The 237,416-nt window shown below is 41.4% G+C and overlaps 7 protein-coding genes and 1 long non-coding RNA gene across 14 annotated transcripts; 3 read left to right on the top strand and 5 right to left on the bottom strand.

Annotated features, from left to right (window-relative positions):
* The first annotated feature begins 7,224 nt into the window (after nt 1–7,224).
* Nucleotides 7,225–24,909, top strand: col8a1a (collagen, type VIII, alpha 1a). The gene is made up of 3 exons (XM_049593587.1): nt 7,225–7,337; nt 20,961–21,261; nt 21,475–24,909. Exons 2-3 carry the CDS (start codon nt 20,970–20,972, stop codon nt 23,418–23,420), a joined length of 2,238 nt encoding a protein of 745 aa, XP_049449544.1. The 5' UTR covers nt 7,225–7,337; nt 20,961–20,969; the 3' UTR covers nt 23,421–24,909.
* Nucleotides 24,910–26,361: 1,452 nt separating this feature from the next.
* Nucleotides 26,362–29,213, top strand: jagn1a (jagunal homolog 1a). 2 transcript variants are annotated; one of them, XM_049593632.1, is made up of 3 exons: nt 26,362–26,436; nt 27,532–27,635; nt 27,744–29,213. In XM_049593632.1, the coding sequence occupies exons 2-3, from the start codon at nt 27,547–27,549 to the stop codon at nt 28,204–28,206; spliced, it is 552 nt and encodes a 183-aa protein (XP_049449589.1). In that variant the 5' UTR covers nt 26,362–26,436; nt 27,532–27,546; the 3' UTR covers nt 28,207–29,213. The 2 variants fall into 2 exon arrangements, with proteins under 2 accessions (XP_049449589.1, XP_049449591.1); XM_049593634.1 differs by having other exon boundaries at nt 26,373–26,436; nt 27,535–27,635.
* A 133-nt stretch (nt 29,214–29,346) lies between these two features.
* Nucleotides 29,347–53,694, top strand: tfg (trafficking from ER to golgi regulator). 2 transcript variants are annotated; one of them, XM_049593611.1, is made up of 8 exons: nt 29,347–29,499; nt 31,457–31,670; nt 31,846–31,929; nt 37,284–37,430; nt 39,426–39,593; nt 39,691–39,837; nt 52,257–52,337; nt 52,475–53,694. In XM_049593611.1, exons 2-8 carry the CDS (start codon nt 31,487–31,489, stop codon nt 52,876–52,878), a joined length of 1,215 nt encoding a protein of 404 aa, XP_049449568.1. In that variant the 5' UTR covers nt 29,347–29,499; nt 31,457–31,486; the 3' UTR covers nt 52,879–53,694. The 2 variants fall into 2 exon arrangements, with proteins under 2 accessions (XP_049449568.1, XP_049449567.1); XM_049593610.1 differs by having other exon boundaries at nt 52,257–52,352.
* A 1,166-nt stretch (nt 53,695–54,860) lies between these two features.
* LOC125899348 (target of Nesh-SH3-like) lies at nt 54,861–106,519 on the bottom strand. Of its 2 annotated transcripts, XM_049593569.1 has the most exons (23): nt 106,141–106,519; nt 91,212–91,391; nt 90,998–91,066; nt 89,367–89,499; nt 87,831–88,021; nt 85,039–85,082; nt 84,216–84,264; nt 82,610–82,675; nt 82,333–82,410; nt 76,113–79,100; nt 74,547–74,624; nt 73,968–74,156; nt 73,111–73,176; nt 68,614–68,676; nt 66,150–66,275; nt 65,664–65,753; nt 65,293–65,502; nt 62,942–63,047; nt 60,084–60,163; nt 59,458–59,487; nt 59,163–59,321; nt 56,088–56,210; nt 54,861–56,004 (listed from the first exon to the last, which is right to left on the bottom strand). In XM_049593569.1, exons 1-23 carry the CDS (start codon nt 106,244–106,246, stop codon nt 55,889–55,891), a joined length of 5,340 nt encoding a protein of 1,779 aa, XP_049449526.1. In that variant the 5' UTR covers nt 106,247–106,519; the 3' UTR covers nt 54,861–55,888. The 2 variants fall into 2 exon arrangements, with proteins under 2 accessions (XP_049449526.1, XP_049449528.1); XM_049593571.1 differs by lacking the exon at nt 82,333–82,410.
* On the bottom strand, nt 106,171–185,671 carry impg2a (interphotoreceptor matrix proteoglycan 2a; the record flags this gene model as incomplete). Its single annotated transcript, XM_049593386.1, has 21 exons — nt 106,171–106,299; nt 155,639–155,699; nt 156,188–156,267; nt 158,233–158,434; nt 160,690–160,878; nt 162,187–162,397; nt 165,105–165,324; nt 165,409–165,696; nt 166,508–167,691; nt 167,988–168,183; nt 170,405–170,448; nt 171,647–171,855; nt 174,403–174,423; nt 176,379–176,437; nt 177,359–177,514; nt 177,603–177,670; nt 178,392–178,438; nt 179,122–179,154; nt 179,255–179,280; nt 179,369–179,535; nt 185,527–185,671. Coding segments are annotated over 20 exons (3,588 nt in total), but the record flags the coding sequence as incomplete, so codon positions are not given.
* Nucleotides 185,672–191,608: 5,937 nt separating this feature from the next.
* Nucleotides 191,609–221,116, bottom strand: senp7 (SUMO specific peptidase 7). Of its 4 annotated transcripts, none has more exons than XM_049593582.1 (23): nt 220,947–221,116; nt 218,638–218,726; nt 216,382–216,447; nt 216,156–216,274; nt 212,266–212,517; nt 210,189–210,313; nt 209,658–209,776; nt 208,157–208,487; nt 206,326–206,486; nt 205,598–205,720; nt 205,479–205,512; nt 204,431–204,658; nt 202,625–203,061; nt 202,196–202,323; nt 200,289–200,405; nt 200,028–200,144; nt 198,998–199,093; nt 198,706–198,911; nt 198,520–198,566; nt 198,342–198,385; nt 195,715–195,783; nt 195,479–195,629; nt 191,609–194,014 (listed from the first exon to the last, which is right to left on the bottom strand). In XM_049593582.1, the coding sequence occupies exons 2-23, from the start codon at nt 218,692–218,694 to the stop codon at nt 193,877–193,879; spliced, it is 3,165 nt and encodes a 1,054-aa protein (XP_049449539.1). In that variant the 5' UTR covers nt 218,695–218,726; nt 220,947–221,116; the 3' UTR covers nt 191,609–193,876. The 4 variants fall into 4 exon arrangements, with proteins under 4 accessions (XP_049449539.1, XP_049449540.1, XP_049449541.1 ...); XM_049593583.1 differs by having other exon boundaries at nt 216,156–216,271; XM_049593584.1 differs by lacking the exon at nt 216,382–216,447.
* Nucleotides 221,117–222,383: 1,267 nt separating this feature from the next.
* LOC125899377 (uncharacterized) lies at nt 222,384–224,505 on the bottom strand. Its single transcript, XR_007450719.1, has 3 exons — nt 224,368–224,505; nt 223,600–223,689; nt 222,384–223,195 (listed from the first exon to the last, which is right to left on the bottom strand). It is a non-coding gene; the product is annotated as an uncharacterized LOC125899377 (long non-coding RNA).
* A 2,471-nt stretch (nt 224,506–226,976) lies between these two features.
* Nucleotides 226,977–235,014, bottom strand: atp6ap2 (ATPase H+ transporting accessory protein 2). Its single transcript, XM_049593613.1, has 9 exons — nt 234,900–235,014; nt 231,865–231,995; nt 231,626–231,754; nt 231,420–231,515; nt 231,181–231,318; nt 229,272–229,325; nt 229,035–229,184; nt 228,834–228,953; nt 226,977–227,791 (listed from the first exon to the last, which is right to left on the bottom strand). Exons 1-9 carry the CDS (start codon nt 234,973–234,975, stop codon nt 227,597–227,599), a joined length of 1,089 nt encoding a protein of 362 aa, XP_049449570.1. The 5' UTR covers nt 234,976–235,014; the 3' UTR covers nt 226,977–227,596.
* Nucleotides 235,015–237,416: the final 2,402 nt, after the last annotated feature.

Here is a 237,416-nt window from a genome sequence, read left to right as displayed (position 1 = left end):
AATTCCAAGATTGCCTCATGGTGAAGAGAGGAGGAAGAAGGAATGTGAGAGCCTTACAAACTCAGATGCCATAAACTCATCTGAATTTGTGACGAGGACTCGGAGATAGCAACTCTTACAAGAACAGATTCTTTAGAGTGAGTTACTGTGGCGATGGGGTGAGTGTCTCAGCTTTATGACTGTAAAATGCAAACTCACAGCTGTGCAAATGTTTAAAAAAGATGCATCTATAGTTGCCGTGATGCCCTGAAGCAGAGACGTTAAGTTGCCTTTGGACACCATATGCACGCATTCACAGTGTTTGGAGGGTGGAGGTCAAAGAAAATGATCTGTGAAAGTTGGGGACAGACAGTGATAAATAGCAGACCGGACACAGATTGCTGTGCAAGTTACAAATACATCTGATAAGCACATTTCTGCACACTGACATGCATACTGTGTCTTCTGTCTAAATGCCACTCCGTCTGCCATCTACTTGTTTTCACTATTAATAAGCAGTATTTATAGTACGGCCAGTTGAGTGTTTTCATTCAGCCTGTGAGTGGTGCTCCACGGGAACGCAGAGGCAAAAACACAAATACCTAGTGTGGCTTTCATCGAGGGGCTCTGGACAATGTCATGCATAATACGCATCATAAACTTTCTCAGGGCACAGACGAGACGTGCCAGCTGGTGGGAAAACAAAGACACTTGTATGCTCTGCGTGCAATTCTGTGTTTGGGCAAGAGCACACAAAAATATGTGTGTGTTTGTGTGTGGATTCTGGGATATGTGATCACTCAGGAATAATGTCCTTTTTATTGTCACATAGCAGCAAAGAGCATTGCGTGTTATATCTTTATATTAGCTATGTATTTTAAAGCTGGTAGTTAAGTCTGTAAAAGCCCAGACACACCACCGACTTGAAAGAACTTGCGGTGACAAAGGCCCCCTGTAACGCTGCCTGAAATTGTCATTTCTCAGCCAAAAAGTTGCACATGAACACACTGCAAATACTACAGCTGACAGCCAACCAACATGCACGTTCTGCCTGCGTAAGAGGAAATGATTATCCAAATCAGACAACCGTCCTGATGCTAGTTAGCCAGTAAGCACATTAGCAGCACAATCCAATGTTGAAAGAACAAAGCATATTTTTACTGTGTGACAGTGAACAGTAACACAAACCATCACAAAATGTTTCTGCTGAAGAGCTCAATGGCTAAAGAAAAATAATCTTAACTTGTGTAATAAGTTGGTCTTGATCTCATTCCCTCTCGACTTGAGCCATTTGTTTACTTTTCTCACGTCCATTTATCCTCTTGTGCGCTGAGGTGAACTGCCAATCAAAGTGATTTCTGTCACTTTCATCGATGCTGATGCCAACGCCAACACCAATGCCAATTCAACATGCTAAATTGTCCAAAAAAAAAAAAAAGCTGACAGGGGCCGACGAGGGGCAATGATGCGGGACACACCGCACCACCTAGGGCAGCAGACACTCACCAACAGCCCAACATTGACCAACTGCCAACTGTTGGCTTAGTGTGTCAGGGCCTTTTAAGGGCCAGTGTGTAATATTTGGCATGGTTTATTGTCAAATCTGAATCTGAATCTGAATATTCTACCCATTAATATGTTTATATAAGTGTATAATCACTATAAAATAAAATTTGTTTGGTTTTCGTAGCCTTATAATTATGCTTTTATATATATATATATATATAGTAAGGGCCTTGCTTTAGAGAAGTCGCCATCTTGCGCCGCCATGTATGTATGGCAGCCCGAGCGGACAATCCGGCCAGCCAGAGAACGCGTTTCGCGTGTATAAATAAACCAACGAAGAAGACAGCGGAAGGAAGGAAGAAGGAGGAGGAAAACAGCAGAGAGTGTTAGTAGTTCGTTGATAGAGAGTAGTGAAAAGTTTTTTTTAGTTATACAGTTTGCGAATGGACCACACTTACCACGCGACAGGAGAGAATGAACCCGAACCGTCATCTGCGAGGAAAAGAAGACGCAACTTCACTCCTTGTGATTCACTCTCTGCAGTGCTTTTCCTCCTGATGATATATCTCCCCAACGATGGCAGCAGTAGCACCGAATCCCATTCTGTGCAGCAAAATGGGAGCGAAAGATTCAGCCTCTCTTCTCGCCCGTTCAGCATCCAACAGATGGAGTTCCTCATCTGTATGCTCCAGCTCAAACAGGTATGGCTCTGGGTCTGTGTCCGCTACAAGAAACTCTTCAAAATTGCGTTCAGAGTCGTCCATTGCAGCTACTATAGTTCGGAGATATTGCTAGGCTAAATACCGGAGTTTTTGGAGTGCTCAAATAAACTGGCCTTTTTCCCGAACGCTCCTCTGGTCTCCTGCTCGTGAGTGATTCATTACAATACCGTAACATGGTTTAGATTTCTAAATAAATATTCACCTCGTCGCTAGATAGACCTACTCCTGAAAAACTCGTGTCTGCACAAGGCTTTTTGTCCCTACGAAGCCACCGTCATTTACCGGGAAGGGTGAGCGAGTGAGCCCTGACCACTGATATCACTGTTCAACGGTTTTCAACCCATTTTACACACTGGCCCTTTAAAATTAAACTTGTTCAAACGTGGTCATTTATGTTGTATACTACACAGGATTTACAGAACACAGTATGTAATGCACTCTTTTGAATATAAGATTTTGATTTTTAAAACCTCACCAGCATTTTCTCAATGTAACAAGAGATAACTAAACAGCACTAGATGTCTCATGATGGGATCACTACAGCCGTGATACAGCGATTTGCAACTTAAAACGAATGTCAACCAGGGGCATAAATTGAGGCAGCAATGGCCCTTTCCCTACTTCCTGACCCTCTACTTTCTTAGCCCTTAAAATGACCACACCCGTCGCCAAACCCGACCTTGTTTTGATCTCAACTACACATCTGTAAAGTTTCATGACTGCTTGTTGCACACAAACAAAATCTGTCGGTCGACCGCCCCACCCGCCCATTTCCTCACCCGTTTTCTCATGATGACACACACACAGACTCACAAACTGAAAACAATTATCTGATAATCCATATATAATGCAGTAAATCATTTATATTAAACCTGAACTAATACATTTTTGGTCACTTGAGGGCGACGATATATTATCACCTAATAAAGCTGACGTGTTAACAAATAGTTGCTTGGGAGTGGGAGTGGCAAAAAGCCACGTAACATCAAAACAGACTCATGTTAACATGACCAAACCTTATAGAAAGACACACACACAGTGACAAATGTTTGTGAAGTTGTGTGTGTATAAATGCCTGGATGCATGCATGTACGTGGCTGCTGCAGCTATCATAAAGTTGTACTTGTTTCTGAAAATAGCTGCCTGCTGCAGCTGGAACTGACACTGATGAGAGCTGTAAGACTGATCCAAACAGTAAAGCTGTAGTAAAACTGAAGCAATGGCCTGGCAAGTTTGTGACTACAAGCTTCTGTTGTTAGTTAAAACACTGATTAGTGCAGCTTTAAATTAACTATAAGTTGCACTTCATTTTGGCACAAGAAGAAATTGAATGCTGTGTTGAGACAAGTTGATTTTACAGTACATTGAGTCAGCACACAGGGTCTGCTTCTACATGCCGCAGTGTACAGTACAACAGGTGCAGGCCGGATGGTGAGAGGCAGTTGTGAGGCCCACTGAGGCTTCATTAATGGAACAGGAAGAGAATTGAAGCACGAGGGCAAACACACACAACTCATTACCTCCTGGCTTTGTGTACCTTTCACGCCACAACTCTAAGTGTGTGTGTGTGTGTGTAGGTATGTGTGTTTGTGTGTGGTGCATTTATTGCATTAGTGTGAGCTCTGTGTTTGAGTGGGCGGGTGAGGACCAATTACAAGCTATGCTCCCAAGAGATAAAAAAAAATGCAGTGCAGTGTTGGATCTTAAAGTTGTGCGTTACATTATATACAGTATGTAAACGCTGTAGCATTAAAGCTGTCAGAAAGATGGGTTATTAATGAAGGAATCTGAGAGCTTTTTTCACACAGACATGGGACGAATCAACTCTGAGAACATCATCATTTCATCACAATAGACTGACAGTTCTCAGCCGCAGAGTCACCTTGAGAGCAGTAAGCTGCTAAGGTGACACTTGGCTGTTGGAGATGCAACAGGACATCCACCCTTTTACACCACTGTGCTATTTAAGAACCGCACGCACCCACTGTCCCTCATATACACACACACAGATGAAGCCACCCTCCACCAGAACACACTGCCAGCCTCTGTTCTGTATCTAAAATCATGACAGCAGGAAAAACAGCGATTGACGCAAAGGAAATAAAAGATAAAAACACACAGTCACAGTCATAGCGGAGGTGCGGTACACAGGGTCGTGCTGTGTGTACATACTGTGTAATAGTTAGCGGGTTGGACACGTCAGAGTTACTAGGTTGTTGTAGACAGGTGTCAAACCTGCCCTGGAAAGTGTCTGTCGTCACTGACCAACAAAGACCCTCTGAGAAAAGGAGTATTTTTAGGCTGTGGCTATAACAGAACTCACTCCACCTAAGTGTTCATGAGGCAGCTTTTCACCACATTTAATGCTGAGTAAATCCGTCACCCTGCTGCTATAACAGGTGTAAATGCAAGGATGTTATTTTTCACATATTCAGATGGTTAGCTTATGCTGATGGAAGATGATCCTAGTGTGACTCAGGCAACAAAAAGACAAAAAAAGCTCTCAAATGATTTATATAATCATAATAGAAATTGAAACTTGCTATTTATAGTTACAGCCCCACATTCAAATAATACTTAAGTGAATATACTTAAAAGTAATACTATTGATGCATTGTTGTATAGTGAATACAGTAATTCTGCCTTTGCATCATTTCTGAATACATTATACTGTTAATATGTCTATTGATAGGAAAGAAGGTGTCTGTAGTTTATGACATATTTTGAATTCTAATTCTAAGGGTTAATTAGTTAATTAATGTTCAGCTCATATTTTAAATACTTCTATTGAAAACAGACAACTTTGTATCCCTCACACCCCCTCTCGCATTTCTAGATGCTATTATTTTTGGCATCACTGTCGCAAAGACAACCAGATCCTTTTCCATTTCCCTCAGAGCCTAGAAACTTCCAACAACACAGGACACACTTTATTTGTTTTCCACAGTTTCTTTGGTTGTTCCACAGTCCATCATTTCCGCTACTGGGGATAGTATCAGCAAAAAACTCTAATGCTCCTTGGTAACTAGGGGTAGCTACAGATAGCTACCAGGGAAAACAAAAGTGCTATCCTCATTCTGTTTTAGTTGTGCAGTGGTTTATGCAGTCCATTTGTGCCATAAATCAAGCCTTCATTTTTTCAGGAAATCGTGTCTTTTGGCAGACAGAATTGTATAGTGAAAGTGAGCCTTAGTGTTGATGTCATCATTATTCCATAGCCATTACATTGTGCAGTCAACCTTTACTTCATAACAATAAAGCAAGTTTTTTTTATCTCTATTTTATTTTATTTTATTTTAAGCTATCAGGGAACGCAACAATGTAATATACAACACAGTCTTACAAGAATATGTGAAATAAACAGTAGGTCTTTACAGTGCATTTACACAGTGGTGTGCACAAAATGTGTTAAAATTACACCCTGGTAACATGAAACCAATGTCAGTGCATAGTCTGTTATGAAGAGTTTTCTTGTGAAGTGGTCACAGTTTGGTTTAGGGAAAGAAAAACTTTAAGAAACGATTGTGGTATTGGTCAACACAATCTCACTCTGACCTCATCACATATCGCTGCTTGGTCGTGGACTTTCCGTGACAAGTGTGACAAGGTAGCCTGGGTGCAGCTGTTGTTGACGTTCTGGGACGCCGTGTCAACCTCTGCCTGTTACATGCATTGTCTTTTCAAAATACACTTCCGTTTTCACAGTAAATGTACAGTTTACATACAGTTTCTTTCAAAATAAATGTACTTTGCTGGTACAACACTGCGATTTGATGTTTGGTTTCTTTTCTTCAACAACAAACGCACATGGTTAGGTTGAGAAAAAAATAACAGGGTTTAGCTTTACATTCATATGGGGAAGCAAACACCGGCTTCCCAGGTGAAAGACAGTGGTTGTTGGACCCATCCATCACCCCTCCTGTCCGCCCTAATCTGACTTTTGCCTCCTCAACTTGCGTTGTTGTTCCCTTGACACCATCAGGCGCCATTACACAGTGACGGCACCCAACCATGTATCATGCCAGCGTGAAAGGACAGCTTTTTTCATTGATGTCCGACAGGGAAGTCACTGCCCAAGCACCAGTATTCAATGGCTTCGAAACTAGACTAGGTTGTATCGGCTAAAATACTATGCATAATTATGTAAAATAGCTACATAAAGTACTTTGTGTAGTTTTGTCAAGTCCGCAAAGTCACGTCCCTACGTTGGCTTTTGGTTTTACACTAATAGCGGTCTCCTGGTTCAAAGTCCATGTTTGTTTGACCCATCTAACACAGCTCCCAACAGCTTACGTGCCATAGACTTAAAATAATGGATGTAGCTACCACGACGTCACTCATTTGTTTGTGGACTCCTGTTTTGAAGCCTCGAGTTCAGGAATTACGGTCATGGCCATGTTGGTTTTTTTGGAGCCAGAAGTGGACATCACATATTCCCCATCAGGGAGTTAAAGTCTCACCAAACAGCAGTGTCATTATCTGGAAAATAAATGTCTTCGGTTCACACTTCTGAATATGCACACACATTTCTATATGTAGAGCTAATGTCTGTGATGCACAAGTGTTCAAATGCTATAAATATAATATAGTCTGTATGCCTGATCTTGAGTGTCTGTCTGTCTGTCTGTCTGTCCGCATCCTCGGCTGTTTCCCACTTGTTTCCCAGGTGTGTGCCAGGACAGGTGATCTTTAACAGCCAGCTCGGGCTCGTCTGGGCTCATACAGACGAATAATGACTTCCTTTTTTACTGCACACAGTGGCCCGTAGATCTCACCATTAATGAGGGAAACATTCCTGTTTATCATTGTCATCCACCGTGGGCACTCAGCGGGGGGATGTGAGCATGTTTTGCCGCTATAAATTATGGCATAACTTTTTTTGGGGAGGTTATATTTACTCTTGGTCAAGTCTCCATCCCTCCATCCCTCCCTTCCTCTCTGTCTCTCTCTGTGTATCCCACCCACCAGAGTGGCTCCACCCTCTAGCAGATATAAGCTGTGTCCACAAGGTGTGCGTCTGTTATGAGCACATATTCCGGGGTTCCCTCTGTGTGGTTGTCTGTCTGCCTGCTATTCTGTCTGTTAGTCTGACTGCAGTGATTATATCCCCGTAAACGGCCACTCACAAAGGTAAGCATTGTCCTATTCTCCTTTTAACGTGTTTCATTTGATTTTTTATCTCCTTTAGTAAGTAAATTGTGTGAATTGCACAAGTGTTTTCTCGTGCATCTGCATGAAAGTTGCCTTTAATGAAGAGTTTGTGTGTTCTGTGAGTTGTTGCACTGCATGCTATGCATCCAATATCCAATACATCTTCTAATTAGTTAACTTAGAGTTTGCTTTTTGTCAGAAATTCATAGTGTAAATGAATTATTAGGACTTCAGCTCTGATTAAAGCTTTAAACTGAGGCTCTCATTTAAATATATCATGATAAATGTTAAATTGAGAACAAAAGATAAATGTTCATGACTCTTTATCGTTGATATTTTTAGTCCAAATTATTTGCATATTTTAATCCCTATTGTCACAAAAAATAAATGTCAGTGATGGCTGTTCTGGGGGATCTGAAAGGCCTCATGAATATGCCCTTTAGCTATGCAGTCAGCATCATTCCTGCACATCATCATCCTCCAGAGAAGCAGGCAGAACAGCTCGCATATAAGCTAGCGTGGTGTTTCCCAGGCTGCTGCATCCCAACAGTAATTAGTCTGCTTTCTCCCGAGCTCCAGAGAGCCGAAGTATGCTGTGTGCATCAAACTGTGAGGGAAATGTTTTGTGTGCGTGTGTGCGTGTGTGCAGAGAGCTGAAGCCAAACTGTCAGATGCATGTGATGGAGTTAAGAGCAGCAGTTTGGTGAGAAGAGACTGTAGAGCAAACACAGTCTTTGGCTCTGAGCAGCTTTGTCTCACTGGAATTTGCTTAGTAATGCTCTGGTAAAGCTCATTTGTTTGGTGCTTTGTCAGCCACAACGACTATTGAATGATTCACCCGCTAAAGGATGAAATTTATATATTTTAATCTATATATTTAGAATTCCTCGTCTTGATCAGATGTTCAGTTTCACGTGAAGCCTGTTAGTCTGATGCTATAGCTGAAGTGGGATTTGTACTGGTTTTCAGAACAGTCTCCAGTCATTCACGTGGTTCTGCCTTACAAATCAAAGGCCGCAGTTCTTTAGCTGCATGAGTATGAATGAGAACAATGTAAGGAAAGATATTCTGGATCCATTTTAAAATTGGCATCAACACAGATCTGCAGGTGTTCTGAGAAAATCACAATAAAATGTTTTTTGGTGCTTTGTTAGGATGCAGAACTAATCTTTTTCTCTTGTTTGATTATTAATGTGAAGTGTCTTTGCTGATCTGATCTGTGTGCATGACGCTACAGTAAAATACACATTATATTGCGTGCAAGTAAAAAAAAAAAATCAAGTCTCTAAAGGCTTTCGGTATTCCTCACCTAATTAAAAATTCTTCTTTTCTTCACACAGACCTTCTTTCTTTCCTCTTGCCTTTCGCTTCTTCCTTTATTAATCAATATTGCATTGCATCGTGGGTATAAAATCAGTGTATTGCCCCTGCAGTGACCTCCTTGTGTGTAAAGGGTGACAGAAGACATATAGCTGCTCCTGTGCACAAAGAGTAACCTTTCGAATGGAGTGTGTGTTTGTATTTGTCTGTGTGCACATACAACATTTTACCCTCCTGTACACATCATTCTGCAAACTTCAGGAATGCACCGCACAAAAAGGACAAAAGGACCCAATGCAAAGCAAGAATAATAGTATGGTGCAGGAGAGGGACAGGAGTAAACACTTTGGTCATTTAGCTGCACAGCTGTGGCACTGTCTGTGTGTGTGTGTGTGTGTGTGTGTGTGTGTGTGTGTGTGTGTGGTGTAGCCGTGCTCCTCTGGGTTGTCTACGAGGTTTGTTTGAGCGAGGACGTTTGCAGCGTGACTTGAAGAGGTGTTAATTTTACGAGGTGTGCTTTGTGATAAAAGCTGTGTTTAGGGAGCCGAGGAGCTGCAAATGTTTTTCCCCTCTCGCTGAGAAACCACAACGTCAGTGCACTTACCAAGATTGAGTGCACAGGCACGGCTGGCTTAAGAATAAATTTGTAAATGGTTTGCGGTGCAGGGAGGAAGGCAGAGTGGTTTGCCAAACATGTTCAGCAGGATTTAAATGGTAGCTTTTGGTCAGGCTGCAGAAGGAGGAACTCAAAGACCTAATTTAGCCGAATAATAGAATAGTTTAATGGCTTAGTGCTTCTGCAATGCTTCTGTAATGCTTTTTTTTCTATATATGCAAGCATCGAGCCCAAGGAAAGTAAATGCATATGCATGTGTGCTCATGTACGAACAGTTAAACACCTTATTTAGTGTGAAATCTTTGCCCAGAATGCAATCGTTACTAGTTGGCCTCTCACAAATCATCACCCCTGGACTTTTCTGTAGTGCCTGTCCCTGCTCTGTTAGCAAGGTAGTTTTAAGAGACAGAGAAATCTGCGAGGTCACCGAGTGCCTGAGGTCAGTGCACCGGGAGAAAAAGGGCCAGAAAGGGCAAAAAGACAGACTTGAGGCAGAGGGTGAAGACGGTGCAGAACAGACATCGCTCTGTTCACACAGAGACACAGGAAGAAAGGGAGACGGCGAGAAGAGAGTCGTCTGTATCTGACAGAAGGGAGAGAATAGACAGATGTGTCTGGAGACGAGGAGACACAGAGCTGATATTTCCATCTCAGTCCAACGCATGAGAGGAGAGATTAAATAGAGAAGCGCTTTTGAGGAAGAATGTTGGCTGTCTTGTCCCATCAGCTGAGCTCTGTCACTGTTTGTCCAAGAGCCAGATTTTGTGCTCTGTGTGTGTGCGTGTGTGTGTGTGTGTGCGCGTGTGTGTGTGTGTGTGTGTGCTTGAGGAATATAAATCCAGGACACCAGAGACAGGTGTGTTTCCATGGCTGAGGAATCAGCCAGCAGCAGCTCCCCCACATTTTTTGTATCTCTTATGTTATTCCTGTCCAGCATTGCTGGGTGTTGACGTGTATGATGCAAATTACAACAGCTTAAAAAGAGTGTAACTTTTACATTAATCTTACCACGTTGGGCTTCAGTGCTACTAGTGGGTTTTTTTTTATTCTTTTATTCCCACATCATCAAATGCAGACGCTTTGGGTTGGTAGTCAGACTGAACCACCAACTCAGAGTGAAGATATTTGATGACCTGGGAATGAGACTTGGCGGCATGTAGCAGTGGTTAACATTGTTGTCCCACAGCAAGAGGGTTACTGGTTTGAACCCCGGGGTGGGGGAGCCCCTCTGTGTGGAGCTTGCATCATGTTCTCCCCGTGTCAGTGCAGGTTTTTCCCAGGTACTCCGGCTTCCTCCCACAGTGCAAAGACATGCAAGTTAGGTTAATCAGTGACTTTGAATAGGCCCTAGGTGTGAATGTGAGCGTAAATGATTGTCTGCCTAGAGTGGCGACCTGTCCAGGGTGTACCCCTCTCCTCAGCTGATATAGGCTCCAGGAAAATGAATGAATGTATGAGAATGAGACCCAACGATCAACTATACTCTCCAGAGTTACATACAGCACATTTAACAAACAGTGACAATATGATTGCAGGCAATCCAGACTCCAGAAAATATGTCCGTATTGTATGTTTCTGCAAACCACATTGCGTACATTACATTATCTGTACATTATTATCATTATCTGTACATACAGGGCCCATTTTTCAGCCCCTTTGTCCACGGGTTCAATAATGGCCCCATGCCAATTGCCTACATGGATGGGTTTACCCTAATGGGCCATGCATGGGTTATGCTTGGGCTACCTGGGTACCAAGTTGGCATGAGCCCAACATGGAGATCTTATCTCCAGCCCACTTGGGTAAAATCAACCATGTGGGCAATAGGTATGGGGCCATTATTGAACCTGTGGACAGTCAATTTTTCAGCACATTTACTATCCACATGAGCCCCATATGCAAATGTTGTCTGGGTCTCTTTGCCTAATTCCAGTGATTGAGAAACCCAAGCTTGCCACAATATATTATAATTTAATAATAAACAATGTTGTAAAATGTGCACTTAATGTTTTTAGGCTCATATGACATAGACAGCAACAAAATAGATGTGTTAAACTGACATTAAATTCCTGTTAGACAAGGGTCATGTGACACACTGGTTTTGTGTCTGGTGTACCAAAAACCTTTATGTTACAGTATTGTACTAAATTAAAAGTTTTGAGTGCAAGCTGTTTAAAAAAAAACAAAAACACCTCACTTTAGAAACATTGATATCATGCATATGAAACATGTAAATGTAACTTATGTTTGGTTTGCAGAAACATACAATACCAACATTTTCTTCCTAAACCTGACTGAGCTGTTTGCAGGCTGCCCCTTTTCCCTGTAACAGCAGTATCTTTTTCATCAGATATACAATCCCCCAACTTTGACCCTTGACACTAAAGCCAAGCTACATTCAGACTTGAACTCAGAATTACTCAGACCTGTAGTGTGTTTGGAATATACCTCGACGTTGTAGTGAATTCCTTATTATTATGTTTGATAGAAATACTGATGCAACAACAACAAAGAAAAAGATAGATGGTAATTCTAAAGCATTTGATCTTGTGTCAATAACTTTGTTGAACTCTGACACATTTTTTAAGAGGTTTAAAAATTTGAAGTTCGAAAAGATTTCTTGTTTTTGCAGTGAGCATCCCTTTGTCAAGTGTGAGCCTTCCAAATGTGTCCATATTTCTGTTTTTAATGTCCTCTCCTTACATGCAATGGTAAATCAGAAGTAACCAGGAAGATGAGGTTCATTTCCACACACTGCAGTTTTGATAGCCTTATTCTTTCATTACATTATTCTTTCATCACATTTGTTCAGGGGATTGCACAGCTGCTGTGGTTTTAATGAGATTCTGAAGATCGCAGCTTGTATAAACCACAGTAGACGACACCTCAGCTTCCGCTGGGCGAAGGTTGACTCAGCAAGAACAACATCTTACAGACACATGATGCCCACGAGTCCTCTCACATTGCACACCTGACGGGCGATTTACTATGTTGCGTTTATTTAAAATGTCAAAAAAGATGGACATCTGGAAGTAGTCGGGGAAACAGAGGCACACACATACACAAACGGTACACATGATGTGGACGACTCTGAGGTTTGCTTATTTTTGAGACTGTCTGGGCCAGGCAGGACATGCTGAGAGCTCAGTGGTGTGTGACCAGCCACACATGATTTTGGCAGCAGATGTTGAAAAGTTAGGGTCCGAACTGCAGATATTTGTACCTCCTTGTCCCTGTAGGCTGTTGTTGCATGGTTAATGTGTGAGTGACAACTCATAGAAGAACTCAAGACGATGTGGCAAGTGTGAAAACAGTCAATGAATAATTACTATTTCCCTATGTTTGCTATTTTATTAGTGCCATATACATAAGATTATAAAGTTTACTGAATATTATGCCCTTGGGCAAACTTCAACCTCACTTCTGGGACCCTGTGTCTTCATATGAGGATATTACATTTTGAGTTTATTGCACCTTATACTTCATTCTGCTTAACTTAGTCCTGTTGACCTCATTCATGCTGTGCGTTCCAATATCCATACCACCATACTATAGTATGCCAGAAAAAGATTTAGTATGTCCCAATGCATAGTATGTCAAATGCAGTATGCCAAACATACCAGGATGTTCTACTACATCTGGTCCGATTTTGCAGTATACAAGCCAGCATGCTTTTCTGGCTGTTCTGACCTACAATCCTCTGTGCAGCAAAGAATACATCACAGCCGCTGTCAGGAGTCACAATGATGGATGGCAGCACATTTTGGTGACTGATGACCAGTTGAATAATAATAGGAATAATAATTGTTGAATTGAATAACATAATCAATACAACAATCAACAATAAGAGGGCATAATTATTAAATAATGATATAGAAATGTATAGCGTCTTACTTTACTATCATGATTATAATATTTTACATTCTACAATGTATGCCATAATAACTAGCTCAGTGAAGAGCAAGTTGTTTTATCTCCATGGTAACAGATGCATGAGTAAGAGGGTCAAAGTTCAGGGCAAGTAGTACGTCCCTATTGTGTGCATACTCCATGCAACCAACCTGGTCTCACTCCGAAGTCATCGCAATCTGGCGCTTGAGCAATGACTTGTGGCGTCGGGCACTGCCGAAAAAAGCCGTCCTTTAACGTCAGCATGATATGCGGCCGGTAACGGCGCTCAGCACAAGAACAAAAGTAAAGGTCAGAGGATCCAACAAACACTTTCACCCGGGAGAGCGGTGTTCACATCCCGTAAGATGATAAAGCCAAACCCTGTTCTTTTTTCCTAAACCCAACCACATGCGTTAGTTGTTGGAGGAAAAAAGACATCAATTTACGGTGTTTTACCAACATAGTGCATCTATATTCACAGTGCGTAAATTTTAAATTTTCAGAGGACAATGCATGTAACAGGCAGAACACAGTGTCCCAGATCGTCAACAACCAACACAACCAGGGTACCTTTTTACATCTCTGGACATGGAAGGTCCATGACCAAACGTCAACACCCATGATCACTTTTATGTGCCGTCTAGTGGCAGCAAGAGCACAGTACACTCATCTATGTTGAAATAAAGATGGCAGCCATCTCCCTCAAGTCAGTCTACAGCTGATCCAGACACAAGAAGTTTACAAACTACAAAACCTGACCAAATTTTACGTTTGAAACTTGTTCATTTATTCTTAGTAACGTTTGTAGTTTGATATGACATACAAATTGGACCAATAGTAGCAATAGGAACAAACTAAGATACTTTTTGTTTCTGACGAACATGTTTGAGGACATTGGGACTTTGTTACTGAATTATCGCAGCATTTTACACAGGCGGTGTGACAGTCTGATCCCAGGGACAAAAATGACATTTCTAGATTGCAGTATGGAGCAAGGAAAATACATACAGACTTACAAAGCCAACAAATCACAAGGCTTTTAGATATGTTGCATTGAAACATTCTTTTAGGTAAAGTAAATACATAATACATAAATACATAACTGATCACTTCTCGGAAACTATTTGAACTTGTTTTTGAAAGTGATCATAAATAGGTCTCCATTGCACATGATGTTGTGTATGTATTCTTTTGTCTAAGATTTGACACACTGAATGACACATGGGTGACATCTGCCTGGCATGAAAATGTAGAACATGGCTGCTGTTCCTGTTATAAATGACTTCTTGTCAGAGAGTCATCCGTGAGGGAGCCAGATTGTTTTACACCAGCGTGTGAAAAATTAAACTGTAAATCTCACAAATGAGAGAAACAGCTCACGCCACGTTACTCACGCCATCATGACTTCTCACAGCTGTGGCACATTTATATGTGACTTCATGTCTCACGTCTGTAGGGATGGCACTAGTGTTTTAAAATAAAGCTAATTGGTGTAATGCACCTCTTCATAGTCACTTTCTTTTAACTGCACCCTGCAGTGAAAACATGGGAATATGCCGCTTAATGTTTATGTCAGGTGTGTGAAAGTGGCTCGGCTGTATGAACGAGTCGCTCTGGAGGTAACACTTATGTAGAATAATGTGTTGGAGAAAAGCACACCAGGTAAAGACAGGAGGTGTTTCCATCACTCTGCGGTCGCTATGACAACATCATGGTGTTGCTCTGTGACACTGAACAGACCCTTGTTGTATGGTCTCTCTGATCTGTGGTCACATGTTTTTTCAAAATATTTCCAACCCTTTAAAAACACACACACACACACACACACACACACACACACACACACATACATATATGTATGCATCTACATGCACATACCACCACTGCTGGGTGCTTTTTCCCGGCAGTTAAAAGGTTGTAAAACTTTATTTTCATAAACCTATTTATGTACTTGGTCATATGCTCATATTAGGAGAAATATATACATTCTAAATAACTGATCTCAGTGCAGCTAAAACCAAAAAATATAACATAAATATTTTTAATTAATAACTATCGTGATATCACATTTTAATGATTTAAAGTTTCTGTAAATTCTGTGAGTAAGTTTTATACAAATCGTAGAAGACATGGACAACACTGATCTTATCATTTAATTTACCCCAGTGGAGAGCTCTTTGAATACTCAATACTGAGTATTTGTAAGAAAATCATTAATGAAAATATGTCAAAAGTGCACTTACTGCAGGCTTGTCCTCCATCCCATCATTAATCACATTTACATAAAATAAAGATTTAAGGCTTTTTATTTCTGAAAAATGCCTAATGACAATTTTCTCTCCTACAGTGTGACCAGAACCATGATAATTTCCACTTCCACTGCAGAATAGCCACCTTGACTTGATAGGTTGTATTATCTCTTCATTATGAGGCTAACATATGTTTGTGGCCTGTTTTACAGGATTTTGTTTTTGTTTGCTGTGTTTTTGTTTTTATTTTTTTTTGTTGTTATTTTTGGTCAAAAATGGCTTGTTTGATAGTAAAGCTTGCTGAACCCTGGTCTAGTATGTAGGATTTTATTGGCATCTAGTGGTGAGGTTACAAATTGCAACCAACTGAAACTTCTTTCACGTGCTAAGCATGTAGGAGAATAGTGGCCGACGCAAAAACACAGATGGTCCTGTCTAGAGCCTCTTGTTAATTCTGAGCTACTGCAGAATTGACATGGCAGACTCCATGGAAGAGGATCCGCTCTGTAGATATAAACGGCTCATTCTATGAACCCCCCCCCCCCCTCCCCCACGTGTTCTTCTACATACCAGCTCCCATTGCAGCTCATTTTCTCTGCTCCTATAGCAGTTCGACTCCTCTCCTCACTATTGATGCATGAAGAGAACTCTGTTGCTGTTGCTGTCTCATGTGTGACAAAGAATGGATGAGGAGAGACTTGTTGAGGTTGAAAAATATTTGCTAGCTAGCTAAATGACCCATAATCCTGTCATTATAAAGACTGTGGCCAAAATGATATTGCCTGGCGAGTCACCGCTCTGGAGATCAGCTCTTCAGGTGGGAAATCAAGTTTAATTAGGGGCTCCTTACACATGATTTTAAAGGGATAGTGCACCCAAAATTGAAAATTCAGCCATTATCTACTCACCCATATGCCGACGGAGGCCCTGGTGAAGTTTTAGAGTCCTCACATCCTTTACGGAGATCGGCAGGAGGAGTGGCTAGCACACCTAATGTCCAAGAACACAAAATTGAAACCACAAAGTATCTCCAACATGCTCATCCATAGTGATCCAAGTGTCCTGAAGCCCCAACATAAAAAGTTGTTTCGAAAAACGTCATATGAACTCTGTTTTTAGCCTCACTGGTCTGCACTTGCGCGAGACCAGCGAAAGCATGAGCTTTGCTTACCCCTGTTTACATCACGTGACACATGCACCGCAGGGAGACAACGGTAACCACAGCAGCTAAAAGATAATTTGCACTATGGTCTTTTAGCAAAGGACAGCCCAACATGTCTGAAGACTTTGAAACTGAGGAGGAACAGCATTTCTTTGTTGAGCCGTATTTGTTTGAGCCCGAGTATACGGACAGGGAACTCAGGCTACTGGACGAAGCAGCCGCCACAGCTCATGAGCCTAACCCTCAGCCAGCCACAAAATACTGGAGTCGAGCACTGGAAACCTGGTGGTGTAGTTGTTTCAAATGCAAAGCAATGCCAACGGATGAGCAAAGTCTATGCTGCTCAGACTGGGAATTGGCGATGCCTGCACTTGAGAATCTGGACATCAGTACGCGGAGCACAGAGAAGTAGTCAGAGCTACAGGCTACAGTGAGGCTAAAAACAGAGTTCATATGACGTTTTTCGAAACAAATTTTTATGTCAGGGCTTCAGGACACTTGGATCACTATGGATGAGCATGTTGGAGATAATTTGTGGTTTCAATTTTGTGTTCTTGGACGTTAGTCTGGGGCGCCGTCAGCCATTAGGTGTGCTAGTCGCTCCCCCCGCCAATCTCCGCAAGGAATGTGAGGACTCTAAAACTTCACCAGGGCCTCCGTCGGCATACGGGTGAGTAGATAATGGCTGAATTTTCATTTCTGGGTGCACTATCCCTTTAAGCTAATGCATAGGTAGAGGAGGTACAGATCTTTTAGCAAAAGTAGTAATAACTTTGCGTGGTCATTTGTTGACAAGCTGCAGCGCAACACGTCTATTGTGTGCTAGGGGTGGCATACACATGACACGCCACGTCTCAGCGGCATCTGTGTTTTTTCAGTTTTACTTTCATGTAATTAAAACTAATGAAAACATAGTTGTGAAGATTATATACCATTTCTACTGATAGAGCCCCCTAAATCCTACACACTGGTCCTTTAATTGTTCATTTAGTGACATAAATATCATTCCAATGTATGGAGGGGCTTGGGGGCTTCTGTGCCAGAAAAGAAGCCATTAAAGTTTAACCCTTTTTCACAAAACCTCAAAGCATTTCAGGCACTTGAGACACTTCAAATAGCTTTCTTGATGGTGAGTATTTGTTTGCAAAAGTGTGTCTGAATATTTTAACGTGACAAATGTCTCAGGATCTGTGAACCTCTTTCATCTTACCTCAACAACCAGCCTCCATCTCCTAGACTTGTCTTGTCTTTCAGTCATACCCTACAATACAAACATACATAGTGTCACCATTTGTAAAGAGTTCTAAATCGATAATATACTGATGAAAAATGTTTTAGTCGTTGTACATATTAATCATTCATGTAGTTCGACTTCATCTGACTGTTCTGAATCCCAGAATCATCCTCAGGCCTTCACACACTTCCATTCCTTTTAGTCTTTTAAGAGAAACAGTATATATTCTTCTCTTTCTCTTATTAGACTGGGTATATTTCCTTTTTGATCTGCTTGGGGATCTCAACACAGCCTCACACAGACAATAGAAAAGCCTTGATGCTCAGGTTTTCATGCTCAGAGATCAACTTCATTCTTGTCCATTTCCTCTCCAACTCTGTATGATCAATAGACCTCACATTGTCGATTAGGATACTGAGAACAGACCACAGCTTCCGTTGAAAAATAGGTCGAAGTTCTTGTTGGAAAAAGTCATCGGCATTCCTCCGGACTCTTTGGCATGTCTGGCCTCTGTCGCTGTGGAAGCTAGGTGAGCTTCTTTCAAAGGCCAGCTCTCATCGGGGGAGACAGTGGCACAGCCATGTCAAAATCACCAGTCGACTGAGAAAAACTCAGAGGGCGGAAAAGATCCAAAGAGCCAGTGATGGAATGGACACTGAGGATGTGGTTTAGGATGTGAATTAGAAAACTACAGATGAGTTGGCTGTAATAAAAATGAGAGTGGCAGGAGATGAGTAGACTGAGACTGGGGTGGAAATGGCACGTGTAAAGAGTGACTGGAGACACTCAGAGAAGCAGATTATAGTGGGTTATTCATGGGCTGTGGAGCCAAATAAAACCCCCTTGACTTGCTCAGTTACTGACCATCTGAAGCAGAAAACTTAGCTTGGTCTGAACTGAACAGTTGGCACACAACTCTGCTTCTTTGGAAATGTAATTGTTGGACCAGGCTTCTTCTTCTGTCATGTTCTCACTTGACTTTTTGTGTCATTAATTAGAACTTTTATTTTTATGACTCCTTTGTGTGTCAATATCTGGCTGAATGTGTTGCAATGATGCAGGAACGACAAGAATGTTCTTATTAATACCAGCAGGAGTGGTGTGCATACTACTGAGTTAACTAGGAGGTGGTAGAAATACTTCACACACTTGTAAAAAGAGAAAGAAAAAAAGGTTGTGTATAATGTGATGAATGCATGTTCAAACAGTTGTTCTCATTCTAATGTCACCACACAGACAGCACAGCTAATTAATCATGGCACTTGTATTCAAGCATCTTTGGTTAATCGACTCAAAGGCATCACATTTTTCTCTACTCATATTTAAAGTAATGATATATGATATAATTTAATGATACTACTTAAATATAGACATCAGGGGACATTGAAAAGATTCTGTGAGACATTAAGTGTGGCTCCATCTTGTGGACAGCTACAGTAACTGCAGTTCATCTCAGTTTACCCAGTGAGAGTGACACATTGGTATTTGTCTTGTATTCATTTTTAAATGGCTTGTAAGAGTTTACCAGACCCCATTTCAGCTTAAGCTTATGCTTAATGCACATTTTAACTTATTGTTCTCAAGCATTATATTTTCCAATTAGGTTATAAATCACCACAATAAGGGGAGACACTACAGGTGAATCGGGTAACATTTTAAACCAATAGATATCATTTTGAAGCTTCCCCAGCTGATTACTTACATTAAGACAGTTTTTTTGTATTACAAATTTTCTGAAATTTTATGTTCAAGTATGCAAATGAAGCATTATTATTTGCATACATTCCCGGAGCACAAATCTCAGCGTTGGGTAAAGCCAGGTTCAAAATTCTCGTTTCATTTTGTTGACATATTAGCATCAAACTTCCCCAGGTGGTTACTGGTATTAAGACTTTTTAACACGTTTTCTGAAATTTTATGTTTAACTATGCAAATTGTGCATTATGTTATTAAATATGCACTTTTTGCATAATTTTCCAGAACACAAATCTGAGCTAAAATAGACGCCTAAATGTATTTTGGACATTTCGTTTGCACTAGTCTGAAAGTATAGTGTCCCCTCCTTAAGAACCGAACCAGTATTTGACATAAGCAATCCAATCAATAAAGATTACAAATTATGAAAATTAAGAAGTACTATGTGTTTTAAGAAAAGTGGGCATTGTTTGTCTCAGAACTCCACATCAAATGTCAAGATTTATAACTGCCTTCATACAGTCATTTTTCTGCAATATTTGGCGGTTAGAGACATGGCCAAAAGGTTATATAGAGAAAAAAACTTTCCAGAATTTTAATCTGAATGTGTTTTGTATCAGTCTGAAGATTGTGTATCATCTCTCTGAGGAACTCCCTCAGGATCAAGTCAATCTATATTATTTCAATTATATTATATTTCTGTATTCAAGTCCATGTGATTGTTCAACTCTTGCTAAGTAGAAATTTGATTAAACTGAAAAATTTAAAGCCCTTCCCTTTTGTTGCTGTTGTTGATGACATTTTATTTGGCACTTATTATAACTTTTTATGTATTTTTTTGAGGAAGTCATTGAAGGAAATGATGTTTATTATTATTATTTCTTTGTTTTTACTGGCATTTATTTCCTGTTCATCACTTTTCCAGTCACCTGGGTTTTTATTTGTTTGTTTTGTAATAAGAGTGACCAACATGAACACAAATACATAAAACATATGACACAGCTCTAAACAACTGGACTCATTATGATGTTTTTAAAGAATAATAGTGATAGAATAGTAGTTAACATAAATACCAACTTTGGTTTTTTGCTAATTGCCCACATTCAACCAGCCTATTTACTGAAAGGCTGAGCAGAAGCTGACATTCTGATCCTTGTCATTACAATATTGTATGGGTGATACACACATATTGTGCAACTGACTGAAAACACTGTTCACACCGTCCTTGTGTAGCTCTCATGTCTATCCAGCAGAGGGAGACAGAGTGTGACCTCACATTACCTGCATTTTAAAAATTAGGTCACCCACGTGTCTCATGCACTCAAAGGTTCATGGTATTTCAAGAAATGCTAACCTGATTCCACACCAATGTTTGATCTACTTACTATTTTATGGGATTTAAAAACTGACTTTGCGTCCTCTACCTTCCACACAGGCCTTGGCCATGCCTCCGCTCCCTGCCCCCCACTTCCTGACGCTGCTACAGCTCGCGGTACTCACTTATGTGGGTGCTGGGGCATATTATGGACACAAGCAACATCCTCAGCAGTACCAGCCGATGCAGCACCTTCAACACATGGGCGTGGCCAAAGAAGGCTTTCCCCAGCAACAGTACCTCGGCAAAGAAGTGCCCTACATGCAGTATCCCCACTATAGGAAGGAGCTTCCCCAGATGCCCATGCACAAGGGCAAAGACACTGCTCGTAAAGGAGGCTATAAAGGTGGACAAGACAAAGGTGAGACAGGAAACATTTGCTACAAACAGTTCCGAGAATATACATTCAGATCTTGAACGTGCAACTTCACCTGCTAAAACACAGCAAAGGCACAACAGTTTCTTTATTTTGAATATCATAACGTACATTGTGTGTGTGTACATCCATTCAGTTTTTTTATTATTATTTTTATTTTACAGTTTATTTCTTTAATATTTCTCTCGTTCCCCACAGGCCAGACAATCCCTAGTGGTGCTGAGGGAATTCCACAAGGAGAGCAAGGCCCAGCTGGACCACCTGGACCAGAGGGATCTGTAGGACCTCCTGGGCCTCCTGGACCTCCAGGGAACGGACTGCCTGGACCTGTGGGACGACCTGGACCTCCTGGTCCAACAGGAGGGCCTGGAGTAGGAAAACCAGGTTTGCCTGGAATGCCAGGCAAGCCAGGAGCAAATGGGGAGGCTGGACCACAAGGAGAAATGGGCCCTAGGGGTGAAGAAGGGCCAGCTGGGCAGCCAGGGCCTCAGGGTCCCCCAGGTCCCCCTGGGATACCAGGAATAGGTAAACCAGGGGTACAGGGATTACCAGGCCAACCAGGGCCCAAAGGAGAGCCAGGTCACAAAGGTCTGCCAGGACTACCAGGATTACCAGGACCCAAGGGAGACAAAGGGATGGGCCTGCCAGGACAACCTGGTCACAAAGGGCTTCCAGGCCCCCCAGGACCTGCTGGCCCAAGAGGGCTGCCTGGATTTGGAAAACCTGGGTTGAATGGGGCACCAGGGCCACAAGGATCACCAGGAGAGAAAGGACATCCTGGAGAGGTAGGACCAGCAGGCCCACCTGGTGAAGGAGGACCGCCTGGACCACCAGGTCTACCTGGTCAAGGAAAGCCAGGTCAAAATGGCCTGCCAGGACAACCAGGCATGCCAGGTGGGAAAGGTCATCCAGGACCACCAGGTTTGCCAGGAAAGCCAGGACTACCTGGATTTGGTAAACCAGGACTCCCAGGACCAAAGGGTGATAAAGGTATGGGTGGGCCACCTGGACTTCCAGGTCCAAAAGGAGATAAGGGCCACGGTGGACTACCTGGTATGCTTGGACCCCCTGGACCAAATGGTCCACCAGGTCCTCCAGGCCCTATGGGAACCCCAGGGGGTTTAGGTGCACCTGGTCCTAAAGGAGACTGTGGAGAAGTAGGACCTAAGGGGCTTGATGGAGCCCAGGGTGAGCCTGGTGCCACTGGGATACCTGGTAAGGATGGCCTGCCTGGGGAGAGTGGGGAGCCAGGACCAAGAGGTCCACCAGGACCAAGTGGTGCCAAAGGAGACACTGGGCACAAAGGTCTACCTGGTAACCCTGGTCCTCAAGGACTTCCCGGGCCAAAAGGACAAGGTGGATTACCTGGTGAAGTGGGACCTCAAGGTCCTAAAGGAATCCCTGGAATGGATGGCACAGCAGGACCAATCGGGCCTCCTGGTCTTCCAGGGACAAAAGGAGAGAGAGGTCTACCTGGTCCATCAGGCATTGCAGGTGAGGGTAATCCAGGTCTTCCTGGCCCCATAGGACCCCCAGGGAAAGAGGGCTCATCAGGACCCCCTGGACAACCAGGTCTACCTGGCCCTCCTGGACCACCAGGCCCACCTGGAGCATCTGGTCTGTCTCCTGACATGGCAGGAGTGCTCTCTGAGATGGGCCCAGCACTAGATGGTGTTAAGGCTGGTGGTTATGGTAAGAAGGGCAAGTATGGAGGCAACGGGGCAGAAGTGATGGGGGCCAGTGGGTTGGAAATGCCAGCATTCACAGCAGTAATAACGACTCCCTTCCCGCCTGTGGGCACTCCAGTCATCTTTGACAAGCTCCTGTACAACGGTCGCCAAAACTACAACCCTGACACAGGAATCTTCACCTGTGACTTGCCTGGCATTTATTACTTTGCCTACCATGTTCACTGCAAAGGAGCTAACGTGTGGGTGGCTCTGATGAGGAACAATGAGCCAGTGATGTACACGTATGACGAATACAAAAAGGGTTTCCTAGATCAAGCATCAGGGAGTGCAGTACTACCTCTACAACCTGGGGACACTGTTTACATTCAGCTGCCCTCAGATCAGGCCTCAGGACTTTATGCTGGGCAGTACGTTCACTCCTCCTTCTCTGGGTATTTGTTATATCCGATGTAAAACCACAAACTGCAGAGAGAGAGGCTTTAGTGAGAACAAAGTGGGAGCATATTTTGTATAATATGAAACATGATCATAATTCACTTTAGAGCAGAGATGAGAGGAAAAATCTGAAGTCTGTATGTACAGCGGCTTTTATATTGTATAGCCTTATATCGCTGTAATAGGTAGGATAAAGATGTTTTCTTTAACAGCTTTGAATATATGAATGTATAAAAAGGCATTCAAGAACACTTTAAAGATGGCCACAGACGTGTTTTCATACAGAAGAGTGCCAAAATCCAATAAAAGTGCAATTTATACGAACATATGTAGGGAACATGTGAAGAGTACGCAAAAAATAAGATAACACAAACAGCAGTGTCAAACTTTGTCCCTGCACCTCTTCAAAACTGGCAGCTACCCCATGTGGTGAAGAATGTGAAATACACTAGCAAACATGATGGCATATTCATCTTGGTCAGACATTTCAATTTTTGCATTTTTACTTTTGTACAAATACAGTTTGAGTCTCTCTATTGACAATAGCAAGCGTGTAAAATGACCTCGTGTGAGTTTTGGTAGAAGGTGAACTGTGTACACCCTAATTCTGATTTTCAATGGATAATTTTCTCAAGCTCCCATGTGGACTACCCAAAAAATAATTAACTGAAGGCCTTACACACACAAGGGACAACTGGTATAGGTCGTAAACCATTAATTGCATTTAATGTGATCACTTGTAGGCGCAAAAATAAAAATACAAGGTCTAATTACATAATCACACACATGTTATATGACAATTGCTCCCATGAGTGAGATTCAAAGAGTAAGAATGTAATATTAATTTTATGTTTTAATGTTTGTTATAGGTTTATGGATGTAAAGGAAATGTTTTGTACAAAAATGCAATGTCAAACAAACACACCATTTTGCCCTGAACTATGAAAAACCACTCTTAATGCTATAATAAACATGACATCACAATATAAAGAAGAGCCAACACTCATCGGCATCTCTGTCAGTAACTGAACTGAAGTATTATACAATTATAAGTTACACACGGGTAACATCAGAAAGCACAGACCCTGCTTACGAACACATACAGTTGTAGAGATGTAACTACAATACAATGCTTTCAATCAGGGATTAAGAGATAAGAGATAATGACTGCATTGAGTTTCATTTCAAAGCAAAATCATTTTAGATGTAAAATACAACTAAATGTATTCTTACTTACTCCAGCATAAAAACAAAATTAAGTTCCCCAGCATCTTTGGTGAGCTACAGTTTGGTATGTATATGGGGAATATCACATAAATTTTGATTTGAAAGTCAGTCAAAATAAGTATTAGATGTCACAGTAATTCATAACAACGGTTATGTCAAGAATTTATTACATTATCTGCCGGTCACCTACATGCAATGACAAGGACGTAAAGCATGACAATGTTTAAAGGAAAATAAATGTATATTTCTCATTTTAACAATGGTGCTAATATTGTTGTAACCAAAGATGTATGTCTTAATGTTTCACGTTTGTTGTTATTGCTCATGTTTTTTTTTCTAAATAAAAATTGTTTAATTTAAAAAACACTGTTGCTGACATCTCTATTTCTAAGATCAAAGAAAGTAAAATTAACACTTATGTCTGGAGCTGGTATATCAATTTAAAACTTTGTGGTTGATCTCACTGTAAGGGATTATCGAGGAGAAACTGTAAAAAGATCAATTACTGAAAATTGTGGACAGGACTGTTGGGTGACACCTGTCCAGGTTGACACTTCCAAGTGTGAGTTTCTCATCTCAAATTACCTGCAACCTGTTAAACTGGTTGGAGAACTGGACACCAGCATCACTGGGACATGAGGTAAGACAATATAAGATAGGCTAAGGGCAGAATGTGTCACAAAACACCTGTTTGGTTGGTCACTTGGACTTGATGAATGTTTGAGGCCATCATGATGATCACGTTATCACTCATAGGGTAATAACTAATTAAAGTATTTTTGCACATCAAGAATCTGCACAGATGCACCAGTTTTCTTAAGGACAACTGGGATCATAATACACATATTGCCCTTTTACAAACTCTTACTGTACAATTCTGTCAGATAAAATATCTATTAAAGAGGAAGACCACCTAAATTAAGAATTCAAATATGTTATTTTCATGGCCTAGGAAAGTTCAATCAATATTTGTGAACATGAGCTACTTTCTCTCAAAGCCAGAAACCAGATAACTCTCAAACTTGTGATGTCATTATATATAAACCCTGTAAACTAACCCTGTACCCACAAAATGGTTTTCTTTTTTACACTCAAATGAGTTCTATTCTATTGTTGTGTTCTTGGTTTGGAAACAGACATTTTTACCATGTACTTAGATCATTCACCTGTGCTTTTCTATTGCTTGCGATATATAAAGTCCTGATGTAGGATTCTGCTTCCCTTTTAAAGGTACAGACAGAGGGTTTGGTTTTTAATACCTTCCATTTATGGATATAAAACTTGGCCAGCAATATGATGAGATTACACAGAAAAAAAACTCCTGTTCTAGGTCTTTCTTATAACTTCTAAGCCCAAAACAGTACGTCCCTAAAGCAAAGTACAAAAGCATCATAGATGTAGTCCAGAATGAATGAGAGACAATCTCTGGGTGCATGTTAAAGTGCATATGGTGTCAATTTCCTTCTTGAACGTGACAAAAAAATCACTTGACAGGGTAAAAGCGATGAATGAGCTCAAAGAAATCTCTTCAACTTTACAAACCAGTTGATATATTTTAGAAAGATACCATATTTTCCCAGCAAACGCCCTGAACATGCTTATTCCAGGTTGCTGTTACATATGGGACTGAATGAGCATCACTGTCACCCTGCTGTGAGGAGAGATGCTGATGCTGCGGTGGGAGTGGACTTCCTGTTGACGACTGAGGTTGTGCGCATGCGCTGAGCGGGTCGTAACATCTGTCACATCTTTTGTTTGGACAGATTCATTCAAGAAGCTCAGCTAAACGGTACGGAAATACGCAACGGTAAGCATTATAAGGAATATCAACTTGATATGGTGTACACTCTGCTGATAATAACACGACGCTTGGCCCAGCAAGCTTGTGACGTAGTTACGTACTCCTAACTAGATGTGTTTACAGGTAATGCTGAATAAGGTTAGCTAGCATCTGCTGCTAACGTGCTAGCCTGCTTCATATCGCCCTAACAGCCAAATAATCCGCCTGAAATCACTCACTTTAAATTAAATAGCTGGTAGTACCTTTGTGATTGAATTAAATAGTGTTCTGGCTTATATTAGTTTAATTCATATCATTTTTTTACTCGTTTTTCTCTTCTTTGTAGTAGCATCTTCATTTTGTTGTTACACCTGCCTCATGTCCAGTCTCATATTGTGATAAGAGCAGGATAACAATGTGCAGTGATGTGTCTAGGGCTTAACCAAATAGCTGATTTACTACATATTTTGCAAAATGATGATGATGATGATTAATTGTTTGAGTCATTTTCGAGCAAAAAGTAGAATATTACTCAACAGGATTTGCTGATTTTCCCTTTTAAGTGATAGTAAATTAAACACACCTGAGCATCTTGAATATGTTTGGCTTTGGATGCTGCCAAAACAAAGAATTTGAAACATCACTTAGGGTTTAGGAAATCATGATGGGCATTTTCCACTATTTCTGAACATACTATAGACCAGTGGTTCCCAAGTGGTCCAGCCACAGGGTCCAGATTTCTCCTCAGTCATTAGTTCCAGGTCCACACAGTTTAACTCATTCAGTATCATACTTGCATTTGGCCATGTCTCAAGCTAGTTCTCTGTCAAGTAGCTGTCTGTTAGTCACTCACTCTACAGCAGGAAACAGCACTTCAAGATAAAAGTTCTATAATGGAAATTTGCTATACCTGAAAATAAAGTGTGTTTTTCACAAACTTGTAATGTTGTGAGTCATTTCCGGTCCATTCAGAATGGACCCGTGACGCACCTTTTGACCTCGCCCCACCAGTTGGGAGCCACTGCTATAGACCATATAGATAAATTATTAGAATAATAAAGTTAGTTGGAGCTCTACTTCTGTCAAGTTTGGCTCTGAATTCGGATTTGTGTTGTGTATCAGAAGGTTTCCCTCAACATGACGTCACGTGTTGGTCTCAGAGCTGCTGGTGCCAATGGAAGTGTGTACAGACACAAAGAGAGGGTGGCCCCATCTTACCAAATGAGGCAAGTAACTCTGATCTGATACTGATCATTAAATATTTATCTCCGACTAGCAACAATATCAAGAAGGAACGCTAACACACCTTTGTTTATCTGTTATCTGTTTTACAGTGCCTCCCTGAAGTCAGAGGTGCGCAAGTTAAACCTGGTCCACCTTCTCCTCTGGCTTCTGGTGGCGGCACAGGTGACTGTCAGCCACTTAAACCTGTTGTCACATGACACAGTATCCATGCCGTACCAGTGGGAGTACCCCTACCTGCTCAGCCTCCTCCCTCTGCTCTGCAGCAGCTTGTCACTGCCAAAGAACAATATCAGTTACCTGGTCATATCCATGATCAGTGCAGGGTTGTTTTCCGTGGCGCCTCTCATTTATGGTGGAATGGAGATGTTTCCTGTGGCGCAGCAGCTCTACCGCCACGGAAAGGCCTACCGCTTCATTTTTGGCTTCTCTGCAGTGACTGTTATGTACCTCATCATGGTGGTTGCTGTTCAAGTGCACGCTTGGCAGTTGTATTACATGAAAAAGCTGTTAGACTCATGGTTTGACGCTACTCAGGAGAAGAAGCAGAAATAATGGCGTGAAGAAAGCTGTGACTGGGCAAAACTGTTTTTATCTTAATTTATTTACAAGTTATGCATCTTAATCATGTCTATTTATTTAGTCATTATCATGTAATATTGTACCTTAGACACCGGTGTTCCCTGACATTTATATGTAAAACAGAGTGAGATGAACAATTTATGCAGGAACCTGGATTTTCTTGTCATCGTTATTTATTTAAAGCAGATTAAAGTGTTTTGCACACAAGCAGGAGTGGCATCAAAGCAACATCGACAAACATGGCAGCATTCAAGGACATCCTTGTTATCTCTCAAAAAATGATTTGACTTCAAGTTCTTTTATTTATTATATAACAATTACAGAGAAGCAGTTGTCTGCAATGAAAATCTTTAAAGGGAGCACCACCTAAATTATGAATTCATATATGCTTTTTCCATGGCCAAGTAAAGTTTAGCCAATATTTGAGAACATGAGCTGCCCCCTCTCAAAGCCAGAAACCTGAGAAGTAAGTCTCGAGCTTGTGATGTCACAGGGTATCAAGTCTGGAGCTGCTCCATAGATAATAAATAGGAGCCTGATTTTTGTGGACCCACAGGATGTTTGTTTTGTTTTGTCATGTCCAAATGTGCATTATTCTATTGTGTTCTCAGCTCTGAACCTGAGAATATACCGATATACTTAGAACATTCCCCTGGGTGCTCTCAGTGTCATCTGTAACATCTTCATCATTTATTGTCTGTGGAGCATCACAGAATTGAGATTTAGTTCTCTAGTTTAGAAATAGTTTAGAAATAGAAACGTAAAATATGAATATATACTGTTTGTGTTAAATGATTTAGCTTCTGCTGCAGATGTGCTGATGCTGCCTCCTTCATTAAGTCTACCTCTCACTATGTCCTCTTTTACCCCACAGAATTAATTTAAGCCATTAAAAAAGAAAGGTGGTAATTTAAATATCTGCCTGTACTGTTCTGTTTTCAGGTATTCTCATTCGTTATCATAAAGCAAGTGTACATGCATAGAACATGCATTGTAAACCAAATAAAAAATAAGATGAATACTCTTCAACTTGTCACATGATATCTGGTAATGTTTAGTTTTAGGTGAGTCAATCCATCACAATGCACTTTGCTCCAGACGATCTGCGCCTGCGCAGAATGAATGCCACGTACTGGTTGACGTTGACAGTGTTGGAAGACACTTCCTGATGCTGGCACCCGGGTCTAGCTAGGCTAGCTAACAGATTTGATTTTCACGGTTTGGAGAAACCTGTGAAACACAGCGTGGTCAAGTCGTCTGATTCGGGTAAAACACTGTCTTTTGTTTAGTGTCTTCGTACACAATTTAGTGTTTTATAGCCACACAGCAGCTTTTGTGTTTCAGTGTTTGAGTGCTATGTTGCTAGCTAGCTAGCTAGCTAGCTAAGTGGTTCGCTTGCTAGTTAGCAGCTACTAGTGGTAGTTCGCTACGTAGGGAGCTAACGATAGCTCGCCCAAACAGGTGTCGAGGATGATTCATAGGAAGTTACTTACAAAAATGAACACTGCTATTCTTCTCTGGTGCGAGTTTTATACAATACTGTTTTAATAAAATGTTAGTTAAGCTAACGTTAGCTCCGGTAAATTAAAGGTAGCTGTTACAAGTTAGACAGGAAACCGCTTTTGCCGAGCGATTGCTATAAAGTGAAAGTATAGCAAGCTATACTACTGTAGATCATGGAATTTTACAAATGGATATTACCTATGTTATTGCTTTTAATTCCACAGTCATAGTTTACATTGTCACCATTGACAGGTCAGTGATGAAACGGCCTAGCTAACGTTAGCAGTCACTAGATAGCTGTTTATGGGCCACTGACAGATATATGACTCTGCGTTTGAGGATCTGTTACAGTCAGCTTTAGCGTCACTTCAGTGACATTTTAAATGTTTAATTCCGGTGTACCAAACGTTTTACCAAACATCAGTGCATCCAGTCTCGGTAGAAATCAGTTTTATGTTGTCCCCATTTATCCTAAGTGTATGCTAAAGCGCTAGCTACCACACAATCCCTAGCATCCAGCCAATTATTCATCTGGCTAGGAAAGTCAAAGCCGTAGCATTTCTGGAATTAAATTCACAGTTGTTTTATTGTCCGGCCTAGAAAATCAGCAGGTAACGCCATAGTTAATCCAGCTGCTGACTACACACAATCAATGAGTGACGTTCATTTGTCACCAACTGATAAATGAATGAATGTAAATTGCAGTTACACAGATGTAGGATTGCAACTCAAACACAATCTGTGAGGTCAACCTGTCAAGCAGACAAATAACCACACATCATATTCCTCTAAAAGATCCTATAGACATAGTTGAAAGCTTTGATATTTTGGGTCAAAGTCTGTAGTAGCATAGAGTTGTCTTTGCCACCTCACAGGATGATGTTTGACCCTTAGACTTTGCACCTCAAGTGAATCTGTGATACTGACACTGCAGCCATAGGCATCATTCTTGATTGAATTACACTATATTCAGTATAGACTTCAGAAGACACATCACTGCCCTGCAGGGAGAGAGAGGCATTAAATAGCTTCAAAGTCCATTACATCAAGTGTTAAGTAAAGAGAAGCTCCCTCCCACTCTTTGTAATTGTCAAAGTGCCTTTCAAGGACGACAATAAAGATCAGTTACAGTAATGAGGAGCTGCTAATTTGAACTTAATGTCAGTGTTCTTGTTAATGCAGAAACCACATTTTAATCACAAGTAATCACTCAAAGCAGCCACTTCCCCTGACCTATTAACCTACTAATACAGACCCAGTCATACCTGAGGCCTCAGTTTGACTTTTACTTGGCTGTTTTGATGTTATTGTTTTATTTATTCACAAAGATGGATGTACAGATTATTGTAAATAATTCAGCTGTTTTAATACTGAGCAGGGGATCATCGTCATTATTAATTTAATCACTATATAGCAGCCCTGGTGGGGTGCAGCATGTTGACTTGCAAACAGTATTGTAAGTATAGTCAGTTGCCTTGATACTATGGATGCCTGACGTTATCTGTTACCTCCTTAACCAATTGTATAAATGATAGCTTTTCTTTTTTAGTAATAAACATGATTAAAGTTAGTCCAATTCAGCTGTTGCTAATTTCTCATACTCCGATAGGCCCTGATTAGCACTGAGAAAGCGTTAATGAAAGCTAGAATAACAGGCTTAGCTTGTCTGGCTTGTTCTGTAGTTGGCTGTTAAACTTACCTCTCCTCTGACCCTGTACAGTGGTGGGAGCAGAAGAGGTCGGACGGCACCATGAATGGCCAGCTGGACCTGAGCGGGAAGCTGATCATCAAAGCCCAGCTGGGCGACGACATCAGACGCATCCCCATCCACAATGAAGACATCACTTACGATGAGCTAGTGCTGATGATGCAGCGTGTCTTCAGGGGAAAGCTGCAGAGTAATGACGAGGTCACCATCAAATACAAGGATGAAGGTGAGTCAGGACACAGGCCAGCTTATTTTTTTATAAACCATAAAGTTTATGATACTGATAGTACTTACTTGACCAGGTCAGTTATTCACTTGACCATGTAATTCCAATGTTGTTTAGTGTCTTAACATATTATCAAACATATTATCATCGGGTCTCTCTCTTTTACCTTTCCTAGATGATGACCTCATCACCATCTTCGACAGCTCTGACCTCTCATTTGCCATCCAGTGCAGTAGAATACTCAAACTGACTTTATTTGGTAAGATATCAAAGCATTTCTTTACTATTTCCCCTTTATAGACATAGGCAGCCATGCTGTGTGTGAATCTTGTCTTGAGGAATCCAAACTTTAAGCCTGCAGATGTCCTAAATCATGTGATAGCGTCATCATGATAAACAGCACACCAAAATCTTTCACACCAGCTGTTACAGCAGCCAGTCACTGGAGGGCAGTCCAGCTTATGTTTTACACAACAAACCTCAGCTTTTCCTCTGTCCGAATGAAAGTTGCCTACACTCCCTTCTGACTAATTTAGGGAGGATTGTGTTTCTTAGAGATGGTTCAGCAAACAAACAAAGTAACAGGCAGTGGACTGATGTGTTAACAAAAGCCATTTGTGCCAGTTATACTGGTCCCTAATCTCAATCTTAAACATGGACCAGCCCAGCTAAATCCACAGTCAATCAGTAGCCCTGTAGCAACGTGACTTAAGGTGTAGGTCATAAAGAATTTAACATTCCAACAAAACAACCAGTTAGCCTTGCCCTAATGTGTCAGGGTGAGGCCTGCTTTTAGTTATAGTGTATACGTTGTGTTGAACATGCAGGTTTTGTGCAGAACTTACATACAGTACTTGCAGATAAGTTAGTATTGATTGATTAATACTTGACCAAGGTTATGATTTTCATCATTGCTTGAGTAGAAATACTTAAAATGGCATATACAGGAAATGCACATGCAGCTTTATGGGTAAGTGGTGTCTTCTGGCTTGTTTTATTACAAAACTTTAATAGAAACTTGATCTTGTCCAGACATTAGTATGTTAATTTTTCTTAAATTTGAGCTGTTAGTGGGGGTTTCCTTATCATAAGACAGACAAAATGCACTGTTAAATTGATTAAGTTTTGGTAACTTGCAGACTTTGTTGCCATGGAAGCAAAGAAGGCAGACACCAGTGCTAAATTAAAGATGACTCATATTCCATCCATTAATCAGCTGTACCCGCTTTTCCTTTGAAGTAGGGCCGGATGAAAATCAGATCACCTTTTTTTTTTTTTTTTACAAAATACCGTGATCGATATTGCAACAATACTTTAGGGTTGACTATTGGAGCTTTCACTAAATATTTGCACAAGATTTTTTTTCCGACTATGTTTATTGGGTATAATTACATGTAAACTGAGCCCCCCTTTCTCTGTAACACACCTCTTGTAAAGCAAAACAGATTTACAGAACAGAAAACTACATACAGGGAGAAAGAAAGAAAAGGTCTGGAGACCTGCCCAGGGTGCACCCCGCCTCTCGCCCAATGTCAGCTGAGATACGCTCCAGCCCCCCTGTGACCCTCAAGAGGATAAGTGGTTACGGAAAATGAATGAGTGAATGAAACAAGACAATCATACTCAGTCCAGAGCAATATGACAAGCCATACTATTAACACATGACAAAAACAGATTCAGGGTCTTTTCTAATGCATTAGGAGTGCCAGACTGAGTCGGCCTGATTACACATGAGATTCTTAAAATAAATATTCATATGTAATGTAGTTATAATGACTTAGTGGGTTAAGGCAAATAATAGAACAGCTGTAACAGTCTGCTAAGTTCGGAAAATGACATCACTTTACTGTAACGCAGCCTTTTAAACCACGAAAAGACAACACTTGCAATATGAGGTATCCATATAGGATGATATCTAGTTTCATATCACAGTATTGATATAATATTGATATGTTGTTGAAGCTGATCCGAGTTGATATTAAATTGTGCTGATCAGACATGCCATCTGGGACAGTTTTCTTTCATTCTTACTTTTCAATACATGTCCATAAAAGGCCTAATACACCACATGATCTGCGTCTGTAAATGTCAAAATACAACTTGATTTTTTTCACTGATTGTGTCTCCCAGCAGGCCGTTTCTACATTACATGTGTTTCTGTTATTGTTCATGAATTATTCTACGTCCTGTATATGTTATTAATTTAAAGGCAGGATGATGACCTAGTGTTTGGCTAATGGATAGTCTAAATTGTGTTCCTTCCTGCCAGGAAATAAAATTCTGGTAGAGAGTCACTAGTATGGGAATATAGGCATAAATAAAAGTCAGAGCTGAGTCAACACAATATTGCTATCAGCTGTGGAAGGCAAAACTTAAAACCATAGCACACCGTGGATGTGCATCCTACAAATTTAATAATCTTATCATGATTTGAACTTAAAATGGCCCAACGTGAATCTGTAATGACAACATGATGTTGTTTCTTGCACTCTGCTCCAACTCAGTCAGTCCTCGTGTTGCTGCTATTATTAGCCAGGGAGCTGTAAGATTTTTCTCTTTCTTACTTCCTTCTAATCAAATCTGAGTCCTGGCTCCTCATTTCGTGTCATGACCTCACGTGGACCTGATATTTGCGGACATGTGTCAAGACTCAAAACGAGCGAGAGTAGCTGGAATGTCGTGGCAGCCTGTGTCTCAGCGTAGCGCCTCATGACCCCGTGCATCTCTGTTCAGCATTATCCACTCAAACAGACAAACTTGTGTGAGAAAGGAATGTCCGGTGATCTCTTTTCTCACATCCATTTTTTTCGCAATGGAAATTTCACTCCTAGGTCAATTTGTAGTAGGAAAATAAAGGTTGAAAGGAGGTAGAGCGACACATGTGGTACAGGTCACATAGGGTCAATGAGTGTGAAGGCCTCTGTGCTGTGTTTCCTGCAGTCTGACAGTGTAATAACGGAACCTATTGGTTTGATTGTTGTGCTTTTATTTCATTAAGTAATCACAACAAACCAGCACCATTTTGCTCAGCATTCCCCAACTCCATTGTCAGCTGGCAGGATGTGATAATGAAGCTATTAATTCCTCTGTCAGCCCGGCGGCTGTTGTGAATAGCTTTGTGGATTCAAGCATGTGATACATGAATCTCGGGTATTTACAGTGTGGAGCCAACAGAATTGGGACAGGTCATTATTCATAATGTCCACGTACTTAGTGTAGAATTATCAGCTTTTCCAGACCAATGCACTGCAGAATTATGAGTATCCATTGTGTTTATTTTAAATTAGCAGATGTCACTGTATAATACAGTTTGTACTCATCATGACCTTATTATACATTTTGTCTGTCTACTTACCTGTAAATCATTACTTGACAGTTGAAAAAATACAGTGTGTCCTTTGCTTCTAATGCAGCCTCAATGTTATAAGATATAGTTTGGATGTTTGGGCATGGAGTTGTCTGAGATTCTTATCCACAGTCAGTTAATTACTTACAGTAGATGGTAGTCAGCATGCTCCCAGTTTGGAGAAGCAGGCAGGAGTACTACCTTGAAAGCTCGGCAATGCATTGCTGGGAGTTAGGGTCAGCAGGAAAATGTATTTTAGCCACTTAAAAAAATCAATATCAGTCTTAGTGGACCCTATTTGAGATTATTTTCATTGCTTTACGTTGCCTTCAGACTGCCAATTCCTTTGGCACTACATTTTTTCAACTGTACAACTTCCAAAATCCTACACGAGCAAAACTGTGCCAGATACTGTTGTACGGCACAGGTCAGCTGTTTGGGTCAGACTTTCAGCAGTTTATGGCAAAGACAACATATACAAGAACATTTTAAAAATGACTGATTGTGTCAGCAATAATGATATGCCATTAACTACACGCCCCCAGTTTGGAGAAGCAGGCAGGAGTACTGCCATGGATACTAAGCAAGGTACCGCTGTGGACAGGTGTTAACAGCAAAACGTTTTTTCGCCACTTACTAAAAGGCCTACCCCCAAAAAAGCACATCAATATCAGTCTAAGCGGGTGCTAAACTGAGAATAGTTTCACTGCTTTACCTTGTCGTCAGGCAGCCCTTTCCTTTGGCACTAGCGCAACTGTATTACACAGCAGGTCAGCTGTTTGGGTCAGATAGTGATGTTGTGCAATAAAACTGAAACTGAACTTGACTTTACTAAAGATTTCTAAGATGGTGCAAGCTTGTGTTTTAATGGGCTTTTCAAACAAAGAAATGAAAACAGCTGTGGCTAGTTACACTGAATAACTGAATATAGACATCAACACTCCAACCGCAAGACTGAGACAACTCAGCGTTTTGGAGAGAATGTTTTTCTCAAGAGGATTATTTGAAGCCCTGCCAAATGAGCGAGAGAGACACTTGTAGAAGAGCACTGCTGTGCCCAGCCATCAGGTTAAATTACGCTAAAAACCTACAAATAAATGAAGCGACTAACCAGACAACCAGTAAAGTGAGAAGGTCTGGCATCCTCAGATTCACACAGATCCTGAAGATGTGTTGTAACCACATCACAGTCATGGCAGCTGTAGATCTCTAGGTCCATGAGCATGAGCTTATAGTTTACATAGTTAGCTTGTGTTCTTTCTTTGCCTCCAGTTTCAACAGAAGTTTCACCTCTCTCTTTCAGCCTGTTCAGTCTCCCTCTGCACAAATTCTTCTCTATACTGGTTCACAAGGGTATCCTTTTATCCCCACAGTTAACGGCATATCGTCGTTGCTGACATTATCAGTCATTTTTTAAATTTTCTAGTGTATGTTGTCTTTTCCACAAACTGCTGACAGTCTGATGCAAACAGCTGACCTGCACCGTAAAACGGTATCTGGCACAGTTGCGCTCATATGTAGGAATCTGGAAGTTGTATGGTTGAGAAAATGTAGTGCCAAAGGAATCGGCAGTCTGGCGGCGAGGTAAAGCAATGAAAATATTCCCAAAATAGGGTCCACTAAGACTGATTTTGTTTTTGTTTTTTAAAGGTTAATATATTTTGCTGCTAACCCTAATTCACAGCAATGCATTGTTGAGCTTTCAAAGTGGTACTGCTGCCTGCTTCTCCAAACTGGGGGCATGCCCACTGCCATCTACTGTAGGTTATACACTGACTGTAGTGCAGTTCCGCTTCAAAAAATCCAAACTATCCCTTTAAGCCCACCTGCATCTCTGTGGTAGCATTTTCCTGCCACGTTTGGTTTGGTTTACCATCTGCTGAGCTGCTGATGCATTTATGCACGTTCTGACCCAGATATTACTTGGAACTCATGGCTATAACTCAGATCTAGACCACGATCTATGTCATCACGCAGTTCAAATTCACGACAACATCGCCCCAAGTGGGAAATGATCATAACTAATGAGATCCAGACTCAGTAATGGGCAAGAAAGCCCCATTAATAAAGTTATGAACCAGGGAATTGTTGTCTTCTGTGAAAGCGTTCAGGAGTGAAGTTCTATCTGTCACCCTCCTCGAGATCTAACACACAAATGGAGACGGCTGTGCGGAGGTAGAGGAATGTCTGACTTTGTTCAATCTCCCAAAACAAATAAGAATTTGTTAAATTTGCTCACTTGTCTCTTCGTCTCTCGTTATCCGCAGTGAATGGTCAGCCACGGCCTTTGGAGTCCAGTCAGGTGAAGTACCTGCGCAGGGAGCTCATTGAGCTCAGGAATAAAGTCAACAACCTCCTGGACAGCTTGGAGCCCCCCACAGAGCCTGGTTTGGCCGCTACAGCACCAGACAGTGGTAAGCACCCCCACACACGAGCACACACGTTAGATCTAATCTGACAAATCAGCCAATATTAGCTTATTGCTTATATCAGTTTGTACATGTTGTTGCTATGTATCAAGGAATTACATTGCAGAAACAAAGTTTGAGGGACTTTACTGTAGAAACTGTGTCACCTTTTAATTGTTGTCCACCAGAGAGCACCGATGAGTTGATTTTTCAGCTGTAAAGTGTCCTACTTAATATGTATCTTGGTCAAAATTTAAAAAGAAAAACTAATCTGATGGATCCATGTTAAGATTGTTTATGTTATGACAATTTATCATTGTCACATTTTTCAAAATGTAAAATATCGATATCAGGTATCAGCCTTAAAATCCAGTGTCCGTCGGCTTAAAATACGATAATAAATTTTACTCTTTGTGATTTCTGGAGTCATTTCCTACAGTGCTCATGTGCACACCTGCTCTTTGAATTGTTGAAACATGAGAACGACGTAAGCGGGATAATGTACAGCAAGTAGGTCATTATTGGAAGCCAAGTCCTGACAGGGTGATACAGGACGCTCACGCAAAGTGTAGGGGTCTTGAATCATCCTCACATAAACTAGTCGGATCCACACACAACATTCTGCCCCATTAGACAATGCCATATGTTCACACATACACACAATCCAGGTGGTTTGATTTCTCTTTGTTTGTTTTTCTAAATCACAAATTGTCTGTTAGGTCTCTTAACACCACTGATGGGAATCGCACGGCCTCTTTAACAAATAACACTTGTTCATAATTCCACATGCCGGCTGCCAGAATCGTAAGATCTGTATCCCACAGGGATGCTGGCACCAGACTGAGACACTTTATAAGGGTCAGTCATTGTTAGAATAATTTAACAACTTGTTTTCACATGGAGATTTGTCTGGCGTTATGCACTGCGTTTGTAGCTTTAATTATGAACTGTGCACATACTGGTTCAGTCCAGTTTGGTTGTAGTCACACACATGCTGATCTCGTGCAGAAAAAGGCCCTTCCCGAAGCATTTATGCGAGGAACATGTGTCGTCATGTTACAGTGTGGTAGTAGGCTGCTGTAGTAAAAGTGATTTTGTGCTGTCGTTTATGATTCTCTCTGAGCTGTAACTTTTAATTTGGCCCTATTCTTAAAAAGTACATAATCATATTTGTGATTTGGCTGGAATCAAGGATGAGAATAAACATTGGTGATGTGTAATTTGCAGTTTGGCCTCATGCTGAGACAAACAGGTGGAGTATAATCAAGGTCTTTTATGAGGCTTTGGCAGTGTTCATATTAAAAACCCTTAAATCGTCATACTTGTTGTGCTACATGTTTGTGTTAATGGTGTTATAACAAATCTTCTTTTACTTATATATAGTTGAGTCAAAATGTTGTGTACATGCATTGCATGGTCCCCACATTTTGGCTGTGTTCAGATGGCAGGCAAATCAGATTTGTTATTTGCAAGTGATCAGGTCAGACTTGTGTGTCCATGCATCACCAACCTATGAGCATGGGTTGCTGTGGTGACAAGGCGGTATCAGTAACTACATAGCCACCCTAGTGACATGGATTTCCAACACATGAGAAATGGAGGCTAATAGCAACACTGACTGTTTTCAACATGGAAAATGGTTATGGGTTTATTTTACAAAGTCTCAAAAAACACACCGCAGTTCAAGGCTGGATCACAAAGCTTTTGAAAGGGATACGATCACACCGAAGCCCTCGTTGGGACTGTACGAAGGTTAGCGTTAGCTTCTGGGCACATTTAAGCCAGTCTCTGTCATGCAGGATTGAAATCACATTTCAGACCACCTCCAAATGCGGTTTGGATCCATGTTGCAAAAATTGCATTTCATGTGGTTTCTTGCTGTCTAGACTTTCTAAAATCAGTTTGGATATGCCAAAACACGAATTTGGGCTGGCGGTCTCAACAAGGCCGGTGTCTTCTTCTCTGCTGCTTTTTCATCTCTGCTGTGGCTGTTGTTTCTAGAATCAGTGGATGGACGTGAAGGCAAAGTGGTGGTGGCGGACCCCACAGTTAAACAGGCCACTCCAGTCAGTGCAGCCAGCATGTCCGCCTTCGACCCATTAAAAAACCAGGACGAGGTCAGCAAGAATGTTATCTCCGCTTTTGGCCTGAGCGAGGACCAGGCCCCAGGTATTGCACCGTATCCAACCCTACCCAATCCATATTGGTTATGTAAATGATGTAAATAATGTAAATAATTCCCATCTCCTCTGTGCCATCTGAGTAGCTCCCCCAGCGGTTGCACCAGAAGAGCGCTCAGGAACCCCTGACAGCATTGCCTCCTCCTCGTCTGCAGCCCCCCAGCCAGTGGTGCCCCCCCAACCACAGGCCCCCTATGCTGGAGTACAGCAGGGACCCCCAGCCGGCATGGACGGTAAGACCTGTGCACACACTTACAATATCCTCCAAGAAATCCTATATACACACATGCCATATTTATTACAGCGCAACTGGTGACTATTCAAACAGACACACACTGAGGCATATTTGTGTGGAAAGAATGCATTATGGGATAATATCCTAATGACCACAGGGAGGAGGAGATCCTGCAGTATGGGTGGTTAAGCAATTACATTCTCTTTTACAGTGGTGCCGTTATGTGGGATGTTTTTCCAATATTATCACCAATATAGCCTCGTAAAAATGTCACCCCCTGTTGTTTAGCAAGTTTGAATGTGTTGCCCTAAACGACCAGTTCGAGCTCTTTCGTTTTCCGATGAGTACTTCTGCCTGGGATGGGATCTTATAAACCTGAGGTAGGAAGAATAAAAATAAAAACGTATCCCCTGACGAGTCTTTGCGGGTATGATTTGATTTACAGGCCAGGTAATTACTCTTAGGGCTATATTTTGGCCAGGGAAAAAAAAAAACTGGCATGGCTGTTTTCACAGCGGTGTCTTGACCTCTAACCTCAAGATATCCGAATGAAGAAGGTTTTATTGGTAATGGGATTCCCCTCTTTACCGACATGCCTACTTTATGCTGGTCCCGTGCAGTTTTTGGCGAAAACATGCAGTTTTTGTGCACGCAGTATAAATGTGATATATTTGCCTACTCTAAAAATGTTGTTTTAAAATATTTATGGTGTGCCTAAACAGTCTTGTTATTGACTAAACTGGGTATGACTGGAAAGCTGAGACTCTTGTGGATTCAATGAGCCTAGTTTTATTCATGTGTGATGATGATAGCCCCACAGTAGTGATTTCATTGCAGTGAGACCATTTTTGAAACTTGACATCACTGTATAAAGTGACCTATTGTAACCTCTAGGATTATCACAGCCTCATGGAACTTTACAAACACAAACTACAGGCCCCAGACATTCAAAGAATGCATGGCTTTATATGCAGGTATATTGACAATAAGGGAGTTAAGAGACACATTTAAGCATGGGAATGGCTGTTATTTACTTCTATCATAATGTTCTAAGTCCTCACACACTCTAAACTTTTAAAGTTTGAATAGGCACCTAACCAAAACACATTTATCACTGATTTATGACTAGGCTAGGAAAATTTAACACAAAGTGCTAAACTGCAACTCAAATTAATCGTCAGGTTCCCTGCTTTCAGATGATGTATATCACATCTATGTGGTATATACTGTTGACCTGCTATCTCCATAAATATCCCCTGCCCCCCTATACAAAAGAAAAAAGAAATGCATCAGTGATGGGTCTCAGAGAGTTCAAGCCAGGGGTGTCAAACTCATTGTAGTTCATCAACCACATACGTCTGTGCGCCGTGCCAGTAAAACCATTACATAATAACCCATAAATAACAACCCCTTCAAAATGTTCCCTTTTTTGTGTAAAAAGAATACAAGTACGTTCTGAAATTGTTCAAAACAAATGATGAACAGCCTGCGATATCCTTAGAAAACTATGTGCAAATACAACAGTCCATCTGCTACTCACTTTTATTAAATGTGCATTTTTTTTCATAATGTTCCACTCCCACTAAAGTGGAAGCTGTTGGAGAAGCAGGTTGAGTCATCCCCTGCCTGACAATCCATATACAAATCTGAAGTTTTGTCAGTGCCTTAGCGACAAGGCTCCACCCATGTTGATTTGATGAAGATTGAAGTCTGATACAGATTCGTTTGTACTGAAGCTGTTGGTTGACAATATCTTGCAGAATGTTAAATATCTTTAAGTAGGACCACAGTATGTATTCATTATTTCAGAGAGCTGTATTTTGGTCAGGGTGGAAAAGCCTCTGAGGCAGCATTTTACATGAAGTATCTACTCACTGTTTAAATTGCTCCAGAAACCTGGCACCTCTCAGCCTTAATAAGGCGAAAGGCGACGTTTAGAGAGCAAGCCCAAATAAGCAACTCCACTTTAGGAACAAGCCCAGAAAAAAGCAACCCGACTACCAATATTTGTAAGCGACTTTACAAGAAACAAGCCCAAAGTCGCGACTAATAAGCGGACCTGGCAACACTGCGACTTGTCCTCCTCATTTCTTCCGTCCTCCTGCGTGCTGACGTGGGACGTATCCTGCCTCTCATTGGCTGATGCTCTTTGTCAGTTGTGTCAGACTTCTTCAGTTTTCTAGCACACCAGATATCCAGTCCCACTTTCAGACAAGGGGGCGACTTTCTCGTAGGCTTGTTCACACAGGAGGACTTGTCGTGGCAGACTATCTGCCGACTCACCTCCGACCCAAGGTGGCTCTCAAGATCCTCTGCGACGTCAAAATCACGGTGAAAATCGTGTAATGTGAACTAGGCTTAACACTCCACCACCCAGACAGATATGTTACTCCCCTCTCAGGTTGCTGTGCATCGTCTCAGAGTCGTGGTCCACTCACACAGTACAGCAGTAAAAACCATAAAAAGAAATCAAAATCTATGACAGTAAAACGTATAAAATTATAGACACTGAAGTATTATAATTTTTTTATGTTCGTATGAGTTTATTCCTGTCAGTACAGCACATTCACACAGGCTCGTTATGCAAAATGACCCCCTTTCCTTTTCTTCATAACTGTGACTAAAGGATTTACTCCAGGACTATGAGCAGTCACCGCTGCAGTCGTCATCGTCCTGCTGTGTGTGAGAAGTAATTTCATGCCTCGCTTGACTGTGTCCACTCTGAAAACAATTACACGATCAAGTATAATTTCATATTTGTGTAACAGACTCGGATCAAAGAATACACCAGACCCTGCTATGCTACCTTTGTTTAGTTAGCTGTGTTGTTTTATTCCTGACTAGATTACAGATCTAATATCCTGTCAGTGATTAGATTAGATGAAATGTTAACAGAGTGGTAGAGTATTGTTCTGTTATGAGGAGAGCAAACTCCAAAGAAAATGTAAAAATTAAAGCACATACTTCAGTTAGAGGAACATATTGAGGAGGAAAATAGTTAGGATGAGTTCACAGACTTGTTGACAGTTTGCTGCATGTTCTGTTAGCACGTGCATGTTCCTTGTTTTGGGGGAATCACATCCCTCCTGCTGTTGCAGCAGAAAAGATACTTGAGTCTCACCACTGTGGAATCTTAATCAACACTCTGTAAACAAGAGTATCCATGGATTTGGGGTTTATCTTACTCAGCAGAGACTTTATCAAAGCCCTCCCCCCTGTGCGATCTTTGACACGGACCAACCCAAGGCCAGGATGAAGATAAATGAACAAAGGATGTGGCAGCGTGTTGGCAAAAACAAACCTGACTTATTTTACTTCATTCTCAGCACAGTACCATTCTGGGAAATCATCCTCTGTGCCAATCTTGTGTGTCCATTTCCCTTATCCAACTATGTCTGTTAGCATGAGGGAATTCTCTGGCTGTTTCTCGTGTTGTTATGAAGAAAGGCCCAGACAGGTGCAGCCACAGAGGTTAGGCATATTGTATTGTTGACGCTGTTAGTGGACCAGATTGTTTTCAGCTTGTGGTTTGGCCCCGCTGGATTTGGAGACCACTGGAGCAAAGGAGATGCCTCCTCCTTGCACCCTGTGAGAGCTGGAGCATGTTCACAGAGCGGTCACACTGCTGACTCCTGACTGACCACACCTGCAACACAGAGGATCAGCTCACATGTGGTATAACTTTCATTTAACTGGTGGTTTGTGGTTTGGCCTGGTGGCGCTGCAGAGCCTGGCCATAGGGCTCAATAAGAGTTTAGTTGATCCAGATGAAGACTTGTTCAGTCAGGGGGTTTACCAGCTGGTGTACTGAGGGAATGCTTGTGCTCATTGGAGCTGTGAGGATATATTGGGGGTATATATATATATATATATATATATATATATATATATATATATATATATATATATATATATTTTAATTTTATATACTTTATTAATCCCCCTGAGGGGAAATTCAGTTTTTTTCACTCCGTTGTCATTAACACACAGGTCCGATTGACACACACATGCACAAACAGGCTCTATACATGCACAATGTGGAGAGATGTCAGAGTGAGGGTGCCTTGCTCAAGGGTACCTCAGCAGTGCCCAGGAGGTGAACTGGCACCTCTCCAGCCACCAGTCCACGCTCCATATTTGGTCCAGATGGGGACTCGAACAGGCGACCCTCCGGTTCCCAACCCAAGTCCGTATGGGATGGACTTGGGTTGGACTGAGCTACTGCCGCCCATGGCTTAATATCGACGATTTCAAACACAAGTACACAAATCAGCTTTGTTATAACTGACAGCATTCATAGACAAAGAACTTGTCTTTATCTGGACACATTTTCCCCACAAATACATCATGCTAATGTTATTAGCACGAGACTATGGCATTTTACATTGTATAAATTAGCCTAGTGGCTAGCAAACTATTCCTCTTCTCATATGAAGCCAGGGACAACAGCAACATTTAACAAAGGTAACGTTACAAAATTCAGGTCCATTACAACTCACAAGGTTCACTGACAAAACAACGGTGTTCTACTAAACACGTTCTTCCAAACAAATACAACATGGTAACGTTATTAGCACAAGCCTATGGCATTTTAAATTGTATAAATTAGCCTAGCGACGTGCAGAGATTTCCTCTGCTCATATGAAGCCAGGATAAATCACACACAAGATTTAAAATGCTATATTTGTGGAGGCTTTATTGTCTTCACAATTTATTGTTTCTTATCTGTGAATTTAAAGTAAATACAAGCTGCGTTTCCACTGAGGGAAATGATTTCAGCTTACAAAAATAGACAGGAGGTCTGCGTCGCTGCGACGTGTAGTTACATTTCTGGGGAGGTGCACGTCAGGCTACGGCTTAGGGTACAGCGTCGATTCGATGCAGAAGTATGAATCCCTGCGATAGATTGTTGTTACAGTCTGTAAATAGTTCCATTTATAACTGAACTAAAAGTGAAACTCATCTGTTCTCTCTTCAAAGCCAGTCTCCATTGACACAAAGTAATTTTGACTCGATAGGAGCTGCTGGTCTTTCACCGCCTCCTTCAGTTAGTTTGTTTGTGTAATTGTGTGACTTTGGTGTTTGAGAGCCAGAGTTCGGATTCCTCAATAAAACACAGACCCCTATAACTTCAGTTCACCAAGAATTTGATCTGTTTTTGCCTTCTTGATTCACCAGAGGTAAGCAGGAAATACAAAGTTTTCTTTACAAGTTAAATGTAACACAGGATGAGTAATTGATACACAAATGGCTGTTTGGGGGGGTTGCAGCTTTCCTGACCTGAAGCTGCACTTTGACCTCACTATGCAGGCAAAAAATGTAATTTCCCCACTGAGATCAGTGAAGTTTTGTGATCACACACATTGGCAGCTCTTGCTAGATACCGTCTTGTAATCCTGTAGCAGGTCATTCGATACATCTCGAAACCTGATGTGGCAACGGACAGTCCATCCATTCCTTACAGTTTCCCTTCTTCGTCTCTTTTCTGACTTCCAATTCTGCAGATGGTTGGCACACACAGACAATGAACTAGATCCTGCCCAGCCTCCTCTCCCACTCGAGCCTTTCCTCACATTATTGCCTTCTCTGGCTGCAGACTGTTTGTCAGTATGACAGCCTCGAGGCAAATCAGAACAGCCAGTCAATGCACGAGAATTTATAAAAGGCAATACATAAGATTGGATGCCAACTGAGCATGTGTGGCCTTTTAAAGCTAGCCTTAAGCTCACATTTCAGTGCAAGCCCAGTTTACTTGGTACCATAAGAATGCTCCTAACAAGATCCATAAGCAGATGGTACAGATTTCAACCTGTTGTCTGTCAGATGCTGACAGACTCTTGGCAATAATTAACATCTGTGCAAGACAGAGAGAAACTGTAAACACGTGTTTGCAGCAACTGCTCACATATTTGCTCGAGGCTCTTTATCAGGTGGGCAGACATGCGTTTGGTGTGATATGTTTATTTAAAAATAGGACCTTGTTCTCATGACTCCATCTTGAGGCATGCTTGGAGTGCAGCAGAACTACAGCCAAATGCATCTTTGTTCCAATGAACATAATTTTCCCAACTTGGGGTTTTCTGCTGAAGCACTGCAGCTCTGTCTTTAGTGAGCCTCCAGTCATTTCTTTGTCCCGTGAGCTCTCAGCAGGCTCGTAGCTGACCTCTTGGCTACACCGGAGTGAAATGAACTCCCCAGGCCAAAGGGTCTGACGGCGCCACATCCTTCCATCATTCTTATATAACACCCCTGATGGATTACAGACCGGGGAGAACAGGAGGAGATGCCAATTTAACACACATGCCTTCTCATACAATGAAGACCGCGATGTTCATGTTAAAGGTGCTGTCAGTGAGATAACAGATGGTTGCCACATCACTACAGTGCTTATAAAAAGACACTGAAGAGGTACATTGTTTCAAGCTAAATATTTAGTTGTCAAGTGTCTACCAGTGCAAGTAATATGACTTGTTTTCTGACTGCTGGTTCATTGAGCTTCAGCTGCAAAGACAGTTTTCTTCAGGACAATAATTCAGTGGTTACTGTGCTTCTTTCGACCATTTTACACTGCCTGTTGTAGGCCGTAATGACACGCCAATATTCCACCTCGCTTTTTTAGATGTAAAGTACGGTCTCGGAATGGGGGGACAGAGTTTTTTCACCTTTAACCCTTTGAAACCTGAACAAATTGGCTTCATTTCTTTCAAGAACATGGAAATAAACTTGAAAAGAGATGACCCAAAAATTAGCAAAAAATAGTAAAAAGTACAAGAAAATTACCTAAAAAAAAAATATATATATATGTAAATAAATAAATAAAAATAAAAAAAGAACAGTACAAAAACACAAATAAATAATGAAATGATTTGAATAAAAAAAGTTAAAAAAAAAAACATTCTGTAGTATAATTTTCAGTGCATTTTCGTGATAATGATAAATATAGCTTATTTATTATTCAATGCGTTTTCTTTATTTTCATGACTGTTTACATTGTAGATTCTCACTGAAGGCATCAAAACTATGAATGAACATGTGGAGTTATGTACTTAACAAAAAAAGGTGAAATAACTGAAAACATGTTTTATATTCTAGTTTCTTCAAAATAGCCACCCTTTGCTCTGATTACTGCTTTGCACACTCTTGGCATTCTCTCCATGAGCTTCAAGAGGTAGTCACCTGAAATGGTTTTCCAACAGTCTTGAAGGAGTTCCCAGAGGTGTTTAGCACTTGTTGGCCCCTTTGCCTTTACTCTGCGGTCCAGCTCACCCCAAACCATCTCGATTGGGTTCAGGTCCGGTGACTGTGGAGGCCAGGTCATCTGCCGCAGCACTCCATCACTCTCCTTCTTGGTCAAATAGCCCTTACACAGCCTGGAGGTGTGTTTGGGGTCATTGTCCTGTTGAAAAATAAATGATCGTCAACTAACGCATAAACCGGATGGGATGGCATGTCGCTGCAGGATGCTGTGGTAGCCATGCTGGTTCAGTGTGCCTTCAATTTTGAATAAATCCCCAACAGTGTCACCAGCAAAACACCCCACACCATCACACCTCCTCCTCCATGCTTCACAGTGGGAACCAGGCATGTGGAATCCATCCGTTCACCTTTTCTCGTCTCACAAAGACACGGCGGTTGGAACCAAAGATCTCAAATTTGGACTCATCAGACCAAAGCACAGATTTCCACTGGTCTAATGTCCATTCCTTGTGTTTCTTGGCCCAAACAAATCTCTTCTGCTTGTTGCCTCTCCTTAGCAGTGGTTTCCTAGCAGCTATTTGACCATGAAGGCCTGATTCGCACAGTCTCCTCTTAACAGTTGTTCTAGAGATGGGTCTGCTGCTAGAACTCTGTGTGGCATTCATCTGGTCTCTGATCTGAGCTGCTGTTAACTTGCGATTTCTGAGGCTGGTGACTCGGATGAACTTATCCTCAGAAGCAGAGGTGACTCTTGGTCTTCCTTTCCTGGGTCGGTCCTCATGTGTGCCAGTTTCGTTGTAGCGCTTGATGGTTTTGCGACTCCACTTGGGGACACATTTAAAGTTTTTGCAATTTTCCGGACTGACTGACCTTCATTTCTTAAAGTAATGATGGCCACTCGTTTTTCTTTAGTTAGCTGATTGGTTCTTGCCATAATATGAATTTTAACAGTTGTCCAATAGGGATGTCGGCTGTGTATTAACCTGACTTCTGCACAACACAAGTGATGGTCCCAACCCCATTGATAAAGCAAGAAATTCCACTAATTAACCCTGATAAGGCACACCTGTGAAGTGGAAACCATTTCAGGTGACTACCTCTTGAAGCTCATGGAGAGAATGCCAAGAGTGTGCAAAGCAGTAATCAGAGCAAAGGGTGGCTATTTTGAAGAAACTAGAATATAAAACATGTTTTCAGTTATTTCACCTTTTTTTGTAAAGTACATAACTCCACATGTGTTCATTCATAGTTTTGATGCCTTCAGTGAGAATCTACAATGTAAATAGTCATGAAAATAAAGAAAACGCATTGAATGAGAAGGTGCGTCCAAACTTTTGGCCTGTACTGTATGTATATATATATATATATATATATATGTATATATATATAAAGCAAAGGCGGCATTATGAAGGGACTCCATAGCGGCTCTCTTGCACATTTTCTGTGTAAAAAGGGCTTTTGAATGTTTTGAATTATCAGATACAAAAAAACAGGGTTACTTCTGTGTGCATTAAATTTCCCTGACAGTACATAATTTGATAGGAGTCTCTTTTCAGCTTCACTTTGTTGAGACTCTCAAGGATTGTAAAGTGTCATGTCAGCCCTCCCAAAGAGTGGAAAATCAGCACCAGTTTTACCAGCGCTTGAAAAACCAGTGAACCCTGGTGTGGCCCTTTTTCATTATGCCCTCTCTCTTTGTGTATTTTTTATGTGTCGTCACACCGATTTATATGCCAGGCAGGAGATTTGGGAGAAAAAATTGGGCCTTGTTAAGGGAGAACACCAGTTTGCCAAGTCTTTGCTTGTCTGCCGAACAGTCAGGCGTTCAATGGAAAACTTGATGAGCAAATTTAGAATAACAAGGAAAAATAGTTTCCATGTTTTTCAGATGTAGAAAAGATGTGTGACAGCATCACTGTCAACAAAGATACTACTGATTACTTGTCATGCTTTTCAAACGTGTTAATAAGTATTAAAATGCTGCAGGCGTCTTTTGATGTAAAAAGGCCTTTTAAGGCACAACACCGAGACAACCGGAGCCGTCGAGATAGTGGTGTCCATCCTACACATGTGCACGTATGTAGTGTGGACCGGTGAAGTCATTGTTAATAAAAGTGCAGCAGGAAGTCACTGTCTGCAAAAAAAAAGACATGTCTGCTGGTGCAGAGGACGACTCCTCCTTGTCTGTGTGCCTATAGTACCTTGATAGTCAACACATATGGCAACCTCAGTTTTGATCCTTAACTTTGTGTATGTGTGTGTTTGTGTCTACCCGGGCACCTGCCTGCTGTTCTCTAGCTCGAAGACAAATTTTACTGTAAAGTCCCACAGAGAGAGACGTCTGTGGGTACTGGGCTTTTAGCTACAAATAGTTGTATCAAAGCGGTTGCAGCTGTTTTTACTGAAGCAGTCGTGTGTTATTCTGTCCAGATGCACAGGTGTTTCCTTGAAGATACAGAGACCCCATTTACACTTACTTACTTCATGCATCACAGATCGCTGTCTGATGGCAAAAAAAGCTGTAAATGCAACCAAGACGCATTCGTGAAGATGAATTTACCATCCCATTGAATTCAAGACAGATGTTAAGAGGGTATAAATACAACTGTCTCTCCAGGATGTATACACAATCTCATTCCTCCTAACTGTAACTACAAAAATACGTGGTTTATGTAAGAGCCTTGACAGCAGGCCGCTTATCAAGGTAGACCAGCCTGCCGATCAGTTCTGATTACAAATAGATCAAATTTGATACCTGATGAAAAAACACTGCACTTACCTGTTGGCAAAATGTAGATTAATTTAACTCCTGTAATAACAGTACTCCCACAGAAAACCTACCTCTGCGCAGGACCACATATCCTTTATATTTACTCGCAGTGCTTGAATCTTAAATTTGGTTATAGATGATCTAGAAAAGGTCTTCAAAAGCATTAAATGAAGTGTCTGATACCTGTAGACACCCTGAATAGCCAATCACAACATGCGTTATTGATGATTAAAGCCCTCCTTCATATATACTGCTCTTGTTGAAGGCTTGTATATGATTAGACTACTTTTGTAATAGAGCAAAAACATATTTTGTGGCAAATGAACATATGTAGAGAGAATATTAGCCCAGGGAAATATCTGGCCTCCTAAAAGTAGCATTGGAAAAAAAAGCACACACACAATTGTAAAGAACGCTCTGTATTGGATAGTTGTTAGCCAGCTATCTGCTGTTACCACCTGTTGACTGTTAATTAAAGTTCTGAAATCCAGAAGGCAGATTTGGCATTTACCAAACAGCCTCACGTGCAGTGCTGCCACTTTGGAGTAGGACTGACATTGATTAGACTTGACCCTGACTCATGTAGGGATGGGCGATAAGGAGAAAATCAAATATGTTTGTCAAAGATATTTCTGACCAAATATTTCTACTGGACTGTTGGTGCTTTCCCTAAATATTTACACAATGCGATTTTTGATACATAATCATCTGTAATGTGGATATAATAACTAAGTGGGTAAAGGCAAATAACAGTCTGGTACGTTCAGAAAATTACTTCACTTTACTGTAACGCAGCCTGTAAAACCAGACAAACACAACATTTACTATGTGACAGTATCCAAAATCTAAGACGATATTTAGCTCGTTATGATATCAATATAATATCATTTTATTGCTCATCCCTGGATTCATGTGTGGCCAAGTGTTAGTTGAAGTGTATTAAATTACGTCTGGATAGAAGACATTTGAAAGTGTAAATAGGGTCATAGATTTAATAAATAATGACTCAATTAGATATTAGATATCTTGTTGCCTCACAGCGACTTAGATCCTTAGATTCTGTCTGTGAATGAGTACGGTGACATTTTATTTATGCATGCACCCTCCTCATTTCTCATAGCCTTGATTCAGTGTACCATGCATCTCTACGTTTTATTACAAATGCAAAGTCACTCATTCATCACTGCATTCTTTATGATTTGGTGGGTTGGCCACTCACAGACAACAGCACTGGTATATTTTTATCTGTAAAGCAATATTGGGCAAACTTCCAGCCGACCTCTGCACCCTTCTGTGTGTCAGCTCTGGTAGTTACCAGCTACGCTTATCCAGGTGGTTGCTTTTTATATCCATTGATGAATTTAAGGGCATCATACAGAATGTGGTGACGGACATGTGCTTGTTTTTCTTGAGAGGCCGCTGTGTTTGATTAGTTGTTGTTTTATTGTGGATTTTTGTATTATATTTTGTATTTCTTGCATTTTAAATGTGCTCTTATTGGCTGCTACCTCACTTGTAAAAGAGGTTTTCAGTCTCAATGGGACTTCCTGGTTAGAGGTTAAGTAAATAAAAAATAAAATAAAAAGATCCTTCTTTTTTCCCATGCCTCTGCACCAGCGATAGCCGCAGCCAGAGGCATTACGTTTTGGGATTGTCTGCCCATCCCATTCTCATGAGCGCAATATCTCAGGAACACCTTGAGGAAATTTTTTGTCAAATATTGGCACGAACGTCCACTTGATGAACTGATTCAATTTCAGAGGTCAAAGTCAAGGTCACTGTTACTTCATCTGTTTCATGAAGATGAATGCAATATCTCAAGAACACCTTGAGGGAATTTCTTCAAATTTGGCATCAGTGTCCACTTGGACTCAGTCATGAACTGATTAGAATTTGATGGTCTAAGGTCAAGGTTACTGTGACCTCACAAAACATTTTTTTTGGTCAAAATTGAAGAATTCATATACTAATTATGACATAATTTCTCAGATGTCTAATAGAATAAAAATGATGACATTTTATACCCAAAAGGTCAAAGGTCAACTTCACTGTGACATCATAATATTCAGCAAAAAAAACTTTTCCTGCCATTACTCGACATCATAACTCAGGAACAGCAGGGGACATGTTTTGATAAAATGCTGACTCGGTGACTTTAATCTTGTGTGTCCACCTTGAAGCTCTGCTAGTTGTATACATCCTCTCTGCTGTCGGAGGGAAGATGTGTGTGAAGCATCCATGTTTTAGAATGTGTAGCTTTGTGGCAACATTCATGTTTGAAGCATTGTCTGCTGTGATGGCGACATATGAGCCTGGACAGACATTGATGTAAACTGTTACTGCAGCGTGGAGGCATACAGTACAATCACAAGACAATACTTCTAGTCTTGGTTCTATCTGTGTACTGATATGTGCTGACAGTTCTTGTCTCTCTCTCTCTCTCTCTTCAGGTCAGGTGTATCAGCAGTACCAGGCTCCAGGTGGATACCCGCCACAGCAGCCAGGTGCCCCACCTCAGCAGCAGCAGTACGGTATGCAGTACTCTGGTAAGATTTAAAATGGTCAGGGTTTGACAAGACAAAAGGTAGCTGCTGTGCTGTGAAATAAGGTGCTCTTTTTCATCTCTAGCATGAATTAAATACGCTCCTTCCCTCCTCTGTCTCTGCAGGATACAGCTCTCAGCCCGGAGCCCCTCAGCCTGGCCCACCACAGCCTCAGCCGCAGCAGCAGTTTCAGAACTACGCTCCTCCCTCCTCCCAGGCTCCAGCCTCCGGTCCAGCTCCAGCTCCAGGCTTCCAGGGTGGCCAGCAGCAGCCCCATCCATCTCAGGGAGCCCAGCAGTATCCACCAGGAGCCTTCAACCCCCAAAACTATACCTCCCAGGCCTCCCAGCCTGCAAACTACAGCCTGCCACCCAGCTCCCAGCCCGCCTCAGGGTACCAACCCCGCCCAGGATACACCCCGCCTCCAGGCAACACTGTCACCCCTCCACCAGGAGCTGCTAACCCGTATGCCCGTAACCGCCCCCCTTACGGTCAGGGCTACACTCAGCCAGGCCCTGGGTACCGGTAAAAGAGGATAGCGGATATTACTGACCCCCCCTCCCGTGTATGTCTCCAACTGTTTGGAGAGGGTGCAGGAAACATGGTTTACTGCTCTGCATCCCCCCAGTACAAATATCAAATCCAGATATGAAACAAGCAAACCCCCCCCCCAGTCTGATGGTTAGTGTTTGTATGCTGTCTCTTCAACACAACACTCTGCCCTGACCCTGGTGTATTCTCCTTGTGTTACTTTCCTCTCTTCTTCAGTCACCTCCACCTCTGTCTGCTCTGCCCTCTCGTGTCTGTAAAATGTAACCAGTCTGTATGCACACACCTGGGAGACCAAAACAGGCTGTTTCACAAACTGTTTGTTCTTTTCCTGGTAACGCTTCATTTTGCGAGTGAGATCAGCATCTGCATTCTGCATTTGTGTGTCGATGACAAACATCTCAGCCGCTTGTGTTGAGTCTACTATGTCTGGATGCATTTATAAGACACTACCTTAATGAAAAGTTACCCCCCTTTGTCGTTTTGTTTTGTCGTTTTCTTGATTTGATCAATTTCACCACCGTGTCGGTATTAATGATGTGTCAATGAAACTGCTCCGTGTTGGGAACACTAGCTAAGTGATGGCTTATGGGAGGTGTAGATCCCAGTGTCATGAAGAAGACTTCTTTTGTTTAGCTAATTATATCATTTCCAGTAAGGCTTGCTATTCCTCTCTTTATCTTTCTCTTATCACTGGTTTTTACTAATAAATCAACTCCACCTTCAAGTGAGATTAGTTGTTCATGTATAAACTGTAACATTTTTTTTCTTGAACCTAATAAATGATTAAGACCCAGTCGGAGTCCTTCGTTTTGTTTTGGTTCTGTGTTCCTCCTGGCTCGCACGTTGTCTTGCCATCTTTCTCTTAACACTCCGTCTCACTTTGTGGTTTCTGAGTTCATGTCTCTTGTTAAGTTTGGCTTCTCTCTTCCTCTTCTCCCTCCACCCAGATTTGGAAAACTGTAGTAATGCTGGTATTTCTATTTTGTTTTTCCTGCCTGTGGGTTGTGGTTGGCAGGGACATGTGGCAAGGGAGTGTGCGGTTGGTATTTCATGTCAAACTGTCTCGTTGAGTGAGAGGAATTGAGCGCACAGGGTTTATTAAAGATAATTTAGAGAAGTGTGTTTAGCGTTGCTCTTCACCTCGTCTGTGCCAAACTGAGATCATTCTCTTCAGATGCGTTCGTCCACTGTAAATAGTCTGCGATGTTAATACGGTTACAGTGTTAGGAATTTGTTAAATCTGATCAGCTTATGTCTCCCTCTGACAATGCATCATCCCTTAAAGGCATAGTTTGACATTTTGGGAAATTTGATCAGCATAATAGCTTCACTGCAGAGAGAGATTGATCCTACTCTCATGTCTTTATGCTCAGTAATTATCCGCCAATCCCTAATTACCACTTTACACCTTGTTTGTTTCATATGTGCTACAACCAAAGCAAGAAAAAGACAATTCGCCATTTTATGGCGGGGTTATCTGCGACGCTACTTCTTTTGGTTGCCTATGTCACAATTACGAAAAAAACATGACCATTTTCCTGAATTAATGAAACTATAATCTCTGCAAAACGAGCAGATATTTTTTTATCTTAGGTAAATGCATTGTGCTTCCATAAATTATACTATCAACATAAAACATGTTAATTAGTAGGCTTTAGAGGTAGCCTGATAGAGCCAGGCTAGCTTTCCCCCCCTGATTCCGACACGACATGAGTGAGTGACAAATGGACAGCCATCCGTTCGTTGCTCACTCTACAGCAGGAAACGCCACCTAAAAGTAAAAGCTCTGTGCCAGAAATTCAGTGTACTTCAAAATAAAGTGTATTTTTTACAAACTTGACATGTTCGTGAGTCGATCCATTTAGAAAGGACCCGCGACCCACCAGTTGGGAACCACTGCCCTAAATGTCTAACTTTACCTTTACAATACAAGTTACTGAAGTCAGATGGAAATGAATATCCGTAAATATAAAAACAAGATTTATTGCTGAAAACATACATGGTGCATCAAAAACAACCGTAGTCATGGCAGATGTGGAAAAAACCTTACAATTTCTCTCCAATGATTTATAGCTTTATGTACACTTTTTCGTAAGGTTGAACACAAAAACATAAATTATGTCATTTGCTTATGTCTTTTCCACATCGAAGCATTTTTATATATATTTTATTCTTTTATAAAATACAGGACATGACTGCACTAGCATTAAAAAATACATAAATCTTTCCAAGTGACCCCACAGAAATGATGAGCTCAAGCTTTTGGCTTTCTTACAATAGATCAACAATTTTGCTTAAGCTGTTTTACCTGAAATGCATCAAACTATATGATCCCTGGTATACATACTGTATTTCACACCATATACATATATGAACAAAAGTTTAATACTGTGCAAACTGCAACTGCTAATAATCCCTTAGGGCCAGCAGAGGGTCAATTCTGCATGTCTGTGCTTACTTGTATTTTACATGGTCCAAATGTACAATGAAAGTATGATTGGCCCCTTTCTGTATACAGATGACACAGAGTGTGTGCTCACTGACATGCATGATTTGGGAACAATTTTTACTTTCTCATCTCAAAAGTCCGAGCACACACAGAATATTCAATAAAGATCCCCTTTGATAAATAATATCATACAAGTTATTACACTTTGGGAGCCAGCTTCCCAACATTTTCTCTGTAATTACTGTATATTCAACATTTTGGTTCACGCAGACTCCTGCATTCCTTCACTGAATGCATTTTGATAAATAGAGAAATTAAGACCAATGTTACAAATGCACTCGATAGAGTTTTGTGACACCTAATAGTCCTGTGCAGGTTCATACCTGCAAGAGTTGGCTGAGTTCAAACAGACAGACCAATCTACAGTGTCCATGGTAACATGAAAGAAAGGCCCACCTCCCTTCAGGCTTAGACAGGCGTCTTCTTCCTTTTTCTCTCTGCCAAGGAAGTCATCCTTCCTGGACAGCTCTGTGAGGTCTTACCACTTCCCAGGTATAGGTGTGCCACACTCGTACCAGCCTACATAAGTGACATGTGACTTCCCTCCAATCTCTCCAAAGTGGACAGGTTCCTGTCTCAACGCTCTATAATATCCTGTTATAAAGACACAGAGGAATGTTTAAGAGTCAACATAACTTAGACTTGATATGAATAATGGTTTTAGTTGACTCAAATACCTAGCCTGCTGGGTAGCTGGTCAGCTAACATCTGGGTGCCAGTCCTTCCATCCAGGAAGGAGTCCACAAATTGACAATGGTCCTCACCATGCCCCGTCTGATCTCCAATGTTGTAGAACTTCCCTAGGGTGAGGACAGATGAGGTAAGTTTCTGGCAGTGAAATAAATCTGGTTTTCAATCTGAGAATTCATACTGATTTACAATTGGACTGGTCAGAAAATAATCATGCCATGTTAAAAAAGACACAGTTCAGCTTATTTTTCCATAACGAACTGAAGTTCCTTGAGGTGACGAGAAAGCTTTTAACCGTATACATGGCCAGTGTTTTGTTTCATATTGTTGTGGGTTGATAAAACAACATTACTAACAATGATAGGATAAGAATTAACACATTTATGAAATGTTCATTGAAAAGTCATAAGAGTATAAGCAAATCAAAATTTGAAATCAAATTTTCATTAAAAAGTGAAAGTAAAGTATGTCGTCCAAAATCATGAAAAAGAGTCATAGTATAGCACACTGTCCAAAATCATGAAAAAAAGGTCTTCATACAGTATGTCGTCCAAAATCACGAAAAAGGTCACAGTATTGTATGTCGTCCAAATTCATGGAAAAAAAGTCATGAAGCTCGGTGTAAGGTCAATCTGGGAGACTTTCTTTGTGCTCTTAACAACTCTTTCCATCCCACTCCCAGTGCTTCCTCTTATCAGCTGACTGTGGGTGTTCACTCTTTTACTTAACGAAATCAAACTTTTCCACAATCTCTCTGTGCCAATGAGGATGCTACTGCAAAATTTTAAATCTGCTCTCTCTTCTGCTGCTGTGAGCCATCATTTTAGGCAGAATCTTTGTGCCCTCCTCCACCCTGTTCACCTCCAGCCATTGTTTCCAGATTCCAGGACAAGCTCAACAAAGACTCATTCCATGACTCATATAGATGATCAGCACTTCTCCATCTTCCCTCTCATCTCATCCTCATCACCTCTACCACCACCAGCGTCTAGATCCCGAGGGGTTCCCTATTCAGCTATGGATTCATCATCATCCTTATATCATACCATCCCTACAGGGTCTAATCGCCAAAGACTTTTCACATTTTCCATTCTTATGTGCACATGTTAATAAACATTCTTTTTACTATAAAAACGTGTCTCTCCTGATTGAAATAGTATAGTATGTTGTCCAAAACCATGAAAAACAGCCATGGTATAGTATGTTGTCCAAAATCATGAAAAAAGTCATAGTATAGTATGTCGTCCAAAATCATGAAAAAAAAGTCGCCAAAATTTCGGCAAAAAAGTCATAGTAGTATGTCGTCCAAAATGATGAAAAAAAGTCATAGTATAGTATGTCATCCAAAATGATGAAAAAGTCATAGTATAGTATGTCGTCCAAAATTATGAAAAAAGTCATAGTATAGTATGTCGTCCAAAATTATGAAAAAAAGTCATAGTATAGTATGTCGTCCAAAATGATGAAAAAGTCATAGTATAGTATGTCGTCCAAAATGATGAAAAAGTCATAGTACATAGTATGTCGTCCAAAATCATGAAAAAAGTCATAGTATAGTATGTCGTCCAAAATGATGAAAAAGTCATAGTATATAGTATGTCGTCCAAAATCATGAAAAAAAGTCATAGTATATAGTATGTCGTCCAAAATGATGAAAAAGTCATAGTATATAGTATGTTGTCCAAAATCATGAAAAAAGTCATAGTATAGTATGTCGTCCAAAATCATGAAAAAAGTCATAGTATAGTATGTCGTCCAAAATTATGAAAAAAAGTCATAGTATAGTATGTCGTCCAAAATGATGAAAAAGTCATAGTATATAGTATGTCGTCCAAAATCATGAAAAAAGTCATAGTATAGTATGTCGTCCAAAATTATGAAAAAGTCATAGTATATAGTATGTTGTCCAAAATCATGAAAAAAGTCATAGTATAGTATGTCGTCCAAAATCATGAAAAAAAAGTCGCCAAAATTTCGGCAAAAAAGTCATAGTATAGTATGTCGTCCAAAATGATGAAAAAGTCATAGTATATAGTATGTCGTCCAAAATCATGAAAAAAGTCATAGTATAGTATGTCGTCCAAAATGATGAAAAAAGTCATAGTATAGTATGTCGTCCAAAATGATGAAAAAGTCATAGTATATAGTATGTTGTCCAAAATCATGAAAAAAGTCATAGTATAGTATGTCGTCCAAAATCATGAAAAAAAAGTCGCCAAAATTTCGGCAAAAAAGTCATAGTATAGTATGTCGTCCAAAATCAGGAAAAAAGTCATAGTATAGTATGTTGTCCAAAATGATGAAAAAAGTCATAGTATAGTATGTCGTCCAAAATTATGAAAAAAAGTCATAGTATAGTATGTCGTCCAAAATGATGAAAAAGTCATAGTATATAGTATGTCGTCCAAAATCATGAAAAAAGTCATAGTATAGTATGTCGTCCAAAATTATGAAAAAAAGTCATAGTATAGTATGTCGTCCAAAATGATGAAAAAGTCATAGTATATAGTATGTCATCCAAAATTTCGGCAAAATAGTCATAGTATAGTATGTTATCCAAAAATTCGGCAAAAAAGTCATAGTATAGTATGTCGTTCAAAATCATGAAAAATTCAAAAAGTCATAGTATAGTATGTCGTTCAAAATCATGAAAAATTCAAAAAGTCATAGTATTGTATTCCAGAAAAAATTCATTACAAAAGTCATAGTATAATATGAATAAAAACTTCCCTCAAAACTTGTTGATTTTTATGCCATAGGAAATCTCATTTAAAAAAAAATAAAGCATGCCATAGATCATTTCACATAAAGGGTCATAGTCTGGTATGTCATAAAAAAAAAATAAAAAATGATTGAAATAGGCATAGTGAGGTATGGCATAAAAGATTATTTAAAAAGTCATAGTTTAATATGCCATAAAAATTAATCATTAAAAGGGTCCTAGTATAGTATGCCCTAAAATATGTCAAACTTAATTGGTTTAAAGTTTAAAGTGATTTTCTGTTTGCCCCTGGGGCCCCAAAGCAGCTGCTTGGTTCACTAATGTTTCAGTCTGTAATTACCATTGAGAGAGTCACTCAGGTAGATCTTGTATCTCAGGGAGTTGCAGAGCTGGATGCCCACAAACTTTCGGTACCAAGTTCTTTTCACATACATCTTTCCATTGCATTCAGAGTATTCATCTGATTTAAATGGGAACTGAGTCCAGATGGCATCTTTGCCTGTGGAGAAATCATTAAAAGCAAGGGTTATTACACTGTTTATCATTATAAACAGGATCAAAACTAGGGACAGTTAAACATTTTAAAAATATTTTGTTGGAACACTCCGATAAGAAGAGAGCAAGACAGTATTCACCTGAGACATGTTCGCTCACTCGTGGATCCGCTACAAAAGTGAGAGAAATTCACAATCAATAACGTCATCAAAACAACACAGAATTAACACACAGTCATGAGACATCTTGAATCATTGTGCTCGACAAACCCAGACTTGTATCAGAGCAGATTTGGCAAAGTATTTACAATATTTGGCCCCAACAAGCCGGGCTTTGATTGCACAAGGGCAGGAGGCCAATTAAGCAAAGCCTCCCCCTCTAAGTGTTGTCACTGTGAGTTTAAAAACACAACATCTGATCAACTTAGGGCTGCTCTTCAGCTGCTCAACAATTGGTGCAAATTTGGTTTCGATCAGAGTGCTGTGTTCCAGGTGGATGTTAGAAATTAGCCTCTGAGGACATCTGGTAACTGGACACAACCCTTGAGTCTTAATCAGTCAGACCCTGGTGCAATGTTGAAATCATTAGACTAATAACTGCCTAATAGTCCAATAGTCCACCTTCAAAGCAATGCTGATCATTGTCTGATCATTAGCAATGTATACAGTGGCATTAACATGCAGCGAATTAGTGTCTTCTGTCAGAAAAAAAACATTAGCGTTTATATTGTGTGACTTCAGTGGATTAGATATTTTGTAAAACTTGCCTGATTCTGTGTTAAAAGACACCGGATCAGTGGACGGTCCTGCTCCCATCTCATTCCTTGGTGTTACTGTGAATTCATAACTGAAATGAAACAGAAAAAAGGGGGAATAAGTGACATAATCCAAACTTTAAGGAATTTTTTATTTAAATTCCTCCCAACCTCAAGAACTGGGATGCATAATATTTTCATGCCTTTGACAGCTACGAATGTGTCAGGCACACACACATACACATACACACAAACACACAGAGCTGATGGCTATTCCACGTGCTGCGTTCAGATGTCCTGGCAATAGTTGGGCCAGAGAAACCTAGCCCAGAGGAGGGTTCTGGTGAGTTTTGAGACTCCAGATGCTGAGATCTAATTAAAAACTCAGTGAACCTCTCCACCCAGATTTACTCAGCTTTTGTGTTGATTTGACCCTTTTGTATTTGCAAAACTGAACATAATTCACTGCAAGAAGTACAAGTGACTCTGATGGTACTTTTAAGTAGAATGCCAATAGCCTTTCAGTGCCAGTTAATACTCATGTCTTGATGAGATCTACAGTGAACCTTACTGGTGTAATCAGCCAACAGGTCAAGCAAACAGCATTCAAGTGCCCCCTGGAGTTTTCTTATAAACAAACAACAGTGATTCGTGCATTCACTCACCAAAACATGCTGTGTGATCAATGAGGTCTAAAAACATGATGAATGCATTTCCTTTCTCATAAAACACTTGCAAAGCCAACTGTTCTGAAAAGTTTGAAACCTGCATTGTTCATGTTTAGCATGGAAAGAGACCTGGGGTCTCATTTATTAAACAATACGTAGGATCCATACTAAAAATGTATGGACGGACAAAAGCCAAAAATGGTGTGCACCAAAGAAATTATTCGGGGCCGGCTGCAGGGGCACCAGGCCAAGCAAAGCACCCCAGACATCCCTCTCCCCAGCAGCACTTTCCAGTTCCTCCTGGCGGACCCCAATGTGTTCCCAGACCAGATGAGATATGTAATCCCTCCAGCATGTTCTGGGTCTGCCCCAGGGCCTTCTACCAGTGGAACATGCCCAGAACACCTCTAACAGGAAGCACCCAGGAGGCATCCTGATCAGATGCCTGAACCACCTCAACTGGCCCCTTTCAATGTGAAGGAGCAGCGGCTTTACCCTGAGCTTCCTCTGGATGTCTGAGCTCCTTACCCTATCTAAAGGAAACTGAGGAATCTCATTTTTGGGATGTAGATGGACCAGTAAATCAAAAGCTTCGCCTTCTGGCTCAGCTCCCTCTTCACCAAGATGGCCCGGCACAGACCCTGCATCACTGCAGAAGCAGCAGCAAACCACTGATCCATCTCATGCTCCATTCTACCCTCACTCGTGAACAAGTACCAGGATACTTGAACTTCCTCGCATATTAGACAGTTTCTACAATCAGACTACAGCTGGATATTAGCCATGTTAGTCAACTGATTGGGATTGTCCACGATACTATAAACTAATAAACTAAACTAAACTAAACAATCTGCATTGCCAATTTCCTGTCTCCAAAATGTTTGTAAGCATGGGTCAAAGTTTCTCCCATTAAGTCTGTTTTTTATAGATCACAACTTTTGCGTGGGAAGTGGCGAACGCCTCTTTCAGGCCACGTTATGTGCTTACGCAATGTTTATAAATGAGACCCCTGGATTCAGTGGTGGAGGCACGGCCCTGTTCATTCCTATGAAAGTAGCTCAGTGGTGCATGAAGCCAAAAAATTTTGACCTCCGGGTATAAAGAGCTAGCACACTACAAACTTCCACTGGCCCAGCAAGCTCCTTCCAGTTTAGCTCTTTTCTAACTTGAATGGGGATAAAATGATGTAGTTGTGCAGCTCTTCTAGACTTTCATAATGTTATTAAACCACATGGATCAAATACTGATTGGTGGGTTGTAGGATTGTGACACTCAAAAAGGTTAATCCGCTGATTTACATACACCTCTATACCCAATGAAAGTCTATGGGGAAAAGTCCTTCTAGGCTCAATGGCACCATGAGACAGACCCATACATTATATTTCCACTGTTTGGCTTCAAAGGCCTTTGCACTTCTTGGGGGCCTGATGTTCTATCAAGAAGTTTTCTTTACTGTTTTTGTTGGAACATTAACGTCTATCTTGACATTTTAGTGGTAGCTGTTGATCAGTAGAGGATTGTGACACTATTCGCAGGAATATGTACATACATCCATGTGCGCCCTCTGGCGCAAGATACACAAAACTGGGGACCCACTCATAGACAAACCGCTCCACAGTGCTACTAGAGATCTAAACCTCCACAGGGAACCTTTGAAAGAATACTTTGCCAATATTCAACCAGCTTTGTATCAAAATAATGTAGGTAGTATGTGTAAATTGACTGTGGTAAACTTCCCTCCATCTAACCAGTGGCTAGAAATCCCTCACCCCTCGAGTCTCGGTGTGTTGTTTGAACTACAGGCTGTACTTCTGCAATCTCATATTGCCGGCACCCATGCCGCCACCACTGACACAAAGAGTATCAAAGCAGATCAGGAGACAGACTGGCCCGCTTTCTTTCTCTCTCAACTTCAGACCGAAATCCGATCAAATGAAAAAAGCATTCTTTTCCTCTGTTTTCTCCAGTACTGTAGCACCAATGTCAAAAGTATTTGCATCTTTTATTGAAAGGTCATGTCTCCAGCAGTGGCATACTCCTTTAAAGGAAAAGATTTATGTGGATAACCTTATGGTAATGTAAACCTGGTGGTGGTTTGGTTCCCAAACTATACACAACAAGAGGACCTAACCAACTAGAGGATTAGAGGAAAATAACATTTTTCCATTACATGATCTGTCTGACATAAATAACATCACATACCTGCTCTCTGGTTTGAGATTCTCCACGGCCGTGTGTGTCTGATTAGTTGTCAGTACAGACACCTCCTGTCCATTCGGTCCTTTAGCAGTGGATACGACTTCATACTCTGACAAAAGAGACAGAATATCAGTGTGACTTTAATAACACAAATTTCACATTACAGCTACAAATCACACAACCTTGTTACCTTGTCACCAGTAAAATCTGACAATTCACTGTGTGATACTTTAAGAACCTGAGGCACAATGGAGGTTTGGGGTTACAGTGTGACATTAAAAGGCCTTCAGGATTTACCTGATGACACTTTCTAATAATTGTGTAACATGTTTAAATGTTAGCCTTACTAATGGTTGAGAAATTATTAATCAGTGTTCAGTAATTTGCTCATACTAAGAAGTCAGAGGGGGACAAACGCCGACCAAAAGGGAACCCAGGCCCAGATGCTAAGTTTATTATTATCAGTCTATAAATGATTAGTAAATTATTATTAAAGGGGTCTTATGGTCATTTTCAGGTTCATACATTTTATTGTATTTTGGATTTCTACTAGAACATGACTATGTGCTTTAATGTTCAAATTTATTCAAAATATTGTCTGTGCTGAAACACCTATATTCACCCTCTGTCTGAAATGCTCTGTTTTAGTGTCTGTCTCTTTAAGCCTCCTCCAAAAAAAAAAAGCCCAGAGTGCTCCGATTGGTCAGTGTTTCCAGATCTTCTGTATCTCAGCATCTCTGCACCATCACTGAAGCCAGGCAGTGACTAGAACAGAGTATAGCGTCACTACTGTGAAAAATTACCAATAAAGGCTTCTAATCTGAAATCTCACAACCACGGCATGTTCCAGCAGGAATATGATCTGAAATCAGGGAGAAGCTAAAAAAACCCAACTCAACATGTAATGTTGTAATGTATGTAATGTAAACACTTGCAGCAGCGTGCCTGAAACACATGACCGTATAAAGAAATCCATCACAAGCTGATGTCAGCTTGTCTCAAAAGTAAAAAAAAAATGTTGGAAACAGAATATTCAGAATGGTCTGTTTTTGCTCACAGTGGTTACTTTAACCAACATTTACCTCGTTATTTAAATCTTTGGCCATGTTTAATATGAACATCCAACATTGTAACATAATACCGAAAATAGGGTAAAGCATAATTAATAAGTCCCCTTTAAGGCATTAGTTATGACCAAGTTATAACCCTTAGATGCAGCTGGATAAATACAGCCTTTAATCAAGTGTTTGCTGATGAGAAAGTGGTTTCATTTACATAACTGCCATGTATGAAGACACATCATAACTGAGTGGAGAGTGAGTTCTTGTCCATAAAAGTGTTTTTACATATACGAGCTTTGTCACAGCCTATCATTGATCTGCAGCTACTTAGGAATATATCTGAAGCTGATTTGTGTATGATTGAAGTCCTTGAGCTTCAAGATTGCAGTGTCATGCTAAGTAGGTGTTTGTTCAATCTCTTTTCTAAGGGTGCTTTCAGACCTAGAGTTGTCTTGATTTGGTCTGAATCAGGGACAAATTTTGCTCCAAAGCTGTATAATTGCCTAGAGTTGGTTCATGTTCTCACGGCAGCATTTACAAACGGACCAGATCAAATGCCTTGACCGAGAAAGCTGCTCTTGATTGGTCAGAATTTCCATGTGGGAAAAATCCAAGAAGTAAAGCAAACGTTGAAGAAGAGTACACTTGCAAGATAAATGTGACACTTTCTAATGTCACAATGGAGGGACAACTATGCAGGTTGATTTTAGTGCTGCTCATCGTGGACTATATTGCTGTCATTGTTCATTTTAGTCAAAGCATACAGTTTGAAAACAAGGCGCGGCTCCAACTAGAAAACAATGTTTTGATGCATTGGATGTGCTGAATGTGCATATTAAGGCAGTACAGGAGGAGGTGCACATTAATAATCCTCCAGGACTGTAACATGCTCATGTTTAACCCAAACAATGTGTCATGTGACTGAACACGTTCTCACCACAAACGAACCGCACCAGAGTTCATTTGTAACCGGGCCGAGACCACCTCTTCAAGAAGGTCTCGGCCCGGTTGTTTTGGTGCGCACCTGAGTGTGATTGTTGTGTTCACACCTGTCCAAAGGAACCACAGGGGGCAAATGGACTTGAGTTTGATTGAACCGAACCAAACAGGGCAGGTGTGAAAGCATACTTGCAGGCAAGTTCAATAGAGTCCAGACACCTGACGCAATTCAGACCTAGGGGCTCACCAACATGAGGTGAATAGGAAGCTGAAAGCATCGCTTAACAAGGCTTTAAACTCCAGTTCTGTCCCTTTTCTTTAAAAATGTCTGCCTTTCATTTGTATTTACTGTACCTCTGGTTTCATTGTCAGATTTCTGCCAGTCGAGAATGACAAAAGACGGGCAGCCCTCCACTGTTACCACAGTGAGGTTGGAGGGAGGGATGCGGGGAGGACCAGTCACGTTCTGATCGCTGCCTTCCTCGTCAGGGAAGTAAGAGAGGGAGGAAGTGATGGAGCACGGCTCATCTGGCTTCTTATCTGTCTTGTAGATCACATGGGGAGCTGTAGATGGGCACAGTAGAAGCAGTGATAATTTTATTTTTACCTTTTTTCACTTTTTTGGTTATTAATGCAGTAGTGCTGCATGAGAGAGCTGATTTTTTTCAGTAAGGAATCTTTCAAAACTGCAGTAGAGACGTAAATTGGCCATGATGAAGTCTTACCTACAAAGCGCTTTTTGCCCATGATGTCTACCTCTGACGCAGGCAAGGGCCTGAATATGGAAGAGTTTTCACTTAGGTCAAAACGGCTGACTGAAAAGGAAACAGGATAAAGGAGCTGGGGTTAGATTGATGTGCCAGCAGTCCCTGGCAGCTCTTTCTGTCTTCATTTTTATAGCTTTGGCCTGGTCAACAACCGGCCAGCCCAGCACCTGCTCTGGCTCCACTCGGACTCTTAGTCTGTCTCTCAATATTCAAAATGTTCTCATTTTTTTCTTTACCTTACAACTACACACACCTGCAAGCTGCAGCGCCAATATCTCCTGATTATCATCATGTGCCTGCATCAATTCAAAGTCAAAAAGCTTTTTTATTTCATATTTTCTCCCGTTTATGGAGGTACGCAGTTTGCCAGCTGATATGAAAGCAGTTACGATAATGAGTTATAACGTTCCTCCTTAGATACAGTAAAAGTTGTGTTAGTCGTACTGTTTACTGCCGGGGCAGAGGTGGTTGTCTGCTGCTGTCGACGCTCTTGCTTGGGCTTGGCTGTGACCAGAGGGAATGGCTTCAAGATGGACTCCTTGTCTCCCTGTTTCAGGTCCATGGGTTTATCTGAGGACAGAGAGCGGCAGGAGGAGGAGAAGAGATCAATTCTTCAGCCCTCATCATCTGACTCATAGTCATACACCAGTTGTGATCCATCTGTTCTGGCCATCCTCACTGAGCAACTCAGTGGCCTTTTCCTGGCTGCTGAAAGATCAGAGATTGCTTGTTAAGTAATATCTCTTGTGCACTTTAAAGGGGAAAAGGGTCTGCCAAAATACATCTGCTGAGACCAAAGATGCCCAGATGCGCAGAAGTATGCACACATACACACACACACACAGGCTTTGTGCACGTAATAACACATGATGTGAGGACAGGGAGATACAAACAAGTGACAGCGAGAATGATGTGAGAGTCCAGAAAAAAGCCTTAGCGACAAGCCCGCTGAGATGAGCTGTAATGTTAGGACGAATGCAAACGCTGTACATTTCCTGGCAAGTTGTTTTGGGAGCTGCAAGCACGTTTTTATGTGCAGGAGATAGTTTAAGGCAGTGGACTATAACGGAGGGCGTAGAGCCGTTGCAGCGGAGACTTGCTTGACCTTGTGGAAAAAATGTGTAGTGGAACTAAAGTTGAATAAATCTGATTCATGTGGGACTAATAAACAAACAAGAGTGCTTTCACGCTAGCAAAAGATGGAACTTAGCAAGCTTCATTCAGACAACAAAACAACATGTTAAATTTGGGATGGGCAGATTTTTAAAAAGGAAGAAAGAGAAAATAAGAGATTCTCATTGAGCAATCATGTTTAACAAGTCAATGAAATACAAAAACAGCTTGTGTTGATTCAGGTTCACTGTTAGTGTAGCAAGCAAGCCTTATGTCCTATGTGTCTTTTAGTGAAGTCTGAGGAACAGTTCGGGATTTGGGAAAATTTGCATATTTGCTTTTTTTTTTTTGGCATGAGTTAGATGAGATTGAAACCATTATTGTCTGCGTAAGAAAATATACAATCAGTCAATGCAGCTGGCAGCCTGTTAGCTTAGCGTAGTGTAAAGACTGGAAACAGGGGAAACAGTTAGCCTGGCTCTGTCCAATGGTAACAAAAAATCCTGCATTCAGTCTTTGTGCTAAGCTAAGCTAAGCTAAGCTAAGCTAGTTGATACCTGGCTGTAGCATCACATTTATCGTAAAGACATGAGAGTGGTGTCAAAATTTGCATCTACCTCCCTGAAAGAAGGGAAATTTGCATTTTCCCAGGGTGTTGAACACATTATTGAACTTCATATACTTTGGCTTGTTTTTTCTCCAACATGGTAAATGGCTGATAAAAATGGAACTGGATTACAGAGAGGCGGGAGGCATGAAATATCTTCTGCATCTAAAGGGGGAGATAAAGGAAAAGTTTGAGAACCACTAACTTAAAGAAATACTTTACCCCCAAAATGACCATTTGTACATCAGTTACTCATCCCATGTAACAATGACTTCGGGAAGAAAACGTTGTTTTTGTTCCCATGCCTGCACAGGGAATTAAGAATACTTAAACAGAGGTATTACTTGATGAATTGAAGTCACAGGGTTCAGCGTTTAACAACAGCAAAACAACTCATGCAGTATAATCCAGGTCTCATTTATCCAACTATATGCTCAATACTTCCTAAACACACAGCCCACTTACCTATGCCCTCTTCAGATCCAGACTCCATTGATAAAAACTGTAATTTTAGCTCACTGAACATGGAAGCTGCTGGTCTATAGCTGCCTCAATGAGTTATTTCGTTTGTGTTGTTATGTGACTTTGGTATTTTAAAGAGTTTGTTCGGATTCAACAAAGTCACACAATAACACAAACAAAATAACTGATATAGGCAGTGGCAGACCAGCAGCTCCCACTTTCAGCTAAGTAAAAATGCAACCAACTGGCAAATCTCATTCAGTGTGCCCTATTCAAACTGCTCTGGCCTGCCTACTGTTGCTGCTTCCTCTGCAAGCCGCTTTGCAACCAGCCTCCACCCCAGCTCCTCCTTTTGCATTCTGTGTCTGACTTATCAATGTCATTTCTGTCATTGATGCTGCTCTGTTCTGTTCCTGGGGGGTCTTTGCTGATGCTCTCCCTGCCTTAGGCTTTCCATGTAGGCGCATGGAAGGGCAGGGAGGCAAGAATGTTCTCAGCTTGTGGATTCTTCGGTCACCAGATGCATGCAATAAAAACATTTTTGTCACATATTCAATGTAGCAAGATGAGTAATTGATATACAGATGGTCATTTGGGGTGTTCAGTATTCCTTTAATTAGCATCTTTAGTCAGGCCATCCCCTCAGTTTGCTGTTGTGTGTGTATAATTACAGTATACAGGACAAGGTGCAGCAGTGTTCAGTGCAGCCATCACTGTGGCCCTCACCATGGTCACTAGGTTTTCCCACCAGGTTGGGTCTCTTGTTGACAGGAATAGGGGGACGCGGGACTGCAGAACACAAGTCCATTTCAGATTAAGAATCAAATTAAAACAGAACAGGTGGTCGGCACTGAAGAAGAGATACAAAACTGAAAACAAGTGTCGTTGGTTATTTTAACAGTGCAATAATGATGAAAGAATGTCAAGTTTATAGACTCAAAAAAGACAGAGACATTTTGTAGAGCAGAACACTGCAGTAAATACTGTGCGCTTAAAAAATGAGTTTACAAACACAGACATTATATTTAAGCAACAACAAAAGCACATAAAAGCCAAGCAGATTGCATGTGAAATGCTGAAAAGTAACTTTGTGAAGTGCTGCCACAGAGCACCGCCATGGTCTATGACTAATGAAAAACATGTCAGTGTTTAATAACCTTGAAACTATAAACCGGTGTTTTAACCACTCACCCAAAATCCCCAGATGCATAACTGAGGAATTTAAAAATCCTAAACAGGAAAGTAAGGCAGCAGATCCGACAGCTTTTCTGTACGATTTTGACTTCCCTCTGTGAAAAATCATTTCGGATCTAATGCTGTTTGACCACCAAATTTTCCACCAAATTCCTGCACCATGGCAAAAAAAATAAAATAAAGATCAAGCCAAGCTGTGAGACAAAGACCAGATCTATTTCACTGTAATGAACACATGGAATGAATTGGTTTTAGTGAACTGGATAAGTAATCACAACGAAAGAAAAAAAACACCTTAGCTACGAACTGTCAATCTTACCATCAGGGCTCTCAAATTATTCAATGTTGTTAAACAAGCATAATCTCCCTAAATCTTTGTTGTGATATCTCAGAGGTGGCGGCTAAGCCTTGGGAGGTTTGACACATGAAATTTCTGTTACGCGCTTCATATCCGAGTTACTTTGAGATCATTTGTTTTAACTGTTGGGCTTCATTTCCAGAGTATCCACTCCCTTTGTCATATTCTTATCTTGGAGATTTCATTAATGGTCCCTCTGTCGACAAGACTCTGTAACTGTCCAACTGTGGAGGCCAAAACACCTCAGAAACATTTCTCTTGGATGCGTTTCCTCCCTTGGAGCTGACCTCCCCAGGAGTCGGCATTAATCAGCAATGTCTGGCATCTACTCCCCAGAGAGAAGAGTTGAGGCGATCAAGACTGAAATAACATCTGCCGACAAATCTCGCTGATTAACGCTGAGAATACATTCTCGTGCCTCTGACTCACACATGGTATAAGTGACAGCTAATGGCAAACATATGCTCACACATAAAGTCACACAATATGGTGGTGCGGTAATTTAAATGCCAGTCTCGAGATACACAAACACAAAAGACGACGAACGTGATAGTGAAGAGGTGATGGCTCAAGAGTGATGTCATGGTTATCTGAACAGAGCCAACACTATGTAATATCATAAGATGTGAAGTCAGCATTGTATGTCTTCAATATGTCTACTTGGGCTGCAACCAGCGATTATTTTCATTCTCAGTTAATCTGTCGATTATTTTCTTGATTAATCAAATAGTTGTTTGATCTATAAAATGTCAAAAAATTATGAAAAAAATGTCAATCAGTGTTTCCCAAAGCCCAAGACAATGTCCTCAAATGTCCTGGTTTGTCCACAACCCCTAAGACATTCAATTTACTGTCATAGAGGACTAAAGAAACCAGAAAATATTCACGTTTAAGAAGCTGCAATCTGAGAATTTTTAATTTTGTTTTGAAAAATGACTCAGACTGATTAGTTGGCGATTGATTTAATAGTTGACAACTAACTGATTAACTGTTGCAGCTCTAATGTCTACAATGCATATTCAATCTGATCGGCGTTCTACGGTTTCCACAGCGGGTGTATTTCGTCTGCTGTCCCCAAAATAAACCCCTCAAACACCAGGACGAGCCTCTGATGTGCCAGTGGCTTCAGACCCAGTTCTGTGAGGTAAAACAGCAGCGGTGGTGTGAGCACTGGTTTCTGTCAGATAACTTCATCTTCAGGGTGAGAATGTGAAAATAGATGCAATCAAAACACAGAGATTTACATTCGGTCCAGAAAAATATTCCCACTGAAATACATCCCGGCACCTCACATCACTGAGGTTTGTTGCTTTTGCAACACATACTCAGATTTCATGGAAGGGATTCGTGGATGGACGCTGTCCATGACACACCTGCAGTCCACTATAAGCAGAGCTTTGAAACAAATCCCAGTTAAGATGCCAATGTGAAACTGAGCTCTATAAAACTGTCAAGGAAACACTATAATTCTCAAACTCAGTACCAGCTGTTGTATACCATACAAAGTTTCAGGGTGCTGCGGGGTAAAAGACGTAATAATGATATTTTGTTGCATGTCATTTATATCATGGGGACAGGAAGGTGAACTAAGGCCCAATCCCATTTCATATTTTTACCCCAATACCTCATTTTCTTGGAACAGAGTTACATGGGCTGGAGGTTGAAAACTTTACCTATGAAAAGGGACAGCCCTTCTCGACCCTGATATGTCATTGGTATGCTGGCATTTACGTAAACAGACGTGGTGAGTGTTGACAGACATTGCGGCTATGCTGCACTCTGCAGTGGCGATGTCCCTTGTGTGGGCTACAGGCCAGGATGCTCACGTTTCACTCACAACTTCAGTATCAAGCTATCAATTGATCAAACAAGTCATCAAATGAAAAAGAGCACTTCTTCATTACCAGGCAACCAGCAGTGCTCTGTAGGTTATGTTAATAATCTGTGTTCCTGATGCGACATCAAAATATGTCAAAATGAGGGACTATCACGCACAAATCAGCAATAACAATGTAATGTTAGCTAGCTAGCTAGTTAGCTATCGAGACATCAACATACTAGCAATTTTTTTTGTTATGCTCATTATAAAGAAAAGGACCATAATACATTGAAACAACATTAAACTAAGATTATACGACGGTTATCATAATTTTTAAGTTTTAGTTAACAAAAAAAGAATACATTTGTTGGTTTCTTTTGTTACTTGTGTAGCCATTTTGCTGATGATCTCTCATAACACTTGATTTGAAGTGTGCCTCTGAAAAACCTTTGAGGGACACCTAGCCCTAACACTTCACCCTACCACTCTGAAGTATTGGGAGCCCAGTCTCATTCCGAAAATTGCCGAAATCTAGCGCTTGCGCAGTGATTTGCGGTGTCAGAAACCAATGAAAAAAGGCGTTCTTTAACATCGGTATGATACCAGGTCATTGCTGATATAGTTTGACGGCACCAATCGGTGTCAGGGGGAAACGTGGCGAGACAAGGGCGAAAGTTAAGGCAGCGAAAGTCTGACTGGGGTGGGCGTGAGGGGTGGTGGATGGGTCCAACAAACACTGACCTTCTCCCAGGAGAGCGGTGTTTGCATCCCTTAAGATTGTAAAGCCATAGCCTGTTCTTTATTCCTAAACCTAACCAGGTGATTTTGTTGTTAGAGGGGGAAAAAAAAATCATTTCACTGTGTTGTACCAACTGACTGTATTTAAATGGTAAATTTCCTGTTAAAACAAAAGTGTATTTTGAAAGAAGACAATGCATGTAACAGGCAGAACTTGACACAGTGTTCCAGAACTTCAACAACCAATGCACCCAGGGTACTATGCACATCGTATGTGGATGTGGAAAGTTCACGACCAAACATCGATACGTGACAAGGTCGCAGTGAGAATGTGTTGGAATCGGGACACCCTAGCACCAGACATGTACATGGAAAGGGAAAGGCTAAGGGCTCAGTGCTAGAGGCAAAGGGTGTGTTGGGATTGAGCTTAAGTCTCAGGTACAAACAGTCATTATGAGCTCTTTGCTTGGATGTACGTGCAGGGTGGCAGGCACAAATCTTTTCTGTAGAGTTGCTTCCAGAGAGCCATGTGACTCCTTGAAGACCTCTGAAACTGCCACAGTTTCCAGAAATAACACACACCAGCTGTGACATGGGACTGAAGCACAACCTCTATTCACAACTCTGAACAACAAGGAGTGAGTGGAGCATCACCGTTAATACATGTGGTCCAGACATGGTTTGCATTACTACTTGGGATGGATTCAATTACTCTAATTAACTGAGCCTGCCTGGCAGAATGGAAACAATGTGATTGACCAAAAAAAAGGACAAACCACATCCACCTTTCACAACAAGCAGGCTAAAGCTATTCTCAAGCTAATTCAAACCAGTTCCTGAATGCATGTCCATATGTGCAGTAGACTAAACAATGTGGAGAGGACAGGTATATGCCAAGATTGGAATTATATATGGCTTCAGTCTCAGTCAAGTATAAGCTACTGGGACTATTGGACAACACAGACCACGACCAGACACAAAACGTCACAGTGACAGACAAGTTGAAAGCGTGAGAGGACTGTGACAAAAGCACTGCATGGGACGGGACATAAAAGTGCCTCTTAGGTTAGTGGGTGAAGAGCGCTGACAGGTGATTATCTCAGTTTGTTTTTACCAGGTTTCTCTCTGGACCACACCACAGGTTTAGGAAGAGCATTGCCCCTATGATGCGCCCCATCGGCTGTTGGAGGGAGAGAAAGGTCTGTTATAAAATGTTTTGTGTAACTGTGTCAACAAATACCAAAGAAGAGGAAAGTCAAAAAGAAAAAATGCTCTCTGTCTTTCTTCATTTCTCAGCATCTATTTTCTCACTGTCTAATGTAAGTGAAAATAAAGCTGATGACTTGTTTGCATCTTCAACCTGGTTTTACAGATGTTCTGCACATAGAAATGGAATAGCCATGACTTTAAAACATAAATTCAGTCCTTTGACAGTTCTCACTCTATTCTCCATAATTCATTGGGGAGTGTGCGGGTGTGTTTGAGAAAGGAGGAGATACAAAGAAAGAAAGAAAAAGAGAAACTGGCTGTGGCGGCTGTACTGTCTGCACAGTGCTTGGCTTGGCGTGGTTGGTGTAAAATGTGGTGTGTCCTGGCCAGTGCTGTGGCCAGACTTCCCACCCGGCCAGCGCGAGGGACTGTAAATCATGTTAACGACCTTGACCCCAGAGACGCCACTGATGCTCGTGGTAAAACTGTGAAATACACACCGAGCACATGTGGCAGAGCACGGAGAACACATGGACTGTGGAGAGGAGGTGAGGCAGAAGATGGAGCGTGAGAAGGAGAACGACACAAGCATCCATGTGTATATTGTGTGCATTCAAACACAGATCATGTGAGTTTGTTTGCGTTCTTCTGCAGATGCACAGCTGCAGATGAGAGCGTGAGAGAGTGCTGACAGGAGAGAATAACCTGAGGTAGCTACATGGGAAGAAAGAGTGAGAGAAAGGGAAGTGAGTTCTCCATTACCCCCAGGTGTGCTGGAGCTGTGAGAGGAGGTGAATGTCTTGGATGGAGAAAATGGTCTGCCACTAGTACGAGTGGAATGAGGAGGAACCCGGGTGCGGGGCAGCGTGGTGTTTCTTCCTGCTGGAGGAACTGATGAGCTAATGGGAGAACGAGGAGCTTCAGGAACGGATGGCTTACGGACGCCAGTACCTAGATGAGCAGAAAAGCAATTGGGGAGGTTAGGGACGATTCACTCCTTCCACTTTACCTAGATGGAATAAATGACAGAGCACATCAGTGAAAAGAATGCAGAACAGTGGACAATGAATGAAAATGACAGAGAGACATAAACGACATCGAAAGCCAGCCAGACTGCTCTGGTTGTGAGTGGGCAGGGTTGAGGTGAGTGTGCTGGGCTGGAAATGGAAGCACACATGGAGGCGGGTGTAATGATGGGGTGTGTAGGGTGGTGAGATGGAGATGGAGATGGGGAAGCAGTGACATCATCCAATGGTTTGAAATACGACTGAAAGCACTGGGTTCCACGTGACTTGACAAACAGCAGACATGGTAATGGGACAAACTGGTCACAGTGTTTACCCTGATTGTAACTACCAGCCTTCTCTGTAGCCAGGGCAGGTCTTGGTAGAGGCTTGCCCTCTTCTGGTCGACTAGGAGCTGTATGAGAGAAAACTCACTCTTTATCACTCTTTATCTAAGATGATATATAGGTGTATATGTTTATACTTTTAAAGGGGGCATAATGGAGATAATGGAGATAATGGACAAGGAGATTATTGCTGGTTTTAAATCAGTACATCTAGTACAGGTATTTGTTGTGATCATGATATCCATGAAGAGAAAACTCTTTAATGTAGTCAGACAGTACTGAACTTTGATTGGACCAATTTTGATGGCACATAAGAGCTTTGATCAGGCCCAAAAATTAGTGCCAAACCCTACTTAAACCCACAAAGTTACTGTCCAAGCCAGAACCGAGCCACGGCAGTAGTTTTGGGCCTGAGCCCTATTGAAAACCCATAAATATGTATTTTTAAATATGAACACATTTATTACAAGCTAAAGGTGGATTTATACTTGTGTGTAAGCTCTAGGCAGAGCCTGTGCAAAGCCTACACGTGATCTTTGCCATTATGAGCATTTATACTTGTGCGGTGGTCTGTTTGTGTCACTCTGCAATTACATCTCCAAACCACTAGTTGGTGGTGGGGTTTCTGTGAATTGATTCAAAACACACATTACACATGGCTTAGTAGCCACAATTTCAAACACAAGTACACAAATCAGCTTCACTATAACTCACAAGATTCACAGACAAAGCACTTCTCTTTACCAGGACACATTTTCCCCACAAATACAACATGCTAACGTTATTAGCACAAGCCTATGGCATTTTACATTGCATAAATTAGCTTAGCAGCTAACGGACATATCATCTATGAGGCCAGGGACAACAGCAACATTTAACAAAGGAACAGGTACAAAATTTGGCTCCATTACAGCTCACAGGGTTCACAGACAAAACAAATTTCTTATACTGAATGGATTTTCCAAACAAATACAACATGCTAGCATTATGCTAACGAGATATCCTGTACCCATATGAAGCCAGGATAAATAATACATAAGACATAAAATGCTATTTAGTGGAGGAATTTATTGTTTATTATCTGCAAAATCAAAGTAAATAAAAGCTTTGTTTCCACTCAGGGAAATGGTTTTCAGTTTAGAAAAATGGACAGGAGGTCTGCGTCGTCGCAACATGTAGTCACAGTTCTGGAAAGGTGCAGATCTCTTTCCCTTTTGATTCAGTCAATAGCAACTCATGTCATTTACGCACAAGAACTGCCAGTTTTATTTGGCAAGAACCCGACCTGATACAAGCTTGGGGGAATATTGAGAAATTACAGCCTGGCTCGAACCCGGCTCAGACAGAGAATCAGAGCTCTATGGCACATGTGTATATGGACTGCTGTGGAATTTATTGACCAGATTCTGACAATAAAAATGTACATCTGATTTGATCACTTTTTCATATACAAATACAAATACAATCAGTGTCTAAGTCAATATGCCCCTTTTAAAATGTAATTCTAGATATGTCCTTAATATTTGATTGCTGATGGCAAAAAGAAGGGTCTTTACCCGTAGGGACTGTCTGCCTTGGGGAGACCGTGGTGGGATCAGAGTAGGTCCTGGTGTGAAGCCCAGGTTCAGGTTGTGGCTTGGGTAGAGGTTCAAGCGGGGACTGAGTCAGGGTATTTGGTGGAGGTTGTGGTTGTGGAGTAGGTTGAGGTTGGGCCTGGGGCATTGTTGGAGGTTGTGTTTGGGGCTGTGGCTGAATCATTGGGTGAGTTTCTTGTTCCTTTGTTTGAGGCTTAGGTTGAGGCTTAGACTTTTTTGGTTGAGGTGGTTGTTGAGGCTTTGGCTGCTTTTTTGGCTGAAATGGTGGTTGGGGCTTGGGTTGGCTCTTTGGTTGAGGCTGTGGTTTGGGCATCGGCTCACTCTTTGGTTGAGGCTGTGCTTTGGGCTCGGGCTCACTCTTTGGTTGAGGCTGTGCTTTGGGCTCGGGCTCACTGTTTGGTTGTGGCTGTGTTTTGGGCTCAGGCTCACTCTTTGGTTGAGGCTGTGGTGTGGGCTCGGGTTCACTCTTTGGTTGAGGCTGTGTTTTGGGCTTGGGCTCACTCTTTGGTTGTGGCTGTGTTTTGGGCTCGGGCTCACTCTTTGGTTGAGGCTGTGTTTTGGGCTTGGGCTCACTCTTTGGTTGAGGCTGTGTTTGGGGCTCGGGCTCACTCTTTGGTTGAGGCTGTGTTTTGGGCTCGGGCTCACTCTTTGGTTGAGACTGTGTTTGGGGCTTTGGCTCACTCTTTGGTTGAGGCTGTGTTTTGGGCTCGGGCTCACTCTTTGGTTGAGGCTGTGTTTTGGGCTTGGGCTCACTCTTTGGTTGAGGCTGTGTTTGGGGCTCGGGCTCACTCTTTGGTTGAGGCTGTGTTTTGGGCTTGGGCTCACTCTTTGGTTGAGACTGTGTTTGGGGCTTTGGCTCACTCTTTGGTTGAGGCTGTGTTTTGGGCTCGGGCTCACTCTTTGGTTGAGGCTGTGTTTTGGGCTCGGGCTCACTCTTTGGTTGAGGCTGTAGTTTGGGCTTGGGTTCGCTTTTTGGTTGAGGCTGTGGTTTGGGCTTTGGCTCACTTTTTGGTTGAGGCTGTGGTTTAGGCTTTGGCTCACTCTTTGGTTGAGGCTGTGTTTTGGGCTCGGGCTCACTTTTTGGTTGAGGCTGTGATTTGGGCTTTGGCTCACTTTTTGGTTGAGGCTGCGTTTTTGGCTTGGGTTCGCTTTTTGGTTGAGGCTGTGGTCTGGGCTTTGGCTCACTCTTTGGTTGAGGCTGTGGTCTGGGCTTTGGCTTGTTTTTTGGTTGAGGCTGTGGTTTGGGCTTGGGTTCACTTTTTGGTTGAGGTTGAGTTTTGGGCTTAGGCTCAATCTTTGGTTGAGGCTGTGGTTTGGGCTTAGGCTCACTCTTTGGTTGAGGCTGTGTTTTGGGTTTGGGTTCACTCTTTGGCTGAGGCTGTGTTTTGGGCTTGAGTTCGCTCTTTGGTTTAGGTGTTGGCTGGGCTTTAGACTGCTGCTTGGTGGTTAGTTGAAGCTCTGGGTTGGGTTTTACTGTAGGTTGTGGCTGAGAGTGCCAGTCGGTCTTAGGTTTTGGGTGTTTTTGGGTTTGTGGCTGAGTTGTTGATTGAAATTGTGGTTGAGGCTGTGGCTGGGTGTAAAACTTTGGCAGTACTTGTTGGGTCTGAGGAATGTGATGGAGTGTTGGTTGAGGTGTTTGAGGATGTGCCACAGTTGTGGGCTGTGGAGGTGTTTGAACTTCAGAATGGGTCTGGGTCTTTGGATGTGGTTGTGTTTGAGTTTGGACCTGGTACTTGGGCTGTAATGTTGGTTGAGGTTGTGGTTCAGCCTGGAGCTGGGTTGTGGTTTGAGGCTGTGACTGGGTATGTGGCTTTGGTTGAGATTGTGACTGAGGTTGAGTCTGGACTTTGGGCAGAGGTGTTGGTTGGGGTTGTGATTGGGTCTGGACTTTGGGCTGGGATGTTGGTTGGGGTTGGGTCTGGAATTTGGGCAGAGATGTTGGTTGGGGTTGTGATTGGGTCTGGACTTTGGGCTGGGATGTTGGTTGGGGTTGGGTCTGGGGTTTGGGCTGGGACTTTGGTTGTGGTTGGGTCTGGACTTTGGGCTGGGAAGTTGGTTGGGGTTGGGTCTGGGGTTTGGGCTGGGATGTTGTTTGTGGTTGGGTCTGAGGTGTAGGCTTGGCTGTTGTTTGGGGTTGAGTCTGGGATTTGGGCTGGGATGTTGTTTGTGGTTGGGTCTGGGGTTTGGGCTGGGAGGTTGTTTGTGGTTGGGTCTGGGGTTTTGGCTGGGAGGTTGTTTGTGGTTGGGTCTGGGGTTTAGGCTGGAAAGTTGTTTGTGGTTTGGTCTGAGGTGTTGGCTTGGATGTTGTTTGTGGTTGAGTCTGGGGTATAGGCTGGGATGTTGGTTTTGGTTGGGTATGGAGTATGGACTGAGATGTTGGTTGGGGATGTGGTTGGGTATGGGGTATGGACTGGGATGTTGGTTGGGGATGTGGTTGGGTCTGGGGTATAGGCTGGGGTGTTGTTTGTGGTTGGTTATGGAGTCTGGGCAAGAATGTTGTTTGGAGATTTGTTTGGGTCTGGGGTATGGGCTGAGATTTTGGTTGTGGTTGGGTCTGGAGTATGGGCTGGGATGTTGGTTGGGGATGTGGTTGGGTGTGGGGTATCGGTTGGGATGTGGGCTGGGATTGTGGTTGGAAAAGGGGTTTCGGTTGTGGTTGAGGTTGAGCCTTCACCTCCTGCTGTAGATGAGGTTTCTGGGCTTGGGGCTTTGGTTGTGGTGATGGCCAATACTGCGGCTGCAGCTGGGGGGGTTGAGGTTGTACAGGAGGTTGGGAGCGGGGCTTTTGTTGTGGTTGACTCATAGGATGCTCTTTATGTTTCTCTAGATTTCTTTGGGTGGCTGGCACAGCTGCCACAGTGGCTGTAATGTGTGGTGGAGGAGGGAGCTTGGGAGCTAAGGGGCACTCTGTGAAAGGAGGCAAGACAGATCTGGAGTGGTCTCCTCCTCCTGGGTTGTGTGAGAGAGAGAAAATATGGCCATGAAGCCACAATACTGTCCTGTACAATGTAATTTTAAAAATGATTTTCAGTAGGAAAGATTCCTTTACAAAATGAAATTAAAAAATGTTATTTAATTGTCTAGAAAATGACGAAAGCAAGACATAAAGACATAAAGTTAGGGAACAGCTGAAATTTCGATCAGCAGAAGTGCCAGCAGCTTCTGGGCTGAGAACTCACAGTGCTAATCTTGGACTAAAGCTGTGGTTACACAATACCTTCTACCTGGCACATGTCTGATAGAGGGGGTCCAATATCAAAGGCAAAGAGACCATATGGAGGTATTTGAAATGTAACAGCCGTGTTACTACAGACAGACTCAGCTACCAGGGCCAGGATGCCTGTGAGCGACAGCCACCCAAATCCATTGGCTGTGCCTCTAAGAAGCTATGACACATGGGGGTTTAATAGTCGATGACTGATTGCTTGCTGCGGGACTTTCGACCATTCTAAATTGATTGCTCAATCTGATGAGATGTTCTCCTTGGTCAAAGAGAATGAGAGAGAAAAAGAGAGGAAGTCAGAAAATAAGAGAGAGTGTGAAAAAAAATAGCAGGAAGGGAAAGACAGCAGTAGATAACATGGAATTCCAGGCTTTTAGTACCTCTACTTAACTTTATGGCCATGGAATGTTTTAAATACCTCTGCTTTTGTAGGTTCTTGGCTAATTCAGTGGAATTAACCATTCAACCAAGAACAGGGAACATCGGTTAAATGATTATTTCCTGGAACTGCCTCCTGTGAATCAAAATCAAATGGAAACTACTAATACAGAGACTGGATCCTCCAAATCAGCTCATGAATGCATCATTGAATGACTTACTGATGCAAAATGGATTTAGGAATAAAAAGGATTGCAAAGAATACAGTTACATCCTTCAAACTCAGGCTGTGTTTGAAGAAGCCTTTGAAACTGAACAGGTCTATTTGGTTGTATTCAGATGTATCCAGTCTTGGACTGGGCAAAATATTGATATTATATCAATATTGTGATTTGAGAGTAGATATTGTCTTAGATCTTGGATATCATTTTATCGTAAGTATTGTCTTTTTCTGGTTTAAAAGACTGCATTACAAAAAGTGATGTGATTTACTGAACTTACCTGATTGTTCTAGCTGTTCTATTATTTGCCTTTACCCACTTGTTCATTACATTCGCATTACTGAGGATTATCAAAAATTTAGCATAGTGTTCGTTCAGGCAGGACACAATGTCAAGCTCAGCTCACATCCCAGCAAGAGTCAGAGAGTCAGCTGATAGATCACATGATTCCTTTCAATACAACAAATTGGCAAATCTCATTCAGGGCGCCCTATTTAAACTGCTCTGGCCTGTCTACTGTTGCTGCTTCCTCTGCAGGCTGCTTCGCAATCTGCCTCCACCTCAGCTCCTCCTTTTCATGCTGTGTCTGACTTATCAATGTCATTTGTGTCATTGATGCTGCTCTGGTCTGTTTCTGGGGAGTCTTTGCTGCTGCTCTTTGTGCCTTCTGCTTTCCATGTTGGCACATGGAAGGGCAGGAGGTTTGCTCTCTCTGCCTCAGGCTTTCCTCATTTGCACGTGGAAGGGCAGACAGGTGTGCTCTCTCTGCCTTAAGGCTTTTCACGCAGGCGCGTGGAAGTCGAGGATGTGCGCTTTCTGCCTAGGCCCAAGGAAAGGCAGAGAGGCCCAAGAACAGAGCCATACCACAAAATATAATACTGCAAATGGAAAAAGTGTTCCTGACTGAAATCTCATTGCATAAATATTTTTTAAAAGAACCAGTAGTCAACCCTATAATATCCTTGCAATATCGATAGAGGTATTTGGTCAAAAATATGGTAATATTTGATTTTCTCCATATCACCATGCCCAAATCCAGTCCCTGTATAGGGACATGCCATTTGTGTGGCAACACTCTAGCTTTACTTGATAAGAATAAGCATACTTGGAAATGACATACAAGATAAATGTTGAATGAAGGAATGTAAAAGGACAGGGTAATACAAGACAGGTAAAAATTCTGCTTGACTTCCTGTGGGAGAGAGGTAACTTCTGGTGCATGCAGTTCTGTCATGCAGATCTTACACCATCGCCTGCGCTGCATTAAAAAGCGAAAGCTTCAGGGCTATAATCAACAAAAATGGTGATGAATAATCACACTGTAAATACGGGCCCCCCCCCCCCGTATTTACCCATCAGGGCTTTACAAATGGTGAAGACATTCGAGAAAAACACAAAATAATTAGGAAATACAGTCTGTATATCCTCCTGAGACCCGAATTTTTGTTTGGTATGCATCTTTAATTTCCCCTAGCTATTTGGGATCAGTAGGACCCGATAAGTATAAAAAAAAAAAACTAAACATTGTCAATGATAATTAGCTCCCAATGTCCTCAAATAACACGATACAAAAGTCCCAATGTCCTGAACAGCGTCTCAGCTTGTTACTGTTGCTAAAATTGGTCAAATTTGTTCCCATATCAAACTAAAAACATTATTGATCATAAATAAACAAGTGTCAACCATAAAATTTGATCTGGTTTTGGACCTTGCCCACTTTTGTGTTGCAATCACCTGCAGATCGACTTGGCAGAGATGGCTGCCATATCATTTTTATGTGGATCAGTATATTGTGCTCTTACTACCGCTTGATGGCATAGAAAGTGTCCACGAATGAGGACGACCGGTCTTAGTTAAGTAGAATAAAGTATAAGGCCAAGCAAACCCCAAATGTGATGTCGTTACATAAGGACACAGGGTCTCAGGAGGATATTTCAGATGACTTATCTGAAATGTATTGATTGACTAAACAGCATCTAACAAGGTTCTGAGATGACACTGTACATTATATCTTTAAAATAAGTTACTGTAAAAATATCTTGACATACAGAACAGAACCTGTTAACCATCATTAATAATACCTGCAAGCTTTGTTGTTTTGCTAAAATGCCATGCAGCCAAGGCCACCTACCTTCCGCTCATTACAACCCAAACAGTTGACACCATCGAGTTCCACAGGGAGGGTCTGACTGCTGTACTCACTCATCGCATGCTACTCTTACTCATGCAGCTAAATACAAAGAACTCTGTAAAGCATTGACAGCCTTTTCAGTTACAGTCTGCCAAGACTATGACTGCATTCAGCCTGAATAAGAGCCATTAAGCTTTTTCTGAAGAAGTACCAGGATTCACTGTTTACCGATTGGCTGTTTGGTGACCACAGGCCGTGTGGGTTCAGGGGTTGACAGAGATTCCTGTTTAGTAGTTGTGGTGGGAGCTGAGAAAAATAGTGTACGTTAGTAGACCTGGGAGAAGAGTTATTACTGTATGTCCTGAACGATGTACAAAAAACCTAGTGTATTTGTAGTGAACAATGAGCAGGACAGTGAGGGAGAAGTCAGGTAGAATAGTCAGACCTGAGGTCAGCAGTGTTTTTCTGACCTCTGAACTCAGCTTTAGGTCAGAAAAGTCATTACCAAGAGTTGTCTTTGGGGCTATGTTCCGGGAGACGGGCGGTCTGCCCTGGGTCCTGTTATGGAGAACTGACAAGAACAAGGGAGGAAAGATTTAAGTCAATGAGTCACACATGAGATGTCCTCATAGTCCTGAAAAAGAGTTGTTCGAAGGAATTATCATCATGCATAAATTTCACAACAGCAAAATGTGTTTTGAACAAAACAAAGTCCCCTGCATTTTATTCCTGTGTTGTAAGTGTTGGCGAAATGTTCAATCTTTATCCAGTGTTTTTTCCTAGAATTTCTGAACCTGGCATCTCCTGATTTTTGGCCACATGGTGGCAGCAGAAGCAAGCTGTAAACATACATTGACATATTATCGTTTTTAAAGTTGAAATGATGACAAGTCATGTCTCTGTCAACCTGAGGAACATAAGTCCTATAATATTCATTCTCATTGCAGCTGCAACTATGATTTTGGGCTAATAGTCACAGCTGGAGCACTACAACAACTGGCTAAAGTTTAAAATATTGAAAATTCATAATAAATCAGTCATATGTGCTGGAACTTTGCAACGTTCACTGAAATGTAGCCCCAACTTAGCAAATTTTTTTTATATATTTGAGCTGCATGAATTAGGAAGTCCACTTGTTTTTCGCAGAAACTGTAAAACTATTCAAACATATATTCCAGCGCATTTTTTGCTCGACTGACACTAAAATCGCTATAGTTTCATTAGACTTTTTCACCACAAATGACCCAGATAGAGTTTTGAAATATAACAATTTGAGTGAATAAATGTTAATGTATGAGCATTGTGCGGGATTTTCTCTTCTAAGTCTAGATAAAGTACTAAATTTCTCAATTCATCTTTCACATTAGCTTGAAATCTGCCTTTACATGCTGCTCTGCCAATCTATGGCTTCTCACTTAAGGAGCTCAAGAGGATCATGATTTGTCCCTGGTGTCTAAGGTTGCGACTTGTGCCAAAACATTAAAACCACTAGCAGGTAAAGTGAATAACATTAATCGTCCTGTTACAATGCAATGTTCTGTTGGGAAACCTTGGCTCCTGACAAACATGTGGATGTCACTTGATGCGCTCCACCCAACCAAACAGACCGAGTACCTCTTCTCATTGCAATGGCATTTCCCAGTGGCATGGGAAAGCAGGAAAATGTACCATGCCATGTTGCAAAAACTGCTCAGCAATGGTCTGAGGAACGTGATGAAGGACTTGTTAAAAATGAAGACAATTTGTGGTAGATTGTGTTGTGTTTAGTGGTCTCTCTGTTATCTTGAATATTTCATGTTAAGTCGATCATCATAAACTCACAGTTTAAAAACGTGGCATCTGCAACAAACCAGCAAAATGAAAGTTAAAAAAAAAAAAAAAGAAAAAAGTTAGACAGGATATGATGAGGTCCTGTCTGCAGAAACGATAAATCAAAAGTTCTAGTTAAAATTCTTCTAGCACTGAGTCTTAATGCAGGGGTCAGTGAGAAGGGCTGAAACAAACATTTCTGAGCAGCAATAAATCACAGAATGTGATAAAAATTCTGCTGCTGTATTAAAAAAAAAGGTTCAGTGGGTTTGACCAAAAGCAGCATGTCTCTATTGGCTTACCATGGTGCGGAGAAAAGGGGAAAGGCTGCTTGACTGGCGTTAAAGGTTTCTGAAGAGTCAAAGACAAAAACACAAAGGAGAGAATTGCTCATTAGTGTTTGTAATGACAACAGCAAGTCTGAGTGTTAGCGTTTGACTTCAGTGCCATCTCTGCCTCTGCCTCTTTCATAACTTCTAAGCCCTCTGCTCCATGTCGAATCAGTAAAGTCCCTGCTGAGGAGCTCGTTATTTGAAGTTTTCCTCTTCAAATAAGGGGCAAGTGTTGTGGCTGATTCTCAACAGCTGTGATGTTTTATGAGCGCAGAGCCAGGAGCACGTGACACATCAACCCTCCGCTGTCGGTAAATCAGTGCCACCTTTCTCCTCTCAGCTCATTTCCACACTGTTATCCTTCCTTCTCCATCATGCTCTTTCATCTCCTTTTTTCCTGTGTTTTATTCCACTCTAGAAGTTAGCTAGCTACAGACTGCTCTCTTGGCTTGGTCGGTCCTGGCTGTGCTGCCGCTGTTTCCATTCAGTAGTTGGATGGAAAACTAATGAGGCAAACAACCCTGAGAATAGCATAAGCTCACTAAAGTGCACAACATGGACTCTGAAGCATGTTGCCTGCTCCAAATAAACACCCTGTTCTCAAAAATATTTCTTTTGAGAAGAAGAGCTGTACCTGTGCTTTCTCTGTACTCTCACTACTTTATGACACTTGCTTCATTTCACATGTTAATACAACACAATGTAAGACAATCTGCAATAAAACAGCTTCACAATATCAGTGATAATTCTTTAGTTATGCTTGGATAAGACATTAAGTGTGTCCAATACATACCACAGGGCTGATGGGACGTTTAAAGATTTTCTTGATGGCTTTCTCTAGAAACATAACACAAGATGAAAATCAGTAAATGAATCAGTGCAAGTGGAACTAATACAAAGTGAAGGAACTAAGCAAAACCACATTGCACAACCACATGCTTTGCTCAAGATGCATTTCATCATGGTAGACTGAATGAGAGAGTTCCTTGGTAGTGGCTAAATATAAGTTAACCACAGGATGGTTTTGTTACAGTAGGACTGGTTTGTGTCTCCTGCTGCCGTTAAGAAAACACTGCTGAATTAGCAAGAGAGCTGTTCCCTGAATGAGCAGTCAAAGGATTTGTACATGAAAAGAATCATGCAGAAGGTTTAAAGACTGTCTAAACTCGGTTTCAAGTGTTGTGATAACATGAAGTGATATAACAAAGTGCAGGTTTTTCTTAATTAAACATACAACCTTTTTTTTAAATTGTCCACAGAAAACCAGAAATCTTGATGATCAGGATGAAAATTTCTGCTTTAAAAAACTGTCCTACAAAGGCTAACTGAAGCTAACAACTTATGCTACTGAAACTGAGAAAAACATCACAGGCTGGAAAACAGGTTAGTAAACAGTAGAGCGCAGCCTGGAGGCCAGTGAAAATGTCTTCTTTTTATTTATCACTTACGTATTCGGTCTCTCTTTTAAACTCAGACTAATTAAGATCAATATTTGAGCACTGCATGGGCGGAGACAGAAGGTATTTGTGGTGGCACACCATTGCATCTTGCCTGTTAAGGGGCTAAAATTAACCCATTCATCAATGTCGATCAGAGCCAGAGCCGATTAATAACTGTGACTACTGCAGTGTCATTTGACCCATGTGTGAATGTTAATTATAACATTCCCATGACATTAAAAAGCCAAATGTTAGCAGGTGTTAGCGGGTATTTTGTGCAGTGGAAAAAGGGCTAAAGCTTTTTGACTCTACAGCCAAATGTGTTATTGGGAGAAAAATTATACTGCACTTATTAAATAGGTATTCAGAAAGTAAAACCATGATCAATTATTTGACCTATGACCCCCAAATGCACAAAATTGTAGTTACTAAATGCAGTATGTAGCATGAGGTAAAAGGTTCTCATTTCTTACTAGATTCAGTTTGTATAGGTTTGATTTATTGATGTCTTAGTGATGTTTTAAAACAAAACATCAAGTATTATTTTATCTGGTTTGACCTAAGTTAGGATTACTTGACACCATCATCATGTTCATCACTAATGTTGCTACGAATATTGTATTGTTATTTTTGTAGTTGGCATCACCCTCATTCTCCCCAATTCGACATAATACGCTTACTGTGATTTTCAATGGAATCCCAAATCTCCGGGAACCCAAGACAGAGCCCAGTGACTACATTTACTACAGCTTTACACCCAATTTTCTCCAGAACCAGAAACTTTTGTCACAAGATAGAACGGATATCCAAAGGTTTAATTTCAGTTATAACTCAGTTTTGACCAAAACTGTAGTTACACTAAGTCTATAAATACACACCTTACATTACATAAAGTACTGATGATTAATGCAGACATATGTGAAACTAAGAGAATTAAATCGATACAACAAAAACGTACCAAACATAAACACAAAATGCACAGAAACAGTGTTTTCAGTTATAATTGAGAGGATTATGTAAGAAAACAATCTCACTGGACCTTACGCTTTTTTGTTGGGCTCATATCCAGAGAAACATAACTGCAGTAAAAATGAACGAGAATTTATAGACTTCAGCTTGTTTTATGCCAAAACATGTATTTCAAGTTTATGGGAAAACACTCACAGACCAAACACTACTTAATGGATAAGACAGATGTGATCAAGCCTTCCACTGGACAGAATCACTTGTATATTACATAACATAATACAGGGTCAACAGCATACATCTGAAAATATATAGAGGGCCATCATAAGTCAAGTAAATTTATTACATGATCGAGTTAATGTCTAGTTTCTGTGGACAATACAGTTTTTCAGCTTGTATGATTTTCATTTTTATTTTAATTAATTTCAATTAATACTTGTCACCTTTTGCATTTATTGCAAATAATATGCTCTAATTTGTACAGAACTTCTGTATCACAAAGTGAAACTTATCTATGCTCTCTTTAAAGCCAGACTCCATTGACAAAAAACGGAGTGACGCTTGCGAGCTAGTTCAGGTAGTCAACTTTAGTTGCACGTATGTCATACGTCACTCTCCATGTGTCATCTACAAAACACACCCTGCCAATATGGCGGAGTACCTAGCGATTGGTCGCATTTGAGCCATTTTTAAGCATTTTTCTGTTGTTATAGCGCCACCCAGTTGAGATATGCTCGTTCAAAGTTTGCAATTTCAATTGGTTGCTATAGCGCCCCCCTTTGGCCAACTGATGTAATATTGCTTCATTCGCATCCTCCCATGACCCTCCACCACTGTGCCAAATTTCACATGGATTGACCAAGTCAGGGAGGAGAAAAACGTGGAACACACACACACACACACACACACACACACACAGAGTTTTCGTCATTATATAGTATTTACTAAGATGTTGTATTACTCTATCATTTGATATTTTTTTTAAATTATCAATTTTTTTTATACTTTGTTCCCTGGCTGTAATATTACACTGAGTGGTTTTATTTCGTAGGTAGATATTTGCACTATGTTGACTTAAAGGTTTTTTTTCTCTGCGTGAGCCTGATTTTCATGAGGTTTAGGGAATTCGCAGCTTGTAGTGGTTTGTTGTATACATGTGATAAACTGACATCAAACATACCCTCTATGCCCCCGGAGCTGATGTTGTGAATGACCGGCTTGCTCCACACTCCAGTGCCGTCCTTGGAGTTGGGCTGGACGCCGAACTCATAGACTGTGTTGGGCTTCAGGTTGTCAATGACCGTGTCGCTAGTCGGGCAGGTCTGGTAGTTCCACTTCCTGTTCCTCTCACGATAACGCACCGTGTAGTGTCTGAGCCAAAGACAGAGTGAAAGAGAACATGGAGATAAACAGTAAATCCTGCACATGCAAATGAAATAACTGAGTGTGAGAAGTAAAAGGAAAATGCATTTGCCATTTTGTCACGGGAGAACCGCTAAGTACTTTCAGATGCCATAAAATCTTAATGTCTTATTCAGTAATGTGTATTTATTTCAAGAAGTCTCACAAAGTCATAACAAGTGCAGGGTCAGGGGTTGATCCTAGTTTCAGCTCTTGAGAAAAAAGTCTATCTCAAGTTTCCAGTGTAGTTAAACAGTGTTTGTTTCTGCATGAGCTGCAGTCAGGATTCAGTGTCCTGATGCCCACACAAGGGCAGATGCTTCTGCACATGCTTCTATTCCTTTATTCAGAAAACATATGAAACTAATAATAGATAATAGATAAAACAAAGAAGGATTTGTACCAAAAGAAAGCGTAGGATTTTTTTTCTATCAAATACTTCCTTGCTTTTTTTATTTGAGAGAAAGAAGGAAGACTGTTCACATGCTGTGTGGGTGGACTCTTCTTCTAAACACCTGTGTGCACAGGCTGTCCTGGATCCACCGCTCCGTAACCTGAGAGACGTCAGGGAATAATTTACTGTTTATGTAGTTATACCAGAGTCTCTGCGCCAAGTGCATGTGTGTGAGAGCAAGAGCGATCTGTTAATATGCTTAACAAAACCACAATACAGCCAGCAGTTAAATGGAAAGGCAGAAAATTGAATCTCCATGTGTTAGCGTGATTCTCTTTTAGTACACCTGTACCAGTCGATCTGTCTGTCTGCCCAGTGCATGTTTGACAGCAGTTAAAGAAGTATTTAGTATTTTATCATTTGAAAAGCATATTAAAAGAGGCACAATCGTAATGTGCTAACTCTGTCTCATGGAGGGATTTCAGGCATTTAAAACCCTCAGCAGACTGCAGGAAAACTACTGCATCAAAATTCTTACTCCTTCTACTTGAGTCATAACTCAGTCAAATCTGAACACACATACATTATATACATATTTTTACATTCAGTGCGACTTATACTTCCTGAGGATATCATAACATTTGATGTTGATTGCATATAAATATCCATAAATCCAGAATTGCCAGAGAATTACCATGTTTTAACATTTTCTTCAGTATTTAAGTAACGCAGTGATAGTTATCTGTACATACATGGATATATTGCAAACAGGAACTTTTAGTGGCTAATTCAGCACACTTTTAACGGTGGAAAGTTGCCAAAATGTGAACAAATACGGGGGCTTAAGCTGGCAGCATTATGCACCCTGTGTAACATTGAACTCCCCTACAGAAGGGTGTTATGGTGTCGTAGTAAACTTACCCATCCTCAAGACAGTCATCCATGACGTTGCCTTCATAGGGAGTTTTCAGGAGGGTCCCCCAGGACAGGAGAACTGAGCTGGGCGTCACTGACCCAATGACCAGGTGTAGTGGCTTCTGCATTTCCACTTTACCTGAGATCAAATGAGACATTTTAATTCACTATCATCACTTTATATCAATGCTTGAAAATTGTTGTGCAAAAACAAAATTACAAACAATGCAATATCTGGTCAATGTTTTGTATCTGTACGGGTTAGGAGCCTCTGGACTCTGGACTTGTGGTGACTTCGGCTAAGCTCAGCCAAAAATACTTTATTTTTTATGGTTAAAAGTGTGTTTTATTTGCTATAAATGTGACATAAAAGCTCCCCAAAACCACTAATTAATGTTTTTGACCCACTGATGGGGCTGGTTGGCACAAAGGGCTCTAGTTTCGCAGACCGGGTGAGGCGGGGGCGCAGCGCACCTGCGCTTCGCCAACTGGGTGTGGCCAGGCGGACTTTGTAAGTTTGGCACACTGTGCGCCCTGGCACAGCTACTCCTCTTTCCCACCTCCGTCCCTCCTACCGGCGCAAGTCGGAAAGAGGGAGGAGAGAAGGCGTGGAGTGGGTTTTACACGCATCACACCAATCAAATGAGCCCCTCTCCTTGCCCTTAAATGCGCCGCGTGAAGACGTAATGAGAGTTTACTCAATTCGCCATGGCGGAAGAGAGCAGCAGCGTCAGACGGCCAAACTTGTGCGCTCGCTCTCTCTTTCTCTCTTGCAGTCTCACTCTGTTTCTTTTCTTTTGACTTTTCTAAGATGACAGATGCTGAATATATACTCCCTATCTGATGCTGTGGCTGTTTGTGGCTGGCTGAGAGGGATGTGAACTCATTAGTTTTGTTAATCAAATCAGGTTGGGTTTCCATTACGCGTGCCAAATGGTGCCAATCCCCTTTGACTGATAGTTGCATTGAATAGTGTTTTTTTGGTATTTATTGCATCGTTAATGTGCCTGATATTCTGGAAACCTGCCTGTGAGGTTTTGGTGACGTGTGCGCACTGTCCACTGGTCAGCCAAACTTCGGCTTACACCGGCTGCGCACCCCCTGCGCTGACAGTAGACCTGGTTTCAGTTGGCGAGCTTTTAGCGCACCTTCGGCGAAGCCTTTTGGCACGAAACTGTCACTGCGCCAAGCTGGATCTGTTGACACCTCCCCCTGCTCCGCCACCACACCCATCTCAGCGCACCTCGGTCTGCCAAACTACCAAACTGAGCGCGCCTCGGGTTGCACTGCTCGAAACTAGCTCTGCGCGGGGTTCGCCACCCTGCGCCACCTGCGCTGCGCCGGGAAACTAGAGCCCAAATTCACAACATGACTTAACTCACAAATCACCTAATTTTAGAAATGATTTGTCTACATGGAAATATATGTATTAATGAGAAGATGTTCACCTTTCATTTGCTGCTGGCTAGAATAATCTAACATACATTATACCAGAGAATTATGGCACAAAGGGAACAATGTGACAACCCACCCTGGTCTCCCCTACCTCCACGTCCACCCTCAATGCCCATGTCCTCTGTTTTATCATGTCACTTTGATGATGATTTGTTTTCCTATAATTCTTACAGAATCATTACCTGTGCACTGCTTTTTCACCTCATTGACTGGGATGGGCTGGACAGCGATAAGGTACTTGGGCTCAGCATCTAAACACGGAGAAAAACAAACTTAAGGTTATAGATGATCTTATTTCCCTCTTTTTACTAGATAAGGTAAAAATACAATTCACATGTGCATCATAGCTTCTCATCTTTAAGCTGAACAAACACACATATCATCAGCCTCTCTTACCAAACTCAGTCTCGTATGGCTGTCCGTTCTCAGGCAGCTGAATGAACTGTTTGGAGAACATGCTGCTGCCATAGCCCAGGATGTAACCCTCCAGCTTAGTGTCAGGGCTGGGACGCAAAAACTTCATCACGATGGTGTCTCCTGTGGCGTTGATACGGACTTTCATGTTCTGGCGTCTCACTGGGGAGGCAGGAGAGGACGTAAGTGTTCCATTAAATCTTTAATTTTGAGAACATTCAGGACACAGTGAAGTGCAAGAACAACCAAAAGTTTCTGCACATTTAAGTCCAATGCAAGTATTTAATGATAAATCCAAGCTTTCTGTCAATATAGACCTTCGTCGTGGCAAATGCTTGACCAAAGGAGTCTCAGAGCTTTGAATGACATCAAATAGAGCAGTCTACAGGGTCTACAGTCTGTGTTTGAAGGATATATCCAGGATGTCAAACTGACTTAGCAGCAACAACAGGTTAAAAAGACAAAGATAGTTAGAAGCTAAAGCCGAACTATAGGCTACAGATCACAGTGTAAAAGTGAACCACCACATCACTATGGGGTGCCGTTTGTAAAGTGTCTCACGCTGAAAATAACATCAACATTTTGCCACATTTAGCTTCAAACAATGTTTAAAAAAGTATTGTGATTTTTTTAACGTCACCTTTTACCACATTTACAGCAATATTTGTTAACTTAGAAATATATTAAATAGTAAAATCTAAATATTAAATGTGGCACCTAAATGTTAAATGTTAAATCTAAATATTAAATCTAAATCTAAATCTAAATGTTAAATCTAAATATTAAATCTAAATCTAAATGCTAAATCTAAATCTAAATATTAAATCTAAATCTAAATCTAAATGTTAAATCTAAATGCTAAATATAAATATAAATGTTAAATCTAAATATTAAATCTAAATCTAAATCTAAATGTTAAATCTAAATGTTTTGGGTGAAACTAAATATTTAGCTAATATGCAAATTCACACTGCCGGTCACCGGAAGTACCAAAATAAAAGCTCGAGATGGTCAGACTGTTTATAGAATCAAATAACGAATTAAAACCAACTTATCGGGGGAAATGGACACTTGAACATACATTAGCGTGATAATAACTACCTAAAATAACAAGAAACGTGTTTGGAGAAATTTTATTTGACGTGTACTTTGAGTTGTTAGTGTCCCTTCGGAGGGAATCACCTTGTTGTTTACAAATACTTCCGGGTAGAAAACCAGCGGAGTTTAGCAACATATATATATGCACATCTCACGTTTTTCACGTCACTGTATCACCGTTTAGACTAATCTGGTGTTTGTAAAGCCTATAAACACTATGACTGAACAAACATTACTATCACGGTCTGAAATTAATAACATGGTTATCGTAGATTAGCGGGGCTAACTGTTAGCTGTTAGCCCCGTTAGCGGTGTCTGTAATGACTCACTAACTCTAAACGGTCCGTTAAGAAAATATTTTTTCCAGCGGATGTCTTAGTTACAACATGATTGAGCTAACTGGAGTAGTTTAATGTCGTCGTATCCGACAATGGGAGACATTTAACAGATGACGTCCTGACAGCTTTGCTGCTGCTGCGGCCACTGATGCTTTCTAGACATCGTGATTTCCCAAAACTGAATAAATACCACACATCGCAACACAAAACTGCTTTGCTAGCTCAATCATGTTGTAACTAAGACATCCGCTGGAAAAAAATATTTTTTTCACAGACCGTTTAAGTTAATGAGTCATTACAGACACTGCTAACGGGCTAAGAACTGACGGTTGTTAGCTTAGCTTAGGTTGTTAATCCCTCGAAGGGACACTAACAACTCAAAGTACACGTCAAATAAAATTTCTCCAAACACGTTTCTTGTTATTTTAGGTAGTTATTATCACGCTAATGTATGTTCAAGTGTCCATTTCCCCCGATAAGTTGGTTTTAATTCGTTATTTGATTCTATAAACAGTCTGACCATCTCGAGCTTTTATTTTGGTACTTCCGGTGACCGGCAGTGTGAATTTGCATATTAGCTAAATATTTAGTTTCACCCAAAACATTTAGATTTAACATTTAGATTTAGATTTAGATTTAATATTTAGATTTAACATTTATATTTATATTTATATTTAGCATTTAGATTTAACATTTAGATTTAGATTTAATATTTAGATTTAGATTTAGCATTTAGATTTAGATTTAATATTTAGATTTAACATTTAGATTTAGATTTAGCATTTAGATTTAATATTTAGATTTAACATTTAACATTTAGGTGCCACATTTAATATTTAGATTTAACTATTTAATATATTTCTAAGTTAACAAATATTACTGTAAATGTGGTAAAAGGTGACGTTAAAAAAATCACAATACTTTTTTAAACATTGTTTGAAGCTAAATGTGGCAAAATGTTGATGTTATTTTCATCATGAGACACTTTACAAACGGCACCCCATTCATCACTGCTGATCGCCACACAAGACAATGAATATAAAGGGAAACTTTGCTGATATTGAACCAGCTGTGTGGCATCACAGTGTGTGCAGATGAACAGTGTTTGGCTTTCAATAGGCTATATCTTCAGTAGCTAGCTAGCTAACCCTACACTTTTCAGGGTTTGATTTTGGTTTTGGAACAGGGAAGAAACGTATATCTTTTCCAACCTCTCCAGGTAACGCGTATCATTAATACACGACGTGCCCCAGGCACAACATTTAGCTCCACATCCACAAAACCAGCCTAAAAATTAAGGAAATCCGAAAGTATTAGAGTCAATGGAGCACAGCTGTGTTGTTGTCAGACCCTGATGCTACATTATGATTGGCCAGTCTGCATCCAAGGGTGGAACTTAGCAAAGAGTCAACTGCAGTACAAACTACCCTTAACAAAGTGCTTTTCTTCTTCTCCTCCTTTGTCTTGTCATCCCATTTTAGTCTTTTAAAAGCAGACTGAAACCCAGACCTCATGCTGGTTTAAATTCTGCTGAGGTGTAAATTTTACTGAACATAATAGTGATATAATTTAAGTGAGCATTAACATAGAAGAAGTACCTTGAAACCCTTTATATTGTGTGCTGTCTAACTGGATAAGAACATTACTTTTATGGCGAGTACACACGTTAAGGATCTGCCACTTACGAGCATCATAAACTGCATATGTTGAAGTTTTATATGAGGTGTAAATGTCTGTGTCTCAGCTTTTTAAATGCATATGTTGTTATTGTAAATGAATATCTGTGAACAATGGTTAGTAAAACGTGAGGTCAGCTTGAGCTTGTGTTGATTTGACAAGAAAATGATATGAGGTAATACTTTTCTCTCTGTGTGTGCCTGTCTCTCTCAGACATACACTGACATCACTTTACAAGAAACTGCACGTTTGCTGCCAGAGCTGATTTTTACAGAATACAGTCCTAATCAGCAGAGCCTGGGGACAGATATTGGATAAGGACAGGCATCAAAGGGTGGGTCACAATAAAACCGAAGCCAGCTTGATTTGTTCTGAGGTCATGTTCTGAGGTCTGAGGTTCACAGAGCTACTTGGCAACACACTACAAGTAAACATAGGGAAGTGATACATCAAAAGTAGGTGGGAAATCTTCTTGAGTTCACATGAGACTGAACATTTTATGGAAGTGAACTCAGAGTTGATTACAAATGTAATTGTTTTAATGAGCTGACCCTGAAGCTGAACATGACAGCATTGGTTTTTATTTATTCATAAAGCCTTTAATGGCAACTTGCCGTCATATATCACTTCCTTATATTAAACCGGTCCTGTGGTCATTATTTGAATCAATCAAGTGATTGGCTAATGCTTAAAGTCCTGCATGAAAATACCTAGTTTTTGTGCTGCACACACTTGAAACATTTTACAACGCACATTCAAACAAAACACAATTGTAGCTAGCCAGTTTGCAATGCCAGGGGTCAGCACACAGTACTGGCACTGACGGAAGACCCCAGGGTAGACACAGAGCATGCTTGAGGGATTATATATATCTCATTTGGCATGGGAACACCTCAGGATCCCCCAGGAGGAGTTGGAAAATGTTGGTGGAGAAAGGGATGTCTGAAATACCTTGCTTAGCCTGAACTACTCAATTGCTTATCCGAGGCCGGGTTGCAGGGCCAGCAGGCTGAGCACCAGACACTCCTCTACCCAGCAACGCTTTCCAGCTCTTCCTGGGGGATCCTGAGGAGTTCTCAGGCCAGACCAGATTTACAATCCCTCCAGCGTGTTCTGGGTCTGCCCCAGGGCCTCCCATTAGTTGGACAAGACTAGTAGGCACCCAGGAGGCGTTCTGATCAGATGCCCGAACCACCTCAACTATCTGACTCTGGGCTCCCTTTGAATGTCTGAACTCCTCACCCTATCTCTAAGGCTGAGTCCAGCCACCCCATGGAGGAATCTCATTTTGGCCACTTCTATCTGCAACCTTATTCTTTGGGCCACTACCCAGAGCTCATGACCATACGTGAGGGTTGGGACGTAGATGGACCAGTAAATCGAAAGCTTTGCCCTCTGACTCAGCTCACTTTTCGCAACGACAGTCCGGCGCAGCACCCGCATCACTGCAGACGCTGCACCAAACCGCTGATCCATCTCATGCTCCATTCTACCCTCACTCATAAACAAGACCCTGAGATATTTGAACTCCTTTGCTTGGGGTAGTAACTCATTCCCGACTCAGAGGGGGGCTGCTATCCAGTGTTATCCTGCAGAGAAGTATGTCCTTAGACTTGGAGGTGCTGCTGACTGTCATCCCGACTGATACCAAACTGGACCCCTTCAATGATTTCTGTGATTTAAAAAAGCTCAAACAAGCTTGTTTGGCTTGTGATACTGAGTGACAGCGTGTAACACTGATCCACAAAATAATCTCTGCAGGCGAATGATCTGATATCACCTCCTTTTAGAAAATACAAAATATGTTACAAATGGTTCTCAGAAAGCTGGCTTTGTAATGTTGAATAGTGGTAATAGATATGTTTTAAGTAAAAGAAGAAGTAGGTAAGTTATGATTGGTTATGTTCAGTGCAACAGGTATATTAAGTTTTCACTTTCCCAGTTGAGCAATGTGGGTTTCATTGTGGAAAAACCATGATGTCATCAATAATAATAACTGTATAAAGGTGTATGTTTCATTCATGGTAATGGTTTAGATCTTTTCAGAGGCCTCAGATCCTTCACTGTCTGCATGCAGGTATGTGAGGAGGCTCCAGGGAGTCTGAAGGTAATGATACTGTAAGATGAGGACCGTGTGGATGTTTAGACTCCAGTGGTAAACAGTACGCACCAAGGGTTACATAACACTGTCTGGATGGTATATCTCTGTTCATGCACACTTGCTGAACCGAAGGCTTCCCTGATCAGATTTGTGTTGTAATAAAAATATGTTCAAGTAAGATCCAGTTTACTCTGCTATTCTTCAAAATAAAGACTGACCCAGAGTACAAGATTTTCCACATCAGTTTTATAGCTCTAGAGAATTACATTAATTTGCTGGTATTTTTGGAGGATTTGAGCTCGCTGAGGTCACCAAAACTGTTCGGATCAAGGGTAACGCTCAGGCCAGTGATGGTGGAAAAACCTACTGTGACTGATGTATGTTCAGTTCTAGAAAGCATGTAGTAGAGGTTACTTTTATCATCTGTAAATCCTATGTGATATAATCTATGTATGATGGATGTACAAGTTGTGTATTTGGGTTGGAAGAAACTTTGAATGTATTTGGACATAAAGGTCAAGAGGGCATGTTAAGGAGGACTCTGTTAATTTTGGATGTGACTATCTTCCTATCAATCATGCTCTGCTGTATCTCTTGGGGATTAATGATCTTTATCATTATCAACACTCGTGCTGAACTTTGGTTGTTACCTTCCAAACCAACTCAGTCACTGGCTGTGAAATTATTTTTCTCTCATCACTTGCCTCTGTCATGTGGCTTTGGAATAAAAAGCCAAGAACCAGGCATGCTAACAATTAGCCTATTTGTAACAGGCGTGCTAATAAACAGCAGAAATTTCAGATGGGCGCAACGGGACCAGAAGTGTGACTTACGACTGACAGTTGGCCAATGCACATGTAAAAATAATAAACCACACCAGTGCAGATTGGATGATAGACAGTGAACAGTGGTAACAGAAAGATAGACAGGTTTGTTAAATTAAGCCTGATTTTATTGCAGTGTGGTTCTGTTTTTATCATATTTAAGAGTGCTTTAATTCAATGATCCAAGCCCTTGTCAAATCAAGAGAGAATTAAAAGCAAATTAGTCAATTTAATTATATGTCCATCATTTGTTTTGTATCGTTTTTATTCTGCAGTGGAAATCTATGGGGCCTAAACCTCCACCCCTCTTAGTCTACGAGGCTTAACGATAGACTTTCTGCCTGGATTATGGCTTGTACTATACTCTCCACAGCATGTCCTTGGCTCATATTTCAGCATTAAATGAAATAGTGGAACTTTGCATGAGGATTACTGCCAACAGCTGCCAGACGCCAAAACAGACACTGACAGTGAAAGAGGGGGAAGCCCTGGATTTGAAAAATACCCTTGTGCTTTTCCAGCTATGTGTTTCCTATCAAAACGGCATTTGTTTTGATTCTTCCATCAATATTTCCGATAAAACACAAGTGAGATTGGCTCAGAGGGAGAGGGGCTCAGAGTGTATGAAACATTAGGAAACTCCTGGCAGCGCCATTTGAACTCCAGTACAAGCAAACACTGGCTCGGTCCCACGACAACCCATCCAAAGCTCGGCCATTTGGCCCACACGTAGCTTAGGGACTGTTAGGACTTATCAGTATTTCCAGAGTAAAAGGAATAAAGCTTTAGGAATGGATCCAGTTATTGTCCCGATAATCAATCAACTACATTACAAAGGAAAACTACTGACATTCATCTTACCCGTAAAAAAAACTGCGAAGCCACAAAGTCATCATATGTGTGTTTGTGTGGATGAATAGTGAGGGAAATAATGATTGATGACTGTATTTGAATCTAAATTCTTCCTGAGGGCAGCCCAGCTGGTGACTCTGACCCTGTCAAATACATGAGATCACTGAAGATTTACAACCTCATCAAAAGACATGTAACCAAAGTATAATTGAATCCATAATCTCACCCTTAATAACCATGGATGGATTACTGAACAGGCCTAGCAGGCAGAAACGGAGCCTCAGCTCAAATTGACTGTGAACGTTTCTTACTGGAAAGTCAATGAGACAAGACCACAAACGGACACAAGGAGACCACAAAGAGATGCAAAACAACCACAAAAAACACTTTACACCAAAATAAGTGCATGTATGTGGGTTATTTAAACCTTCTAAAAATAGGCTAGAGACTCCTTTCCCATTGCCAGTAGACCACAGCTGTGTACACGGCTCAGCAGCAGACGAGCTTGCCTTTGTATGTGTGTGTTTGTGACAGGTTGGAAAACAGGTCAGTAAACAAGAGAGGAGAGTAGAGGCCAGTGAGAACTTCACATTGGTTACTTCTTTTAATATATCTCTTAGTTACTCAGTCTTGCTCTTAAACTCGGTGCAGGCCAATTTGGATCAATGTTCGAACGCTACTTGGATGAAGATGGATGGTCTTTTGTAGTGGCGTGTCATTACATCTCGCCAGTAGCTAAAAGTAGTGTATTCACCTGGGTGTTGTGTTTCCATCAATGCTGATCAGAGCCAGAAGCCATTAATACTGTACCTGTGACAACTGCAGTCATTTGACCCAAGAGTAAGTGCCAATTGTAACCTTTCCCATTACATTAAAAGGCCAGATGTTAGGGAGGGGTTTGTGCAGTAGAAAAGCAGCTAAAGAAACACAAAAGGACCACAAAGAGACACAAAATGACTACCAAGATATGCACAACAACTTAAAAAAATACACAAAATAACCATTAAACGATGCAAAACATCTAAAAAGAGACAAGAAAAGAACACAAAGAGATGAAAAACAACTGAAAAGAGACACAAAATGGCCACTAACAGGTGCAAAATAACTACAGAGGTCACAGAAAGACATAAAACAAACAAAAAGAGATGCATAACATCTACAAAGATTCACAAAATGACCACAGAGAGATGCAAAACAATGACCAAGAGACACAAAATGACCATGAAGAATGCAAAGCTACTTAAAAGAGACAAAAAGACTTCAAAGAGATGAAAAACCACCACAAAGAGATGCAAAACAAATACAGAAAGACACTAAATGACTACAAAAACAACTCCAAAGACCCCAAAATGACTTCAAAGGGATGCAAAATGACTAAAAAGAGACAGAAAATAACTAGAAAAGAGGCACAAAATGACCACAAGATGTTAAATGTCCACTAAGAGATGTGAAGTAGCCACAGAGAGACATAAAACAACCACAAATAGACAAAATGACCACAAAGAGGCGAAAGACAACTATGAAGAGACACTGAGTAACTGAGAAAACAAACAAAGAGATGCAAACAATCAATTTCAGTCTCTTGGTCATGATCATACCATATGTATAGGGGTGGGACATCTTTTTCATGTTTATGCTCAATGGCCTATTGTCTCATGATCTGTCCATGTTAATAATGACTAATCTATCACAGGGGAATGTTGTGAGCAGCAAACATGCCAACTGTTTCATGATATATAGCCCAAAATAAATCTTTGTTGTAATCTGTTTCATCTGTATGTTGTGGAGAGTTGGTGACAGAGTTTGGAGACAGCTTTCTGAATGTCACTCCCACCCATGATGTTGGTGACTATAGTCTATTAAATAATATACTGTAAATCTCATCCCTTCAATTAAAACTTCATGACATCAGCAGTCTACCTCGGTCACACTGCGAATATAACCAGCTCATCAATGATTACTGTACAAGCGCATCCATCAAAACGCAGGGATTCAACCAATAAACATGTCCGATTATGAAATAAACAATGCTACATCATTCAATAAACATTTCACTGTTGTATTCATCCTGTTTTGGACCGATGGTCAGAGGATGTAATCCTATTGGCCTGTAAAGAAGAAACACCCTCAAACTAGAAACTTAACCTTGGCTCAGCAGAGCGGCTATCTTGGATCATCAGCAGTGATGGATGATCTTTAGGGAAAGGGAGTAGGTTAATGGGGTTGTCAGCATAACATGCTCAGTCCACTTTGAACTGCTGTACAACATGATATCTCTATGTGTGTTTGGAGTTTCAAAATAAATATTAAAACGTGCATTGTCCAACGTGCAAACATAGTTTGGCATCAACACATCCTGATTTACAGTCTGACGTTATCAAACCACAGATTTCCACTACTGGCAGCTCTCTTCTGCTCCACTGTCTCTGCTCTGTTGATTCAGATGAGGAGGAGGACTGCATGAAAGTAAACACTCTGAGAATAAATACACTGAGATCATCTCTTTCCACTCATGCTGATGTGTGAACTAATGAACTATAAATATCTGAAGAAAAAAAAAGGTTGGAACAGAACTACAAGGCTTGTTTTGTTTTCAAAATATGCAATGGAAAAGAACTTTTCTGCTCTTTGTTGAAACAACTGTAGAGGTTTTGGTGGATGGAAGCGACACAGAATAATGAAGTCATGTCAGTTTGTCTGGAGCAGCAGAACGAGAACACAGCTGAGCTCAACAGACGGTGACACTCCGCGACTAAATAAGGACAGGGACTCTTAGCACTGGTGCAATATATAACTCTCCACACACTAACCCTAACCCTAACCATATAGAGTTATCTGACTTGTCACCATTTAATAACCCTTTTTGGTTGTTGTAGAACCTTTAATAAAGGTTTCATTTCAAAGGGCTCTACTTAGAAGTCAACATAAAGGGTTATATCTAGAACTATCTGTGAATGGTTTCACCAAAAACCCTCTCTGGAGGTTATATCCAGAACCTTTCCACCTTATAAGGTTGTTGAAAAGAATCCAACCAGAAGGTTCTACCAAAACCCTTTTATATTTGAAGGGTTTCATCAAGAACCCAGTCACAGAGTTCTACCAAGAGTCCTTTTATATTCCAAGAGTTCACTCTAGACCCAACCTACCAAGGTTGCTCACAAGAACTCACAAAGGAGGTTCTAGCAAGAACCTGTTAATATTCCAGGGGTTCAATCTAAAACCCAGCCAGGGAGTTATACCCATAACCCATTTATATTCCAATAGTTCATCAAGAACCCACCCAGGGGGCTCTACTGAGAACCATTTCATATATTCCAAGGATTTGATCTAAAGCTGTCTGTGAATGGTTCCACCCAGAACTCTCTCTGGGGGTAGTAGCCAGAGCCACTCCACCTTCTAAGGTTGCAAACAAGAACCCACCCAGGAGATTCTACCGAGAATCCTATATCTTCGAAGTAGGGATGTCCCGATCCAGCTTTTTCACTTTCGATCTGATGCCGATATTACAGCCTTGAGTTTTGGCGGATACCGATGCCAATCTGATCCAAGCGCGTATTATACATATTCACTTATTTTGTTGTCAGTCATGTTAGAAAAGGTTTGATCAAGCGATATTACTCTAACAAGAACAACTTAATCGGGTTATTTAGAATGATCCACAACAGCTGGTATGAGAAACTGACCTGTTTATTGTTAACAGGATTAAATAAACAAACTTAAACAATAACATTAAATAAAAAATATAGCTGGTTTGCTCTGGCTGCTTTGGCCCCTTAATAAATAGAAAATAAATCAACACAAGAAATCTTTAAAATGTCTAACATTGAAATTAAAATAGCAGCAAGACTCCACACACTTGTGCTTTGGCCCCCTAATAAATAAAAAATAGATTAACACCACAAGACATTGTTGACATTTAACAAAAAATGCAGCCTTTCCTTTTCAGTTATTTTTTTAATGCCAGTGCCAGCCTGGTGCTGCTGTTTCCTGTGTGTCTGCATGCTGGCCTGGTGGACTGATAGTAAGTGCTGGAGCAGATCACTGGAATGGATCGGCATTTTTCCATGCAGTACGATCTGATGCCGATGCACGTTTTTTGCTAATATCGGCGGTCGATACCGATCTGAATATCGGATTGGGACATCCTTACTTCCAAGGGTTTCATCTAGAGCCATCTGTAAATGGTTCCCCTCAGAACCCTTTCTGGGGGTTGTATCCAGAACCTTTCTGGCTTCCAAGGTTCGTAATGAAAACCCAGCCAGGAGGTTCGACTGAGAACCAATTTATATTCCAAGGGTTCCATCCACAACTGTTTGTGAATGGATCAACCCAGAACCCTCTCTGGGGGTTGTATCCAGAACCTTTCCAGCTTCTAAGGTTGCTAACGGAAACCCAGCCAGGAGGTTCTACCAATAACCTATTTATATTCCAAGGGTTTCATCCAGAACCCAGCCAGGGTTTTTTGTGAAACCCTTGACTGAAACCCAGCCAGTGAAATCACTGCTACTAAAGCCTTTACTTTTTTTTTTACTAGTGCAGTAGGGTTGGGAACCAAAACTGAGAACCGAACTCAAAATGCCAAGTACCTGGTGCCCATTAGATAGAAAAGAAGAATTTCAGAAGACCACGTGGTAATGAAATGATGATATCAGCTATGGCAGAACATGAATTGATTGAGGGGGTTCCAGATACATCTACATTTAAGAATACCATTTGAAACATGTATAAATATTTGAGTATTTAATGGTTGAGAATCTTCAATGATCTTTGAAGAGCTCTTTCTTCCAAAAACTGTTCTTTGGATTGTCTTTCAAAGAATTCTTGAGGGACCTTTCTTCAAAAAAGGGTTCTTCAGAAGTAAATGGTTCTGGGTACAACCTCAGCCTTTCTGAAAGAACCCTTTCGGAACCCTTATTTCTAAAAGTGTAGTATTAATTATACTGTAGGTGACGTCCTTCCTCGGTGTTTTAACACAGCTCTGGCACACAGTATTTCAGCCTCTCAGGTTTCTGTCCCAGAGGAGGAAAGATGGAAGAGTAGACTTGGCATTCAGCTCTGTGGAGACAAAGATGGATGGTTTATGGCTCCCTTGGTAAAACAGTCACCTTCATTTAAGGCAATGAAAACTTCTCTGAGCCCCGTGCCAACCAGAGCACCGAGGGTTTGAAATTATTTAGCTGGTGTGCAAACAACAGCTGAACTTATTTGCTCTAATGGGAATATCCCAGGCCTGTCTTCCAGCCTTGATCCAGACCTTCTCTGGAATGATCCCATCTCTTAGGTTCACATAAGGCCTTACCCTGCACCCCAGCGTGAGAGAGCCGTGCCTGGGATCATACTACGACATTTCCCCGCCAACCCTGGCGGCTTCCATGCTGGTCCCCTGCTCTCACACAATATATTCATCCTGTCAGATTCGACGGAGCAACAGCTGTTTTCCCCTCCCCTGTGGCGCTACTCCATCCCATCCCTCTCCACCTTCACTCAATCTCCGCCGACCTATATGTGTCAGCGACCGTCTTTCCATCAACCTGATCCTCACTTGACTTCCTAAAGTGTCTGGAATTCATTCGTCTTGTCCTCTTATCTCCCCCCTCCACTTCCACATTTCCTCTTCATTAATCTCTACGTGACATGTGGCTATGTTTTGTCTGGCCCAGCAGCAGTTTCCTAGACATGTATTGTACTGAAGTGGCAAATAATTTCTTGTATTACAAAGAGCGTCAGCATGTATAAACAGGTATCAAAAGCCTTGGGAAGAAGACATTGTCCAACAACTCTGACGTGTGTTTTATGTGAAAGCATCTATGACATAACAAAGAAAACACACCTTATTCTGTAACATGTTTCACTCTAAAAACCAGGGCCGTGATCCAAGAAGAACAGAGATACAGACGATTTACTCTGTTCCCAAAGCAAAAACACACACAGTTTCCTTTCATCCGGCTCCCAAAGCTGCACACTGTGATTTGCCTGCAAGCCAAGTTGAGCCTGAAAGTTATACAGTGGATGCAGACTATTTTCTCCACTGTGCATACCCCTTTATAGTCTGCTCACCTCAGATCACTTTTACTACCATCAGATGTCTTCAAAGGGGCGCCAAAGTTTAACTCACAAAGTAGAGTGTGGCTGCAGAGCAGAGTCAGAGTTCAGTATGCATGTGTATGTGTGCAGTGAGATAATGAGGCACTATGGAAAATGTTCCTGGAAAATTTGCTGTTTTCCAAGAACATAGTGAGAATCCCAATCAGAGAGAGGCTCAGTACGATATAATCTGCTTATTAAAGTCAGTCTGTCTGCCTTTTATGGCATGTTGGAGAAGAAAACACTGCTTCAGAGAGGGTAAAGGGTTTGGCAGCTCTGTCATTGGTTATCTTCATTTTGGGATTTGGTATGTTGGTGTTTTATATAACGCAAAGATGCTGTGACTATTTCCATGTTGCTGTGTTGGAAACAGTTTGGACATGTGTGGTTTGCTCTGGCCAGAACTGATATATATTCTGCACTGTCTGTGTTTCATTTTAAAGACTTTCTGCAGGTGTTTTGATTAACAAAAAAAGGAATCTTTTAATAAGAGCTGTACTCGAGAAAGTAAAACAAATCTTCTGCCTGAAGCAATGAAGAAAAATAATTACCCAACTTTCACATCCATCAAGTCATCTGTTTGTTGGGAACAGTTCCAGGAAAAGCCACCCCAACTGGTCGTCTACAAGTCTAACCCCTGACCCGCGACCTGGAAACACTTTCATTAAAACCCGTGAGCGGTAACTGACCTGTTTCACCCTGTCTGCTCACCTCATTTCAAAGAAATGTGGATAAACTGCAGGGATTGTAAAAAAAAAACAAAAAAAACAAAACAGCGTTTCTAATCAAGGCAGTTTGAAAGCCTGACAGGTGGCTCGGGAGAAGAAAGCTGATTCTCCTTTTAGGTTTTAGGGTTCAACAGCAGAAGTCAATATCAGATCCATGTATTGAGTATGAATCCTTTCAAATCCCCTTCCGAATCTATTTCAGTGCCTTTTGTGGAGGCATAGGCGTAGATTTCTGGGGTGACACAGGGGCGACATTCCCCTCAGTATTTAGAACATGAAAGTAGCAGAGGGCTTTTTTTCTGATTAGTTAAAGGCATTTACATCATAAACTGAGGAAGAAAGGCACAAGTTGGTACATAAAAGTTCGCGAGAATGCAGAGGCAGATGCCTGAGGCGAACCCCTAAACCCCCTTTCTTATGTGTCCCCAAACGCTGAAACAAATATGTACTTATTTAACTTCACTCAGTGCACGAACAATACAACTTTAAGTCACAAAATACATAAATTCCTTCATATCCTAAAGAACTATGACTCAAAAGTTGCCATTCAAAGAATTAAAATACAGAAGCATGGTTCATTTATTTCCAAATATGGTGTATTGCTCTTTAAAAATCTTGGATTGGGACCCAAAATAAAATCTGGTATTAACTTTCTCCTGCTCTCCATCTAAAGCCAAATGTGATAATCACATGCAACCACTAATGATGGTATGTTCAGCAGATATCAGTATAAAAGGAAGAGGACAGATGTCAGCGCGAAATGTGTTGCCTTTACTTATCCTCCTATTTAAGCCACTTGTTAATCTTTTCCTTCTCTTTGTTTGTGTTTGGGGATTTTCTGCACATCCGCCGCTTCCAGCTTTCTTCATGATGATACAAACAATATGTGCCAAACTGCATCTGATCATTCAACATACTCTGCAGTGAATGGTTTTCTCAATATGGCCACAAACCCTGTTCTCTTGTCATTTATCCTTGAAACAAAAATCTGTCTTACTAACTATGACACACTGTCTTTTCAAGCGTATCCCAGCATGCATTTGGCAGAGGGCAGCAAAAGACTATGGAAAAGCCATCAGAGCATCACAGGGCTAACAGAGGGACAATCACACTGATGTTCACTTTCACCTCACATGCATCCAGTAATGTTTATCTCCTCATGTGGATTTCTCAGTGGAAGACATTAACACTGTTGCAGGTGTCACTTACCTCTGCTCTTGCGAGGAGTCGAGGGACCACAGAGAACTATCCCAGCGATGAAGACCATGAGAAGAAGGACCAGAAAGCTGTGTGAGTGTCGCTGCATCCCCATCATCTTCTCTGCTGTGGTTCAGCTCTGAGTCTCAGGTGTAACAAGCTGCCTGTGGTCTGAATTAGTTCAGCTCAGTGTGAGAGACACAGAAATAAGAGGCTGTCACTCAGCGTCACCTTGCTGATTGAATGGATCTGTTGCTAACAGGTTAATGTGTGCTGCAGCTGCAGTATTGCGAGCTGGGTGTTTCTGGAGTGGCTGGACTACTTCTCTGAGCTGGTGGCTCTCAGGACTAGTGCAGCTCACTGAACTGGACTTCTGGCTGCTCCTGCACCATCTATACCTCTCTATAATGGAGGGAGGGAACAGACAGTGCCGGACACACCCACTCCCATTACCCTCCCCCATCTCCCCTTTTCTTTCACTCTCCATCTCACACTCTTTTTCTCTGGAAAAGGAGTGAGAGTTCTCTCCAAGCTTCCCGCCTTCCTCAGTCTCTTTTTTTCTGTTCTCTTTTTTTCTCTGCTGAGTCTGGTGTGTCCCCAGCAATTCTTCTTTCCATCTGCAGAGGCCTTTTGACACTTTTCATTGTTCTTATTCCCTCTATATATCCTGCTTTCTTTATCTCTTTCTCTTTCTTCTCTCTTTTGTTGTCTCACACTGAGCGCTTTTAGATTCCAGTTTTGATATCGACAAGACATTCACACTGAAACATAGCAATCTGGTTATTCATATCCATGTATACATGATTCTGGTGGTTTTCAGGTTTCTTACCGTCTATGTATCAACCCTATCACCACACAAAAAGGTTGGTCAATTCTGCAAAACCCTGGATTATATTCACTACCAGCATTTTTAAAATATCACTTCCTGCAATGTCTGCACATTGCATCTATGCTATTGTATGGTATGAGCTGGTGTGAGTCTGGTGTGTCCCCAGCAATCCCACTTTCCATTGGCAGAGGCCTTTTGACACTTTTCATTGTTCTTACTGTCTTCTTGTATACTTTATTCTAATAGTATCTGAGTTTCATATAGTATGTGCACCAACCCTATTGGTTGATTCTGCAAAACCCTGGTTCTGTGACAGCATTTTTTAAATTCTCACTTCCTACAGTATCTGCAGATGGCATCTTTGGTATGCAGGGCTGGGTATCATTAAAAAATGATGACACCAGTACCTTAAAATGATACTGACAACAGTAGAGTACTTAATTTGGTAGCTTTTTTTTGGCTTCTTCCTTCAATGTCCATCATGTGAATCATACCAAACATGTTGGTATCCTCATGGCACACTAGCACCTGTCAATGCTGTCAAATGCACCACTATTAGGCCCATTTCCACTGCAGGAACTTCGGGGTAAATTTACGGGGCCGGGGCCGTTGGTGCGGGTCTCCACCGCAGGAACCACCCCTGAAGGACAGAGTTCCGGAACTTTTACAGGGGCTAAACAAGTCCCTGCCTCGGAGTAGGTACTCAGAACGGCCCCAAGAAACTCCGGGCTGTGGCCTGGGGGTTACTTGGTGCTGATTGGATATACTCAAGACGGAATGTGACGTCAACAGAAAGCAACAAAATAGCCGGCATTTTTAAAACTCAGCAGACGAGGGTTAGCTCGTTCATAGCTTCCACCGCCACATAAACAAACTCAATAACTTGGATATCTTAGTTACAACATGATTTAGCGAGCAAAGCAGTTTTGTGTTGCTATGTGTGGTATTTATTCAGTTTTGGGAAATCACAATGTCTAGTGGCTGCAGCTGACAGGGACAGCTAACACTAGCAGCAAAGCTAACATCAGGACGTCATCTGTTAAAAGCCTCCCGTTGTCTAAAACGACATGAAACTACTCCAGTTAGCTCAATCATGTTGTAACTAAGACATCCGCTGGAAAAAATATTTTTTTCACGGGCCACTTTGTGCGTTAAGTGAGTTACTACAGACACCGCTAACAGCTAACAGCGTCCCTACGCCACTATGTTGCCCCGGTCAAAATGGTCGCGCAACGATTACATCACATCCAGAGCCCGGTAACTTTGCAGGAACCTTCCTCCTACTCCGCTCTCTCAGTGGAGACACGGCAGTTGAGAGGGCCGAGCGAGAGGACGTTCCTGTAGTAGTTCCTGCCCCCCAGATAATACCAGGAACTTCTTCAGTGGAAACAGGCCTTTTGACTTCACCACATGGTAGACTGTATGGGTTGTAGCTGCTGCAGTAGTGAACCTGTCATACATCGCATTAAATCAAAGTATGGTTGTGGTGATTGGCTGTGAGTAAAACCATACAAATAGTAAATACTAGCTGGTGCTGGGTTATTTCAATCAATACCTTATAGGTACCAAATATCATCACTCAGCCCTGATGGTACGATTAGGAGACTAAAACATATGGTTAAAGTTAGGGGAAAGATCATGGTCACAGCTAATAAAACACTGAACACTTATAAAATAAACTCTGGTGTTCTGCATAAAACTCAGGCGTGCTACTTGCCCATCCCCCGATCCCAACTTCCACAATCATCCTTCCTTACTTGTGACACAATAGGCAAAATATGTATGTTGTATATTGACACTGGACATACATCATGAAGTGCAGAGTCGTTCAACATGAGTGAGAGTAGAGTTTATACCTCACGTTAATTTAATTTACTTTATTGGCATGACAGATTTCTACTTTAATTCTCAACATTTATCGTGTCAAGAACCCTGAAATTGATAACCACTGGACCCCCATTTAATAAGATTTTGCTTCAGGGACCTCCAGCTGTAAGGATTTTGGTTGTTAGATATAATTAAGATCAAAATTCTGTGATTGCCATCTACAATTAAGGACATAACCGTGAAGGAAGTGAAACCTATGATCAGAACTGACTGCTTACTACCGACCTCAAGGATGCATCTGCACACACAACAGAGGGACATTAGAAACCTGAATGAGGTGTTTACATGCACATTTACCAGGTATATCCTGGAGTGCCCCAGCTAGTATATTCACCTAAAGACCTTGATAAACAATAGACCACACACTCACAAGAGGCAAGACACAAGGATGCAATCACACAGAGGGAAAAACGGGATGCTCAGAGAGGACGAGGCAGTAAACTGCAGACAACACGTAATGTGATAAGTGCTACAGATGTGCTTAAGTGAGGTAATAAAGTCTTATCCAGGTTTCTGAATCCATGACTCAGTATTTACACACACACAACCCCCAGGAAATTCCAAAAAACAAAGAAACTTAGGATAGTAGTGCGCCTGTAAACACTTGCACATGTATAATGGTTTGGAAATTTGAATTTAAATCAGGGTCGGGCCCAAAACTGCTGCTGTGGCTCGAGCTTGGGTCGGGCTTGGACAGAAACTGTGCGGGTTCATGTAGGGACGGACCTGATTGTTTTGGGCCTGATCAGAGCTCTAACACACACAAAGCCCATGTCTTGCATAGCTTTAATTTCCTAGATCCTAACAAAATCTCAATTTAAGCCTGATTGTCTAATTAAACCAAAGCAAAGTCATAAATACTAAAATAAGCTGGTTAAATTGGGAGGACCAACTTTTGGTCCCCAAAACACAGACAAGTCCCTGCAGTGGGCTTCCAGATTCAGGTCCCCCCAGTGCCAGATAAACACGAACACACACTTGAGTCAAGAGAACTTGAAGAGTAATTGGAACAGACATATAAGCTGTGTGTATCCAAAAAGCTATTAGTGTACAGAGGTTTGCTGCCATCATATTCCATGGAAACAATGTCTCTCATCATCCTATCTATAAATATATTCTCTGCCAACGACAAAAAAACACATTAACATCACGTGCGGTGCAGACCAGCTGACAAAAACATGGCATTTGGAGCCATGTGTCGCACATTCAGACATGACTCTGCGGTGCATCACAAACACATGGCAACAGCATTGCATCATGGGCTTCCTTTGAAGTTGAACTCATGGTATATTGTTGTTTACAGACAATGAGTCCAGTTTTGTATCTGTTTGTGTGCAAATGTTTGTGTGTCTCCCAGAGCCAGTTTTAATCCTGGTCAGCCAAAAATCCAAGCCAGAACTGGGCCTCAAGGACCACGAGTGTGTGTGCATTTGTGCAAGGCGCACACATGTCTGCTAGCACGTGCATGCGTTTTTGTGTGTGCACTCCAACATCTCCACCCTCCAATGCAGTCGATTATATCCCACATGTCTTCACACGAGACAGGAAATGATGTTGCGGGCCAGAGGAGGTGTGTCTCCCGAGGAAGTCCCTGAACAGATTGTTGCAGTGGAACCCCGGCATTCAACACGCCAGAACCCATTAAACGCAGATGAATCATAAAGTGCACTCTGTGAAAATGATAAAACAGTTTAGGGTGTAACGGGTTTGACCAAAACTGCTTTGCTGATGAGATTAGTTTGTCTATGGAGTCGGGGTGATGCTGTGATGAGAGGAAACATGGCAGATAAAGATGATCAAATATCGTTTTTTCATCAGGGACAATTTTCTGCTTTCGTTTAATCTTAATCTTCTCTATAAAGTGGTAGAAAGAACTTTACTGAAGTACATTTTTGAGGTACTTGTTCTTTACTTGAGTATTTCTGTTTGATGCTACTTTTATACTCCTACTCCACTACATTTCAGAAGGAAATACTGTCCTTTTACGTCACTACATTTACCTCACAGCTTTAGTTATTAGTTACTTTACAGCTTCAGATTTGACATAATAGGCTTATAAAATACAATGCATTGTTAAATATTAAAGCGGTGGTTCCCAACTTTTGGGGGTTCATGACCCCTCCAGATGTCTCCAAGAAACAGAGATTTCCACTTTATACTTCTCAGATGGTTTCATTTAAGTAACTGTTTGATTTCTAAAGTGGTAAAATTATCCCAATTTTTCACAAAAAAAATAGAAAAGCCTAAAAACTGAAACCAGATTTTTGGTTTTTCTTCTTTCCTCTCCTATTAATCATCTCATGACCTCTCAGATTTATCTAGCGACCCTTTAGAAGGGCCCGACCATTACACTAAGAGCCACTAAACTAAACTACCAAATCTTATAAAGTAGGTTAAACTGTCGCCGCCAGTATCCAGCTACAACAATAAAATGCTGCGTGCTTATAAACTGATGCGTCACTATTTTAAAGGGGAACACTACCTAAATTAAGAATTCCAATATGTTATTTCCATGGCCTCGGAAAGTTTAATCAACATGGGTTACTCTCTCTGAAAGCCAGAAACCAGAGAAGTCGGCTAAGTCTCAAACTTGTGATGTCACAGGGTGTAAATTTCAAAGCTGCTCCAAAGACACTGAATGGGAGCCTGGTTTGTTGGACCCACAGGATTTTTGCTTTCTTTATTAATACCCAGATGAGTTTTATTCTATCATAGTGTTCTCAGTTCTGAAACAGAAAATGTACCTCCCCTGGGTGCTCTCAGTGTCATGTAGAACATCTTTCCCATCAATGTCCATGAAGCAGCTCCAAACATTATACCCTTCAAAATCACAAATTTGAGTTCAGTCAGGACCACTTTAGCTAAAACTTTATTTCCATTTGCAGTATTATATTTGGCCATATGGCTTTGTTTGGGGGCCTCTCTGCCTTTCCTCGGGCCTACGCAGAAAGCCTAAAGTGGAGAGAGCAGACCTTTCTGCCCTTCCATGCTCAAATTAAGAAAGCCTGAGGTAAAGAGAGACAAACCTCCTTGCCCTTCCATGCGCCTACATGAAAAGCCTAAGGCAGGGAGAGCAGCAAAGACATCTCCCCCCACCCCCCCAGGAACAGAGCAACATCAGTGACAAAATGACACTGATAAGTCAGACACAGCATGAAAAGGAGGAGCTGGGGTGGTGATTAAACCAGTGGTTCTCAGCCTTTTTGGCCTGTGGCCATTTGTGATCCCAAGGTTTTCGGTGCAAAAATTAAAATGTGCAACTAAGTTGGAAATGTGATAAATAAGACAAGGTGCTTGAGCAAAAGCCTCTGCCGTTATTGCAATGACCCCAGGGCCAGCCTTTTGTGTTGTATCTTGACATAGAAGGGGTTGGCGAATACTCACGTGAGTCAACTCACATAACTAAGAAGAGGCTGGCATTTAGATTTAGGCAACAAAACTACCAAATTGGGATTAGAACAATATTGACTGACTAACAAGTGACTAACAACTTATGTGACAAAATAACTGTGACACAAACACCGGTCTCCTGCACCAAAGTCCTGCGCTTGTTGGACCCCTTAACCTAGGCAAATTTTTCCTTTTTAAACTTTGTCTGTTGCTCTGAGTATCTTAAGTAACGTTACTAACATGTTACTAGTAATGCGTTACAGTAATAATATTACTTTTCTTACGAGTAGTGTAACTAATTCCTAATGAAATTTCAGTGACAATATTACAATTACTCGTTACAACATTACTTTTGTTGTCACATTGCTACTGACTTGAAATACAACAATCACATCAGCTAACTCATTTTAGTAGTCATCGAGCTGTGCCTGCATGTCATAAAGCAGCAAGCTAACCGGAAATGCTTACCTTAGCAGCTGGAAATATTCCCACTACTTTGGTTTTGTCAGGTGTAAAGATGATAAGAACACTGTTGCTGCAGGTGGCCGTACTAAAACTCTTTCCACTGCAAAAATGGCCTGAAACACCTTGGCTACTACGACTGACAACACAACAACGTGAAGCTCCAGGAAATACACCCCACCAAAGGTGAGCCCTCCTCGGCCGCGGAGATTGGCTGTAGTGTTACACTGGCTAAACAACTTAAAGTGTATTTTAATCACGGACAGCTGCAGCTATAAAGACATACTGAAGGTTGTGGCTGGATGTGTTGTGGATGAAATGTTGCTCCATGAGTGACCCTCCATCTTTCGGGCGGAGCCTTGGAAAAATACCCGCCACAGGCAACTGAAGACCCCCAGGTAAATAGAAGCTATCTAGCCTTAGCTACACTTAACAGCTATCACCCTGACATTCACACAGAGGCACACATCTGAATTTTGGAGAGATATGCAATACCAGTTTTTGAGGTGTAACAGAGAAGTAATATAACGAGTAGTGTAACAAAATACTGTTGGCAGGGAATAATAAGTAAAGTTATATTATTACTTCTGAAAAGAGTTACGAGTAATGAGTAATACAGTACATTTTTAAAGTAATGAGTCCAACACTGCTCATGCAGATGCCAATTCAAATGGTGTATTTTGACGCCCTGGGAGTGAGATCAGGGTGTTTTACTTGTTACCAGATTGCTGCACTTCTTCACTCTTCGAAAATAAAGGAATACATGTGTGTGTTTTAATTACATTTTCTAATTTTGAATAACTGATCTAAGTATTAAAATACTAAATCTACAGTTTGTGTCAACACTTTCTGTCCTTCACGCCAGAAATAAATCCAAAGCTTTAAGGGGTTCAATTAAATATCTTTCTTTCTTGCTTTGTCTTTAATCAGTCGTCCTCTTTTTCTGGCTCTGGTGCCTTTTATCCTCCTCTTGCAACCACAAACCTTTTCTGGCTCTTCTGTCGTCTGTCTGGGTTTGTGAAGCTTGTGTAGGATAGAGGAGAATGGGTCAGGCACACTGTCCCCACTCTGCTTTTGTCATCACGGACTTGTCATTCCCTTCCTTTATTTTATTGCTTTTCAACACATCATCAGTGCCACCTGCCAACATGCGCCACGCAGTCGGAAAACTGTGTCAGGGATGGGTACAAAAAGGAAATGACACACTCACACATACGGTTATGTGCATGTCAGTTTCCGATCAGTCGATGATACTGAAGGAAACAATAAGTGTTTCTCCTGCTCATAATAAAGATTACAGCCACTACGCTCCCTGAAGAAGGATCACCTTTTCTCAGGTGGAAAAAAATACACAGAAATCTGAAAATGACATGATAAAATTTTAGGACTTTTTCTTTTGCATCCTCCTGGGTTTCTTTCTTCCAGTAGGTGCAGGCGATTGGAAAACGTTTGCTGCAGCGGCCAAGTGCAGAAAGGTCTTTCACAGCTCAGTCAATGTGTGCACGTCTCCTCACCAGGACTGGTTGTGATTTTGAGTATGGAAAAAGACAATAATTTAGATTTTTTTCCACTCACTTTTTCCAATCTGCTGATGCCATGAATGGAGCGGCTTATTAAATTACAGACTTCCATACCAGGTCGGAGCAGTTTAAGGACGAAAAATGTTGCAGACACATATTCATACTTTTCATACCCTGCTTCATGCCACACCATAGAAATCAAGGTCCTCTGTCATCACTGCATCACCACGTTTCTGCATTAAATCCTCTATACTGATACATTTATTGAAAGAATGCCTCTGAGTTTTGACTCTGCTCCGTTTTTGGAATTTTATTATGTGCCTGTCAGGACATGTGGTAGCGCAGTCTGGTTTTCCTGCCAGATAAACGAGCGCTGCTCTACATTCTGTCGCAAAGTGGAAAATATGATGTATGGAAATAATCTTCCAAATATTCACACAGTTTCTTAGAGGTCACAGACTCTTTTTAGTTTCACTTATGCATCCACTATGTGCACATACAACCCAGTCGCCAGGATAAGTGTTGGCATTTTATGTTCAAACTACATATATGTTATATTTGTACGTTATTATGCAGCAAATAAATTTAGTCTTTACATTTCTTTACAACAACACTGAAGCACAAAAACACTTGCTTATGGTTAAGAAAAGATCCTGTTTAGGCCTTAAATTCCTGCTTTTGGTAACCCAGTCTCATTCCAAAGTCGTCAAAATCTGGCACTTGGGCAGTGACTTGTGGCGCCAGACCCTGCCGAAAAAAGGGTAGGTGGGAAGGGTGGTGGATGCGTCCCAAAAAAAAAACGACTTTCACCCGGGAGAGCAGTGTTCGCGTCCTGTAAGATTATAAAGCCAAACCCTGTTCTTTTTTCCTAAACCCAACTACGTGTGTTAGGTGTTGAAGGTAAGAAAAAGTCAATTTGCGTTGTTGTACGAACATAGTGCGTTTATTTTGAAAGACACTGAATGTAAATGGTAAATTTCCTGTGAAAATGGAGGGTAGAACTTGACATGGTGTCCCAGAACATCAACAACCAACGCACCCAGGGTACCTTGCATGTCGTATCTGGACGCATTGAAGGTTCATGATTAAACGTCTATATGTGACGAGGTCAGAGTGAGAATGTGTTTCTTTTGGTGGCGCAATCCTGGCCGGAAATGCAGCAATGTCTCGTTTAAAAAAAAAAATCTTCTTGTGGTACTATCCTGGCAGGAAACACAGCAGTTGTCATTAGAAACAACTGCTTTTCATAGCACTTATCGACTGGAAACAAAGCAATGACTCCGTAAAAAACAAACACTTTTTTGTGGCACTATCCTGGCAGGGAATGTAGCAATGTCTCAGTGGGAGCAACCACTTTTAGTGGCACCATCCCTGGTGGAAACACAGCCATGGGTAGCTAAAACACACCCACTTTTAGAGCCTAAAAAGCTGCTGGGAATACAGCAATGACTCGGTTTTGTTGTTGGCCACGAACAGTGGTCTGCGGCTTGGCAGCTATCTCACATCATTGTCACGCAAGTCACCAACTCTCCCATCCACCCCTTGATGACAAAGTTAGATCTAATACCATGTCACTTTAGAAATGTTGATATGATATGTAGGCTGTGAAATGTTAAAATATAATGTATCCATGGTTTGCAAAAACGTAGAAAGCCAACATTTTCTTCTGGCAGCTGGGCTGGCACACACATTTTCTTTTTCATGTGTAGATAACAGCAGATCACTCTGTCATGTTGCTGATATTAATATTAAGTCATAAATTTCAATATCCCAGCAGTACCTGGATCCACCCTGAGGATGACTTCATCGCTGATTACTGTAACAGTTGTTGTGCACATTGTTAAAAGCTGACATACTCCAACAAGGAGCAGGTGAACGACATATGTGCATTTTTCCTCATCTGCTGATTTGTATCTGAAGATTTTTAGAAAGTCCTCCATAACAGACAAGTCTTTACACCACAGGCTAGTGACCAGTAATTCCTCTGTGAAAACGAGCCCCACAACTACAATACAATGGCGTTTGATAGGCAGGTCGGTGTTATTGCCAACTGCCATGTGGCAATCAGCAAATCTTTCTTTTTGGAAAGCCCGAGGGGACAGCAGTGTTGTGGATGATGAAGCAGAAGGATTTAAGGGGACTAGAGGACAGAGAGAAGAGACAAATATAATTCATCCACTCTAAATTCGTCTCAGAGAGCAGAGAAGAGAGACCAAAAAGCTCAATGTGGTTCTCATTTTGTGTGCCTGTCTTTGTGTATAAGTGTGTGTGTGCTCCCTATGCCCGTGCAAGTGGCGTACTTTATGTATGTGAGTGCGCTCGATGGGATGGATCCTCCATCTGAAAGATAAATAACCACATTACATGGAAGGATCAGGCGTGCAGCTTAGAGTTGACAGCAGATAGGATACTCGACAAATCCACAGGCATTAAGTAAGAATCTGGGTCTGATTCGCCGATACAAAAACACACAGATGGCTGCATCATCACTTTTTAGACACTTTCTGCTCTGCTACTGCACCTTTCTATCACTCTGAATAGTCCTAACAACCCGGCAATACATGCTCTCAATCTTTATTTTTAAAGGAAAAGTTCAACATTTTGGAAAATACGCATTCATTTTGCTGCTATAAGCTGAAAGGATGATGCCACTCTCATGTCTACACATTAAAGCTGCTATAATTAATTTAAAAAATACTGACGAAGGATCACATGGCTGCTTGTATTTGAAAGGAGTTTCTTGGAGTCCCAAACTCACAGAGCAGTATTGCCCAACTCTGCAGTTCCTTTCAGCTCTATGGAACTTTATAGTGAGTTTCAGCTGAGTGTTTTGGTGTAACAGCTCTAAAAACCCACTGTTCCCCACCTGCTAAGCCTCAAACAACAGGCAGATAACGTTAGCATCTTGCAGGTGAGCACAGTTGAGTATCTAGCATCTAAAGACCCAAAACAGGAAACCAAACAGAGCTCAAAGACTGTAAAGACTAACATTTTTCAGGTGAAGTAAAGTTACATAGTTTAGGCAAGTAAAGTTTCTAAGGTTAAGGCCCTGACGCACCAAGTTCACATTCGGCTGTCAGTCAGTGTTGGGCCATCTTTGAGCACCTGTCGCCCTAGTCTTAGAAGCCCATCAGTGAATGAAACAAACAGTTGGAGTCAGCAGGGAGTGAGTTCAAGACAATCTTGTTACATAAGCTAAGATTTTTTTTTCTTTAGCCATTTAGCTCTTCAGCAGAAACATTTCATGATGGTGTGTGTTATTGTTCACTGGCGTTGAATGACGGTTACAGACTGCTGCCGTATGCTGGTATGGAGAGTTTGTTCCTCTCACACAGGCGCAGAACATACATGTTGGTTGGTGTTTATAGGCAATTTTTTGGACAAGACACAGGCAACATGAGGGGACAGTCAGGTTTCATTGCCACTAGTTCCATGATGTCACTTTGGTGTGTCTGGGCCTTAGAGTTCAGGCAAGTAAAGTTACATAGGTTAGGTTTAAGAAGTAAAGTAACGTAGGTAAGGTTTAGGAAAGTACATTTACATAGGTTAGGTTTAGGAAAGTAAAGTTACGCATAGGTTAGGTTTAGGAAAGTAAATTTACATAAGTTAGGTTTAGGAAAGTAAAGTTACGCATAGGTTAGGTTTAGGAAAGTAAAGTTATGTATAGGTAAGGTTAAGAAAAGTAAAGTTATGTATAGGTTAGGTTTAGGAAAGTAAAGTTACGTATAGGTTAAGTTTAGGAAAGTAAAGTTATGTATAGGTTAGGTTTAGGAAAGTAAAGTTAAGTATAGCTTAGGTTTAGAAAAGTAAAGTTACGCATAGGTTAGGTTTAGGAAAGTAAAGTTACGTATAGGTTTAGGAAAGTAAATTTCCATATAGATTAGGTTTAGGAAAGTAAAGTTACGTATAGGTTTAGGAAAGTAAATTTACATATAGATTAGGTTTAGGAAAGTAAAGTTACATATAGATTAGGTTTAGGAAAGTAAAGTTACGTAGGTTAGGTTTAGGAAGTAAAGTTACGTATAGGTTTAGGAAAGTAAATTTACATATAGATTAGGTTTAGGAAAGTAAAGTTACATATAGATTAGGTTTAGGAAAGTAAAGTTACGTAGGTTAGGTTTAGGAAGTAAAGTTACGTAGCTTAGGTTTAGGATGTAAAGTTAGGTAGGTTAGGTTATGTAGAAGAAATATGGTTTCATATGGTTTCGAACATCTGGGGGAAAGTCCTGTGTTGTTTGACCTATTCACCATCCTAGCCTGCCTCCATACACGGACTTTCGCTCTTCATACTACTTCATTCTTTACTCCCATCAGCGCATTGGTCACGTGATCGCAGCCTTTCTGACTATGTGGGTTACACTAGTTACTGGCTCATGATTACGTGAGTTATATATATATGTTCGAACAGCAAATGAGAAGAGCTTGCACACAGACATACAGTAAGAGTGGTATCAATCAATAAACTATTCCTTCAACCCAAAGTTTACTCTGGCTAAGGCAGAAAAATATTTCTGCTCTGTGAATAAAAGGAAAACTATGCATGATGACAAAGCAAACATATCTTAAGGCTCAATGAGGTGTGTTAATAACCACTCAACCATCATATATTACAATACGTCTTGCATTCTCCACCACTTCACCACTCTGTCAAGCATCCAAATGCAAAACACAGACCAGTCAAACAGAGAAGAGGGTGCATCCCTGACAATAGTTAAAACAGCAAAACTTTACGTAACACATTTATGACCAAAGTCACAAAGCAGATGCACATCATGCTAAAGTCATTTTCAGGCCCTGACACAATGAAAACCGCTTACCTCTGCTTCATTTCAAGTTTAAAAAAATCCAGCATCATATTCAGTTTTAAGGTTGAGACATATTTCTGAAATAATGTTTTATGGTGGAACACTGGAGAGCTATTTGAGTGCAGCCTTGTAATGTACATGATGGGTGCTGAAGAATGGGTCAGTGTGCGCACAGCCGAGCAAACACAGGAGGCATTCAGAAGCCAAGAGATAAATTGTTTAGATGTGTTTGTACACAGCGCCCCATTCCTTACCTGCACTTCATCGTTCATGTTATTGTGAAAGTTAACACTGCACTTTTTGTCTCCAGAAATAAAGCAAACACTGCGAACTGACGTTAGCGCAGCAGCTACAGTATCTGTCGTCTCACCCAGGAAAAAAAATTTTGGATGAAGAAGCAGTGGCAAAATGTAAGTTTAATGTGTTTTTAATGTTTTCTTTCGATCACAGTGACATATCGCCCCATGCTAAGATCTGTCACGACAATGGGAAAATAAATTATTAGAAAGAGGTTCAGCAAGAGACAGAAAGAAAAGAAGGACCTCTGATTGAAGTGAATTTGTTTTCCTGGCTTGGTAATATGATTGTACTAAAGCCTTCTTTGGTCTCGGCTCCGTCTTTGTTCCTCTGGGTGATTAAGACAAATAAACCACGGGATCAAACTAAGACAGGCTCTGGAAGACAGAAGACAGGAGAGATTTGGACATATTTAGCACAGCCCGGCTCAGTAGGTGAAAGCAAACGGGATGCCAGTGCGCTGGACTGTGGAAAATAATCACCCACTCCACATCACATCATTTCACACTTACCGAACAGAATACAAACGCCACAGTTTACAGAAAGTGATGTAACAGACTGAAAATAAGCACTTTCTTGAGAAACTTATTGCTCCTTCTTTCCATTTTTCTAACCCTTCATTTATCTGTGAGGTAGAAAAAAAGGGCTCTTCCACTGAAAAAATAAACATGAGCGAATCAACATGTGACACATCATGAAGTAAGAGGCACCGTATGGATACATAGCAGTCCTTGTGCGACCTCACAGGAGATACATGTAACTCTCCACAGGTGTCTGTGTAGGGTTTCACCTATTCATCTTTATGTCAAACAGTGGGAAGGTTGGAGAGCTGGTAACTGCATCGCACGCTGGCACAATGTTTATAAAATGATAGATGGAGGGAACGAAAGAAGAAGAGACGGAAAGAACTATATAAGCCATATAAAACATATTAAGAGACTCAGTGCCCAGTGGGAAACAGAAGAAGTAAAGACAGAGGCACATTGCCATGTAGACGGCCTAAAATATGAAGAAGAAAAAGAATCAGATACTAAAATTAGTTCATCTTTGTTAAAAAAAAAATCAGGATGTCTCTCTGAACAAGAATAGAGTTTATTAAGAATGTCTTAACACCACAAACAGTGTTCATGGCCCTGCTACACATTAAACCATCAATAGAAGGTAGTAGAAGTAGCACTCCAGTAATACCACAGTGCAGAAATAATCTGTTACAAGTAAAAGTACTTCATTCAGAATTTTACATAAGTAAAAGTACATAAAATTTACTTACATCACTAAAAGTAGAAGTACTAATTATGCAGAATGGCCCATTTCAGAATAATGTATATTACAGCATATTATTGGATCATAATTGACCCTTTGCTAAGTCCCACCCCTGGACACAGACTGGCCAATCATAGCGTAGCATCAGGCCAACTCAAACCAGGGATCCGACAACAACACAGCTGTGCTCCATTGACTCTAATGCAGTCATTTCAGATTTCCTTCATTTTCAGGCTGGTTTTGTGGATTTGGAGCTAAATGTTGTGCCTGGGGCACGTCGTGTATTAATGATACTCGTTACCTGGAGAGGTTGGAAAAAGATATACGTTTCTTCTCTGTTCCAAAACCAAAATCAAACCCTGAAATGTGTAGGGTTAGCTAGCTAGCTACTGAAGATATAGCCTACTGAATGTATACACATGCTGCTTTTGCTTTTTAATGATTATAACAGTGAAACAAAGAGCGACCCTGCTGTACAGGAACCAGTGAAGGGAAGCAGGGAAACTTTGCTGATATTCAACCAGCTGTGTGTCATTGCATTGTGCGCAGATGAACAGTGTTTGGCTCCGCCCCTGTGCCACTGCTAGCGCCCATACCTCCCCGGCCATCCAGCGTGGAGGTAGCAAAGTTTCCCTTCATATTCATTGTCTTCTGTGGCGATCAGCAGTGATGTGGTGGTTCACAATGCAGAACTGAAACTTCACCCATGTGCCAAGCATGTAGGAGAACGAGGAAAACTTTTGCTGATGCAAAAACGCAAGAATGCAAATGGCCCTATCTAAAGCCAGTGTTTGATTTGTCCATTCTGGGCTACTGTAGAAACAACATGGCAGACTCCATGGAGGAGAACGTGTTCCATATGTAGATAAATGGCTCATTTTGATGTAACAAAAACACAGTAAGTCTTATGTTTTAGGGGAATATAAACTAATATAAACAAAGTTATGAATATTAAATACCCTTTCTGCCAATATATCGCCCTAAAGCCTGCACACTGGACCTTTGAGTACAGTACTTGGCTAAAATGACAAAGATAAGTGGGATTTGTTCACAGTCCCCATCTGACACTCAGCACACACTGGATGCAGACTGAGATCTGGATATGATGAGCCCAATCAGCACGGACACATGCTGCATATTGTTTAAGTTAAAGAGGAATGCTTACGAGCAGCATGTGAAATGAATCTAAAGGACAGCTGATGATCAGCCAATAAAGCAAAAACGTTACTTAAAGCAGCACTCCTGTTGCTGAGGGACATCCTCGAACTGACAGGGTAACTCATGAGCCAGTGGTCTGCGGTTGTTTACTATGTTTTCAATCTCCCCTAATGACAAAAACACTCCATTCTCATCCACATGGACTCACATGGAGAGCGGATTTTCTGCTCTGTAGGGGAGGATTACAAAGAATACAAGCTGGGGAAGGATTGGCTTTGACACAAAGGCAGACTTGGTGTATTTGGAAAATATTCAACATAACTTATCAGCACCGCTCTGCGGCTTCAAGAGCAGCAACTAATCCACAGTGCAAAGATGTGAAGGATTACAGACTATTTTTACAGCAGACAGTTTGGAGAGGCTTTGCTAACTCTTAGGTAAGGACCTTTAAAGGCAAAGGACTAAAAATCAGAGCTATGCAGTGTAAACCCAGAGCTGAGGGCAATGAAACCTAAATTATTATTAATTATTTGGTCCATAGTAACAAATGATTTTGCATGTTTCGGCCCATTAACTGCTGTTTTACTTTCCACTTTCCGAAGTGCACCATGAGGTTTTTTTAATTGATTTTCCTAACTTCAAGGCGGTCGTTGGTTTCAGTTTGTTTCAACTTGCAGAGACTTTCAATTTGCTCGAGATGTAACCAATCAAAAAGAACATTTGTTACCTTCACAGCAATTCTCTGTCCAAGTTATGACTGAGTGTAAATTCACTTGTTTGCAGAAGGGTGTTTTTTGAAAATGTTTCTTGTTGGTGCACTCCAAGTGGAGTCAGCTGCTGAACAAAAACCTTATACATATACAGCAAAATTCAAATTATTTAATTTACAACATCCATATTACCATAAGAAAAAAATAGAGAGAATTCTATTTGGATCTGACAGTGATGTAACAGCAGGTGCTCCTGGTGTTTAAAGTTTAAAGTTTAAAAGCCTTTACACTGGTGGTGACATGACTAAACACTAGACCAAAACATATCGACCACACACAAGTCTTCCTCAGCATGTGCCCACCGTGTCAGGGCCCCCCTTTGGCCTTCATCTACTAAATGTCACTCAAAAAGACAAATACTGACCAGGAAGAGACTCAAAATGACCACAAAGAAAGATTAAACTGCAAAGAGACACAAAAAGACTAGAATGAAACACAAAACAACTACAAAAGGATGCAAAAGAGCTGCAAAACAACTACAATTAGGTGCAGGCTGCAAAGAGACACAAAGAGACTCACAACAACTATGAAGAAGTCAAAACAACCACAAAGACGCATTTAATGACAACAAAGAGACACAAAACGACCACAAGAGGCACAAAACAACTACAAAAAGATGCAAAACAGCTGCAAAGAGACACAAACAGACTCATGACAACTATGAAAAGGGGAAAAACAACCACAAAATACAATATGACGACAAAGAGATGCAATACAGCTACAAAAATGAGCAAAGCAACCACAAAGAGACACAAAATGACTAATGATAAAAAGAGCAAAACAACCACAAAGACACATTAAATGACTACAAAGAGACACAAAACAACCACAACAAGCACAAAACAACCACAAAGAGATGCAAAACAGCTGTGAAGGCACACAGAGAGACTCACAACAACAATGAAAATGGGAAAAACAAAGAAACACAATATGACTACAGAGATATAAACAATTACAAGGAGATGCAAAATGACAACAAGAGGCACAAAACAACTACAAAAGAACACAAAACAGCTGCAAAAAGACACAAAGGAGAATAAGAAAAGCTACAAAAAGGGGAAAAACAACCACAAAGACACACAATATGACTACAAAGAGATGCAAAACAACTACAAAGAGATGCAAAACGACCACAAGTGGCACAAAACAACTACAACAAGATGTAAACAGCTGTAAAGAGACACTAAGAGACTCAAGACAACTATGAAATGGGGGAAAACAACCACGAAGACACACAACATGACTACAAGCAGACGTAAAGCAACAACAAAGAGATGCAAAACGACCACAGGTGGCACAAAACAACTACCAAAAGATGCAAACAGCTGCAAAGAAACACTAAGAGACTGAAGACAACTACGAAAAGGGGGAAAACAACCACAAAGACACACAATATGACTACAAAGAGGCACAACACAACTACAAAGAGATGAAATACGACTGCAAAAATGGGCAAAGCAACCACAAAGAGACACAAAATGACCACAAAGAGACATAACACCTCAAACAGATGCATAACAGCAACAAAAAGATGCAAAACAACAACAAAAAAGAGGCAAAACAACAATAAAATCTGTATCTTGCTCCTATGTAAGTGGTGCTGGGGCCCTCTGCATGTCTGTGTCCGGGAGCCCACTGGCTCAGAATCCGCCGATGCACCTCAGGGTCAAAACATCACACACAGAGACAAGTGACGAAAAGTACAAGCATCATTCGCATATGTAATCCACATTAACTTCTTGTTTGCCTTGCGGGTTTCTTATGAACACAGTCACAAGCACAGACATCATCCATCGTCAAGAGGAAAGAAACACAAGTAAAAGCCATCAGAAATTCCTGGAATGAACTCTAACTTCACCTTAACGTGCACAAACACTTCCAGCAGCGAGCTGAAAAGTGAAAGCATACACACCTGAGAGGCTGTTACAGTAAATGGACTCAGCAAAGGGCTGCAATGAACTGCAGATAACCTGACTGCAATGTGCAGCATGTGGGAGATATTCTCCATGGCAGCAGTCGGGGCCAGCTCTGTAATGACCATGCTAATGCCTGATTGCGTTTAATTTGATACAAATGAGCACATTATCCAGCAATTTACCAGGAGCGATTATTACATAATACCTCACTTCATTAACAGACCGGGTATTGTGACTGGCATTTCACATGAAACACAAGGGTCCTCTCTTTCTCTGTGTCTCTCAGGAGACAGTATATGCTCTCAGCTGTGGAGAGGAGATGTGCTGCTGGTGTAATAAACCATGATTCCCCCAAAGACTGCTGAAAGATTTCTGACAGAAACAGGCCAGCACCTAATTGGGCCTGGAGAAGAGCGAAGTTCTAACTCTCAACTCTTTTTTTTAACATTATCCATCCCTGCGTTTCCCATTAAAATAGTTTCCAGCCACTGAAAAGAGGATTTGAAACAGCCAGCCTCAGGTAGTACCTGCTGGAGTGTTTGCCAGACAGTCGGGCTGAACTCTAGACTCTGGTTCTGGTGTTGGACTCTTTCCAATAACCTTCAACCTCTCAGCTGTAAGTCTGAATCTAAACCATCTATTTATTCCTCCTTTTAATCCAAAACACACACACACACATCACTTTGTGTACAATAGGTCTGTGTTTCGGATAATCAGTGGTAATTGTTTAAAAATTAGAAAGATAACTGAGCTATTGTATCATGTTTTCTCCACGCAAGGCTGCACATAACAGTAAGTGAGACTAAAACAGAGAGCCATATGGACAATGTGTTCTGTGTGAAATAAGACATTTTACAGAAGGAGAAATGTACACCAAAATAGTTCCACCTGTGGAGGCACGTGATTTTTATCCAGCTGGAAAACTTGTGTCTGTCTGAGGAGAATTTAGCTCAGAGGATCATCTTGTTTACAAATTTCAGTCAAGGGAATAGTGATGCAAAGATACACTATGTTGGAAACAATCAATAATAAGTTGAAAGGTATATATCATCAACAATAATCTGGCCATGAAATGAAGCCCTTTGCCAGATCTTACTCCTCACCTTCCAGGCCATCAACAACCAAGCAACAACTCTTGCACATCCACACCCCCACCCGCACTCTCAGATCTTCCTCAGATGCTGAATATTTATTTATTATGTTATTCTGTTTTACTATTCATGTATTTATTTTATGTTACCTTATTCCTTACCTCGTTAACTTTTTTAATCTGCTGTCATTTTCTCTGTCTTTGCCTGTAAGGTGACCTTGAGTGTCACGAAAGACGCCTATTAGAGAGGGGCTTTCATGGATTTTTCCTCGCATGTGTGATAAAGTCTGCATGTAGGGCAGGAAGAAGAAAGATGGGTAGGACATGGGTCAAACAAACACAGGACTTTTATCATTAAAAAAGCTCATAAAATCATTACTGCTAAGGGCTAAAGGAATACAAGGCTCAATAGAGCTTTGACTCTCAGTCAGCCTGGCTACAGTGCTGAAAAGAAACCTGGGGTTGTTCTTATTGTCTTCTATTAGAGCTGAGTAATAGTTTGCTCTGGCATTGCGGAGGCCCCTCTTATACGTTTTGAGACTGTCTGCCCCTAGTTAGGCTGATGTAGGCCTAGTCTGCCGGAGGACCCTCTGTAATACATCGGGCACCTTCTCTCCTTCTCTCTCTCTCTCTCTCTCTCTCTCTCTCTCGTCCTATTACTGCATCTTGCTAACTCGGCCATTGTGGATGTCACTAACTCGGCTTCTTCTCCGGAGCCTTTGTGCTCCACCGTCTCTCAGATTAACTCGTATTGCAGCGGTGCCTGGATAGTGTGACGTGTGTGGTTGTGCTGCTGCCGTGGTGCTGCCAGTTGCCTCCTGCTGCTGCTGCTGCTGCCATCATTAGTCATACTTCTACTGTTATTATACATATATGATTATTGTCACTCATGTATACTATCAGATATTAATATATACTTTCAACATATTGTACCACAGTAGCCAGAACTATAATTATAATATTATTACTTTCATTAATGTTGTTGTAAGCTACTGTCATTACCGTCTGTCCTGCATCTCTCTCTGTCTCTGTCTCTGTCTCTCTTTCTTACTGTCTCATTGTGTCATACGGATTACTGTTAATGTATTATGTTGATCTGTTCTGTACGACATCTATTGCACGTCTGTCCGTCCTGGAAGAGGGATCCCTCCTCAGTTGCTCTTCCTTAGGTTTCTACCATTTTTTTTCCCCCGTTAAAAGGTTTTTTGGGGGGAGTTTTTGCTTATCCACTGTGAGGGTCCAAAGGACAGAGATGTCGTATGCTCTAAAGCCCTCTGAGGCAAATTGTGATTTGTGATATTGGGCTTTATAAATAAAATTGATTGACTGATTGAGGACTTTGACAAAGGGGACCAGGGTTCAAGTCCCATGTAAAAGTCCTGTGTTTGTTTGAGCCATTTACTACCCGTCTTTCTTCTTCCTGTCCTACATGGGTCAAACAAACACAGGACTTTGACAAAGGGGACTAGGGTTCAAGTCCCATGTAAAACCACCAACAACCAATGTTTACGTCCAACAATAACACTTTCTTAACCAAACCCTAACCCTAATTTTGGTGCCTAAAAAAGTGAAAGCCTAACCAACTGACAATGGCCATTGAATGAGTTGATGGCATCCCAATTGGGTGCACCTTGAGTTTTTGGTTTTCATATGTATGTGTGTACAATTAGGCCTACGTTCCTCTGGGTTCATGCTATATAGTGATGCTAGGATGCTATATATTTGTCAGAATTCCCAACTTGGAATTACAACAATCAAGCTGATATTTGCTCATAATTATTATACAATATGGCGTGAATGTGACATTTGGCAGTCTTAGAGGTGCTGTATATAACTCAGTTTGTAAAAACCTTGTGACTAGCCTGACACTAATTTTAAGTCAAGTTCAGACCAATAATTCATGAGGAGAAAACTGTTTTAGAACGTTGCAGAGAAAAGTTGCAGGAGGGTGAACTGGTCGAATTGAGCTCGACTTAAGCCAGCTGATGGTGTCACCTGCAGTTCAGCTGGTCAAATCGCCTGTGGCTGGTTTTAGAACGTAAAGTTCGTCACCTGTTTCTACAGTCAATCGGTTTGTATTGAAGTCCACTGGTCAAGTCAAAATGGCCACAGATGGTGTGTTTGTTTGCTGCAGCAGGTGCTCCATCCCCACCGAACCCTCTGTTTCAGTGTCGGACAGTGGGTCACTGCTGCTGCTTACTGATACAGACACACATTCTCATTGACTGATTAATTAGCGCTGCTTACTTATATTATTGTGGCATATTGATTATGAATACAGTCCATCTGATGCTCGTTTTATGTTTTTCCTGTTTCATCATCACTACAAATGCAGCTGTAGCCAGTATCTCACTATCACTATCCTCATTCATATTTTAAGAAGCTACAAATTATATTAAGCCACAAAATATGTCTGAAAAGCTGCACATCAGAACAGAAGTACAGAGAGTTGTTGCATAGAGATGATACATGGTCACATCTAGTTGCATTGGTGTGAACCGGCAGGTTTTTATAACATTGCAGAATGGAGCATTGCAAGTAGTTTCCTGTTTCAACTCATCTCGTCGTGAATCTTTGGTCTGAACTGGGCATTAAACTACATTTAAACCATGACTGACTGAGAAACCGACAATTTAAACCATACAACATACTCAGCTACACATCCATTCAAAACTTCATGAACCTTTTTGAAAGCTCTGAAGAAGGATGACGAATCTCAAACTGAATACATGTAGATTAAATGAATGGTTTTAGAACGTTTTATGTCTTTTTGAAAATCTATGTGCTGTATGTTTTAAATATAAACCATAAAGCTTAATTCATGGACATGAACATGTATTTCTGAGCTGTGCTTTATTGCTTTGATTCCAGCCTTTGACGTACGTCTGGACAATGACTGCTGAGGCCATGGAAGGAGAGAAGTGCAAAGACATCCAGGTCTAATTGTGAGCAGGTGATCAGCAGGGAAACGGTGGACAATTTGGAAAAACGGCCCCCGCTTCCAAATGCCATAGTCACCCTGACTGGCCCGTCTCCCTCACAGGCCTTTTTAATTTTCCATAACATTCCTTAATCCACCTGGCCGACTCTGCACACACCATACCCAGACACATGCAAACATACACACACACAGATGCACATACTTACACATTCGTAGATGGATGTGTGTGGGCAGCTTTCACTGATGCATGCTGCACGCACACCACAGCGTATGTCAACAAACAACGAAGAATGATCCACAATAATCAGAGAGTGAAGGACACACAGAGGTTTAAGTTACATACACACACATAGATGCATTGTGTTACACTACGCATGATACAACATTCAAGACTGGTTGTTTATCTACGGTTGACAGGTTGGTGTGTAAGCCACAATCTCTTGATTATACACACTGGTTAAAGCCTTGGAAGACTTGTTTGGGCAAAGGACCATCTGGTTTCCATATGTCTGTCAGAAACAACTCTTACTATTGGCTGCAAACCAAAAAATATCAGCATTGCTAAGCTCAGCAGTTGGCTCAGGGCTCGTCGCTTCCTGAAGAGAACAGAGAGCCCTCTGATCTATTAAAAACCCAACATGAAGATGGATGCCTCATGAAAGTGCTGTCGCACCCAAGACTTCATTTAAAACGAGTGCAGCTGAGCTTAAAAAAAAAATCATGTTTTGCACCACACAGCTAACTCCACGTGCATACATCCCATATCCTATCAAACAGACAACTGGAAAATAATCAGTTGTCATTGCCACTCATTATAGTTTGTCACTTGGGCTGAAGCCCAGGCATTACTGAAATGATGTCGGGGGAGCCTTCTGTGTTGACGCAGAAGGGGTCAGTGGTAAAGTTAAGGCATCAAAACTACTTGGTTATGGTTAGGAAACGACTGCAAATGTCACTGAAAAAACACCCAGCTTTGAATGGCACAAACATAGCTGAGAAGGCAGTGGTGTGTCACTATGAAAACACCTGGCTTTGAGTGACACAAACGCAGCTGGAAAGGCAGCAATGTGTCCCTACAAAATACCCGGCTTTAAGTGGCACAAATGCAGCTGGAAAGACAGCAGTGTGTCACTACAAAATACCAAACTTTGAGAGGCACAAAAGCGCCCGGAAAGGCAGTGGTGTGTTGCTACAAAACACGTGGCTTTGAGTGGCACAAACACAGCTGGAAAGGCAGTGGTTTCTCACTACAAAACATCTAGCTTTAAGTGGCACAAAAGCGGCAGGAACGGCAATGGTGTATCTCTCTACAAAACCGTCATCTTTGAGTGGCACAAATGTGGCTGTAAAAGCAACAGTGTAATGCTAAAAACACTCAGCTTTGAGTGGCACAAACTTGGCTAGAAAGGCAGCCAAGTGTTGCAACAAAACACCAAGCACTGATTGGCACAAATGCAGGTGGAAAGGCAGCAGTGTGCCACTAAAAAACCACCTGGCATTAAGTGGCGCAAAAGCTGCAACCGATTTTGTTGTTTGGTGATCTTCTGGCTCAAAGTCCAGTGTGTGTTGGACCCATCCACCTCCACTCCCACCTACCCTGAACAGACTGTCACTTATCATTATTATGACACACGCTGTGAGTGAGAAAAGGCTGGTACATTAGATATGAAGCTACAACCAGCAAGCGGTTAGCATAGCTTAGCATACAGACTATAAACAAGAGGAAACTGCTTGCCTTGGTCTTTTAAAAGGTAACATAATCTACCTACCTTCACCTGTAGTGCTCCCTGACACTAAATAACACATTAAAGCTTGTTTGTTAAGTCTGTACAAAAAACTAAGTGTAAAAATGGCACGCTGTGGTTTTCTGGGGGATTTTGTGAGGTTATTTGTTATGTCCTGGAGTCTTCTCTGGTTCTCTGGCAAACCAGGAAGTCACTGCACCTAGCCAAGAAAGTCTGACACATAATTCCCAATAAAACCACAACATGTCATTTTTACCCTTATGTAGGTGTTTCTGTTAACTTAGTTTAAAAACATGTTAGACTATTTCTTTAAAGAAGTAAAAATAACACTGAGCCTTCATGGTGCGATAATCTGAACTGTTGAAAACAAATGAAACTGTTCAAAAGAATAATTGAAATCCAGTAATTGTCAGAGGCTCAGATTAGTTGAGGTACATGCTTTGGATCGTATGAGGGTTCCCTCTGATCCTTTGAGGTTTAGCCAGATCTGTCTGTCCTCAAAGTTATCAGGACGGAGATGTCACATCACTCAGCCAGTTGGACTTGAACACAGCGAGGAATGTGCCAGGCTACAATATCCATTTAGATTTTTTAAGCCAGTGTAGAAAAATAAAGTAAATGGAGAGGTTAAGATGAGAATGGGAGGTGGAATTAGAGGGGAATCAGTTTAGGCAGAGTGGAAATAAAACATGGAGATCCGAGAGGAGGAGAAAGCTAAGTGGATCAAGAGATTCTTTAAAAGGAGTGTTGTTATCACAGATGATTTAAAACATCCTCTCCTGCTGAACCCAGAATGTTGTTTCTGCTTTGGATTCGTCGGTAAGACACAATTGCCCCCTCACAGCACCATGTATCTAAAATATTATTGCTGTCGACCGCAGATATGATGAGAAAGACCTCAACGGGAGGGCCAAGCAAAACAACGCTGGCGACTGAAACACAGCAGGGCTGATAGAGAAACAGAAACAGTTCTGTCTGCACTGCAAGAGACATCAAATCAGATTACTGGTGTCCGTCAGATGGAAGTCTTAATGTCTTCCCCGTTTATAGTATGTTAAAGGAAGTGTTCTACAGTTTGGGAAATATACATCGAGAATTTGTTGAGGAGGTCGATGCCACTCTCATGTGTGTACTGTAAATATGAAGCTGGAATCAGCAGACAGGTAGCATAATGACTGGAAACAGAGGGAAACAGCTAGCCTAGCTCTATCTAAAGGCAACAAAATCCAGCCACCAGCGCCTGTAAAGCTCATTGATTAACATGTTATATCTCGTTTATTTAATCTGTACAAAAGCCAAAGTGTAAAAACAAAAAGTAATGGCTCTAGCAGAGACTAGGTGCGGAACTATATCTTGGCAGGGAGCAGTGACTTCCTGTCAAAGCCAGAAGAAAATGTTGGCAAAACACTGATACATTGCATTTGTGCATTTCATACATATCATATAAATGTCTCTAAAGGCACTATATGAGCTGACTGTGTCGTCAGAAGGTGGAGAGGATGGTAGATGGCATGGCAACTGTAGGCAAGATGCCTGCCAAGGTGCATACCACTGCAATCCACCGTCCAAGACCAACAAGGGAGTTATCACTGTGTCTTCCAGTGGCTTTTAGCCATCAAACAAGGTTGTTTTTTAACAACCTATCACTGTGTTTCCAGCTGGGATAGTGTCACAGAAAGCAGTTGTTTTTCACAGAGACATAGCTACGTTTCCGGCCAGGATGGGGCTACAAAAAGTGTTGGGTTTTTTTGTTTTTTTTTACCAAGACGAGGATGGTTGTCCTGTAGATCGCCACCAGCAGGAGAGATCTTTGGAAACATGGACTCCCAGGAATTTAAAAGTCTGCACTCTTTCCACACGTACGCCATTGATGCAGAGGGGGCAGGTCTGTGTCACGCTTCCTCCTGAAGTCCAGTATCATCTCCTTTGTTTTTGTAGTGTTCAGTGTAAGGTTATTCACTGAGCACAACTCAGACACTCTCTGTACCTCGTCCTTGTACGCAGACTCATCCCAGATTCGTTCAGCCAGGACCGTGAAAAGCAGTTGTTTTTACTGAGACATCACTGCATTTCCTGCCAGGTTACTGCCACAAAGACTAGTTGTTGTTTTTTTTTACCAAGACATTGCTACATTCCCATCAGGATAATGCCTCCAAAAGCAGTTGTTTTTTACTTAGATACTAGTCCATAACCATTGGTAGCTTTGTCACCTTCTACCTATGCCAATCCTCAATGCCTATGTGCAGTTTCACATAGATTGGCCACATCAGTGAGCAGAAAAATGTGGGACAGACAGAATGACTGACAGAATGACACACTTACAGTTTGTACATTATTATGTACAGCATACCATACCATGACTTAGTCATACCGAAAATTAGAAAAAAACAATAACATTCAGCCACAGGGGGAGCCACAGCGATCGGTCGCATTTTAGCCATTTTTAAGCATTTTTCTGTTGTTATAGCGCCACCCAGTTGCCAATTAGAGTTAAATTTCTCCAGTCACCTTGAGGCGTCCTGTTCTATATATCTACCAAGTTTAGTAAAAATCGATATGGCATCCTCCCATGACCCTCTACCACTGTGCCAAATTTCACATGGATTGAGCAAGTCAGTGAGGAGAAAAACGTGGAACAGACACACAGACAGTTTTCGTCATTATATGGTAAGATTGCCGCGCTTCCAGCCGAGGATAGTGCCATAAAAAGCAGTTGACTTTTACCAAGACATTGCTGCAAACCCACCAGGATAGAGCTACGATAAGTGGCTCAAAAAGCAGTTGTTTTTTAGAGAGACATCACTGCATTTTCCAGTGGCTTTTTAGCCACCAAAACCAGGTACCCGAACCACAACAAAGTGACTTTTGTGTCTAAACCGAACCACGCATTAACCACAACGTAGAGTTTCAACATATTCGCGACATAACATACAAATGTAACATATCTGGGGTTTGCAGAAACATACAATGCCAACATTTATTCTGATGATTGGGTTTCCTGTCCAACTCCTCCATAAGGGTGTTAACCTTCCTCACAGTTGCTGGCTAAGGGCTTATTAAATACAGTATTTGCTGCTTCAGGAGACAATGGTTTTGATTATGATGGCATGATTTATGTTATATTATTTGTTTCGTTTTGCTTTGATATTTGTGGTGTTTTGTTTTGTAAAGGTTTTTATGGCACCATATGGAAATAGTAAAAATTCTTATTTTTGTGGGAATACTTTGTTGTTAAAGCAAATAATGAGCAGGATAAAATAGATTCCATTCTTTCCATTTCTCACATGTTTGACACAACTCACTGTTATGTAACAGAAACAGACTATGTTAACTTGGATGTGTGTCAGTTTCAAACACCTTAAAATAATCTGTCTGGGCATAAATAAAGTTAGACTTCACAATATTTTATCCCAGAAAGCTTCAGGGTGGTGTTCGCCAACCAAGATTAAAGGCCAAAAAAAACATCAGGTGAAAACAGTCCGTGACCCAGCAACGCTGCAGTAACCTGGGCTTGTCGTTTTCATGTGTTTTATAGACAGCTCCACTGGTTTTATAGCTGCTCTGAGGCCCCCGCAGAGTAGCTTGTCCCAAGAGGAAGAGATGTGACAGACAGACATGAACTGTCTGCTCTTCATCTGTTACACAACGCAATCTTTCAACCTGTCACACCATGGGTAGTCATCTTTTTTTTGACCCATAAATAAAAGATTAACCCGTGACATAGATTTTTAACAAAGGTAGTAAATCTCATGCTGGTTGTCCAACATTAGTTACATCTCTGTAGCTGGTTTGATAAACGCTGCATCAAAGCTGGATCAGAAGTTGTGAAGCAGCCCCTGATGTTACACCCTGGAGAATGTAGGATTTGATTTCAGCCAAACATAAAAGCCGTAGTTAGTAATTTTCATGAAAATAACAAGTAGTACATGAGACAGATAGTCTGTGAAAAAATTTATGTTCCTCCTTCTCGTAGGGCCTCTAATGGCATTTACCAGAATCCATGACGTCAGAAGGAAAACAACCAATTTGAGCCAAGGAGTCTTAGACGCAGCTGTCAATCATGTCAATCATTGCTTGTGATTTGTGGTCAGACTGTCAAACTAGACAGCGCTGATCACATGCTCCTGCATTTTTACCTCAGATATTTTCCATCCATCCATTAATTTTCAGGGGCAGCAGACTGAGCAAAGCATTCCAGACATCCCTCTACCCAGCAACGCTTTCCAGCTCCTCCTGGGGGACCCCAAGGCGTTCCCAGGCCAGACGAGATATGTAATCCCTCCAGTGTGTTCTGGGTCTGACCCAGGGCCTCCTAACATCCTGATCAGATGTCCGAACCACCTCAACGGATCCCTTTCCAACGCGAAAGAGCAGCAGCTCTACTGCGAGCTTCCTTTGGATGTCCGAGCTCCTTACCCTATCTCAACGGCTGAGCCCAGCCACCCTTCTGAGGACACTAATTTCTGGAGCTTTTATCTGCAACCTCATTCTTTCAGTCACTACCCAGAGCTCATGACCGTAGGTAGTCTGGCATAGCACCCATGAACTCCCTCGCTTGGGGCAGTAACTCACTCCCAACTTGGAAGGGGCAAATGTTTTCAGAAACATATTTTAGTGTACTGTTTAGCTGTAAAATGAGAAAGTTTGTGACGCAGCTGCCATGTTGGAGACATTCAAGCAATATCTTTGTAAAAGTTATCACCTACTGCGTTAAATGGGCAATAAGTCCAGGTTTTTGTGCTCCTTTCTGCTGTTAGTAAGTAAACACATATGTGGTTTCTTGTTTTAGCCCACCAACTGTAAGTAATGCATATTTTTCTCTACATCTGACCATCCAAGTTTATAGTTCGACTCACTGCCTATAGGCACCTACTGCTGTAAATTAATTTCAGCACCCTATTAATCCATCACAATACACATTTTAACTGGCTTCATTTTTGCCAAAGCCACACTGATGCATGGTGATACAAATGCAAGCTGGGAGTGTTTGGGAAAATCTTCCTTGAAAGTGCATTTGAGGAAACTCCAGCACTACACCACAAAAACCAACGAACTGATGCCTTTCCTGACATCCATGTTTTATTTCTGTTTGTCTTTACTGCGCACCACCAAGCGTGAGTTTTCAAATTAATCACTAGCACAAGCTGCAGTATTGTGGCTTTAAAAATTGGACTTCATTTTCACTGTGATGGATTATGTTGTGCAAGTTTTGGTCTCCACAAGTTCTTGATCATACTGTAGTGAAATTACCAGAAACCCATGCCTGATTGTGAGACAGGAAATCCTCCTCGATCTTCTGGTGTGCTTTAGAAAGTGGTCAGCAGTAATATTTGACTTTTACTTAACAAAAAAACAGGTATGAACCACCAGAGACTGTTTCCACAGTATTGACGAATGGATTATACTGCAGGAAAGGGCAATGATCGGTGATCTGTGCACTGTTTTACTCTTTTATTTAGTGCTGCTATAAAACGCCTATTTTACCTACTTCCATTCCAACCATAATGTTCGTAAAACCCAATGAAAGTTGTCAGGTTTAGAGAGCATCAAACTGCTGAAGTGCTGTGAAACAATACTGATTGACAGATTTAAATAAAAAAAAAAGAGAAACCCTCAGACAATCACGTCCTACCACTATTTCTCAACAACAAAATATCCAGAGGGTCTTCACAAACCCATTTACTGAGTGCTTAAAATGTCATACATCAAGTAGCGTAATCTTAGCTTGAAGATAATAACAGTAATAAATAAAAATGTCTCCTGACAGGACAAGCATTAATATTGCACGTGCAGAACGAATGCTTCGAAAATTAAAAGAAAGTTGGGAATTATTAAGCTTCTGACCACAAAAGTATCATCTCCAAGGATTTGTGTTTGGTTCAACTTCTTGATGATGATGAACAGTCTGATGGTTTTGCTACTGTCTGCTGTTTACAGACTTATATTAGACTCTGCAGCTGCTCTCTCCACATGAGCGGAGGGCCTCAGAGGGGCTTTTGGTCCACTCTGGCTTCTACACCTGCACACTGTCTCGTGCTGTTTTCCTTTTCCATGCAGTTTATGTCTTGTCCAAATGCTGCCTTGATGCTGCAGCCAGCAGGTCAAGTGTCACACACACAACACACACATGTGGTTAAATGATAAACTGCGGCTAACCATTAACAAACAATTTTGACTTTATTTGAGGGCAGAAAAGGGGGCTTATTAAACAGACAGCTGAGGTGAATTTCTCTGTTCCAGAAACATCATTTAAAATCCTACTGACATTTATAACAGCTAACAGGGCGGTGTTGGCTGAAGGAGGTAGAGCTGATCATCCACTAATGGTTCAATCCCTTGCTCCTCCAGTCTACATACCCAAGTACCCTTGGGCAAGATACCAAGCCCCAGATTATGCGAGTGCGTGTGAATGGTTACGTAGCAGGTGACATCAGCCCTTTTTAGATAGGAATTGTGCAAATTTGCAGGAAAGCCCAATCAGTCTTTTTTCAGCATTGGCAGTATAAAAACAAAATCAGGGAGTGCAGAAAAATGCCACCTACCTACTTTTGTTTATACTGAATGCACCTTTTTCAGAGCAATGGGGGGCGTGAGCAAGTAACAAAATGTGTAGCTCAGCGTGTGAGGTAAACAGTGACGTGGGAGGGAAGCCGCGGCTGGTCAGTCCTTCGGCGACTCTCTCGTAAGTCGGCCCGTTCTTCACCTCTTTGTTTGCGAGGGCAAGGAGGTCACACAATTCCTTGTCTCCCCAGCTGCTCATCTTTACAGTGTCTGTCAGGTTTGCGTTTCCCTCTTGCTACTAGCTGCTTGCTAATTCCTGCTATCAGCTGTTTCCTGTTTATCCACCGCCAGTGGCTCACACATGCGGCGTCATAAACAGCTCCTCCCACAAGTCTTCAACAGCCCCTCCCGTTGTGGAAGACCGTCTCGATCTGTTTAAACTAAAAGGGTTCCGCCAATATGACTACCCTACGAGGCGGAAAATTGGGCACCTTGGATCAACTCTGTCTAAACGCTCGCAGCATGCCGGAGAAAATCTTGCAGTGTAAAAGGGGCTATCTTTTATGATAGCCTCGACCAACAGCATATGAATTTGTGTGTGAATGAGTAAAAGTGACAGGTAGGGTGAAACACTTTGAGTGGTCTGAAGTCTAGAGAGGTGCGATGCAAGTGCAGTCCATTAACGACAGCTGACATCAGGCGAGAGGCGGGGTACACCCTGGACAGGTCGCCAGACTATCACAGGGCTGACACATAGAGACAGACAACCTTTCACACTCACGGCCAAATTAGAGTCACCAATTAACCTGCATGTCTTTCGACTGTGGGAGGAAGCTGGAGTACCTGGAGAAAACCCACGCTGACACGGTGCTACTACCTGGTCACTACCTCTTTATAAAGTCCCAACCTCACACTCACAACAAACACACTGCCACACACTTCTAGTGGGTCATAAGTGATCATTTAGAGTAAGACTTCACACGTCACAGCTTGACAAAAGATCACAGCTATAAAGTTGTTGACTTAGAGAGCGTTAGTGACTTTGGAGGGAACCAAGCTGCACTGACGCAAATACCCATGATTGTAAATTTTCATGGAAGCTTTAGTTTTTGGTATGCTCATTAAGTGATCCTTTAACTGTGTTAAAATCACAAAGGTTTCAGTTTCCATTAGCAAGTGCTGTGGTGAGTGCTGATTTGTCTCAGAATACGGAAAGTAAACCCCAGGATCCCGATTCATTTCTTTCAGATAGACAAATGAAATGCTGAAGGAGAGATCGCATTCAGTCAGACGCCAGAGGAACAGAGGCATGTGATGTTGTGACTTCTGCTCTCCGCAGTTTCCCACAAGCTGCCAAGGTCAACAGCCTGACATTTGGGTAAATCTGGTGAACGGCAGCTTGACTTTGACTTTGATCATTCCTCATTTTAGATGTCAAAGTGGGAGAACATTTGGGAATGACTGAGTATTGTTATTCCACACACAAAGACGACCAAAGAAAATAAGACGGGATGTTTTGATCTAAATTTGTCCAAGATCCTGTCTTGTCCTCGCTCATTAACAGTCATTGTGGAGCAGGCAGTTATGCAACCAAAACAAGAAAGACCCCCAGATGAGCTCACATAACCAATACTGTAACATCGTAATCTCATAAACAGAAAGCATTTATTTATCATAAAGGAGGAAGAAGTCATATATTTTTCCTAACATTTATCACCCTCGCCACTAAAAGCTAGAATGACATCAGTTTATGTGCTCAGTGGATACATGAGCAGCTTCCTCCCAATCCAGGAAAGACATACCTGTCGGTCGCCATAAACTGAGGTGCTAATGGGTCAGGGGAGGTTTCCCTGCCACATCCATCCCCTTAGATGAACTGTTTGCTCCCATCCACCCCTGCTGAAGTCTTCGCTGACAGAAGGTCTGGAACAAGACAGCTGAGATCATGTTTTTCACACTCTTGATTTAGCAGTTCCAGTGCAGTTGTAAATAATGTCATGGAGGGAACACTCCATTACGCCCATATAATAGCGACAGAGCACAATTGGAAACGAGAAGAAAACGAATATTAATTTTGCATTTTTTTGTGTCAGTGGGGACAAATGCCTCATCGCATCAAAGGTTTTCTTTTTTACACAGACTGTCTCAGCCTGTTAGACTGTAGGTCCAGTGTTTGAACAACACAACAACAATCACCAAAACAGAGAGATAACCGGGGCCAAATATCCAATTGATACTTGCTGATAAATAGCCAACTGGTTTGTGTTGTTGCCAAAGGACCTGGTCTGAATTTACCCCTGATTAAAGAGGGATGACAGTAAGAACTGTGTGTGACAAAATGCTTCACTCATAGTATAGATGTCCAGGTTTTATCTGAAGACACGTCTTCCTGCATGTTGATTTAGAATATCAGGGTATCTAAACATTTTTGGACTCCATGAGAGGAACTGCCCACTGGGAAGCTGCCCCGAGATCTACATACCTTCAAGGGCTTGTTGCTGTTTGTATTCGCCCCACTGAAAGGAACACTGAAGCCAGTCAATGCATATTTCGTTTTAACGAGTCAAAAACACATTATCCACCATGGGATTATGATCAGTAAAGCCTGGACTTCACTCACAGTCCACATTCTTCCATTTTTTTCCCTCTACAACCTGTTTGTGCTTTGTGTTGTTTGTTGTTTACATGGCTTCATTCTTTCTAAAAATGGCAGTCACCGGTGTTGCGCTGGCTTGTGCTTTTGACTTATCAACTTATGCGTACATCGCTCATGGTTCCTCTTGTGCTGAGAGAGTATCTCTTTTGAAATAGGAGCTAAAAAAGTCCCTTAAGGGGCTGTACATGTGTTGTGTTTTTTGCACCCTCAAAGTCCTTGTTTTTAATGTAGATGCGTGGAAGGCACACTCAAATGCCAAAGCGATGCCAGAGCAAGGCCAGAGCTATACGCACGAGTTCCCAACGTCTATTTTTCAGGGCTTGGCGTCTGTGCTTCAGATCAGTGTCCTCATAATATGACACATTTAGGAGACTTTTCAAAGGGTCTTATGTGCTCAGCAACGTTTATGCCTTGTAAGTCAAGTGTTCAATGTATCTTTCCCTTGGTTAAAATTGCCCCCCTACGGCTTATAGCCTACTGATGTTGTACTCAACTTACACCCTAAAACTTGCAGACAAGACAGTTTTCTTGACTTTAGCCATTGGTATCACTGCAGTGGCTGGAACTGCATTTAAAACATTATTCTCACTTCTTTTTTTTTTTTTTTTTTTTTTACAATTTTAACTTCAATGATAGCCCTTACCATTCTCTTACTGTATCGGTTTATGTAAAGAGACACATGCTCAAAACTCAACACAAGGCTAGACTAGGACCCTGGGAACATAGGGATGACCCCAGTGAGAAGTTGGGGAGTACCTAGCAGAGTAGTAGCTAGTAGCTAGCCAGCAAGCAGAGGTGGAACCACTGAAAGTAAGTGAACAGTTCAAATGGTTCGTTAGTTGTTCACTATTTTTCTTCAAGAAGATTGCAATCAACTGCTTCTGGTTTATTGGAGGTTCCCAGCAACAGCCAGAAGAAGATTGGTGATGCGGCTTTTGTCAATTACGCCTCAAAGCTATTGAACACACCACCTATAGATACCAGGGAAGCTAGCTCACTAAATATTTTTAAAAGAAAGCTAAAAACATATCTGTTCACTTTAGCCTTTAACTAGCTCTGACTTCCTGATACAGGTCTGAAACTCTTTCTTTTTACGCTTTTACTTTCTATTTAGACTTCACGCCGCTGCAACTCTTTTAAAATCTTTACGACTCTATGATTTTATGAATCAGTTAATCCATGTTTTAAACTGTTTTAAATGTCCTTTTATATTCAATTGACAAACAGTTGCTCAGTGAGCTCAAAGTAGGCTAATGGTGAACCGTTAAAAGAGAAAGTAATGGATAAATGCTTGAAATGGTTAGCTAAAGCTAATGGTAAAACCAATTAAATAGAGAAGTAGTTGGAAAAAGATTTGTCAGCTAAAAGTAGCTGATGACTGGCTAAAACAAATGGTTTGGGATAAATGTTAGGCTAATATAGCTAAAATGAATGGATAAATGGTGAAATTAAAAAAAAAGTAATGGATAAAAAGTTGAAACAGAAAGCTAAGTGTTGGCTAAAAAGGTGAATCATTTGCTCGTGCTACTTATGGATGCAAACTTCCTCAAACCAACCAAAACACTGACAGTTCAATTGTATGCAAAGAAAATACTGTAAAAATGTAAACTTATATGTAATTAAAAATGTGAAACACAATCCAGATTAAATTCAAAAGTTGACTTTTGAAACATGGTGGTGTAAGAGAATGGGTGCTTGAGCTTATTAGTGAGGTCCTGTGGGGGTATCAGACAGAAAAGGGTTGGAAACCACTGTGATGAAGTATAACTGCACTAATGTGCCTTTTCTCACTGTGATAGTGAGGAACAGATTCTCCTAAATGTGGGGAAAATATTTGAAAAGCTCTTTTCATTACAGCGCCATAGGACCTTAAGTGTTTCCCCTGCAGAATACCTTGGACAGCTCTGCATCGCAGCTAATGGCATTACACTCATCACACAGGCACTCACACGCACTACTTCCCAACAGGATGACTGCTCATCCCAGAACATCTGCGTGGTATAAATCACCCTCAGAAAGAGGTTACCTCACAAACCACCAGGCCTCAGAGTGACAGAGAGAGAAGCCCTTGGCAGCGACTGCCAAGCAAGAGAAAAGAATTTAACTATCACAAACTGCAATACATCATTTTTTATAATTGCCAAAACACTGAAATTATGCTTCAAGTGGGGATTTGGGGATGAGAACTAGAAGCAGGCTGAAAAATGGGGTGATGCAAGGGCAAGCTGAAATCAACACCCCATTATGCTGAATGTATCTCCAGAGGTATGTATGGCTGTGTAGATGTTAATCTGTCTGCCTTGAATGTTACTTTACTCCTATGAATTATATGATGTACAATAGGAAGTCCAAATTCTCGACTTGGCTGGGAATTGGCTTAAGCATGTTTATATCCTGATTTTTGGGCCAGTATCATAAAACCTACAAGAGTTACACTTAAGAATGCACTAACAAGTCAAGTAAAAAAAAAAAAAAGGTTTGCATGAAAAATGCAAACAAAGACACATTTTTCAAGCAACTTCATTTTTTTCATTCTTTTTTAGAATGCAAATGCAAACCACAAATACATTTGCACTTTTCATGCATATCATATCAGTATTTCTAAAGTGACTTAGTATATAAGCTGATTTCGTCATCGGTAGGTGGAGAGAATGGTGCATGACAAATCACCTTGGCAAGACACCTGCCAAGGTGCAGACCACTGTGCAAGACCAACAAACAGCAAAACTGGCCGTGTTTTAGCGAGTCATTGCTGTGTTTCCAGCAGATTTTTAGGCTCCAAACATGAGCATTTTGTAGCAACCTGTTAGTGTTTCTCTAGCATTTTTTTTAGTCTCCAAATGTGGGTGTTTTGTAGTGACCCACTGATGTTTATCCACTGGCTTTTTAGGCCTCAAACTTGGATGTTTTGTAGCGACCTGTTGGTGTGTTTCCAGTGACTTTTAAGGCCTTAAACATGGGTGTTTTGTAGCAACCTGACATGTCTCTCCAGCAGCTTTTGGGCTCCCAATGTGGCTGTTTTGTAGCAACCTGTCTGGGTTTTTTTTTTTTCAGCAGATTTTTAGGCTCCAAACATGAGCATTTTGTAGCAACCTGTTAGTGTTTCTCTAGCATTTTTTTTGTCTCCAAATGTGGGTGTTTTGTAGTGACCCACTGGTGTTTATCCACTGGCTTTTTAGGCCTCAAACTTGGATGTTTTGTAGCGACCTGTTGGTGTGTTTCCAGTGACTTTTAAGGCCTTAAACATGGGTGTTTTGTGGCAACCTGTCATGTCTCTCCAGCAGCTTTTGGGCTCCCAATGTAGCTGTTTTGTAGCAACCTGTCTGGGGTTTTTTTTTTTTTCAGCAGATTTTTAGGCTCCAAACATAAGCATTTTGTAGCAACCTTTTAGTGTTTCTCTAGCATTTTTTTTTTGTCTCCAAATGTGGCTGTTTTGTAGCAACCTGTCTGGGGTTTTTTTTCCCAGCAGGTTTTTAGGCTCCAGCCATGGGTGTTTTGTAGCAACCTGTCTGTGTTTTTCCACCAGGGATAGTGCTATGAAAAGTAGTTGTTTTTTACCAAGATATCGCTGCTTTTTGTTGCCTAAGACTGGGGATTTTTACCAAAGTTAATTTCACTTGTGTGTCATTTCACCTGCATCAACACCTGCCAAAGTGCAGACCACTGTTTGAGACCTAAAAACAAAAAAACTGGCTGTGTTTTAGCAAGTCATTACAAGCATGAGTGTTTTGTAGCAACCAGTCAGTGTTTTTCCAGCGGCTTTTAAGTCTCTAAATATGAGTGTTTTATAGTGACCGACTGGTGTTTATCCACTAGCTTTTTGGGCCCCACATGTGGATTTTCTGTAGCGACCTGTCAGTGTGATTCCTGTGGCGTTTTAGGCTTCAAACATGGGTGTTTTGTAGCAGTCCGCTGTGTCTTTCCAGTCACTTTTGGGCTACAAATGTGGCTGTTTTGTAGCAACCCATCCTTTTTTTTTTTCAGTAAGTTATTCGGCTGTAAACGTGACTGTTTTAAAGCGACCCATCAGTGTTTTTCCACCAGCTTTTTAGGCCCCACACATGAGTACTTCGTAGTGACCTTTAGGTATGTTTCCAGTGGCTTTTTAGGGACCAAAAATAAATGTTTTGTAGCAACCTGTCATGTCTTTCCAGTGGCTTTTGGGCTCCAAACAGTTTTGTAGCAACCCATCTGTGTTAGTTATCTTTTTTTTTCAGCAGGTTTTTAGACTCTAAACGTGGGTGTTTTGTAGCGACCTGTCTGTGTTTTTCCACCGGGGATAGTGCCACGAAAAGCAGTTGTTTTTTACCAAGTCATCACTGCTTTTCCTGCCGAAGAGTGAGGATTTTTGCCAAAGTTCATTTCATTTGTGTGTCATTACACCTGCATCAACTGATGTTTTGGCCATATGAGGGCAGCACATTAAACTGTAAGCAGAGCACTGACATATCACCTCAGAAAGCAGCCAATGAGTCTTGCCTGTTTAAATTCAGCAGATAAGAGCAACATTAGCATTCATTTGGAGTTTGTCGCCACCTGATGAACTTTCCATCTCGCTCAATTTTCGTCTCCCTTAAGTGCTGGGGGAAATATCTGGTGATAAATGCTGAGTGTTTAATAACGGGCAGATTGTGGCCTGAAGCAATCACTATCAGGCCAGTGGGACTTGAGAAAATGCAAATGATGATTTGCACACTCCTATCAGCCAGTGAACTCCTGGTCACCCATTACATGCACTACACTACACTGCTGGTGAGGCACGTGGGCCGAAAACAGAGCAGTAATCCAGCCACGTGCCTTTCCTGATACTTTCTCCCTCGTTTTCGATTCACTCTCCTCTTCTGTCCTTCTCCCACTGACACACACCCACATAAGAATAACATACTGGAGACATTAATAGGCCACATCAGGCTGAGAGAGAAAATACACAGTCATAGGGTTTAAAAGGAAATGACCAGAGGAGGGACTGGTGCAGAGGAGAAAGTGCTACGACAGAAAGTGATGAAAGCGAGTATGAAATGATAGCAGTCCTCAGACATGTCCCACAGCTCGTTGCATCTTATCTATCAAAGCTGATTTGCCTCCAGACGTCATCTTTAATGACAAAACATTCCCAAATAGCTGCTGGGAGCAATGAATACACTTGCAAACTCATTTTTATGTTGCAGGTTCTGGAGATAAACTCCATGGTGTCTTCGCAGTGTTTCATAGCCAGCTGGTGAGGGCCGTCCTTACTGCCTTACTCTGTCATTTGTCTGCTCATAAATCAGCAGACTTTTATAAGACACTTAACAAGAGACTGCACAGACGCGAGGGAATGAGCTGCAGGCTTATTGAAATATCAAACAACACCTCTGCAGGCTTATTAGTATAATTGCATGCTGTTGTTAAGGAGGAGGCAGGAGGACAGGAAAATAATCATGTAATATGATGAAGTGGGGATTACTTAAGATGTCTGTCCAAAAAAGTGGGACTTCTGTGTAATCACATATTAATTCAGTGTTCTGTGCTAATTTATCTCCAATTGCACTTGCAGCCTTTCAAACTACACTGATTTCTAGACACACATACACACATTTGTGTCATGAAAACACAACAAAGATTTCAATGGCTCCAATAATTATACCTTCACCATCACAATACCTTCAATGTCCTGATGCACTCTGGTATATAATGAACAGTTAGTTTGATATCTAAATAAAAAAGCTGAATTTAATTCAGATTGAGATTGATGCAGCTGTCCATCTGAGTGCAGACAAACAGAAAACATGGCCCTCTTGTGGTTGCACAGGATCAGACACAGCCAAAACAGCACAGACTTCCTGTAAGCTGTGAATATATCCCACAGCAGAAGTGTTTCTAAGTTTCTTCATGAACATAACTCCATTTGTAACTTTGCGCAGCTGCTTTTTACAACACAGTTGACACTCACAAAAACCCATCGGTTGCTAAAGCAGCTGTTGTTGTGAGTACTGATATGCAGATTGATTTAACATACAACATAATGGAAAGGATCCCTACAGAGGTAAGATCCTATGCAGGATTTTCCTAGAAAACAAACAAATAAAAAACATCCATCCATTATCATCTGCTTATCCGGGGCCAGATCACGGGGCCAGCAGGCTGAGCAAAGCACCTCAGATGTCCCTCTCCCCAGCAACACTTTCCAGTTCTTCCTGGGGGATCCCAAGATGTTACCAGGCCAGATGAGATATGTAATCTCTCGGTGGGAGGTCATAGTCTACCCTGTGACCTCCTACCAGTGGGACCAGAACACCTCTAATGGCAGGCGCCCAGGAGGCATCCTGATCAGATGCCCGAACCACCTCAACTGACCCGTTTCGACGTGAAGGAGCAGCGGCTCTACTCCGAGCTCCCTCCAGATGTCCGAGCTCCTTACCCTATCTCTAAGGCTGAGCCCAGCCACCCCACGGAGGTAACTCATTTCAGCCGCTTGTATCCGTGATGTCATTCTTTCGGTCACTACCCAGAGCTCATGACCATAGGTGAGGGTTGGGGCGTAGATGGACCAGTAAATCGAAAGCTTCACCTTCTGGCTCAGCTCTCTCTTCACCATGATGGTCCAGCACAGCGCCCACAACACTGTAGACGCTGCACCAAACTGCTGATCCATCTCACACTCCATTCTACCCTCACTTGTAAACAACACCTCAAGATACTTGAACTCCCTTGCTTGAGGCAGTAACTTTCCCTCAACCCAGAGGGGGCAATCCACCGATTTCTAGCAGAGAACCATGTCCTCAGATTTGGAGGTGCTGACGGTCATCCCGACTGCTTCACACAAAAGTAATTCCTTTCAATCATCACTTATGACCCACTAGCAGTGTGTGGTGGTGTCTGTATCTGCAGAGAACCTGCCCTCTGTCTGTATTTTCTTATTTTCTTATTATTTTGGTGTGTTTGAAACTTTTCTGGATGTTAACCTTTGTGTAGCGATGTGTAGCCCCAGCCAACAGCAGTGTGAGGTCGTGACTCTATAAAAACGTAGTGACCAGGTTACACCGGTGTCTCTGCCTCTCTGTTCGGCTCTGTGGATGCAAGCTGAAAATCAGTGTGTCTGTTTGATCAAGGGTGAGGATGAGCCACACACACAGAGTAGAGCACAAAAAATCTTACTCTTTAACAAAAAGGTTTGTCTCTGTAGGGATTCTTTTATAATGAGGTGAGACACTTATAATAACAATCTGAACCTGTCGGTGGCTGCTGACTTCAGTGGTCTCACTCAGTACTGGACCATATTAAAAAACTGATGTTCCCTTTAGTCAATTAAACACAAAACATGGGAAAATATGGTCTAGGTTTAAAAAAAAAAATAGTGACAGTCCAGTGCACATCCTCAGGAGAGCATTTGTATGAAGCCATACTGTTCATTGACTGCCATTATAGTTCTCTTGTATGTCCTCATGGGGCACATACAGCTGCTCTGTTTATGACTGCTGTCTATTCATTCTAAATCTATAGCATGCTATAATATTAGCCAATGACTGTGCAGGCTCCAGTGAGTACAGAGAAAGCAGGTCCCTTCTGTTGTGTATGTATAGAAGCAGAAGAAGAACAAGAACAAGAACAAGAAGAACAAGATACACTTTATTGATCTCCATTAGAAATTCAATTTTTTTTTTCATTCTGCTGTCATATCCACACAGCCCAGAAAAACACACATGCACAAACAGGACCTATACATGCACTAAGAGATATCAGAGCGACAGGGCTGCCTTGGACAGGTGCCCCAGGCAGTTGGGGGTTCAGCGCCTTGATCAAGGGCACCTTGGCAGTGCCTAGAAGGCGAACTGGCACCTCTGCAACTGCCAGTCCACACCCCATATTTGGTCCGGACGGAAACTTGAAACGGCACCCCTCTGGTTCCCAAGCCAAGTCCCTATGGACTGAGGTACTGTCGCCCCATCTTTTGTTCTTTATTTTAACATGTATTTCAATTCAGGACCACTTTAGTCAAAAAATTTTCTTCCATTTGCAGTATTATATTTGGCAGTATGGCTCTATTCCGGGGCCCCTCTGGCTTTCCTTGGGCCTACACAGAAAGCCTCTTCCAAGCACCTACGTGGAAAGCATAAGGCAGAGAGAGCACACCTCTCTTCCCTTCCACATGCAAAAATTAAGCCTGAGGCAGAGAGAGCAAACCTCCCTGCCCTTCCATGCGCCTACATGGAAGGCCCAAGGCAGGGAGAGCAGCAGCATGGGCTATTTGAGATCAGCTGATGTAGCTGGGATGTGAACTGAGCTTGACATCATGTCTTGCCTGAACTAATGCTATGATTTGGCTATTTGGCACTATAAGAGCGAAAGTCACTGACTGAGTGAGTGAAGCCACTTCCTGTTTCAAATTAAAAGCCCTCTAGCGTTTCATACACAGTTAAAATTACATTGAAATTAATATTACAGTGACTGCCATTTTCCATAGTAAGGGAGTGAGGACTGTCTTGTCTTCTGGAGAGAAAACATCACTGCATTTTGGGGGACATAAGGAGGTCAAGGCACGTTGCAACAGGGGCATGGTCACCCCCTGGCCCCGCCCAGAACGTCCACAGAGTCAGAATGAAAAAGTATTTTAAAGAAAAAAACAGTTTTTCATTATTATTACTACTATTATATCACATACAGCAGTGAGGTCTGTGGGAAGAAACGCATCATTGTGCAACTGAACACAAGGGTTTTTCCAGAGACTGGTCACACACAATTGCGTTGTCATATATGACACACCCAATAGCTTGGCAGCACCTTAAGAAGAAGTCCAAAGCTGGTGGAAGATGCTGTTCTCATCCAGGCATACATTGACTGACCCGGTCAGGAATGTTCTCCACCACTGGGACTTTTATCTGTTACTCACCCGTCCACCAAAATTATCCTCCAGCATAAACACACTGCCTGTTGGTCCGTCAGCATGCTGTAATGATTTCCTCTCTCACTTGTATTTTCCATTTTTCATCCACTGCCATGCACCACAGTGACACTGACTTCATGCAGGTAAAAGATCCAAAATCAGCCACTTAAAGCAGGCACACCCTCCTGCTCTGTCACCATGGCAATGTAGATTTTCTAATGTTAAATTTAATGAAGTGACGCCATCACTGGCCACCAGCACACCCGCTGACCTCACCAAACCACACCAAATATAATCCAAACCTCTGGAACAATGCTCGCACTAAAACATAACAAAAGAAACAACAGCTGGATCCAATTTTTTTCTGCATGCACAACAATGACACAACGCTCGTAGTTGTATTGTTTCACCAGACCAGTGCCATGTTTACACACAATGTCCTTTACTTGTGCACAGGCGCTACACAGCCACACCCTGACATGTGTGCACAAGTGTGACTCAGGCTGATTACTGGTGTACACTCTTTTAGAAACTGTCACGGCCACAGACGGGCCTATAATCCATACCTGCTGAGGCTAATCTGCTCTTGGGATTATCAGGGAGCAGCCAAACCTGGTCCAACAGCATAGTGGTAAGAGTCAATAATGTCAGTGACTCTAAGAGAAAGAGCAAGTCTCTTCCCACTTTGTTTTCTTGACAATGACAAAAGTGACACAGACGTATTCACATCCTCAAATTAAGTATGTATTTACTCTGTTAATGCATTTTTAAAGGAATATCTTAACATTTTGCTTTACTTGCTGAGAAGTAGAGGAGAGGATGGACACAACTCACATCTGTACGGTGAATATGACGCTACAACCAGGAGACCATTAGCTTAGCTTAGCTTTGCGTTTGTTATGACCTCTTCCTTTGGATGTGGCCTACTGGTTTACAGATTTTGGCATCTTTGGGCAGGCTAGCTTTTTCCCCCTGTTCCCAGCCTTTATGCTAAGCTAAACTAAGCTGCTGGTGTGAAATCAAGTGAATGTTCAGCCAAATGTTCTGAAAGTGTCAAAAATAAACATAATCATTTTTTAGAATAGCCTTATAGAGGTCAGACCATTACATTATCATTAAAGATGCATCAGAGGTGTAGTTGTTAACTTTTTAAAAAATGACTTTTTGTCATATTTGCTTAAATCATCTGTATCATGTTACAGCTAAACAGTACACTAAAATATGTCTCAGAAAACATCTGAGGTGAGATACAGGTTGTGCAATAACTGAATCTTGTTTCAAATGTTATCAATGCTGCCTAGTTTGACAGTTTGACTGTAGTTAATCAAACAATTGTATAAATCTAACAAGCACAACCTGTACATTTCGAGACACAATGCATGTAACGGGCGTAAACTGACACTGTGTCCCAGAACATCAACAACAGACACACCCAAGATACCTAGTGCGTCATATGTAAACGTCAAAAGTCCACTAAATATGTGACGAGTTGGTAATGAAAATATGTTGTTCATGGGCAGATCATTCATTATCTATAACTGCTTATCCTGTTAGCTGACCCCTGCCAACCCTGTGATCCCAGTTGACACTGGGCGAGAGGCGGGGTACACCCTGGACAGTGTGCACCGCACATTCACACCTACAGGTAATTCTGAGTCACTAATTAACCTAATCTGCATGTCTTTGGGAGGAAGCCCGAGAACCTGGAGAAAACCCATGCTGACACAGGGAGAACGTGCAAACGCACAGCTTTCCCACCGTGGGTTCTGACCAGGAATCCTCTTGCAGTGAGGTGACGAAGCTAACCACCACATAAAATCTTAATCTGAAAGGTAACTACAGCTGCTAGAGGAACAAAGTTGCATAAAATAAAAATACTCAAGTACCCCAAAGTACAGTGCTTCAGTCTGCATTTTATATAAAACATTTTATTTTTAAATGTTACAATTTGTTATGAGTCATTTAGACAGCTGCACGGTATGATAACACTGTTAAAGTGGTGAAACAGTTATCAGTATAAAAAGAATATGTTCATATATTAAAACATTTGAGACAAACATGATTTACATCCTATGACTGTTAACGTCTTCACAGTTATTTACATGACAGAATACTGTGTGGAGTGATTGGCCGTTTGTCCAGGTGGCAGATGGAGGACGTATGCAGACACTTAAGAAAGCATGCATATAAAAACACAATGGAATATGCAGATTGCAAAAGGCATGACACTGTCACAGGAGTCTGCTTCACTGGTGTTTGTCACCTGTGTGGACCTCTACAATAAGAGCAAAGAAGCACGTAATGTAAACAAGAAGCTAGGACATGATCTACGTGTCTGATTCTGACGGTCACACCGGCCGACAACAATCTAAAACCTACAGATCGTAATCAGCTGCAGCTGTGAGGGTCCACTCAAGGGACAAGAGGGATCAAGCAGAACAAGTCCAGAGAGGAACATGTGAGAATACCAAAGAAAACACTGGGATTAGTCTGTCAGACGGTTTTTCAGATTGAGGAGCAGGATCAGGGCCAAACAAGTAGTCACAGGGCAGATCGTTTTTTAAAGAATCGCTGGTAACCTTGAGGTTTTTTCAGCAGGAGACACAGCTTGAGGTTGTCTCTCCAACTAGCACATGTTGTTTATCAGCCTGCTTTTCCTGTTCCCTCAGTTGCATTACATATGACATCTGAAAGCAGACCATTTGATCAAATCCCTGGGATGCTTGGCCCCGCAGCATTTTTCCACTGAAACGTGTTTTCACTTATTTCTGAATCTCAGCGCTATAGAGGGTTCATGCTCTCTGCTTTTCTCCCATCACCACTGTTTTTACTTTGTCATGTCTACCACGTCGTACATTTACAAACATACAGCAAAGCTTCTGATGGATGGAGCCATTAAAAAGGCAGAGAAATCACCTGCCAGGAGAAAAGTAGCTGGAATAATATTCAGATTGTGAAAGGCTGCTTTTACATTGATGAACAGCAATAATATATACACCATCACTACATTTGGCCATCTTAAAGGAATAGTTTGACATTTTGGGAATTGCATTAAATGTTGGGCTACAGCAAGCAGCTTTTTGGCTTAGCACAAAGACTGGAAACAGGTGGAAACAGCGAGCCTGGGTCTGTCCAAAAGTTTAAAAATCCATCTACTAGCACTTCTAACGTTCGCACAATAACACGTTATATTTTATTTGTTTAATATGCAGGGCCTACATGCTTATATCGGCAAATTTTGTTACATGTGGACAGAGTCAGGCCAGCTGTTTCCACCTGTTTCCAGCCTTTATGCTAAGATAAGCTAACAGCAGTAGCTTCATATGTACTGGACAAATATGAGAGTCATCTCAGCCTCTAATAGAAAGATAACAAAAATGTTTAACTATTCATTTAATGTACAGTAGTTCATACAGAGCTGATCCACCGGTGTTGATTTTAAATTGTAAATATTTTAAAATTAAGATAGCACCATTGACTATAAGAGAGCCACCCGCGTCTCTCTGAGAAAACATAAAGAGTAAATTTCATACATCTTAAATATCTTAACGTCTCAAGCCCAGTTCAGACCAAAGATTTGTGACAAGACAAAACCCTTTCAGAACGCTGCAGAGAAAAGTTGCAGCGGTGTGAACTAGCCGTCTAAGCTCCGCTCAAGCTGGCTGATGATGTCACCTGCAACTCAACTGGTCAAATCGCCAGCAGCTGGTTTTAAAACGCAAGGCTGCTCGCAGGTTTCAACAGCCAATTGGCTTGTAGTGAAGTCCACTGAGTAACTCGATGCTGGACGGTGGGTCGCTGCTGCTGCCGTCCGTATGTGCTTATGCCCCCCTCACACACACATTCTCATTGACTAATGAGATTGGTGCTGGTTATTCATATTATTGTGGCGTATATATCCTGAATACAGTCCATCTGACGCTTGTTTTTTTACAGTTCCAAATGCAGCTGTAGCCAGTATCTCACTATCACTATCCTTATTCATATTTTAAGAAGCTATAAATTATATTCAGCCACAAAATAAGCCTAAAAAGCTGGAAATCAGAACATAAGTACAGAGAGTTGTTGCAGTTAGATGATATACCATTTCATGTAGTTGCATTGGTGTGAACCAGCAGGTTCTTAGAACATTATAGAACAGCGCATCGCAAGTAGTTGCCTGTTTCAACTCGTCTCAACGCAAATCTGTGGTCTGAACTGGGCATAAAAGGGGACCTGTCATGCTCATTTTCAGGTCCATACTTGTATTTTGGGTGTCTAGAGGAACATATTTACATGCTTTAATGTAAAAGAAAACATTCCTCATACTGTCTGTACTGGAATACCTGTATTCACCCCATCTTTTTGAAACATTTAGCGGCTGTCTGTTTACGACACCCTCCTAAAAAAGCCCAGTCTGTTCTGATTGGTCAGCATAATCTGGTCTTCTGTATCTCAGCATCTCTGCACCGTCATTGCAGCCAGGAGAATGACTGTAACAGTGAATAACCAACCAGACATGTTCCAGCAGAAACATGATCCAAACCAGGGACAAATGAATAACATTAACAATCAAGATTACAGGTTTCCCTGACATTAGCATATTGCTACTTGTAGCAGTGTACTTGCAGCTGTAAAAAATCCTGTGGAAAAACCACCAATAAATGCTTCTAAACCAAAATTTTCACAACCAGTCATGTTTCAACAGAAATATGATCCAAAATCGGGGACGAATTGACAACATCGTTATCAAAGATTACATGTTTGCCTGATGTTAGCATGTAGCTTCATGTAGCAGTGTATGTAATGTAAACACTTGCCGTAGCGTGGCTGGAGCAGATGACCATATAACAAAATCTGTCCCAAGCTAACGATGTCAAGCCTAAAGTTTTTTCATACAGGGATTATTTTATACAATTACCTCATTATTTAAAACTTTGGCCACGTTTAACATCAACATCTGACATTCTACAATTATATAGAAAATACAGAAAAGCATGATAGGTCCCCTTTAACTAGCAAACATAATCACAGTAACACTATATACATATTCACAGTTTTAAGTTCTTCCCTTTAAAAGAATGGATAGTTATGACATGATGACACAAAACTCGATATTCGACTAAACAACGGTACTAGCGTAGACAGTATATGTGTTGAACATTTTGAACATTTCAAGTAATAGGATGCGGTCCAGTTTTCCCATGAAGGGAGACGTCCAGCAGATGAGCAGCAAACACTCGATGTCACAACCAGCTCACCCAGTCAAGAGAAGGCACAAAAGAAGGAAGAAGAAGAGTCAACACTTCAGGGACGTACGCAGACAGACAGACAGAGCGAGGTCGTTGGTCAGGAAAGTAAAGAGCAGCGTGCTGAATGACAGTCCATCTCAAACAGTCCATGAGGGCATAGTGCCGTGATGAAGAAAGTGGAGAGTCTTGACAGGGAGCTTCAGTTTTTAACAGAGAGGCAAGTTTCTGTGCAGCAGTAAAAAGTGAGTCAGTTTGCAGAGTCCACATTTTTATATGTATGAGATACATCTAATACACACACTACAGTCTAGTTTTTTTCTGAGTGGCAGTGTCTTCTATCAATTGTTTCCAGTGAGGAGAGATTGTTTCGGCAGCATGCATCTCCTAGAGAAAAAGCGCAGCACCCAGCATCTTTTTTAGAGTACTCTGGCTTTTTTGTGCGACCACTCCGAGCGCTTAACTCACTCAACTTTTCAGAAAGACACTGTTGTTGTCACTGCCACTCCTTTAGCTACTGTCTATCCCAAGCTATACGTTATGTCCGTCAGAAACTAGCACAACAAGGACAGAAAAGCCCATTTGTGGGAGCAGTTTGCCCAAACACTGAATATTGCTGGTGAGTGTTGGGCTTTTATCACTGTATACGCTGTAAGCTTGTTGTGAGCTCTATTGTCAACCCTGTAGCATGACATTAGCTAACTAGCTAGCATAAATGTGTAGATATTGTTGGGATGATGCCAAAGAAAAACACTATCAGATTTATTATACGTGGACACACGCCTTGAAGGTCAGGAAATACAATATTCTATTCTGTTTATGAGGCTGCAATATGCTATAAGCCCACTTGAGACTGAACTGATGGGAAATAAGCTTGATTGGTTTCTTAAGAGAGAAGGCTGATACCACTCTCGAAATGGGGAAACAGCTGGCCTGGCTCTGTCCAGAGGGAAAACAATTGGTGCAAAAATCAAGTTGCAAAACAGCAATTTGTGGTTTTACAGGAGATAAGTGCTGGAATTTTTCCTGATCTGGAGCAATGACTTCCTGTATATGGATTGGTCAGGCAACATAACCCCCAATAAAACTGCAGTGTGTTGTTTTAAGATTTTGTTTTTGCACAGAATTAATAAACAAGATGTAGTGTGTTAATCAGGGCAGTGGTTCTCAAACTTTCTGTGGCCAAAGCACCCCAAACGGCAAGTCAAAATCTCAAGGCACACCTGTATTAAGATCTGTGCACAGTGACTTCTATAACATGTGTTATCACTCTTATCATAACATAAGACAATAAAATTAAGAACAAATACGACAGGTAGCTTTTGTGATACTGTCTACTGACAGTTTTTTTTCTGTTTTCTTTTGGTGGTAGGTTGTGTTCGCTGGTGCTTTGTTATTTGTTGCATACCATAAAGCGATCCATTGTCCCACTCATGGCTTTCTCCTTTTAAATGTTACCATCCCTCACACTGGCTGCCAATCAGGGCATTTGATGTGTCACACACTAATGTGCGAATAGGAACAAATATTTTCCCAGTTAAGGTATTTTTAAAATAAATTAAAGTAAATTTTTTAGCCAGAGTTTGTCTCTTTATCAGGAAATGGGTGTGCACAACATGCCGATCCAGTAATTCATAACTTTTTTGTATAGGCCCAGTTGAAAATTGCAATACTAATTTTTGTTTATCACAAAATCCAATGGAACACCTGGGTTGGCATCATAGCACACCATTTGAGAACCACTCAATTCGTGCACCATAGAAAGGCTGGTAGGCAGATTTTGTTACCTTTGGACTGCCAGGCTAACTGTTCCCATCTGCTTATGGTCTTTATGCTAAGCTAAGCTAAGAAAGCAAATTAGTGTATTTCCCAAAGGTTCGTACTATTCCTTTAAATTTTCCGTCATGCATACTTACGTGTATTATATATATTATAGTTATATGTTCAAAACTGCAGAAGCTACACCCCCTTTGCTCTTTAGTCCATATGCAACCAGATCATAATTTGTCTCTTTTCCGTTTCTTTTCCAAAAACAAAGTCTTGGCATGTACATAGCCCCACATTAAGTATTTCACTGTCTTTTCATCCCCACTGACTCTACAGTAGCTGATAACATTGACCAAGTTCATCAGAGGACTTGTAACTGAAATTAAGCACTTGTAACAGAGTCCTAAAATAGAAAGAAATACCTTGTTTACAGTAGAGCTTCATGTGTGCACCGAGGAGCTCTCTCTGCGGGTATCCACGACGCTGCAGCACATAAAAAAACACATTGGATTTCATCTTCCTATTGTAATTGGTTACTTCACTGCACAAACAAGTGCCTACAACTTATCTCGGGTTTATCTGGCATGAAGAATCTCCATGGCACAGACGGCGGTGATCTACAGCCAGATACGACTTAAAAACACCCACTGCTTTAACACACAGACACAGTGCTACTGCCAGACTGTTGGCAGACAGAGGAATGTCTGTGTCTCCTAATGGTTTCTGTCTCATTGTATCAGCTCCGGGCCTGATTGGTGAAGATCTAAGGATGATAAATTTGTTTCCACACTGGTTTGGCATGACTTGAACTTTTGGTCATCCTCCAGCGCCTTTTTTTTTTTTCAGCATAATCTCGCCAGACTCCTGTATCTCAAACTCACTTCCCTTTTTCCCTCTCTCACATCCTGGTGCGTTTGGTCCATGTGTTTATCTCATTGCAGTCTAAAAGGAAAAACAACAGAGGCACTCACGCTTGATGATGCCGTACAAAGTCTGCAAACTGCCGGTCCTTTGCGTAGAGCTCAATAATGCGTATCCTGTCTTGGATTTCCTGCAGAAACACATGGTATCAGTCGGGAGGGAGCATTACATCATAGGCAGATAAAAAAACCAAACTGAACAGGATGTGGCTCAACCAAAATGTGATATTATGCACTCAGAAAAAAAAATATAATGGCTTCCTATTTAAGAGCAAATAAAGCCAGCTGGTAATATACCAAGACTTCCCAATTCAGATTCTTGTCAGGTAAACTTTTGATGTGGGAAATGACAGTGATGTATCCCATCCTGGGCGCATCTTCTACCTGCATTTCAGTACAACTGTATAAATTTTTCTTTATGAAATGAGAGAAGACATCTCCATGACTTGGTGTACATCCACATTAGTCCGGTTAATGTAATAATACTTATTTTTCTCCATTTCAGATCAATAAACTATGCAGTATTATATAGAGTAGTTAGAAGGGCCCCAGCTGAACCATTAAAGTCATGACACATAAATGCATTACTAATCATAATTCAATATAAAAAACTATTGTATCATTCTAATATGGGCCAACTGCAAAATGAGTTCATTTGTTTTGGTACATTATGTATATTTTAGTGCGTGTACCTTGTACTTTTTCCGAAAGGGAACTTATTTTTGAACCTGGACCCTATTTTCTCATGTTTTTGCATCTATGTGACTAATACGGAGATGACAATTTTTGAAATTAGTCCAGTATTGAGAGAGCGATAGAGCCGCAGCGATGAAACAGGCTGCAATGTAATCACTATGGGCTATTGACCCTTCACTAAGTCCCACCACCGGACGCAGACTGGCTACTCACGTAGCATTGGGCCAGCTCAAACCTGGGTCTGACAACAACACAGCTGTGCTCCACTGGCTCTAATGCAGTCGTTTTAGATTTCCTTCGTTTTCAGGCTGGTTTTGTGGATTTGGAGCTATTCGTTACCTGGAGAGGTTGATAAAGATATACGTTTCTTCCCTGTTCCAAAACCAAAATCAAACTCTGAAAAGTGTAGGGTTAGCTAGCTAGCTACTGAAGATATAGCCTACTGAATGTATACACATGCTGCTTTTGCTTTGTAATGACTATAACAGTGAATAAAGACCGACCCTGCTGTACAGGAACCAGTGAAGGGAAGCAGGGAAACTTTGCTGATATTCAACCAGCTGTGTGTCATCGCAGTATGCACAGATGAACGTTGTTTGACTTCACCCGGAGATTCATTCCCCATCCGGCAGCGGAGGTCTGGGTGCTGGCAGCAGCACGGGGTGAAGCCAAACACTGTTCATCTGCACACACTGCGATGCCACACAGCTGGTTCAATATCAGTGCAGTTTCCCTTTATATTCATATATTAATATTAATATTCATTCATATATCTTGTGTGGCGATCAGCAGTGATGTGGTGGTTCACTTTTACACTGTGATCTGTAGCCTATAGTTCGGCTTTAGCTTCTAACTATCTTTGTCTTTTTAACCTGTTGTTGCTGCTGAGTCAGTTTGACATCCTGGATATATCCTTCAAACACAGACTGTAGACCCCTCTGTCTGCTTCTCTCTGCAATCACTCTTTCATTTCTCCAAACATATGATAATATTTCTTCAAGGAGTGCAGTTAGTTACAGTGAGGGCTCCATGCTTACTCTGACAGCTTGCAGGACCATCGCCTAAGGGCTGGGGCTTAGCGAAAGGCCAATTGCCCATAGGATTTACATTGCAGCCAGTTTCATCTCTCTCAATACTGGACCAGTTTTAAAAACTCCATATTACTGACTTAGACACAAGAACATGAGAAAATAGAGTCCAAGTTAAAAAGTATTGAAGTTTCCCTTTAAGTAAAGTTTTGAGTGCATAAATTTTACTTGTAACTTAACTCAAAATATAAGTAAGTAAATATAAGTATTCTCCCACCACTGATCACCTCTAACTTCCTCTGTGATCACTTATTTAAAATGTCAATATACAGCTTCTTCTAAATCGACCAGTGAACAGCAGCTCACACACACCTCTTTGGTCAGTTCACTGTTCTCATAGATGTGTCGTATCTCTTCGCTGCTGAAATCAGTGGAGGCCTCAGCGCTGGCGCTGCTGTACACAGGAGCTTCAGGGTAGCGGCGGTAGTAGTGGCTGTAGCCTGTGGTGGCCTCACTCTCATACATGGGGTTGTACTTGGTCGCCCTCTCCAGAGACGGGAGACTCTCTGCTCGCCTGTGGAGCAATGCACAAATAACTCAGTCACAGCATGGAGCCAGGACGATAAACAAAGCAACACGTCATGTAGAAAGCCAGAAAAGAAAACTGAGCTGCAGTGGTTATGACTGATTAACCTTCATTAACCTTGGATAAGTCCCTTTAGTTACTGCCTGAGTCCACACTAACAGAGAGCCTATTGTGTTGGGTGTTTAAGGCTTTTTGGAAATAGATCAGCACCATATCTGATCAGTTAACTGGCTTAGGTTAACAGTGTTTCTCCACAGGCTGCTCTGGGAAGCATGCCAGACACTCACACTCACACTCACACTCACACTCACACTCACTCATTAACTCACTCACTCACTCACTCACTCATTAACTCACTCACTCACTCACTCACACACACACACACACACACACACAAATAGATGGTGAACAGATACTTTGCGTGTCTTTGTGTCTGCAAAACAAAAGGTAACAGAGGGCTTAAAGCAGGACAAGAGTAAATAGATACCCAGGCACAGAGAGGTAGATCTCCTGCTGTGAGTACAGAGGAGTACAGGGATGGTGGTGTGGATAAATTTGGCTGTCTAACTGGGGATGCAGTCATGGCATGTCTCAACTTATTCGGACCCCTAAAGAAAGTAACCAGGCTCCTTTAATCTTAAAACGATCTTGTGGAGGAGAGAAAACTTCAAACATTCTAAATTTAAGTGTTTCTGTTCACTATCAAACAGAAACGTAAACTTTGCTTATGTCAAGGAATATATTTAACAGCAAGAATCTGACAGGTTAATTCATCAAATACTGTTTATTTTACAAAGCAGTGTGGTGTAGGTTATATGTATATAGAATACATAGAGAGTTTTAATATATATGTGAGTGTCAGAGTCACACATACTGTATAAAGTATATGCTGTTTCTGCTTGTTCTACATGTGAATTGCACATCTATTCAGACCCAGGGCTACATTTTTGGACGCAACATGATGCACCTTCATGTCCAACAGAAATATTTTGGGTCTCTTGTGAAAGTTTTGTGCACGTATTTTAAATTCAGCCTGACATATTTGTTATGTTTGGAAATATTACTAGAAGATGAAATACAGTCAGGGTGAAAAAACGACAGTGGAGCCAGGGGACGCTTGGCTCCTCTGAACAAGACATTAGCTCACCTGAAAACATGATTTGTGAAATTTTACGAGGTCTCTCAAATACTGACTTTATGCTATTTTTGCACTGCAATATCATTTTTCAGTATCTTTATCATCATTGATCATGCATAAAATTAGGCTAATACTGATGTATGCTGGTTTGTTGATACGTGATCCTCATATCTGAGGAATTGATCCCATGTGGGCAGCCTAGCATGCTGTTTTTGATTTAATGCTCATACTAGGGCTGCCCCCTGAAAGTCAATTTGCATCATAAGTCTGAGACCCCTTAGACGACTGTGATTCTTCAAGTTGAGCAGAATTTTTCTTCTTTTTGTCGGAGGGCGTGCAGTGTACTTTTAGGGACATTTTGGTCCCCAGATTTTGCAGCAGAGTGAGCGCTCTTCTGTTTCACATAGCTCTCTGGTCCAGGCAGCTGCAGACTCAGACCAGTTTGGTTCAGTCGAACTCATTCATTTCGCAGGGGTGCTGGAGCCTATCTCAGCTGACATTGGGTGAGAGGCAGGGTACACCCTGGACAGGTCACCAGACTATCACAGGGCTGACACATCGAGACAGACAACCATTCACACTCACATTCACACCTATGGACAATTTAGAGTCACCAATTAACCTGCCTGTCTTTGGACTGTGGGAGGAAGCTGGAGTACCTGGAGGAAACCCACGCTGACATGGGGAGAACATGCAAACTCCACACAGAGGGGTTTCCCCACCCTGTGTTTGAACCAGGAACCCTCTTGCTGTGAGGCAACAATGCTAACGACTGCACCAACATGCAGCCTATTGTGGTGCCTACTTTGCTCTGATATTTCAGGACTATTATTACAAAACTGTGCTATCATTTCCTTTGGACTATCTCTTACTGATGTCACTGAAAACCCCCTCTTGACATGTGGTGGCGAAAGCTTGACAGGCTCGACAACAGCACATATGGGGGGGGGGGGCAGGGATTAGCAAAAGATCTGTTTAAATCTCCACTGTGTCACTGTCACTGATAACTAAACAAAATCTAAATCTAAAAACTGGAGAGACCCAGTGAGAATAACATGGATTAGATGTCAGATCTAACTCATGATTCGTGGGTGGTTTGCCTCACCGTATGGGGTCCTCTGACTCATCCTTGTCATACTGGTCCCGTAACGTCCTGGCGAGGAAGAAGATGACTCCGGAGGCTACCAACAGGAATCCCGCTACTGAGGCGATCGCTATGCCAACCACAAGCGGCTCGGACACGTACTCCTCACAGTGCTCTCCTCTGTACCACCAGTTCTCCCCAACACGACACCTGAGGTGATGATTAAACCTTGTCAGCTAAAACAATTTCCACTCAGAAACAAAAATTGAACACAGACTGAATCCTTGTTAAAACTCTTAAGCACTCAGGAAACTGCGGAAGAACAACATCCTCATCGCTGTTCCTGGTTTTTATTGTCTTGAATAATTAAAGAATGTAGAAATGAATGACTTGATCATGTTCGTATTGTGTCTTGACATAGTTAATAACAACAATTATAATGTTCCGTATGTGTCGTTAAATCAGAAATGTTTTGGAATAAACTAACTCTTCAAATGTTTGTTTCCTGTCTCCATGGAGCGATGCAGCACTTTAGGTTGGATAGCGTGGAGTAAACAACAATCCAACAGCATCTGGAGCTGCTTGCATGTTTTATGATGTGGTAGAGGGTGTGAAACAAAGGTTAGCACTCATCTGGGCACACAGCCTCCTATCTGTCTGTTCATAATTATTCAATTTCAAGTGCACCACATACAACAGAGCTTGAACCAAACCAGAGGACATGTTTCTGTCACGGATCTGGAGTACTGGCACATCATCTTACCACGCACATGTCTGTTTGGACATGAAAACACGTACACAAACCCACAAAAACACACACACAGCGTAATTTTAAGCCTTAGAAATGTTGTAGATAATAACGGAAATAAAAGAGGGCTGCAACACTATATAATAAACAGTATTTCACCAAACAAAAATGTGATAATATGCATCCTGGAGCTAAAAAATAAATCACAGTATGAAACAAATCTGAGTATTTATGCCGCCACAAATGGTGCTCATTGTTCTTATTTATGTATAGTACATTGAATGCTGGAGGGCACAATTAGATTAGTATAGTAAACTGCCAAAGGTTTGAGGTCTGACTAAAAATGTTGACATGATTTTCTTTTAAACAATCTTGATCTAGGCCAGAAAATATAAAAGTTTGGAGACAGTTAATTGGTATTTGCAGCCAATGAATGTGTAAAACTAAATCTCTATTCCATGTATTTGGTTATGATTATAATTCTTCAAGCTAGAGCACATTTTGACACCCAAAGGCGGATAAAAGAAAGGCTTTTAGGGTGCACTGGACATCATCTGCTTTCATATGATCAACATCCAGTCAAACAAACTGATTTTAAAATGGGAAGCTAAGCCTCGTGCATGAACCGTTGACAATCTGTTTCTGTGAGGAAGCACTGGCCTTGCAAACCTGCAAACTCAGACACACTTTCCCAGCACACACACACACACACACACACACACACACACACACACACTCTCACAGATCACTTCCCCCTAATCCCCACCCACCTGCAGATGGCTCCCTGGCCGGGGATGATGTCACACTTGCCGTCATTGAGGCAAAAGTCAGTGCGCAGCTCACAGATACTCTGACAAGGCAGGCCGTCCACGCTGAAGTAGCCAGCATTGCAGACACACTCCGCCTCCCCCGACCACTTGTTCACTTTACACTCCGCATACTCGTTACACGCCTGGAACTTACAAGGGTCGGCCTTGTCACCTGGAAATTAAAGAAGCAGAGATGTTCACTTTAAAGGCATCAGAAGAAACTGAAAAAAGCAGGTGATCTGCTTTTTTAAGAGGCGAATCAATTCTTTCACAAAGTTTTATTACCGGATAGCCCCTTGAGATGAACCATCTCGTTTTCAAGGGGGTCCAACACAAAACATACAACACACTTCGGTAAAATGGACACAATCATAACATAAAACACATGTACATGACACTCATTTACCGACCCAACACTCCCATAATACCCACACATAATAAAAGGGATATAGACAGAAGAAGAAGAAGAAGAAGGAATACAGACCTGACAAAGTATCTTCTCACCCAACTCTCTGCAGGAAAGCCAATAAGCATACTTTTCTTTTAAATTACACCAAAATAAAACAACAGTAAACAAACTCAATTCAATACTAGAGACCATCTTGAGATGCTGCGGCGCAAGATTGGTGTGTATGGTGCAATTGCACGAGGGAAGTGAGTTTGGTGAAACAGATGAAGTGTGCCAGATTAATTCAATATGCCCTGGATCAGTGGTTCCCAACTGGTGGTCCATCCTGAATGGACCGCAAGTGACTCACAAATGTGTCAAGCTCATAAAAAAACACATTTCACTTTTAAGTGCAGTGAATTTGCAGCACAGGGCTGTTATTTTGAAGTGTCATTTCTTGCTGTGCAGTGACTGACTTAAGGAGTACTAGCTGTCCTTTTTGTGACAGCAAACTAGCTTGACGACGCCATACGTGTTAAAGTGTGTGGACCTTGAACTAATGAGTAAGGAGGTATCTGGACCCTGTGCCTGGACCAGTTGGGAATCACTGCCCCAGACTGAGTTGGACCAGTGAAAGGGAATGATTGATTAAAACTGGGAAGTGGCTGTGAACAAATGTGGGCAAAGGGCAATGACAACTTCCCTATGTCATACCCCTTTACTTCTGGTGCACTTGTTTGGACCACACTTATCTTAAAGCTCAGCCTTCATTATCATCTCAGCAAGACACTTGTAAATTTTTATGACTGAATTTTGCACAGTTGTGACGCTATTGCGGTAACAAAATCTGTCTGCAGACACATTATCACCTGGCAGAGTACTCAAAACCACTTCTGTTGCAGTTCCCACTTCAATCTGTCTCCGGGACAACACTTTGTCATGATGACATGCACAAACACACCCACACACACAGACTTACAAGGTGAAAACAATACCAGCCACGTGTTGCTGTGCTGGTAAAAATAATAGCCTATTGTTGAACACAAGATTCTAAATTGTAGTTGATGTTTTTTTAAATTACCTGACTACAATATTTTTGTCCCCAAAATAGACTGACACATAAAAGGCCATTCTTCCTCCCAATCTAATGCAGCCCCAGTGCATGCTGGGATCCTGCATTGTGCGCTGGCTGTGACTCTGACAGATTACAGCAGCTCAGTCATGATTATAAACACAAGCATGAATCACTGATATTATGAATGGGTTATTACAACTGATGATGTTCTCATACACAGAAGCACGGAGATCGATACCACATGAAGACATTTTTCAAAAAAGAGCACAGGAATGTCACGCTGGCTCCATAATTGAGCCTCATTATGAAAACTGGAGGCGATAAAATACACACACTGTGTGAAACCAGAGCTGCACACAGTAATCAGTTGGTCACACTGCAGTTAATGATGCTCCATGTGTCAACTTGGCTGCAGTCCAGGGAAGCCCTGATTATCTCAACCCAGCTGATGTGACCGTGACATTCACCTCTTCAGATCAATAAGAGTCACGTCAGGGATTCGACACCTGTTTTCCCAGGCCTCCTCACACACTAACATGTCTTTCAATACTGACTCACTGAAGTTACACCCATTAAGGAAATGATTCAACATCTTGGGAAACATGCTCTCTTGCTGAGAGTTGGATGAAAAGATCAAACCCGGTCTCATATTTAGTTTCATTATGAAGCTGGGGCCAGGAGCCAGTTAGCTTAGCATGGGATAAAGACTGGTAACAGGGGGAAACAGTTAGCCTGACTAACTAGTTTGTTTATAACAACAGTTTGTAGTTCTACAGGGGGTTATGAGCGGTACTACTTCTTGGCCCAGCAACTTCAAAAGCTTTTCAGGTGCTGGGTGGCAAATTTGTTGGAGAGCCAGGCTAGCTGTTTCCCCCCATTCCCAGTGTTTATGCTAAGCTAAGATAGCTGTCTACTGGCTCCAGCTTTATATTTGTTGCACAGACATGAAAGTGGTGTCAATCCTCTAATCCAACTCTCTGCAAGAAAAGGATAAAGTTCCTTATAAGAAGTTGTTCAGGTTTTTTAAAATGGGGTTATATGAGGTACTTATCCACAGACAGTATATCCTCCTGAGAACTGAACTTTTCTTTGTTTGTTTGGAGCAGGATGTCTAAAGGGAAGGTTTTTTGGTGGAATTTTTTTAGGTGGCTAAAATAATGCTCTCCCCCCTCCACAGCAGTATATTGCTTATTCTCTGTGGTAGACTCCAGCCTGCTTCTCCAAACTAGGGGTGAGCCGAACCAACATCTACTGTAGGTAATATGCTGACTATGGATAAGTACCCCATACAACCCAACATAGAAATAATCCGAACTACCTCTTTAAGAAAAATCTGACATAAGCTTCAAACTATTACAGTTGTTCTTGCCCAGCGCTTTCGTAAAAACATCACAGTGTACATCGATGAGAACCTACCTGACTCCACGTCCAGTGAGTACTTATCGATGGCCAGGTTCATGGTCTGGTAGGCTGTGTTGCAGAAGTCCTCAAGGATCAGATAGACAGTAGTGGTGACGCTTTGTGGCACAGGTTTGCCAAATTTCATCCGGCTGTTGACCACAATGCTCCCGTTCCTGAAGTTCAGGATCTCCAGGTTCTCAAAGTTACTCAGGTTGGACTGCAGGTAGGGCACAAGCTGGGAAAAGATGTACAGTTGGATGTTACAACACAACAGTGGGAACACTGATAACCACAAGTACGGTAAATGTGAGACGTTTACCAGCTCTATGAAGCGCTGCTCCAAAGCTTTGTATTCTGGGGAGCTCTTGTTGAAGAGATCGTCTGAGAAGATCATGTTGGTCACCCTCAGGCTGAAGAACACCATCAGTGCTCGCCCAGGGTTCACAGGCATGGCAAGACTGACATGGTCTGTGCCGTGTGCCACACCAAATGGGAAGCCAGTACTGCCCTCCTCTGTGTGGTTAATCAAACCATAACCATAATGGATCACATCATAGTCCTGGTCTCCATTGGTGGCATCATCCAAGCCACTGTTAGTGGTCTGGATCTGGGGGTAAAAAAAGTTTTGAAAGATTGATTGTGGGGAGAGGTATTTTGGGTGTGGGTTAAGGATTGTGGGTCAGAATAGCCAGAAAAGTATGCTAGCTTGCATGCTGCAAAATCTGACTGGATGTAGTAGAACATTCTGGTGTTTTTGGCATACTGCATTGACATACTATGTATTGACACATACTTAATCTTTTCCTGGCATACTAAATAGTATGGTAGTATGGGTATTGGCACGCACAGTTTATTTCTAACTGGGACATAACAATGGTTACTTTGTCTTAAAGAAAAACCATGCCAATTTTCAAAATTTCTACGTTATTGCTGTGGCCTTAGATGTCCAAAAATATTTGTAAACATGAGCAATTCTCTCCCAAATCCAGAAACTGAAGTGCTAAAACTCAAATTTGTGATGTTATCAAGTGTGGAGCTGCTCCATAGACAATGAATTGGGAAAGATGTTCTAGATGTCACTGAGAGCACCCAGGGGAATGTTCTGAGTATATAGGTACATTTTCTGTGTCAGAGCTGAGAACACTATAATAGAATAAAGCTCATTTGGGTATTAAAAAGAAAAGCATTCTGTGGTTTAACAAAATCAGGCTTCCATCATTATCTATGAAGCCGCTCCACACTTTATATTTGAGAACATCAGAAGTTTGAGACTTAAGGCAAAAACACAACGGCACTGAACATCATGCATCAAAACAGCCACCCATATTATTTTACATGTTCAACCCCACACCGGCAGTGGCTAGGCGCACATGGACGTGCTGCCCTTTGACACCTTAGGGCAGATAATTTTGCTTTACCTCCACCACTGAAGGGATGATGATGTCAGGTTGCTCATCAGGGGCAGGGTCGACATCAGAGATGCGGGTGAAAGGCGACTCTCTCTCTGGAGACAGGGCAGTTGGTTCGGCAGGGATCAGAGAATCTGTCACTGGTGGCTCCAGTTCATCTCTGTTAACCAGCAAGATCTCATCCTCTGTCAGATCCTCTGTTGAGATCTCTGGAGCTGCTGGGCCCACTTCCTCTACAGGTGGAGCTCCAGGAGCTTCCTTCAGCTCTTGTCCCTCGTTGTCCATGCCACCCTCTTCAAATACAGGTTCTTCAGGGTACATCACCATCACGTTGACTTCTGCATCTTCCACAGGTTCTTCTGGGTTAACTTCCTCATCTGCGGACGGAACATCTGTGAGGTTTGAGTCTTCTGTGCCCTCCACCGAGTGTCCACCAACAGGAAGCAGAGCTGTTTCTGCAGCCTCCGGCTCTGATGCTTCGCTCGCTACATCTACAGCATCAGGAGGAGGGACCAGGGCAGGTAGGCCTTCTTCTTCTGTGGTCTCAGTTGCGATTGTAGAGATCTCTAGCTCCTCTGGAATCTCTGCCTCATCCAGAGTTGCCTCTGCCTCATCTAGAGTTGCCTCTGCCTCTTCCAGAGTTGCCTCTGCCTCATCTAGAGTTGCCTCTGCCTCATCCAGAGTTGCCTCTGCCTCTTCCAGAGTTGCCTCTGCCTCTCCCGGAGTTGCCTCTGCCTCATCTAGAGTTGCCTCTGCCTCTTCCGGAGTTGCCTCTGCCTCATCTAGAGTTGCCTCTGCCTCATCCAGAGTTGCCTCTGCCTCATCCAAAGTTGCCTCTGCCTCTTCCAGAGTAGCAGTAGTAGGTTCTTCTTCAATTGCCGCAACCTCAACATCCACAGTTTCAACTTCAGAGATTGCATCTGCATCTATGGGGACATCTTCTATTATCAGCCCATCTTCTGATCCAGTCTTCTCAACAGACACTTCTTCTGTGGGTGTAGATGGCTGGAGCAGGTCTTCCATGTTGGCTGTGCCTGAACCAGAGGCCTCGACCTCCACTGGTGGTTCAGGCAGCATGAGGTCCTCTGGCAGCTCAGGGAAGGGAAGCTCAGCTGGGAGTTCCTCTGGTGGGGGGTTTTCTACAGCAGGAGTCTGCACAGTGTCCCCTGGTAACAGACCCTCCTCCTCAATGCCTGGGAAAACAGAGACGAGAAGAAACTCAACTCAATCTGGGAACCTTTTTCCAGAGCCCACAGACAAAACATTTAATCTAAGATCGACAAAATCAGACCTGAGAGGTACAGAAATCATCCGTATATCTCCTGAGAAGTAGTTTTAGTGCAAACATAAAGCAGTCAGAAGTGCAAGACTGCAAGAGTGTCACAAAAATGGAAATAATAAAAGAAAAGGTAGAGGTGAAAGAGGAAAACACCACAGGGGGATAAAATGCATGACTGAATGTCTGCTTGTGTTCAGGATAAACACTCACTGCCAGCTTGAGGTGCACTCGTGGTCAGGACAGGAGCAGGAGACACAACTACACTCTCCTCCAGAACAATTACGTCATTTTCTGCTGCGGACACTGTGTTGGTTTCAGAGAGCTCGGGCAGGACATCATCTTTGTTGACATCCTCTGTGTCCTCTTCCAGGATCATGACGTCCGTTGACTCATCGGCAGCATTAATCTGCATCACAAACAGGCTTTAATACCTCAACTTTCTGGCCCTGTTTCACTTAGAGTGTGCCATGCAAGAGGAACTCTGATTGGAGGCTGTTTTGTGTTTACAGGTCAGGCCAATCAGGGGGCCTGCTGCTGGTACACTTTCAATTAAATTATCACAAAGACTGAACTGTAAAGTTAAAGCAAAAGACAAATTAACTGTGTGCTGGAATATGATAGGCACAGAAGGAAATATTTATCTTATCTTTTTATTAAATTATCCAAGGGTACTTTTTAATCATGTATTTTGTGACTGTTAATTTGTGATTTTTCTACAATCAGCTAACTGCTAACCATGCTAATATACTACCTAGTTTTCTAAGGGTGCTTTCATACCTAACCTGTTTGGTTTGATCAAAACAAACTCAGGTCTGTTTGCGCAGTTAGTGCAGTTTGTTTGAGACAGTGTGAAAGCTGTCAATCGAACCCTGGTGCGGACCAATAACCAAACCGAGACCACTCAAAAAGGCTCCAACTAGAAAACAATGTTTAGATGCATTGGATGTGCTGATTGTGCATATTAAGGCAGTACAGGAGGAGGTGCACATTAATCATCCTCCAGGACTGTAACATGCTCATGTTTAACCCAAACAATGTGTCATGTGACTGCAGTTGGTTCATATCCAGGTCAGAACACGTTCTCACCACAATCAAACCGCACCAGAGTTTGTTTGTAACCAGACTGGGACCACCTTTTCAAGAAGGTCTCGGTCCTGCTTTCACATGAGTGTGATTGCTGTGTCCACACCTGCCAAAATGAACCGCACTTAGGGGGCAAACAAATTTGAGCTCGATTGAACCGAACCAAACAGGGCAGGTGCGAAAGCACCATAAGGCCCTGTTTAGACGACAATGGTTTCTCTAAAAACAGAAAAGTCTGTCCTTTGCGTTTTAAAAAACTTCTGCGTTTATATGACGATGTTATTGAAACGATCCCCATTCACATGGAGCTGCAAAATCTACTGGAAACGCTGTAGTATGCAAAAAACACAAAACACAAACGCGGCTGATGTGTTGCTCACAGTGCTGCGCATGCAACACTCTTGAACCACTGCTGGGAAAATTGCCATGTTTTTCACTCTTTTTAGTTTCACTCTTGCGGATTTTATGTCTTTGATTTGAATTATTCTGTTGTATTTTCCATGATGGTTGATCTTTCACTGGTGACACTCTGTTTGTTTCCAGCTAACTGACCAATACTTTTGGGAATTTAGTTTCCTTGTTATTGTCACAAACTGATTATTTCAATATGTTTGGTCTCTTGTACATCTCACTTTTGGTTCGTAATCACTGCCAAGGGATTTGTTGTCCAATACTGTCATCGCTTCCAGTGAAAACTTTAAAGGCAAACCGCTCTCATCCACCTTTACTGGAAGTGTGCTCAGCTTGCTTCATATCTGCGTACCAGATTTACTCTGAGTTATTGATGAATCACATAGATGCAAATTGAATTAATAAATGTGCAACAGCTATTGATTCATGTATTGGCTGAGCTGTTAAAAGTCTAATTATTTTGGTGGCACACAGCAGGCGTCTTACACTTTAATATCAACTCATAAAGAGTTCGAAAAAACAGCAGCCGAAACAAAAATGATCCAAATCCTAACCAGGGCAGCAAAGTGCTTCGGTGGCACAGTAGCTCTGCTCTGTTGCCTGTGAATCAATTACTGATGAGAAGTTTTCCAAACTCTCCCAACTCCTATAATGAGTCAAATTAATCACTTAGCAAGCTGAGCTACAAAGTGAACCAGCAGACACATTTAGTGCAACCCAAACTCTGATTACCATCAAAGCACACAGTCGACCACAAGACAGCACAAATAAAGACAGACTTTGGATGGTATTACTTGTCTGAATATACTCATATGTGCTGTCTCTCCTCGTCGCTCGCTGTGGTGCGGCGCACTCGCTGTAGCTTTTGCCCCAGAATAGCAGTGGATTATAATAGCAAGAGCCAAACTAATCCTCAAAGCCTCACTTCATCCTTACTGGTGATCTCATCCCCTACCTGCACTGGTGTGGGTCTGGATAACATCACAAAGCCAGTTACAGGTTATCGCAACATCACTCATACTACAGCTGTCGAGCTTCCTTAAACAAAAGTGATGAATCAGCTTCGTGGAGCTCGAAGCAGCTGGAGAGCGCGGAGAGAGATTGTTGTCATGATAGCTGTGGAGGTAACTCACCGCAGTTCCGTCTGCAGCGTTGACAGACTCAGGGGCCTCAGACACTGTGGAACCAGTGGGGGGAAACAAATATTAATATAAACTGACACACAATATGCAAACGGGCCAAATAGCAAAAATAATCATGCCTGCAGGAGTCTGCAGAATCCTTTTGTGCCATTTCAGCACCAACAGATTTCTATTTGACAGCATTACCTTCAGGGGTAAATATCTACAAATCAGAGCAAAAATCTGGAGCGAATATCAGCCGCTGTGGGGCCAAGGCTATTACTGCAACGCCACCAAGGCAGAAAAACAAAGCCAAGAAGTGCCTTCAAGTTCCCCAGATACACATGTCAGCCATATGAGAGTGTTTAGCCCTCATTTCACATGTCCAAGCTTATAATTAATGTGAGCATCAGATGGCATTCATCTCCAGGGGCGCTCGCTAACTAATGACACGCATTTTCTCAAAAACATGAGCAGGGAGAAATCTCACAGGAGGAGGAGATGCTATAGACATTATCACATCATTCAATTTCTTCACATTTCTGGTGAAGGCTGCTGGCCAGAAGGAGACTGCAGCTAACCTACTTATTGCCTGGCTGAGTCTAACAGATGCGCAGTGGTTTAAATATCCCTATGTGAGCGTTTGAGAGTGTGTGCGTTACTTTTTTGTCCTCTGCTGCATCACTTTTTATCTTTTATTTTTACTATACCGTCCATCCTGTGTCCAGTAAAGTACTGTAACTGTAAGATCCACTGGGTTTGAGCCAAAATAAAGGACTTAAATAAAGAAAAAACTGGATGCTCAGGTTTCAAACATCCTTTTTGCTCAGCTCTCCTTGCAGACCACTTAATGACAAGGATTTAAGTGTAGCTTAGAATAAATACACGGTTCTTATAACTGATGACTCTGTTATTCGTTCATTAAAAATGGCCCACTTTTGAGCTGAGGCTTCTTATAAATATGTCTCTGTCCTCTGCGACAGAGAGAGCAGACAAATAAGAAACAGATGAGACTATTAAAACCCTGGAATGTTTTCTCAAGTGGTGTAGTGTATGTTGTAATATCAATGCCGGGTTTACTGCATCTCTATTTGATATGACGTTTGGAGGTTTGCCCTGTGCTGGATGCACTGCCTTTGCCAATGTGTTCCCGGCACTGCCATGCCAATTAAATAAACAGCTATAAGGGTGGCATGTGTGTGTTCTGTTACAGTGGGGGGAATATCAGCAGTCGTGCACTGGCCATCATCTTACCACTCTCCAGTGCGTCGTTATGCAGGGCTTCAGTGATGAAGTTCTTCACCTCGCTGATGGTGTAGACCACCGTGGGGAGCTCCACGACCTCACGGTATGAGCTCTCCACCAGGTTCGACTGCAGCGTCAGGTAGTCCAGTTGCTCCATGCTCACTCCTGTTCCATCCACCGCCACTGTGACAGCATAGTCCACCACAACACCACCCAGCCTGAAGACACAAATACGTAGCAGTCACATACCAAATAGTGTCAGGGCAGTTATTCAACGTTACCGTTCTTTGAGTGGAAATGTATTGTGATATTCACTCCCTGGCCTCTTTATAGGTACACCTTTAAGTGTAATGCAACAAATCTGCCACAAATTCTGCATTTAGGAAGATAACTTTAACCCAAACAATGTGTAATGCGACTGCAGTTGGTTCAAATCGAGGTCGGGTCACATTCTCACCTCAAACGAACCGCACCAGAGTTTGTTTGTAACCAGACAGAGACCACCTCTTCAAGAAGGTCTCAGTCTGGTTGTTTTGGTGTGTGCCCCAGTGTGATTGCTGTGTTCACACCTGCCCAAACGAACCACACTTAGGGGGCAAATGAACTTGAGTTCGATTGAACTGAATTAAACAGGGTAGGTGTGAAAGCACTCTAAAAAGCCTATGGGATTTTTCCACTGGATTTTGGATTATAGCAAAAAATAAGCTCTGTGGCAATAAAAAGTTAATGATACTTACATACTTTGATCAGAAAGATCACAAATGAACACCACTTTATAATTTTTGAAGCTTAAATGCAATCACCAGAAGTAAAAAGATAATGTTAGGCTAAAAATGAACTACAGCACAGGACTTGAAGAGAAAATTTCCCAATCAACACATCAGCACCTAAACACCATTTTACATCCATCTTACAGGCACATTTACAATAAGAGAGTACAAAATAGTGTCTTATAGGATGAAAGTCACTTCATCATTAGCGCGATTTAACGTCAAACCTGTTAAAAGAGCTGTAGAGCGATCACACATGACTGATGACTCGAGTGATTTACTCCTGCTTGGCATGCAGGAGCTCGACAGTATAGGCCCAAAAATGGCCGAGTCAGCAGAATGATCAATATCATCATAATGAACATGGAAACCTCACAAGAGATTCCAGACCCTGGAAAAAGCCAATCTATCAGCCTTCATTTGACTGCTGGGAGCCCTCCACTCTGACCTAGTTTGTGGGGTTTCTGGCGGACAGCTGAGCACGTGCCGGCCCCATTTAGAAGCAGTTCCATTTTTTCCCCCTGTAGCTTCACACATACGCAGCGGCAGGCAGAGTTCTACTCCTGCTGTGAACTGGGATCTGCAGTTAGCAGCAGCATGCAGGATTAACCACAGCATCACCGTGGGAAGATATAGATACGGTATATTTCTCAGTGTACTTAAAGGAATTCTTTACCCACAACATTACCATTTGTATGTGAAGACAACTTTTTTTTCTTGCATGTGTCCATGGTGAACAAAGAATGCAAAAACAAGAAAAATGTCTTAATGAACTGATTTAAAGGGACCATGTTTAACAACAGAAAAACTATATATATATATATATGTATATATATAAAAAAAAAAAAACAGTTTACAAATTCTCACACAACTCATGTAGCATAATCCAAGTCTCATTTAACCAGTCATACGCTCAGTACTTCCCAAACACATGCATTTTAGACGATGATGTAAGTGGTGCATTCAGAAATAATCATTTCAAGTGCCAGAGCGCACTCACAAACTGCACCAATCATAAATTCAGAGCACTGTCTGAATGTACCATTCGGTTATCCAGAGCACACTCTCGGCCCTAAAAAGGTCTATAGTTTTGCTGTTGTGAAACGTGGCCCCTTTTACTGCAAAAATATCGAGACACTTGGATTATTCATTCACTATGGAGGCATGCAAGAAAAACAATGTTTTCTTACATAATTCAACATTACATGGTTTGATATACAGTACAAATGGTCATTTTCTTGGTGAGGTGTTCCTTTAATGTCATAGGTATGCACAATTATGGCCATGTGTAAACAAAGTACAGTTGAAAACAAAAAGAGCAGGACATGTGTGTCTAAAGCCCCCCAAAACTGCCAAATATTTTAGTAAGTTAGAGGAGCTAGTAGGTGGATTTAGTTACTTTGGGCTGTTTCTGTCTTTATGCGAAGCTAAGCGGCTGCTGCCCTATATTTACAGTGCATAAGTGTGAATTGTATTTCCTAAAATGTTAAAGACTTTTACCTCAAGAGTTTTACTTGTAACAGTAACAGAGTATTTCTACACTGTGGTATTGCTACTTTTATGTAACTACAGTATCTAAATACTTCTTCCACAACCAGTGCTACAACAGCCAGAAAAACAGTCACACTATTACCAACCATTTTACAACACACACATCTTTCCCTCTAACCCTCCTCCTCTCCATCGCTCCTCCAGAGGCTGATTGGTGAGGTCGTAAAGCCCTGCTAATCGTCTCTATAGGAGAGCACCTGCTCACTTGGTTGGCCCCATCCTGATCCCACTTAACAGGCGAGTGACCACACTAAGTCCATTAACACAGGCAAATAGTGGCACACCTCAACACGTGCCCGTGCTCACAGGTAAATACAGTGCGAGATGAAGGTGATGCCACACACACTCACACAGATCTAGCTAACGAATGGTTGATAGGGATCTGTGGGCTTAAATACGAGAATATTCCAGGTCAAACTACAACAGCTGGTACTGATGACTCACCCTTGGGTGTCCTTCGGGGGCCTATGTGAAACAAGAAGAGAGAAACGGGGTTAATAAAACAAGTTGAGGTAGTTTTAGTCATAAAAGTCCAGCTTTGTATCATAACAGTGTAGGCAGTAGCTAAGTAGGGTTGTAGCTTATATCCCCCCCACTGCAGAAACAAAGAGTACAGAAGCAACTCTTTGTCTCAAACTCAAACCGAACGCTGATCAAACATACAACTAGGCAGTGCTGACAAAATTATGTTACTTGCCAAAAATGTCTTCAAAAACAAATTTTAGTGCACTGTTTGTCTATAATATGAGAATTTGTAACAAGAATCGGGAGTCATACTGTTTCCTGTATTATAAAATGGAGGCTTAAATTACTGTCAGACAGTAAAACTTAGAAGCATTGATAAAATATGAACCAAGATTCTGTGTCTGCATGGCCTTTAAAATGCTTTCAGAAACATATTTAGCTTATTGTTTAACTGTAATTTGAGATCGTTTGTTACCAGCCATCCACCATATTGTTTCCTGTGTGGAAATGGCCAAGCTTGCATTATGTCACCCACCAGCAGGAGCGCAGTGCATTCTGGTAGTTGTAGGCTTTCTACCTCTTGAGCAAAAGCGACTACCACAGCCCTTTTCTCTAACCCCTTTTACACTGCTTCTTCAAGGCGGAAACTGCATGCCATTATGCTGCCTTCTGTATAAAAGGTAAGATCATGGAATGGGATGACAAAGTTGTCTCACCTTGAAGGGGCCGTGCACATGCCTCATTTTTTGTGCTCTCAAATTAATTGTTTTTAATGTAGACAGGCAGCAGGTGCGCTCAAATGCCAGAGCGACGCCAAAGCAACATAACAGCAACTCTAGAACAGCATGCATGCGTTCCCGAGCGCCTGTTTTTTAGGGCACGTCGGCTGCGTCCTGAGATAAACAGAGTTCAATTTTTGGAATGCAGCAGCACGCACCGCATGTCATGTGACGGGGACCAACCAATCACAGCCGACAGATATTTTCTCCTTCTTACATAAATACCAGTCTGTGTTAAATTCGGAAAAGTTGATCATTTTAGTGCAGGGCTACCAGAGCTTTACATCTGTCACACAAACAATGGGCCTACATACAAACAGGTGAACGAAGAATCCAAAAACAGGAACAGTCTTGATTAATTTAGAACCTGTGAAAAGATCAGCTCTGCACTCAGGATTTCAGATAAACAGACTATGATATGGTGCTTGTTATGGTTGCTTAGAAACCTCAGACGCAACCTGCCGCTGCACTCTTGAAAACTGGCACAGAAGAGGCACAAGAGTAGCACCCAGGATGTGACCACCTGTGTTTACTAGGCAGTTACAGACGTGGTATGTGTACGGCCCCTTAGGCAGCCTCAAAGGTAGACAGAGCACCGAAACGACCTAAGTATAAACGGCACAGAGGGCAGGGTAGGATCATAGGTGACATGGGTGTGACGTTTTGATGATGTATTATACATGTGACCCACCGTGGGAGAACTAAAATGTAGCTGATAGCAGTTAGCAGCTAACTCGTTTGTACATTGGTGAAAGAATGAGGTCCAGGATCTCTTTACCCACTTACACCATATATCAGAGATGGTAAATGATTGTTATTGCCATGTTATGACATTGTTATTACTTATAAAGCACTGCTGACGCAAGTTATACATCACACCAGAGGCCAACCCTGTTGTGCTACTGGTCACATCCGTAACTCCTCTTTTGCTTTTGCAATGCCATTATGCTGTCTAAAATCAAACACAGAGGCGGTATGATGCCGCCGTCGCTTGATTCTCTGTAAAAATGCAACATAAAGAAAGGACTGTGTAAAAAGTACCTCTGTTTTCTGTGGTCATCGAGCACCAATTTCAAGGGTATTTGCTTCTTTCTAGTGCACACACAGTCTAGTTTTATGAAAAGACCATCTCTCTAGCAATAAAATACGTCTTGAAACAACAGCAGAGACACTGACCTGAAGTCCAGCACGGACACACTCTTAAATCCAGGAAGCCCCTGCAAAGCGTCCTCGATCTGCAAGGACAAAAAAGATCAAGCATCACAAACAAGCCTCGGGAGGAGGTTTCTTAGTTTGCCTGGGTTACAATGAACTTAGTTGGCAGAGTAAATCAGATTTATTGTACCAAGAGGGCTAATTTTGTTCAAAGCAGTTGCAAGGTCTTGAGTCTTTTGTGCTGTGGCCCAGATCATAATCCTCTGGAGGCAGACTGCTGCACTGTGGTCAACTTTTTTTATTAGTCTACACGGCCTTGCTTCTAGGCACTGAGAAAAAAAACAATCCATATACTGTTCTGCAGACTCACTGACCCACTTTATTTAATCCATCAGAGGAAGAGGACGCAAAAAAATAAAGGTCTGCTGGGCCTTTTGTCTCCTGGCTTGTCCTCCAATTCCTCCTTCACTGCATTCATTTACTAGCCTGTCCGCGGCTCCACTCACACTTATAATCTCTTCATGGCACCTGGGTTTGTGTGTTCACAGCGTGTGTGGGTATATATGTATTTTATGTGTATAGCAGATCTCCACTGAGAATTAAAAAATAGGTCAGCGATCAGGAAAAACGTTGTGCTTTGTCGACATAAAATCAAAAATGGGCTTCTGGTGCCAGGAAAAAGCACCTAAACAAATTTACTGAATTTTCCGAGTACCTGTAAAACTACTGAAGTCGCCTCCAAAGGTAGAGTACCTGCACATACATGTCCATGTGCAAAGGTTTATCTATTCCCAAGACACGTCATAACGCTGTATTTCAGCACATACTTTGGGTTTAACTACTGCTGCTGTTAGAGAGTGTGTGTTATTAAAACTAACAATGCATCCATCACAGACCATAAACCAGGAGATATACTGAGTCCAGTCTGGAGCCAAGAAACAGTAGCACTAAGGGGAGTCGTAAAGATAGACAGAGAGACGGAGTCAGAGCCAGAGACGAACCTTTTCAGCAAGCTGTCTGCTGAGCGTTTGGTGCTGGAGGCTGGCTGGATCGTTGAGGTCGTCATTGTACATCTCTCCGGTCAGGAGGATGCTCAGCTCCACCACCTGCTCCAGCACAGCTGGGGTGGGAGGCTGCACGGCAATGTCATTGTCTAGCTGTGCCATTAGAAAGAGGCACAGTAACGTTTTAGTTCAGTGTGCAAATTATCAAAACATTATATGAACAATCTGTGTGTGCACTCACTGGACTCTCCTCCACCTCTGGGACAATGACGGCTGCTTCCTCCACCTCCTCTTCTTTAGCTGTCTCTTCTGGGTGGTTGAGTTCATGTGCAAAAAAAAAGGAACTGTTGGTTTATTTCAAGTGGATGTGAGCTTAAACTGTTGGCAGGTGCTGTGATTCCTGATGGCTATATGGATTAGACTGTCCTGACCCTGAGTACTCTCGAAATCTCAGGCATACAGCCAAATTCACTCACCAAACACACACAGAAACATTCACTAACACTGAAACAATGATGCTTGTGCAAAGGTACGGATATAATTGGATGTTTATATGATGGTAGAGACACCAGGGCCCAGTTGTTTAAAAGTAATTTGATTGGATTTCAGATATCGGATTGGATCTAATCTTGAAAAAGTGTTGTTTAAAGGGAAAAAAAGGATTCTGAAATTGGATTAGATCACATAATTCAGTTTTGGTTTTGATCTGGATCACATCTTCAGTATGTGTTGTTCAAAACTTTTATCATTTTCCAGCAGAAGGGTGGATTCAGAGTCAGTTTCAGTGCTGCTGTACATTGTGATATGTAGTCAGATTTAGAGCATTGGTTATCTAATCTTGAAAAGTTTGTATCTGGATGAGGGTGATAGAATCCAATACTGCTTTGAAAAACTGGCGCAAAATTAAGATGGATTAGCTGATCCTGGATGGCAATACCTGGGATCGTTCTGATCCAGATTGAATTCTTTAAACAACTGGGCCCATGTGATCAAAGTCACATAATGTCATTCTGTTATAAGTAACACTGACCTAGCTCAGGAGCTTCCACCGCTTCCGGTGCTCTTGGTGTTGGAGAGCTGTGAAATAGAAGAAGATTGTTTCATCAGGAGTTATATTACATTAGTCAATAATACACAGCATACAGGCTTTAAAGGATGATCCACACTGCAGTTAGAGATAAAAGTAGGATCTCAAGAATAAGTTAATAACATGTCGGGCAGGAAATCCAAAGTGTGGGATCATTTTGAGAAGGTGAAAGACGAACCCAAGGTGATATGTAAACTCATCTTCACTGGTCGACTGCAAACATGACGTATCATCTGAAACATGGAAGTAGCTACATGCCCATTAGCCCACAGCGTCATTAACAGGTGGCTCGTTCAGTGTGTGACGTGCACTTGTAGATAAAATATAGGCCTATATTAATGAAGGTTCATTAGTACGGTTTTGTATTTCTCTGTAACGTAGCACAGTGTTAACAATGTTACTGATACTATTCTTTCAAAGTGTATGACTTGTCTGCTCACGTTTCTAAACGTGAAGGTGGCTAAGCCAGTGGCTAACAGCTAGTGGTGCTAACTCCATAAACAGTGCTACATGATGGCAACAGTGCTGAGAGAGAATTTGGATCTAAATGTGAGATGCACAAACAAAATGGGGAAAAAAATCAAACACAAACAAATGAACACGAGGCATCTAAAGCTCTGTGTGGGAACTGACAAGCAAGACTATGATCAGGTAAAAGTCATGACAACCTTACCTGCACATGTGTTGCCAGGACCTGGTGGGCTCACTACAGATAGAAGAACAGACGCAGAATTAATAATGAGATCAATAAATGTATGATTGAAATGGTGGATCAGCAGCGAGGGAGGTGAGGAGGCGTCTTTTACCTTTTCAAACCTGGCAGTGACATTCTCTACAAATAGAAAAAAAGCAAAGCAGTGTTTTATGTTCTGTATTTCTCACAGATACTGTTTTTATTCAAGCATTAGTCAGGTACTAACCTTTTTAACCAGAGCCTGATGCTCCTCTGATTGGCTAAAGTAGCTGCCAATATCTTGTGCCATGACTGTGCCCTCCTGGCACTGGCTCATCCAGCTTTGGTACTCTTCTTGCTCTGGCAGGCGGTCCCAGAAGATCTTGAAAGCCTCCCATATGGTCTCCTGGCACACTGGACAGAGCGGAGAGAGACACCAACTACTTGAAAACACAAGCTTGTAGAACTTGCTTCTATAGCAGTGTTTTACACATTATTTTGGTTGAGTTGACACTTAAATTCAAAATCAAGACCACCCTGTTTGATCATTAGCAGAATATAAAATCATCTTTAATTAATTCAAATAATGATAGACCTTGATGTTATTAGCAGAAAATCCCAACGCCCAATTCTAAGCATGTCCCTTGCCATGTTAATGTCATGACATAACTCCCTTTCATGAGTCAGCCTACTGGGCACCGACCCAAAGTCGGCGCACAAACATATGCTCCAATTGTCTTCCCTAATCAACGCTGACTGTGAGACCAGTGGTCACCTCCGAGTCCAAATCTATCTTACATAACAAACCTCGACTTTTCACCATTCACGGACATTCACACACTGTTCCTTGGCACTGATAAAGCTGTCTACGTTTAGCTGCTCAGGAGTCCACTGACAAGAATCACACCTTGATCTCAGCCCACTCACACGCACATACTGTACATTGTTTCCCAAGTAAGAACAGATCAAAATGTTTCTTCTCTGCTGAATATACTGTTTCACAACTGCTGCCCACCTGCGGTGCACTGCATCTGTTCCTGGAGGTGTCAATTCACACAAATCACACCTAAAAACATATTCTCTAACTTGACCCCTAGAGGTGTCGAGCAGTGGTGGAGGAAGTATTTAGATTCTTTACTTAAGTAAAACTAACTATATCACAATGTAATTATGCTTAAGTACAGAAGTATTATCAGTCGGGTTGACCCAAATGCTTCGAAGCTTCAATCGTTGTCATAATCAGTGTCCAAATGAGTATTTAAATGCTTTGATTTTTGTTTTGTTTTGTTTTTCACCACTAAAATGGTGGAGGAAATTGAAAGCAGGTGGCGAGTGTTAGACACGATTGAGACCAGTGTTCTCAGTGCAGTCATCAACCCCTGCTTCAAGCATTAAACTGGCTGTCCAAAGGAACAGGTGAGACGAATTGCAAACAATTATCTACTGTGTTCTGAGTTATTAATAAGTTACAGAAACATTGCTTGCAACAGTCCAACTTCCACCTTTTCTTCTCTTTCTCTATCACTCTCTATTTCAAACACACATGCAGCAGCGCTAAGTCCTCCTAAAGCCATCCCGGGTGGATGTGGTTGATTATTCATTCATTCATTCATTCTTTCCTAACTGCTTATCTTGTTGGGAGTCGCAGAGGGCATTGGGTGAGAGGCAGGGTACACCCTGGACAGGTCACCAGTCTATCACAGGGCTGACACATAGAGACAGACAACCATTCACACTCACATTCACACCTACGGACAATTTAGAGTCACCAATAAACCTGCGTGTCTTTGGACTGTGGGGGGAAGCTGTGGGACCTGGAGAAAACCCACGCTGACACAGAGAGAACATGCAAACTCTGCACAGAAGGGCTCCCCCACCCCTCCCACAGGTGGGGTTTCAAACCCTCCACCCTGGGTTCAAAACCTAGGACCCTCTTGCTGGGGGGTAACCACTGCAACACCGCACCATCATGCTGCTGATGTAGTACATTAGCATATATGAATTTGACTGATTACCATTATCCACCCTCCCAGGTCCCGTCGCCTCCCAACGAAGCTTTGAATATGCTATGGTTATTATCACTGAAGCTTCAAGGCCTCTAAAATGGTAATCAAGACAGCCCTAATAATCAGTAAAATGTACTAAAAAATATTCTATGCAGGATTTTCCTAAAAAAAAAACAATGTATAAACTTATACAGAAGTAACTATGGTGGTGTATTGATCTGCAGAGACTCTGTCCTCATATTTTCCTATTTTCTTCTTATTTTCTGTGTTCGGGATGTTTATGGGCATGAATCCCCACAGCACACAGGTGAGGTTGGGGCTTTCTAAAAAGGTTGCGACCAGGTCCCAGACTGGAAGGAGCAGGCATCCAAGAGAAACAGCAATTTAAAAGAAACGCAAACACAGCAAGGTGAAACCAAGCAGCAGCCTGTGGGGCTGAAAAGTGAAGCCAACATAAAGTGCCATAGACTGGAGTTTTTTGAAAAGCCACTTGAGGCTGGCTCCAGATTCCAGTCAGTCCTCATATACCCCCATGTTAAAACTACCAACTTTACAGCAGAAATAAACATGTTTACAGCCTGGCACAAAAAATGGTTTTGGTCTCTATTGCTAATTTCCCCCTACATGACAACAGAATGGGGGAGTAATTTTCAAATAAATTTTACATTTGCATTTTATTAAGGCTTAAGGTTACGCATATTTAAGGTGAGGCTGCTTTGAACGACAGGCTGTCTGCTGATAGTGTCCTCGGACTCTCAGTCAGACCCAACCTGCCTCCTCCACAGCTCCAGCCTCTTGCCCAATTACAATCACTTCTGGCTCTAAAAACTAAGATGGCAGCGGCCAAAATGCTGAACTCGAGGCTTCAAAACAGGCTTCCACAAACCAGTGGGCTATATCATGGTAGCTACGTCCATCATTTATTCATCATTTTTTCACAATGTTTGTATTCCTAATAAAAGACAACAACAGTCTTTAGAGTTCAGTGTGAAACAGGTTTACTGTACATTATCAAACAGTACACGTAAACCAAGCTGGTCCTAGGAGGAGACTGAACTGTCTACGTTCACTATTACGTATTTCTCATACTCCTCCTATTGTGGCCTAAACAGAATGTACAATCCTTTCGCTATGCCTCCTTAAACTGTCACTTGTTTGATACACTAATATTTCTTTCATCTGGATCGTCCAAACTGTCCCTGAATACTTTCCAACACATTCCTGCATTGCGCATATCACACACAGCTTCACACCGGACTCCATTATTTCCAACTCACATCTATGTTTAACCAAAATAAATGATTAATGATGTTTAATGATTAATGATCTTTGTTTACACTCTTAATCAAACATATGCTGATATATTTAAGTAACTATTTTCCACATTATAGGAATACTAAAGTACAAGTATTTCAAAATTGTACTTCAGTATAGTACTTGATTTAATTCTACCACCAATATTGAGCCATGCAGACAGTTTATATTCACCCCTGGTGGTTTAAAGGAGACCTCCATTGATTTTGCACATCAAAGTCTTTTTACAGGTCATCACGAGTACTATTATGTACTTGAAAAAAAAGCTGTATTAAGTCTTTTGATGCTCCTGATGAGGCTGCACAAAATCTAATAAACTGACTCAGGTGATGTGGCTTGGTTGTGGCTGAAAACTACTAGTTTAAAAAATGAAAAGAAGTATCTGGGTGTGTGGAGTTAGAAAGAAGCGATCCTAGCTCACTCATTAGCTCTGCTTAAAGCTAGCAGCTCGAGGCGACATCAGCCTCTAGTAGCATAACACACCAAAATGGACCTTATTTTCCCTTGTTGTGGTGTTGTAAAATATTGTTGGCAACAAAAGTTTTTGAAATTGGTCCAGCATTGAGTGAGAGCACTGGCCAGGCTGCAATGTTAACACTCAGGGTACGTTCATACCATTAATGTACATCCTCTAAAAGTGTTTGTTTTTGCTACTGACAGGCTCAGATTGTTATTTTAAGAGTCTGGCAAGATTACTGAAAGGATTCCTATGGAGATAGACCTTTTTTAATCAAAGATTATTTTTGTTTAACTAGAAACAGCTCCAAAATTGCTATGTCAAACCAAAGACAGTGGATAAACCAAGTTTCCTGTATCAGTGTCACGTGGGGTTCGCGACCACCACGCCCCTTTAGGAGACTAACAGCAGGTCCTGAGTCCATTGACTTCAGTGGGAGAAATGAACATGATTACAGATTATGGCCAATTCTTTCGCCCCATAGTCACAGAAGCAAATATTGGACCCATTTATCACAAGCCACATATCTTCAGAACATCCCAACATCAAAATGGCAAATTTCACACGGACAAATCAGGAGAAAATGTACTTTGTTCAAGACCTGTCTCTGTCTCAACAACACACTCTCACGAGATCTGGCAACAGATATCTCCTCTCTGGTGCTGAAATCAGTGCAGTTTCACTAAAGATACTGGATTAAAAAAATGTGTTTTTCCAGCGGATATCTTAGTTACAACATGATTGAGCTAGCAAAGCAGTTTTGTGTTGCTATGTGTGGTATTTATTCAGTTTTGGGAGATCACGATGTCTAGAAAGCATCAGTGGCTGCAGCTGACAGGGACAGCTAACAGCAGCAGCAAAGCTAACATCAGGACGTCATCTGTTAAAAGCCTCCCGTTGTCGGATACAACATGAAACTACTCCAGTTAGCTCAGTCATGTTGTAACTAAGACATCCGCTGGAAAAAAATATTTTTTTCACGGACCGTTTATTTATTTAGCTTACGGCCAGTAAAGGTACACACATGTTGACAGAAGCGAGGTTGGGATACTCGTCTTTGATTGGCGGTTCTCCCTCGTCTTTGACTGGGGTACGTGGGACAACGCCTACTTAGGAGACCGGAAATGTATACCATTTCATTCAATGGGAGTATATTGTAGGTGGGCCATCTTGTAGTAATCCAGTATCTTTGGTCAAACACACCATAATAATAATTTCTTGCTAATTTTTCGGGGGATGGGAGGAGAAATACCCACACACCAATTCAACTGAGCCACTAAACATCATCAGTGCACTGGTGATAGTCAAGGACTGAAACATTTGCTGCCGTTTTTAACCACTTTTTATTATTTTTTTTAACTTTGAGCACCCGTCTTTTTGTGCACGAATGCTCTGAATAAATCAACATTATTTTGGTATTGATCTCAGCTTGTGAACCTTTGTTGTGGCTGTCCAGCACCCAAGATAAACTTTTTTTCTGACCTAAGTAGGCGCAGTTTCACAGCAGCCCTAAGACTCTGCAATTTTTTTGGGTGACTTCTTCTCTGGTTGCTTGCTGCCCTCTTCCTGTGTTTTTAAAAGAAATCAAGCCAACTTGCTTCAGCGGGTTAAATAAACAGTTATTTCACCATCAGAAAACTCACTCCCTTCAAAGGCAACAAACACAAAATAAAACCCATAAAAACCTCTTTGTTCGTCTTTCTGATGTTTTAACAATCACCAGCTCTGGTTGAAATAAACCCCTAATTCACCCATTTAGATGTGAAAACACGCTGGCTTTGAAAACACTAAAATTACTGTTTATATAAATGGAGTTTGGTGGGTTTGGCGATGGTGATTTCAGGGCTGTTTCTGGTTACACTAAAAGGATATTTGTCCAAACAGTTTTAGATTGTTTAGCTGCTTGTGAAAAAAGTTGTGGCCTCTCCAAGGACCTGTAGTTCTGGTGGTTCCCTGCATGATATAGCACTTTGTCAATATAGTTAGGTTAATGGCATTAAGTAACGGTAGTGCTGCTGTAATGTCTCTAAACATGCATGGAATCCACTAGAACATGCTAGTCTATTACGTTATAACGTGGGGTAATTTTCTATGTTAAGTTCAGTTAATAATATAAATATATAGTAAATGTAAGTGTCTCTGATGTGAGTTTAAAAATTGTGTTTTCCCAGTGCTTACAGGCTGATGGAAAGGGATGTTTCCCCCCCCCCACCCTCACCACGCCTCCTAACTATCTCTCTGGTTCTGCGATATCAAGTAAACTCTGGCCACATACACACAAAACTATCTGAATGTCTACGTACCACTAGGGTACGTTCAATAGCGCTGTTCTATTTGTAATATAGGTGAACTGACCCTGTAAGTGGACCACAGGCTGTTTGAAAGTAAATCTAATAAGTCCTAATTGCAACTGGTGTCCTCACAGATGTCAACTAACATTCTTCTTCTTGACTCAGGTGGATCACTCGCTGTAAACGTGGCAAAGGTTAACACTTCTGCGTATTGGACGACTAAGTCCTTAGAGATGGGGCAGAGGGGGCAAAATCTCACAAAATCATTTGTTCACTTCCTGCTGTTTGTGTTTCCTCCACCCCTTATCTAACCCAACATCCATCCAGTTCACGGTACCTCTGAGATGAAAGTAGCTCAGGTGGTTTGCGATGACTTGCTGGGCAGTCTCTTGTGCACAGAGTTTGACTCCACTTGGGAAAAGGATGTTCCGTTTCCGTCGAGAGATAACTGGTTGGGCTTCATCAGATACCTTGACATCAGATACATGAACGACCTGTGGAAACACCTCAGGCTCCTGACTATAAGGTAGACTCAGGTAACCCATTGAGGAACCCTCCAGTGTTGCATCTATGGTACCACAAAAAAACAGCACATTTAAGGCTTAAATTTGACTCTTCTTTGGGTAAGTCGTGAGCAAGAAGTTTCAAAGTTAACGATAATACATACCTGTCCCTATGTCCAAAAACACGACCACTAAACTAAACGCAGCAGAGTAGAAAACCAGCTTCCAAGATACAATGCTCATGTTAAATCCGTGATTGTATTTAAATCCGTGGACTTGGAAAAGGATCAAGTAGATATGTACTTCCTCTCAACAGCTTCTTACAAGTTTGCATAGTTCAGAAAGTCTCCAGACGCAGAAAAATACCAGAAGCACGTACAGAAATCATTTGACGACACTATGACATGCTGGTTTCCTGTGTAGCTGAAGAGAGGTGTGTCCCACGGTGCGGAGAGGACAGCTCCTGGCTCAGGTAGATAGGCAGATGGCTCTTGGAGAGGGGGATTTTTAATGCTTTCTAATCCTGTTTACTCTAAGCCCTTTAGAGGAACTCACCAAGAAGTTACTGGAGCAACACTGGGAAGGGAGGGCGCTTAGGGTGGAAGAAACGTGGACAAGAGGAGGTAACAAAGGCCACAGAATCAACAGCAAGCAGAGAGATGCAGCAATACATACAGATTATAATAGTTTACAGATTCTTGTAGGGAGATCAGTTGGGATGTTTTCTGCATGAACTCAGTAAAGTAATTGTCCAATAAAGAGACTTAATCCTAGTCTCCCAGTTGAAGGACAGTTCCCAACTGTGAAAACACCCTGCTACTCAATTAGACAAATGGCATTAAACACACCCAGCCTTTGACGATCATAATGGTGGTCATGTGTGCTGCTCTGGGAGAAAAACATCAATCCAAAGGCAACAGAATCACATGACAGACTAAAAGAATTGCATCCCCTCACAAATAATACATGCTGTTTTGTAGAACCCCCCCCGCACAAAAACATAGTGATTATGTCTCAGGTTAGTCTAGCTGCTGAGGTGTTGAGCTGAGGAGCGGCAGCTGAAATCCTCTCAGTATGTATGTATTGACAGCAGTGAGAGTCGTGGGCTTAGTCTGGAGTTGACCTTTAACCCCAGACTCTTCCTCCTGTGGGGTTTATCCCGTTTTTAAAAGGAAGATCTGCCTCTTATCGTTAAGTCGCTGCATGTGAAAACAAAAAAAGAAGAAAGGAGCCAGTAATAAGGGCTAATAACCTTAGGGTACAGTAAGCTGACAATAACAAGCTCACAATGACAATGAAAACATACTAATGTTTAGCAGATAGGTTTTTCCATATTCACCATCTTAATTAAGAGCATTAGCATGCTCACATTTGCTAAGTAGCACTAAATACACAGTACAATTCGGGCCATAAAATGACATTAGTTTTGCAGGTTACAAAAACTAGACAAATAGAAATTTTGGCATGACAGTAGTGCAAGGTGAAAAGTCAGGGAATCACCAAAATCACTAGGATACATCCTCCGAGAACCGTGAATGTCTGTACCAAGTTAAATAGCAATCCATCCAACAGGTGAACCAAATACATTACAATTTATCCTCTGGGGAACATGAACGTCTGTACCAAATATAACAGCAATCTATGAAGTAGTTGTGATACTTTGATCAAAGTGGTAAAGAGACATTGCCATTCCTGGCGCTAAGATGAGAACATGGCTAAAAAAAGACTTTTTTTTGTGCTGTGACCAGCAGATCTACAGCTTGCTCCATTGGTTAGGCTGACCAAACGTCCTCTCTTGCCCGGACATGTCCACTTTGCACGTCCCGTCCGGGGCGGGTTTATAAATTGATGACAATGTCTGGTTTTCCGTGTGTGTGTGTGTGTGTGTGTTAGAGTGCGGCACAGGCAGCATATTTCTGTCCGAACCCGACCCGAGCCCGACATTATTTAATTACTAAAGCAATGAGTTTGTATCACACAGTTGTTATGGTTACAGGCTATTTAACAGGCCAGGTGAGCACCGTAGGTGCTCAGCGGAGAGGGAGACCTCCGTGTTTGAGACGGGAGCGGGAGGCGGGAGGTCCGACGCTTCCTGCGAGAGCAGAGGGAGAAATTAACAAAATAAGATAAAATAGGAGACACCTGTCTCCCTCTTTTATTTTATTTTCAGCTTTTAATCAAGGCGGGTGACGGGATGTCCGAGACTTCCAGCAAGGGGAGCGGTAGAAACAAACAGCCAATGTGTGTCTGTGTGTGTTTTGTTCAGGTGTTGTCACGTAAATAACAGTGCCCAAGCAATAAACGGGACAGACAATAGGATTTTATTTATTTTTATACTACATTTTACACCGAATCCGACCCGAGCCCGAATACAATTTTTACATTTTTGACCAAACCCAGTCCGACCCGTCGGGGACCCATCGGGCTCGGATCACCACGCTCTAGTGTGTGTAGGCCTATGTGTCCTCTATAGGGGCCTATGTAGGCTATGTCGTGGCCGGGCCGAGTGTCCTCTTTTTTGGAAATCAAAATATGGTCACCCTACCGTTGGTTGTTTGCTCAGTCCACAAAAATTTCCCCACCCTTTTGCAGCCACAGTTTTTGCAATAGGAGGCTGAAATTTGTAAGTGGTTTGTGGAAGTCAAGGGTGTGTGTTTGTGTTCATGCCAACCAGCATGGTGCTGGGAACCCAGTGACTCCATTTCCTATATAGCCAAGGTCCGGGGCTTATGCTGAGGGGTTGCTCCATTGTGTCAACTAGTTGGCTTTTAGCACCAACCAAAAAAATGGACACAGAAATGATGAGAAACAGTTTAACAGTCTAACTCAAAATTCAGTGCTACCCAGTTCCCAGACTACATTTACATGCAACAAGTGTTTTGACATGTATAATGTGTTTAGATGTAAATTTCAGACTTTGCTTTACCCAGACTTTAAGAACTTGTTCATAGTTAAACAAAGGTTGCTTTGCTTAGTTGCAACAGTTGGACAGTTCCTACGCTTGCTTACTGCAGCTTACTGAAGGCTGTCTGCAAGTCCTAACTGAAGGCTAACTGACAGTCCTAACTGAAGGCTAATGAAGGCTAACTGACAGTCAAAACTGAAGACTAACTGAAAATCATAACTGAAGGCTAATGAAGGCTAACTGACAATCATAACTGAAGGCTAACTGAAAGTACTAACTGAAGGCTAACTTAAAGTCCTAACTGAAGGCTAACTGAAGGCTAACTGAAAGTACTAACTGAAGGCTAACTCACAGTCCTAACTGAAGGCTAACTGAAAGTACTAACTGAAGGCTAACTCACAGTCAAAACTGAAGACTAACTGAAAATCATAACTGAAGGCTAATGAAGGCTAACTGACAATCATAACTGAAGGCTAACTGAAAGTACTAACTGAAGGCTAACTTAAAGTCCTAACTGAAGGCTAACTGAAGGCTAACTGAAAGTACTAACTGAAGGCTAACTGAAAGTACTAACTGAAGGCTAACTCACAGTCCTAACTGAAGGCTAACTGAAAGTACTAATTGAAGGCTAACTCACAGTCCTAACTGAAGGCTAACTGAAAGTACTAATTGAAGGCTAACTCACGGTCCTAACTGAAGGCTAACTGAAGGCTAACTCACAGTCCTAACTGAAGGCTAACTGAAAGTACTAATTGAAGGCTAACTCACGGTCCTAACTGAAGGCTAACTGAAGGCTAACTCACAGTCCTAACTGAAGGCTAACTGAAGGCTAACTCACAGTCCTAACTGAAGGCTAACTGAAAGTACTAACTGAAGGCTAACTCACAGTCCTAACTGAAGGCTAACTGAAGGCTAACTCACAGTCCTAACTGAAGGCTAACTGAAAGTACTAACTGAAGGCTAACTCACAGTCCTAACTGAAGGCTAACTGAAAGTACTAACTGAAAGTCCTAACTGAAGGCTAACTCACAGTCCTAACTGAAGGCTAACTGAAGGCTAACTCACAGTCCTAACTGAAGGCTAACTGAAAGTACTAACTGAAGGCTAACTGAAAGTACTAACTGAAGGCTAACTCACAGTACTAACTGAAGGCTAACTCACAGTCCTAACTAAAGGCTAACTGAAAGTACTAACTGAAGGCTAACTCACAGTCCTAACTGAAGGCTAACTGAAGGCTAACTCACAGTCCTAACTGAAGGCTAACTGAAAGTACTAATTGAAGGCTAACTCACAGTCCTAACTGAAGTCTAACTTAAAGTCCTAACTGGTGGCTAATTGAAAGTCCTAACTTAAAGTCCTAACTGTAGGCTAACTGAAAGTACTAACTGAAGGCTAACTGAAAGTACTAACTGTAGGCTAACTGAAAGTACTAACTGAAGGCTAACTGAAAGTACTAACTGAAGGCTAACTTAAAGTCCTAACTGGTGGCTAATTGAAAGTCCTAACTTAAAGTCCTAACTGTAGGCTAACTGAAGGTTCGTGTCTCTCCGCCACCACAAATAGAAAATAATTCTGTGGAAAACACTGAAATAATGTCAGATATATTACTTTGCAAACTTGTTACCAAAAAAACCCCACATTATTGCCTATGTAATTACGTTTTCACCTACGTCACGTTACTTACCCTTGGGCTGCAGACCATACCTTCTTCTGATTAGATGACTGTCCAGCTGTTACTGTCGTTGCCATGGCAATGCCAGTCCACAAGATTGGGGGGCGGAGCTGCTGAAGAAGCACTTGTGTTTGTTTTGAGTTCAGTTATCTGTGGTCTTCCTCAAGACTACCTTTAAACAATGGCGGTTTTGCACACCTGAGTCACATGCATGCCTTTGTGTCCAAACCTTGTTCAGACTCAGAGATAATTTACAGGTGCACTGATGCTGAAAACCCTTTTTAGGCCTACTTTTTTCCACAAAAAAACTGATCAGGAATAAGGAACTGACAAAAAAATGGGCTGATGAGCAGAAGCAACACTGGCAGTAGTATAGTTCCCATTCCTATCTCTTTAATTGGCCTAACAGTTCTCCTCATGGTGCCGGCATCAGAACAAGGCAGTCACAGCGGTCAGCAGAACAATGTTTAACTCACAGATTGATCCTGTACTATGAGATCATGGACAGCTGGCAGTCGAGCAAGGTAGGCCTCAAGAGCAGTGGGTCTACTCTTACTACTCACTTACCGTATTTCTGGATGACTGATTTCAGTGATTCTGCCTCTAATGCTACAGTTTTAAACACTGAGTACAAATAACACTATGTGCTGACAGTGAGCAGGGCTTGTTATCCATAGATGTTTGGTAACATGCATGCGGTTGCCAGTTTATTAGGTACACCTAGCTCAAACTAATGCAGTCTAGGATTTATTGATGTATTAGGCTGCATTACGTTGAGCTAAGTGTATCTAATAAACTGGCAACCAAGCATAGATGTTGTATACGCCCAATGGCTGCAGCTCCCTGCCATACAGGGGGGGATTACTCAGAGTCAGACTGTCAGGGGATCTGACAGGCTGAGTCAGTAAATACACCTAAGCCAGCCGTGTAACACTATGAACAGATTGTACTGGCATTGCAATGTAGAGGCATTTCAAAACGAAGCCTGTTGGCTCGAGAAGAGTTGAAGAGTTTGGCTCATCCGGGCAAAAAGAGAATTATTTACAGTAAAGGAAAAACAAGGGTTTTCAGAACTGGAGCCAAAGAAAACCTCTGATACATAAAAAGAGTAAATTAAGTGATTTACAACACAGACATTCAGGCTCTGTTTTAGTTACCGACCTCTAATCTTCATCTTGTTAACGGGTAGGACAGGAGGTCAGGAGTCAGGACCCCACTCAAATATCATCTAGTTGGCATTATGCGCATAGCAATTAACAGGACAATTAATGCAATTGTCTAGGTTCGCGGCTCCACAAGAAAATAAAAAAACAACAGAATAACAAGTGTACTTTGGTCTACAAGTTTTAATATACCATTGAAACCAAAGATATTTTGGAATCAGCTGCTGTACATTCATCCAACACAATGTCTAAAAAAACATAACATCATAAAGTGTTAAAGAGGTATAAACATCTGAACAAACAGGGAAAATACTACAAGACTATCAACACTGATCTCTGCTGAGAAGAATTTAGGCAACGGTAGTGATGGGCTGCAGCGTCTCTGAGGTCTCAGTTAAGTAGGTTTTACATCTGAGAGCGGTCTATAAACACATGCTAATGTCTGTGCACCCCTGACCTTTCTGCAAGTTGGATTATTGGTAAAATAATGAATTAAGGATTCAAGTTTCTTAGATGTTGTACGTGAGCAAGCCGAGATGCTGCTGCTAAAATAAAATACTTTATTAAACAACACAAACTCTTAAATTATTTGGACTGTGCGATGAGGAACCATGTCCCACAAAATGTACCAAAATATTTATTAATCTAAATACTGAAGCTATTAGTTTACATGGTCAATCTGGAGGGACCAAAAAGAAGTTCAGTGCCACATGACTACAAGAACTATAATTTAGAATATGTTATATCATCCAGAGTAATAATAATCAGTAGCCTGTTTTGAGTCTGACATCCCAGTTAAGTCAAATCCAGCCAGTTTGTGCAGGCAACATCAGCGACTTAGATACATGCATAAAATATTCCAGTTTTTGACCTTATTCAGAAAAAGATAACGTGGCTAATGATACTGTTATTTTCACCAAAATTCCGGTTTACATTCAGTCAACTACACTCAGAGTAATGTGCCCTATCATGTCGTTGATCACGTCAAAATATGCAACAGTGGAACTGCTGAAGCAGCCTGTAGGAATCTGTTTCTTTACATCAAAAAGACTTTCAAAGCGCTGGGTTATTTGAAGTTATCTAAAAACCTTTTGACATGCAGGTCTCTAATAATGTTTAGAGAAGGTGTCTTTCTTTCTCTCTGGGAGGCCAACAGGATAACTGAGTGAGGCACTGAGGCACTGAAAAAGTGCGTTTTTTTCTTTGTATCCAAAAGGGGTTGATGTTTGGATTCTAGTTCCCATGGGAATTTGAAATGAAATCAAAAAAAGAAATGTAGATCAGAATCACCTTTTAAGCCTGATTTATAGGAAGGCGCTTGACATGTTTGACGAGTTGCTCCACAGAAATGACGTATTTCTGACAGAGAAAAGTATCACTCGACACTTTCCTTTCATGTCGCACACCTGAAGCATAATGTGATTTGTTCCTAACTTTGCCACGGAGACAGTGGTTTTTAATCCACACCGATCTCCAACCTGCATTCAGCGTAAGAAGCAGCCGTCCGTCAGCAGCAGCGTCTCTGGAGCTGAGAGCACAGCATCTGGTCAAACTGCCTTCACCAGGCTGACTGACAGTAGATATTTACTGAACCAAAACACTTTTCATGTCAGCTCCACGGGAAGAAATCAAGAGTGTTTGTCTTTGTGAAGCTGACTGCTACATGCAGATGTGGTTAAAAATGCACAAACAGTGGGATATTTGTATGATTTAAACAGCTGTCTGTCCAGATTATGCTTTACTAAACACTATAGAAATACACTCAGACCATTAAAACAAAACACTGGAGGTCTCTGGTTACCATGGAGACGACTTTAAACCTTTTCCCAAAGTACAAATTGACCAACACTTGACTGTTTAATTTCTATTGAGTGACTCAAAATTGTCGAGCATCCAACTATAAATCAGGCTTCAGAAAATCCATGACCCAGACTGAAATCAAATGATCACATTATTCTGCTTCTATGACTGAAATATTAAGTCACACCTGAAATGTCTACAATCATCTGCAAAGCCAAGTAAACCCAACTAAAACAAACTAGATTTTGCCATGATTATACTTTTACACAATTTCCTATGATGATGCATAAAAAATAAATACAAATAACTGACTTTATAAAATATCTTGCAGCATAAATACCATCAGTAAAAAGTCATGGGGTGTACAAACATTTCCATGTCTGGATATAATCTACAGTGAAAACTCATTCTGGTTGGATGGACAGCTACCTGCTTATTTTAAATTAACTGATGCCTTCATGTTCACTCACAGGACCCACAGATAGTCAGAGGTTTACATGTGTTGCTTGAGTCAATGCATAAAACAATAACAGCATCTAATGCAAAGGAAATATTTTCAGTTCACGCTGAAATGTCCGTCGCTCAGTATGAGCAGTGATTTATAATGGCTACAGGAATGTGATGCACTGAAGAGCAGAGCTGCTTTATCTGTTACCATCCAGGTTCTGAAGTCGGTAAAGGTGGAGGACCAGATCTCTGATTTCGTCTCGTTTCCTCCGCACCTGCTGCCGAGGAAACCATCGTTGTAGCTGTAGAGGGAGGTCAAAGTGCACCACAGGGTCCTGAGAGCAGAAGCAGAAATATTGTCCCATTACTATACTTGTCTTAAAGGGACAGTTCACCCCAAAATCAAAAATACATTTTCTTCCTCTTACCTGTAGTGTTATTTATCAGTCTAGATCAGGGGTAGGCAACCTGTGGCTCCGAAGTCACATGTGGCTCTTTAGCCCCTGTCCAGTGGCTCCTTGAGCCTTTGAGAAAAGAATTCTATGGAAATTGATTCTATGAATCCAAATGTTGCTGAACCTCGATAGCAGTGACTGGTTAGCTATGGATGCCAAATCCAAAAAAGTAAATTGAATAAAATAGAGAATGTAGTAGTGCGTGGACAGATTTGTTTGCTCTCACTGCCAGCTCTGCACAATTTAAGTACCAAATAATCATAGATAGTGCCCTGCACAGTGGCCACCTTGTGGTAATACATATTAACATATGCTTATTTAGACCATAAGTATATGCTAATTTAGACATAATAGGCTATGTTACCTTGATTATAAGGCTCAAACATGTTTTGCGGCTCCACACAGAGTTTTTTCAAATTATTTTTGGTCAAAAATGGCTCTTTTAATGGCAAAGGTTGCAGACACCTGGTGTAGATTGTTTTGGTGAGTTGATTAATGTTGGAGATATCGGCCATAGATGTCTGCCTTCTCCCCAATATAATGGGACTAGATGGCACTCAGCTTGTGGTGCTCAAAGCGCCAGAAAAAGGCATTTTAAAAGCTCTTTCCAGAAATCATAATCCAGTTGCTCAAGATAATCCACAGACCTTGTCATGAGCAGTTTTATGCAAGAACTATTTTTCTTTTTCCCAAACTACACCCCCCAACTGTATCACCATGTAGAAGGAGGCATGCATCTACTGCTAGCTCCTTCTCTGTACAGAAAATTTTGCTAACGTTAATAGTTTAGCCTCTCTGCTAATACGCGTTGTGTCAACGACTGTTTCCCCATTGATATCTGCTTTTCCCGACCTAAACCTGAACATAACCCTATCTCTAACCCACCGCACGCTTTCTTCTGAGCAGCTATACGGTAGGTGGGTGTAGTTCAATAAAAGAAAATAGTTCCTACATGAAACTGCTCACAACAAGGTCTGTGGATTATCTTGAGTAACAGTGTCATTATTTCTGGAAAGAGACATTGCTGTTGAATTATTTAAATGTATCTTTTTGGCGCTTTGCGCACCGCAAGCTGTGTGACATCCAGTTACATTACATTAAAGCGGAGACAGACATCTCTATGGGCAAAATCTCCAACACTTGGCAGCTCACACCAAAACAATCTAGACTGATAAACAGCACTACAGGTAAGAGAAAAACAATATGAATTTTTCATTCAACTGTTCAATGTCCTACTGAGTTTCCATCTGAATAAGAAATTTAAAGCTGTTGCTGACCAATATTACATTAAACATGTCAGACAATGTAGAGCCCTAGAATTAAAGATGCTGACGAGTTCTTTACCTCCAGAAAACTCTCAACGTATTGCAGCAGGTAGAGGCCGCAGTCGCTGCTGTTGTCCTGAAGGGGAACTTGGCAGTGTGAGCTCTGCATCTGATCAGGACTGAAGTCCCTCGATGAACCACGCCGTACCTCCCACTCCGACTGCAAGTACCTGACAGACAAATACACATTGTCTTACATCAGTTTACAAACACACACGCGGATACAGACAGATGGATTAAAAGTGTCATACTTACTCCCGTAAGAGTTTGAAGACTCGCTCATGAGGAGAACGTTTAAGGGAATCCATGATGAGAATACATGGTCTACAGAGAGGAGACATACATCTGTCATTCAGTGTTTGAATCCATGTTAGGCATACAGTACAGGCCAAAAGTTTGGACACACCTTCTCATTCAATGCGTTTTCTTTATTTTCATGACTATTTACATTGTAGATTCTCACTGAAGGCATCAAAACTATGAATGAACACATGTGGAGTTATGTACTTAACAAAAAAGGTGAAATAACTGAAAACATGTTTTATATTCTAGTTTCTTCAAAATAGCCACCCTTTGCTCTGATTACTGCTTTGCACACTCTTGGCATTCTCTCCATGAGCTTCAAGAGGTAGTCACCTGAAATGGTTTTCCAACAGTCTTGAAGGAGTTCCCAGAGGTGTTTAGCACTTGTTGGCCCCTTTGCCTTCACTCTGCGGTCCAGCTCACCCCAAACCATCTGGATTGGGTTCAGGTCCGGTGACTGTGGAGGCCAGGTCATCTGCCGCAGCACTCCATCACTCTCCTTCTTGGTCAAATAGCCCTCACACAGCCTGGAGGTGTGTTTGGGGTCATTGTCCTGTTGAAAAATAAATGATCGTCCAACTAAACGCAAACCGGATGGGATGGCATGTCGCTGCAGGATGCTGTGGTAGCCATGCTGGTTCAGTGTGCCTTCAATTTTGAATAAATCCCCAACAGTGTCACCAGCAAAACACCCCCACACCATCACACCTCCTCCTCCATGCTTCACAGTGGGAACCAGGCATGTGGAATCCATCCGTTCACCTTTTCTGTCTCACAAAGACACGGCGGTTGGAACCAAAGATCTCAAATTTGGACTCATCAGACCAAAGCACAGATTTCCACTGGTCTAATGTCCATTCCTTGTGTTTCTTGGCCCAAACAAATCTCTTCTGCTTGTTGCCTCTCCTTAGCAGTGGTTTCCTAGCAGCTATTTGACCATGAAGACCTGATTGGCGCAGTCTCCTCTTAACAGTTGTTCTAGAGATGGGTCTGCTGCTAGAACTCTGTGTGGCATTCATCTGGTCTCTGATCTGAGCTGCTGTTAACTTGCGATTTCTGAGGCTGGTGACTTGGATGAACTTATCCTCAGAAGCAGAGGTGACTCTTGGTCTTCCTTTCCTGGGTCAGTCCTCATGTGTGCCAGTTTCGTTGTAGCGCTTGATGGTTTTTGCGACTCCACTTGGGGACACATTTAAAGTTTTTGCAATTTTCCGGACTGACTGACCTTCATTTCTTAAAGTAATGATGGCCACTCGTTTTTCTTTAGTTAGCTGATTGGTTCTTGCCATAATATGAATTTTAACAGTTGTCCAATAGGGCTGTCGGCTGTGTATTAACCTGACTTCTGCACAACACAACTGATGGTGCCAACCCCATTGATAAAGCAAGAAATTCCACTAATTAACCCTGATAAGGCACACCTGTGAAGTGGAAACCATTTCAGGTGACTACCTCTTGAAGCTCATGGAGAGAATGCCAAGAGTGTGCAAAGCAGTAATCAGAGCAAAGGGTGGCTATTTTGAAGAAACTAGAATATAAAACATGTTTTCAGTTATTTCACCTTTTTTGTTAAGTACATAACTCCACATGTGTTCATTCATAGTTTTGATGCCTTCAGTGAGAATCTACAATGTAAATAGTCATGAAAATAAAGAAAACGCATTGAATGAGAAGGTGTGTCCAAACTTTTGGCCTGTACTGTATGTTTTCATGTACAGAGTAGTGTGAATGCAACTGCAAACAGATCACCATGACCGCTAAGTAAATGTTGTATTATGTGTATATAAAAAGACAAGCCTCGAAAATACCAGTCCAGACTGTTTAAACACATCTGAGTATCTTTGAAAATAACCACCACAATCATTTTCTTCATCTGTATGGTCAATATTAATACAGTTTCGCCACACATACAATAAAGTGTGTGCACAGATGTGAAATCCAATCTCAAGTGGTCATTCAAGACATGATGATGTCAGGTTTTACCTGCAATCCATCTCATCTGGACATAGACTGAAGACATTGCATCTGTTTTCAAGGCACTAGGTCTAAATGTGCTTTTAAACTGCACTGAATCAGTGTTTATAAACTCAGTACTGCTGGACTTAAAGGGTAACTTTGGTATTTTACAACCCAGACCTCATTTTGCCAAGTTTTTGTGTCTAAGGGACTAATGGAGACAACAATTTTTTGACTTACTGAGAGACAAAGGGCTGCACTGTTAATATACTGTACGTTCACTAAAGTGCTTGGATTTGCCACTGATGGGTTCAGATTGTTGTTATAAGTGTCTGGCAACATTATGGAAAGGATCCCTACAGAGGTCGACCTTGTGTTAAAGAGACAGAGAAGATACTGTTATTTTGGAGCCTTGCAGTGGAAAGTTTCTCCTCCTTTGTGCCACGTGTATTTTACTTAAGACTAGCGTGAAAAGCAAGAGCGCATACTCCGTAGCAAAATCTGGGGACCAAATCACCTCAGAAGTACACTTCACAGCACACTGATGACACTGGAAACAACACTAGTTCTCATTCTCATATGTCAGGCATTCATTGTGTAACTTCATGTACCAGCACACTCACCTCTTGCTGACAGTTTTCTTCGAGCAGGTTCGCTCTGTGCAGTTCTGCAGGCAAAGAAAAAATTAGACTGAGCAGATCTAGAAGGACAATTAAAGACCCAATTAGTGAAAAAAAACTGTTGATGAGATAAAAGAAATTGTTGTTAGTTCTCATGAGCCAGGACAGAGAGATTTCTTACCACTGGACCAGGTGGTGGGTCTTTGGTGGATTCTTCTGGGGCCTTTTCTAAAACACATGAAACCAACCAGCTTTAGAATCACAGCATGAACAAATAAAGGGCTTGAAAGTTTCAACAGATATACAGAATAACTGCAACTGCTGTTCTTTGATCCTGACAAAAGCTGCAACATTAAGTCAAACATACCTGTCTCTGCATCCGTGCTGTCAGTGTGGTTTAATGAAGGTAGTGTCTCTGTGTTATCATTTGGGCTTTTGGAACCCTGAGCCACCTCTTGATCCTGTAACTTGCTGGTCCCATCCGGGCTCTTTCCCGAGTTCTGACCACTCCAGGCCTCAGATTTTGGCTCATCCAGTCCAGGGAAGCAAATGACAACTAAATACCAATGAGCCCTAAACACATAGCAGATCAATGTGATATATAATGTGATACACTAAAAAAAAAAAACTCTGTACACCTTTTTATGTATTTAACTCACTCCTGATTGACGGGCACAAACAGGAAGTCCTTTTTGAAGATGTCCACATGGCGTGTCCAATTCTTCACCCGCTGGTGCCGCCTGTGCCTCTGATTGCTGAGTGCACACAAAAATAAGGTTTTAACAGTGTTTCACATACATGCACATAACTGTAGACACTTGAGAGTGCTGGGAAATTCAAGACTTACATTGCTCTAATTTATACCAGTTCTGGACAAAATATTAAGTTGAATGCTACACTACACTAATAACTAATGAAATCATAGAGCAATTTAATGTATTACAGCACTTTGGTAGAGTGTCCAGGAGGCAGGACATGACAAAATAAGTACACTGTAATCTGTAATGTTTATGGTGTTTATTTACAAAGCCGGTTGTAATTTGGTCAGAACAACTACGTCTTTTGCCGTTCCTTAAATGTGTCTGAAAATTTCAGCAACAGCCCTTACTAACAAAAAGTTCCCAAATCTAGTGGTCTCTTTAGTCGGACATTTTCATTGGCAACTCTGTGTCAGTGATAGGGCTGTCAAAATAACGCCTTAATTTCAATTAAATAATCACAGAATGTTCAAACACAAGAACACAAATCAGCTTCACTATAACTCACAGCATTCACAGACAAACACTTGTCTTTTGCCGGACACATTTTCCCCACAAATACAACATGCTAACGTTATTAGCACAAGCCTGTGGTATTTTACATTGTATAAATTAGCCTAGCAACGAGAAAAGTTTTCCTCTGCTCATAGGAAGCTAGGATAAATCACACACAAGACTTAAAATGCTATTTTTGTGGAGGCTTTATTGTCTTCACAATTTATTGTTTCTTATCTGGGAAATTAAAGTAAATAAATGCTTCGTTTCCACTGAGGGAAATGGTTTCAGTTTACAAAAATAGACAGGAGGTCTGCGTCGCCGCGACACATAGTAACATTTCTGGGGAGGTGCACATCAGGCTGCATTGTCAGGCTTTTGCTATTTCCTGAAAGCATATCATAGATTTTTGTTTATTTTTGGCAGCATTACTTACGAGTCATTGGTGACCCCTTCACTGGCGTTGTCCCTCCTTGTCAGCTGCTTATAGAAGAAGCTGCTGAAGATGTGTGAGCTCTCGGCCACAGTCTCAGAAGCTTTGTGGAGGAGATATCTGGTTCAAGGACACAATCATAACACATTATGATACATAATGGCACGCATAAACACAGTCAGTTCAAAAGGGGATCTGTTCTCCAGAAACTTGTGAGAACTCCAGTAAATCTGAAGCATTTTGTTTTTTAGATGTGTTACTTACTTGAGGTAAAAATCAATGATTACGTCATTGAGGAAGTGCCCGGTGTCAAGGCACTGCAGGTCCTCCATTGTGACAGTTATTCCTCCTTTCTGTGGCGGAGGAGGAAACTGGATCAACCTAAGCAGAGTGGAAATAAGAGGAATGAGCCGATGACAGTGGATAACAGATGTGGCAGTGGAATTAACAGCTGTTTCATTAAGGCCATTGTAAAACTGAGTGTTTCATCTATTAATTACATTCACTCAGTTACAATTGGATGCAGATTTTTAGTCTCGCCGCTTTCATTACATAAAAAGTAGCTTAATGAGTTTCATACAGTGAGAGATGCAAGTTTTAAATTTGGGGACTGATATCAGATTGTTATTCTGTAAAGGCAAATACCAGAGAGAAAACCTTGATTAGTGCATCCCTAATTTTTGTTTTATCTTATTCCTAAGTGTGAACTTATGTGGGATTTACACTTCTGCGTCCAATCGACGCCATGTCTACAGTGTAGGCTCTACATCGACGCAGACCCTACGCTGTAGCCTGACGTACAACTCCCCATTAATGTAACGACATCTTGCGGTGACGCAGACCTTATGTCTATGAATAGAATTTTATAAATAGCATTTTAAGTCTTGTGTGTTATTTATCCTTCAGCATTTATCCTGGCTTCATATGAGCAGAGGAAATCTCTACTTGTCACTAGGTTAATTTATACAATGTAAAATGCCATAGGTTTGTGCTAATAACATTAGTATGTTGTATTTGTTTGGAAAACGTGTTTAGTATAAGACAGTTGTTTTGTCAGTGAACCTTGTGAGTTGTAATGGAGCCAAATTATGTACTGTTGCCTTTGTTAAATGTTGCTGTTGTCCCTGGCTTCATATGAGTCGAGGAAAAGTCTGCTAGCTGCTAGGCTAATTTATACAATGTAAAATGCCATAGACTTATGCTAATAACGTTAGCATGTTGTATTTGTGGGAAAAATGTGTTCAGACAAGGACATGTGTTTGTGAATGCTGTGAGTTATAGTGAAGCTGATTAGTGTACTTGTGTTTGAAATTGTTGCTATACAGCCGTTTTTAATGTGTGTTTTAAATCAACTAAACTTAACACTACTTCGCAGAAACTCTGCTGCTGGCCAGTGTTTTGAAGGTGTAACTGCAGACTGACACAGACACACCACCGCATAAGTATAAATGCTCACAACAGCGTAGGCAAAGTGCATAGGCCACAGCGTAGGCTCTGCATAGAGCTAACGCACAACTATAAATCCTGCCTTAGTGGCTGCAAGAATTAGGGATGCATCCATTTATCAGCCGCACCTATGTATCATATGTATTTCCCTTGTTGACTGCCATCAGCCTATCTGCAAAAAATCTAACATTCACTGATGGCAGTGGCTGATGTTTTTCCATTGTGTGACATCAATTTTGCTCAGGCTAAAAAGCAGAGCTCGAGACTAATGGTGTCCAATTGTCTCGGGGACAATAGAAAACTTGTTTGGGATGAAGAGAGGTCTTCAGCGGGACACCTTCAGGAGGAAAGGACACTGTAAACACACTCTCAACCTGTAAGGGGATGCAGCCTATTGTTTTCCTGATAATGCTACGTTGTGAACAAAGTCGTGCTAAGATCGGCAGGAAGAGAGTTGGTTAGCTGTTAGCAGCTGGTGACCGAAACTAACAGCTCACAGAGGTTGCACTGAGTTACTCTTTGTTTCCCTGGCACAAAAGGGGGAAGAAACAACAAAAAACAGTGGTATTTGTTATCAGCCAAACTGTTCTTTCAAATATCGGTATCAACCCAGAGTTTCACCATCAGTGCATCCCTGGCAAGAATCTTAATTTGTAACAACGTGCAAAAGCCTCCTCCAGCAGGCTGCATGAGAAGCTACACACATGATAATGTAGGTGACTTGCCTGCGAGCATGGCCCTGATGTTTGTATTTAGTCCAGCTGGAGTCTGGTACACACAGCGACGTGGAGTAGGACCCTTTGCTTCTACGATGGCACAGTGTGTATACAGGCGCAGGCTCCTCCTTTTCTTTCTGTGGAAGGACATTCACATCACAGGAGTAAAGATTTAATTGTAATCGTTTACTGAAGATGTTGCCAGATGATCAACAGCAGATGGAAAAAGAAACAGTCAATGGTTATGTTTATTTTTTCAGATTTTCCTCTAATTTTTGCTTTTGTTCTTGTGAATTAACACAATAAATTCTCTATAAATGATTCAAATTTAGCAAAGAACTCTGACTTAACTGGTCACAGCTAGTAAACACATGCATGAGGAAGATACTGCTTAATTTAAAGGGTCAGTAGCCAAAAAAAAACTTGGGAATAACTTACCTCAGGGGGCGTTTGGGGCTCTTGCTCTTTCGGACTCTCCTCTGGTCCAAGTTGTGTCTCTGTGTCTTGTTCCGTCTCCGTCTCCAGCACTGTCTCTTTCTGTGACTCCAGCTTAATGTGTGGTGTGGTGCTTTTGTCTGTGTCAGAATACGGACCCTCTTCATCAGAGTAAAGCCCAGGGTCAGTGCTCTCAAGGCCGAGCAGAGTCAGCAGGTGACAGTCCAATCCAGTCCTTCTAATCAGCTCTATGCTATCATCCAGAGAAAGAACGGGAGACGGGAAGTCTTTCAAGCAGCTAAATCTGTCGACGTAGTCGATGGATTCCTCATGTGCCAGACAGTTGAGGCAGTCAATGTCCAGGAGGGAGCGTATCAAAGCCCCCACCATTCCCTCCACAGGATTCCTCAGAGTCAGCAGGATAAAGGGGCTCGCCATGTCTTTTGAATGAAAAAAAATCATGTACAATCATACACCAATATCATGCACACTGAGAATAATGTGACACATTAATCAATACTTATTATATCAGAAATATGAAACAAAAAATGGTGATATTTGTAAATTCAAAGCAATGAAATGGAAACGCTTTGCAGAGCTGCTGACAGTTAAGTACAAATCTAGTCTGCAACCTGTTTACATCTCTGTGTTTATTACTTCATTACACATATACATCTATTACATTCCTCTTTACAATCAGTTTATTCATGTCGTGCAAAAGTTTGGGCACCCCTGGTCAAAATTTTGTTTACTGTGAACAGCTAAGCAAGTAAAAGATGACTTGATTTCCAAAAGTCAAAATGTTAACTATGACACATTCCTTCAGTACTTTAAGTAAGATTACTTTTTCCATTTAAATCATCTACACTTTAAAACATAAAAAAGGAGGGGCCTGAAGCAAAAATTTGGGGGATTTTTCACCCATTCTTCCTGCAAAAGGACACAAGAAAGGTTTTCTGGGGTGCCCAAACTTTTGCATGGCGCTCCCTTCCCTTTTTTCACTCTAAAACTGTACAAAAGACTAATAATACAGTAATCTTGCTTGAAATGCTGAAGGGCATGTTTCATCTTTAACTTCCTATCTTTTGGAAATCTTCTACTGGCTTAACAGTTCACAGTAAAAGAAATTTTGGGCAGGGGTCCCCTTAATTTTGCATGCCATTATACATAGTCATGTGTGCATATTTATACTGCTCAGGACCTCTCAGCAAAAATGAGTTCCAGCAGGTCTACCTTGACTCATTGAAAAGAAAACTATTATTTCCCGAGGCCTGTGTGTTTAGTTAATTCTTTGCAATGGGAGAGCCAGGCATTTACACTTTGCTACACATGCCAGCAGCGTGACGAGGTGCTGAGTGTCAATTCTGCCCTGAGCGCCATTTTTTTCTGGTCGACCAGAGTAAAATAAAAACATCAAACATGCATTTCCCCACATTTCAGCTTCTGCACTTTTTTATATTTTAGATTCTCATCTTTTACTTGCACGGGTTTTTTTCATACATAATTGTACGAGCATTGTTTATTGTTTATTCAAGGACTCCCATTAGAAGCACATGAATGTGCCTCTGGTGTTGGAGGGTCTAAGACTTTCATTGCCAGCGACTGCTTTCATGTAACTGCTGTGCATAAGACATTAAATAATTTGGAACAATGTAACCTGTAACTTTTGGACTAATGCTTATGTCTGCTTTGTGATCAGAATGTAAGTTATGTTTTTCATTCCTAAATTTAACGTTTCTCCAAAAAAACATTTAGAGATGCTGAAGGGCTGAACTGCACTCTGAGCTCTGAGCCTTCCAGTGGTCTTACCAGTGTTTGTGATTCCATCGTGTTTGACACGCAGCTTGAGGAGCTCTTGCTGTACAACAAATGCAGCAGTTTCCGACACACACAACAGAAGGACGCCAGCAGGGTTGGGTTCCTCGTCGCGCTCAAAGTAAAACTCCCGGTCCTCCAGTTCCTGCCGCTCCCACACGCTGTACTTCCTCAGTTCTTTACGCTCCACAGTTAATATCACCTCCACCTCTTCATCAGCGTCTGGGGACACAGAGGTGGTCGGGTTAGCTCGGCAGCTCGTAGTGTCGGTATGAAATGATGAACACTGTCGCCTCTTTATCTTAACTAGCCTCAATGTAAGGCCTCACACTCGAACAGGGACAAACCTTTTCTGACCAAGTGGTGAACATACTACAAACACTCCTTTTGAAGCATACAAATCCCAGTGCACATTAGGAATGTCTGAACAGATTTAAAATCATGTACAACTGAAGTCGTGCTGCAAGTGTGGCTAAAAACATCAATATCAAATTCGCTTTGGAAAACAATGCAGGGTTGCAGAGCATGACTGATCACATTCTGTTAATTCTTGTGAAAGTCTCTAAGACTCGGCTCAAGGCTGAAGTCATCAGGCATTCTTTCATTGAAGCTCATTAGGTCATGATTTGTTTTTCAGAAACAAACTCGTAGTTGCTCGAAAATATACCCAAACATGGATGTTTTTCTATTTGTCCAAAATATTTAACAAAACTAATATGCACCATATTTCTTACACACCCATGACCAAGATCAAATCTCAGGAATAATCACCACAGTTCCCTGAAGGAGAGATTTCACAAGCTCAGAAGGTGAAAGTGCACTAGGGCCTCAAGGGTCTAATCCAGGAACACACACACACACACTTTGGCATCTGAAATAGACCACTAAGCTGGGAGTGGATGGTGTGCAGACAGCATGACCAAAACAAGGCGTTTATACGACCCAGACCAAAGGGCTCGGGCAGGCTGCAACCTCTCCACAAACACTGTGATTACACTTCAGTGTGCCTGACGGCAGAGTTAAAAAGCTATCACAGCATTACCTGTCAGTGGGATGATGATTTCGTGGTGTGTTATCTGTCAAAGGAAATTAAAAATGTGTTACACTTCATGTTCTGATACGTGATCCGAATACTGAGTGTGATCAGTTTACACAAGTTACCATAGCGTTTCCATTCGATTTCCCGTGGTAACCTCCACAGTGCAGACTGAAGAAGGAGCAGTCTATACTGGGGATGGAGGAAGCGTCCACTGAACCAGGAACATCTACAACTAAATGCAACACCTGCAACACACAAACATAAAGGAATGTGATGCAAACAGTTTGGTAGGTTGTTGTTATTATAATGCATAACACTAATACACAATAACAGTACAATAATCCACATTCTACAATGAGACCGATAAATATGAGCAATACAGCTGAATCCAATATCATGGCAGTAATAAGGTTCTTTTTCCACTGTCAATACTTTAAAGCCAATATTTAAAAACGTCTTTACTTTGCCGCCATCTAATGGTGGCACCAGGATTGACACTGTAGTTGACAGCAATGCACACTGCTGCTTTTTTATGTGTTGTTATTAAGATATCTCATGTGAAGAATATCATGTTTGCATGAGAGGGAATTGGGAGTAAAAACTATGCAAACAACTCTGATTAGAAAGTGTTTTACAGCAGGAAACTTGTCTATTTTGTCTACTTAATTTATTGTAAAGTGAAGGTTGAACGAAGCTCCTATTGGATTAAGCTTCTGTGATTGCAGGAATGATAGGAATATTAATTGTTTAATTAAAATATATCAAGTATTAAAGTGTTTTTCTTTGTAATGTATGTTGTATGTAATAAGAGGTATAGATTAAACATAAAACAAGAACACAATCTGCTAACCTCCATGTCCTCTATGGCAGATGCTTCTTGCTGTTTGGCCACAGCTTCCTGCGAGGACTGTCCCCGCATTACTGCGTCTTCCACGGTGACCAGCGTTTGGACCGCTGGTCCGCTGTGCCGAGGGACGTCACCGCCATCCTCATCATCACTGGACAGCACAACTGAAATACAAGCACATGATGAAAACTGTGAATGAAAACTGTGGTGACTGTGAATTTCGCTTGGGAGTCATGCTACGTTACTTCTCTGAAACACAGGCACACACACACACACACACCCCTAATTGACCCTGCATGGAGGAGGTGTAATGGGCTTTAAAAGGAAGGACGGTAGTAATCCTAATAAAGACACGTGAGTGGGCTGAAAAGAGGAAACACAGTAATGACTGAAGACGCAGGGCGCACCCACATACTGCTGAAAATGAAACAAGAGGTTCCACACAATATTTACAAAAAATACACCCAGATGCCACTTTATTAGGTACAATGAGCTGACGCTGATGTAAGTCCTGCAACAAATCATTCATGAAGGTTGTAGGTTAGTTTTTCGTTGAAACTGTGTCAGAGGTGCTGAACTGTACAGCCCCATTTCCACCGAGAATTTATTGTCACGTTTGCCTACCCAAGAAGTGTTGACTAGCAACTTAAGTCCTACTAATAAAGTACTTGATTTTAGTCTATCAAAGACACATTCGCCGTTTTCACACTGTACCTAGCTCCAGGCTGACTGGGCTGTTAGCGGAGGGTGAAGAAAGCGTTCACACAGGCACATTCCTGACACATTTTAAAGTGAGCTAACTCAGACTTTAGCCTAGGGCTTGCTGGTCCTGGTCTGGAGCAGAGTTAGCGTCAACCTTGCCGGGTTATCCCCTGAAAATCTAACAGACACTGGGCTAAAAGTTGCCAGTGTGACACAGAGCTAATACAATTTGCATCTTGTTTTTGTTGCCCAATTGCATCTTCAGTAAGCATGTGCTTTATGCTTATATAGTTACCCTGGTTACTACTACTACTTACTTCAGAAATGTAAAACAATGGACGTCTTTCTTCCAGGTTTTTCTTTCTCCACTGTTCTCTCTCTTTTTGATGTTTTAACACTGCTCTCACATGAAGCCCTGCTAATGGCAACATTTTAATGTTGCTGCTTCCTGTTAAAGAGTAGTCACCCGTCATTCCAGAACGTAAACATTAGTCATGTGTCCCAGCGGACATTTAATCCCTGGCTAGTAGAAGTGCAGTGCGAATCTTATAGCCCTGGGCTTAGAGGTGGGTGTGTGTGTGAGAAAAGGGCCTAAGTCAGCCAAGAGCTATTGTTAGCCCAGGTCTAAGAATATGCATTGTGAAAAGCCGTACAGGTACTGGCATGGATGCCGGCCTGTTAAGGCTATTGAATGTATGACCCTGTTATGAAAACTAACATCAATATTTAAAATACATAATCTAATACAAGATTGTCTGACATTTTTTAAACTCTCAATGTCCGAATCAAGCTCAAAAATCCAGAATCAGTCAGGCTCTATTAATAATGGATTCTAACAGAGAACACAACTGCCTTTTATCTCATAAAATTGCATTACATTAACTGAAGGCTGTGGTAATGTCGTAGACAATTTGATTACGCCTGTTCTTCCCAGAGCCAGTTTCAGAAAACAGTCGCCAGAAGCAAAGGCTTTAAAATCAGATGATTTGTTTATGTACTGATAAAATGGTATTAAGCTGCCTGAGCAACTGTTTCCTGAGCTTTCTCAAAGATAATTTCAAACAAAAGTTTCAGCAGTAGAATGAAGCTACAGAGTTTAGGATATTATCTCATCCTCTGTTGGTGCACTCACTGGGTTCAGAGGGGCTGGCTGTAGTTGTGTTGTCCTGGCTCGATGACAGACTTTGTCTGGGGGTACCAATAAACTCTTCGGACTCCAAGTCAGGATTGATGATTGGGACCAGAACTTCTGCTTGATCTTCTGCTCCCACCGTGAACTGTACAATGGTACGGTCCAAGCTTTCCAAATCTCCATCTTCTCCACTTTCTTCTTGAGAAGTTTGTGCAGGCGGCGGTCCTCCATCTCTTCCATCTTCTCTGGTGAGGCGAAGCACGCTCTCTCGGTGGCGTTTCGAGCTGCTTGTCCCATTGCACTGAGAGCCTGTGTCCTTCATTTTCCTCTTCTGTTCAGACGAAACAGAAAAGAGAACCTCAATTTAGATGTGAGCTCATCAGATAACTTGTGTGGCTGGACACCAGTGAGTGAGTACTGATATCACGAATGACAGGCTGCAACAGTTAAGATTTTGAAACTTTTCTGATCACTGAAGTTTTAACTAATGAATTCTTCTTCTCAGAAGTGAATGCTCTTAACTTTTTTTCCTTAACTCTATCACTGACAAAGAGACTCAGAGGATTCTGATTTAAAATTTAGACTACTTTGCTCACAAGCTGCATGTAACACTTTGTGCTGGTTGTTCATATTTTTATCCATTTATTAGGAACTGATGACACATTTTCGTTCTTGGCAATGTGAGGGACTTGTGTCGTGTGAGTGTTGAGGAAATGTTACCAAGTAAAAGCCATTTCACATCGAACATGGATCTTCATCTGAAATATCTGCATGGGAATAAGGGCACTTATAAATAGTTGCAAACCCCTGTGGAGCACTTGTGCGGGAGGAAAAATATTTGGATAGATCTCGATTTTAGCAGACTTGTACCGTCGCAAATCTATGTTTGTCCAATGAAACCCCTTGTTACAAGTGATGTCATACCTCAAGGTGAAAGCTAGCTGCAAATTTTTTTTATCAATTCCGTTTTTCAACATCCAATATTGTACAACAACCACCGCTATGACTACTTCAACAACCAAATAAAGGACAATATATGGCTTCATCTAAAGCAGTGGCTCCCAACTGGTGGGTCGTGGTCCAAAAGAGTGTTAATTTGATGGTTAGACTACGCTTGGAGTTTTGCTGCTTCATCTGTGCCCAGAGTACGCTCTGCCACACTGTGTGGTGCTCTGAATAACCAAACCATATATATTTATTCCCAACAGCTGTCTAAAGGAACGGTCAAGCTCCAAACAGGGAAATCAATGAGTGATGGCAAATGCTGATAAGAAATAAATGTGTGGAAAACCCTTCCCCTCACATTCTCTGTCTTGATAGGTTTTTATTGTGCGGAGTGGACACGGTGTAATGTGGCTCATTGAGGAAACTTGATGGACCACATTCACAATTTATTTTCTCTTACAAAAGTGGGACGGAAAAATGGAAAGCAGAAAATTTGCACCAAACTCAGGAGAGTGCGAGTTTTAAAGCTATCTCTGTGACCCTGTGTGGTACTCACCAAACTGTGTTGTACGTCTTTATCTGGATCAGTCCACCCATCCTTGATGCTAGCTGGGGAGAACTCATTACAGGTTCCTGTATCCTTGGCATGCTCCCAGCTCACTGACAACCCACAATCTTGATGAGACAGAGACAAGCTGATCAACCCCTCATGCTAAAATAAACACTACTGACAACGTGACTACTACTTCTGCTACTATAAGAAAAAAGAGACGTGACTGTGAGGTAAAAGTTGAGTAAATTCTGCTGTGTTTTATTTCACGGAGCTATAAAGTGTAGCATCAGTTTATTTACTCTGGAAGCAACGCTTGGGGTATCAATTATTCTTTTCCATTAAAGGAACCCTTAAATTAAAGGTCATATGAGGAAAAGTCAGGGGAAAGCAGGAAAATGTCAGCATGATGCTTTTTAAGGTGTAATGTAATGAAGTCAAATCTTCAACCAAAACCAACATCAGAAAAAGAAAAACACAGCGAAGGTGACGAGCAGCATCACATCAGCAACTGTGTTTGTCTGAATGTTTACTCACCTACAACTTCAGCAAATTTGTAGTCATCTCCCTTGTCCTTTCCTATTATCACCTCCTCGATATCTTTGTTTTCTTCTATGTCTGCTGTGTCACCAACATTTTGTGACCTTCTCCTGAGTCTTGGCCTGAAAAACACGACAGAATCGCACCATGTTCTGATTATGCTGTACAGCAAAGTCACATAAAGTAGTGTAAAACTTTGGATACTTCGATAATACCGAAGACCAAACACATAAAAACAAATGCAGAAACACATATTTGCACTTGAATCTCAGGTTGTGAAATGTTCCTGTGTGGTATTATTCCAAATAAAATCACCCAGCTCTCTGCCTGGAAAATACCCTGAGCCAAGGATGCAGCCAGCCGAGCCAAACACCATTAAAAGGTAATTCCTCCTAAAACTTATCGAAAACAAATGACCCTAATAAAGAATACCTCCTCCTGTTTTTGTGGCTATTTTTGTTCATTATTCACACCTCTATGTGACAAAACATCACATTATCCTGACTATTGAAGTTAATTTCTTACCAGTACATCATCATATGGAAGAACTGAGAAACACACTTTGTAGAACAAAATGACCCGATGAGCTTTTTATGTGAGGGGGTCTCATTTTCTGACTCATTATTCACAGTCAGGCACTTAATGGTGTGAATCTCTATTTCTCCTCTGCAATTGTCCATCTATTACCTCGCACGGGGGCTGGATTATCAGGGCTTTGCAACATCACATGAAAATCCTTCTTGTCAGGCTTCAAGTAATGCATTTGTGTCAGACCAATCAGCGTCCTGTGAGGAGCTACTGGTAGCTAAGAGTGTGGTTTGGAGTAGCAATTGTTTTTTCTTTCAGAGGTCAGCGTAGTGGCAGCATATTTTCACAACTAGCTCTGTTGACCAAACCACATTTGATGATTGTTGGAACAGTGGACAGAGTAAACAAGATAGTTTCCAGGGGTTTTATTTCATTTCTGTTGAGTTTCAATAAAATGTGTTTTACGATGAGTTAACAAGGCAAATCAGCTCGTCTTAGCTCACTGAAAAAATAAACTTAAATTCAGAAGGTGAATGATGGTGTTCTTGTTTAATAAGGAAAACAGATGTAAGGATATCTCCGTTCTTGATAGGGCTAGGCGATGTAATGACTGTGTTTATAGCAACAGCACACATACAATACTGTGGGCCTTTTCCACTCTCACTTTTGACTGTGCCGAGTAAAGCCATGTCGCGCCAATTTGCGTTTCCATTGTCAGACACACCAGAGATGGACCTTCTCTGGAGTAGGTCCAAAGGCCGAGCCGCCCGCCCTCAAGCGGGTAGCGGTGACGTCTCGTTGACCACAGCCAGCCAACCCCCGACAACTTCGCTTCTCCCCTTTAAACAAGGCTGGTTGTGTTGCAAGACTGTACTCACCTCTGTGTGTTCAGCTCTCAGTATTTTTGTAGCTTCTAAGTGAATATGTGGTTTGGATTTTAGTTTCGCTGCATCCTGTTTTTACTTTAGATATCTACTTTATTTTACTGTTTCGTGTTCGCTATCAGCCGTCGTAGAAGTGAAGTTTCTACTGGAAAACTCGACGTTTCCTGATTTGCTACCTCATAATAAAAGTTTTTATATTACAAAATAACAAGAGACTTTTATTGTTTAGGATCTATAGGAAATTTTCAGCTTGAAAATACCGGGATATGAAGTTTTGTCCATATCGCCCAGCCCAATTTCTTGACATCTTGTACGTTGTTTTGTTTATTTATTAGACTAAAAAGCTGAGAGAGCTTAAAGGAACGTAACAAACTCATATCTCGACCACAGCAAAACCACACCTACGCAAACATATCACCCATCGCCCAAGCCTATTGCCTGGCAACACTGTGGTGACAACAAATCTTAAGGAGGTCATTGCCCGGGAATTTTGCTACAAATGGAAAGAGTCAGGCTGGCTGTTTTACCCCGTTTCCACTTTTTAAGCTGAGCTGACCAGCTGCTGTAGCTCCATATTTATTGGGAAGATACGACTCTCAGCAAGAAAGCAAAAAAACATATTGCTAAAATGTAGAACTTTCCTTTGAACAGAGTCTTTCTACCTTTGAGCAGGAGACGAAATGGTCTTCTGGTTGCTTTTAGGGGTTACACTCTTGTTTTTGTCATTCCTGGTCTCCCTCTGAGTGGACCTCATTTCTCTGCAGACTTTGGGTTCCTCTCGGCATCGACCACTCTCCCTCCGCGTAAATGACAGTTGTCCTCGATTCCCCAAAGCATGATGTTTTATTCTTTCCATATAAGCCTTTCCCAGTTCAGTCTCCAGGACGTTGGTCAGGATCAGACAGGGCTTCCTCCTGAAGGATGAAAGAGGGAAGGAATTATTCACAACCTTCCTAGAGCAGCGTCTTCTCTGCAACATGGTGCCCCCCTCAAGGTACTCTTAACTTACAGCTCATCATCTACCCTCACAGGTCAGACTCTGTGTACACCAGCTGATCAGCGGGGAGGGGTGTAGATAAGCCATGTGCGCAGTCATGATAAGCTTGACCTTCAGTCATGGTGCTTATGAGCAATGTTTTCTTTAAAATTTTGCACAACACAAAAAAACAGACACCTGGCAATCTTAAAAATTGCAGCAACAGTGGTTTTATGTTTGCTGTTTGGACTAAAGAACATCTCGAGGTGCCATAAGTCCAATGTAGACAAAACTTGGGAGAACAATGCACTCTGACACACAAACATAGTCAGTAGAGCAATGATGGGTGTATGATAGACATGTCAAATTATCTCACTACTGATCCTGTTTCTATGAACCATGGAGGAACGATGAGTCATGGTTTCACTGGTTTGTGTATAAACAGCAGAGACAGCATGACACTTGCAGTATTTTTGTAACATAACAACTAGAACTTCCTGTTCGTGTTACACATGGTGTTGCTTCATCTCAAACATGCCGTGATGTCGTGTGTAAACAAAAACACCAAAGATTCTGAAAACAAATACAGCACAAAAAGTAGGGTAAACTGAGGTAAGACACGCCCCTTAAGGGAATACTTAGCCACAAACCATCTGTCTATCAGTTAGTCATGCCATGTTGTTAAATGTGGTCCCTGATCAATAAATGAATCAATACGTTCACCATTTTCTGTGGCAGCAGGCAAAATTCAAGGTAATATGGCATGACTAATGTACAAATGGTCATTTTGAGGGTAAAGTAGGGCCATTCAATGGCATCAATAAATTCATCATCCAGGAACTGCCGACACACTCTGGCCACATGAGGCCAGGCACTGTCCTGAACCAGGAGGAACCCAGGGCCCACTGCACCAGGAGGAACCCAGGGCCCACTGCACCAGGAGGAACCCAGGGCCCACTGCACCAGGAAGAACCCAGGGCCCACTGCACCGGGAGGAACCCAAGGCCTGCTGCACCAGGAGGAACCCAGGGCCCGCTGTGACAGGAGGAACCCAGGGCCCACTGCACCATGAGACCCAGGGCCCGCTGCACCAGGAAGAACCCAGGGCCCACTGCACCAGGAGGAACCCAGGGCCCGCTGCACCAGGAGGAACCCAGGGCCCACTGCACCAGCTTAAGGTCTGACAATCACTCTGAGGATTCAACCATCACAGGCAGCATAACCACACTTCATCAAACACAGACAAACATCTGACCAAATTAAATCCAACTACAAACAGACAGCCATGGCACACCAAACAAACATCTGCATTTGTCTGCGATTGTAAGAGAATGTTTAATTGGTACGCCAAGGGTTTAAAAATAAGTTTGTATATGTATATCTTCTTCTTTTAAAAAAAAAAAAAAACAAACTTAAATTCATGATAAACATTTGTTACAAAACATTTACCAGTTTCAAATACTGGCACAGAATTGCTTTTCCAAATAGTTACCTCTCACCATTTAAAACTTTACCAAATAAAAATAAATAAAGGAGCATCTATAGATTTAACATACAGCACACAGTGTCTTTTATGTCAAAGAAAATTGTAGCCGTATAGACACTAGGAAGTAATTTGTTTAATGAGACTATTCCTGCTTTACATATTGTGTTGACAGCTGTGAGTCACCTGCACAAGACTCTTAACGTTCATGCTGATAGCTCCATCTTGTGAAGGTTTCAGAAACTGCAACAGGCTGCACAGTAAAGGCCAGTTTATTTGTGCAGCAGCTTTCAACAACAAGGAAGTTTAAAGTGCTTTACATAAGACAGAAAGGCACTGAAAATGATAAAGATAAGACAAGCACAAAGCAATGTAAAACGACTGCACTGATGCCAGGTAGATTTGCCTGCAGTTGATTTGAATAGCTGTGATTTAAATTGCAGGCGGTGGAGTTCAGTGGAATCCATTAAAACCACATGCAGCACATCTCTGATGTTTGTTTGTTGGAGACAGCCCAAAGAGGGAAGTGATGTCATAGTCTCGTCTTCCCAGACAAGAGAGAGTTCTCCGTCTGTCATCTTCGGTATCAGCAAGGCTGCTGTTACAGACTGTGCTCAGATAGGTGCTGGTTGTCAACAAGCTGACATTCAGCCGACTCTCCTCATAATGCTTCCACATCTAAACTTATCAGTAGTCGTCTCCACTTCTGTCTCAAGGCCTCATTAGTGGTTTGAACCTGTTTTCCAGTTGTACCATCTTCCCATTCATAGCAGGTGACTCAAATTGTGCGGACCTTAAATAAATGACTAAGGAGAAATCTGGACCCTGGGGTTGGACCAGTTGGGAACCACTACCCTGTTAATGTTTTACTTGCCTCCAGCTAGTTTTACTTCCTGTTTCATGGTTAATAAAAGTTATTAATTTGATGAGTTAACTGTTTATCAGAGCACAAATGAGACAACATTTAGCACAACACAGCATCATTCTTTCACTTGCTCACTTCTTTACTGTCTCATCCTGCTGCAGCGGTCAGTTGTTGTAGTGACGAGGCGCTGTTTGGCTGCTGCACAGATGAGCCACACCACCACACGCCGGCCAGTCACAGTCCACCACAAGAAGGACAGATATGAAACAGTTCTGCGACATTTTGGAGGTGCACAGTACACCAGCAACGGCCGCTCGCACCTCAACTCCCAGCACCAACTCTGCCACAAGCAGCACTGTGATTCTTTTTATTTTTTTGTTCTTCTAATGGGACTTTCAACTTTCTGACTGAAAGTTGTGTGCTTCCCAGTGTTCGGATCTGTTGGCGGTCAGTACTGGCGGACGGTGCAAACTTTTAACACGTCCCAAAACTGCATTTAAGATGATGGACCTCGGTAACATGTCTTTCCATCCTGCGGTGCACTGTGGCCAAGAGACAGTACAGGCGTGTGTTGCAATGCTCAATTCACATCCGTCTGTCTCTGTGCTAGGCTCTCAGTACTCTTGTAGCTTCTATCTGAATCTCTGTAGTTTGGAGTATAGTTTCTCTCCTGCATCATCCCCATTTTACTTTAGATATCTGCTTTTTTTTATTATTGTTACGTGTTCACCTGTTAAGCAGTCGTGTGAAGTTACTGCTGAGGAAAACCCAGCATTTCCTTATTTTGTTGCTTCACAATAAAAGCTTTACATAACAAAAATAATGGGGGACTTTTATTTTGAAGAATCTAAAGGACATGAAATGAGTTTATCACTGAATTAGCAGCTATTCGTCAATAAAACAAGTCTCCTCATACCACAGGGAGGAAAGTAAGAGCAGAAACAGCCACAGTGAGATGTTGATGAAGAGCTGCAGACAACAGGCTCTTACTGCACCTCTGCAAACAGCTCACCTCAAACAGGTAAACTTATTTTAACTGCCCTGCTGCGTGATGGAAAAACACTTGGAGCAAAATAACAGGGGACTTGAGACAAGCAAATGCCACAGTTGTAATGGAGACGTAAATCCCTGCCACACTGGGCCGATGTGCCGAGTCAAACCAAGCCAGCCCATATGTGTTGATAAGCGGTGTGTATCTGTCATAAGTCTCTAATCAGCACCTGCTTACCTGGTCATTTCCAATTTAACCAAGGCTGCATGCTTGTGATCAAACAGCCTGGATCCATTTTTATGCTGGGAATCACGATGTTGGCGTCTACAACCTGCGAATGCAGTCCAGGAAACCTGCTAAAAGAAAGAAAACAACGTGAGTCTCGAGAATAATCCAGCATAGCCTTGCCGCCACTGTAACATTTGTTCATGTGGTCACACAGAGAGCAAAGATATCGCTGTACCTGTCTTTCTAACTGCCCACACTCTGATGAAAGACATGGCATGGAGATTTTGAGTGGGTTTTCCATCTAAAATTCACAGGATGGTTAGTTACCGTGCTTTTAAAAAATGAAGGACAAGCAACAGCATAAGGCCAGCAAAAATAGCAAGCGGAAATGAGCCAAGCTTGTAACTTTGATTTGTAATTCATTATGTTGACATTATTTTTCTACGTGAGCTGGAACAGCGGTTTAGCAAAACCGGTGTTAAAGCAGCATATATAAATCAGTTCACTGATTAGTGGAGCGACAGGAAAAAATCAGCAATTATTGTGATGATCGATTCGTCTTGTATTTTGTTTTAGGCATTCTACCAACATTCCCTAATTCCAGCTTCCCAGCTGAAAGGATTTGCTGACTCTCTCCGTCTTGTGTTACGGTAAACTGATTATTTTTGGTTTTACATTGTTGGTCAGACAAAACAAACCATTTGAAGACATTGACGTGGGTTTAACAAAATTTGAACAATCATGATATTTTCTAATATTTATAGGCAGCAAGATTAACTGAGAAACTGAAAAAAAATCCATTATGAAAATAACTTAGTTGCTAATTATGGTAACCAGGGATGTCAATGGTTAACCATTAATCGCATAAACACCAAGAATTTTTCTGACCTGTTGAGCATGTCAGTCTACTGCTGCATTTGCATACACACATAAACACTCTGCTAATAACCCAAGAGAGACCTGCTGCAGCTGGTGTTGCACCTGCAGCATAATGACGCAACTTCTGGGAGGAAACTATCACAATCCTGCACACTTGACCACTTGCCAATTAAAATCCTGATAGCTACAAACACAGCCTCTGATGGGTTTAACAAAACCATCAGGGACAGTGGGGACAGCCAAGAACAACTAACTGTTTTCAACACGGAGAAATGGATGAATAATCACAGAAGACATTCAGAAGCCTATCCCAGCTGACACTGGGTGAGAGGCAGGGTACACCCTGGACAGGTCACCAGACTATCACAGGGCTGGCACACAGAGACAGACAACCATCAAATTCACACCTACGGACAATTTAGAGTCACCAATTAACCTGCATGTCTTTGGACTGCAGGAGGAAGCCGGAATACCCAGAGAAAACCCATGCTGACACGGGGAGAACATGCAAACTCAGCACAAAACGCTTCTCCATTTTGTGTTTTTCTTAAAAATTACCAGGTTATTTCCACTGGTCTAAACAAAAAACTCAACAGGATATTTCCAGAAGTAAATCCTACATGTAAACACCGTGGGCTTGCACCGGCATCAGTAGCTCATATGTTCTGGAGTTGCCGGAGGAAATCAAATTATGGAGTGATATTTTTCAGGCCTTATCGAGAAGTACACAAAGACCCACTCACTTAGATCCTTTGATGATGGTTTTTGGATTTACAGGCTGGATTTACAGAGCGTGAAACACATAATGGTATCTATTTTCCGCCTCCTGGCTCGCAGGTTGATCTTCCTCAATTGGACACAGCGAACCGCACCAACACATTCAAGTCTAATGAAAAACTTGGGACTAGACAATTCTCTCTGAAAATATGGCAACATTTTACTGATCACTTCAACTACATGAAACCTTCTGACCATAGTTAAGATGGCATCCATCTCCCTGTCTATTCTCCCTCTTTTTCTTTATTAATTTTATGCTATACATAATTACTGTAACTATACTTTGTATGTGTATATGAGTGTTGAGGTTTTTTTATGTACTGTACAATATTGTTGTAAAACTATAAATATAGTTCTAAAAAAATAAACAAATTGACCGGTCAGTTACTGGTTAATATTGGTTAACTACTGGTTGAGGCCTGTTGGGCTGTTGAAAAGCAAGACTAATCGAAATGATAACTAATGACAACTATAGCATAATAGCAGCTTTGATTATGCAAAACATTGCTGATTGCAGCTGCACGTGCTGAAGCAGTCACGTGTCCTGCCCTTACTAAGATCCATTTATTTAACAACAGGGACATGTGCTTACTGATCAACACAACGTAGCAATGTAACATTAGTAATCACAAAAGCAGATCTGTGTGAGAGCAGAGCCATTAAACAATCCCACATCACCATGATCATGTAATCAACACGTGATCAGCCCAATCTACAACAGCACCCATAAAGCTAGTGTTATTACAGTATGTTGCCAGGATGAGAAAGCATTTGATATTGCACACCCAAAGCTCACAAGATAAATGCATGTTATGAAAAAGTGGGTCACACATACCAAGTTGTCCTTGTCAACATTAAATGGAATAGTTAAGGCTCTTCTTTGCTCCATCATGGTCTGCTATTTGGTAAGGCACAGCAGGAACACTGCAAGAAAAACATACAGAAAAATTATAGTCACAGTCTGTCACCTTCAAAATAAATCAAACACTGTATGACAGGGTGGTCACCTCCTATACAGTATTTTTTTTCTTTTTACAGGCATTTTCGAGTCCCCTAGTAATCTTCCTCTGTGTTGGTATCAGACGGTAAGTGATTGTCATATAAGGTGGTAAAAGTAGACAGAAATTCATCATAAGCTTGGTTTGGATCATAATTTGAATAAGCCTTGTCTTAGCTTTGCTTCCTTAAGTCCCTCTTGAAAACAACAACAGCTTCTGGTATTTTGTGTCGAATCATTTTATACAGAGTTCTGTACAGTCACAAAACAGGAAGATGTGATCATCTGCTGCTGGTTTATTGGAGGTTCCCAGCAACAGCCAAGAATAAGATCAGGGATGCAGTCTTTGTCAATTACGCCCCAAAGCTATTGTACACATTACCTGTAGTTGTCAGAGAAGCTAGCACACTAAATATTTTTAGAAGAAGGCTAAAAACGGATCTGTTCACTTTAGTCTTTAACAAGCTCTGACTTCCTGATACAGGTCTGACACTGTCTTTTAACACTTCACGCTGCTGCAACTCTTTTAAAATCTTATAAAAACCTTTATGATTTATAGTTTTACAACTCAATGATTTTATGAATCATTTGTGTTTTATGTTCATCCCGTCTATTTCGTGTGAAGCACGCGGTGCCTTGTAGTAAAGCACTTTGGGCTGCATTTCTTGCATGAAAGGCGCTACATAAATCAAGTTTTTTATAATTATTTTTATCTACAAACGTAACACTGTCACTTGTTATTCTAGTTGGTTTCAATATTGCGGGAAATAGACTGTACATTGTGTCAAAAAAATCTCTATTCTTTTTGTGCTCATTTGGATTTAATGGATCTATATCAAAGTCCCCACATCCAAAGGCCAACTTTTTGTCATTCATCTTCTCATGTACATCAACCATCTTATCATTAAATGTGTCAATACAGGATCCTGGTGCTCTACATATACAGCTTTATTTCTACAGCAACACATTCCATGATATTTTCTATTGCTGTTGACATACTCTCCACTATTTTGCATACTCAGTCATTATTGACTAACTCCTCCTCCTTTTGCATTCGTTCTGTTGATGGTAAACAGCTGAGATGCCGAGTGTTGGAGATATCTGATGTAGAGAAGTCTGCCTTCCCTCCAATATAATGGAACTAGATGGCACTCAGCTTGTGGTGCTCAAAGTGCCAAAAATATACATTTGGAAAACTTAACAGCAATGTCTCTTTTCAGAAATCATGAGCCGGTTACTCAAGATAATTCACAGACATTCTTGTGAGCAGGTTCATGTAGGAACTATTTTCTTTCTACCAAATCACTGCTCAGAAGAAAGCGAGCAGATAGGATCATGTTAGGGAAAAGCTGATATCAATGGGGAAACAGTCTTTGACACAACACCTGTTAGCAGAGAGGTTAAACTACCAACGTTAGCAACATTTTCTGAACATCTCTGAAACGCTTTGTTGATGTTGACACCTGTTTTATTTTGTTTATAGTCAGATTTTCTTTTAGACTCTCTTTATGATAAGTCTGTCTTGCTTTCTGGGTTGCTTTGCAGTGTGGCACTTGTTGCCAATGCTGAATATCGATTTTATCTACAGGATTATTCGCCACTGAATCAGTCTTCCACATTTGTAGAGGAGCCAATATAAGGGCCTCTCTGTGACATGACCTGTGATTGGCCAAAGTCTCCCGTTATGGACTACATTGACTAAAGTCTCAAAACAGAGCCAAGAGGAGGGGCACAAGTCTAGTTTTCTGTCAGTCCACCTGAATTACAATATGCTCAAAATTTAATATGACATGTTTGCCCAATGTAGCCAAAACAATCCTGCAAACTCCCGCTTTAACAGGCAGTTAAACATCAGGCCGAGGGACAACAACTAGCCTCTTGGCTAACACGGGCACATTTATTGTTATAGTGCTGTTATTGAATGTGCATTGCCCCTGATAATAAATAAGGGAATAAAAGGTTTCCACTTTAATGGACAGCCTCACAACGACCACCTGTTAGCTACTAAAGTTGATGTCTGGTGACTGGAGTGCGGCAGAAAGTGAACAAAAACCCATATAAGCTCGCGCTCGCGTTAGCCGACGCAGCTAGCTTGTTAGTGCTATTTGTCTATGATGCTAGCTAAACGTAGCAGAGATAAAGCTTACCCTAGACCGGGGCCTCTCTTGGGTATAGCAGATGATATAAGTAGTATGCAGACAGCTATTTCCCCGCCACCGTTCCCAGCAGCATCTTTCAGACGCAGTAGGAACACATTTCGCTGCGGTTAGATTGTGTTTCGGTATTGCACAGGCTTTTCAATGTGTGCTAGCGACATCCGGTGTACACCGGAAGTGCATCACTTTTGTTTTTAGCGCCTCCGACAGGTCAAAGTTTCTGTTGTCTTTTATCTTTATTAATTTATTTACTTTTAATTACCATGCTAAATAAACACACGTTTCCATACAGCAGATAATCTGACTTAAGTTAAGGAAAAGTTGAGATGTAATTAATGATATTTATGATGGCTGAGTTCCATTTAGGTGTTTCCTGCATTTGGTATCAGTCATGTTTCTAGTTACGCTTTTTTCTTTATTCAGTCGTCATAAAATGATGCAAAGCATGCAGGAATATAATAAATAACAAGAAGAACAACTAAGTACTTATATTCTTAAGATAAAAGAGGTTTAAAGGGCATTTTAAATTACCATAGTCCTGACGGCTTTCTGATTTGTACAGTTTCATTTCATACTTGACATGATGAATATTGGATTTCCTTTCAGACCATTTGCCTTTATCGATATAAAACTTAACATATAAAATGAGAAGATTTAAAATAAAAACATAACTTCTGTCCAGATCATTTTTCCCGTAACAAAAAAGAAAGTACATGTTTTATTTTTTACAGGAGACTCACTGGTCCCAGACAATTTTTTTTAAAAAGTTTGGTTTTAGGAAGTCATATTACAGTACATATAAACAAGGACATAAAAGGGTCGGGCTATAATATTATTTCCAAACTTAACTATATTTGTTTGTGAAAAGGAAATTAAGGATAAAGAGGATCAATATGTACTAGTGAAGGGAAAACTAGAAAATGAATCTGTTATGCTGATTAATGTCTATGCACCACCAGAAAGTGACTTCTTCAAATCCCTCTTTAATGTTATAACAACAGAAACAGAAGATATTTTAATTTGGGGGGGGGGACTTTAACATTGTCGTGAATCTCAGTCTACATACATGTCAAAAACATGTTCAACATCAACCCATAAGAGTTTTACCTAAATGCATTCATAAAACAAATATGTGATTGTTTCTGTGCCACCACTCTAGAAGACCCAGAATTCAGAAGTGGTTTGTTGAATAGATTAAATGAACATCTTTAAAATACACTTAACTAAAAAATTGTTAAAGTAATCCCAGATTAATTTCCAATTTATATTCTCAAAGTGATTATTCCAATAGTTTGCAGTGATACGTTGCATACTTGTGCTTTTCCTACTATAATTCAAAACATCTTCTATAAATACCAGGTTCATTTCTTGGCCATAACCAAGGCTCAATCCCCGTTACCCCATACACAAACATCACCCCTGCAGAGATTTTCTTTTTTAAATGATTTATTTATTGATACAGCAGCAGAAACATCAGGACCGCTCAGCCCCTGGAGAGAGGTTGGTGAGTCAGCCTTCACACACTGCAGTACATAAATACAAGCCTTTCTCACAGAGAACACGTCGACTAACCAAATAAATGTAATAGCATAAATGTCTCCATCACTTTCACTACGCAATAGTGATGGTCCAGAAGCAGAAATGGTGGAAGATGGAACAACCAACTTTGGAAACTTTTGCTAGGCTCTGAGGAAAACAGAGAGTGATTCAGCTTCCTTTGAGACGGCGGCACCAACATTTGCACCACTTGACCAGGTGGAGAAAAGTTGAGAAGTTGTCTGTTCATCATTTATGTTATTTGCAGCTGTTTTGTTCTCATGGTAAGGCAAAATTTCCTCTGTGAAAAAGGCATGCATGTGTGTCATTGGGAGCTGGACGTTGGCTTGAGCACAGCATGGACACTGGAAAGCAGTGATGTAATCGTCTTTGTGTTGGAGTCCATTTTGACAAAATTGATGTTGATCATTGCACATACGTTCTGAATATACACAAAATCATCCATGATAATGTATTACTGTCCTGTAACACAAAAACACAGAGACAACAAGTAATATTTTTCTGATGCGGCGACTGCAGTCCAAGTGTCCAGCTGTACCCTTAACGTCAGGAGCCGCATTTTTGCACAGCTGTCTCCGAGGACGCCCCCGAGCCGACTGCTCCAACGACACCTCCATCAGGTTCTGGGCTCAGTGCGGCCGCTGAGGCGATTCCTCTCGACTCCTGTCCCGCTCTCATTTCAGCTGAGCAGAAAAAAGACACCCATGTGAGTCAGTGACATGAACATAATACTCCTCTAATACCCCTAATCTCATGGACATGCTTCATGACATAATGCTAAGACTAATTAAGAACCAAGATTTCTGAGCAGGGTGTTGTACAAACAGTGTTGAGTTTGGCGCATAAGGTTATAAAATTAGATTTAGATTGTTTGATTTAAAAAAAAAGACATGGTTAACAATAGTTTCACCCTCTCAACAGTGAGCAGCTGACCATCCTCTAAAAGCCAAAATAGCTGCAGGGATTACACAGTTAAGGTAAACAACTATCTGTTTAGACAGAGTTAAATCTGATCCACTAGTCTTTCAACTACGAGTTCTTCCTGTTTTTCTTGCAGGAGTTGTAGCAGGTGTCGTCATTGTCTTACCTCTAGCACTACATGGTGTTATGATGGGCTTTTCCAGTTGCTCTCCAGCGGTGATGGAAGCCCGGATCTTCCTGACCACATAGATGCTAGCTATAGGATAAGAGGCAAAAAATTAAAAGATGTAAACTGTACATGAGTAGAAAAACTCTAAGTATCATTGTGAAGGTGTTTTGCATGTAAACACGTTGTCTTCAAATATCAAACACATAAAAACAAAGCTCTAAACTGATAGATAAATAAGTGGGAAAACAGCAACAAAGCCTTAAAGTATCATTATGAAAAAGTCTTTAAAATAAACTGTCCTTACATACTGTATATTCAGACGTGGAAGATGATAACATATTTAAGTAAAAGTATCAATGCCACATGTGGAAATACACAAGTCATGCATTTACTTAAAAGTACAAGAGTATTAGCACATTTACATTCAAATAAAAGCACCTTTTACACAGAATATTACATATTATTAACATTAATTATTGATGTAATGATATGTATCGCTTTATTGGTGCAGGTGGTAAAGGTAGGGCTCATGCTAACTACTTTATATATTGCTGAGTATCTTAATAATAATAATAATAATAATAACAATAATAAGACATCACAAATGATTGATTATAGCCTCCTGTGTTTATGGTCTACAGTTGCATCGGCTCACATGACTGCTTTCATTACACAGGAAACAAAGCTTCGTGATAGGAGGGCGTAGCCGCGGTAAACTACGGTTTTATTATATTAAATGTACAAAAAACAATAAACAAGTCCTACCTTTTATTAACAGTCAGACCATTGTTGCTTCCTGTTTTGCTGTCTAGGAGATTTAGCCTTCTCTGTTCCGTGTAAAAGCTTCTTTCTCTTTCTACGACCTCCGATAATATTACCCGAGCTGTTACAAAAGCAAACAGCCAATTACATATCGCGGATAATACCGGGGGCGGGACTTAAAGCTCCAAGCTGCATTCTGATTGGCTGCGATGTTACACAAGCTAGCATAACGTAATACACATGACAGGTCCACAGGAAAGAGGATTGAGATATGTAACACTGTCATAAAACTTGACTGATTAGTTAAAAAAAACATCCTTGACAACGATCAAGTATTAATAGGAGTTCAAATAATTCAGGTAACTGCAGAGGACCACTACACTTGCAACTCGCCCGCGACATTCATCACAATATTTAATTCAACATTCTCCATATATTGTAGAAAAGGACCCTAAATTATTTCAAAGTGATTGTTTCCCTTAAATGATGTATGTCATCCTTTCCAGCGGTTATGGATAACTCATCAGTCCAATTAATAAACTTTGGTTTACCAGTCTTTTTTCCAAGAAAGTGAGATATCTGTTTTTGCAAGCAGCAGACAGAGATTTAAGACAGCAATATCTTTCTTGGATGCAAGAAGTTTGTCAGGGTATAAACCAGGAATGAAAAACAAATTGTGGTATTTTATTTACGAGAAGGATCTGAATACTTTTTAAGATTTAGAAAGCAAAAAAACTATAAAATACATGGAAATGCCTACTAGTCTGAGTATGGTGTGTTAACTTTGAGACATCCTGAGTTAAGTGTTAGGAGTCCTCTTCTCAATTGTAGTCTACTTCCCTTTATTACTCATAGATAAATCCCATTATGTGTATTCCTTGTTTCTCACACTAACTTATTTCCTCTTTCTCTTACTTACAAATATCTTAATGTTAGAAACAATGTCTCCACGATGCAAATATTATCTTACTTGTCTGTTGTCTATTAGCAGAAATTATCAGAATATCACGGACAGGTAAAACAGATTGTACTGATATGTTTCATGTGAACTATGTCTTTGGGCTTGATACAAGATACAAACAAACAATTCTGGGTGACAACACAGTTGCTTTCCAGTTCTTACAACATATTTGGAAATTAATAAAGATATTGATGGAAAAAAAAATACCACAATTTAAAAAAATACTCCATTACAAGTAGGCTTAAAAGTCCTGCATAACAAAATCTTTTTTAATTAAAAGCACATACATTTTAATATACTAAAAGAGGTAAAAATACTAGAGCTCCAGAACAATGTCCCACCTGACTGATTATCATATCTCATATTTTTAGATACTGAAGCATTTCACTGTTGTAGCCAGTTGAGGTGGAGCTTTAACAGCTGCTACCCAACATACCAGGGATCATCACTGCATTCTTTATGATTTGGTGAATTGGACGTCATTGACCACTTGCAGATAGCAGCACTGGTATATTTTTATCTAGACAGTTCAATACTGGGCAAACTTCCAGTCGACATCTGCTCCCTTCCGTGTGTGTCAGCTCTGGTTGTTACCAGCTACGCTCCTCCAAATGGTTGCTCTTTAATGTACCCAGGTTTTAACAGATCTGGGGAAAACTGTGTTCTCCTACTCTGCACCTTCGACATGGAACAATCTCCAAAAAGATCTACAATTAGAAATGAATGATGATGAATTTAAGGTCATCATAAAGAATGTGGTGACAGAGACGTGCTTGTTTTTCTTGAGAGGCCACTGTGTTTGAATAGATGTTGTTTTATTGTGGATTTCTGTGTTATATATTGTATTTGCTGCATTTTAATGTGTTTTGATTGGCTGCTACCTCAGCCGGGTCTCTCTTGTAAAAGAGAATTTCAGTCTCAATGGGTTAAATTCCTGGTTAACTTTTTTAAAAAAATGTTTTTCAGTCCAAGGACCCCTTAACTGAAACAGAGACAGAGCTGGGACCTTCTACTTCACATATAGTATAAAGCTGCGTTGCATATTAAAGTGGGCAGATGGAGGTTGTCAGGCAGAGGGCCGTATCAGCTTAAGGCTGCAGTCTTGACCTTTACTTGCTTTTCAGGTAGTTGAGGGAGGAAACTACTTTTACAAAGATAAAATTATGCAAAAGGCAAAGTATTCTGGATTTATGTAAATGTGTATTTTCAGACATTTTCATTTTGGAAAGGAAAAAATAATACACTAAAAACAATAATTTGGCACCTCGCTGCAGTTACTCTGAGCCCCTGTTGAAAACCAACACTGTACAGAGTGATGCAGTTAAGTAGTTAAAGCATTCACACTTCAAAGGCAAATGTCTTCTGGGTGAAACTGCTGAAAGTTTAAAGACACCTGAAACATGGCATCCAGCTACACTCATAAATGTTTACAAGCCAAAAAGGTTGGGAAAAGGTTATTTTGAAACAGTAGAAACAGTCTGGTGACCTGTCCAAAGTGTACCCTGCCTCTCACCCAATGTCAGCTGGGATAGGCTCCAGCCCCGCTGCGACCCCTAACAGGATAAGCGGTTACAGAAATGAACAGTACAAATAGGAGTTTTCCAGAATTAAACACTTGCTGCCAGTTAATGAAATGAAACACAGCCACAAGTTCCATGTAATAATTTAATGTCAGGCATTTTAACGCGATTTACAGAGCTTCATTTATCCATGTCCAATCCAAACAACCAACATAATGATCAAGTATTCATGTCATCCAATATGCGTTTACCATCTGGAATAGAAGCAGGGTGAAACCTTCCTGGAATAAACACTGCACAAATGTTCTTCACAATACAGCAGTTTGTCGTACAGTTGCATTTTGTATATTCAATATATACACATAGACTTCATTTAACTTAAAACAGATTCACACAACAAGACAAGCACAACAACTTCACACAGGAATCATTCTTTCATAGAATCACAATATTTTTTTTTACAATAAAAAATACAGTTGCAATCACCAGGGGAACAAATGAGTTAGTGAGGAGTTAAGGTCGTAAGGAATGATGTGAGCAGAGGTTGATGAGAGGAAGTCTGAATTTGATCAAGCAGCTTCACGTGGGCAAATTGCAGAATAATGTTGATGTAAACATAAAGGTGACTCAGTATAACGTCCTTCCTCCCATCAAGCTGTCACTGTATTTTTCACTGAACAAGACCTCACACAAAACACAAACATTCATAAGAGGGATCTCAGAGGACGGCTGGAGTGTCGGAGCTCAGGACTTAATCCATCCTGATCTTCTGGTTGGTCATCCTGTAGATGATGCTGTCATATCCCGGGTCCATGTTCCACAGGTTGTAAGAGATAGCGATGACGGCGAGGGCCAGAGCGATCATCAGCCACAGCACAATGTTGAACACCACAGCGTACTGGAAGTTGTACTTGTAGGCCAGGTTGTAAGGGCTGCCGGGGTTACTCTGCCAAAACATAAATTGAGATTTAAACCCGGAAAGGTGGACGCATTAGATTGAAAAACAGTCATGTAACCTTTTCATCTCCGCTGCTGTGCATGCATCGAGTAGCCAACAGGATGTGAGTGTGATAGAAGGAGGGCAACATCTAATAAGAGGCATTAACAGGACTATTAGGACCCCCCCCCCCCAACCCTTTCACCCCCATTCCCCCTTACTCGTTTTTATTAGAGTGGCTGATCAAAGCATTCTTTGGTTCCAGACCTGAGTCATAAAAACCAAGAAGCATGGACTGGAACTGGGTTTATACTTCACGTAAGGGGTTAACCGCAGTCCCACCATAAATTCCAGTGGCACTGATTCTTAGCTCACATATTTTACATGATCAGACCATACTGTACTTTAAAATACACTCCCCAGAGTTGTTCTGCAGTAGACGCCGTATCACAGCAGACATTTTAACGTTAACGTTGGCTCAGCTCCTTCACATGTCCCAGTAAGCCGTGACAGTGAGTCAGCGTGTACAATGCCCAGACCGTGAAACACACTCACCTTGATGAAATGCAGGCGTTTTTGATGTTAACATTTACACTGGTGCTTTTACTGCTACGACACGCCGAAATGTCTGCAGTGAAAAAGCTCTATGGCTGTTTTTATGTTCCTTCACTGTGATATAGAGCGGCGATTAGCGGAGCAGACAGTTTGCAGAGGAGATGCCTTGGCTGGATGTGTGATACTAAAACAGAGGAGATTACCAAGGCTATACATGTGGTTTCATCGCAGCCCCTGATTACAGTTAGATTTTTGAGGTGCTGCATGTCAGCTATGGTGCAGATACAGCACCTACATGCAGCAGTAGTTTCCTGTTCTCAGCTCACACCTCCACATGCTGTCGTTACTCTGTGAACTACATTTCAGCATATGACACTTAAAGTACTGTCAATGCATCATATTAAGCTAATACAGCACACGTTCAGGTTTAAAATTTTGATTTCCAGTCAACATCAGCATAAGGATAAAGGGAAAAACAACAGTCAACAAGACTTACAATCTGTTTGGATTCCAGGATCGAACGGGACTTCCTGGTCAAAGGAGCCTCGAAGGTCTTCACTGTGACGACCTCCACCACAGCGCTGTTGCCATAGAGACCGTACACATCCTCTCCAAACTGCAATGAAAAAGATACAGATGTTAAAATAAAAACTGAGAAGATTCTGTAAGTAAAGGTATACTAAGAGCTTCTCCTTACTTTCTGCAGGACAGAGGCAAGGATGGCGGTGGCGTCGCGGTACTGAGGAGAGTCTTGGCCGTAGAGCCTGCTGAGCTCCTCCAGGCCAGACAGCTCCAGGGAGTACAGGTCAGGAGAGTGGTCCTTTGCCAAGTGTCTGTGTCTCTGCAGCTACAAGAAGGGCAGAAGACATGTGAGCTAGCAGTGCAAGGACTGTCCTCTTTTTCAGCCTGATTTCAGCGAAGCCAGACGACTTACCAGAGCTGTAATGTCATGCAGGACTTGAACCTCAGACAGGAAGAGCAAATCAGCCTAGAAAGCAGAAACAGAGAGGTAAAATGTCAGGCTTTCAAGTTGACAAACACAATCTAATTTAGGTAAAACTGGTCACTTTATTTGCAGAACTCCCAGGAGTCCTAAGCATGATGATGCCATATTTACTTTTTGAAGTATACTAACTACGTAGGGTGGATGCTGCTTGCTAACTGCTCAAGAATATTTATTACTAGTGAAGTATCTCACTGCTGGAAAAATGGTCTTTTCATAAAACTAGGCTGTCTATAGACCCTTTTACTGTTAGTAAACAGCATGATGTTTTCTGGCGGGCGGGGCTTAGCTGGAGGCAAAACAATTCTCCACAGACATTAGCCAGCGCTAGCTAGCAAGTTCTGTTGGCTTGTTTTAGACAATGGAGGAAGATGATGCAAGTGGTGCGTTCAGAAACACTCATTCCGAGTGTTGGAGCGCACTCTGGAACAAACTGGATCGTTCGGTTGCCCAGAAGACATTCTTGTCACTCTGTCTGGGGAGACAGAGCAGCAAAGCACTGAGTGGAGAGAATGTGTGATTAACTTAACTGTTCTTTAATTCATGTAGAAATAAAACGCTCCGTTTCTTTGGTCAACGGGGCTCTCATTTTAGTGTAGAGCATCAGACTGAATTTATGAATGCACCATGTCAGGTCACTCACTCTCCAGGACCGCGAGTGTTACTTGAATAAGTAAACACTGACCAACGGGACCAGACTGGCCGACCTGTGTGCCTCTCACTCAGTGGATGGATGATGTCACAGGAAGCTTTGTAGTTGATTACTATGCCAATCTTACAAAGGAAGACGACAAGACGACACCGTTTGTTTTGCTATTGAAGCTAACGTTAGCTAATGCGCTAAAGAGTTAGCGTTATGGAGAAATCCAATATTTTTCTTAATCCCTCCCCAGTTTCTGATGAGGTGGACATGATAACCCTTAATACACATAACGTTATTCATCCCTACAACAGGAAATACTTTTTCCCTAACCTGATATGAAGTGTGCACTGCACATGTGAGCATTTTTGATGATCGCCTCCGTCCAGTCCTTTGGTCTTATCACCTTTAACCATAGTTGTCTTTGTTTTTGTTGACGGGCAGTGGCAGCTGGTATGTGATCAAATTTAAGTTGAGCCATGACTCCATCTATTCTGGCTCCCAATAACACAACAAGACTCCTATGTAGCCTACAGCCCTGTGTCGGCGAGTCCTGTTTTGCCTCCAGCTAACAAACTGATGTCACTGTGACGTCGGTCCTAAAAGGGTCTATGCAGAAGAAGGATGTGAACTCTTTCGAAATTGGTGGAACATGACCAGAAAGAAAACAGGGGAAAAGGACTGTAGCATTTGCTTTTGCTCAAGATGTAGAAAGCACAGCTGTTCTCGCCTTGGCCCATAGTCCACCATTAACCGTTTTCGTCATGGGAAAAGGTCGCTTTCATCATAGTTTTTGTCAGTGAAATTAACACAGTCTGCTTCTAAACTCTTTGTGTCCTCTGTGGCACCATGGGAGACGGGAAATACAAATATGCAGAAGTACAGCCTGTAGTTGGAGCATCAGCCCCAGGAGAGCCAGCTAAACTCTGCCAGATGACTCATTTTGCATAATTTGCATCATCCAGCGGAGTTTCCCCAAGAAGGAGGAGGTTAAAAGTTGAGAGCCGGTTAAAGTTGGTTAAGAATCCCTTTAACATCCTATTTTGGAGGTAGAATGATGGTGATCAAACCAGCCATCATGTCATATAGGCTGTCACAAGTTTGTCTTTAAAATGTTCACGGTGGTTGTGTGGAAATAAGGCCAAATCTAAAAAGCCAGCATGTCCTTGTGTGGGTACGATGTTGTTGTTTGAAACTGACCTCTGCATTCCTGCTGAGAGAGTTGAGCGGCAGAGAAGCCAACACAGAGCCATCCTGAGACAGACGGGCACGGATCTGCTGCAAGGTGACTGGTAGGTCTTCAAACACAGCATTGGCCTTGCCAAGCATATACAACCTCTGAGAGAAACAACAAAACAATAAAACAACAAATAAGCCTCTTAAGAATGACATCGCAGATTGTAGGTATACTCTGTTTAGTGTTAGTATATTTCCGTTACCTCCTCGCTAGGGGCCAGCTGCAGCACTACAGGGGTGTCCTCGGCAAACAGAGAGTGTACCGTCTCTGCAACACTGTCCAAGGTGAAGGGCACCGGCTGCAAAGAAGAAGACACACTGACTAACTCTGCCACATCACACTTTACACGTCAGTAATATATCTGATGTACAAAGCATCATCATAATGCCACAGCCCAGTCTGACTCACGTTCTCCAAGGGGTAAGAGGCCACACTCTGAGGCAGGGCCAGGCTGTCGACTCCTCTCACCACCACCAGTACATTAGCCCGGGGACGCTGGAACAAGGGACCAGCTTGGAGGCCTGGCCAGGACAGATCCTGTATGAATGAACACAGATTGCAAAGGTTTAGACTGCTCAGGGGCAGCAGAAAGAAGCTGTCAACATAACACTGGCATATCACCATCTAAGTTGATAATAACAACGCACCTCTTGAACAGAGAAGCCCATGGTTAAAGCCACCAGGTCAGGGATCTTCTCTCCGGAGACGGGCCAGTCTCCTTTCTGGAAGGACACAAACTCTGGAGACTGCAGCACTGTTAAACTGTCTCCGTGGACAGCTGTTGGGAAAGAAAGAGAACTGTTAATCCTAGTGAAACGTGGAAAATTAAGAACAACAGTACAAACACATCCAAGAGGAAAACATTTTCTCAACCTAACAGACCTGCAAAAGAAACTGAGAGTTCACAATTTCTCCGTGTGAAATTCACAAATGATAGAGCCCTTGAAACTTCTCACAAAAGGAACAAAAAGTAGTGTAAAATACATTTCACGAACATTCCCACTCTCAATGCTTTACCATTGATGGATGTGAATACTACACTTTCACAGCACTTCACCTGTCCTTTATTCCTCTCTGTGAAGTGAACACTATTGATTGCTTTATAGGAAATCATGAATGACTGAGAGATGAAGTCGATACAGGGTTGTATCTTTGTTCATATCTATTATTTTTAACAGGAATTTGGCCCCTTTATAGATTCAAAGCTACAGTCAGGCAGCCATAGATTTGTTTAAACAGAAAAGTTTCTATTTGGGAAAAAAAGTACCTTCAGTAACTATCAGCCTTCAGTAACTATTGACATGACATCAATACAATAAATCAAAGTGACTGAAAAGTAGTGACTTGCTTTACAAACCAATATGATGACACTGTATGACTTTAGATATTTCACCAACTCTTATAACACACAACCCCACCAGATACTACATGTTACAACAAAGTAGAACGTCCACAAATGTCTCTGTGTGTTACATTAAAGGTCCAGAGAAAGGCAGAAATAAAATATAATTTTCAGTGTTGGGCAGTAGTGTCACTACAAGTAGTGAGGTTACTAACTTATCTACAATTCTCACTAGCATGGTGGTAACGTCACTACATTCTGTGTCAGATATCTTTTCAGTGGCAAAGTTGATTCATTAACCAAGTAGCGTGGCAGCTTCCACGAAAGTTCCAAAATATTTTTCCCAAGAAAAACTGCAGGGGTCTGGATAAAACTAAGAATAATACAACAGAGGATATGTGACTGATGCCAGCTCCACACACGGTCATGTGGATGAGGGACGCACTTCCATATGACATCACATACTAATCCTGCAGCTTATTCTGCTTGCTGATTCGCTGTAAGATTTTCTTGGCAAGACCCTACTTTGCCTTTGATTGGCTATTGCACTTCTTAATGCGTCTCTCAAGTGTCTCTCCATGCTTGTTGGGGGGAGACACAACTAACAGACACAAGCAGCAAGAGATATACAAGAGACAGGAGTGAGGGGACTGAAAACAGATGGAAGAGGGAGGCGTTGTCGACGCTGAGGATGTCTTTTATTGGAATCATATCATGACACATTTGCTGTATAAATTGATGATGGCAAGCAAATTGTACATAAATGAGGTATAGTAGGACTATTATTTGAAATTTATTTTGTCTGTCTATTCTTTTGGCTGACCGTTTTTCTCATAACTGAGATAATGCTGATTTGACATAAAGTAAAAAAATAAATAAAAGTAGCTCTGCAATGAGCAAGCTACTTTTGGCCACTTTCTTGTATCTTAGCTTGCTACATTTCTCTGGGGATAGCTTCATTGTAGTTTAGCTTCAATTTGATGTAGAGTAACTGGTAGCTTAGCTCACCACATTTCCAAATGACTTGCCCAACTCTGAATATTCATAACGATGTTTTTATTAATGTATAATCACCTGAAACTAACAATCATTGTGTCTTTAAATACCTTTGATTGAGCCATTTGTATCTACATACAGAGTGGGTCCTCTTCCACAGAGTCAGCCATGTCTTTCTATAGTAGCCCAGAACAGGCAAACCAAACACTGGTTCGAGGGCCATTCACGTTTTCGCATTGGCCATCATAGTTCTCCTACATGCTTGGCACACTGGAGAAGTTTCAGTTGGTTGGAAACTGCAACATCACTGCTAGATGCTACTACATCCTACACAATAAACCTTTTATGTAAATGTTTTGGACTTTTATCTCTGTACATTGCACATACTCTTTATACTTAATATACCATAAATATTAGCACATTCCCTGGTCAATATTTGCACAACTATGCACAAAACTGTACAGCTCTTTCATTTTATTATAGCTATATTGTGCTGTAGTGGTTTTTTAATATGTATTTTACTGTTTTTTTTACTTCTATTTATGCACCAAAACACCAACTTCTTGTATGTGAAAACCTACTTGGGAATAAACGTGATTTTCATAATGCTCTTCCCCTCCTCAGCTGCTGTTTCTGTCAGTGTGGTGCAATTTTAACTCTCTGTGATATGTTAATTGTACATTACAGCAAGTACAAATTCATCCCCACATGCTGACTGGACTTGAGGGGTCAGAATAAATATAGCAGTCCACTAACACTGACACTACAGCTCAGTGGATGGAGGCATAAACCAACTCGTGACAACCTGATGATGACTGCTGAAGAGGAACTATGAGTTTACAGCCTGTCACATGACTTCACAGTCCGGTGTAAATTCGTAACCAGAAACAAGGAAGCACATGAATGTATATTTCCCTTTAATTTTACCACACCACGAACAAATTGTAGACGTTTCTAACCTGAAAGTAACGTTACACATTCACACTCTCACTGCTAGCGGTGACAGTTTACCAATATGTTAGGAGTTAGCATCAAGCTAACGTTAACACAGTGATGTTCAGTTCTTAGCTGCCTGTTGGAAGCCAAAGCCGATTTATTAATACAATACTACAAGTATAGCAATGTTATTCCTATTCACATGTTCCCATTTATTTCTGTGAGACTGTTATACCAAACATATGGTTTTACCGTTGAGCTAACTTAAACGGCGATGCTAACGGTGTTTAAGCTAGGTTGTCATTTATAAATACGGTGGGGTTACATGACGCTATAATATTATAAATATGTGTAAAATTAATCCTAAGAAATGTGAATCATAATTATCTATCGCTGCATATTTCTTACCGGTTGTGACAAGGCAGCAGAGAGCAAACACCGCGGAGAAAACAGCCTCCATCCTTCGGCAGTTTGTCAGCGACATCTTTCTCCTTGGTGCAGCAGAGATCACCTGACCTGACGTCACGACACCGCAAAGCACGATGGGAGAATATCTGTCACCGCTACACCAGTACAGGCACCTGAAGTAATAACAAATAACTACCTACATCCAAGGTACTAACGCTTATTAATTTTCTCTGCAACTTAATATCCAAAAAAAATATATAAATATATATTGTGTGCAATATTTTGCACCTCTTATTGCGTATATTACTTCAACATACAATGCACATAATTGTACATGTTTCTTATGCTCTAATTATGTTGTTGTTTATTCTACTGACATTGCTGTTGCCTCAGCACAGTGACTATATATATTTTATTTCAATATGTAATTTTATTATAACTTATGTACTAGTGTTGAACACGGTAGCATAATGCACATTTTTATTTTTATTTTAATGCACATTTCATTTCTACTTTATTTTATTTGTTGCTCTATATTTACACACACATTTCCACACTTTTTTTCCCTACTTCTTATAATGCTTTACATTGTAGCAACTGTACCGATTGTAACGATCAATAAATTATTTCTGATTCTGATTTCTCATGTCGTAATTATGAGATAAGGTGTTGTTGTTTTTCAATGCAGTGAATGCAGTGTGTTTCAGTAGTATTCAAGAGCATGAAGCGAACAATATATGTTTTATTTTTCATAATTTTCTTATTTATCCGGGAAAGGATTGGAATTAAAGGTAACATTTGGTGTGTCACAGTTAAAACTGGCCTGACTCAGTTAAAAACTTTTTTAGCAGGTTCCTCTTCAGCAGCATAAAAACAAATTACAATACAAAATAAAATCATAAGCAATCAACAGAGACAAGACGACAAAAACAATATGCAGCTACACAGACATTGTGTGAGCAATATGGCATATCAGTGGTTGCAGGCATGTCCTTCCATCTAATAGTGTTTATATGCATTAGGGATGCACGATATTGGATTTTTTTGCTGATATCCGATATGCCAATATATAGAGGTGGGTGATATGGCCCTAAACTAATATCACGATATTTCAGGGTATTTTTGTGATAATGACATTCTTAACAATATGACAAATTAGTAAAAAAAAATAATTATATTATTAATTTAAGAAAATAAAATTGCAACAAAATAAGTGATACAGTTTTACAGTTTGCCTTCAAACATTCAGCAAAAACTAAACAAAAAATATCTCTTATTTCTTTAGTTTGTGAAAAACAACAGTAACTCAGAGTGAGATTCAGATTCTGTTACAATATTAATAATTCACAAATTACACTTTTAAACAACTCCCGAATACAAAAATGTCCCCTGGGATCTCTATATATAAATCAACAGGTGATTTCCTTCTTTTAGTAAAATCCTAAATGATTGAGTTGTTTTTTTCCACCTGGACCTTTATGCTCTGCCATTTCTCCTCTAATCATCACGCTGTAACCTCTGACAGGCTGTTATGATACCACAACTATCACACATTCACATATATGGAGTTTTTTGTTGAGCTGAGCGTCCAGTCGATTTACATTACCAGAGGTTTCTGACAAAATCATTTGACTTGACCTGCTGCCAGAGGAGCTGCTGAATGAGTTCCCTCTGAGCAGTAACGCAATAAAAGAGTCTGAGAAGTCCGGGGCTGTTCATAAAACATTCAGGACGCCACAGTTTATTCCACACTTCTGAAGCTGCTCCTCTTTTGGGAACCACCACTGAGTCACTCCTAACTTCGCTTTCAGCCGTGCTTGTTGTTATGCTAGTTTTATTGTGCACACCCCTAACCTTGAGCACTGACTCAGTTGGTGCACTGAAATAGTCCAAACTATTTGGTGTGACTTCAACAAAAAATATCCCCCATTTTTCTTTCAGAAACAGTCGTCTAAATGACTGAAAATATTGTTTTGGTGGGTGTTTATGTGGACTGGAGCTGCACACACAAGCTTTAACACAATAGTCTTTAAATGTCATTCTTTTAGGATAAACTTCTTTCTAGAGCAAGTTAACAATGCTAGAAACTCCATGAACCACGTACTAACAAACAAACACAGCCGCACACAACAATTTTTAGGTCTACTTCCTGCCATTTACTGACACATAGGGGAAACATTTCACAGCAGAGTGGGTGATGACCATGCAGTGTAATCCTCACTGAAACTTACAGCCATTTCTTCTTCACCTACAAGATGTCCATTTATGAAACCATAATAGCTAGTGATGCTCTATAATTACATCCTGCTGCTCAGTAAAGAGGGATGTTAGTCAGAGAGGAGCTCTTAAGGATGAGTGTGGCCCTCCCGCACCCTCTGCCTCAGGATGTGACTCTCTGACTCCAGTGTTTGGGCTGAGAATCTCAGGTCTGCCAGGCTGAATTCTGTTTTTTTTCCCAGCATCTCGATTAGCTCTTGTCGCTCCGTAACCTTCACCTGGATATGTGAGATGAGCCTC

The sequence above is a fragment of the Epinephelus fuscoguttatus genome, linkage group LG13 (assembly GCF_011397635.1).
Source record: "Epinephelus fuscoguttatus linkage group LG13, E.fuscoguttatus.final_Chr_v1".
Lineage (NCBI taxonomy): Eukaryota > Metazoa > Chordata > Actinopteri > Perciformes > Serranidae > Epinephelus > Epinephelus fuscoguttatus.
This window is presented reverse-complemented; position numbering and strand designations above follow the sequence as displayed.

Coding starts and splice junctions, on each gene's coding strand:
- tfg (XM_049593610.1), top strand. CDS start 31,487: ATGAATGGCCAGCTGGACCTGAGCGGGAAGCTGATCATCAAAGCCCAG. Junction 39,838..52,256: donor ACCCCCAGCCGGCATGGACG/GTAAGACCTGTG, acceptor CTCTCTCTTCAG/GTCAGGTGTATCAGCAGTAC. Junction 52,353..52,474: donor GTACGGTATGCAGTACTCTG/GTAAGATTTAAA, acceptor CTGTCTCTGCAG/GATACAGCTCTCAGCCCGGA.
- LOC125899348 (XM_049593569.1), bottom strand. CDS start 106,246: ATGATGGGGATGCAGCGACACTCACACAGCTTTCTGGTCCTTCTTCTC. Junction 85,083..87,830: donor CAGCTCCGGGGGCATAGAGG/GTATGTTTGATG, acceptor TTATGTTTCTAG/AGAAAGCCATCAAGAAAATC. Junction 68,677..73,110: donor GTGGTCCAGAGAGAAACCTG/GTAAAAACAAAC, acceptor TGTGTTCTGCAG/TCCCGCGTCCCCCTATTCCT.
- col8a1a (XM_049593587.1), top strand. CDS start 20,970: ATGCCTCCGCTCCCTGCCCCCCACTTCCTGACGCTGCTACAGCTCGCG. Junction 21,262..21,474: donor TAAAGGTGGACAAGACAAAG/GTGAGACAGGAA, acceptor CGTTCCCCACAG/GCCAGACAATCCCTAGTGGT.
- senp7 (XM_049593582.1), bottom strand. CDS start 218,694: ATGATGGAGCAAAGAAGAGCCTTAACTATTCCATTTAATGTTGACAAG. Junction 198,912..198,997: donor TTTGTGCCCGTCAATCAGGA/GTGAGTTAAATA, acceptor CTATGTGTTTAG/GGCTCATTGGTATTTAGTTG. Junction 198,386..198,519: donor ACCCACCACCTGGTCCAGTG/GTAAGAAATCTC, acceptor CTTTGCCTGCAG/AACTGCACAGAGCGAACCTG.
- jagn1a (XM_049593632.1), top strand. CDS start 27,547: ATGACGTCACGTGTTGGTCTCAGAGCTGCTGGTGCCAATGGAAGTGTG. Junction 27,636..27,743: donor GCCCCATCTTACCAAATGAG/GCAAGTAACTCT, acceptor TCTGTTTTACAG/TGCCTCCCTGAAGTCAGAGG.
- atp6ap2 (XM_049593613.1), bottom strand. CDS start 234,975: ATGTCGCTGACAAACTGCCGAAGGATGGAGGCTGTTTTCTCCGCGGTG. Junction 231,516..231,625: donor CCTCTTACCCCTTGGAGAAC/GTGAGTCAGACT, acceptor TCTTCTTTGCAG/CCGGTGCCCTTCACCTTGGA. Junction 229,326..231,180: donor CTCTCAGCAGGAATGCAGAG/GTCAGTTTCAAA, acceptor TCTGCTTTCTAG/GCTGATTTGCTCTTCCTGTC.